The 243793-nt window shown below is 41.7% G+C and overlaps 1 protein-coding gene across 7 annotated transcripts; it reads right to left on the bottom strand.

Annotated features, from left to right (window-relative positions):
- Positions 1-724: 724 nt before the first annotated feature.
- MAEA (macrophage erythroblast attacher) lies at positions 725-125880 on the bottom strand. Of its 7 annotated transcripts, none has more exons than XM_030563472.1 (10): positions 125597-125880; positions 92697-92879; positions 82169-82372; positions 45384-45506; positions 44354-44467; positions 42252-42328; positions 11495-11603; positions 3295-3428; positions 2323-2518; positions 725-1913 (listed from the first exon to the last, which is right to left on the bottom strand). In XM_030563472.1, exons 2-10 carry the CDS (start codon positions 92802-92804, stop codon positions 1818-1820), a joined length of 1161 nt encoding a protein of 386 aa, XP_030419332.1. In that variant the 5' UTR covers positions 92805-92879; positions 125597-125880; the 3' UTR covers positions 725-1817. The 7 variants fall into 7 exon arrangements, with proteins under 7 accessions (XP_030419332.1, XP_030419327.1, XP_030419333.1 ...); XM_030563467.1 differs by lacking the exon at positions 125597-125880 and adding an exon at positions 124861-124960; XM_030563473.1 differs by lacking the exon at positions 125597-125880 and adding an exon at positions 124764-124854.
- Between the last annotated feature and the right edge of the window lie 117913 nt (positions 125881-243793).

The raw sequence follows: 243793 nt of genomic DNA, 5'->3' as shown, positions 1-243793 counted from the left end.
AAAGCACCTCCTTTGTCCGTTTCCCTCTGCCTCCCACAGGAGTGCATCTCCCTGCTACTTCCAGAAATACTTCCTCCGCAGACACTGAATGAAACTGAAAATATTTCCAAGAGGGCAAGAAAATAGGAGTCACTGCCAAATTTACACCCATATGATACAATAACTGCACTAGCTCATGTGCATCAATAATGTGTGTGTTTAAACACTTCATTTTCAGCACCTCTCTAGAGGTTCCCTCTTTATCTACCCACTTCCACAGACTGGCTGCCACATACGGATTAGAATCCGTAACTGTGAAACACTGCAGATGCCACACAACTACATGTTCTTGGAAGGAGGTTCTGTTCAGAAGTGCTTACGGAACTATTGTGTTGATATATCCTCTAAAACCATTTTAGCAGACCACCAGAATATCATATAACCCTATTTGAGGAAATGCTGAATGGAGTTTGATAAGGCTGTGAACTGTAATACTTTTTTTATCATATACAGAGTGATAATTTTAAACTAATGGTGGTGATCTGGTCAGATTGCTTGAAGAAAATTTGTTATGACCAAAGATTTTCCTTTATTTTTTTTCCACAAGATGACTGCTAAAGAAGGGGAACTTCCATTTTCAGACATGTACTTATATAACTGGAAAGAAACTTGTTTGCATTATAAATACAAAGCAGCTTTCTAATTTTGTATCATTAAGAAATGGAAAACAATTTTTATTAACAGGTTTTACATGTACAATCTTTTATTAGCTAATCAACATCAACATGCAAAAATAAGCGCTAAATACAAACCTCTACAATATGGTTTTGTTTAAACTACAATGGTTTATTCTCTTGAAAAAAGTCATAAGGATGTGTTCTGTAGTAATTAAAACTGAACTATTAGTTTCAGTAATTAATACTATTTAGACCCTAAAATTATGTAATCATCCTGCAAGGCATCTTCCAAAACTTTGCCCAACACCTAAGGATACCAGTTGATTTTCAAGTGAGTACATTCTCAAAGCAAGAAATAAGGCAGTAGCACTAATGATTTGATATTGAACCCTATGCACATAACTAATAACTTTAGAAGGACTTTAACACTATGGTAAACTGGAAAAAGAACATCCAAACAAGTGGTGTATTTTGCCTGAAATGTTCTCCATTCCTTTTGATATTTATGCAACCTTCTTAAAATATTTGCGTTTGGGGAAAAAAAGATTTCATACTCCTTCAAACCAGTCTCTCATTGATCCTCCAGTGAGGCCAGTCTTGCATCAATGACATCAGTATCTCCCCATGGAACTAAATTACAACGACCCAATTCAGGATTATTACTTCACAAGAGGATCAGAAAAGAAGGCAAAGAGCAGCTTAAAGGAGAAAACACTTGTATTAACTGAAATCTTCATTAACAAAAGGGCCTTGGACAATTGTGAAAAATGGAGGGAAGAAAAATGGATTTAGTTTCAAATCTATTGTAACATTTTCCCCAGTGCAAATGTCCATCTTTAAAGAAAATTCTCCTTTGAAAGATGAAAGTATTTTTGAGATGAATCCAATTTTTTACCTTGTGTTACAAAACAATAACAATCAAAATTTGTGTGGTTCCCCCCCGCCCCAAGTATAAACTTAAGTCATATTTCCTCTCTTTTTAAGAGTGTGTACTGTTGCTCATTGATCTTTGGTCGCAAGAAACAATAATGCCACCGACAGGTCTGATCCCCAAGGTGGCAGATTTTGCTTCTTTGCCACACATAAAGCCCTGTTCTCCAGGGCATGCCAATAAATCCTGTGTCAAAATTCCAGTGGCACTTCATCATATATTTTATGGACCTACATGATATAGACTTTCTCAGCCTGTGAGAAGTTGAAGACTTCTTTGGTTCTTGGGCAAATTACTTTGTCATCTTGACGAATAGAAAGCAAGGACTGAAAAAAGAGCCATGAAAAGAATGATTAGATTTTGAACAGTAAATATAAATAGTCAATACATTAATTTTCAACAGTTAGTGAACAAAATGTATGTTTGTAGTAGCTACTTTGTAGCATAAAGATGTTTCACAAAAACCTTGCTCAGTAACTTTTTGTGTTTAAGATTTAAGGATTCATCTCAATCCCATTTGGTTTCATTTAAATTCATATTTAATAATTTGCTGATCAAATATTAAAAATAAAGTCTCTTAAAACAATATTATGAGAATCAATAGTTCACCCCATCCTTTAAACATACAAGGTGCCTCAAGTTTGCCTTCCAACAAATTCAAGAGCTCTCATATGCTACAGGAAGTATACCCACCTGCAGCTCAGACTTCCAGGAGTCCCTACATGAAACACTTACATTGTATCCATAGACATATCCGTTTGGCAACATCATGGGAGGATTATTTTCATTCATTACATCCCCTGAAATCTTGCAGACTAGTCGGGAGTTGGCACAATGTGCCATAGGCAGAGGCTGAGCCAGCTTGTTCAGAGATTTGCTACACACGGGGCAGTCTGGGTTTTTTGAACTGCCATCCTCTTTATAACACTGTCTGTATAACAGCAAGTCAAAGAACAATAGTCATTGAATGAGTCAAGAGTTAATTTGTTATGGCACAGAGTGAAAATGGCTGATAATTTCTCTGCTGTACAAGTGAGGTACATATTCTTAAGCAATTTACAGAACTTCAGTGACTAATGAGTTTCTTTGTTTCAACTTCACAAGCACATAAAGGGTAGCTGATTTTGTACATTTCAAAACAAACAAAAAAACCACCAAGAGAGAGCAGCAAGTGTCTGGCATTTAGTAGGGGTAGAACTTCTGATGTGGGAGAGGGATCTGCAAGAATCTTGTCTATTGTGAGTATGAACACTATGGTCAAAATTCCCATTTTAAACGTTCTGCGGGAGTGCCTGGTTAAGAAATTCAAAGATTTAGAACACTTCCTTGTATATTCACATACAATGCATTAGGGTAGAGAGTATTTTATGATAAAGGAATTTTTAAAATTCTGATTCTAATCAACATCCACCGCAAATGTATTATTCCTAGGTCAAATCACCAGACCGCAGGCCAAGTTTAATGTGTATACATTGTATGTAGTATCTATTGTATTTAGAGGTTGGGGTTTTTTTGGCACGTTTTGTTTAATTGCCTCCATTTGTTTTTACTAACATTTTTGTTTTAGCACAGATATGGCCATTTAAACTCACATTTTACAAATGAAAAGTGAAAGTATTCAAATTTCACACATATTCCTCAAAGAATTTTTCTACAAGACAATTTTTTTTAATGCTTTTCACATTGCTTTACTGCATTAAAGGATACGGTGTTTTTATAGCTGAAAGGCCTGCCTGAAGTGTTATAGTAAAAACAGAATTGTTCCCCAGCTGATGTAGTCTGTAATTATCATATCTAAACTGCTGAATCAGCATTCTCCATCGTGCAGGGTCCAAGAGATCCTGGTAGAAAAAACACAGCAGTAAGTATTTTCAATATAGTTCTTGCAGAAAACTGTTTCAAAGTAGCAAATTACATATCACACTCCCATGACTGAAATTAACATAAAATGAAGAGATAGCATCTTAAAGTGCTGGTGTATTAGGAAAAAGTAAAAATGTTTTACAAAAAAAGTCTCAGTTTTAAAACATGCTTTCCACTTTATACATATAAATATATTTGTATAAATATGACACCGTGGCTCAAAGAAAATGCTACAGTTTATATGGCACACACAATAGAATCAATTTATAGAAAAAGTTTAAGTAAATGATTGTTCTCAAAGATGCTTTGTATTTGTGCACACAGTATATACGCTCATCCTTGCCCCCACCAAAACCAGTGATCTTTGGGTGGTTCTAGATATTTTCGACTCCTTTTCTATTAGAGGAGATTATACAAACACACGAGTTTTTGTAGGCTCTTTAATGCCTGCTACCATTGTTAGTATTTAATTTTCTGGAACGTTGGCCCATTTATGAAACAAAATTAATGCTCTGGAATGTCTATTTTAAAGCCACTGAACAAATGTCAGTTGAAAAGGCATGAACTTTTCCATTTCAAGTCAGACTAACCCTGCTGATACTTGTTTGCAAGACAGGACTACAAGGATGGTAATAAACAGTCTAATGCAGGCCATACAGCTCAGTCTTTTTTTAAGCATTAAAATTCAACAGAAAGGATGTTTAGTTTCAGAGAAAAAGCCTTTGTTAATTTGAAAGCTTAGCATAATTTTGGTTTAGAGAAAATGTATGGTATGAATTTGTTTCTGTTAAAGAATTCCCTCGCCTTGCCCCGGCATCCTTACAAGTACATTGTAACCCTGTGGAGTACATTAAAAATAAAAAAAAGAATGGTAATTACAAAGTCATTCATTTTCATGAAAAGAAGATAGGGATGCTACACTTTGTAACTGGAGTTCTTTGAGATGTGCGGTCCCTATCCATATTCTGCTGTGGGTATTCATCTGCTCCATGTGCCTGAGACCAGAGAATTCTAGCAAATAGTGTCTGTTGGAGTGAGCCCTTGTTCTCCTCAAGCTCCATTCTGAAGGTATATAAAGGAGCAATGTGGACCAATGCCTCTCCATTTCTTCCTCTTATTGCAAATCAGAGATGATTTGAAGCAGAGGGGAGGGAGGACAGGTAGTGGAATACAGACAAGGCCCACGCATCCTGAAGAACTTGAGTTACAAAGGTTAAGTAACTTCACTTTCTTCTTTGAACGCTGGTCCTTGTGTGTGTTCCACTCTGAGTGAATGACAAGCAGGTAGTACAGAATCACAGAAATGCAGGGCTGGAAGAAACCTCAAGAGGTCAAGTCCAGCCCCCTGTGCTGAGACATGACCAAGTAAACCTAGACCACCCCTTGAAAGTCTGTTCCAGAGTTTAACTATCTTTGTAGTTAGAAATTTTTTTCTCATATCTAACCTAAATCTCCCCTGGCTCAGATTAAGCACATTATTTCTTGTCCTGCCTTCAGTGGACATGGTTGCTTGTAGAACCACTGTCCTAAAGGATGAGACAGTGGAAGAGGCTTGGTCCAAGGCATGATGCCTCATGAATGTGTGGATGAAAATCTACCCTGCTGCCTTGCAGATATCAAGCAGCTGTATTTCTGGAAGTGATGTTACTGAGGCTGCCTGTGCTCTTGTAGAGAGAGCCTGTACTCTCCATGGGGGAGGAAGGTGTGGCAGCTGATAAAACAGGATATAACCAGGGATGCACTTGGATATCCTCTGGGAGGAAACAGCTTGTCATCTGGCTTGTTCCACTATGGCAAAAAACAGTCTAGGTGACTTTCTGATCTATTTTATTCTCTGAAGGTAAAATGCCAATTTCATCGCCCAGTGCTGTGTCTTAGTTGGTGCCATGGTTGGTGCTTGATGATGATGCAGTGGATATTAAAGGAGCTTTTGTCCTATATGCCTTCTGATCACAGCCACATGGCTCAGGAGGACGTAAGTCCTTGTGTCCCGTGTGCGAGGACTTGCTCGACTTGCATGAGGTTGGGAATGGATCCCTTCTCCTAGTAAATCTAGGAGAGGATCTATTTTTATGATTAGGAGAGTGCCCTTACCCTCACAAGAAGGCTGAGACAAATGGTCCTTCAATCCAGTCATTCCCACTCCTCAGTCAGACACCAAGCTAAGGGTGCACTTCTGTGTGTGTTAGACTGAAGTACAGGGAGGTCTATCCAGCCTGGAGCCTCATGGTGAGTTCCATTAGATGCTTCTGAAGCCAGAGTTTTCTTGCCTGCCATGTTAGACTGGGAAAGAAGTGTCAGATACCGCACTTAGTGGATATACAAGTTTCTCTGAGGCAGCAGAGGCAGTACTGTTGATCATCGCTGACTGAAAATATGCAGGGGCAGGAGACACAAAGATTATGCCCAGGCTTTAAGACAAGTCCCATGCTGGATTTCCCAAAGTAGGAATTGTAACTAAATTATTAACCAAACTTACAAAAAAAACCTATAAAAACTTTGACAATTTTTTCATGCAAATTTTTCAAAGTGTCAATTCTGGACATTGGAGATTCCAAGCCAGGCGACACAGCAGTAAGAAGGAACCAGAGAGGTGTTGGTCCACACTATCCCTTGTACCCTTGGCACAGAGCACAAGGAAAACAAGAGAACAGGTGCAGACCAAGGGACACTACTTGCTAGAATTCTCCTCTCTCAGGTGCATGAAGTGCATGTGTACCCATAGTGGAATACATATAATGACCAGAATTTGCAGAACTGTACATTGCTCACAAAAATAAAGTTTATTTTGTACTCCAAGATTCTGGCTAGAAAAGTTCTGCAGCAAAATGAAAACATATTGCTTATTAGTTTCTCTCCATGAGTTTATGTATGTCACACAAAGCTAAGGAGTTCATCTTCTATGGTCTTTTTTTGAACACGCCTTCCCTCTCTCTGTAGGTGTATGTGTAACCAAAGTTGTCATATGAAGTCTCTTCTACAGTGGTCACATTTTAGAAATCAACTAAGCACAAAGAATATCACACTTGTATACACTACTTCATTTCTAAATGATGCGAAATTTGGTATCAATGGAAATGGATCACCAGCTAGAAGACACTACTGCAGCTAGAAGACATGCTACTAGACAGTCTACTGCTTAAGCAGTAGATTGTGACTACCTCACCATTTTAATAGTTCACAAAAAACTTCTCACTAAAGATTATTAGCTCCATTACCAGGAGAAAAGGCAAAAAAAGATCTGTCTCCAACTTTATTAAATGGTCTCTGAACAAGTTTTGCTATATGCAACTTGAAGGATATGTAATGACAATAATTGCTGGGCAACAATGCTTACATATCAAAAATTGCTTCCTTTGTATTATAGCCAGCCAATGTAAAGTTAATCTTTCTACAGTTTTTCTGCCAAGAACAGAGACTCAGGATGATACTGACAGATGATGAAATACTCAGTACTCTGCCAAATAGTTTAGCAGACTTGATGCCCAAACTAAATTGCAGTAGATTATCAACTTGTAGATCTCCCTTGAAATTGGGAAAGCTATGGAAGGCTACAATTTGCTGCCAAAGTCAGGACAAGGAAGGAGGGCAGACAGAGGTTTGCCCTTTATTTATGTTGTACCCTGATATCCTTTTGTAGTGCCTGAATACAGAATTCCACATCTAAACTAGAAGACACTCTTGGGAGCCCTTTAGCCCAGTGGTAAGATTCTGCCATCTTATAGCAGGAATGGTTGGGTTGAGTTCTCTACTTCTGATAACTTTATCCCTTCTGGAAATTCAAAAAATCATCCCTCCAAGAAGTTACTTGTTTCTGGCTCAAATATAACTCTTCAGAGTTTAAAAAAAAAGTTGCTTTTGGAAGATGCGTGAGATTGTGTTGGGATTCAATATTTTAAAAAATATATCCTTATTTCTGTACCAAATTGATGACTGAGTTACAAAGCAACATAGGGAGATTTTCAAAAAGTCAGTGGGAGCCTAATTTCTTTGTGCTTTTGAAAATCTTCTCTGCATATATTTAGGCAGGAAGATCAAACATTTCCGGTAAACTGCATGCCCAGTGATTTTGTCCTCTTCCTTGGTTATTGCTGTGAGAAAACATTTTTGTTTAAATAGCTTTCCCCAGTTCCTCCTTCTCTGAGAGTACATGAACCTTAGTACATTGCTTATTACTGGTTAAAAAGGGGGAAATTATTCTTTTTACTCCTTGTTAACATAGTCAACAAATCAGTGGTGAAGACTTGAAACTTCTGATGTGTTGTTACCAGGGGACTGTGAAGCTTTTCTGTGGTTGGCAGTGTCACCTCTAAATAATGTCTGAGACCATTTCCAAAGCAATCTGCTATTTAGGGAAAACAATATATAAAAATTGTCTCCTACTCCCCGCCTCAATTTGATGTCCCTTGCCCCACTTTATATTTAATGATTGATATACATTTTGATAGTGGATTCAGTAAGCGTTCACAGATTTTCTAGATTATTTAACTATCCTTTATAGTCTGCATCAATGTGATTATAATCTAGAAAAGCACTTTAAGATGTCAAAAGGCTAAAGAAAAAAGTCTTACTGAGTTAAAAGATGATCTGAATATTATTTCTTGGATACAAGTCAAATTCCAAAGATGTTTAATCAAGATTAATTCTAGGCACTTATAAAGTCAACAACAATGAAAAACCATCAAAAGAGGCCCCAATGTAGGCAGCAGCCACTGAGATCTATACCAAAAGCCAAAAAAACAACCCAACATTCTTGTCAATATCTTGGTGGGGAGGTTGCCCCACACAGGTAGATGGAGGGTTAAAACCACTCTCAGGAATGCTGTGCAAAACCCAACCAATGAGAGGAGGGCTTGTAGAGAGCCAATCAGGAGAAGGCTTGTTGGAACAGCCAATCAGGGCCAGGGAGGGCTGTATAAGAAGGGCAGTGTCTCCCTGGAGCGCAAGGGAGAAGGACTGGTTGCCTTAGAGGAGTATCCTGGATAGAGCAGTGCTGGGCAGGGTCAGGGGAACAATATGGAGCTCCATTTTGAGGACTGCCAGACTGAGGCCCCTGATACAAAGGGCCAGGAAGGGGCTAGGGCTACGTGGAAGTGGCCGAGGGAAATAGGCAGTGGGAGTTGGAGGAGCAGCAGCACATGGCCGCTGGCTATGGGGTCCGTAAGTCGGGGCCCGGAGTACAGGGTGAGCCTGAACTCCCCCCCACACACACCCACACCTTTCCCGCCCCAGTTGCCACAGGGGAGGTGGCCAGTATTCAGACTGCAGTTTACCCCTTGAGGTGAGGGGCTAGACTGAAGGCTGCAGTAGGCCACAGTGGCAAGTTGATGGACTACAGACAGCTGGTTCCCCCAGAAGGGGGGAGAAAGCAGAGTGGAGCACAAGGCTGTGTCCAGAAGAGGACGCCGCGATCCAGGGAGCCATGCTGGTCTTAGAGATGGAGCAGAAGTGACAGAGGTGAGACACCACTAGAGGAAGGTGCATTGGCAACCAAGAGTTAATTCCCAGCACGGCCAGCAGGAGGCACTGAGGTAGTGATTCCCGCCCCATCACAACTTAATGTAGATTTTTATATAAAAATAATCCTTGTAGTAGTGTTTGTTCAGTACAAGAATCTGGCTGAACACACACTTAGATCTAAGAGCATCTATTACATAAATCAGGAATGTAAGCGCTGGTTAGAATCAGTGTGGACAAAAGCAGATTTAATTTTTTTTGGATTTTTATTTAAACAGCTTTTTAAAAAATAAATCTATTTAAAATTAAATTTGAAATAATGACAACCTATGTTAAGCCCTAAACATAGTATTATTTGTACTGAATTTAAATAATAATTATAATAAGCACTACGTGGGTGCTGTCAAGTTTCAAAGAAAGTCAAACAACTGAACTGGTAGAATCACTGGCTAAGCACCTAGAACCAGAGTTTGTTAAAGTGCTAAACCAACTTTTGTCATCAGTAGCCTCTTCTGCTGTTATAGAGAGTATTTTCATCAGTTCAGTTTATTCAACCAGTTCAAGTCAGTCACTATTCACTCGAAGTTGAGAAACTAGGAGTTGAATTTCAGTTTCCATCCAAATGCAGCTCAACTCAAATTACAAGTAAAAAGTGAATTTAGTACGTAAGAAATGTCATTCACCATTTTCTAATTAAAAATGTAAAACTTAAGCATCAGAGGGGTAGCTGTGTTAGTCTGGATCTGTAAAAGCAGCAAAGAATCCTGTGGCACCTGATAGACTAACAGACGTTTTGGAGCATGAGCTCATGCTCCAAAACGTCTGTTAGTCTATCAGGTGCCACAGGATTCTTTGCTGCTTTTACAACTTAAGCATATATGTTAATCTATATAATTGCTTAAATATGTATAGTTATTGTCTATCCTCCTGGTTAGCAAAAAGGAAGCACTAAATTTAGTGTAAAAGTTATATTTAGTTGCAAATCAATGAGTTTTAACAGTCACCATCTAATGAGTATCAGCTTTTCTTTAGAAAAATAAAAGTACAAAAGCCAAACAAGATTAAAATCGGTGAGTTAAATCAAGTCAGAAACCTAGTTTTAAATCATGGATTTTAATCATTATGTAAATTACTTTGAATTAAAACAATCTAACTCTGGGGTTAGAGTATTTCTATAAGGCCCACAAGATATTAGAAAGCAAGCTGAGATTTGGCTAATAAAGAGACCCTTAATAAAACAGACCTATTTTTCTGTAATATCGATAAGAGCAGCAAGGATATAGGAAATTGATTTCACTGAAAGAGGAAAAAAAGGTTGATCTACTTAGCATTTAATTTAGTAGACCTTCCAAAATAGCATGTTAAGAGGCCTATGAAATGAATCTTAAATCCTTCATCACACTCGGTTTTCAGTATATACCCTTTAGCACTGGAATGTTCTTCCTCAATGAATCACTGGAAGACTTGTATGATAGCCTAAGTCTTAAAATACTGAGGGCTAAACTAGGGTGAAATTTTGTTACGTGTGGAGTCTCAGTGCATGTCTGCTCTTCCTGGCTCTCAATTTATGAAAATGATCATTAACGAACTAGCACATAAAAACTTTTTATAATTTCCAGGAAAAAAGCCTGTACCATAACATTTCCAGTGTCTTTTGTTCTGATAGCATCATATGACCCTATATAAATCATAGTAGTTTCTTTTCTTGTACCATCTCATTCAAATTCTGCATTTCTCCAAACTGAGATTTGCAGCAAAACACAGGCTCCACGAAGGTCTAAACTCTCTGCATGTTCAGCTAAGCAGAGTTTCATAATGATGCACATGCATTCTCCTTCTGGTAAATAAAAAATAAGTGCTTTACACTTTCTACCCTGTAGTATGGTTCAAGAGACACTTTTGGAATATGATCCAATCTATTTTCTCTCAGGCCTTTGAAATTAACAAGAGGTTTTTAAAAAAATACTGTTACCAACACGGTAAGTTTTATTAGTAAATAAATGCATTCAATTAGTAACTAAAATACTACCAAGTGTTTTGCTTTGTCTGTTCAGCTAAGATTTATACAAAATGTCCAACGGTACACCTATATTTACTTATGTAAAATAAATTGTTTTATCGTTTTCTATTTTCTTGTCTCTAATGTTGAGAAACACTATTTAGCATGTTTTCCTTTCTGCATGCAAAGGAGATAATCAAACTTCTTTATAAATAGCAATGTAATGTCAAAAGTATTTATGATTTGCAGGAAGTTTGTTGGTCATTGTCAATTCAAATCTGGGTATGATCACTACCAGTAATTACTATATCTATATACCCAGTTTTAATACTAGACAAATACTGTGTGTTTAGATACTTCCTGTCATTATCATCTTTCCACCAACAAAGTAATGGATTTAAAAATGCAATTAATAAACTAACTTAGTTGGATTGATTTTTATGAGCAAAAATTATTAAAATTAAGGACTATAGTGGATATTTAATAGGATGGATACTAAGCACACAAGAATATTTCACATACAATTTATCAATACATTGTCCCAGTGCTTACCTTGGAATTTTCAGCCTGTATATATAGAAAAATTACCTTATAGGGGGAAATATGAGTGTCTGAAGGAAAGGCCAACATTCCCATCACTTGTCGGACCTCATCCAGCTGACTTCCTTCAGCCTGACTGAAATGCTTTCTTGCATGTCTGAAATATCAAATTTAGAACACTTGGATAAATATAAACTCACTTGAATTGATTTCTTATTGAAAGATAAATGCACTTACGTAATCTGTACGAAGGCTCTCCACAAAAAATAAAGAGGGTTTAACTGTAGATTATGCACTCAGTACACAAAATCCGAAGATGACAATCTGTTTAAAGTGCTTGAAAATACATCCCGCAGATTTGAATGCAAGAATGATTTTAATCTCCAAGAATTTATCCCTTAACTTTCTAGGCCCCCCATGAATTTATTTCATTGCAGCATGTATTCTATTACAGTAATACTTACCACACACTATAAATATCAGTTATACAAACTCAGGAATTCCTTATATTGCTCTTGATTCTATCAGAGTCTAGATATATGGGTAATGGTTTGTACATACAGTGTGCATGAGAGGAATGAGGGGAGAAAAGTATGAACTAAGCATTTCGTGTTATAAAAATGTTTAAAAAAACAAATTGGTAATACCAGCATGTGGCTTGCTGTGACAATACCATTACAAAAGCCATCAAGAGAACAAAGCACCCATAACATGAGAGCATTTATTTAGTTATGAACTACAGTGTCTTCAGAAAAAAAATCACTTCCCATGAGGACTATTACAAATCACGTTAATATATAATACTGTAAAATTAGGAAACCTTCAATGGGAACAGTTGTTCCATGCAGATATATGTAAACAAACATTTTAAACACAGAACTTCATACAGGGGATTAATTATCAACACACGCATCTAAGTGTATGATTATTTGGAGGAGCAAAACAAAGTCTGAGCTACTGTATGCCTAAACAAAATTCTGTTTGCAGTGTTGTTGTAGCCATGTTGGTCTCAGAATAAGAGAGTGTGAAGCAATATCTTTTATTAGACCAACTTCTCTTGGCGAAAGAGACAAGTTTCGAGCTACACAGAACCTTCTTTCAATTTGGGAAAGGTAATCAGAGCTTTATCAATTCGGACAAACATTAAGTGATGCCCTGCATGACCAAATGTGTCTTTGGATTACACAATGATCAGATCCGGAAAAAGTTACTGATTGTATCAGCGCTTACATTCAAGAAGGCTGTTTAAGCAGCTATCATCATGGAAACCACATGGAGGAATTCTCTAACAATTTAGTGTGAACCGCAAAGATGACCACCTGAATAGGCAGATAGAATAATGTAGGGAATTTCCATGCAGCCAGTGTGTACAAACTATGCATGCAAGAAGGCCTGCACACTAGGTCATTTGCAGGAAGTGCAAGGAAGAAAGGACACATTGCCATAACCTGTTGCCCAGCTCAATAATCAGCTAATAACTGTCCATTCAAGAAGACACGTATGTTGACTGAACCCAAGAACAAATGAAAGTTGGAGATTCATAGTATGGAAAAAGGGCAAAAGCTCTAGTGACACTAACCAAGACCTAGCACTGCACGTGTTATCAGAAGTTGGCATAAGGATGGCATCTGCATCACACCCTCGATCGAAGGAGTTCCTACAAGAATGGAGCTTGATATGGAAGCTGCCGTTTCATTGACTTCTGCATCTACCTATCACCAGACTTTGTAATAAGTTCCTTTGGAAGAAACCTCCACATTTTGAAAAACGTATACCACAGAAAAGTTAGTCCCAAAACAGATACTCCAGGTGAAAGTTCAACTAGATCAGTTGTTTTACCTTTGTATGTGGTTGAAAAGTATCTACTTTGCCTCAGTTTTTAATAAGGCTAATGAGGAGCTTAGGGATAATGGAAGGATGACAAATGGGAATGAGGCTATAGAGGTAGATATTACCACATCTGAGGTACAAGCCAAACTTGAACAGCTTAATAGGACGAAATCAGAAGGCTCAGATAATCTTCATCCAAGAGTATTAAAGGAACTGGCACATGAAATTGCAAGCCCATTAGCAAGAATTTTTAATGAATCGGTAAACTCAGGGGTTGTACCGTACGACTGGAGAATTGCTAACATAGTTCCTATCTTTAAAAACGGGGAAAAAAAGTGATCCGAGTAACTATAGGCCTGTTAGTCTGACATCTGTAGTATGTAAGGTCTTGGAAAAAATTTTGAAGGAGAAAGTAGTTAAGGACATTGAGGTCAATGGTAATTGGGACAAATTACAACATGGTTTTACAAAAGGTAGATCGTGCCAAACCAACCTGATCTCCTTCTTTGAGAAGGTGACAGATTATTTAGACTAAGGAAACGCAGTAGATCTAATTTACCTTGATTTCAGTAAGGCATTTGACATGGTTCCACGTGGGGAATTATTAGTTAAATTGGAAAAGATGGGGATCAATATGAAAACTGAAAGGTGTATAAGGAACTGGTTAAAGGGGAGACTCCAACGGGTCGTACTGAAGGGTGAACTGTCAGGCTGGAAGGAGGTTACTAGTGGAGTTCCTCAAGGATTAGTTTTGGGACCAATCTTATTTAACCTTTTTATTACTGACCTTGGCACAAAAAGCGGGAATGTGCTAATAAAGTTTGCGGATGACACAAAGCTGGGAGGTATTGCTAACACAGAGAAGGACTGGGATATCATACAGGAAGATCTGGATGACCTTGTAAACTGGCGTAATAGTAATAGGATGAAATTTAATAGTGAAAAGTGCAAGGTCATGTACTTAGGGATTAATAATAATTTTAGTTATAAATTGGGGACACATCAGTTGGAAGCAACAGAGGAGGAGAAGGACCTCGGAGTATTGGTTGATCACAGGATGACTATGAGCCGCCAATGTGATATGGCTGTTAAAAAAGCTAATGCAGTTTTAGGATGCATCAGGCGAGGTATTTCCAGCAACGATAAGGAGGTGTTAGTACCGTTATATAAGGCACTGGTGAGACCTCATCTGGAATACTGTGTGCAGTTCTGGTCTCCCATGTTTAAGAAGGATGAATTCAAACTGGAACAGGTTCAGAGACGGGCTACTCGGATAATCCAAGGAATGGAAAACCTCTCATATGAAAGGAGACTCAAAGAGCTTGGCTTGTTTAGCCTAACCAAAGGAAGGTTAAGGGGGGATATGCTTGCTCTTTATAAATATATCAGAGGGATTAATATTAGGGAGGGAAAGGAATTATTTAAGCTTAATACCAATGTAGACACAAGAACAAATGGGTATAAACTGGACACTGGGAAGTTTAGACTTGAAATTAGATGAAGGTTTCTAACCATTAGAGGAGTGAAGTTCTGGAATAGCCTTCCAAGGGGAGTAGTGGGGGCAAAAGACATATCTGGCTTTAAGACTAAGCTTGATAAGTTTATAGAAGGGATGGTATGATGGGATAGCCTAATTTTGGCAACTGATCTTTGATTACGCTGCTCTACAGCCAAAATGCTTCTGAAATAAATGTAGTCCAACTTTACTAATTCTAGGTCACTGAGAACAAAAATGATGCTTAAAATTGTTGATTGGCTCTAGGTTTCAAGATATGCTATTGGGTCAGTATATACCACCCTTGACTTGGGAATGGCGGAGGATAAGTGAGTTATAAAGGGAAGGGATCTCAAATTAAACCAGAAATGACTAAAATACATCTTTGACTGGATCTATGAATAAATCTATGACTGGGTTTGGACAGTACTTGCTTTTGAGGCAGAACAATGAATGATGCAATCTGAAGCTGGTATTGTGTCATACATGATATGAATTGCATCGTGGAGGCGAATGTCTGGCTGCGAGGATGGTGTCGCCAGGGGGGCTTTGGCTTCCTCGACCACGGGATGCTATTCGAGGAAGGACTGCTAGGAACAGATGGCGTTCACCTTTCAAAGAGGGGAAAGGCCTTATTTGCGCACAGACTGGCTAACCTAGTAAGGAGGGCTTTAAACTAGGTTCGACAGGGACAGGTGAGCAAAGCCCACAGGTAAGTGGGGAACAAGACCTGGGAGATGGGTTGGAAACAGGAGGGAGCACGGGGTATAATGGCAGAGAGGAAGGAGGGTCAGGGCAAAGCTGGGAGGCAAGATCAAACCAGTATCTTAGATGCCTATATACAAATGCAAGAAGTATGGGTAATAAGCAGGAGGAACTGGAAGTGCTAATAAATAAATACAACTATGACATTATTGGCATTACTGAAACTTGGTGGGATAATACACACGACTGGAATGTTGGTGTGGATGGCTATAGTTTGCTCAGGAAGGATAGATAGGGGAAAAAGGGAGGAGGTGTTGCCTTATATATTAAAAATGTACACACTTGGACTGAGGTGGAGATGGACATAGGAGACGGAAGTGTTGAGAGTCTCTGGGTTAGGCTAAAAGGGGTAAAAAACACGGGTGATGTCGTGCTGGGAGTCTACTACAGGCCACCTAATCAGGTGGAAGAGGTGGATGAGGCTTTTTTCAAACAACTAACAAAATCATCCAAAGCCCAAGATTTGGTGGTGATGGGGGACTTCAACTATCCAGATATATGTTTGGAAAATAACACTGCCGGGCACAGACTATCCAATAAGTTCCTGGACTTCATAGCAGACAACTTTTTATTTCAGAAAGTTGAAAAAGCTACTGGGGGGAAGCTGTTCTAGACTTGATTTTAACAAATAGGGAGGAACTTGTTGAGAATTTGAAAGTAGAAGGAAGCTTGGGTGAAAGTGATCATGAAATCATAGAATTTGCAATTCTAAGGAAGGGTAGAAGGGAGTACAGCAGAATAGAGACAATGGATTTCAGGAAGGCGGATTTTGGTAAGCTCAGAGAGCTGATAGGTAAGGTCCCATGGGAATTAAGACTGAGGGGAAAAACAACTGAGGAAAGTTGGCAGTTTTTCAAAGGGACACTATTAAGGGCCCAAAAGCAAGTTATTCCGATGGTTAGGGAAGATAGAAAATGTGGCCAAAGACCACCTTGGCTTACCCTTGAGATCTTGCGTGACCTACAAAATAAAAAGGCGTCATATAAAAAATGGAAACTAGGTCAGATCACGAAGGATGAACATAGGCAAATAACACAGGAATGCAGAGGCAAGATTAGAAAAGCAAAGGCACAGAATGAGCTCAAACTAGCTATGGGAATAAAGGGAAACAAGAAGACTTTTTATCAATACATTAGAAGCAAGAGGAAGACTAAGGACAGGGTAGGCCCACTGCTCAATGAGGAGGGGGAAACAGTAACGGGAGACTTGGAAATGGCAGAGATGCTTAATGACTTCTTTGTTTCGGTCTTCACTGAGAAGTCTGAAGGAATGTCTAGTATAGTGAATGCTTACGGGAAGAGGGTAGGTTTAGAAGAGAAAATAAAAAAAGAGCAAGTAAAAAATCACTTAGAAAAGTTAGATGCCTGCAAGTCACCAGGGCCTGATGAAATGCATCCTAGAATACTCAAGGAGTTAATAGAAGAGGTATCTGAGCCTCTAGCTATTATCTTTGGGAAATCATGGGAGACGGGGGAGATTCCAGAAGACTGGAAGGGGGCAAATATAGTGCCCATCTATAAAAAGGGAAATAAAAACAACCCAGGAAACTACAGACCAGTTAGTTTAACTTCTGTGCCAGGGAAGATAATGGAGCAGGTAATCAAAGAAATCATCTGCAAACACTTGGAAGGTGGTAAGGTGATAGGGAATAGCCAGCATGGATTTGTAAAGAACAAATCATGTCAAACTAATCTGATAGCATTCTTTGATAGGATAACGAGCCTTGTGGATAAGGGAGAAGCCCTTATACCTAGACTTTAGTAAGGCATTTGATACGGTCTCGCATGATATTCTTATAGATAAACTAGGAAAGTACAATTTAGATGGGGCTACTATAAGGTGGGTGCATAACTGGCTGGATAACCGTACTCAGAGAGTAGTTAATGGCTCCCAATCCTGCTGGAAAGGTATAACAAGTGGGGTTCCGCAGGGGTCTGTTTTGGGACCGGCTCTGTTCAATATCTTCATCAACGATTTAGATGTTGGCATAGAAAGTACGCTTATTAAGTTTGCGGACGATACCAAACTGGGAGGGATTGCAACTGCTTTGGAGGACAGGGTCAAAATTCAAAATGATCTGGACAAATTGGAGAAATGGTCTGAGGTAAACAGGATGAAGTTCAATAAAGATAAATGCAAAGTGCTCCACCTAGGAAGGAACAATCAGTTTCACACATACAGAAAGGGAAGAGACTGTCTAGGAAGGAGTATGGCAGAAAGAGATCTAGGGGTCATAGTAGACCACAAGCTTAATATGAGTCAACAGTGTGATACTGTTGCAAAAAAAGCAAACATGATTCTGGGATGCATTAACAGGTGTGTTGTAAACAAGACACGAGAAGTCATTCTTCCGCTTTACTCTGCGCTGGTTAGGCCTCAACTGGAGTATTGTGTCCAGTTCTGGGCACCGCATTTCAAGAAAGATGTGGAGAAATTGGAGAGGGTCCAGAGAAGAGCAACAAGAATGATTAAAGGTCTTGAGAACATGACCTATGAAGGAAGGCTGAAGGAACTGGGTTTGTTTAGTTTGGAAAAGAGAAGACTGAGAGGGGACATGATAGCAGTTTTCAGGTATCTAAAAGGGTGTCATCAGGAGGAGGGAGAAAACTTATTCACCTTAGCCTCTAATGATAGAACAAGAAGCAATGGGCTTAAACTGCAGCAAGGGAGATTTAGGTTGGACATTAGGAAAAAGTTCCTAACTGTCAGGGTAGTTAAACACTGGAATAGATTGCCTAGGGAAGTTGTGGAATCTCCATCTCTGGAGATATTTAAGAGTAGGTTAGATAAATGTCTATTAGGGATGGTCTAGACAGTATTTGGTCCTGCCATGAGGGTAGGGGACTGGACTCGATGACCTCTCGAGGTCCCTTCCAGTCCTAGAGTCTATGTTATTCCTAGAAGTCATGGACGATGCAATCATAACGAAGCTTACATCACTCTGCTGAATAAATTGTCCTATATCAGCTCTAGAAAACATACAGTGTCGTGCTCTCTTATTTGTCAGTGTTTGATTTTGCAAAGGGACACATTTCTGTTTAGCCAAAGTGAGCAGAGATGCCTCGTACTTGTGTGAACAGTGCAGATAACTTCTGCTATATTTGTGGTGAAGTGACTTTTGCATCACAAAAGCGCAGTATTACCACTATGGTTAAGAAAGCCTATCACCTTTATTTTGGCTGCAAAATTGGAGATCAGGACAAGAGGTGGGCCTTATACATATGCTGCAACACTTGTGCAACAAATCTTCGCCAGTGGTTGAATAGGAAAAGGAAATCTATGCCTTTTGCAGTGCCAATGATTTGGAGCCAACAGATCATACCAGCAATTGTTACTTCTGCATGGTGCCTCCAGTTGGGAAAGGTGTGTCAAAGAAGAAAAAGTGGACTGTTCATTATCCAAACATTCCATCAGCTATACACCCAGTACCCCACAGAGAAGGACTGCCGGTTCCTGATGCACCAGAATCACTCTCACTGGAGTCAGACGAGGAAGAGGATGAAACTTCTGGTCCTGAACCATCAATGTCACAGGACCCACATTTTCTCCCATCCTCCTCCTCTGAACCACACCTCCTAACACAAAGTGAACTGAATGACCTTGTCAGGGATTTGGAACTACCCAAGAGTAAGGCAGAGCTGTTGGGCTCCAGACTACAGCAGTGGAATCTCCTGGCAGGCTATCAGGGCAAATGGAACCCATCAATGCTTGCAGACTATTGCTGGACAGTGACAAGAGATGCTCCATTGAATGAATACAAGAGACAAGCCAAGAAGCGCCGAGTAGACACTGAATAGGACTAAACTATGTACATAATAGTTTTTTGCCTTTTGTTTCATAATAAATTTTATTTATAACCATTTTGCTGATTTTTAAAGTGTTACATAAACAGGACAAGTGAAATATCACGTAAAGCAACCATAAACACATGAAAAGACCTAGGTTTACAATTTATGATTAAAACTCTACTATCTACACAATATACATAGACATAAAATGTAAAAACTTAAATATCTTAGAAACAACAGTCAATCAGTTGTTTTAATTGTAATATTTGAATTCAGCACATCAAAATAGATAATAAATAGCACATTTTATTTTTGAAGCAGACGACTTCTCAAAAATTGTAGACCAGTGTTATCAGCAGGTAAGTATGCCCAGTGGTCTGTGATGGGATGTTAGATGGGATGGGATCTGAGTTACTGCAGAGAATTCTTTCCTGAGTGCTGGCTGGTGAGTCTTGCCCACATGCTCAAGGTTTAGCTGATCTCCATATTTGGGGTTGGGAAGGAATTTTCCTCTGGGGCAGATTGGCAGAGGCCCTGGAGGTTTTTCGCTTTCCTTTGCAGCGTAGGGCATGGGTCACTTGCCGGTGGATTCTCTGCAGCTTGAGGTCTTCAAACCACAATTTGAAGACTTCAATAACTCAGACATAGGTTAGGAGTTTGTTATAGAAGTGGATGGGTAGGATTCTGTGGCCTGCTTTGTGCAGGAGGTCAGACTAGATGATCATATTGGTCCCTTCTGACCATAACGTCTATGAGTCTATCATTCCCCTCTATTCGACATTGGTGAGGCCTCATCTGGAGTACTGTGTCCAGTTTTGGGCTCCACACTACAAGAAGGATGTGGAGAAATTGAGAAGAGCCCAGCAGAGGGCAACAAAAATGATTAGGGGGCTGGAGCACATGACTTACGAGGAGAGGCTGAAGGAAATGGGATTGTTTAGTCTGCAGAAGAGAAGAATGAGGGGGATTTGACAGCCGCTTTCAACTACCTGAAAGAGAGTTCCAAAGAGGATGGGTCTAGACTGTTCTCAGTGGTAGCAGATGACAGAACTAGGAGTAATGGTCTCAAGTTGCAGTGGGGGAGGTTTAGGTTGGATATTAGGAAAAACTTTTTCACTAAGAGGGTGGTGAAGCACTGAAATGGGTTATCTAGGGAGGTGGTGGAATCTCCTTCCTTAGAGGTTTTTAAGGTCAGGTTTGACAAAACCCTGGCTGGAATGATTTAGTTGGGATTTGGTCCTGCTTTGGTTGGACTAGACGACCTTCTGAGGTCTCTTCCAATCCTGATATTCTATGATCAACATCCTATACAGCAAACAGGGAAAGATTAAGAATGAACTCTCAAAACTGGATATTCTCATTAAAAAAACAGCCTTCCACACAAACTTCCTCATGGCTGGACTTTACAAAAACTAGACAAGCCATTTACAACACACACTTTGCTTCTCTACAAAGGAAAAAGGACACTAAACTAGCTAAGCTACTACATGTCACAAAGGGCCACAACAGTGGTTCCCTTAACTCACCCAGCAATATTGTTAATCTTTCCAGCTATTCTCTTAGCCCAGCAGAAGAGTCTGTCCTATCTCGGGGCCTTTCCTTCTGCTCCACCCCCACAAACATGATAGAGTTCTGCAGTGACCTAGAATCCTATTTTCGATGTCTCTGACTCAAGGAATATTTCCAACACACCTCTGAACAACATACTAATAGAGAGAGATCTTCCTACCAACACTACAAAAAGAAGGATTCTGGGTGGACTCCTCTCGAAGGTCAAAACAACCGACTGCACTTCTACATAGAGTGCTTCCGCCGATGTGCACAGGCTGACATTGTGGAAAAGCAGCATCACTTGCCCCATAACCTCAGCCGTGCAGAACACAGTGCCATCCACAGTCTCAGAAACAACTCTAACATCATAATCGAAGAGGCTGACAAAGGAGGTGCTGTCATCATTCCAGGTCGGAATATGAACAAGAGGCTGCTAGGCAGCTCTCAAACACCACATTCTACAAGCCATTACCCTCTGATCCCACTGAGGGTCACCAAAAGAAACTACACCAATCGGCTCAAGAAACGTCCTGAAAAAGCACAAAAGCAAATCCGCAGACATACCCCTAGAACACCAAGCAGGGGTATTCTATCTGCTACCCAAGATCCATAAACCTGGAAATCCCAGATGCCTCATCATCTCAGGCATTGGCACCCTGACAGCAGGATTGTCTGGCTATGTAGACTCCCTCCTCAGGCCCTATACTACCAGCACTCCTAGTTATCTTTGAGACACCACTGACTTCCTGAGGAAACTACAATCCATTGGTGATCTTCCTAAAAACACTAACCTAGCCACTATGGATGTAGAAGCCCTCTACACCAACATTCCACAAAAGGTGGATTACAAGCCATCAGGAACAGTTATCTCCAATAATGTCACAGCAAACCTGGTGGCAGAACTTTGTGACTTCGTCCTCACCCATAGCTATTTCACATTTGGGGACATCATATACCTTCAAATCAGCGGGACTGCTTTGGGTACCCACATGGCCCCACAGTATGCTAACATTTTTATGGCTGATTTAGAACAACGCTTCCTCAGCTCTCGTCCCCTAACGCCCCCACTCTACTTGCGCTACATTGATGACATCATCATCTGGACCCACGGAAAAGAAGCCCTTGAGGAATTCGATCATGATTTCAACAATTTCCATCCCACCATCAACCTCAGCCTGGGCCAGTCCACACAAGATATCCACCTCCTGGACACTACAGTGCTAATAAGCGATGGTCACATAAACATCACCCTATATCAGAAACCTATTGACCGCTATACTTACCTACATGCCTCCAGCTTTCATCCAGACCACACCACACGATCCACTGTCTACAGCCAAGCTCTACAATACAGTCGCATTTGCTCCAGCCCCTCAGACAGAGACAAACACCTACAAGATCTATATCAAGCGTTCTTACAACTACAATACCCACCTGCTGAAGTGAAAACACAGATTGACAGAGCCAGGAGAGTACACAGAAGTCACCTACTACAGGACAGGCCCAACAAAGAAAATAAGATAACGCCGCTAGCTGTCTCCTTCAGCCCCCAACTAAAACTTCTCCAGTGCATCATCAAGGATCTACAACCTATCCTGAAGGACGATCTGTCACTCTCACAGATCTTGGAAGACAGGCCAGTCTTTGCTTACAGACAGCCCCCCAACCTGAAGGAAATACTTACCAGCAACTACACACCACATAACAAAAACACCCAGGAACCTATCCTTGCAACGAAGCCCGTTGCCAGATCTGTCCATATATCTATTAAGGGGACAGCACCATAGGACTTAGTCACATCAGCCACACTATCAAAGGCTCGTTCACCTGCACATCTACCAATGTGATATATGCCATCATGTGCCAGCAATGTCTCTCTATCATGTACACTGGCCAAACCGGACAGTCTCTATGTAAAAGAATAAATGGACACATCAGTTGTCAAGAATTGTAACATTCAAAAACCAGTTGGAGAACACTTCAATCTCCCTGGTCATTCGATTCCAGACCCAAAAGTCACAATATTACAAAAAAAAAAACTTCAAAAACAGACTCCAAAGAGAGACTGATGAATTGGAATTAATTTGCCAAATGGACACCATTACATTAGGCTTGAATAAAGACTGGGAGTGGATAGATCATTACACAAAGTAAAACTATTTCCCCATGTTTATTCCCTCCACACACTGTTCCTCACACCTGCTTGTCAACTGCTGCAAATGGACTGTTTTGATTACCACTACAAAAAGTTTTTTCTTCTCTCCTGCTGGTAATAGCTCACCTTAACTGATCACTCTCCTTATAGTGTGTATGGTAACACTCATTGTTTCATGTTGTGTGTGTGTATATATGTACATACATACATAATCTTGCTACTGTATTTTCTACTGAATGCATCTGATGAAGTGGGCTGTAGCCCACGAAAGCTTATGCTCAAATAAATTTTAGTCTTTAAGGTGCCACAAGTACTCCTGTTCTTTTTGCGGATAGAGACTAAGATGGCTGCTACTCTGAAACCTCAGATAATGTTTTATCTCAGTGTGATTTCTTTTATGAAAGAAATGGTACTACAGGGTACAGCGATGATCATAAAAATCCCCAGTTTACACAATTCACATAGTCATGTGAATCATCTGTGAATCATGGTTGCATTTACAGGACTTAAGAATGATCATTCTGAAATCACTTATGTATGGATGAAAGCCAAAGCCCAGAGTCATGTGGCTAGAGATGGACGAAGACATTGAGAGGAAGGCAAAATGCTGTACTGTGTGTCAGCAAAGTCAGCATGATCCTGGCTCAGCTTGTCTACACCTTTGGTCGTGGCCTGAGACTCCTTGATCACATATTCAGGTGGACTTTGCTGAACCATTCGAAGCTTGTATGTTTTTGGTCGTAGTGATACCCATTTACTACAGCTACCAAGATCACTGCACAGCTTTGTATCTTGTTTAGCCTATATGGTTGACTGTTACAGTTGGTGAGTGACAATGGACCTCAATTCTGTTCAGAATAATTCCATTCAAATGGAATTCAGCACATTGTATACCGTTCTGCTACACAAAGACTAGTGGAACACTTTGTCCAGAGACACTTACGCATGTCTTAAGAGCCAACAAATCTATTTTGAATCATCAGCAGAGACTGGACAATTTCTTGCCTGTCTACAGGAATGCACCACATGTTCTACCCAGGAATCACCTGCAACTCTTTTTTGAAGCAATCTTTGTGTACCTGTTAGGACCGGCTACATCCTGATGTTACCAGATCCCGAGCTAGGCAAACTGATCGATGATGTGAGACCTGCCACTGTTCTTTTCAAGTAGGAGACTTAATGTGGACTCTCAACTATGGTTGTAGAGTGAAATGGATACCTGGAGAACTTTTAAAATGTACAGGACATTTGTTGTTTGTGGTAAAACTATCCAATAGTACTTTAAAGGAAACGACATATGGGCTACTTGCAGCCTTGACAAGTACCAGAGTTCAGGGATGTTCCAGTAGGATTTTCTGTTCCTGCAATTGAATCTTCTCCTGTTACAACTCCTAATGTCAATGATTTGTTGGACAGAACTCTGGTATCAGAGCCAGTTGATTCTTTACCACCAACTATTCCTTTTGTATAGAACAATATCATACTACCACTACATCACCAAGAGTGCGTGAAAATCAGTGATGTGCCTGAATTTATAAGTTGTTTAGCAAGTGAACTGCAAGTCCAGGGCAGAATAATCCCTTGCAATTTGAAAATCTGTGGTAGTCCACCCACAACTTTTAGTTAGGTTATATAGTGTTTTGTTACCACATAAATGACAATGTATATATAGTTGGGAAGTATTTTAAAATAGGGTGGAGGAATGTCATGTCCTGCTCTTTTAAATGCTTGTGAAGCTCTGTTCTGAGTACAGAGTGCCTATCTCTTTGTGGTCAGACAATACAGTCACCACAGCAGATATCTTTGTTTAAATCAGCTTCCCTGTGTCTGTCTCCTTCACTGCTTGGTCCAAATGTAACAATTGCCTCACCCGCCTTGTGTCTCAAACAAATTTTGTTTACTAAGACTAGAGAACACACCAAAATAACTTATTGAAATAAAGTAATCATCTTATGAATGCCCAGTTTTTTCCAAGAGCTGAAATTTTAAAAACCAATCAATTAAGAAACAAAGCAGTACATTTGTGAGTGAGTAACAATAGTATCTGCTAACCTTTAACAGAGGCTAGTTCAGCACTTCCACTGTACACCCTTATTTTCAATAGGGTCCTGATTGGTCTAGTGGACTGACGGCCATGTGACAGAATCAGGAGATCTGTGGTTAAGGGGTGACCTGATTACAGTCTATAAGTACCTATGTGGGGAATAAATATTTAATAATGAGCTCCTGAATCTAGGAGAGAAAGGCATAACATGATCCAATGGCTACAAGCTGAATCTAAACAAATTCAGACTGGAAATAAGGTATAAACTTTCAAAAACAGAGTAATTAATTATTGGAACAATTTTCCGTGTGTTGTCATAGATTCTCCATCGCTGACAATTTTTAAACAGAAGCTGGATGTTTTCCCGAAAGATATGCCCTAGGAATTATTTTGGGTAAGTTTTATGGCCTGTGTTCTATAGGAGGTGAAACCAGATGATCACAATGGTTCTCTCTGGCCTTGGAATCGACTCCCGTCATCTCTCATTGACTATGGGCAAGGAACTTCTGTGCCTTGGTTTTGCCATCTGTAACATGGACAGGATAAACAAACATCTTTGTAAAGTGTTTTGAGGTCTCTTGCTCAGAAATGTTATGTTAGTGCAAGGTATGTTTGCTCTAGGCTGCAATAATTCTGTCCATTTTATACTCCTGGGGAGATTCTAGATCACTGCAGTGCAGTAGAAAAATGCCCCTCCCTCCCCCGCCCCAAATTTTCTTTGCTTCCTTGCAGAAAATGATTTATGTGGCAAAGCAAAGAGAAGCTGCACTAGTGCTCGCTCACCCACCCCGGCAGCTGGAGGACAGGTAAATCACTGGAGGGATGGGGGTCTGGGCATGCCTGGGCCACCCAGGGACGTTAGTCCCAGCTAGGTGGGCGGAGAAGGAGGACGGAGATGGAGTTTTCCCTTCCCTGCACAGAGCAACCGGTGTCGAAGCTCTGCACCACGGGGTGGGGTTTGGTGGTGGTGGGAGTTCTGGGTGTGTGAGGGAGTGAGGGTTCTGGGTGTGTAGGGGTGGTAGTGGTAAGGCTAAATGGGAGGGGTTGGGGGGTTTAGATGCTTGGGGGGTCGGCTGGATAGGGGATCAACTCCCCATACAGTGATCCCTTCCCCCACCCATGCACCTGGAACCTCCCAATTGAGCCCCTCCCACATCAGGAGCACCCAACTCCCCCACCAAGCCCCCCAATCCCCCACCTTGCCAAGTCTCACCCCTTGCATCAGGAGCCCCCCACACCTGGACCTCCATTCCACTAAGCCCCAATCAGCTGTACCCTGAACCCCCACCCACCAAGCCCCACTCCTCCAGCCCCTACCCCCTGACCCCTAATCACCTTAACCTGGACTCGCCTGCACAGTCCCATTCCTCCTGCACCAACCCCCTATGCTTTCAGATTCCCCCCTGCACCCTGTCATGGTATAATTCCCCACTCCGAACCTTAGTGTCCAAAAGATGGGGTACCAGCATGAATTCCTCTAAGCTCAATTACCAGCTTAGAACCTGTAGCGCTGCCACCAACCAGGAATTCCAGTGCCTGGTACACTCTGGTCCCCTCAAAACCTTGCCCGGGGACCCCCAAGACCCAGACCCTCTGGATCTTAACACAAGGAAAGTAAACCCTTTCCCTCACCGTTGCCTCTCCTAGGCTTCCCCTCCCTGGGTTACCCTGGAAGATCACTGTGATTCAAACTCCTTGAATCTTAAAATAGAGAGGAAAATGCACCTTCCCCCCCTCCTTCTCTCTTCCCCTCCCAGATTCTCCCTGAGAGAGACAGTAATCCTAACACAGAGAGAAATTAGACTCTCTCTCCCCCTTCCCTCCTTTCTCCCCACCAATTCCCTGGTGGATCCAGACCCAGTCCCCTGGGGTCTCACCAGAATAAAAAACAATCAGGTTCTTAAACAAGAAAAGTTTTTAATTAAAGAAAGAGAAACAGTAAAAATTATCTTTGTAAATTTAAAATGGAATAGGTACAGGGTCTTTCAGCTATAGACACTGGGAATACCCTCCCAACCTAAGTATTCAAGTACAAATTAAAATCCTTTCAGCAAAATATAAATCTGAATTCCTTCCAGCCAAATACACATTTGCAAATAAAGAAAACAAGCATAAGCCTAACTCGCTTTATCTACCTAGTACTCACTATTTTGAATCTATAAGAACCTGTATCAGGGAGATTGGAGAGAAACCTGGTTGCACATCTGGTCCCTCTGAGCCCCCAGAGTGAACAGCCACCAAACACTAACAGCACAGCACAAAAACTTCCCTCCCTCAAGATTTGAAAGTATCCTGTCCTCTGATTGGTCCTCTGGTCAGGTGACAGCCAGGCTCACTGTTCTTGTTAACCCTTTCCAGGCAAAAGAGATAAAGCACTTTTGTTCTATTAACTCTTACTTATCTGTTTATGACACACCCAGACCCCACCACCAAGCTGCCTGCACTCAGAACCCTGGTACTCTTGAGGGAATTCTGTACTAAAAATTAAATTCTGCAAAGTTATGAATATTTTAATTGTCAAAATAACACAATATAATCACACCATTTTCAGTTATTTTGGTCATTTATTTCAAAATACTTGTCAGCAAATAATTGAAAATTGAGTGATTATATTGTGTTATGACCAATAAAATGTGCAGAATTTTAAAATATTGTGCACAGAATTTTTAATTTTTTGGCACAGAATTCCCTCAGGAGTAAAGTTTTTTAAAAATGCAAAAAGAAAAAAGCTAATTAGTTTCAAAATACTACTGTAAATTGAAAGCATTCTGCCACTGCCCATCTTTTGGCTGAATTCAAACCGAGGTTTGGAAAGTTATATTCAAAAAGAATTTTATAAGACTCTACACATTACCCTGGTTTTGGCTGGGTCATAAACACCATGAGAACACACTTTAGCAATATTTCAGTATACCCACTACCTCTTCTGGCCCAAACCACAATGTAATGGAAATCTTATAGAACAGACTGTTCCTACTCTACACAGCTCTCTATTTTAGGTGAGTAATTTCAAGAAGGCAAATATTGTTCTCCGAGTACTGACTATTATGGTAGCAGCAATATACTTTGATTAACTTGGAAAAGGGGACAAGCCTCAATATATTAAAAGAAAACTAGCAGGCCAAGAGTATGCAGCTGCACCAAAGTAGTAACTTTTTAAAGGGACTGATTATACAAAGCATAAAAATCAAACTCACCATACACCCTATAGAAAATAAAAAGGATTTTGGGGAGAGGAGACAGAGCGGGCTGCTTTTTAAAATAAGCTATTAATAAAAAAAGAAAGGTTACCTACTTTCTGTAAGCGGAGCTCTTTGAGATGTGTGACCCTTATCTGTATTCCACAGTGGGCACAAATGCACTTTCTGTGGCCAAGCACAGAAGATTCTTGGCAGTATTGTCCACTGGTCCACCCCTCTGCTCTCTTTCTCCTCATGCTCTGATCAGAGAATATAAGGGTTGGTGTGGACTGATAGCTGGCTATACAGAATTGGCTGCTGGTAGATATGAATGCTTTCCTCCCTAGGAGGTCCAAGCATTTGGCTTTCTGGTCTACAGGGACAGATTTGACAGATGGTTTTCTACTTCTCTCTGTATCAGCCTGAATCACCAGGGAGTTTTGGGCAGGATGAGTTAAGAGAAATTCTGGTCCCATGGGAGAAACAAAGTATCTCTCCTCTGTCCTATTAAACATGGGTGCACATGTTGCTGGGATGTCCCATGGATCTTTGGCCAGGTCTAGGATAGGGTTGCACTCCCAGTCAGGAAGACTAGTACATTCTGTACTTTGCAAAATGTCCATGAATTTGTGGGATGACTGACTTCTTCCAAGGAGATCTGGAAGACATCATCAATCCTTCCTAAGAACTCCTGAAATTGCTTGCGATTGTCTGGTGAAGACTGATGAGGAAGAGGAAGACTATGTATCTGACTGTAACACTGGGTCTGGTTCTTGTTCCTCCATGGGTTCCGGGGATAGTTCAGGCTGGTTACTCAGAGGAGAGGGATGTTATGGTCTTTGTGGGACCAGACGGATTCAGGATAATGCATGTACAGGTTCTGCAGTCCCTGCTAAGGCCAGGGAGAAGGATCTATCATGGGTGGGAGTGGACCTAAAGGCATAAGGTACCACAAGTCCCAGAGGTGTTTGTATGTGTCGTGGGGCAATCCCATTTTGTGTGTTCATGGTGGGCCCCCAGAGATTCTGGCACCTCTATTCAGGCTCACATCTCTTGGAGGAAGTGTCGAGATTCTTTCTCCGATGCCAGATTCACCTGATGAAGAAACGGTGGGCTCCATCTCCAAGTCCATTGCTGTCAGAACTGTTTGAGGAATGATACCAGTTGGTAGAGGAAATAGAAGAACAGTTTCTTCCATAATATTTGTGGCTAGATAGTGTCAGAATCTTCCTTGGAAGAATCAGTTCAGATAAGAGGGAAGGATTCCAGGTCTGGCAGAATGGTGATGTCCTGCAAAGTTGTACATTTGTCAACATGATAAATTCTGTCTCTATGAACCTTTGGAATTGGCACCGATGATGTATGGGGTAATCATTTGTCCATCAGTACCAAAGACTGTACTGACTGATCCTGAGTCCTGCTCCTGTAGTAAGAGGAGGCCCTGAGACATAAACATTGGTATCAGAGGCCCGGTATGAGGCCTGAGGCCTGAACTAAAGTAATGGTCAAGACTTTGCTAACATAAAGCAAAGTTAAGCTGTGAGCCAGAGGCAGGCCCTGCTCACAGAAGCTGGCAAGGAAAGGGCTGATGCTGCAAGAAGATACGTACCTAAAAGGTACTGAACACTAGAAATCAGAACATTCACATACTTGTACATTCCACACAGATAACAAGGAACAGACTGACCCATCCCAATGACAGGGGCAAAAGGGTAATATGATGGATAGAATTGTTTTGTTTAAACCAACATGTACAAGGTGAGAGGCGGCACCTTACTACGTAGAGGGGTTGTACCTTGCTATGTAGAGGGGTTGCACCTCAATACGTTAGGAGTGATGTGTAACTTGTTTGTACCTGTGTATAAGAATGCATCCCTGGGGCGATGTCTTTGTCCGCCCCTGGGGGGCAGTGGAAAGTCCCGCCACTGACTGAGTTGAGTCCATTGACCGGGGGCACATACTCGTAGTATGTCCTGTAGAGTAACAATCTGGAGGGAACTATTATTGTGTCCAATACGGCAATAAACCTGGCCGACGTGCCTTCGTACCTTACTAGACTTTGTGGTCATTGGGGGTTCTCTTCGGGTCTGCTGTGTCAGCCATCTGCGCAGAGCTGGGGCAGCACACAGAGGGAACACACGCACGCAGCTGAGTGACACCAACAAGGAGAGAGCAGAGCAGAGCACCATACTGGTAGCGCTTCTGACAACACTTCTGACAACAGCTCCTACTGATGGTGCTGAAGTGGAGATGTTTAATCACTAAAGCCTGCCATTTGGAACATCTCAGCCCACAATACAGATGAGACTGCACAGCTCAGATATGACTAAAGCCTGACAGCCTGCTCCCTAAGTTGCTTCCTAAACTCCCACACTTGATGAGTTTGGGAAGGAGTGGTGGATCCTGCACTTAGTGGAGATATGAGCTTCTCTAACACAGAAGAGGCACCTCTGGTGGTCATCACTGACTGGGAAAGAACAGGAGCAGGAGATGTGAATCCCAGGCCTAATCAGTGTACCAATGCCAGGAAGGCGGAGAGGGTGGTGCTCCCCCCAAAACCCTAAAATTAACAAAACTGAGAAGAGTTTACAATAGTTACTGTTTAATATTTATAGGAATGACTCTGAAGGGCCAGACCATGGACACTGGAGTATTCTGTTTCAGACCATGTGGTGGTAAGAAGGAAATGGAGAGGTGGAATCTGTCCACACCATGTCTTATACCCTGGGATCACAGCACAAGGAGAGAGTGCACAGAGGACCAACAGACACTACTAGCAAGAGTCTTCTGGTGTCAGGCACATGAATTGCATGCACAGCCCGTGGTACGCACATAGGGACCAGCACTCCAAGAGCTGAGAATTATTGTTATTAGTTATGGATCCAAAGGGCAAATGGCACCTCAGTTCAGCAGCAGTCTATAAAACTAGGCATTATGGCTTTTTCTTCTTGATAGTTCATTTTTAGTGGGAACATTCCAATCAAATATCCCTCATTATTACACATACCAGGCAAACTGATAAGAGATATCAAGTACTGTCCAAAGTTCACTGCACAAGCAAAGACAAGCCAGAATTAATGCTGAGTATGCAGGGTCTTTTTCAGGGAACCATGAATGAAGTAGTGTTCCCAATTCAGTACATATGCATAAGCCAGCAAGCAAAGCTTATTTATTTCTTATATTTATATATTTAAATGTGACTACTCCATATTGCAGAAGACTGGAGCAAGTAAACAGAAACCAATACAAAAATCTCAATCATTTCCTCACACTGGGATAAGACGAAGGCTGTCCTGTTTCTGTACTTGCCAGCTGGTAAGTTTCTTCTCAAATTCCCCACTCCCCTCTTTTTAAAACTTTCCTTTCCTAGAGCCTCCTCTCCTATTAGCCCCCACCTCCAATTAAAGGGCTGAACTCATTACTCAGCCAGGCAAAAAGGAAGACTAAAAATAGATGCAAAATAGCTCTTGAGAAAAGAGAGGTTGAGTTTGTTGCCCAATGACTCTCCAAAGCCCCTGCTGTGAAGTAAGAGGCAGTCTTCCCATACAAGGATATAACACCATTAGACAAACCAGAGGGACAAACAGCATGCAGGCTATCTCCTCCATCTCTCTCTCTGTCAGCTTTGTCTATCTTCTTCCATTGGTGTCTTACTTCGTCTCTTATGCTCCCATACATACCATGCCATGAAAAGATAAAGCATGAGATCCGATTACCTGAATTTCTGCAACTGTTATTGGAGCAGAAGACAAACATGATGGATTCTCATATAGAGATAGTTTAATAGTGTGGATGATGGAAGAGTGTTGTACAATATTTAAACTTCTATCCAAAAGAAGGTAATTCTGATTAGTCAGGTCTATTGTCAGCAGCTTGACCAAGTACCATCAATAATTACCACTCAAGGAAAGGCCGTATCCTATCACACCATACTGACAACAATTCCTTCAGCTACAGAAGACAATTACAGTAAGCAAGTCAAATTCTGGCCTTACTGAAATCAGTGGTGGTTTTGCCACTGATTTCAATGAGACCAGAGCTTCACCGAGCATTTATACTATTAAAGTAAAAACCTCAAAGATTATATACTGGCTACTCCTTTAAATTCTTACATTGACACTGCTGGCAGATAAGAATACTGAACTCACTCATCACATGAAAGCTCAGATTCCTAACTGAACCTAGCCAAGTGAAACTCCTTCCTTTCCCAAGAATTCAGTGAAGACATCATCTTGAAATGTTTATAGTATCTCTTAGGGCTATACTGGTGAGATTAAATTTTTAAAGGCCTGCTACAGTCAAGAAAGTAACTGTAAAAACGGCACAATGTGGCTTGAACACCGCATTCTTTTACTCTTCTGATAGACCGAATTTTTACTATCATTCACACAGGTGAATCAATACAACAACTATGATAGAATGCACTATAAATTTATTCTGCCCAATACATCACCAAAATTGCTAGCTAAATTCTCATTGCAGACCATGGTGTTATAGGCAGAAAGAGCAGTTTGCTCAAATTCCAGGAGGAGTGTGTCAGCTTTGAGGGCAAGGACCTTGGTATTTTATTTGATTTGTCTGTGAAGCTGACATATCTATCATGGCATAGAAGTAATTATATATAATAACTTCTATGCCATGATAGCATGCACGAGTGCGTACTTTGATACAAAACCAGAAACCACAGCAAATTTGACTGAGAAAATCAAAGAGAAAATGAAAACTCACGTTTCAGTCAATACTCCAACTACAGTTGAAGTACACTCATTTACAAGATATACAAGGCACATGGATCTCTACGCACTACATGACTGAATATATTAATCAGGCAGTAGCAATAACTGAACACAGACTGTAAAGTGTTATCAGGGAGGACATGTTCTTTATTCTGCTCAATGGACCATATTAGAACAGCTTTCTTATCTCAAACCCCTTTACTAGCAGTCAAATAAGTTTGTACTGAAGAAGCACCATGAAGTTATTCCACTTATCCACCTGATAACAAAAACAGAATAAGGAAAACCAAGACTCTGGACAACCCTAGTCTCATCGCAAAAATGGCTCCCCCTTTTCTCCTTGTATTTCCCCCTGTCCCCAGCTAAGATCTAGTTGAGTTACAAAAAGCCTTTATCAGCATCTGAATAAAGCTCTCATGATTACCCATCACTAGTGACTACATTATATCTCTTTTGCATCCTGACAGTGTTGAAAATCCCTGGAATGGAAATTTTGCATGTTTAATTAAGTATAGGTGTAAAAGTCTGCCAACAGCCAGAGAGAGTGAAGTTAGCATCAATATATCCCTAACATGTTTTGTAAAAGGTTTTGCCCCCCCTTTTTTTTTATTTTTTAGAAAGGCTGCATGAATTAAGCACAGAGTATTAACCTGAACTTTGAATTTTCTACCTTCGTCTCACAGCCTTAGCATTAAACAGTTTTTGTATATTCTTGAAACTTGTTTTCAAGAGCACTCTGACGAACAACCTTGGAGCAACTCAATGTGCACACATTATATTCTAAAAAGCTTTAGAAATTCAAACATTGTTATTAAATAAGATATATATTTTTTAAGCTCACATCAACTGTATCCTAGAAGCAATGTGTCACTTTAGAGGTTCTCAGCAGGCAGTAAGCAAAGCTTTCAAACTTATTTAAACACCAGCTGCGTTTCAACAAAATGTCAGCTCTCTGAGTTCCACTCATACAGGAAACTACTTGGTAAACAGCCTCTTTCTCTGCTTTCTAATGGATGCCTGACCTATTTATTGCATCATGGACACAATACTGAAAGAATCCTGCTGCAGGCACTTAACAGAAGCAAGCTAATAAAAACAAAAAAGTGGCAGTGGTTTGCTAAAAGCAATCAGAATTTTTATGCTCCATTTTCCAAAATAAGTTAGTTTTCAAATTTTCTTTGTTATTCATGAAAAATATATTTGTTTTAAAGTTAACAAACCAGACAGGAAATGTTCAAAATATCCACTAGTTAACAGTATTTTCTAAAGTAAGTTTCTTTAGAGTTTTCAGTGAGATGTTGAACACAGAATGCACAGTGCTAGGAGTGAATCAGTGCTATCAAAAGCATTGAATTAGACAAAGACGTTCTGCAGTTCCCCTTTTTCTTATGTCTGAATAAAAAAAACAAAACAATTCAGACAGAATTATTACAACTGGAAAAGTTTTAATTGCCAGTTGCATCTGTTGCAATTCAGGATCAATTAAATATCTTTATACAGAATACATATATACTTTGCCCTTAAAAATCCAGTATAATGATTTAAAATATGCATTTGCAGAACAAGTTAAGGTGATAACTCGATTTATAGACTTACTATACAACTTAGGAAATATTAATTCAAATACAAACTTCCAATGAAGGACAGAATCTCTTCCCACCCCACACAAGTAGTATATCGAATAAGTGAAAATTCACAAATTGACTTTGTAGTGTAGGCGTGGGCAACTATTGGGCAATTAGAAAAAAAAAGGGGAACAATTCCCTTTACTATATTGGACATTTCCTTTTCCAATATAGGACATTCTTCTGAAAGACTAGTGAAAATCTTATGTGCTCATTATAAGACAGGTGGATATCTAAATAGCTCCCTGATTTGTAAATGAAGATGTTTTAATTATTAGATACTATTCATACTGATGTGGTGCCCACAGTATGCTGTGTGCTGCGCGCACACACACAGAGTTTGTATCTTTTCTTTTCTTGATTGTGAGCGCTTGTGGCAGGGCACAAAATGAGGAAAGAGGGGAAAAGCACACAATAGACAAGCAAAAGCTCTGATCCTTTAAATTATTCCATGCCTGCTTGGAGTCTGAATGAGGAACAGAGCACATTGCAGATCGGGACCCAAAATGATTAGGGTAACAACTGTCAAGTGTCTTATTAGTTCTATGGAAGAAGGAAGGTTTGTTATACAATTCCTTGCCACTGCCAATTTCCCACTATACACAGTTATTGTTTCGAGCCTTAGCAGTTTAGTTGTATGCTCATGGTCATTTGCCTTTGACAGTTTGCTTTCCAGTAACCTTTAGCTTTTATTTTATTTATTTATTTTTTTACTTATTTTATCTAATTAATTTCCCGCTCCCTAACACACACTCCTCTTATTTTCCATTTGTTTAGAATTTTTGGGGGCCTATTTTTAAGATTTTGAACGTGTGTTCTAATCATTTAGATTTATTCTATAGGAGTTTTACAAAAGGGTACTGTTACAAATGCTTTAGGCTCCCTCAATATAGCTTAGTAATATAGCTACAGAAATTTCAAGATAACTCACCTCATATATTTTTTGCGCACTTACACAGAATACGTACTCTTTATAGTGTTAGTGTATTGTATTTTTATTGACTTGTTTCATTATAATCAGTTCCTGTTTCACTCCATTTTTCCCTGACCAATTACTACCACCCTCCCCACCATCACAAACAATCAAGACCCCTTTTAGCAAGAGAGGCCCAAAGAACAGTTTGCGATGTCAATGTGGTTCCCTGCTGTCACTCTTCTCCTGCCAGAGAGAGATGCAACACAAGTCTTTCACAGGTCACTAGCTAAAGATGTATGGGTGGCTGATTTTGCACACCCCCATGGCTGGGTTGACCCAGCACACAATTAAACTTCCTCTCTGCTAGAAAGTGTGGGAAGGGACGCACCAGCAAGTTGCACAGAATTTTAGCCATTGGCGCTAACATTTATTTTCTTTGTTCTACACAACAGCACACACAAACAGGGAGTTTTTAGAAAAGGTCTAGCCCTGACCTTCATGAAATATTCTGCTGAAATTGCAACCAAATCAAAACCAACTTAATGCAGTTTAAAGACACAGCTACATTTAGTTTGTTTGGTTTGGCAAGTATCAGAGGGTAGCCGTGTTAGTCTGGATCTGTAAAAGCAGCAAAGAATCCTGTGGCACATTATAGACTAACAGACGTTTTGGAGCATGAGCTTTCGTGGGTGAATACCCACTTCCTCAGATGCATGTAATGGAAATATCCAGGGGCAGGTATATATATGTGTGCTAGCAAGCAAGCTAGAGATAACGAGGTCAGTTCAATCAGGGAGGCTGAGGCCCTGTTCTAGCAGTTGACACCATCAGCTCAGGATTGAACAAAGACTGTGAATGGCTTGCCAATTACAGAACCAGTTTCTCCTCTCTTGGTTTTCACACCTCAACTGCTAGAACAGGGCCTCATCCTCCCTGATTGAACTGACCTCGTTATCTCTAGCTTGCTTGCTAGCACACATATATATACCTGCCCCTGGATATTTCCATTACATGCATCTGAGGAAGTGGGTATTCACCCACGAAAGCTCATGCTCCAAAACGTCTGTTAGTCTATAATGTGCCACAGGATTCTTTGCTGCTTTTGGTTTGGCAGTACAGCAACTCATGAATTACGGGCTTGTGTACACTTAAAATGCTAGAGCAGCTGAGCTGTGCCACTGTAGCGCTTCAGCATAGACATTACCTTAGAATCATAGAACATTAGGGTTGGAAGGGACCTCAGGAGATCATCTAGTCCTAAGCCGAGGAAGGGATTCTCCCATCAGTGCAGGTAATCCACCGCCCCAAGAAGCAGCAGCTAGTTCAGAGGAACAATTTTTCTGTCGACCTAGTGCTGTCTATATGGAAACTTCGGTCAGCTTAATGCTGCTTACAGGTGTAGATTTTTTTTTTTTTTTTTAAACACCCCTGGCAAATGTAGTTAAACCAACCTAATTTTCTAGTGCACACCAGCTTAGGTTATTTAGCGTTGACAATACATTGTGCTGTCACACAAGAGATCAGTTTATGTTCCAAACTTGCACCATTGCTCTGATAACAACAGAGAATACATCTTATATATCTCAGTCAACCTCCTTCCACCAACCCTGGGGTAGCCTTAAGAAGCTTTTCTAAGGGCTGGTCTACACTAAAGCGCTGAGTAGACCTAAGTTACGCTACTTCAGTTATGTGAGTTAAGTAACTGAAGTTGACATGACCTTAGGTCAACTTCCATCTGTGTCTATACTGCGCTGTGTCAGCAGGACACACTCTCCCGCCGACTTACCTTCCATCGGGGAGGTGGTGTACAGGGGTTGATGGGAGAGCACTCTGCCATCGACTTAGTTTGTCCTCATCAGACCCGCTATATTGACACCACTGCATTGATCACAGCCGTGCTGATTTAGCCATGAGTACTAGCCCTAATGCAGTGCCAGGAAGAAGACATTTTCATAGACCTACAATAAAAACACCTTCTCCATTTTGCCCCTGTTCTCGTCCCATCACCACTTTATCTATGCTTACACCAATGCCATGTCTGGTTTCTGTGTAACATAAGGAAGCTGCACTCCCAACAATGAAAATAGTGCTTTTAGAGCATGACTATCCATTGTCAGGGTGCAGGACAGCCAGCTTGGCATAGAAGCAATTCAGAAGTAGGCAATAAAGCCATACAGCACAAAGATACCACTATATTCAATAGATCTGGAGGGCATGTGCTTCAGAAGAAAAGATCAAGACTATCTCAGAACCCTTCATGCTTCTAGTGATATTGGGTTGAGTGGGAAGAAGAGAGATGAAGATTTTGGCAGAGATAGGACTGAGCAGGAAAGAAATGATGTGGAAGTTTAAAATAAGCAGCATATTTGAATGGAGTTAGAACTACGCCTGGGAAATGTAAGAACAGAGCTTTAATACTGAAGTTTACCCCAAAGAGATTTTCATTGAGAAGAGGAGGCCTACCAATACTGCAGTAATTTTTTACATACCCATACAGTGCCATTTTCTTTCATAGGCTCCCCTTCATTATGTCCACCTGTAACTTAAAAAGCCTGTCTAAACTTCTGCAGGTCTTTGATTTCTGCACAGCTTTCTTGTACGCAAGTAGCAGATAGAATGACCTCGGTCCTGTTGGAAACAACCTGAGACTAAAATTAAGACTAAATTAGCTTCAACACTCCTCAAAGAATTAAACCAATCTCTCTCACCCACGCTGTACGACTTATGGGTGGGTGAAGGGGAGCTTCTACTTGCCTTCCATCACAAGATCTGTTGCTGGGCACCTGGAATAAAGCAGGTATCTACTTGTGACCTCAAGTCCACATTGCTTCTTCATCCAAGGTCTCTACCTTCATCTTTGCCGCACTCAAGGGCTCTTAAAGTCCCAATACAGACCAACTCTCCTCTCTCCAATGGGCTCTTCCTACTGGTTGCCCAATTCCTTACAAGGCTTCTTTTGCAGTCCTTTGGTGGAGCAGTTCCTTCTCCCCACAGATCTCAGCTTTATAAAAGGGATGACACTGCCTATATACTCATAATGCTTTGAGGTGAAGTCTGCAGCTCCCATGTATCCTGGGAACTAGCCACCTGCTGAGCCTGGCTGAAAACAGAAGGTAGATAGGACTTAAAGAAGCCAGCACAAACTTACTAAGGGCTAATTTAACTTTTTCTTGCATTCTTCACATGCAATTTACAACAGCAGACACACCCTTACTTGTCAGTAGAATGGTTGTAAGTAGATTAAGTCACACTACATCTCACACAACTTTTGAATTTGAAACCTTATCCCCAGGGCTCCAAAAAAATCTTCTAGAAAATGAAATCCTAGTCAGGTCCTAATTAAGTCACAAACACCATAGGCTCATCCCTAGAGCTCCAGCTCCTAGAGTAATGTGCTTATATTAGAACCTCAGCTTTTATACATATATAAAAAATGAATAAATAAAATAAAATCGAGGCATTCTTTGGAAATCCCAATCTAAGGGAATTAAGTGCTCACTCCTCTTCAGTCATTTTTGAAAGATCTACACCCATAGCTCTGAAAGATGTAAAAGTGACCCAAGCATAAGTGAGGCTTGTCTACACAGGGAAATTTAGGGGGATAATTATACTGGTAAATTTCTCTACACAGATAAGCCCTGAAGCAGTGATGTCTGTCAGAGTGCAGATAGCTTGAAAAAACGAACTCAAAGATGTCAAGTGCCTCATGCATCTCAATGGTGTACTGACTCACCCATTGCTCCAGAGGCCCTACCAACACCACCACCAGAGTGACATGTGTGTGGCAGGTGAAGAATGTAGCAGCTATGGCCTATCTACAAAAGTAGATACCCCAAATGCTGAAGCCAACACTGGGCCCCTGAACTCTCATCCCTCCTGGCTGACAAAGGAGAAGGAAAGGAGACCCATGACCTTCCCCCTTCAGACAGGGGTCCCCTTCAAGCATCACTCCAGTGACAGGCCATGGTTGGAGAGCCCCAGATTGTCTCAATAGGCTCCCAATTCCTCAAAAGTCTCTCAGCTGCCATCTCAAAGAGATGGGTGACTAGCAGCATTGCCAACTCTCACGAGTTTATCATAAGTCTGATGTTATTTGGTATGTTTCTTTAAAAAAAAAAAAAAAAAAAAAAAAAGGCCCAGCTCCTGGAATCCAGTGATTGTAAGAATCTTAGTTTTCATGAAAAGAAAAAAAAAAAAACGTTTAGCCCTCATAGTTGGAGAAATACTTGAAAGCATGACCCAGTTATACCCAAAAGCTTAAAGATCAAAACAATGTTTATTTTTTAATAAGAGAGAAGGAGCTGCTCCACCAAAGGCATGATTTTTGAACATTTGGTGTTTGCAATACTAAACAAGAGAAAGCACAGTAGGAACTAGAGGACAAGGCCTATTGAGAAATACTCTGTGCTCAGTGCACATACGCTGTTCTTTCCAGTACACACAGCTGTAGATGAAAAGCTATGATGGTATTCATATGGTATATTTCACTGGAATATTGCTATGGTATTCTTAATAAAACGCATTCCAAAATTGCTTTGTTTGCTCTCTTCCAGTGCTTGCTGCACATTGATACAGGAAGCTGGCGGTTATGCAAAAAGCAAATTGACTATGCAACAACTGGCTAATGCAGAAAGCATAATTTCTCACATTTCAGACATTAACACAGGACAAAATAGCAATAGCAGCATCACAATGTTACAATAGGGCATTAGTCTAGAACAGGGGTCCCCTAACCCTAAATGCACCCACATCCTGGCCGGCGGTCGAGCATCCGCCACACTCCTTCGTCTGGCGCCTGTCAGATGAAAAGGTTGGGACTCACTAGTCTAGAATATCACAGTGAGACACAGCTAGCCCAGAATTAAGAATCCACTTTGCTTTTCCCGCCCTTCTGAAGACTATACAATATTCCATTTGGATCTAATTAAAAAAAAAAAGTGTTCTGTATCTAAAAACTGAGGTTCTGATTAAAAACGCTGAGAATTTTTATTTGTTTCTATGATGCACCATGTATACAGTATGACTGCACTATCCCTACCACAAAAAACTTTATGGCAGCAAATGATGCAAGTATCCTGCAAATATCCTCTTGGTTTCAACAAGATTTTATAAAACAACAGTAGGTAAACAAAATGCAGTAGAAGCGGTCATGTAATTATAACTGTACCATTCTAAACTCATCAGAAACACACTCTCTGTTATTGTGCAGTAACTTATTCATAGAATACTACAAAATATTATCACATATTATCTGCATACCACGAGGTCCCAGCACAGGCATCCCATTGATTTTAACAGAATCAGTTTCATGTTCTGAAACATTATTCCAACACCTTAGATTGAGACCACTGACCCAAAAGCTTATTCATTTCAAATTACTTCCTGACCCAATAAAATAAGAAGTATTTACCCAGAGACAAGAAAGTTGCATTGTGGTTAGAATAGTGGACAACAAGTCATGAATTCTCAGTTTTATTTCCAGCTCCGTCACTGACTCATAAGATCTTGGACAAGCATGAACTGTCTTTTTCTACATAAAATACATATGACATTTAAATACCTCACAGAAGTGAGGAGAGTCTTATTTTTTGTAACATAGTAGAGACCCTCAGATAACAGGCACTGTAGAGCTGCAAAGTATTAATATAATCTATTTAATAAGAAAATAAAATACTTCAAATAAATCCTAAAGTTTAGTGGGGTTTAATAAAGATTGCATAATGAAAAAAGCTTCAGAGCTGAAACAGTCTATATCCAGTTTTAGACATGTGAACATTTATGGTAAAAAATGTTCAAGTTAAATCAGATTCTGACCAGTCCACATAAAAAGAGAAACTTCTTTCCTTGAGACACAAAGTTTGGCTGTGTGAGCCAATCCCATCTACCCTCTAAGTTTGCACTCGAGATTACTATAGTAACTGCAAACTGAACTGTGCGTTATAAGAAGCATTTGTCTACAGCAGGGGTAGGCAACCTATGGCACGTGTGCCGAAGGCGGCACGCGAGCGGATTTTCAGTGGCACTCACACTGCCCAGGTCCTGGCCACTAGTCCGGGGGGCTCTGCATTTTAATTTAATTTTAAAATTAAGCTTCTTAAACATTTTTCAAACCTTATTTACTTATATACAACAATAGTTTAGTTATATATTATAGACGTATAGAAAAAGAACTTCTAAAAACATTAAAATGTATTACTGACACACGAAAACTTAAATTAGAGTGAATAAATGAAGACTCGGCACACCATTTTTGAAAGGTTGCCGACCCCTCGTCTACACCAAGAAAACAACAGTGTAAAAGAGTATTCTTTTGATAATTGCTTCTGAATTTTGAAGTTTTGCAAAGCCAGAAAGTTCTCTTTTCAGTAACTATTTTAAAGTTTTTAATTGTGCATCTAGAATGATAGCTTGTGCTTAAAACGCCACATAATCCAATATGAACCTCAGTTTATTAAATCCCAAGAGAGTGTTTGATAACAACAATGCTGAGTATCAAAAGGGTAGCCGTGTTAGTCTGGATCTGTAAAAAGTGACAAAGAGTCCTGTGGCACCTTATAGACTAACAGTAGTAGTCTATAATACCCACTTCATCAGATGCAATACTGAGAAGACCATTTGTTGCAATGGAGCTTCTGGGTGTGCAATAATTGTCACATGTTTCTTATGAAGTATAATATGTTCTTATTAAGAAAATTGTTTGGTAAACATCCTAATTTCATACCTCACAGCATCCAGTCTCTTGTTCTGTCGAATGAGTTCAATGAACTCCTGAATCCTTAAGCTGAACTCCAGACAGCTCTGAGATTAAAGACAAGACAAGGTTTAAGATGGGGCCAAAGCAGCATCGCACAAAGTACTCTGTATGCCACAAAATAATGTTAATGGCATGCAACTTTGCTTGCTTTTAGGTATTCATGCAGGTAAAATAGTTTAATGCTGGCATATAATTCCCTAAAAGCAAACAAAAGCCTCCTACTCCCCGCCCTCCTCCAAAATAAATTATTGTAACTGGGACCAGTTGTGTCCTGATGACTGAAGGATGCCACAATCCTCATGGATGTGAATGGACCAGTGGTGTTGATTTGTACTACATTCTAACTGTAAGACAGCAGATACTGTAGAAATTTCTGAGATGAAGCAATAATTAAGGCAGAGGAACCCTCTTAGTTATGAGAGGCAATGGAATTGTGCAGGATTGTTGGGGCAAAGGGGGTCTCTAAATGTTTACTTGAAAGATCATGTTAGCATGAAAACAGCACATTATTTTAGCTCTCTGAGGGCCCTTTTTTCCTGTCCCAAAAGAACCCAGAACAGTGTTTTTAAAAGCCATACCAAAGACCATCTTAGTCGCACTAAAACCAAGTTGCATTTACCTGCTTTTGGAAAAGGTAAGTAAGCTGACCATGTCCCTTTAAATCAAATTCAGCACAGGTTCACAAAAATCTATAGGAAAACTCTGAACATGTAGAATTAAAAAAAAAAAAGTCTCTCTCTGAAAAGAACAATTCACTATGCTTTGTTATAGGGACACAGTCAACTACTTTATTACCTGTAAACACACACACACACACTCTCTCTCTCTCTCTCTCTCTCTCTCTCTCTCTCTCTCTCTCTGAAGATTGAAAATAAATATATATTCCTCAAATTTGTCTGCTCCGTTCAGCGAACATTTTCCTTCCACATATTTCTAGTGAATGGCTAACTTTTGTTTATCTGCACAGTAATATGGAAATTCCTCAATGACATCAGCAGCGATTTGACCTGCTCCAAATTTGGGTCAGTTTGCAGTGCAGCACACATTTATGGCAGCCATTTTTTTTTAAACAATTAGAAACTTATAAAGAAATTTAAACTCAAACATCACATTGATGGAATATATAGTTTTGAAGTGTAATTGTTGAAAACTCATTGTTTGAAAATAGGTTCTTTTTAAACTCTCGAGCCTGACTGTCCAGAGAGAAGCAAGGACTCCACAAGATTTTAAGAGCTACATTGTCCTGTACTCTTAACCTTTGCTAGAGGCAAAACTCTTCAAATTTGAATCGGCAGACAAAACAGAGGAGCTGATTTTCAGATGTTGTTTTAAAATAGCCAGTTACTTAACTCTGCACATCATCACTCATTCAGGACTTTAGACGAGTTTATTTTTTGTATCTTTAAAAAAGAACCACTCTTTAGTAATCATCCCCATAGATAATATATTCTAGACCTACACTTCCTCCCTTTAAGATACATGGGAAAAAATAGTCTTCAGAAGTGTAGATGTCCTCCAGTGAACTGCAAGCCAATAGCTAAATTGGATTTTATAGACTGTCAGAACTTAAAAAGCCCCATGTAGTCAGTAGATTTCAGACTCATTACAATATAGCACAAATTTTGGTATAATCTTACAGTCTTACTCCCAAGAGTGGTAACTCAATGAGACTGCAGGATTTCTTCCTCGCCCCTACTCTTTCTTCTCCAGTTTAGCTTTTGGTTAGACTTGCAGGAAGGTGGGCAAGGATTTAACAAGTTAACACTAATAATCAGCTAAACTACCTTACACTGGACAGAAATTTATTCCTGTGTGTTTCAAAAAGAAGCATAGTCATTTCCTCCAACTCTGATCTCTCACAGCCTTAGCTTTTAAGTAAAGTAGGGCTTGCAGAAATAGATTTTGGGGGGGGATGTGGAAGTTGCTTTATTCCGTTTTTATTTTTACATTGAATATTGCTGATGAAAAAAATTAAGAGTACTTCGGATTTAATTTCTTACATTACTTAACATATTAACATTACACAAGGTTTTCTTGAGCAGTATAATTATGCAACAGTGTTTACATACCAATTCTGGTTTTCCTTTAATGGTTTCCATAACAAGATCATCATTTTCTTTAGAGTAATCACAGGCCGATTTACTTTTGCGTCCCATCTTCGGTTCGTTCTCATTTTGGCGCCCCTGAGTGACAGAGAACGTCACTCTTTGCTTGTCATTAAATGCACTCAGACATTTTTGGTTAAAGAAAGCGCTTAGTTTAAAAAAAAAAAACAAAAGACACAAAACACCTTTCTGAGGGAGGCAGGGGTTTTGGTTAATATCAGTTAAAACAGATTTCTGCAAGCCCTATAAAAGATTACAGCATACTTTTAAAAGCAACTTTAAAGACACGGGAATTTAAACTAACTATGTATGGATAAACACAGAGTGACTCCTTATCTTCAGTTCATGTTGTACAAGGGCTGGAAAGTAATGTCCTTTGCTCATTACTAGATTACATACAGCTTTTTTGAGAAAACTACATTCTAACTTAGCATTATTGCATCTTATATTTCACGTTAGCTCTCTTTTCTTTAAGTCATCATAGCTGGATAAAACTTTTTTAATAAAGTAAATTTCTCCCACTGTGTTAAGCTTGAGGATATATGTTTAGCATTTCAATTGCTCGCCACACTTTTTAAAGACAACTTCATATACACCCTGTGAAGTATGTTCTCAGCAGGATGCAAAGGAGTTATGCACATAAGTCCTCATGCATCAAGATGAGACTATACTCCTTTGCATTTAAGTTTCTGTAAATCACATTAAAAAATAAGGTCATATTGTTATTTCACTGTAATCTGACAAGCAAAATCTTGCATCTAAAAGGACCTAGGTTCAGGGTTAAAATTTAACCTTGGTGTAAGCGGGTACAACTGCCCTGATTTAGGTATACTAAAGAGATTTATTCTGTACTTAGGATCTTTAGTTTAGTATATGCTAAGTCATCATTCAGACCCAACATTTAAATTCAACTGGCTAAATCAAATATTCAAGGAGTTCATACAACCATGACAATGTACATTAAGTTAAAGCTTTGTGCATTATGTTTCCATACCTTCATTTTCCTGAGCCTGGATTTGTTATCATGACACCAAGCCAAGCAAGTCATAGTTTCTTGCCTTTCCAAAGATTCTTCCACTTCTTTAGCCGTCAAGAACATCTCAATATTTACCAAGTCCTTAAGGAAAAAAAAAAGAGAGCAAGACCAGTTGAGCTTTCTTTACAAAATGAGGTTGCTCCATAAAATCTCATTCTTCACAGCTACAGCTGGGAGCTAATTTGTGATATGCATGTTAAAAATGTACATAAATTTTAAAAACGTCTTGCCCTTCGAAGCATTTTCCTCTGCAAAGAAAGTAGTTGTGTCTTCTCAAAAACTGTGATCCCCTATTCACTGATGTACGACTGTCAAAGTAGAGAGCAAATTTTAAAACTGTCTAAAGTTTGATGCCTTCCTGCTCTGTAAACGGTGATAATACTCCTTACAGATTAACACGTTTGCCAACAATCCTTCTCTCCCCCGATTTCTTTTCATGTACCTTTGTCCCCTCAACCCTACTCTCCCTGCATCCTTTTCTACACAGGCTCCTGACTGGTCTCTTTTGTCTGATTCAGAGAAAGGGAAAGCCACACCAAGGAGATCTACTAGGCCTAACAGAAAGAATGGAAAAATACGATGGGCCCAAACTTGTCTGGTGGAGGGAAGAGAGGGAGATCAGTTTCAGAATTCAAGCCAGTGTTGAATTTTATAGAAAACCCCTCAAAACTCTGGGGCTGAGGCCTGTATCTGGAACTAACAAGGTTTGAATTTTGCACTAGATCCATATTGCACACCTCCTTAAGGAGAAGGCATGTACATATGTACGCACTTGCATGTGCAAAACAACCACAGAAAGCTAGGAGGCAAAAGGTCTCTGTCACTCTTTAGGTGAAAGGAACAGATGAGACTATAATAGCAGCAAAATTTAACCCCTTAAAATTATTTTCTACACCATCCTCAACAAATCTATAGCAGACAGAAGCTTTCAGCTTTTACACTTAAGTCAGCTATATTTTCCAGTTAGCTAGTTTTTAAAACTTGAGCTTTACTTAAACTGAGAACTGTCAGGAAAAGCTTCCTTAAAACCCATGTCTGGGGGTTGGGGTGGGGGTGCACAGAAGAGAGAGGCAAGAGAGAGGGGAAAGGACAGTTTCAAAGTCATATTGCAACCTACATTTAGCAGTATGTGTGCTACAAATTTGGCGGATATAGACCGTTTTCCACTGATGCCCATATCTCAAGAACTAGCATCACAACTGGCTCCCATTTTGGCAGCCTCAGTGAAGTTGTGAGTAGGACAGTGTGAGATGGGATGTTTGTAATGAAGTTTCCGTATTTGTACCTGTATTGTGGATAGAGGTCTGCAGATTCCAGTATTATTAAACTATCACTTTTTATAAGCATTAAAGTCACATTTTTTTAAGTCACTCCAACCTTCCACTGGTATATGCTTGGTGATTCTAGTTTAAGCATTAATTCTCTGTAAACCATCCATGTACTTACAAATACCAGGGAGTTTTCAAGTTGCAGACACAGCAAATACACAAAAATCTAGACTAGAACATGCTGCAGGAAGTGACACTACAGTTTTGCTGAATAAAAGACCCTGCTGATAAGAAGTGGAGTTAATCCACAGTAAAGTGTTACGACTTCTAGGAGTATTCCTTTTCCTTCAGTTAATTTTTCAAAATATTAAGTTGCTCAGTTGTATACAATCACATACAATGTGATTCAGCTTTGCAATGTGTCATTGAAATTATGTGAACAATTAGAACAGATGTTTGTATTAATATTTTCTCATCTGATTCCCACTCTTTAATTAGCAGAATTACATACAAGAAAGAAACTCTGGGCCTTTCTAGTTCCAAACAGCTACATACAACTAGTGGAATTTCCATCTAAAGTTTTGATACTTCTGTATGCTTCTTTTAGTTCCTTAACATTTAGAAACTTTGTCTTCCAATTGCATTGGCACAACAATTATTTGGGCTGCAACATCCTACTGATCCCAGTGACTAAACAACAAGTACGAGTTACAATATTAAAATTCCATTTTGTTGAGTGACATGAGACATCTCACAGGAAGTGGGAAAAAAACACTGCTTGTGGTAAGCACAACCTATTATTAACCTGCATAGGGCAGACAATGTACAGTTGTACAGTAATAGTTAAATATCAGCTTTATCTCTCAAACAGACCTAATCAAATGCAACTGAACGTTTTTTTTTTTGTTTGTTTTTTTAAGACATATGCCATTAAAGGATTTTTTAATGCATCTGTAGTAAAAGGATTTAGGAGGGTATTTTCAAACTAGGATGAACTGAGTCCATTTTGAATTTGCATTCTCGGAGATTATTCTGAGCTGCACAAATATGTCATGCTGTGACAGCTCATACTTAGAGGAAGAAAACACTCTGTAGGGAACTGTACAATTCTGTGTATTCCTAACACAATAATCCAGTGCTAGGAATGTTTGTATTAACATAAAATGAACTTGTTCCACCAAATTTAAGTGTATGTACTTTCCAAAGCAATGTGCTGCAAACCGTACAATTGAAATATGCTGAATATGACAGATATTCAGAATAGCTCGAGTGAATAAAGACACTGTCAGAGTAGAAGATGGCATTTTCACCTGTTAAAACATAACAGCTGAAAGTATGTGAGCTCAGTCTTCCTGCTGGAAACATTCTGAGATTTTATACAAATGATACAGCTATCCAGCTTGTGTTTATAACCTATATTTCATTTATCATGTAGGTTTTTTTCTTGTAGATTTATGATAATTTTAAAAACTGACACTAACTAAGAAAAAAAGAACCAGAACTGCAGTGGAGGTTGTCATGGCCACGGGCCTGTTTACACAGATGCATATAATTTGCTTAGAAATAGTAAGTATAACCTTTTTCTAAAACTTTCCCCATTCCTGCACAATGTCTACAAATTAAGCCAAGACTTGGTAAAACACCCACAGAAAAAGTTTTCAATACAACTACATAATTTAAAGTTTCAACTATCATTTATCAAATTAATTACAGTATAATGGAATAAATTAAAGGGCCAGATTCTGCTCCCACACTAGTTTACCCTCATGTGATGTCTGTGGACATACAGTAGCTATTCCTGATCTACACCAGGGGTGAAATCAGAATCAGGTGTAGCATGAGACTTTTGTTGACCTCTCCCTGCATATAAAACAAAATTATCCCCTTTGCCACTGCACTGATGAAAACTGAAGTGATGCCAAATTAGGGTGTCACTGAAGACTACTACTACTATTCATGAGATGAAGTTTTGTAGGTGTGGTCAGCATTCCTGCTGGTAATTCTAAGTGACCTTGACAGAGGCCTCAAAAAGGACTGTGTGGCAGACCCTTCTGTTAACAGAGTACTAGGGTAAGATTGGGAAAAACTGACTGGCCCAAAATAAAACCAGACCCATGATCTCACATTCAAGTATTTTTTCCCCATAAATCAACAATGAGTTTCATCAAGGGAAATCTATTCACTTCATAATGTTGTCACCAAGAGCAACCCTGCAATCAAACGCTACACAGCATTGTAATAATCTCTGTGCAAAATATGCCTTGTGAGGTGCTATTTAAAAACTAATGGAACAAATCAATAGTCTTATGTAATGGCTGTATGAAATATGTATTAAAGTTATGAACATGAACTGAAATTATTACTACAATGTGTTTTACCAGACAAATTTGGAAAATGGATAAACTAGTTTCTCAAAGACAAAGGACAAGCTGATAGCTCTAGACAGATGTCATCAATGTTGATGACTGCCAATCACCTCTCAAGTAGCCATTCTTTGATAATGAAGGGGGACAGGAACAGATCGATCTATACTTTAACAAGAACAGGGTATCTCTTTCACCATGAGACTCCAGGTCTTTGTCCTCACAGCTGGAATGAACATTATCTAGGGGTAACCCTCAGGCAAATGCATTTCAAAGGGTGACTGGACTATAAAAGTGAGGGGCAAAAAACTACTAAGTTTTGTCTCCTGATCTCTCTCTTTCAGCTAAGATAACAAAGGGAACCAGCCCTTTGATTTTGGGGGGAATCCTGTCCTGAGAATTTGGGCTGCAATATCACTAGGAACACGTGGTAAGGCTTTTACCTTGAACCAAATTTAACTTGCTAAATTTGCCCTACTAGAAAGCATTTTCTCTTGTAACTATTTCTGATTTTAATACCTTGTACTTGTACTCACTTAAAATCTCTCTCTTTGTAGTTAAATAAACTTGTTTTATTTTTTTAATATAAACTGAACTGCTTGATAACTCCATTTAAAGTAGTGTGACAAAGTTCCTCCTCTGCCTTGGTGGGTCCTGCGCTTATTGGCGGATTTGCTCGCCTCAGAGATTCACCATGCGGGTCAGGAAACAGCCCAGAGACCTTCCCCTCTGGTAGAAACCACAGCCCAGGTCAATTTCTCCTGTGTCTGATCGGGGTAGGGAGGTTTGAGGGGAACCCGGGCCCGTCTTCTACTCCGGGTTCCAGCCCAGGGCCCTGTGGACTGCAGCTGTCTAGAGTGCCTCCTGGTACAGCTGCACGACAGCTACAACTCCCTGGGCTACTTCCCCATGGCCTCTTCCCAACACATTCTTTGTCCTCCCCACAGGATCTTTCTCCTGGTGTCTGATAATGCTTGTACTTCTCAGTCCTCCAGCAATGTGTCTTCTCACTCTCAGCTCCTCGTGCCTCTTGCTCCCAGCTCCTTGCATGCATGCTACAAACTGAAGTGAGGTCCTTTTTAACTCAGGTGCCCTGATTAGCCAGCCTATCCTAATTGATTCTAACAATTTCTTCTTAATTGGCTCCAGGTGTCCTAATTAGCCTGCCTACCTTAGTTGGTTCCTGCTTGTTCTGGAACTTCCCCTGGTACCTTACCCAAGAAAAAGGGATCCACTTAATTTAGGACTAACATATCCGCCTTCTAACACTCTCATGTAGCCATCTGGCCTGACCCTGTCACAGTAGCAAACTGTTGAATACTGACCCCTTGTGGAGCAATGGAGCTTCAATATCAGAACTGCCCAGGAAAGGGCTCAACAGTGAAGAACACACACTTTTTGGTAAAATTTTGGACTGGGAGCATGTTGGGGTCACCCTGCATGCAGTAACCAAGGCTGCTGGAAGTCAGAGTGTGACTGAAGTCTTGCTGACAGGCTGCTGGGCCAGGGCTGTAAGTATACACAAACTCAGGGAGTGACCTGCATTACTTCTGGCTGTTTGTGAGCAGCTCAGGTTGGGAGTTACAACAGCAAAGCATTGTGAGGCACCCAAGATTGCAGGGCAGGTGGTGACAAACTCTCACTGGTCTGGATTGCACCCTGGAATGTGACAGTTGCCATCAGCATTTAGCAATAAAATGTACTGCATGTGCGTAACTGGATTATAAATAAATTGGGTGACAAATTCTCCTTTTGATTTCTGTTATGATTGTATCTGTACTTTTACTAATGCTCAGTAAACACGTCAGACTGAAAACACATGATATTTCATTATAGGATATGATACATATTTGTACTAATTATGTTTATTCCATACATATTTTAAAAGCAATAAATATTCAACAGCCAAAGAGATCCTAGTCAACAATTACTGAATTACAGTTTCAATGTTATCCACTGTTACCATTATAACCACCCCCTGCAACTTAGGTACCGTAATTATCCTTTTCCCTTAGCCAATCACTAACAAAGTGCAACCAATGATGTTTAGACATAGACCACCATGAAGCAAGAACTAGTCAATGAATGCATAAATAAAACCGGCTTATTCTGCTATGAGGTTTTGCCATTGGTCATCATGTTAAAAAAATAGCTAAAAATCTGGCACATATAGTATATCTTAAAATATGTAATGATGACATGATTCAAATATGCTTGCTATTTTCTTAATGTTCACCATTTGCTCTCGGTACAGTACAAACAGTAGCTTCTTTCTCTGTATGTTTAAAGAGCGCTGTGGTATGCTAAGCAGAGAAGAAATCACTTTGTTTTATCTTGACCTTCAACTTATTAGCCAATAATTAAGCCTCAGCATAAAATTAAGTTAAGCTTCCTTAAAGTAATATAAGATTAGTGTTTGAGATTTAAATCGCTTTGCTGATGAAAAAATATCTTGTATTATACGTATTATCAGGAAAGCAGCAGTTTAGCAGACTTCAACTGCTATCAAATATGATTATAGATGCCTTTTATTAAACCAACCAACCATCCATCCATATTTTAGGCAGAAAATGGCACAAATGAGTGTTGAAAGTTACCAAGGCCAAACAATACCTGCAGGTACCACAACCAGAAAATATATTGCTTGTTAGTTCTGCAACTGTTCCTTGTTATTACTGTCCTAGAGTTTTCTTCCAAAGAAATGCTCTCTTCTCAAGTTAAGACTGGTGGCCATTGTCCATGGAAGAATTTGCAGATAAGGCTCTTTGTTTACCCAGGTGGAATACATACATATCTCTCCTTCTGTAAAACTAGAGTAAAGTAGTGTCAGGCCAAAGTATCTTAATTTTTAAATTTCTAAAAAAAAGTTTAAAGGCTGGCTTTGGTGAAGTGATAATAAAGCTTCACTACAACTTATCCAGTTAGAATGCAATACATGTGCATTTATAAACTGCATCAGATTGTATACTTCAATGTCAAAAAAACCCCCAACAAATGCTTACTTTAATTACTATTAAGAATGCAGAAGCAAATCTACAATTTCAAAGCACTGAATTCTTTTTCTCTCTTTAAAAAAATGTGAAAAATGAGTTTCATGCCTGCAGCTGCCCCACCTGATTGGGTAGTTTGGTTCACTGCTTTTCCGGACAAAAGAACCCTCACAAAATCAGAAGCTATTCCAATACTTAAAACAGATCTTACCACAGCTTGGGGCTGCTTGACCTCCACATTCCCCTATCTCTATGAAATATAGAGTATTTAAGTCAGTTTTGAAACACATCTCAAATTTGTAGTACTCTCCAATTTATACATCACCATGGATGAATTTCAAGTTGAGATGGCATTACAAAAGAAGATTCAGTTTTCCAAACATTTTATTCCTAATTATAACAAGCAGTTGATTTTCAAAATGTGATCATTCACTATCATCAATGGTGGCTTAAAGTTCCATGGATATGGACCACAATAAATTGTGTCCATTCTAAAAAAAAAACAAAACCACCACAATCACCCACAACTCTGAAAGAAATGTCAAGGGGTAAAAGGAGTTGCAGACATAGAATGTGTAACATTTCATTTTTCTAAAGCTCGTTTAACAAAAAATGGATTTAAAGTTAGACTCAGCAACAATCTCTGTTTACACTTCTTCAGTTTACATGAATCAAAGTATTACATACAAATACTATGTTCTTGTTGAAAAGTACATTTCCAGTAAAAAGCTCATAAGCAGCACATAATTGTTTCTCCGATTGAACATGGTCTTTTAAAGGAAAAAGATTTCGTAAATTTTTCCCTTCTTTTTGCACAAGAATGAGCAACCTCTATGAGAGGAAACACATCCAGGACTGAAGTGGCATCTAATTAAACAGGATTATTTAATTTTAATCAATAAATGTAAGTCTGTCTTGCTCAGTGACTGGGTTAAATGCTACGGAACAAGATACTACAGCAGTAAAAGGTCAATTTCCAAAGAAAAGAACTGTACAATTACTGTACTAGATGTCATGTAAATTAAATTAACAGGTAAAACTTCTAAATTATAGAAGATGACGACGACGACATCTAATTAAGCAGTAAACCATAAGAAAAGATGCATTCCTGGGTCACTGGTGGACCTCTTAGGCGTAGTGCTAAGGATAAAACCTACAACAGATGATTTACTTTGATCATCCTATGTCAATAGATAGAAAATAATACCATCTATCTCTTATATAACAACATCCATCAGTAGATCTCAAAGTGCTTCACAGTCTTTAATATATATGTCTGCTTACAATACAGTGGGGAAGTGGTATACCCATTTTATAAATGGGAAACTGAAGCAGAGAGAAATTAAGTGATCCACCCACAGTCACAGTGTGTTGCAGCGATTTGAACACAGGTCTCCCAAGTCCTAGATTAATGCCCTACCCATTTGGCCACCCTTCCTCAGCACAAGCTCAAGTACAGTATGTGTCAAATGTAATATGCATTAACATGCAATTTAATGATCAGATTTAACCCATCTACAAATTTCCTTTCATCTTTTCATCCTTGTGTTTTTATTTAAAAAATATACCCTACCAAACAATGCAAGAGAGGCTGGACATCCAGCTCTGAAACTCCTTGTTTCTCTAAACACACAAACATAACCTATGCAGACGTATTATAAAAAAGTATGTAGTTTGTATTGTATTTTTTATTGTAGGGCTAAGGATAAGGAGAGAGAAAGAAGGCATCTTCCTTAGTGCCACTCTACAGCTCCATGCAGTAGATGACCATGTCCCTAACAACAGTTTATAAAATGCAACACTGAAGGATCTGGCCAACTATGCTAATGAAATTAACAGGGACTCTAGATGTGTTCCCACATGAGGAAAAGAGGTGTTTGCTTATCACTGTTGTCTTCACTAGAATTTTATTGCATCTTAATTATTATTATATTAACTAACTCATAGTACGAACACTAGGAAAAAAGGTGTAAAGACCAGGCCAATGCTTCTGTCTTGAGGTGCAAATATTGTATAGTTTTCCTATTGTGTTTAAGCTAACCCAACTGAAAGACAATCTCCCACCCCTTTGGCCTGTCAATAGAGAAAGTAATTTGCCTTCAGCCAGGTCTGAGAGCTCCCAGTGAACCCTGCCCCTTTCCTCTCCTATCATGCATATTCATTTACCAGCTGTCAAAACCCTCCCACACACACTTGCATGATATTCTTCAAAACCATCTCATATTATTCTTCCTCACATCTCATTCAGAGCTGTCCTGAGTGCTCCATTTTCAGGAATTTCTCTTTGTTTTGATTTTTTTTAGTCCTTAAAGTGAACAGATTGTCAAACAAAATGATAGGATTAAAGGCCAACGTTTTACCTAATCAAGAATATAAATGAAAAAGACTTCTTGAAAATATTTACAAGTTCATTTGTCCAGCACATTAACTTCATATTTTATGTAGAAAACAAATGCAAACTTGCACACTGGGGTCAGGTCCACACTAGAAACTTTTGCCTGTATAGCATTTTTTTTTTTTAAACACGCAACATTTCTAAGCTAATACTTCTTCAAAATCTTTTTCTCATTTGCAAACCTTATCAGTAACACTTTAATATTTTCCTCCAAGTCACTGATTAAAAACAACAACAAAACATGTTAAATAGTGAGGGCCACGAACCAATCCCCATGGGACACTACTAGAAACTTGCGAAATCATCATCAATTGGTATTTACAAAAGCATTTTGCGACCTGCCCATTTTTAATCCATTTAGTGTTTTCCATGTTAGTTTTGTTTTGTTCTAATTTATCTAGTTTTTTAAATCTAAATATTGCAAGGTAACAAGTCATATACCTTAAAGAAGTACATTACACCAATATTATTACCTTTATCACATAAACTAATCATTTCATCAAAAAAAATTAAGTTTGGCAAGAGCTATTTTCCATAAAATTGTGTTGACCGGTATTAATTACATCACCCTCCTTTAATTCTTTACTAATTCAGTCCCTATATCAGCTGTTCCATTATTTTGCCTGGGGGTTGACATCAGGCTGCAAGCCTATAATTAGTTACCCAAGTAGTCCCATTTAGTCATTTTAAATATTAGCACAACATTAGCTTTCTTCCAGAACTTCCCTAGTGTTCCAAGAGTTATTGAAGATCAACATGAATGGCCCAGCACGCTTCTCAGCCAGCTTTTTAAAATTCCTGGACGCAATTTATCCAAACCATCTGATTTAAGAATGTCTAACTTTAGTAACTGTTGTTTAACATACTCCTGAGTTACAATTAGAATGGAAAGCGATTAACCACCATATAAGACTACCCTATGTTTTTCCCCAAACAAATATTTATTGACTACTTCTGCCTTATCTACACTATTATTGACAGTTTTACCATTTCCATCTACTAATGGTCTAATACCATTGTTAGAATTCTTTTTGTTCACAATATATTTTAAGAACTCTTTCTTATCCTTAACTCTGATGGCCATAAATTTCCCCATTTCTTGTCTCTTTTTTTTAAACAATTCCTAACTTATATTTTATATTCCTCAATTTCCCCTTTTATTAATTAAGTAGAACTAAAGGGGGAATCTGCTCAAGATCTTTGATGTTTATACACAAATGCAAGGAGTGTGGGGAATAAACAGGAAGAACTAGAAGTATTATTACTTAAGTTAAATTATGACTTAATTGGCATCATGGAGACTTGGATGGATAAGCCTCATGACTGGAATATTGGTATAAAGGGGTATCGCTTGTTTAGGAAGGAAAGGCAGGGTAAAAGGGAGGTGTTGCATTATACATCAAGAATATATACACTTGTTCTGAGGCCCACAAGGAGGTAAGAGGCAGACCAATTGAGAGTCTCTGGGGTAAAGATAAACAGGGTAAAAATAGGGATGATGTCAGGATGTCTGCTATAGGCCACCAAATCAGGAAGAAGAGATGGATGAGGCATTTCTAGAACAAAAACAGAAAAATCCAAAACACAAGCTCTGGTACTAATGGGAGACGATACAGACATCTGTTAGAAAAGGAATAGGGCAGAACACAAAATCAGATAAGTTTGTGGAATATACTGGGGACTTTTTGTTCCAGACAGTGGAGGAAGTAGCCAGGGAGGCAGCCTCTTTGGACTTTGATTCTGACTAGCAGGGAAGAATTGGTAGAGAATCTGAAGACTGATGGCAATTTGGATGAAAGTGATCATGAAAATGATAGATTTAATAATATGAAGGAGTGAAAGCAGCAGAATAAGGACAATGGACCTCAAAAAAAGCAGACTTTAAACAGACTCAGAAAAATGGTACGATCCCATGGGAAGAAAACCCAAGGGAAAAATGAGTTCACTAGAGTTGGAAGTTTCTCAGGGAGACAAGACTAAAGGCACAACTGACTACAAACATTCCTGATGCAAAGGAAAGACAGGAAGAGGCCAATATAGTTCTATCGGGAGCTCTTTAGTGACCTGATCAAAAAGGAATTGCACAAAAAAGGAAACATGGATAATTGCTAAGGAGGAGTACAAAGGATAGAAGCATGTAGGATAAAAATCAGAAAGGATAAGGCACAAAATACGTTACACCTAGCAAGGGACATAAAAGGCAATAAGATGTTCTATAAATATATTAGGACCCAGAGAAAGATGCAGAGGAGTGTAGGTCTCCTCTTAGTGGGGAAGGAGAGCGAATAATTGATAATATTAAGGGGGCTGAGATGTCACATGCCTATTTTGCTTCAGACTTCACTGAAAAGATTAATGGCTACCAGATACTGGACACAATTAACATTAAACAACAAGGGGAAGGAACGTAAGCCAAAATAAGGAAGAACAGGTTAAAGCAGGGGTTCTCAAGGTGGTTACATGGGGGTTGCAAGCCCTGAGTTCCCATTTAATTAAACGGACACCCCCCCCCACACACATTTTTAATTTGGGGTGGGGTGTCAGACTCAGAGGCTTGCTGTGTGAAAGGGGTCACCAGTACAAAAAGTTTGAAAACCACTCGATTAAAGAATATTTAGGTAAGTTAGCTGTATTCAAATCTGCAAGGCCTGATGAAATTCATCCTAAAGTACATAAGGAACTAACTGAAGCAATCTCAGAACCCTCAGCAATTATCTTTGAGAACTCCTGGAGGAAGGGTGAGGACCCAGAGGACTGGAGAAGGATAAACATAGTATCTATCTTTAAACAATCAGTTTGTAAGCACCTGGAGGACAATAGGGTTATATGGAATAGCAAGCATAGATTTGTCAAGAAGAAATAATGTCAAATGAACCTAATTTGGTTATTGGCTTAGTGGAGGGGGAAACACTAGATATGATGTATCTTGATTTTAGTAAGGGGTTTTGGACATTGTATTACATGACATTCTCATAAGCAAATCAGGGAAATGTAGTCTATATGAAATTACTGTAAGGCGGGTGCACATCTGGTTGAAAACCCATACTCAGAGTAGCTTTCAATGGTTTGCTGTTAAACTGGGGGGACATATCTAATGGGGTCCTGCAGGGGTCAGTCCTGGGTCTGGTGTGATTCAGTATTTTCATTAGTAATTTGGATAACGGAGTGAAGAGTATGTTTATAAAATTTGCAGATGACATCAAACTGGGAGGGGTAGCAAGCACTTTTAGGAACAGGATTAGAATTCAAAAGGAGCTTGACAAATCTGAGAATCTGAAATCAACAACATGAAGTTAAAGACTAATGCAAAGCACTTCACTTAAAAAAAAAATAAAATGCATAACTACAAAATGGGGAACTGCTGCCTAAGTGAAAGTACCGCTGAAACAGATCTGGAGGGTTATAGCGGATCACCATATTGAATATGAGTCAATAATGTGATGCAGCTGCAAAAAAAGGCTAATGTCATTTTGCGTTGTATTAACATGATCATCATATGCAGTGGCTCTCAACCTATTTACCATGGCGGGCTGCATATGCAGCTATGTGTTATGTGGGCTGCATCCAAACTGTATACACACCACTTGTATAGCCCTGAGCACGTCACATGGGCCGCAGCTGTGTGCTGACTGGGCCACAAGCGGCCCACAGGCTGTGGGTTGAGAACCATTGGTCATATGTAAGACATGGGAGGTAACTGTCCAGCTCTAGCTGGCACTGGCGAGGCCTCAGCTGGAGTACTATGTCCAATTCTGGGTGTCACATATTAGCAAAGTACTGCTTACTGTATTTTTCACTCTATGCATCTGATGAAGTGGGTTTTAGCCCATGGAAGCTTATGCTCAAATAAATTTGTTAGTCTCTAAGGTGCCACAAGGACTCGTCGTTTTTGCTGATACAGACTAACACAGTTACCACTCTGAACTCAAAGGCCAAATGTTTTTCTGCATTATCATAGAATCATAGTAATGTACGGCTGTAAGAGACCTTAAAGTCAACATGGCCAGCTCCCTGAACTGTGGCAGGACTAAGTGAACCTAGACCATTCCTGACTGGTGTTTGTCCAACCTGTTTTAAAAAACTTCTAATGATGAACACAATCAATAGTCATATATCCAACCAAAAGTACTTGTATTTATAGGTGGTTTTTTTTCCTGAAGTTTCTTAAATGTGCTTTACATTATTCAAGAGATATAAAGTATATACACTTCACTTGCTACTGAGATGCAGCCTCTTTGTAGGGTAAAACAGCAGTTTAACATAACTCAGTAACATTACTCAAGAGATGTCAATCTTAGGTCTCTATGGCTTTTACCCGTCAATAATTTGTATTTAAAAAAAAGCCATCTTTTTAGTATGACAGTATCATCAATATCACTGTGATTCACTCCAGGGGTTCTCACTCTTGCATTTACTGATAGAAATTTAACATGAGTGTACCTTGTGTTTTTCCATTTTGGAGTTTCAGCTAGTATTTTTTTTTTAAATGACAAAAATGTCTCTAGTGTGAAACTACCTGTCAAGCAAGTTGGTCTAGCAAGTTAATGCTTTCAGCATTAACTGTGAACTGTATTATAATTATAATAAGGTAGCACACAAAATATGCCAACGTATACATAAAACTTCTTCCCTTGTCCTGAAACAGTTAAAATCCTTAAAAAGCCGACACCACGAAGAAACCCCATCACTGACTAAATGGCTCACTTTAAAGATAGATTTTTTTTTTTTAAGTTTCTTCTTGCTCTATGGCAGAGGTTGGCAACCTTTCAGAAGTGGTGTGCCGAGTCTTAATTTATTCACTCTAATTTAAGGTTTTGCATGCCAGTAATACAATTTAATGTTTTTATTAGGTCTCTCTCTCTAAATCTAAACTATTGTTGTATGTAAAGTAAACAAGTTTTTTAAAATCTTTAAGAAGGTTCATTTAAAATTAAATTAAAATGCAGATCTTATCAGTTTAGTGCAGTGATTCTTAACCTGGGGTGCACACATCTCCTGGGGCAGGGCCGGTGCAAGGATATTTTGCGCCCTAGGCGAAACTTCAACTTTGCACATCAGTTCATTGAGGGGCAAATCCCCAATGAGCCTTTAAAGACTCCAGGGGCCAGCCTGCCATGGGGCTGCTCTCCAGACCAGGTTCCCCCCCTCCGCCTGAACTCCCCTGGAGGGTGCACAGCCCCCCTGCGAGCCCTCCCAACCCAACCCAGGTGGCCCCTGCCCCAAGTCCACTCACTGGCTTCGCCGGGCTTGGGCCGCTGCAGCAACTCGGCAGGGAGGAGCCACCTTCCGGGGGCAGCAGCAAGCCCCAGCCAGGGAGAAGCCGGCACAGTGCACGTGGGCGGCAGCAGCACCGCTAGCGGGGAGTGGCTGAGCCCCCTCAACCCCTCCTGCAGGCTGCAGTGGATGTATGTAGGCACCAGCCCCCATGCGCTCCCTGCCTCCCCCCCACCATCTAGGGTTACCATATTTCAACCATCAAAAAGAGGCGAGAGCCCTGCCCTAGCCCCCATCCACTCTCTCCCACTTCCCACCCTAACTGCCCCAGTCAGAAGCCCCAACTCCAACCCCCCACTCCTTGTCCCCTGACTGACCCCTCCTGGAACCCGTGCCCCTAACTGTCCCCCCAGAACCCCACCCCCAACCTAAGCCTCCCTGCTCCTTGTTCCCTGACTGCCCCCTCCTGAGACCCTCCCACTCTAACTGCCCCCATAGGACCCTACCCATCCCCTGACCACCCCAACCCTTATAAACACCCCTGCCGCCAGACAGACCCCCAGGGTACTCCCACGCCCTATCCAACCACTCCCCGCCACGACAGGACCCCCAGAACTCCCAACCCATCCAACCCTCCCCCTGCCATGCCCATGCCGGTAAGATGCTGGCTCCACATGGAGTTTTGCTCCACATGGAGTGCTGAGGCAGCAGGATGGGGGGGGGCATGGGAGGGACAGCAGCAATGGCTCACACTTCCAGGAGCAGCAGAACCCGACTGTGGTGAGGGGGGAAGCCAGGGCGTGCACTTACCCAGGCTGTGGCCCGGTGCCCCCACCAGGGGAGCTCCTGAAGTGGATGCATGCTGGCAGTGGGCCCTGTGTGCCCCCCAGCTCCTCCCTCGCCATGCTCAGGCTTTGCAGCTCCCGGGAGCGTGAGCTGCTGCCGCCCCCAGGGGCATGAGCTGCTGCCGCCCCTCCCCATCAGGCTCAGGGCCCTGTGCCCCAGTGGTTCACACTCCCGGGAGCTGCAGAACGAGCATGGTGAGAGGGCAGCTGAGGGGCGTGCCTGCCACTGGTCTGGGGCCCTGGCCACCGGTCCCACTGCACTCAGCTGGCTGTGTGTGCTGAGCGGGGCCAGCGGCTGGGACCCCGGCTGGCAGCCGTGTGCCAGGCAAAATCGGCTCGCGTGCCAAAGGTGGCACGTGTGCCGTAGGTTACCAACCACTGCTCTGTGGTGTCACTGTCTGCAACAAGTAGTCGTGTTTCGGTGACTAAATAAGATTACTGTGCTCCTGAATTATTAATATAAAAAATATCACTTTGCAATTTTAGGCCTAATAAAAGCACTTTAATCAGAAATACCTAATTTACTGGCGAATTCAAAGATAAACACTGTCAGCCAACCTTTTGAATACCAAATGCCTTTTAATGGCAAGATCTTATTTGTGATTATGTCAGAAATAGGACACACACTACTTGGATAAAACAGGGACAGTGTGTTCGAATGACCCAAAATGGTTTTAGACTACTCTAACCAGCAGAAGATGCATTTCCTCCATAAGAGAAAGCAAGAACAGACTTTTGAATTTTAGTTTTTGTAGGGTCCACATGATTTAAGAGTTTTTAGTTTAAAACTAAAGGAAATAGAGAGATTTAATTTGAGATGTATTTTAAGAGTTGGAGGGATAGGGTCAAATAATCTCCCCAAAGTATCCTGCTTCAACTGGACTACATTTCCCTCAAGTTTGAAAAAGCCAGGAAAAACCCTGGTGCTGAAAAATCCTAAAATACTTTGACTGAGTATTTACTTGTACGAGACAAAAGTCAGTATATATTTCATATTTCAAGTACTAATCCTTACGGAGGCTCTTGAAACCAAATTCAATTTTATTGAACACATTTATTTTACAGGCAACATTTACTGTGATATGTTCTGTTTAATTGGTGGTTTGTAGGATTAATTGCAACAGTGCATTTCCTGCACCACAGCCTTTCATAAAACAAGATGCTTCATCTCAAAAGATCATGCTTAGTGCAAAATTAAAAAGATTTTTCACAGCAAAACAAAGCTGTAATATCTAGTTCAAATAGGAAGAGGTAACAGATTTTGTAAACAGATAAACAAGAGACTCCTGTCCAGTTTATAAAATAACTTTCTGTAGAAGAGACCCACTAATTGTTGTGAAACAGCTCATTTGTGGCATGTTAACATATTCAGAAAGGATTAAGAGTTCCATTTATCAAAATCATACTTACATAGTAATTTATGTTATTGTGACTCTTAATACATTCAGCATGTAGCACAGTAAGCATGGATTGCTGGCACTGTAAAGTGCTGAAAATATGCCAGTAAACACTGAGTTGTGTGTAGTAAATCACCAGGAGCGTGAATTTCAAGTCTGATTATATTTAACATGCATATAAAGGTACATATGTAAATGTACCATGGTACCATATGTACTGTCGGTTTAAAACAAAAAAACAACAAAACAAAACAAACTCTATGAAGATAGTACAAAAGCTTTTCCCGTGCTCTTCAAATAAGGACCAAAATCAAGTGTTCACCTATCTCTAGCTAATAAACACAGTATGTATACAATGTAGGAGTCTAATACCATGTTGTGATATCATAACAGTTTAAATCAAAGATTAATGGACTTCTTACCATATGTATTTTAGATCTTATTTTTAAGCTTGAAGTCATCAGCCACATCCTATACAACTATTGTTTAATTAGCAACCTAACATTAGGTGCAATTTGGGGGATGAGGCAGCAAACTACAACATTAGGCTAAGTATCAGAGGGATAGCCATATTAGTCTGGATCTGTAAAAGCAGCAAAGAGTCCTGTGCTACCTTATAGACTAACAGACGTATTGGAGCATGAGCTTCCGTGCATCCGACAAAGTGGGTATTCACCCATGAAAGCTCATGTTCCAATATGTCTGTCAGTCTATAAGGTACCACAGGACTCTCTGCTACTTTTAAAGTTGGGCTAAGTTTGTCATTGAACCCTGCTTGTAAATATTCACTATTATTACTCTTCTACACTTAAACATATCACAGATTAAGTTTACTGTGTACTTTTCACGTGGGAAGAGTCAAGGATTGTCTAGCGTACCCTGATTAATGCTACACTACTACAAGTTGCTACACGTTGTAGGAGGGAAGTGGATGAAAGGAGCCAGGGAGTTACATACATTCCCACATGGAGGGAAACAATAAAATGGAATTGGCCAGCAGAGGCAGGAAAAACAAACATTTGCCAAAAAAGTATTGCCCATGGGGATAGGGCTGGGAGAAAGAAGAGGGGCTGGGAGAGAAGAATGTCATCACAGAGGGGAAGGCAGACATTTCAACAGGAGCTCCTATGCCTACTGACCCAACTGAGAGGAGTGGATAGAATCCTGCTGGTAAAGAATCACTCCCTTGAGCTGGTTTCATAGTGTTCATAAAGAACAATGAGCATAATTCATCTCAACATAGATGGAGTGCAAGGGAAGTACAAGATATCAAGAGAACTATGGCAAAGAAGAGTTCACAGTCGAGGCAGAAATGGTTGGGGAACATCAAGGTATGATTGGGCCACAAAAAGGATAGTCAAAACGAAACACAAATTGAACAATGGATGACCTCCCTCCTCTCACTCACTTTATGCTCATGAAACAATGGCGTTCAGAAAGCTATTACACTGCATATTAAAAGGACTATATAGAAAAATATAAACTCAATGAACATCCTGCTCCAAAGCCATTTGTACAGTAAGTTATTGAAAGCAAACATATAGAATAGCCAAACCATAGACTGGTCAAGAGACCAGAACAATTTTTGTTTAAAATTCTACAGTACTGCAGCGTGCACGTCGGCACTTTTGTACATAGAAGGTATAGATTTCCCTGTCAGCAAATAGTCTTGATGAAAAATTAAAACGTTTGCTTGATGCCCTAATAATTTGCGAGTAATCATTTAAATTTTTTGCCTCTGTTTAAATTGCAAATACACACAGAAAATTCATATTTTTAGGATAAAATAATTTCAAATAGATTATGCATACTATTAGTTTTGGGCTGTGCAACTATTATTTGTTCATTAGCAAATAATTAATACATGAGATTCATAGATTTTTAAAGCCAGAATTATCTAGTCTGACCTCTTGTATGACTTGGCCATTATATGTCACTTAGTTACCACTGTATTGAGCCTAATAACTTGTGTCTGACTAAAGCAAGTCTTCCAGAAAAAAATGTAGTCTTTATTTGAAGACATCCAGAGCTGGAGAACCCCCTACTTCTCCTGGTAGTTTGTTCCAAATGTTAAATCACTTTCATTGTTTAAAATGTGTGATATATTTCTCACTTGATTTTGTCTGGTGACAGCTTCCAGGCATCGGATCTTGTTATGCATTTTTCCACTAGACCGAAGAACCCTTTTAGAGTACATGGTATTTTCTCCCTGGGAAAGTACTAACAACAGTAATCAAGTCACCTCTTAATCTTTTTTGCTAAATTAAGAGACTGAAGTATTTAAGTCCCACTGTAAGGCATTTTCTCCAGACCGTGAATTATTTTCTGCATCCTCTCCAATTTTGCAATATTCTTTATAAAATTCAGATATCAGAACCGTGTCCTGTATTCCAGTATTCATCTCGTCAATGCCACATACAGATGGAAAATCACCTCACTACTCCTACTTCTCTGTTTATATGTCCAAAGATCGCATTAGCCCTTTTTTGCCAGTCTTGCTCAGGGAACTCATGGTGAATCTGGACATTAGCAGCTGTCTTATCAAAATCGCCTTCTTCCTGACTCAGCTACATCTACATATCGGTAACTGGCCACACCCCACACAGTAGCATGTAACATGTAGACACACAAAAGCAAACAGCTAAGGGTACATCTACACTAACTGCCAGATCGGCAGGTAGCGATCGATCTATCGAGATCGATTTATTGCGTGTAGTGTAGATACGATAAATCGATCCCCGCCGACCGCTGAACTCCAGCTCGGTGAGAGGCGGAAGCAAAGTTGAAGGGGGAGCTGCAGCACGCCGCGAAGATACAAAAGTAATTTTAATTCGATCTAAATATGTCGACTTCAGCTACACTATTCTCGTAGCTGAAGCTGCGTATCTTAGATTGATCCTGCCCCCAGTGTAGACCAGGCCTATGTCAAGCAAGCACAGTGTGATGAAGCCTCTGGGGCTCATAAGAGGGCTTCAGGAGGGGGAAAAAAGCTTATTCCTATTTTCCAGTTTTCAGCTTCCCCCTCTCACCTCTGCATTGGCTACTTTCTTTAGTGGTCTTCTCCCTGCTACCAGAGGAAGATATGCCCCTGGCTGGGCAGGAGCTCAGCAACTGGAACCCTTCTCTCACCCCCTTTACCAGCTGCTTGCCAAGGCTTTGTGCCAACAACTAAACCCTGACAGCAGAATGACTAACCAGGCTAGGGGGAGAACTTGGGGAAAATGGCTGATAGAGAAGACATTAATATATTCAGACTTTAAGCTCTTTGGGGCATGGGCCATCTCTTCAATATTATTAATTATTTTGCAGTGCTTAGAAGAACAGGGCATCTAGTAACAAATTTAAATGCCAATCCACTTTTGGCAGCCAATCAAGTCCAACTCATCCACCCCACTGTGAGGCAGGTCTGTTGAGGACAAGGGGGAAACAGGAAGATTCTTATGAAGTGGTGTGTGGATAAAGACAGAAACCTCACAGAAGCATAACTGACAAAACTTCTTGGTCAAACTTGTAGGCCAAATGTTCTTGTTTCCCCACTTCCAGAGTTACATTCAAACCACACATCCTGTTCAATAGCTGGATATTTCCTCATTTTAAATAGTAAACATCCAAATGGCAAGATCTACCAAAAATACAATATTTCTAGCAAGTGTCCCTGACTATTACTTATGGTCCCCTTTCCCTCTTATTATGCCTGAAGAAAAAAAACAAAATTCTAAGCCAGGTTGATTCACCAGGGCTTGATTGGAAGCAGAGAGAATATGTTCAGTCAGGAAGTGCTGCAATCAAAATTATGAACTAGTTTGAAAGTTTTGTGCACCCTCTGCTACTATATACCACTCACAGTCAGGTGACCCATTTTGTCTCCCCAAATTATTTTATAAAGAATGAAGCTAACCAGTCCAATACCAAAATGTGGCTTTACGTTCTGATAATAGCTACACAAAATGGATAATTTCGTAAAACAGTTCTGAATAAATCTTGATTAGTTCACTCACCTACTGTACAGCTTCTAGTCAGTCATTGCACAGGAAGCTGCAACATGCTGGTAAGGACAGCAAAACACAAGATCAACAATAATTTTTCCTTCAGTTAATCAAAAAGTCCTGCTTTCTTGCCCCCACAGAAGACATTTTTCACAGAAGCTGTTCTTGCAATATCAGACACAGAAAGAGAGCAAAATAAAGAAAACCAATCTCAATAAATTGACACCACATAGCTCGTGCAGTGTCCTAACCTATTTCCACATTTTTCCTCTTGGAACTTTTCCCTTTTTTACAAAAATTAAAAGAAAGACTCCCTCACACTAGGTAGCCGTCTCTCATGACAATTTATCTGAAGACAGACAAAAATCAGCCGGCCCACACCCAATCACTGGATGAGGGAAGAAACTTACTAATTAAAATGGGATGTTCATAAAAAATAAAAATACTGAATTAGTAGACTACATGTAACTACTACGGATGCCAGACTGGTCCTCTCTTGCACATCAGCCTTTGTGCAAGAACATCCCATTTCAAGGTTCCCGCTTACCCTCTCCCTTGGTTTCTATTTAATATGTTGGCAAAAGTGGACTTTTGAGTCTTGTGACACAAATTATCTTCTTTATTCAGTATACATTATTGATTCACATCACACAGACTATTCAGCAAGAAGAGATCAGTGGAGGTTTCCTACAGAGAACAGAATTGTGGGTGGAGTCTTCATTAAGTTAAGAATAATACACATAATACAGTAATTTCATGAAGGGGTTCTAAAGGTAAAAAACCTCACAAAGGCAATGCTAAAGTCTTCATTTCTGCATGTTATTGGAAAGAATGCAAGACAGCTCTGCACTTGTCTATTCGGCATAATATATATATTAAATAGGTTTCAAGAAAAGTTTCAGCACTGAATATGAACTTCTCACCTACTGTCTTCATGTACGTTTACCACATTACCTTTTTGTTTAAGAAAATATACCTGTGTGTTTACAAGAGAATGAGACGTTAAGTGTTGGTACATCTTCATATCTAAATTTGTGTATGTATATATTCTGTGACAAAGCTCTGAGCCTGTACTGGTGGGTCCTGCGCTTCCTGGCGGATTCAGTGGCCTCAGAAGCTCATTAAGGCCCTCAATATGACCTCCCTTTCCCAGTATGGCAGCAAAGGTTACAACTTATTGAGCTACTTTCATCACAGACCAGTATGGGAGGTGGAATACCCACAGTTAGTTTGGTCTCCTGCCTGGACCAAAGTCTGTTTCCCCTCTCAAAGGGATCGCTGTACATCATGGGGGAGAAAGGAAGGAACCCGGGCCCGCCCTCTACTTTGGGTTCCAGGCCAGAGACCTTAATGGTAGCAGCTGTTGGTGGCTTCCCTCCTCCACTGATGCTGCTTTGATTCCCTGGGCCACTTCCCCGTGGTCCCCTTTTCCAAGCTTCAGCCTTACCTCAGGGATCAGTTATACTTCCTCTCCTCCAGCTCCCTTTCACCTGGGCTCCTCTCGAGAGAACTGGAAAGGAGAGCTTTTAAAGCAGTATAAGTGGGACCTTAATTGGTTCCAGCTGTCTCCATTAGCCTAACAGCCTTAACTGACCCTTTGTCAGTTAATTGAGGTCAGATGTCCACATGAGCCTAGTGACCTTAACTGGTTAAATTGGTGTCAGGTGTCTTGACTGGCCTGGAATAGCCCTTGTTTGGCTATCCAGGGAACAGGGACCTCCTCATTCTGAAGCTGATATACCTGCCTTCCACTACCCTCTTATACCCTTCTGGCCTGAGTCCGTCACAATACACAAAATATTTACAGATATATACTTCTGAATGTTACATGTTTGTTATACTTCCCCTACCACCATCACTGAAATGTGAGGTACTTTTCCAAGTTTACACTTAGGTAAGTTTTCCTAATTATTCTGTACTTACATCCTACTGAAGCAAGCATTTAATATGAATTTTACATCTAGTCATGTATTACGATATCTTCCTTCCTCACAGAGTACTATTCCTGATTCACCAGAAAGCCCCCTCCCCATAAATTCTGTTGTGTGGCTGCAGATTTTAAAATTCATTCAACTCAAAGATTAAAATGCCTGCTTCACCTTAGACATGCAGAGTAAGCATGAATTGCCAGTTCACCCTTTGTGCGAGGAGATTTAGCAGACCTAGGAGCGCTCAAACTTGGGGCACATACATGTTTCTGGACATGCCGGTACTGCTGCCGATCTGTTATGGATGAGCAGAGTGCCACTATAACGTGGTATACCATATTTAGCAGGGAGCAATGCCAAAAGAAGAAGACGACATCCTTTAGAAAACAGAAGTGACATCTTATCTGCAAGATCTTCCTGCTGGCAAACAATGGCAAATTAAGGTCACAAGGTTCATTACAAGGGATCACATCCATTGCAATTGTAAGCATTAAGCCATCAGCAAATGCCTTTATCCTGAATATGCACCTCAATAGTGTGAATTACGCTTTTACAGGGAAAATGTATCTTCAGCTCAGTCAGTGGGGAAACCCAGAGAATCCATTAGCTTCATTGAGTACTGAGCTGTTCTTAAAAGAAACCAGAGATAAAATTCATGAATGTTACAAACCGGGGAGGTTTCATCAATACCATACTTTGAAGGACAGGATAAATACTGTTCAGTCTTAACTCAAGAAATCAGCTGGGCACTCAAGTGTGGCTTTAAGTCAACTTCAAGACCTGTCTCAAGTCTCCCATTTGAGAGGAAAACAACAATAAGATTGGAGCAAGGCAACCCAGGCAAAGGCTAACTTTCAAAAGTGGTGAACACAAAAAAGGTCTTACATGTGATTCATGCAAAGTGACTATTTAGTTCTTCTCCATTTTGTCTTCAACTGACAAAACAGCCTTCAGTTTTGGGGAACCATATTTAATAAGAATGAATAAAGGAGCTCAGAACAAGGAAACAAATAGGGTAATATATGGAAAAAATAAGAGACATGAAAAGTTGATCACAAGGATGTTCTTTCTAAAGAAAGAAAGTGGTCTAGGAAAGACCTGGCAATTGACCAAAAGTAGGTAAAATTAAGTTATGACAAATCAACAGCATTCAAAAACCAGGAGCAAGTAAAGAGTTACAACAGTTGAATGAAAATTTAATTAAAATTAGACAGTGGAACAGACTGTCACAAGTGTTTGCAGAAGGTATCTTTTGAGATATTCAAGGTCAGACCATTGTATACTTTTCCATTAGGAATGGTTTCTGAATAAGGGAATCAATATTGCCATGATGCAAAAGGGAAGGGGGGGACAAGATGAACTAGATGGGGGACTTCAAACCTTTTCATACAGTGACTCCCATTTTCAGTCTCTTGCTACAGCAGCTTCTCATAACAGTTTCCATGGTGCTTTGAAAGGTATCCATTCTGAAAATATTTCAACAGGAGACACAATCTTGTGCAAAGGTTTGAGATGGGGGAAGGGACAGCCAGGGGGAGCAAAATCAGTAAGGTGCACTGAAATGGATTTGAGTAGATCCCTGTGCAGATACAAAATTTGCATCCACATCTGATCCACAAAAATGGTCCATGGATATAAAGTGGATATCCGCTGATTTGCAGGGCTCTGGATTTGAGCCTAACTTTAGGTTCTATTTTTGGCAAACAAATCCCATCTGTTGTACATTTCACATAGTAAGGGCATAAGGGGAAAACAAACATTAATTTGCACTCCACAAGAGATTAAACCAAAATGAAAAGAAAGATCAGAATAGGATGAAAAATTTGAGTGCCTCTAGAATCAGCAGCATTAATCTTAACATAAAATGAAAGATGAAACACCAAGTCATATGGTCAACACTCACAGAAATCTCACTGCTGAATAGCATACTATGTTACATATTGCACATTTGTACTCACTAGTATGGTAAATCCAAAAATAAGGGACCATTTCATCACTTAAAAATTCTTGACATATTATACAAAAATTTTATTTAAAACAAAAGACGAAGGATCACATTCCTCTGAAAGTGACTGCTGCTGATTGTTCTACAGATTATTTACTAGAAGACGGTTTCAGTAAAATTGGATTTTACTGTTGATGAATGACAAAAATGTAATTATAATACGTAATGTTGCAGAACATGGAAATACAACGCCTAAATTAACAGACACCTCTGCTAGCAAGTTCAATCTGTATATGAATTTGCAAATACAACTATGCATTTCTGATGGTGGCTTTGCAGTCCAAGGTCATAACAGAATCACAATAGGATTATTACTCAGTCTAACAAACTAATACTGATGAGCTTCATTTATATGCCATTATATAAAAAAAAATTCTTAACCATCTAGCTTTTATTCCTCCACCCGAACTATTTATCAGCTCATTAGGGAGCCAGAAAAAAAAATACAATGATCTCTATAAAATGAACAAATGTGAGCAGCCCATATTTTTCCACCAACATTATTTGGGGACACAGACATTTTCAGTCCTCAACTGTATTTTGATATCACTTGGGAAAGTCAACTAAAAATGATGGGGTTTAATTTTTTTTTTAAAAAGGGGAAGGAATCTAGTTGCTATGCATTAAATGTTCAGTGTTATTTTATTTCCTATTTTCAAGATAATCTGTATTTAAACATTTTGCATGCCAGAAGAATATTATTTTTATTTTTTTCCCTTAAACTGAGCTTCTGCATAGCTCTGAAGTCTTTAAGGTTTTCTAAGTTCTTTACATCCAGCACCCTTCTCCACAACACTTAAGGTTGCCAACTTTCTGCCTGCAGAAAACCAAACACCCTTGCCCTGCCCCCACCCACTCCACCCCCCACAATCACTCACTCTTCCCCACCCTCGCTCATTTTCACTGAGCTGGGACAAGGGACTGAGGTGTGAGAGGGGGTGAGGGCTCCAGCTGGGAGTGCAGGCTCTGGGCTGGTGCCAAAAAAAATGAGGGATTCAGGGCGCAGGAAGGGGTTCTGGGCTGGAGCAGGGGGTAGGGGCATGGGCTCCAGCTGGGGGTGTGGGCCTGGGGATGAGGGGTTTGGGGTGCAAGAGGAGGCTCTGGGCTGGGGCCAAGGGGTTCAGAGTGTGGGAGGGGGTGCAAGCTCTGGGAGTGAGTGTGCATGGGAGGGGGCTCAGGGCTGGAGCAGGGCATGCGGGCTCTGGGAGGGACCTTAGATGTGGGAGGGGGCTCAGGGTTGGGGCAAGGGGTTTAGGTGCAGGAGGGGGTTTGGGATGTGGGCTCCTGGAAGTGCTTATCTCAGGCGGCTCTTGGAAGTGGCTGGCAATTCCCTCCGGCTCCTAGGCGGAGCCTGGCTGGGCAGCTCTATGCGCTGCCCCCGGCCACAGGCACTGCCCCCGCAGCTCCCAAGGCCACGCCTCCACATAGGAGCCAGAGGGAAAAGCCGGCTGCTTCCTGGAGCCGTGCAGAGCCAGCGCAGGTAGGGAGTCTGCCTTAGCCCTGCAGGAACTGTTTGCCCAAGACTGGTCTAACTGCTTTTAAAAGATGGGTAAACATGGAATTCACAAACTGCATCATGATACAGACTCAGGCATCCAGAGAAGTTGAGTGAGTTATGGAATAGGCAAAAGGGATATGGGACTCTCACCGTTCTGACAGGAGAAACTGCAGAACTGGAATTAATTTGCAAACTGGACACCATCAGATTAGGCCTGAATAAAGACAGGGAGTGGTTGGGTTATTACACTCCCATCAGCATAATAAAACCACCTCTGTGAATGGCAGAAACTATGTCAGCTGGAGAAGCTCTCCCACCAGCATAGCACTATGCACATGAGTGCTTACGTCGGTGTAACTTATGTCACTGAGGGGTGTGAATAACCCACCCCCCAAGTGACATATGTTCTGCCAACAAGGGTTAGCATAGACATAGTCTGTGAATAATCCTGGTGGGAGACAAGGTAGTGGCAGCCTACTACAGAATTAACCATGCCTATCCCACAGCAGCTGCTTCTTGAAGATTACAGCAATGTGGTAGTGACAAAGACACTTATGGAGCCACAAGGTAGAGGCTAGTGATAGAATAGGGCTGCTTTGGAGAGAATAGAGACAAGGTAGGTGAGGTAATATCTTTTATTGGACCAACTTCCGTTGGTGAGACAGACAAGCTTTCAAGCCACAGAGCTCTTCTTCAGGTCTGGGAAAGGTACTCCTAGCATCACAGCTAAATGCAAGGTGGAACAGATTATTTAGCACAAGTATTTAACACATATTGTAAGGGACCATTGGAGGTAGAGTCTGCAGTCATAGGACAAAAGAGGTGGTTACTGAAAAGAAGGAATACACAAAATCTAGCAACTACTTTCTACATGCTACTGTAACTAGACAATGGGGGACATGTCCACATTAGTGGGCTCTCTAGCAGAAAGGAAAACACCATGAAGCGGGAACACACATTTTTAGCTTCCAAAGGTTTGTCAGGGAAAATAGGCCAAAGCAGGAGGCAGCACAAGTCAAATACATTAGATTCATGTCTTACAATTAAGACATGCTAATGTATTGTTTCTGAGAAAGGGGGTTACTAAGTCCACTGTATCAACAAAATTCCAAAGAAAGTATTAATTTCCCCCCAAAGCTTTAGGTATGTCATCAGGATTTCCCCAAGATTTTAAGAAAGGGTGTAAGCAAGATATCAAAAACAGTCCATGTGTGGGAAGCTTGGAAAGTTAATGTAGGAGTTTATTCTGCTTTTCAGCTTATTTTAAAAAGGCAAAGGGAAAGCTTCCAGAGAAAAGAATATGTGGTAGAGTCTCCCATTAATTAGGCCTTTATTGAAAACCCTGCTACTGTTGAATCAAGCTTTGAAATTTTATTCTTTACAAGTTCACTACTATAGTCTAGTCATCACTGGAGTTATTCTAATACATTTCATTTGTGAAGGGCTTCATAATCCATCCATTAAAATTTACTCCACTGATTTTTGGTCTAGAAAAATGTATGATTGGGAAAGTGGCGGGGGGAGAGAGGAGAGGGAGAGCTATATCTATCTATACATCTCTGTAGGGTCAAGGAAGTCGATCTGCCTACTCTTTGGCAGGTGAATACTATTTATTTAAATTTGAAGTTCAGGGACATTTTACTGAAAGTAGTTAATTTCTTTGGTTCAAATTAGCTCAGTTTTCTCTTGCCTTTGTACTATTTCCCCCCTCCCGGCAAATCTTCAGCTAGGTTCCCATTAGGATCACTTCTACAGAACCAGGCACCACTTTGTTCTGTGCGCCACTAGCCTCTGTTCTGCTACAGAAAATAAAACTATCTGCTTAGTAAATCAGGAAATTCTGAGCAACAACTGAATATTAACATTCCCTTAGTCTGCACCACAACATGAAAGACCTCAACAAAAGGTTTCAGAGTATTTCTGCTGAGCAACAGTTTGCTTTGATTATAATTAAATTCTGGTTCACTTAATGCACTGGTCTTATGTTTCAGTAAGAAGTTAGTTTGTTCAAAACTCTTAAAATTATAAACAGCAGTAGATCTACTTCAAAAGATGTACAGACACTCTTTGTATTAGTGTTTTCACTCTTCTCTAACGAGAGGCTGTCTACATGGGAAACTTGGTCCCATTTTGTCAAAATTTAGCTTCCATGCAATTCAGTCTTAACATTTAACATATAAAGTCTGGCCAGACAAAAGCCAATAAAAAGGACTGTGCGATGCTTCCTGAGGCCACTCAGGACAGAGTCTCCATGTTACTCACCTGACTCACAGAGAGAGATTTGATAGTGCTAAACTGAATGTCAGCTCCCTGTCACGCCAATCTGTTACCCACCCAAACAATCTGCTCAGAAGCTCTGCCGGCCTTTACTGGGGCTTGCAGGTAAAGTTTAGTTGCAGCCAATCAATGAGTCTCCTTGATGAGCATTCCCCTGTAATATCCAGCCCATCAGAGGACACTCACAGACATTAAACAAGTTAACTATCTCCAAAAGGGATAGTATACACACCAACCTGTTTGGTGCAGCTGAGGATTCACATTTAATATTACCGCACTGAGATGAACTTACAATAAAACTAAGAATAAGTATTAATAAAGAACAGATTTAAGTGATTCTGAGAAAGGATAGTGGAAAGAGAATTGGTTACAAATAAAACAAAAGTATAACATGCTAAGACTAAATGTAAGAAAGTTACCTATTATAACTTTCATTCTTTGAGATGTGATGCAGATCTGTATTCACTTTGGTGTGTGTGTACCCAGAACACTGGAGCTGGAGAAATTTGTCTAGTAGGACTCTTAAGAGGGGCAGTGCTCGTGCCTCATGGCTGTAGCCCCTCCCCTGGCTATATGAGGTGGCGCTGCCCCAACCCTCTCCCAATTCCTTTACACTGAATGCCTTGAAGTGAAATTCCAATGCAGAGAGGACAGAGGGTGGGTCATGGAATAGAGGCCTGCATCACATCTCAAAGAACCACCATTATAGTAAGTAACAATTTCTTCTTCAGCCATGTATTCCACTTAGGTAACTCATAAGCAGTACCTCCCAGCACCAAGGCGGCAGGGCTTGGAATCCACCTAAACGAGGACCGCAGGACTGCTCTACCAAAGCTTGCATCCGCTCTAGAAGATGCTGTTATGGCATAATGGTTTGTAAACGTATGTATTGACAACCATAAGCAGACCTGCAAATGTTCAATACGGAAATTGGAATGAGAAATGCTATGAACATTGCTTGTGCTCGCACAGAATGAGCCTGCACATACTGACGGGGCCTAGCCAAGGCTATTTCATATGTAGTCTTTATGCAGGATGTTACTCATTTGGAGATTGTCTGCGAAGAGACTGCCTGACCCTTCATGTAGTCTGCATGTGACACAACCAAACACAGCAATGCACAAAATAGTTTAGTCCTGTCCAGATAAAATGCTAGACATCCTCTGCCTTCTAAGGAATGGAGAGATGGATCCTCCAGAGAAGAATGCAGCTTAGAAAAAGCACAGGTAAATATACCACCTGGTTCAAATGAAACAAGAGACCACTTTAGACAAAAATTTTGGGTGGGTCACAGAGTCACCTTGTCTCTGGAGAACTGTGTATAAGGAGGCTCTTCCATCAGAACCTGCACTAACACTCTCCTTGCAGATGTTATCACTACCAGGAAAGCAGTTTTCTGACAAGAGCGGAAAGGGATAAGATGCTAGAATCTCAAACAGAGGACACATTAGAGCCAGTAGGGCTGTATTTAGGTCTCACCGGGGAACCGGCTCTCGGACCAAAGGATGTAGAAGTAGTAGCACTTGTTACCAGAGCATAGGGGAGACTAATCTTCTCTGAAGAGGGGGAATGAAATGCCAATAATGCTAAAATTAACTAAGTGCAAGCCCTAACAATTGAAGGTGTAGCAGATATTCCAAGATGTCCTGAATAGAAGCCAGCATCGGTTGGATTCTGAAGGCTAATGACAAACACCAAAAAACCACTTCCATTTTACTGAATGGGAGATTCTGGTACAGGACTTTCTAATGTTGAGCAGGACTTGTTCGACAGCTGCCGAACACTGCTCTTCCTCCTCATTCAACCATACGGCAGCCACGCTGTAAGATGCAGGGAACTGAGCCTAGGATGCAAGGTGCAGCCATGATTCTGAGCGAGTAGGTTGGAATGGAGCAGCAGCAGTATGAGAACCTGAACAGAGAGAGCAAGAAGGTTGGAAAACCAACACTGTCTCAGCCATGAGAATGAACTTGGCCTGACCTGCCTTGATCTTCAGAATGACCTGAGGAATGACTGGGGCCACAGGAAAGGCATACAGGAAGCTGACTACCAGCTGAGGTAGAAAGCATCAGACAAGGAGTCTGTATTGAGGCCCCACTGAGAACAGAACACACAACATTTGTTGTTGGTCACTGTAATGGGGATGTCCCAAGAAGTGAAGATGACCCAGCGGACACTTGTCTTCAGGAAACATTTGTGACTTACGGAAAATTACTGCTGAGATGATTCTGAATCTCGGGCAAGTGAATGGCTATTGGAGCAAGGTTTTCCTCAACACAGAACTACTACGCCCTAATCTCCTCAAAACAGAGCAACCTAGCATATGCTTCCCCTTGTTTGTTCACATAATACATTGCAGTGGTATTGTCGGTAAGTATGTGAATCGCTGAGTCACTGATATGGTGCTGAAAAGCATGACATGCACTGTAGATGGCGTGAAGCTCCAGCAAGTCAATATGGTGTGAGTCTTCCCACTGTAAGCGCAGTCCCAGTACTTTCAGCAACCCCAGGTATGACCCCCAACCCATCTGTGAGGCATTGGTAACAACTGCCTTGGTTGGTGAGGGCTGGACAAAAGGGAACGTGTTGGCAAATGTTCTCTGGATGCATCCATCATTGCAAGGAGTCCAGGACCAGTGGAGGGAGATGAACAAGTCTGTCTAGAGAATGACAGGCAGGACAGTAGACCATCCTGAGCCACATCTAAAGTGGGCCAAGGCAAAACCTTGAAAATTGGACTACTTGCATGCAAGTGGATATGTGGCCCAAGGGCCTCAGATGCCTGAACAGTTGTGGAATGCTGAGACTGCAGACAGAGGGAAAAGTGGCTAATTGTCTAAAGACAGTCATCAGCAGAAACTCTCTCAATATTGTGGAATCTAACAGAGCCCCAATTAACTTGATTTTTTGAGTAGGAGCCAAGGTTGACTTTCTGGTGTTTAGGATAAGCCCCAGATGGTCAAGCAAGCGCAGTGTGGTGCTGACATGAGCAAGAGCTTCCTTTCTGGATCTGCCCCTCAGTACCAGTCATCCAAATATGAGAAAATATAAATTCCCTCCTTTCTGAGATACACCATAACAACGACCACACATTTGATAAAAACCTAGAGGGCAGAGGAGGGGCTGAATGGAAGCACTGCATGTTGAAAGTGGCGTTCTGCCACGATGAAAGGAACTTTCCTGTGGCGATTTTGCCAAGTCACAGAAAGCAAGCATCCTGAATGTCCAAAGCAGCAAACCAGTCATTCTGAGACAATGTGGGGAGGATAGTAAATAGAGTGACCATTCAGAACCTCATGTTCCTGATATATTTGTAGAGTCCGCTAAGGTTAAGAATGGGTCGCGGAGTCATAGACTTTAAGGTCAGAAGGGACCATTACTATCGTCTAGTCTGACCTCCTGCACAACGCAGACCACATAATCTCACTCACCCACTCCCGCAACAAACCCCTAACCTATATCTCAGCCACTGAAGTCCTCAAATCATGGTTTAAAGACTCAAGGTGCAGAGAAACCTCCAGCAAATGACCCGTACCCCATGACGCAGAAGGCGAACTCCCCCCCACCCAACCCCCCGGACCTCTGCCAATCTGCCCTGGAGGAAAATTCCTTCCCGACCCCAGACATGGCCATCAGCTAAACCCTGAGCATGTGGGCAAGACTCACCAGCCAGACACCCAGGAAAGAATTCTCTGTAGTAACTCAGATTCCACCCTACCTAACATCCCATCACAGGCCATTGGGCATATTTACTGCTAATAGTCCAAGATCAATTAATTGCCAAAATTAGGCTCCCCCATCATACCATTCCCTCCATAAATTTATCAAGCTTAGTCATGAAGCCAGATATGTCTTTTGCCCCTACTGCTCCTCTTGGAAGTCTGTTCCAGAACTTCACTCTTCTAATGGTTAGAAACCTTTTCAAGTCTAAACTTCCTGATGGCCAGTTTATATCCATTTGTTTTTGTCCACACATTGGTACTGAGCTTAAATAATTCCTCTCCCTCTCTGGTATTTACCCCTCTGATATATTTATAGAGAGCAATCATATCTCCCCTCAGCATTCTTTTGGTTAGGCTAAACAAGCCGAGCTCTTTGAGTCTCCTTTCATAAGACAGGTTTTCCATTCCTCGGATCATCCTAGTAGCCCTTCTCTGTACCTGTTCCAGTTTGAATTCATCCTTCTTAAACATGGGAGACCAGAACTGCACACAATATTCCAGATGAAGTCACACCAGTGCCTTATAACGGTACTAACACCTCCTTATCTTTACTGGATATACCTCGTCTGATGCATCCCAAGACCGCATTAGCTTTTTTAACAGCCATATCACATTGGCAACTCATAGTCATCCTGTGATCAACCAATACTCCAAGGTCCTTCTCCTCCTCCATTACTTCCAACTGATGTGTCCCCAATTTATAACTAAAATTCTTATTAATCCCTTAATGCATGACCTTGAACTTTTCACTATTACATTTCATCCTATTACTATTCGTTCAGTTTACAAGGTCATCCAAATCTTCCTGTAGGATATCTCGGTCCTCTGTATTGACAATACCTTCCAGCTTTGTGTCATCCACAAACTTTATTGGCACATTCCCAGAAGAGAAGATGAGGAGGGAAGAGCAATGACTAGAACAGTGCTCTGGACCAAGGAGTCAAAACAGGTGCTTGGAAAACACTGGGGCAGGAAGTATTGAAAGGTCGAACCCCAAGCCCATCTATTTTCTCTCTCTCTGGGACGCTGCTTCCGGTGAAGGTTCTGAGCCACTTGAGTCTGTTTCTTAAATGGTCTGCAAATTGCACGATGCTCCTTGATGTGGGCCTCACCAAGACAGAACAAGCACTGTGAGTGGGGATTGTTGTTGGGGATCACTTCCCCACACGAAGAACAGTGTTTAAACCCCAGAGAGAGTTTTCCCAACGAGGGAAAAACATTACTACAACTGACACTACTCTAACACGAAGGTTACTAAAACTATACACAACAAAAGAAAAACTAAACTAGCTGAGAGGTTGAGAACACACAGAGCTCCCACTCCAGTTATGGGTGGTGAGAAGGAACTGAGGGAGAGTCATGTAGTCAGGGAAGAGCTGCAGAAGTGGAGGTGAGGGAGGGGGCTATAGCCATGATATGCGAGCACCGCCCCTCCATGGGTACTACTAAGCAAATTTCCCTGGCTCTGGTCTGCTGGGCATGCACAACCATAAATGGAATACGTGGCTGCAACTACTTGAGGAAGGACTTGAGCAGCCGGCACTCCTTTGTCTACAATGGTTTCTCATCCTCAAAAGACTTTCTGAGGAGCCTGCCGATTTTCAGTCAAAGTGTGATCCAGATTTCTTCATGAATCATCCCCATCTGCCAAGGGTGTTCCTCAGTGAAGTAGATAACAAAAAGTCCTTTTGCTTTTACTTATATTTTCTTCAAACTCATTGTTTTGATCCTAGACACAAAAGACAACTCACCCTGTGGTTTTAGTCTCCAGTGTCTTCCCACGCTGATCTCACATCTCTCTGTCAACCAGGCTTTTCCTGTTGACTTACATGAAAATGCAGCTCACATTGTGTTTTGGATTTTTCAAAGCTTGATTTACATCAGAGACCTAGACAGACAGGTAAATCAACATTCCTTTGTCTAAGACAAACTTGTTGATCAACTCTGCCTTGTTATAGGATTTAAAACATCATGCATACAACTTCTTAATTAATCTTTCATACACACATCACAGAAGATTTACAATAACCAGTGAAATATACGCTACAACCTTCTTTACAGACAAATACAACAGCAGCAGCAATATGTTAGGTCTGATAGGAGTTGCTGATGAAGGCAACGAACTCTTTGCCAGCTGGCACAGAGCAAGTCTTAGGGTCACAAACTTTCTTTGTTCACTCTACTCAAACTATTAAGCTTTTCTTCAATAGTTAAATGATTCAGACATTAGGCAATTAAGAGTGTTGAGACCTGAAGGCAGCAGTCAAGTGCTGATGAACTCAAATATTTTAATCCAAAAATAACTATTAGCAAATGTGAAAACTATCTATGCAGCAGATGGAAGTGGAAAGTCATGAGGCATCACAAAAAAGTATTCTGCTTAGTCCTGCAATGCATTAGAGAACAGTCCCACTCTAGCCATCCTCACTTCAAAACCAGTGTTATGCCTTTTCAGTTTAATTAATGCTCAACAGGAGCTGCTACAGAAGGGAAGTGAGCTGCTACAGAGAGGAAGTAATCTCCTTAACCTCTTTATTGCTGTGTAGATATATCTGGTACATATAGAGGCCTGATCATGCAGCAGAAGACTTACAGCTCCTGTTCCAATGGAGGAAAACCTCCTGTCAGCAGAGGACCAACGGAACTGCAGATCATGCAGTTGCAGCTACATGATACAAGAATAATAGTACTTTATTTTTGAGGCTTCTTCTTGTTACATTGCCCTTCTTAACCAAGGACAATGACCTCATGAGCAAAGAGATGCCTATGAACACGATTTGATGCTCTCCTATTAGATAAGATTCTTCTACTCATTTTTCACTTCCTTATTTCTCCTCCTTCCCCATCTTTCATTTTCATATTTATTGAAGACATTGCTGGCTGAACAAGATCAGACTGATTGAAACAGCCATGGAACTACGAAATAGGTTGGAAGCAAACAATTAGATTAATGCTGTAGCTTTTGGTATGGCTAACAAATAAGTTCCCCCTTTTTGAACTGTGTCCAGTTTAAAAATATTCCCTCCCCTCAAAAATAAAACAAAACCAGAAAACCACACATGCTGCTAAAACTACTACTACCACCTTCTTCCTCAGATATATGTTTTTAACAGTAACAGTTGTTGTCAGTAGCTACCGGTGTGGTGCTCTGCTCTTGTTAGATGATAACAGTCGGCTGCAGGCGTGTTCCCTCTCTGTGCTGCTTCAGTTCTGCACAGAGAGACCCCGAGAGAAACCCCAAGACAACAGACTCTAGTAAGGTATGAAGGAACCCGAGCCAGGTTTATTGTCAAACGAAGCACAGTAATAGTTTCCCGTAGACTCTATAAGACATACTACGGATTTGTGCCCCCTGGCAATGGACCGGCTCAGCCAGTGGTGGGACTTTCCACTGCTTCCTAGGCCAGACAAAGATGTGCACTCCGGAACCTACTTTTATACAGTTACAGAACAGATTACTCATCCCTACTGACGTATTGAAGTATAGCCCCTTGACTCATTAGGGTGCTGTCTCCTCCTTTGATTATGTTATTTCAAACAGATGTATCCATCATGCTGTTCTTTTGACCCAGTCTTTAAGATGCACCTGTCTGTTCCTTTTTATCTCCGTGGCGTGTTCTGATGCCATCTTGGCACAAGTTCCTCTTATTAGCACTTACGTGTGGATGCACCTGCTTCTAGCAGCCCTCTTTTCGCCAACTTCTGTGAGTGGGGCCTGCCTCTGGCTCACAGCCCAGCTTTTGCTTAGCAATGCCTGGAAGCACTTTGATTCAGGTTTCAGGCCTCAGACTGGGCCTCTGATACAAGAGTTTATGTTTCAGGGACTCATCTTACTACAACAGTCACTGTCCTTCTAGTGTCAGAAGTGCCAATATAGCTTACAGTACTGAGCCGGGGCACTTTTGAGTCCCAATGGCAGTTACCCCCAGCAGCTCAGCAAGACAAAAATAAGTCAGTTTCTAAGGAGAAAGACTCCTAAATTCTCATAGCAACCAGCTTTTTCCTAAAACATTAATTTCATTTTCCTCTGAGTTGCAGTTGCTGGTGGAGCACAAAAGCCTTCCAGGATCCAGTATAGCTCAGCACCTTGCATACATAAGCCATGCAAAGGAACACGAAGCATAGATGCCCTGAAGTGTTGTCAGGCAACATGATTCAGCAACTTTATGAAAACTTGTAAGTAGGAGGAAGGTAACATAAAATAAAGTGAAAGATGACCAGAAAATATAAATAAAATGCACAAAATTGCTGCTTTGGAGCAAAACCATAAATGGGAGGGGGGAGGGAAGACATTGACTACAAAACCTTGAGACAACTATTAAATGAATTATTCCAAAGTATTTTATTATAAAAAGTGCCCCAAAAGATGTTTAATAATAGTATAGTACAATAGAACTCTAGATAGCCTATGTTACTGTGATCAGCCTGATCATCTCACAAATCGTTAAAGTATTGCTGGGCAGATGGGAAGCTCCACTAACTGATTAGTCAGCAGTCTGACATTCTTTAATAAAAATGTAACAGTACATTTGAAGACATTGGGGGGTGGGGGAGCTTTGGCCTAGGAATTAATTTAATTTTATAACGTCAACACTATGACTCCAATTCTAATTTCTATTTAACACACAAATATGCAAACATATACTGAGAGAACAGACTCTAGAGAATTGGTTTAGAGAATAATTTAACTGAAATAGTAAGAATTCAGGCATACTCTAGTACACAAAATAGCTAGCATATCACTGATCAACTGCTGTGTTTCTCCTAATCTCTCTTTAATACAAACTGACACTGAGATACCCTAATGATTACCACAGTATTAAAGAATCTGTATAGAACAGAAGTTGGTACCAACCTCAATACCACTCTGCCTGGCTAGTTTTACAGCTGTATTGTAGTAGCCACAGCGCAAGAGATGTTCCACCATCATGCGATCCATACGTTTTTTCTTCCACATGTTTGCAGCAGCTGGCTGGTCACTACTATGTTCTTTAAGGTGCTCAATCCTGCGTTTACAAAGTTTTGCGCTCTCATCTTCAGCTTGGATCGATTCAACTGCCTAAATTTAAGAAAAAGAGTTATCCAATTAAAAATTAAAGCAAATTTCAGCTTCAGTGATTAGTTTCTTTTAAAGCAACATAACACCTTTACTGTACAATATGTAGAATGTGTACGAATCCAACAAACAAGATTACACATTGCCCAGAACAAACAAAAAATCCATATAGTAGCCTCTGAGTTACAAAAAGTTATTTTACTAAGTTAATTTTCCCAGTTCAGTTTCATTTTTCTACTTATATACAGGAAATTTCAAAGTATGGCCCAGCCTCACTGAGACTTTTAGATGCTACTGCCATATAAATCTTTCTAAATTGTTGACCTGAATTTATAGGGCTAATTTATTATGGCTTGCCAATAATCTGACAAGAAGATACTTAGGTTCTTGTCCCAAATTCAGGCTACAGAATTAGAGAACATGGGGAGTTCAATGTCTTGTATGGACCCTTGGGATGTGGGGCAAGGTCACTCACACTGAGAACAAAACCAAATTTTCAAGTTCTTTATTAAAATAAATGAGAGAGTAATCAAAGCTATAAACCACAAAGCCCCAAAGAAGTAATACAGTCCCTGGTGGTAACATCTCTTTTCTAAAAGGCTACTTAAACTAGCATACTCATACCCTTCCTTGGAAATCTGATAGTGGGAGACAGAGGATGAGCCTTGTCTCTGGCATGCCTAATGAGTTCAATGGTCCAGACTCCTAATCCCAAGCTGGCAGAGATCATGTTCAAGTGTTGAGTAGTTGAACTGTATTGCAGAAGCTGAGCGGATAGCTTAACAGAAGATAAAGAAGGGGCAACCCCTCTGCATGGTGGTTTGCCCTCTTATATAGTCCTGGCACTGCCCTGAATTTTCTTATTAATGCCCAACCCTCCATGCCTACATCTTATTTCCCCACCCAAATAAATCTTCAAGTACATTTATGCTATAGGCTAGCATATTCTGACATGTTAATATCATATTCATACATATTAATATTCATTATCTCATCCTCAAACCACAAGGTAGACCGCAGAACATGGAAATAAAGATGTAGGCCAAAGGTATGTTCCAGAATTTTGCTAAACACATTCAGTTCTCCATTCAGTTCCCCAAAGTCAAAAGGGGTAACTGGTAGGCCAGTGGTTCTCAAACTGTGGGTCAAGACCCCAAAGTTGGTCACAACCCCATTTAGGACTGGCTTAGACTTGCAGGAGCTCAGGGCCGAAGCCCAAGCCTGAGGGAGTCAGCCCGGGGTGGTGGGTCTCAGGTTACAGGCCCCCCCCCTGGCTGGGGCTGAAGCCTTTGGACTTCAGCTTGATCCCTTCCCTGCCTGAGGCAGTGGGACTCAGGCTTTGGCTCCCCCACCCAGGGCAGTGGCACTTGGGTGGGCTCAGGCGTCAGTCCCCCCTCCTGGTGTTGTGTAGTAATTTTTGTTGTCAGAAGGGGGTCGTGGTGCAATGAAGTTTGAGAACTCCTGCGGTAGGCCATTTATCTATGCCAAAGGTTACAAACACTTATGCTACTTTGCTCTAGCTAAATCATATAGGATACAGGCCTATAGGTTCCTTGCATTACAGCCAAGTATAATGAAGTAATGTGTACTGGAATTATTCAATACAAAACATAAACCAAGAAAATAATATAATCAAACCAATAATGAAAAACAGATTCTATACTACAGCAAGCTAGCCCCATGGGCTACAAAATGGAAAAAACATAAATGTGACCACTTTAGCAGTAGGTGCCACCATGTCTTACTATGCATACCATCCCAACCCATAAGTCCCATACAAGTTTGTTGCCAATGCATCCCAACAGCTGAAACCCACTGGTCTTGCACCTATACTCTGCCCTCATTTCCCCCTCCCCATGGAGCTATGCTATTCTTCAGCGGGCTACTGCAGAGCAACCTGTACAGCCTCTCCATTTTTGCTTTCTTTTGTCCTCTTACAGCAGTGGAGCTATATATTGGGACCTGCACTAATGGACTTAGAGATGATTTGGCCCTCACAGCATCTTTCAATAAAGGATCTCAAATCAGTTTACGGTCAAGTCTCAGCATCTTTGTTAAATCAGTAGAAATTATCTTTATTCTACAACACTTGTGAAGGATTTCTGCAGATTGTGTCCTGCCTCCAGTGCTCCTGGCAACATGGGTCTAATGCTGGAACCTTTACTTACTAGTTTTACCTTAAGCAAACCAGGATGACAAGTTTTTCCCAGCCACTCTTCCAGAGTGTCTAGCTCAGAGAGTCAGCACAATGAAAGCCTCTTTCCACAACAATACTATTTTTACCACATAATCACACTCTTTTCTCCCCCACCCTATCAAATTAGATGGCTGATTAATCATGCTGCATGTTTCACTTAGCAATTAATTACATCCACATTTGCAACTTGAGGCTAGGTATTTATGACTGCTGCACATTACACCAGTAGCCAATTTAGATTCCACAAAATAAGTCAACGTGCACAACCTACTGAAAGCAGTCAACGGCAGTTTTATTTACTATTATATGTTATAATTAAATATCTCATTACTAAGAATGGGAAAGAGGCAGATGCACTGGTTTAAACTCTCCAGTCTCTCTCTCCTAAAGGCCCCTGTTAAAGAGAGGAGTTTCATGCTCTCAAATGGAAATCCACTGGAATTCACAGACTATTCATGGGAAGGTTAGTTTTCCAATACCTGGTCTTGGGCCCCAATTGCAGTGCATTAACAGAGCCACTAAAAAAATTTCCCTAGTTCTTGTCCACACTAAGCCTGGCTCTAGTTCAAACTGTTATATCAATCCAAAACTTTAACAATCCTCATTACTCCTTAAGAGAAAATGGTTCACTGTAACGGAGGTAACTACAACTCACTAGAGTGTTTCAATTTTACTACAGAATTTTTCAGTGTAGGGTCCAAGACAATCTAAAAAACAACAAAAAACCCTAACAGACTCTTCGTAAAAAAGTTGTGAGCATTTCCTATTTTTAAATGACTAACATCCTCCTTTGCTAAATAAAACAAAAAAAATACAAACAAAAAGCTTTGGCTTGATATTAAATTTCTGAAAACGAAATGGATCTGAAAAAAACAAGATTATTTCAAGGCAAACAACATGAAGGCTGAACTCTATACAACTCCCCTGAAAAGATGCATGCAACACTTTGGTTGAATTTACTTTGGAACCAGAGCTGCTGCCACTTTGATCCCCTTGTCAGGACTGTTAGGAGAGGACACAGATACTTTCCTGGGCCTCTCTGCTGCAAATCTGTTGATGAGATGAGTTTAGCGAGTCACTGATGGGAAGCGTGGTCAGCTGGTTAAAGGGATAGGCATGGGAGAAATGCAGGACTGGGGCTTCCCCAACAGAACCAGTGACATGAACACCAGAGACGTCCCCATAGACACATCAAAAATGTGGACTGTTGAGAGCTAAGGAAATCAGGCTAGAGGGTCCCTTAACACCATCTCAGTAGTTTACTGGGTCTTTGCCTGAACATATTCTTCGTCCACGGCCTTGCATTGAAAGACCAAAAGGGACCATTGTTAGAAATGCAAGTAGCAACAAGTGACAGGCTACTGCTTGCCTTGACCTTCCCCATGAGTAAGTGTAGGGAAAGGAAAAGCTGGAAGGTACCATTTGTCAATTCTCTGCTAGTGCTCCCTAGCTCTTGTGATGGGTTGGATCACAGAAACCCCCTTGGGGCTGCCAACTGCTGTGCCAAGACTACTTCTGCCCCTGCTTTCCCTGCCAGCCTGGGACTCCCGCACCTGGTCTTGCTGAGCCAGACACGCCCATCTGCTCCAACACAGACCAGGGTCTGAACCACATGCCTCAAAGCTGCAGACTTAACAGAATGCAACTTACAGAAGTGTTGCTGTCTTTAACACTAAGATGCCCAACTCTCAATGGGGTCTAAACCCCAAATAAATCTGTTTTACCCTGTATAAGCTTTATACAGGGTAAACTCAAATTTTTCACCCTCTATAACACTGGTAGAGAGATATGCACAGCTGTTTGCTTCCCCCACCCCCAGGTATTAATGCATACTCTGAGTTAATAAGTAAAAAGTGATTAAGAACAGAAAGTAGGATTTAAGTGGTTCCAAGTAATAACAGACAGAATAAAGTTAATTACCAAGCAAAATAAAATAGAACACACAAGTCTATGTCTAAGAAAACTGAATACAGATCAAAACCTCACCCAGTAAGCTTCCTTTTACAGACTAGTCTCCTTCTAGTTTGGGTACAGCAATCACTCACACTCCCTGTAGTTACTGTCCTTTGTTCCAGTTTCTTTCAGGAATCCTTAGGGGGTGGAGAGACTCTCTCTTGAGTCAGCTGAAGACAAAATGGAGGGGTCTCCCAGAGGTTTAAGTAGACTCTCTCTCTTGTGGGTGGAGACTCCCTCCTCTCTTTTATGCAAAGTCCAGCTCCAGGATGGAGTTGTAACTTGCCCATGTGACTCCAGATGTCCATGCATGACTCAGTTTTTACAGGCAGCAGTCACTGTTTCCCTGCTACCTTGAATGTCCTCATGTAGACTTCTTATGCAGATTGGAGCCTCTCAAGATCCATTGTCCCTTAAGTGCTTCTTGACTGGGCACTTAATTTGCACATTCCTTTCTCAAGAAGCTGACCAAATGCTTTACAAAGGCTGCTTAGAAATCAAGCAAGTATACAGCCAATATTCCTAACTTCAAGTACAAAACTGATACATGCATACAAATAGGAGAAATGTATTCAGTAGATTATAACCTTTACATAGATATGCCATGCAACATATAACTGGAATATGGTATGACACATATAATTGATATACATACACACACACACACCCCCGGAATATTCCCATGAAGCCTTATGGGGTACACCGTCACAGCTCTACACAGGTTTCTGCTAACCAGAGCAAAGGAAGTCTAGCTAGCCCTTCTCCAAGCTGGTCTGAAGTGTGAGAGAGGCCTTCCCCCCCCCCCCCCCCCAACCACAAAAATATAACAGAACACTCTGTCCAGGAAGCAGTGCAGGTTTTCCCCCATATGCTTTGTCTGTCACACTGGGATCAAGCCAGGGATAGACTCTCAGACTCTAGGACTGGAAGGGACCTCGAGAGGTCATCGAGTCCAGTTCCCTGCCCTCATGGCAGGACCAAATACTGTCTAGACCATCCCTGATAGACATTTATCTAACCTACTCTTAAATATCTCCAGAGATGGAGATTCCACAACTTCCCTAGGCAATCTATTCCAGTGTTTAACTACCCTGACAGTTAGGAACTTTTTCCTAATGTCCAACCTAAATCTCCCTTGCTGCAGTTTAAGCCCATTGCTTCTTGTTCTATCATTGGAGGCTAAGGTGAACAAGTTTTCTCCCTCCTCCTGATGACACCCTTTTAGATACCTGAAAACTTCTATCATGTCCCCTCTCAGTCTTCTTTTCCAAACTAAACAAACCCAATTCCTTCAGCCTTCCTTCATAGGTCATGTTCTCAAGACCTTTAATCATTCTTGTTGCTCTTCTCTGGACCCTCTCCAATTTCTCCACATCTTTCTTGAAATGCGGTGCCCAGAACTGGACACAATACTCCAGTTGAGGCCTAACCAGCGCAGAGTAAAGCGGAAGAATGACTTCTCGTGTCTTGTTTACAACACACCTGTTAATGCATCCCAGAATTGTGTTTGCTTTTTTTGCAACAGTATCACACTGTTGACTCATATTAAGCTTGTGGTCCACTATGACCCCTAGATCTCTTTCTGCCATACTCCTTCCTAGACAGTCTCTTCCCATTCTGTATGTGTGAAACTGATTGTTCCTTCCTAAGTGGAACACTTTGCATTTATCTTTATTGAACTTCATCCTGTTTACCTCAGACCATTTCTCCAACTTGTCCAGATCATTTTGAATTTTGACCCTGTCCTCCAAAGCAGTTGCAATCCCTCCCAGTTTGGTATCGTCCGCAAACTTAATAAGCGTACTTTCTATGCCAACATCTAAATCGTTGATGAAGATATTGAACAGAACCGGTCCCAAAACAGACCCCTGCGGAACCCCACTTGTTATACCTTTCCAGCAGGATGCAAGAGGAAGTATCTGGCAGTAGTGCAGGTAGCCAGGAATTAAGTGGATTAGCCCAAAAACCTGCTCAAAAGTTGGACACAGATCAAGCTTAACGTCCAATCACACCAGAAAGTTAACTTCCATGGTTTCAGTTCTGAAGAGCTTTATATCCAAGGATCTGCAGCTCCAAGGTATCTGAAGAGGCAGAACCAAACTGGCAGGCTCATAAGCAAACAGGATGTATCCTTGACCTAACTGATATCTGAGCTCTGCCTGCAAAATAAATACTGAGCTCTCATCCACAGATGTCAAAGCACATTATGAAGAAAGTAACTGTCATTACCCCATTTTACAAACAGATAAACAGAGCCACAGGGAGGTCAAGTGAAAGCTGCAAACTAGCTGTAGATCCATTTTAGGATCCGAGAACCTTTCTTCAATGAAGAAAAAAGAGTTTACCTGTCATGCACACAGTCCTCCACCCTGTACCAAGGCTTTAGCCCTTAAAACTAGGGGGAGTGAGTTCAGGGAGCACATGATGTGGTTCATCTTACTGCAGGTTGCAAGGAGCAACTGACACAAATAGCAGCTGCAGACCCTTAGCAGTTAGACCACCAGGGAAGGACCCAGGAAGGGGCTCTTGACAGTAGTCAGAAAGTGCAGTGTTCTCCCCCTTCCTAGATGTGTAATGTGCGAAAAGGCCTTTGCTTAAGTGTTCTTTATTATTTTGAACCTTTTGTGTATTCTCTTGGTTAATAAACCTGCCCTGAGGATGTGCAATGTGACTAGAGCTCTTTGGTGTTATTCAGACTGTCCTGTCCACTGATTTATAGCAACCTTTAGCCCACCTCAATAAGTGCTGAAGCCAGCAGTGCTATTGTTACCGAAGATCATCAATGCTTACATAGTCTCTGGGCCAGAGCCTCAGCTGCCGTAAATTTACATAGCTCTATTAGAGTTGATGAAGTTACACTGGTTTACACCAGCTGAGAATCTGGCCCTTTATGTCCACATTATGCCACAGTTCGTTGGATGTTTTTGTTCAGGATAAAGTGAGAGACTAAATCCTGTCAGATCTTGAGTCAAGGTCTGAAGTTTGAAGTGGTTTTCATTTCACCATCAGCACACAGTGACCCTCCTGGTTCTGACAGTTCCTGCTATTGAAATAAACAAGGCCAGGAAAGAAGATCTTCAGTATCAATTACAGGTTTGACAGCAGATCTATACTTAAAATGCGGCACCGGTGCAGCTGCACCACCGTGGCGCTTCAGTGAAGATGTTACTATGCCAATGGGGAAGTGACTCCTGTTAAAATGTAGTTAATCCACCTCCGCAAGAAGGCCAAATCTGAACTAGTCTTTAGTCAAGGGACTGCTGCGGATGCCTGGCAGGACCCCCCCCTTTTCTTTTATGAGGAAACTGCAGCATCTCTGTTGGTTGCAACTGTGACAGAATGACCAGATGAGAAAGGTGATGTATCTTGGCATCTGCCTTCCTGAGACATGTTGCTTTTCCTCAGTGAAACGCCAGCCTGGCTACTGTCTATCATATAAAAGAGAATAGTGGTCATATTGTAATTCTTTGTAAAATGAGATATTGGGTTCTTGTCTAGCTTTGCTACTTATTCAAATTACATTCCAGATTCTTGTGTCTATTTTGTAATTAGATTTTTTGGGGAAGAATGTGCTGTAAAGTTATCAGAATAAATTTACAGACAGAAAAGGTCATAGTACGCATCTTTTCTTAGTGCTTTAGTCAAGGATAAAGTGTGTTCTTTTTGCAGCCTCTACTACAGCTTCATCAATAGATATATACATTCCAAGACCAGAAAGGACCATTGTGATTCATCAAGTTCAGGGGTTCTCAAACTTCATCACACCATGACCCCCTTTCTGACCAAAAAAGGCTACATGACCCTAGGAGAGCAGACCGAAGCCTCAGCCCAGCCCAGCCAAACTCTGCTGTCCCAAGGGACGCAGGCAGGGGGGAGTGCAGAGGCATCATAGTCCTTGCTCTTCAGCCCTGAGCATTGGGGTCTGGGCCCCAAGCAAGTCTAATAGCAGCCCTGGCGACCCCATGCTACACTCTTTGGGGTCCTGAGCCACAGTTTGAGAACCGCTGATCTAGTCTGACTTCCTACGTAACACAGGCCATAGAGCTTCCCCAAACTAATTCCTAGAGCAGGTCAGTTATAAAAATATCCAGTCTTGATTTTAAAATTGCCAGCGCACCATTTGCAAACTGAAAAATGGATGTGCAGTTGGCACTGATAATATCCTGCTGGAGCTGCTAAAATGCGCTTTTGGCCCTGTAGCGGAATCACTTGTGGCCATCATCCACCTGATGCAGAGAACTGGAACCTTTCCAACCGCCTGAAAGGACAGTATTGTAATTTCACTTTATAAGGGCAAGAGATTGTGCAGTGAACGTTAGAGATAAAGAACAATCATTTTGTTGTCCATGCTGGGGAAGTTGTTTGTGCAAGTTCTGCTGGTGCATTTAGAGCCCCCGCTACATTGAAAGCATCACCTCCAACAGTCAGGCTTTACAAAGAACAGGTTCATATTAGATGCCATTTTGGCCCTCTGCCTGTTGTCACAGCTGCATCGTGAGTTCAAGAAATGTGTCACGTATATTGATCTTAAGGCTGCGTTGGATTCAGTTGACCGAGTCATGCTATGGAAAGCCTTAAAGGGTATAGGTGTCTCAACCACTCTGCCGGACTTGATTAGTGAGCTGCATAATGGAACCACTGCCTGTGTACATCTGGATAATCGGATGTCAGCACATTTAAAATCAGTATTTGGTGTCAGGCAGGGCTGAGTCTTGGTCCCTGCACTTTTTTGTTGGGCAAAGGATTTCATAACGCAACATTCTGTCAGATCCATTGGTTAAGTTCAGTGATCTCTTGCTCTCAGACCTTGACTATGCGGATGTTGTTGTTCTTCTAGTACAAAGCACGAACAGGTTTCACATAGCACTCCACCAAATACGAGAGCTGGCCAAGGTTAACCTCCATGTTTCATAGTCAGAGACAAAGCTTCAAAAGCTAGGATCAGGTCCATCTTAGACTCCAATCCCTTTGAATAAGGAAACAGACAAAGCATTTTTCAGCTTTTGCTATTTGGGTTCTATACTCACCAGTTCCTTCAACTCTCACACAAAGGTTCTCCATCAGATTGTCATTGAAGTGTCTGCCATGGGTCATTTACAAGAAATATAGACTCAACATCATCTCAGCACAACTGCCAAGTTCAGGATCTATTCCAGCTGTAACCTCTCTGCACTGCTGTACAGTTGCAAAACATGGCCACTATGTTGCTCAGATTAGGCAAAGATGGAGGCTTTCCACACAAAATACCAATGTTATATACTGGACGTTTATAATGCAGACATTTATGGTTGCTCTAGTTTACAGACTAATGGGGCTACTGTCTGCAGCTGACCTCTTACGCTTTTTGGACATATCGCCAGAATGCCACAATTTTAGTGGTGATGTGATGGAGATACCTCTCTGCTGGGAAGTAAAGTGATGCAACCAACTCACTTAACTGCTGCTACCTCTTCTGTGGGTAAAAAACTTCAGTCTCCAGGACTGTCAGATAGAGAAGCCTCATCTACTGGTTTAGATAGATAAAGCAAGAGAAAATCCAGTCATCACGATGGCTCTGATGTCATGCAATACTTCTGTATTGGTTATTCAAAAAATATGCATTTAATATACATATTTCTACTTTAAGAGATTTAGTGATACACCTCTACCCCACTATAATGCGACCTGTTATAACATGGGTTTGCATATAGTGCAGTAGAAGTGGGGCTCCAGCTGCTGCGGGGATCCCCGGGCCCTTTAAATCACCACTGGAGCCCTGCTGCTGCTACTCCAAGGCTGCGACAGCAGGGCTCTGCCGGTGATTTAAAGGGCCTGGGGCTCCCCGCGGCCGGGCTCTTTAAATCACTGCCGCAGCCCTGCCACCTCTACCCCGATATAAAGGCATTTCACCTATAACATGGTAGGGATTTTTGGCCCCCCATGACTCTGTTATATCGGGGTAGAGGTGTACTAAATCATGAGACACAAAGCCAAATTTCATAGGCACTGTGAAGCAAGATACAATCGATCACTTTCTGGTATTCGCTTTACAATATAGCCTTAAAGGCTCTCTCTAGTGCCATCAATATTTATTTCTGAACCACAAGAATAAAAGCGCGGAGTAACTTAACACAATGACCGAGGTAATCCTCTGAAATGAGAAATGAAGATCTAACAAACAGTAGAAATACCAGTTACCTTTCTTTTCAGAACACTGAGCTTTTCAACTACTCCATCAAGGAGACTAACAACTGAATCCACAGCAGGACAGCTACTCAAGGTCTTCTCCAGCTCTGCAACAACCATAGTAACGTGGCTCGTCTCTCGATCAATATTTTTCTGTGCAGCTCGAAACCGTTTGTTCAGTGTTTCATAAGGTACCTAAAATAAAAATTGTTAAGGCTTTAGAATTAATGTACTTAAATAGACATCTCTGCTAGAGAATTTCTGTGCAATAGTGGACAAGCCGAGTGAAAATTGTTAAAAAAACAACAAACAACAAACAATTGATGTGGTGTGCCTCCCTTTTTGTGCCCAACTTGAGACACCTTTGAGGGCCTATGTTTTCAGGAAGCGCTGAGCATCCACCCTCTGAAAACCAGACCCCCTTCTAGCTGTCTCAAGATGCACACCCAAATGCACTGGTGAGTTTGAAAATTTTGGTCTTAATCTCTTCTTAGTTCCTATTCATATAATGGCAGTTACAATTCCTTTCCCCCACTCTGTCTCTCTCTTTTCAGTATAGCATGTAAGCTTTTTGGAGGAAGGATTGTGTACATTGAGCACTTAGCACAATGCCATTCCCCCCAGTTTCAACTGGTGTAGCCACTATACAAAATATGACAGTCTATTGGATATTTTCAACTAATAGATAAGAGTGAGGAGAGACCGGTTTGTGAATTATCTAAGCAGAAAAGAAGCTAGATGCCAAATAAAAGTTATTATTTCACTCAGTATAGAAATTAGCACATATAACGAGCAAATGATTAGATTAAATGTAATTGTTAGGTTGCTTTCCCTATTTCCTTAACAAAACAAAACAAAAAAAAGGAAACTACTGTTAATCTAAAACAAGCTTGTTTCCTTCCCAAAGTTTCTCTACAATTTTCTGTGCACATTGAGTTCTTGTTGCAAGGTTGGTATGACACTTACTGGGGGACACCCAGAGTTGCGAGGCACCTCTCTACTACCTGCCCTTAGCACAAGAGTCTTGTCTGTGCCTGCTGAGGATCAGCTTCTGGACTCCACCAGCCTTTGGCAACACAGGCCTCTTAGACCTCGCTGTCTCTGTACAAGTTAGTAATAGGCACACATCAATCCAAGTCCCCTCAGCATTCATCTGGAGGACCCACAGAACTCTCAGATTCTCTATTCCAGGGGTTCTCAAAATGTGGGTCATGACTCCGAAGTGGGTCATGACCCCATTTTAATGGGATCGCCACGGCTTGTGTTGGTCCCGGGCCCAGCAAGTCTGAACCCCAAGCCCCACCACCCAGAGCCCAAGACCCACCGCCCAAGGCTAAGGTTACATGCTCCCCTTTGGGCTTCAGCTTTGGCCTCCCCCCCACCCAGGGCAGTGGGGCTCAGGCAGGTTCAGTCTTCGATCCCCTCGTGTAGGAATTTTTGTTGTCAAAAGGGGATCATGATGCAATTAAATTTGAGAACCACTGCTTTATTCCATAAGGAACAGTGCATAGTTTCAACTGAGGATTACCACTCTGCTTAACATACAGCATTTAGATATATTTATAGTGAAAACAAAAATATGTTTATTATCAAAAGAACAGAGAATCAAGTGATAAAAAGTAAGACTATCAGAAACAAATGGCTACATATAAAATAAAAGTATGGAACAATAATAAATATATAAACAAAATATGTTTTCTAGAGTCTAAATTTAAACTCATAAGACATTTTCATTTCCTACAGAACAGCTTACCTCGTGTTTTTCCCCCCTCCAGCATTTTCAGTCAGGATGACTAAGATCAGTTTTTCATGAGATCACATCCAGTGGCAGCTTTTCCTCACCAGCTAAGGGATACCAGTGGATCTCTCTGCACCCCCAGATATATCAGACCAGACCTTTTGAGATTCACTTGAAAACAGGATTCCCCCTCCACCTGCTGTTTATCTGTTCCTATTAATTTCCTTCTGAAGTCTCAGAATACACTACTAAACTTCTACTGTGAGACACACAATACACAACGGTTCACCAAGGAGATAAATGTCTCCCACCTCTGGTCTGAAGAAAAGTTTGTCGCAAGGCATGTTACCTTTTGAGTTACCTGCCTTTAAACTACAAAGCCTAGAGAACATAATTTTTAGCATACATACACATAACTCCTTACATATTTTCCATACATACATTTTGCAATGATTATGATAACCCGTGTGCTACAGGGCTTCCTTAGAGACATTACGTAACCCTTTTGTGTAAACCCATGGAACTTCTGTACCCCTGCCAGTAGGCATCAAGAGGTCCTTGGGTCACAGTTCTCAATCCGTTTTAGAAGAAATGACAATTTTAATGCATATTTATAAACTTCATCCATGCAGAGCCTTATATGGACTTTGCAAATAAGGCTCTGATCCTGTAAATGCCTATGTGCACAAATCTCAACTCCTCCAATGGAAGTTTCACATGTGGAGCACTTCTAGTTTGGATTCAAGGGTGAGTGAGTTTGGACCAGGTGGAAAGTGTGCAAGATCTTGTGTCTGGCATTCTTTAGATAGCATCCAGAAGAAATCAGGTTCCTGGTACTAGTTTTACTTTACAGAAAGTATTTTAATAATTAAAAATAGGAAGTCAAAACGAAGTCCAACTAATAATTAGGCAGCAAAGGAGTTAACTACAGTTATGGTAGTAAGTTTGACTCTTAATATCACAGAAAAGTCACTGAGGAACTGTTGGAATGAGAAAACAAAGCAACAGCAGCATATTGGACAACACAGCACTACTGAGAAGGCAGATGCTGTAATAAGGATTTAGAAGATTTGATGAGTGCCCTGAAAATCCAGGGAAAATTAGAGAATCATTACAGTCTAAGATGGTGTCACACTGGGCTGTAAACAGACTTAAAGATGAAATAGCTGCAGTTAAGAAGCTCCTGTTAAAGGGAGTCGCATAAGTGAACAGAGGGGTTGTTAGATTCTTAGGAGTGGAGATGAGTTAAGAAATAAAGCGTCAATGGAATAGGACTGAGTATGTGTTTATCCTGAAAACACAAACATAAAATAGTTACACAAAGCAGCTTGTTGACAAGAGAATTATCACTATAAAAGTAGGGGACATATTCTGCACCACAAAGCAGGCTTCAAGCCCATATAGTGAGAGGATCACTCCAATATAAGTAATGAAGGGCCCGTGAGGCAGTTTCCCTATACCGCTCCAGCACAAATGGCAGAGGTAAATCTAGAACAATCACTAGATTCTGTAGAATTTTTTTGTACTTGAGAAGATGTGCATTAAAAATTAGGTTTTTTTGTTTGCTTTTTAATATACCATATAATCCAGCTGCAGCTAAGAAGAGTACAGGATAATTTAGGGCAGGGGTTCTCCACTTTTTCCTTGCTGAGGCCCCCCTCACATGCTATAAAAACTCCAGGGCCTGGTGGGGCGGACTCGGGGCCGGGGGTGGGAAGACGCCCCTTGGGCATAGGCATAGTTTGACTTGTGGGGGGGAGGGAGCAAGGGCTGGAAGAGCAAGGGCCAGCTCTGCACAGCGGGGTCCAGGAAGAGAGCACCACCTCCACCACCTGACTCAACTCAGCAGGCCACCCAGCCTGTCTGGGCTGTGGGGGATGCAACCAAATATACAACTCAAAAGGGGGGGGGAACTCAACTCAAAAAATTGGGTGCAGACAGGGGGTAGCTAGGGGCTGCGTACAGCAAGGAATATAGCTTGGGGTGCAGGCAAGGGGTAGCGAGGGACTGTGTGCAGGGACGGGGGGGTAGGTCAAGTTGCAGGGAGGATAGCTAGGGGCTGTATGCCAGGAGGGCTCCCCCTGCCGTGGCTGCTCCCAGAGAGCTTTGCCAGCCCCCGAGCCAGGTCCTCTCACCTGGGTGACTCTTACCAGCTGCGTGAGTAGTCAAAGGAGGCCAGGAGCTGAGGAGCAGGCACCAGCAGGAGACGGGAAATGCTACGGCTGCATGCTCCATGGCATCACCAGCCAGAGAAGCAGCTGCCCCACACTGCCTGGCTTCCCATCTACAACCTGGCCAGAGGGCTGAGCATCAGCGGGACTGGAGGAAAGGAGGAGCTGCCCCAGACTGCCACGCTCTGGGTAAGGCACTGCACTTGGGGGGGGGGGGGAAATAACGGGGGAACACTTGCACCCCCCAACTCTCCCCATAGGCTCAGGGCTTCTGCCCGCAGAACGCTGGGGGGCTCCAGTCCCATGAGGCTCCCAGCCCCGCACCAGACTTCAGATGGGGGGGCAGCTTCAGGCTTGGGGCACCAGGTTTCAGGCATGAGGCCCCATGCCCCTCCCCCCAATGGATCACAGACCCCCAGTTGAGACCCACTGACTTAGGGGTGTGGTTGAAAAGGCAGCTAGTTGCTCTGTGCTGGGCACAGGGAAGCCAGGTCCCAGGGCTTCCCAGCACACTGATTATGGTTTCAGCCCCTTCGGGCTGCTGGCAGCCTGTGCAAATTAAAGCAATCCTCAGGGTTCAGAGCTGGATCTGGATTGAGAGAGTGCATTAAGCATCCTTTTCAAGGATCCCTCCCCCAATTCTACTCTAAACCATGCTGTGCACTCAGCTGCAGCTGATCTATACATACCACATCAAAAACTCATGTTATTTTTAAAAGTCCAAAACAATTCTGCAGAACTGTTTTTGAGTTACTTGCACCCTGTCCGTACAAAATGCTGTCTGGGAGATTTTTGCAGCACAGTCTTTTAGAGGTAAGTACTGTTGCCAAACCTAACCATTCAAAAATCATGAGTGACATCAAAAGAAAAAAAAAATCTTTCTAAAACAATAAATTGTAAGCTCACTAGTTCCTTTCTGGTTTCTGAGCTATGGAGAACATCAGTCACATTTTCAAACTTTTCTCTGTAAATATGAGGGCTGGAACTTTTGTATTAAAAAAGCTGAGATTCTCACTTGACTCCAGGAATAATGCTTCAAGAAGACATCAAATATGAATTGAGATAAAATAGTGAATCTGAATTAAGAAAAACACCCACACTACTTTAGTAGCAATTTGTCCTGCTGGTTGACTTTTACAAATCTGCATCTTATTTCTTTTTCATTTCAAGAATATATAGAAGGGTATGAAGTTTAGAAGAAAAATCTTGCAGAACCTGTTAATGGGGCATGCAAGGTTTTATTGTTATTAATTGTGCAAACACCCTACCACCAGTAACAGTAAGGAGAAATTCTACTTCTCTCTCATCATGTTGAGATCAGCACCTCCACATTTTAGATATTCAGTCTAGTTGAGAAATAATATATTTACAACTGAAAGTTAAGTTGTTTTGAGTTTATTTGTTAGTTCTAATTTCTACAGCCACCCTTCACAGCCATTTGTAGGAGTACAAGGCCAAAGCCCATTTTTCTCTTTTCTGACTTTTTAAAATACATCTATAGGCACCCAATTCACTGCTCTAGCATATATCCCATAAATTAAAACACACACAAAATTAACAGACTGCCAGTAAATATATCCATCTCAGCCCATGCTCTCCCCAGAAGCCTTGGAGGAGAAAAAGGGACGGGCTTTACAGCATGCCTTAGGAGATTAAAAATCAGAGCTCTAGGGCAGTGTTTCCCAAACTTGGGACAAAAGCCCCTGGCGGGCCGGGATGGTTTGTTTACGTGCCACATCTGCAAGTCCATCCGATTGCAGCTCCCGATGGCCGCGGTTCGCTGCTCCAGGCCAAGGGGAGCTGCTGGAAGCGACGGCCAGTATGTCTCTCGGCCCGCACTGCTTCCTGTCACCCCCATTCGCCTGGACCAGGAAACCATGGCCAGTGGGAGCTGTGATCGGCCGGACCTGCGGACGCGGCAGGTAAACAAACTGTCCTGGCTCGCCAGGGGCTTTCCCTACATAAGCAGTGTCCCAAGTTTGGGAAACACTGCTCTAGGGGAATATGACAGAGTGCTGTGAACCAAGAGCTGAGCCACCACTCAGGTCACTTAAACACCAATTAATTTCCCCCAGGATGGACTGGATAGGATTAGATTTGAATGGTCTGGAAAAGGACTAACAAGCAAATTGGCCCAGGTATAAGGAGGTATAAGGCAGCACAGAAAGGAAGTGCAGGGAAGAGAGAGGCAGGCTAGCAGAGCAAGAACCAGGAAGGATCTCTAGGTAGAGATCTCTTCCCTCTCCTCAGCAGAGAACTGAGGTGAAACTGAAAGCCTAAATAATTATGGTGTATGGATCTGCCAGGTGGTGGGAAGAACAAATGTAAATAAATTGCATGGAGGTGTTTGACAACTGAACGTTTCCAAGGCTGCATAGAGAGAGCAGAGGACAGGAATGGGCTGTCACCCTGCCACACCCAGTAAGGAAACCATGTTCCACAATACAGTACACACTCAAAGAGAACACCATGCCAGCAGCTTCCTTATTTATAACGAGGGGAAATCTAGCTCAGATGCTTCTACTGATCTGAACTCTGGCAGTATGCTATGGGAGCGATGATCTCAAGGTGTAACCACATGGACAGCATATTACAACAGTCTATTCTGGAGATGAGAAAGGCATGGATAATTGAGATGAACCTCATTGGCACTCTCACTGAAGGACTGGCTGGATATGTGGACTCTCTACTCAGACCCTATGCCACCAGCACTCCCAGCTATCTCCACTGATTTCCTGAGGAAACTACAATGCATTGGTGACCTTCCAGAAAACACCATTCTAGCCACCATGGATGTAGAGGCTCTCTACACAAACATCCCACACACAGATGGAATACAAGCTGTCAGGAACAGTATCCCTGATGATGCCACAGCACAACTGGCTGCTGAGCTCTGTGCCTTTATCCTCACACACAACTATTTCAAATTTGATGACAATATATATCTCCAGATCAGTGGCACCGCTATGGGCACCCACATGGCCCCACAATATGCCAATATTTTTATGGCCGACCTGGAACAACGCTTCCTTGGCTCTCGTCCACTCACGCCCCTTCTCTACCTACGCTACATTGATGACATCTTCATCATCTAGACCCATGGGAAGGAGACTCTGGAAAAATTCCACCGCGATTTCAACAGCTTCCACCCCACCATCAACCTCAGCCTGGACCAATCTACATGGGAGGTCCACTTCCTAGACACCACAGTGCAAATAAGTGATGGTCACATTAACATCACCCTATACTGAAAATCTACTGACCCCTATGCCTACCTTCATGCCTCCAACTTCCATCCCAGGCACACCACACGATCCATTGTCTACAGCCAAGCATTGAGGTACAATCGCATCTGCTCTAACCCCTCAGACAGAGACCAATACCTACAAAATCTCCACCAAGCATTCTCAAAACTACAATATCCGCACGAGGAAATAAGGAAACAGATCAACAGAGCCAGACGTGTACCCAGAAGCCTCCTACTGCAAGACAAACCCAAGAAAGAAACCAACAGGACTCCACTGGCCATCACATACAGTCCCCAGCTAAAACCCCTCCAACGCATCATCAGGGATCTACAACCCATCCTGGACAATGATCCCACACTTTCACAAGCCTTGGGTGGCAGGCAAGTCCTCGCCCACAGGCAACCTGCCAACCTGAAACATATTCTCACCAGTAACTGCACACCGCACCATAGTAACTCTAGCTCAGGGACCAATGCATGCAACAAACCTTGATGCCAACTCTGCTCACATATCTACATCAGCGACACCATCATAGGACCTAGCCAGATCAGCCATACCATCACCGGTTCATTCACCTGCATGTCCACCAATGTAATATATGCCATCATATGCCAGCAATGCCCCTCTGCTATGTTCATCGGCCAAACTGGACAGTCGCTACGGAAAAGGATAAATGGACACAAATCAGATATTAGGAATGGCAATATATAAAAACCTGTAGGAGAACACTTCAACCTCCCTGGCCACACAATAGCAGACATTAAGGTGGCCATCCTGCAGCAAAAAAAACTTCAGGACCAGCCTTCAAAGAGAAACTGCTGAGCTTCACTTCATCTGCAAATTTGACATCAGCTCAGGATTAAACAAAGACTGTGAATGGCTTGCCAACTACAAAACCAGTTTCTCCTCCCTTGGTTTTCACACCTCAACTGCTAGAACAGGGCCTCATCCTCCCTGATTGAACTAACCTCATTATCTCTAGCTTTCCTGCATATACCTGCCCCTGGAAATTTCCACTACATGCATCTGACGAAGTGGGTATTCACTCACGAAAGCTCATGCTCCAAAATGTCTGTTAGTCTATAAGGTGCCACAGGATTCTCTGCTTCTTTTACAGATCCACACTAACACGGCTACCCCTCTGATACTTGAGGTGAACCTTGCCATACAGAGAAAGGTCACAACCATCTTGCCAGGCCTAAATGGAAAAAAGTGCTTGGCCACAGCTGCTACCCAAGCACCTAGTATCAGTCTAGGACCTACCACTACCCTCAAACTGTGTGTCTGTTTTACAGATGGTGCTCTTACATTCTGGCAGGCATGCAGATATACCGTTCAGCCAAATTTTCCAGTTTCTTCCCCCACTCCTCATGTCTGGATTGAGTCACAGTCATAAAACATTCTCCACCCAATCCATCAGGGAAATTAACACACCATAGAAACATGTCTTAGAGGGCTCTTAAAAAAAAACAACCCAGCCTTAAAGGGGGCGGGGGGAAGGAGGAAAATCACCAAAGCACCACCCTCTTACCCCCATTTGTGAAGCTGTCCTGGAGCACGTAAGAAGGGCTTATAAAAAATCCACTCACAAGTAGCAAGGAGAAAGTTTTCTGGCATGTGGAAGGGAGTTGTGTCTGCAGCATTTAAACTTATTTTATTTAGGTTTAGTAAGTGCTACATTTCTAGCCCTTTATTGTTGAAGGCAGCATTACAAATGTTAATTGATGCATTGTTATCTGTCTGAAACAGCAGTTAAAACAGTTCAGCGTCTCTGTTGTTGCTCATAGCTTTCCCAGACAGCATGTAACAAAAATGACATGTAATTGTGCCCATTTATCTCAAAATGACCCTTAGAGAAAGCTAGGAGCTGCAGTAGAGACATGCCCCCACTCTCTTACAACACACGAAACAGGTATGAAAGTATTTATACGATTATACATTTATACTAGTCCTCCAGTACAGCAGTTCCCAAACTGATCCTGTGGAGTACAAATTGTCTGGGGTAAGCAGGTTAATCATATAAGACGGTGCTGTCTCTTTTCCTATGACTCATGAGCTTCTACGTCTGTAGAATCCCATTGTAGGGTTTGGCTACACTTGCAGCTGTACGGCGCTGGGAGTTAAACCTGTCTTCGTACAGCTGTGTAGGGCCAGCGCTGCAGTGTGGCCACACTGACAGCTACCAGCGCTGCACTGTGGCTGCATTTGCAGCAGTGTTGGGAGTGGTGCATTATGGGCAGCTAGCCCAGTGTTCAAGTGGCTGTAATGTGCTTTTCAAAAGAGGAGGGGTGGGGTGGAGTGGGACAGGGAGCGTGGGGGAGAGAGAGAGAGAGTGGATTTTTGGAGCAGACACTGTCAGCTCCCTGCCTTGCAAATTCCAACCACTTCCCCCACCCCTCTGTCATTCACTCTTATATGCAAATAGCCTTCAGACCAGATAAGCAGCTGCTTCAATGGACTCCATCCCCCACCGCGCTGTTTTTCTCCTCAAGCAAACACTAGCTGTGGACATTCCCTGCCTGCCTCTGCTCGAGCAAACAATTGCTGTGTTTGTTTTTTAGATAAGCAGCCCTGGGAGCCCCGAGTTCACAACAAAACAAAGAGAGGCATCATAACAAAACAGAGTTCTTTAGTTAAAAGCATTATGGGAAAATTCCAGAGGTCAGTTACAGCATAGTAAGATTAATCGCTGTATACACTGCCACTCCAGCGCTGCAGCACCAGCGTTGTTCTCTTTATTCCTCTCGTGCATGTGGAGTACAACCAGCGCTGTGGCCAGGGAGATACAGGGCTTGTCTACATCACAAAGTTGCAGCGCTGGTGAGGGGGTTACAGCGCTGCAACTTAGGAGGTGTACACATCTGCAGGGCATCACCAGCGCTGCAACTCCGTTTGCAGCGCTGGCCATACTCCCGTTTTGTCTCGGGTGTAGAGGATCCAGCGCTGGTGATCCAGCGCTGGTAATCAAGTGTAGACACTTACCAGCGCTTTTCTTGACCTCCGTGGAATAAGCAGGTATCCCAGCATACCTGAGGAAGCCTCTGGTAATCAAGCAGGTCTCCTTCCCTGGTTTGCAGGGGGGTTCGGGGAACGCGAGAGCAAACCGCGGCGAAGCTGGTCTCCTTCCCGGTTTGCTCTCGCGTTCCCCGAACCCCCATGTAAGCAGGTCTCCTTCCCTGCGGTTTGCAGGGGGGTTCAGGGAACGCGAGAGCAAACCCCGGCGAAGCTGGTCTCCTTCCCCGGTTTGCTCTCGCGTTCCCCGAACCTCCGTGCAAGCAGGTCTCCTTCCCTGCAGTTTGCAGGGGGGGTCGGGGAACGCGAGAGCAAACCGCGGCGAAGCTGGTCTCCTTCCCCGGTTTGCTCTCGCATTCCCCGAACCTCCGTGCAAGCAGGTCTCCTTCCCTGCGGTTTGCTCTCGCGTTCCCCGAACCTCCGTGCAAGCAGGTCTCCTTCCCTGTGGTTTGCAGGGGGGTTCGGGGGACGCGAGAGCAAACCGCGGCGAAGCTGGTCTCCTTCCCCGGTTTGCTCTCGCGTTCCCCGAACCCCCCTTGAAGCCGCCCAACAGCGCTGCAGTGTGGCCACATCTAACACCACTTGCAGCGCTGGTTGCTGTAAGTGTGGCCACTCTGCAGCGCTGGCCCTATACAGCTGTACTAATACAGCTGTACTAATACAGCTGTAACAACCAGTGCTGCAAAATTGTAGATGTAGACATACCCACAGTGTGGACGGGGAGTAAGGTGCAGCACGGTAAAGCCACTACCAGCGCTGCAACTCTCCAGTGTAGCCAAGGCCTTACTCTACTCGGTAAGAGAAGAGGAAATAAGAGTCAATGGGACGGGAGCTGCAGAGGGGAAGAATGACCAGAGAAACACGTGAAGGAGAGGAATAAAATGGGACCAGAAGAAAAAGCAGCATTTTTTTTTTGAGGGGTGGAGAAGATAAACAAACAGGGGAGGACAAGACAGGGCAATTAAATACAGTAACTCCTCGCTTAACGTTGTAGTTATGTTCCTGAAAAATGCTACTTTAAGCAAAATGATGTTAAGCAAATCCAATTTCCCCATAAGAATTAATGTAAATTGATTGCCTGCTGGGTGGCTGCCGCACTTACGGGAATAGAGAGCTGATAAGGGGGCTGCGGGTCTACCCTGGTTCCAAGCCCCCACCAGCTAGCTCCAATGGGCTGCTCTTTCTGCAAACAGTGGACAAAGCTGTCTCTTTTCAGCTGCCAAAGAACATTGTAAGGGAGCATTGCGCAACTTTAAACAAGCTCATTCTCTAAATGATCAGCAATGTAACAACAAAACCACGTTAATCGGGATGACTTTATGTGAGGAGTTACTGTATCAGACAGCTAAACATTCTGAATGTTTACTCTTCCACATACATGAAAGTAGTAATCACAGGACTGTTTTGCAGTTATAAAAGGAGGGAGTGTGCTCCATTCAATCACAAATCAGAGGACATGGAACACTCTGTCATGGTTAGCTCTTTTTAACAGAACCTTTTCAACTCGTGTGTGTGTGTACGTACACATGTGCATGTTTTAACTAATCTCTAGTTTTGGCCTAACATCAAGACATGTAGTTGAAGCACCCACTCTTCACTTACATTTGTAGTTTTGTAAGAGATATCTGCACTTTCCCACCCTTGTTAGTAAAGCTGCCTGGCATGAGTTACTGATTCTGCAACTTCTAGCGTGGCAATGTCAAAACCATAACAAAGTCTCAGGAGATTTTTTTTTCCCCTTCTTTAAACAAAAAAAGTACCAGAATGAGTTCATACACGTGCAATATCCAGCTTCTTGCCTTATTTTTTTGTATCTAGGGCAAGCGTGATGTGAACACAATACCTTTAATCATGGTGAGCATGACTTTTGCTGATGTCTCCATGTGTGCTCTCTCTCTAACATTAATAGGGTTACTAATAAAAAACAGAACAAGATTCTAGGTATGGGAGAGGTCCAAATGCTAATTAATATAAAAGAACACATGTACAGACAAGTGTATGTAAGTGAGACATACACACATGGGTAAGTTTATGGGGCAGTTTCTTAACATAATATTAGCAAGGGAGAAGAATCTGGGGAGAGAATAGGGAAAAATAGGTTAAAATACTTAGATAAGTTAGATTTACCAAAGCCAGTAGTGTATGAAGAAACATCCTAGCATACTTAAGGAACTAGCCAAGGCAATCTCTGAACCAGCAGTGATCATGAGTTCTCAAAGATAGAGGATGGGTGGGATTTTAGAAGACTGGAGAAAAGTAAAAATAGTACCCATCTTCAAAAAAAAAAAAAAAAGGAGGGGGGAAGGAAGACATTGAGAATGAAACTAGTCATCTTAACTTCCAGTATTTTGGAGTATTGAACAAATTATTAAACATTCAATTTGTATCCACCTAGCAGATAACATGGATTTGTCAAGAACAAGTCATGCCAAACCAAACCAACGTCCTTCTTTGACAAGTTTACTGGCTTAATGGAAAGGGGAAAATTTGTAGACATGATGTATCTGGACGTAACTAAGGCTTTTGACACTGTCCTACATGACACTCTCATAAGTGAACTACAGAAATAGGATCTAGATGAAATATTAGATGGATGCAAAACTGATTTAAAGATCATACTCAAAGTGTAATTATCAATGATTTGCTGTCAAACTGGGGGGGCACATGTAGTGGGGTCCACAAGAGTCTGCCTTGCCTCACTATTATCCAATGTTTTCACCAATAACCTGAATAAAGAAGAGGACAGTATGTTTGTAAAAACTTGCACATGACACCAATCTGGGTGGGGTTGCAAGCACTTCGATGGACAAGATTAGAATTTGAAAGTGATCTTGATAATTTGGAGAACTGGTGTGAAATCAGCAAGATGAAGTGCACAGTGCTACAATTAGAAAGGGGGGAAAAAATCAAATGCACAAACATAAAACCAGGAATAACTGGCTAGGCAGCAGCACTGCAGAAGAGGATCTGGGGAGATTATAATGGATGACAAGTTGAATATGACTTAACAGTGTGATAGTGAGAGAAAAAAGGCAAGCGTAATTCTGGGATGTATTAACAGGAGTGTCTTAAGACATGGGAGGTATTGCCTGTTCAATTTAGCACTGGCGAGACAGTGGCTGGAATATTGCACCCAGTTTTGGGCACCACATTTCAATAAAACATGTGAACAAATTGGAGGGAGTCCAGAGGAGAGCTACAAAAATTATAAGACTTTTAGAAAACATAACCTATGAAGAAAAAAAACAAAAGAATTGGGCATGTTTAGTATAGTGAAGAGAAGACAAGACTGTTTGAGGACATAACAGTCATCAAATATGTAAAAGGTTGTTACAAAGAAGCTAACAATCAACTGTTCTGCAAATCCACTACAGGCAGGTAAAGAAGCAATCAACTTAGTTTGCAGCAAGGGAGATTCAGGTTAGAAATTAGTTTTTTCCTAACAACAAGAATAGTTAAGCACTTGAACAGGTTGCCTAAGGAGGTTGTGGAATCCCCATCTTGGAGATCTTTAAGAACAGGTTACACAAACTCTTGTCAGGGACGGTCTAGGACCCTAGGTACACTTACTCCTGCCTCTGCACAGGGAGGATGAACTAGATGACCTCTTGTGGTCCCTTCCAGCCCTACTTGTCTATGATTCTATGACTGTTGGACAAAATATAGAGAGAAACAAAAATTGGACTGGTAGGTTGCAGTCTCACATGCTCCCTTACTAAATGTGGGTCAGAGCAGATTAGCGCGGCCATTTTATCCAGTGATTAAAGAATTAGCATAAAAAGGATCCTGGATACATTTTAATTTCTTTCAGCCTGGCATCATGCCTTCTTGTGCTTCCTAACAAAAAAGTTCTCGATCCCATTTTGGGTCTTTGGGTGCTAGTGCAGTACAAATACTATTTTTATTAGTAGTAGTATTAAAAGTTAAGAGAATCCACAAACTGCGACCACTGCAGTCACATGATCACAAACCAGTCAGGTGGTGAACACAAAGGGGATAAGAAAAGGAAAGAACATTGTATCCAAGACCCTGTTTTGACAGGAAAAACAAAGCTTTTTTTTTCCAATTATGTTATCTTAACATACATTAAAAGCACTGTAAACACACAGGCTAACATGCCTGAAGCTCTGTTAGCTGGCCATGTTTTGGCCTATGCATCTGTGTTAGCCTGCATCTTTATAGGCTTTTCATTCAAGACAAGCTAAATTCAACAAAATAAAATAAATAAAATTAATTAATTAAAAAAAAATTAGAGCCATGCACACAACCACACCCTTTTGTTCTATTAAGACAGAGGTTAAATTTTCCTGGGCAACTAAGAGAAAAACAAAGTCAAACAGTGGCTGTAATGAGACAGTCCCCAAAAGCAGAAATGTGAAAGAGTCAACTAGGACTTTTGTGTGCAAGAGGAAAGGTACAGTAGCAGTGAAGCAGAGGCAGAATGCAATGCCTCCTAAATACTTTAATTATAAACAAGAAAAAAATAATCCCTAAATCAAAATAGAAGTCAACCCATCCAGGACAAACCTTTGAGCAGCAAGCTCTCTTTTTTATACCAAATAAGGTCCACGCACTTGGACAGAATATGTAAAATAGTACTGCACTGCTCATCTATCATTCTTCAGATAGAGTAACTTACTCTGCACATGAGACTAGATTCCTTTGTGGACCAACAATAGGTAAAGCATTTTTTTGTAGGAATAATGCAATAAATTTATTCCTTGTATACTACAGCTCTTCATCTGTCAATCTCAGATTATTTCAGAGTTGAGCTGGCATTATCTCTATTTTACATATGGGTTAGAAAATAAATTTATATTGCCACTAATTTGCAGAACCATTAACAGAACCCAATTCTTCCAATTCCAAGCCCTGTCATCAGCCCAATAACCATGACCCATTGTTTTCCTCTGCAGCAGTAATAATTTTTCTTGGAGTTGCTGGCCTACCATTAACCAAAGGCTGATTAGATGATAGATGGATAAGAGACCTTGGACAAGTGGTTAGGTTTAAAATTTTTATTTCTCACAAATGTTCATATCAAGAATTAAGAGCCAAAGTTCAACTGTGGACTAAGTTTTCCTATGCAGTAATTTTAATTTTCTAAGTCTGTGTAGTAGGTGTGAGATTTTCCAAAAATTATGACCCTTAGCAAAATTTAGGATTTGCATTTTTCAGTGGGAAAAAAAATGTTGTACAAAACATGAACTTCCCTCAGTTACAAACATGTCAGTTTCATAACATTAGAAAGATAATACTATTTCACTTTAATACCATTTTAAGTCAAGGGTTTTAGCTGCTCTAAACTTGACACTGAAAGATATTTATCTCTATATATAAAAAATAAAAGACCACCACACAATACTGCTCAGAATTTTGTCTGCTATTTCAACACAAGAGAATGAACTGATAGTGTCTAGCATAACAAATTGACACAGTTCAACTAATATACAAACTTGTACAAAAGAAGCAAATCAAATATAGATGTTTTTGAGGATTAAACTTTTCCATAGGACCAATTATACAAGAAAATTTAATTAATTTCCTTTAGTCACCTATGTCGTTCCATGCAAGTTTCTCATTTACAAAATTCAGCCAACATCTTGCTAGATCATTTTTCTGTTGTACAATGATCTCTTGCATCCTTTTGAAAGCCAACTGTCATCCATCTTAGGGTTTGTGTGGTGGCATACATTAGAAATGTGGTGGAAACTGTCACTCCTACCACACTTTTTCGTAGCTCCCATCTTTGACTCTCCTTCCAAAACCAAAGTTCCACTAGATACTTCATAAAGCTTTGTCCTTCTTTTAAGAGAAGTATTTGAACACAAAAGTAATGATAAAGATATCTTGCTGTCAAGAGTCAACTAGAATGCCTGGCTCTAACACAATCCTCCTGTGCGACCTTAAGAAAGTCACAGAATCATAGAAATGTAGGGCTGGAAGGAACCTCAAGAGGTCATCAAATCCAGTCCCTTGCACTGAAGCAAGACCAAGTATATCTACACCATCCTTGACAGGTGTTTGTCTAAACTGTTCTTAAAAACCTGAAATGAAGAAGATTCCACAACCTGCCCTGGAAGCCCATTCCAGTCCTTAAATATCCCTTGCGGCAGGTTACGCCGATCACTTCTTGTCCTATCTTCAGTGGACATGGAAAACAACTGATCAGCCCTTAACACATTTGAAGACTGATGGGGGACCTGATAACACGTGCCCATTTTTTTTTAAACCTTTCCTGATGGATAAAGTTTTCTAAACTTTTTATCAATTTTGTTGCTCTCCTCTGGACTCTCTCTGATTTGTCCACATCCTTCCTAAAGCATGGTGCCCAGAATGGGACACAATATTCCAAGGGAGGCCTCAATAGTGCTGAACTGAAGAGGACAATTACCTGTCGGGTCTTACACCCTGGGATAACAGCCTTTTTAGCAACTGCTTTATGTGAATTTGTGAACCACTGTAACCTCCAGATCCTCTTCTGCAGTACTACTGCCTAGCCAGTTATTCCCATTTTGTAGCTGTGCATTGGATTTCTCCTTCCTAAGTGTAGTATTTTGCACTCATCTTTTATTGAATTTCATCTTGTTGATTTCAGACCAATTCTCCAACTTGCCAAGCTTGTTTAAAATTCTAATCCTGTCTTTCAAAGTGCTCACAACCACTCCTACCTTGATGTTATCCATAAGTTTTATAAGCAATCTCTCTCAACTCCATTATCCAAGTTATTAATTAAAATATTGAATAGTATTGAGCCTAGGACTGACCCTTACAGGATCTTACTAGTTAGGCCCTCCTAATTTGACAGCAAATCATTGATAACTACTCTGAGTATGGTCTTTCATCCAATTCTGTGTACTCACCTTATAGCAGTTTCATCTAGACCAGGGGTGGTCAACCTGTAGCTCCGAAGCCACATGCAGCTTTTCAGAAGTTAATATGCGGCTCCTTGTATAGGTAGACTCCCGTGGCTGGAGCTACAGGTGTCAGCTTTCCAGTGTGCTGGAGGGTACTCACTGCTCAATCCCTGGCTCTGCCACAGGCTTGCCCCCACTCCACCCCTTCCCATCCCCCTCTCCCGAACCTGCCATGCCCTCGCTTCTCCCCCTAGAGCCTGCTGCATGCCACGAAACAGCTGATCGGGAGGCGCAGGGAGGGAGGGAGAGGCGCTGATCAGCAGGGCTGCCAGTGAGTGGGAGGCACTGGGAGCAGGGGGTGGAGCTGATGGAGGGACTGCTGATATATTACTGTGGCTCTTTGGCAATGTACATTGGTAAATCCTGGCTCTCTCTCAGGCTCAGGTTGGCCACCCCGGTCTAGACCATATTTCCCTAGTTTGCTTATGAGAATGTCACATGGGATTGTCAAAAACCTTACTCAAAAAATTAAAATGATCACATCTACTGCTTTCCTCCTAGTCATCAGACAAATGCCCCTGTCAAAGAAGGATAGTAGGTTGGTTTGGTATGATTTATTCTTGACAAATCCATGTTGGCTGTAACATATCACCCTACACTATCCTAGGTGCTTACAAATTAATTATTTAATAATTTGATTCAATGTATTTCCAGGTGTCAAGATAGGACTGATTGGTCTAATTCCCAGGGTCCTCTTTGTTCCCCTTTTTAAAGATAGCTACTATGTTTGTCTTTCTCCAGTCCTCACGGACCTCACCAATCCTCCGTAAGTTCTCATAGATAATTGCTAACTGTTCAGAGATTGTTTCCTTAAATACTCTAGGATGAATTTTGTCAGGCCCTCCACCAACTTAATACACATAAGTTATCTAAAGATTTTTAAACCTGTTTTTTCCATATTCTGGCTTATGCTCCTTCCCCCTTTTTAATATTTATTATGCTAATCATCTGAATATAATTAATCTTTTTAGTGAAGACAAACAAAAATAGGCAAACACCTCAGACTTCTTGGTGTTATCCATTATTAGCTCTCTTTTCCTACTAGGTAAGTAGACTTAGACTTTTCTTTGCTTTTCTCTTGATCTCAGTACATTTATAGGACCTCTTTTTCTTGCCTTTAATTCCCTTGCCAGATGTAACTCATTCGGTGCATTATCCATTCTGATTTTGTCCCTACATGCTTGAATGGATTATTTATATTCATCCTTAGCAATTTGTCCATGCTTCCACTTTTTATGATTTGTGGCGGGTAGGGGGTCCTTAAACAGCTCCTGATACAGCGATATTGGCCTTTTACTATTCTATTCTTTCTTCAACCAGAATAGTTTTCTGTTATGCCTTTAATGTTGTCTATGAAGATTGCTAGCTCTCCACAACCTTTTTTTTCCTTAGATTTTCTTCCCAAGGGACCTTACCTACCAGTTTCTCTGTTTGTTAAAAAAAAGTCTGCTTTTTTGAGGTCCATTGTCCTTATTCTGCTACTTTCACTTACTTTTTGTAGAATCACAAAATCTGTTATTTCATGATCACTTTCTCCCAAATTATCTTCAGATTCACAAAAAATTCCTCCCCGTTGGTCAGAATCAAGGCTAAAATGGCTGTCACTCTGTTACTTCCTCTACTTTCTGGGGGAAAGAGTTGTCTCCAGGATAGTCCAAGACCATACTGGAGATTTTGTGTTTTGCTATATATCTTTTCCAGCAGATGTCTGAGTATTCCACCACCCTCATTATTACCAGGTCTTATGTTTTGGATATTTCTGTTATTTGTTTCAGAAATGCCTCATCGACTGCCCCCTGATTTGGTGGACTAGAGTACATTTACCATGATACCCTGTTTCCCCCCCTTTTTCCTTCACCCAGAGACTTTCAACTTCTCTCTCACCTAAGAACAAGTGTATATATTCTTGATGTATAATGCAACACCTTCTTTTTTTCCTGAAAAAGCATTCTCTCTCTATACCAATATTCCAGTCATGATATCTATCCCATCAGTTCTCAGTGATGTCAATTCTACAGGATCTGTACTATGCTCCATCTTTTAAACAATTCCTTGGAGGGACTTCTTCAGTATGCCAGATCCCCAAGGGTCCCACTCTCCTAAAAGTGGGTCACACAGCCTCAATATCTCTTAGATTGAGCCTCTAGCCTCCAGCACTTCAGTTTCACAAAGTGAGCTCTGCCCAGTAAGTCCAACTGAGATTGATTCCTCAAGAGGGCAAAAAGTCTGAGTGGGAAGCTGACCTCCACATCTATTTTTAGTGACACCAGGTAGCCTTTTCAGAACAGAGTAAGGTTTATTCGTCAACTGGAATACAGAACCGGGAAGTCCTTAGGTTAGCAAGGAGAATCAAAAGGTGAAGAAAGAGTTCAGGCTGACTAAAGCCAGCGCTTCACCCTGTCACGCTACTGCAACATCCATTTTTTCTCTGTCTCCTCCTCCTTCTCTCCCTCTTGCTCTTTGTCAGTCTCAGGTGACAGCTGCTATGTCCTTCAAAGGCCAGCTCTTATCCCAGTCTCTGATCACTTTGTGGTCCATTATGTTCCTCCTGCACACCCAGGCAAAGTTCACATGCTCTGCTTGCCTGAGTTTCTCACAGATAAGTATCAATGCTCAGTCCTTGGGGTTCCTATTGTCTTTCCAAATCCTCCATTGATATTGACCAGTTTCAGCCAATCCCTAATGACCGATTCAGAGCACTCCATACACTTACTTGATACGAACATCTTCACTGCCACAAGGGCATTACAACGCTTCTGCACCCACTAGTTAACAACCTCAAGTCAAGTAAGTCACTCCATGCACATAATTCATAAAAATATTACAGAAAGTTCCCACTTTTTCACATCAAGTCATAATTCAGCTCATGTACTAATTAGGACTGTCAATTAATTGCAAGAGTTAACTCACGTGATTACCTCAAAAAAATTAATCACAATTTGAACTACAGGTTTTTTTTAATCACAGTTTTAAACAGAATACCAATTGCAATGTATTAAATATTTTTGGATGTTTTTCTTCATTTTCAAATATATCGATTTCAGTTAGAAAGAATACAAAAGGTACAGCGCACACTTAATATTATTTTTATTACAAGTGTTTGTACAGTATTTTTCAGTTCACCTCATACAAGTACTGTAGTGCAATCTCTTTATTTTAAAGTGCAACTTACAAATGTAGGGTTTTTTAATTACATAACTGCACTCAAAAAAACAAAGTAAAATTTTAGATCCTACAAGTCCACTTAGTCCTACTTCTTGTTCAGTCAATCACTAAGACAAACAAGCTTGTTTACATTTACAGGAGATAATGCTGTCCACTTCTTAATTACAATATCACCTGAAAGTGAGAACAGGCATTCGCACGGCACTGTTGTAGCTGGCATCACAAGTTATTTATGTGCCAGATGAACTAAAGATTCATATGCCTCTTTATGCTTCGGCCTTCATTCCAGAGGACATGCTTCCATGCTGATGACGCTAGTTTAAAAAATAAGTTAATTAAATCTGTGACTGAACTCTCTGGGGGAGAATTCTATGTCTCCTGCTCTGTTTTACCTGCACACTGCCATATATTTCATGTTATAAGAGTTTTGGATGACAACCCAGCACGTTCTTTTTAAGAACATTTTCACTGCAAATTTAGCAAAATGCAAAGATGATACCAATGTGAAATTTCTAAAGATAGCTAAAGCACTCGACCCAAGATTTAAGAATCTGAAGTGGCTTTCAAAATCTGAGAGAGATGAGGTCTGAAAGCACGCTTTGAGAAGTCTTAAAGAGCAACTCTCTGATGCGGAAACTACAGAACCCAAAAAAGAAAAATCAACCTTCTGCTGGTGGCATCTGACTCAGATAATGAAAATGAACATGCATCAGTCCACTCTTCTTTGGATCATTATCGAGCAGAACCCGTCATCAGCATGGACACACATCCTCTGGAATGGTGGCTGAAGTATGAAGGGACATATGAATATTTAGCGCACCTGGCATGTAAATATCTTGTGATGCTGGCTACAACAGTGCCATGCAAATGCATCTTCTCATTTTCAGGAGACACTGTAAACACGAAGCAGGCAGCATTATCTTCTGCAAATGTAAACATACTTGTTTCTCTTACTGATTGTCTTAACAAGAAGTAGGACTGATTGGATATGTAGGCTCAGAGTTTTACATTGTTTTATTTCTGAAGGCAGGGTTTTTTTTTGCATAAATGTACATTTGTAAGTTCAACTTTCATGATAAAGAAACTGCACTACAGTACTTGTATTAGGTGAATTGAAAAATACTATTTCTTTTGTTTTTTATGGTGCAAATATTTGTAATAAAAATAAATATAAAGTGAGCACTGTACACTTTGTATTCTGTGTTGCAATTGAAATCAATACATTTTCAAATGTAGAAAACATCCAAAAATATTTAAATTAATGGTATTCTATTGTTTAACAGCACAATTGATCAGGATTAATTTTTTTTTAATTGCTTGACAACCCTAGTACTAATATTTCCAGTTCTTCCTCTTTATTTGCCATGCCCCTTATATTTGTGAACAAATATCTAAGGTGTTGTATAAATTCCATCACTGTTCTCCCTAATTAATCCTATGACCCAATTGTCATTTTTCATTTCCCACCCTTCCGCAACATCTAATTTTTAAATTTTTTTAAAGGCAATTTAAAAAAAAAAAAACCTACCTATGGGCTTTTGTCACTTGCCCCCTTTTTACCTAGTTTAAAGCCCTCCTCATTAGGTTGAGGAGTGTATCCAAAGAGGGTCTTCTCCTTTTTGGTCACATGGACCACATCTATTCCCAGCAGTCCTCCTTCCCAGAGCTGCATTTCATGGCTGAGAAAGCCAAAGCTGCTTCATCCGTTTCTCTGTTCCCTCTCCAATCTTTTGCCTGTCTTGTTTAGTTTGTAATCAAACTCCTCCAGGAAAGAGACAGTCTTCAATATGTGTTTGGACAGTGCCTAACACAACAGAGTCAGTCTTGGTTAGGGCCTCATAGGTACTACTGTAATACAAATAAATAATGCCACAACTCCTACTGGATCATACAATATCCTTCAACTCTATCGTAGTTCAAGTGACAGCACTTCACACAAGATGTTTATACTGGTTTGAGAAGGAAATTTGTATTGAGATATGTGAAAAACTAAAGTTAGCTCATTTATACAGTGTATGTTTATGAAAGTTAAGAAGATAATTAAAATAGAGAGGTTATGCAGCAGTTAACTCATGGTGTTTGGGCCAGTTAAAGCCATCTGGCCTCAGAGTGGCACTTAAGTGTCCTAGCATCTGCCTGCATCTTGCTTTATTAACGCAAAAAGGCATGACAATTTCACAATTTGTGAAATACGCCACACTAATTTATATGTAAATCCTTGCATATGAGCATACAGTATTTCTACCTAGTATATTTTCAGGCCCTGGGCTAAGAAAGGCCAAGTATATCATGAAGGCAACATCTTATGTTTACAGGCACCGAATGATTTTGCTATCATGCCCTGCCAGCAAATATATATGTCTGCCAAAACAGTTGTTTGCCAAATGTATAGGCCTAGAGATAACATGTCATATTGATTAATACATAGATTACTATAACAAAGGATCATGGGGAGGGGTTTAAAAGAAAGTGAGATACACTGAGGAAGCAAGAGCTGATTAGAGAATGCAGGACAAAGAAAGCTTGAATGTATTTTTATACTAAATTTCATGACGCTTAAGCTCTGAAATGCTCTTCATTCACAATTTAGCAAGAATGAAGAGGAGAATTTGATAAGTTTCCTTTACTTCTGTTTTCTAGCAGCTTTCACTAATTTGGTTAATTTCACAATTATATAATAGTATTACAGTAGTGCCTGGAGATGCCAAATATGTTAGGTGCTGTACAAACATAGGAAGCCAATGCCAGACAGTTAATAATCTGGAAACAAAGTGTTGTTGAGGAGAGAAGAGGACTACAAGCAAACATAACAGATAATGTTTTCACCCTCTTACAAGTGTAACTTAATTATTAGTGTCCTGTTTTGAAGCAAATGCTAATAAGATCCCTTCTCCACAAAGTACTAAGGAAATTCCATACTTAAAATGATTTTCTGCAGCTGCAACAGCTTACCGGAAGTCAGAAAATGAAATCTACAGTCCATAGCCACTCTAACACTTGTTTATAAAATTATGCATGTCTCTGCTCATAAGTATATTTTCTTACTTTGGTTGTACTAAACAAATATACTTTATTGCCAGAGAAAAGGTGTGGGTCCCATTAGATCCAAAGCCTGATGGTTCTTCAACATCAAAGTTACTTCAAAAGGTTGCTATAGGAAAATTTAGAGAATGCTTGCACAGAGCCCAACTGCAGAGAAACAGCAATAGTATGTCAGATGATCCACGTCTCTGTGAATATTTTATTTAGCAAAATGGATGGGGTTGCTTGCAGGTAACTGCAAGATCATACTCCTATTCTGCAAATCCTTTTTTTTTTTTTTTTTTTCTTTTGGGTGGTATCATTTATGCTTATCAAGCAGGACTTTGGAGCTGTGCTCTGGCTCCGCTCCAGCTCCAGGCAAAAACCTGCAGCTCCACTGCTCCGTGCTCCAGCTCCAGGCTCTGCGCCAAAGCCCTGGTATCAAGTACATATAAAAGAGTATGAAGTCTTGTCTCTTCTGTTCTCCTTCTCTTCTCTCCAAATCCCACCCACCGAAATAATAATGCAGCTATTCCCTCAAAAGTTTCTGATGATATTGTAAGTCACCTGACTATTGCTCTTGGACATTTCAGCAAATTCAAGACCTAATTAGAACCTTAATTTATTTACAGAATTTTGTTTGACAGTCAAAGTTGGCCTGAGTGCAGGCTGGGAACAACATACAGTATATCTATTCATTTTCTCCCACTGTCCCATTTAAGGTGTACTGGTAAACTACTCTGCACAGCTCAGAAGAACTCGCTACCTTCCAGCGGAGAATGCTACACTGAGTCTAGCGCCACTACTTTAAGAACAGAAGAACGGCCATACTGGGTGAGACCAATGGTCCATCTAGCCCAGTATGCTGTCTTCCAACATTGGATGATGCCAGGTGCTTCAGAGGGAGTGAACAGAACAGATAATCAAGTGATCCATCCTCTGTTGCCCATTCCCAGCTTCCGGCAAACAGAGCCTAGGAACACTTCAGAGCAGATTTTACCTCTCTGCCCACCCTAGCTAATAACCATTGATGGATCTGTCCTCTATGAACGTATCTACCAGATATACTCATTCATAAGCTGCATTTTTTTTTTTAGTACAAAAGGGAAGCACCAGAGAAGGGGGTCAGCTTATGAACTGGTATAGACAGGAAGAGGTGGGACACAGCCCCTCCCACAACAGAGGGGGCAAGGAGAGGCAGCAGCACCAACAAAGACAAAAGGGAAGAGGCGGGGCCAGTCTCTCCACTTCTGGCCATGCTGCTCTCCCTCCAGCCTCCGAAGCAGCTGCAGCTCCAGGGCTGGCAGGCTGCAGCCGTGCCGTTCAGCACTGTCCCCCAGAGCAGACTATGACCACACAACCCAGCCCGCCGGAACATGCTGCAGCCGCCCCGCCCAGCGGAGCAGGCTCTGGCCGGGCCACTCAGCCTGCCAGAGCAGGTCCAGCCAGGTCAGAGATATCCTCCCCTGGCCCTCCCCAGATAAGGTGGGAAGGGATGAGATGGGGAGAGTGTGGGAGTCCTGGGCTAGGGGTGTGGTCATGTGGGAGGTGGTCACAGGCGTTACTCCCCTGACTCCCAGCTTATCCCCTGAAAAAAAATTTCCCCACCAGTTGCTGTCCCGGCCCATCAGGGGAAGCAGCTGGTGCACCAGGACACTTTGTTTACTTAGGTTTACCTCTGTGCCTGCAGATGCTCGAAGTAAACAAACCATCTCGGCCCACCAGCAGCTTATCCTCATGGCCCGGGAGCCAAGGTTTGCTGACCCCTGAATTATGGGGTCAGCTTATGAATGGATTATAAAAATTTTCCATTTTTACTTATCCATCTTAGCAGGGGAGGGGGTTCGGCTTATAAACAAACAAGCTTATGATCAAGTATATACAGTAATTCTTTTTTTAACCTTATTATAGTCTTGGCCTTCACAACATCCTCTGGCAAAGAATTCCACAGGTTGACTGTGCATTGTGTGAAGAAGTACTTCATTTTGTCTTTTTTAAACCTGCTATTAATTACATTTGGTAACACCTAGTTCTAGTGTTACAAGGAGTAACTAACATTTCCTTATTCACTTTTTCCACACCGGTCAAGATTTTATAGACCTCTAACATATCCCCCCTAAGTCATCTCTTTTCCAAGCTGGAAAGTCCCAGTCTTATTAATTTCTCCTCATATGGAAGCTGTTCCATACCCTTAATCATTTTTGTTGCCCTTCTCTGTACCTTTTCCAATTCCAAAATATCTTTTTGGAGGTGGAGCGACCAGATCTGCATACAGTATTCAAGATATGAGAATACCATGAATTTATATAGAGGCAATATATTTTCTGTATTATTGTCTACCTCTCGCCTAAAGATTCCCAACAATCTGTTTGCTTTTTTGACTGCTGCTGCACATTGAGTGGATGATTTCAGAGCATTATCCACAATGATGCCAAGATCTCTTTCTTGAATGGTAACAGCTAATTTAGACCCCATCATTGTATATGTACAGTTGGGATTATGTTTTCCAATATAGATTACTTTGCATTTATCAATACTGAATTTCATCTGCCATTTTGTTGCCCAGTCACCCAGTTTTGTGAGATTCCTTTGTAATACTTCACAGTCTGCTTTGAACTTCACTATCTTAAGTAGTTTTGTATCATCTGCAAGTTTTGCCACCACACTGTTTATCCCTTTTTCCAGATCATTTGTGAATATGTTGAACAAGACCAGTTCCAGTACAGACCCCTGGGGGACACCACTATTTACCTCTCTCCATTCTGAAAACTGACCATTTATTCCTACCCTTCATTTCCTATCTTTTAACCAGTTACTCATCCATGAGCAGACCTTTCCTCTTATCCCATGACAGCTTACTTTGGTGAGGGACCTTGTCAAAGGCTTTCTGAAAATCTAGGTACATGATATCCACTGGATCCCTCTCGTTCACATGCTTGCTGACCCCCTCAATGGCTTTTCAACAGTTGCTTATGCCAAAGTTGACCAATGGCCTTCAAAAGGGGCTAAAACCTCCCAACACTGCTCCCACCTCCCCTTCAGACTAAACAAAGCTACTTTCATTGATACCTGGCTAACACCTGCAGCCCAGAGTCCCAACTTGCCATCACTGAGCAGCTCAGGTAAAAATATTTTGACTTCATCACACTTCTCTCTACCAGTTTCATACATTCACTTCTCGTTTCATCCATCTTGATAATTCAACTTTTTAATATTTAATTATATTTCCAAAAATACAAATGAACTACATTATTTTCTGATGTCACTTGTTTATTTGTACACCAGCTCTGAACCATGCTCAGAGTGTTGACACCCTTTAATTTCCTTTTATCAGTAGATATTGGAGGCTTCTTGTGTTATGCTTTCAGATGAGATGTAAAGCAAAATTCCTTATCAGTGCGGTTTATTAGAGATCAGTGGAACTTTTTGGGAAAGATAGCAAGTAACCCTCATGTCCTGAAGAGGAAGACAGCATAAGTAGTTAAATTCTGTACACTTAAATTACTCCTGTGGATTCAGCTGAGTAAGTCACTTTACTTTCCCTTGAAAAATAATACCATGCAGAATTGCTGAAGCAGAACGTTGATGCACTTTCACTCCAGAAATGACCACAATTTAGCAATAAGAGAGATTTTCCCTATATAGAGAGCCGTAAGCACTCCTTCCCATGAAAGGCACTCTTATGGAACATACTGTAATGTAGAGCTATTACACAACTACTATTATCTAGTGATTTGGACATGAGCAAGTTAAAGGGAGGAAACAGGAAGGATATAAATGTAGTTCTGACCTCCTTTATAGTTTACTTGCAGCAATTAGAGAAAATTGCCAGTGTCCACAGATGGGTAACAAAATATTATAGCTGCCACCACAGTTACCATAATAAGTTTATATGCATGTGTTTTATAGACTGTTTTAAATTCTTAAGAACCAACTAGAGATGAAAAGGACAGAGAATTTTCATCTCTACCAAATGTTTTCTCTAGCATGGATAATGGTTTGAAAACTCCACAGTCAAGGAAACGTAGGGGGATAAATGCAAGTGGTAACTAAATAGAGGCTGCTTCAAGAGGGTTGTTTTGTTTTGGTAATAAGAACCAATATTAAACAGAAAGGAAGCTTCTGGAACACTGAGGGGTGGGGGCAGACAAAACACAAAAAGAGAATTAATTGCCATCTAAACATCACCCTTGTGACATTTAATACTGTTAATACAAGGCTATTTACTCAAGCTGTTTAGATCTCGGATTAGGGTTTTCGATTTCTCGAGGGCTAATTTTAAAGAGTTAAGGAAATTAGTTAGGGAAGTGGATTGGACGGAGGAACTTGCAGATTTAAATGTGGAGGAGGCCTGGAATTACTTTAAGTCGCAGCTGCAGAAATTGTCGGAAGCCTGCATCCCAAGAAAGGGGGAAAAAAACATGGGCAGGAGTTGTAGGACAAGCTGGATGAGCAAGCAACTCAGAGAGGGGATTAGGAGAAAGCAGAAAGCTTACAGGGAGTGGAAGAAAGGCGGGATTAGCAAGGGAAGCTACCTTGGTGAGGTCAGAACATGTAGGGATAAAGTGAGGAAGGCTAAAAGCCGCATTGAACTGGACCTTGCAAAGGGAATCAAAACCATTAGTAAAAGGTTCTACAGCCACATAAATAAGAAGAAAACGAAGAAAGAAGAAGTGGGGCCGCTATACACTGAAGATGGAATGGAGGTTAAGGACAACCTAGGCATGGCCCAATATATAAAGAAGTATTTTGCCTCAGTTTTTAATAAGACTAGTGAGGAGTTTAGCGATGATGGAGGGATGATAAGCGGGAATGTGGATATGGAGGTGGATATTACCACAACTGAGGTAGAGGCCAAACTTGAACAGCTTGATGGGACAAAATTGGAGGGCCCGGACAATCTCCATCCGAGGATATTAAAGGAATTGGCGTGTGAAATTGCGAGCCCGTTAGCGAGAATTTTTAAGCAATCGATAAACTCGGGGATTGTGCCGTACGACTGGAGGATTGCTAACGTAGTCCCTATTTTTAAGAAAGGGAATAAAAGTGATCCGGGTATTTATAGGCCTGTTAGCTTGACATCTGTAGTATGTAAGGTCTTGGAAAAAATTTTAAGGGAAAAAGTAGTCAAGGACATAGAGGTCAATGGTAATTGGGACGAATTGCAACATGGATTTACTAAAGGTAGATAGTGCCAAACCAATCTGATCTCCTTCTTTGAGAAGGTGACAGATTACTTAGATAAAGGAAATGCGGTAGATCTAATTTACCTCGATTTCAGTAAAGCGTTTGACACGGTCCTGCATGGGGAACTGTTAGTTAAATTGGAAAAGATGGGGATGAATATGAAATTTGTAAGGTGGATAAGGAACTGGTTAAAGGGGAGACTCCAGCGGGTCGTATTGAAGGGTGAACTGTCAGGCTGGAAGGAGGTTACTAGTGGAGTCCCTCAAGGATCAGTTTTGGGACCGATCTTATTTAACCTTTTTATTACTGACCTTGGCACAGAGAGCGGGAATGTGCTAATAAAGTTTGCGGATGACACAAAGTTGGGGGGTATTGCTAATACAGAGAAGGACAGGGATACTATTCAGGAAGATCTGGACCACCTTGTAAACTGGAGTAAGAGTAATAGGATGAAATACAATAGTGAAAAGTGCAAGGTCATGCACTTAGGGATTAATAATAAGAATTTTAGATATACGTCGGGGACGCATCAGTTGGAAGCGACGGAGGAGGAGAAGGACCTTGGGGTAGGGTCGATAGCAGGATGACTATGAGCCGCCAATGTGATACGGCTGTTAAAAAAGCAAATGCGATTTTAGGATGCATTAGGCGAGGTATTTCCAGCAGGGATAAGGAGGTGTTAGTACCGTTATATAAGGCGCTGGTGAGACCCCATCTGGAATATTGTGTGCAGTTCTGGTGTCCCATATTCAAGAAGGATGAATTCAAACTGGAACAGGTCCAGAGACGGGCTACTAGGATGATCCAAGGAATGGAAAACCTGCCTTATGAAAGGAGACTCAAAGAGCTTGGCTTGTTTAGCCTGGCCAAAAGAAGGCTGCGAGGGGATATGCTTGCTCTATATAAATATATCAGGGGCGTTAACGTTAGGGAGGGAGAGGAATTATTTAAGTTTAGTTCTAATGTAGGCACGAGGACGAATGGGTACAAACTGGATATTAGGAAGTTTAGACTTGAAATTAGACGAAGGTTTCTAACCATTAGGGGAGTGAAGTTTTGGAACAGCCTTCCGAGGGAAGTAGTGGGGGCAAAAGACTTATCTGGCTTCAAGACTAAGCTTGATAAGTATATGGAGGGGATGTTATGATAGGATAGTTTAATTTGGGCAATTGATCTTGGATTATCACCACATAAGTCTGCTCAATGGTCTGCGGGGAGATGTTGGATGGGATGGGAACTGAGTTACTGCAGAGAATTCCTTCTTGGGTGCTGGCTGGTGAGTCTTGCCCACATGCTCAGGGTTTAGCTGATCGCCATATTTGGGGTCAGGACGGAATTTTCCTCCAGGGCGGATTGGCAGGGGCCCTGGAGGTTTTTCGCCTTCCTCTGCAGCGTGGGGCATGGGTCGCTTGCTGGTGGATTCTCTGCAGTTTGAGGTCTTCAAACCAGTTTTGAGGATTTCAATAACTCAGTCCTGGATTAGGGGTTGTATAAAAGTGGATGAGTAGGGTTCTGTGGCCTGCCTTGTGCAGGAGGTCAGACTAGATGATCATATTGGTCCCTTCTGACCTATGAGTCTAATATTTCATGACAATACAAGGAATATTTCATTCTCATTAAAATGCTGCAAAAATCCCTCATTAAGAGTAAATAGTAGACTTGAAAAAAATGCCTTAAACCTAATTTACAATGACTACCTTCTTCTCCAAATGGGCGACACTTAGTAGATAGCCTTAAATGTTACAAAGAGAGGGGAAAAAAGCAAACCATTGACTCTCACTACACTTCTACCTCGATATAATGCTGTCCTTGGGAGCCAAAAATCTTACTACGTTATAGGTGAAACCGAGTTATATCGAACTTGATTTGATCCATCGGAGTGCACAGTCCCACTCCTCTCAGAGCATTGCTTTACCGCATTATATCCAAATTCGTGTTATATAAGGTGGCGTTATAATGGGGTAGAGGTGTATATGTAGATATTGAAGAATATGAAAGATTGTCTAAACACAATATGAACGTATCAATAAAGAAACCATTGAAATAGGCTTCTTTGTCTATGAATTTCTTAACATTGTTGCTGGCTGTGGAAAGTACCAACAGGGCCTTTTTAAGGGGACTTAAAATTTAACCCATATCTGTCAAGCCTTAAGTACTTCAGGATGACAGGGAAAATAAATCTTCAGATATAAAATGGGAGCCAAGATAGTCCCAAGGATGAAAGGGAAATGAGGAGGTAAAACAGGAGGAAGAAGGGAAGAGCAAGAGACAAATAGGAACAACATGGGCAGAAACCTGCAACACAAAAACAAAAAACCAACCACAACACACTCTATGAAAGTAAAACATGACTTAAGCCCAAAAGTTTACTTTGTTTAACATTTTTGATACACATTATATGAAAAAATATATTCTAGTTAAATCAGATATAAGGGATGGAAAAGGTCTATTAAGCAGACCAGCTCATCTCTCCTCACTCCCATTTAGCCAGTGCAGGATTAGTTCCCTACAGTAAATTCAGCTGCAGTTGAATTGGTTGATCAATACATATAAAAAATATTCTAAATGATCAATCCACCACTTCCTCTGGGAGACTATTCCCCAGTTCAACAGATCTTATTGTCAGCAATATTTACCCTTAATGGTCAGTTTAAAGATTTTCCTTTGCTCATTTTATGATATCAGGCCAGCCTATGCAATTCACCTCCCACCTGGGGAGTTAACACCCTTCAGATACCCTCAGTTACTACATCAGCCACCCCAACCCTTTAGTAGTATCCAGCCAAGCTATAGATATTTAACTCTTTCTTCCTTATAAGCTCTCCAGTCCCTTTAACCATTTTTATCTCCTGACACCCGCAGTTCATCTCCATATTTGGGAAATCAAAATGCCAAGGAACCATATTAACACAAACACGTCCGCCTCTTAACAATGATACATAGCTCTAACTCCTTTAAACATTCCTTCTAAATAATCAATGCTCCCCCTTAAATCATTTTCACTGCTCTGCACCCTCCAGTCTGTCCCAGTCAGACCCCTCTCCACACAGCACCCTTCTGCCACATCTTAGCCATGACATATTCAGTTCTTTCCTTCTCCTAAATCAGCCCCTCCAGTCCTTCAATCGTTTTCATTTTTGTTGCTGCTCTGGGGACTCCACCCCACCTACATCTTCAGGGTACGGAACTGCCCAGGGAGGGCACCGTATTCCAGGCACGTTCCCCAACATCAAAGAAAGAAAATAGCCCTTATTAGTATAGGGCAAGGCAGATGGGGGAGGGAGGTGTCTGAACGGGGTCCGGTGAACTGGGGTCTCCCCACATTACACACCTTGGGGGCCGGAGGGTTTATAACACAGGGGGTGGGGGACCACAGCTTGCCAAGCCCCCAGATCCCTTTCGCCCTGCCCAGCAGGGCCATTAACCACCTCGCCCAACCCCTGCCTGGCCCTCCCCTCCTCACGGGCACCCAGGATGCCTAGCACCCACCTTGAGAGTGGGATACTCCTGCACCTTCAAAGTCATTGAGAGCTGAGCAGCTGATTCCTGCACCGCCATCTTGGATTGGGCACCAACCTCCTCCCACCCCCTCCCCGGCAGAGCCCAAAAGAGCTACCTACAGTGCGCGTTGCATGCTGGGCAATAAAGAACTTCCTCCTCCTTCCTTTCCCCCGCCCCTCTCGTCCCTGATGGAGACGGGCTGAACCAACAGATTACCTCTCCCCCTCTCACAGCCGGGTGGATTGAGCCACTGGACAATAGCGGTGGAAGAGAAAGGGAGAGAGTAGTCATCCAATCATTGCATCCCTTTCGCATCAATCACTTCATAGGGTTTGTCCCGCCCTCTAACTTGTGAAAGCGTGTTTGATTGGATGAACATGGGATTGGGCGACTAGCCACAGAGACAAATCAGGGAGAGCTACGTATTCCCGTAGGCGGGAATTACATCTACGATTGACAGTATTATTTTCCAATCAAGCTATCCAGACTTTCATTCGGTCCAATCAATATCTCCTTTCTGTGTCGGTGGGCGGGACGTAAAAGTACATGTTTATGGTGAGTTAAAGAGGAGGTTTTAACTACCCCCAAGGTGTCCAGAAGGGCGGAATGCACCGCAAGCGAAGCCTGGAGGGGTTCTCTAGCTGTGTGCACTTCGATTGGCAGGCAGAGGGGCCAATGCACGCAGCAGACACGAAGACGGACAAAGCATTGAGCGAATGGGAAGCCAAGGTGGCTGGGAAGGGCGGGTCGTTGTGAGCCGCCTCGATTGTTGCCGGAGTTTGTGTGAGGGGAGGGGAGGGGAGGGGAGGGGGTGATCCCTAGTAAGTCGCGTAGGGAGGAGCGGAGTGAGGCGGAGGCGGAGGCGGCGGGAAGAGGTTTAAATAGCGGAGACAGCGTGAGTCCTCTTCCCCTCAGCTCACCCCAGAGCGGAGACTCCCTCCTGCTCTCTCACCTCGTCCCCTTCCTGCGGGGCACCACTCTCCTCTCCCCTACCGCGACCCGGTCCCTTCGGCGGGGTAGCCACAGCCGCTGGCGGGCGTTTGTCCGGGGCGTCTGGGTGCCCAGGCGCCAGGAGGGAGGTGGTTCTCGCTGCCCCCCTCTCTCCCCGCGGGTTCCAGTCCGGCTGGGCCGCTGGTGGTACCTGCTGCCCCCGAGCTGCGTAAGTTTCCTTGCCTGAGCGGCAGGCGGGGAGAGCGGGGCTCCCTCGGGAGGCCGCCTTCGCCCCCACCCTGCCCCGCTGCTGGAAGGGGCGGGCAGGGCTGCCCTCGCTCCCTCCAGCTGCTGGGACAGCGCCAGGGGAACCGCTCGCCTCCGTCGGCCGTGCGCTGCCAGGGGTTGCGGATGGTGCCCCCTGGCCTCAGACATGGCCCGGCGCTGGTTCACTTTCCGTCGACAGCCTGGCTGAGTCCTGTGCGCGGCCAGCAGGGTCCCCCGGCCGCCTGGCAGGGAGAGACGCTGCCTGGAGCACTAACCCCGGAGAGAGGGAGAGTCTGCCACCCTCCCCTCCTCCTGCCCCAGCTGTGACGGGAAATGGTGCTTGTTCCAGGCTTAGACAGGAAATAGTTCCCTGTCCCGCTCCACTCCTCTCCTGTCTGTTAGTGGGTTGCCAATTTAGATCGGACATATTCCTATAGGTTTCATCACATGACATAATCTTTAATTAAAGATTAATCTTTTTAATTCCTGGAGACTCCAGAATAATCCTGGAGACTCGGCAACCCTAGTGTGTTACCATGTAAGAAGGGCTGAAACCTGCAATTTTACTCCCCTTGATTTCCTGTGGGAGTAGATAATCACATGAGAGTTTTAGCAGAATCAGGACCTGAACCAGCGGCTCTCCAGTAGTGATCTGAGGACTAGCAGACTTTATGGTCTGCAGAATGAAACATTTTGAGGCTACCTTTTTAGGATTTTACATAACACTCATAACTGGTTTCTGAGCACTTTGGTGGGTTGGTATTAGAGATGCCCCTTGAGAAAATCTTCCTCTGAGGAATTAGCCTGCAGATGAAAGACAGATGGAGAACCACTGATCCAAAAGATGGATGTGATGGGAAAGGTTGTTATAAGCTGTTTTTACTCCATTGAAGTCTATGGCAAAACTCCTATTGACTTCAGTGGTGCAGGAAGCTGTCTTGTATGACCCTTACATTTTTGAGAAGTGCATCTTATTGATTAACATCATGGTCCAAGATTTAAAAGTGCATGTATATGAAACGTCCATGGATAGTGACAGTGACTTTGCTGCCCTTCCTGGTTAAAGTTTGGCTGCATTATTTCTGTTAACCTTTAGAGGATTGTATTTAATGAAAACCACAAATACTGCCAAGAAAAAGAGCACAGTTTACTTTCATAGTGTTAAAATTTCAAAATATACTTCAATGAAGGCTAGAAAATACAGCATGTTCTAAAACGTTACCTAATAAATTATAACAAACATGATTTTAAACAGGACCTTGTACCTTGCGTAGACAAGGCAAGTGATGATTAAAAATGTGTGACTGATTGTAGTTAAACTTACCATGGTACTTAGCACTGACCACAACCAACAGGATTTTAAACATGATTTGCCCTATCTCTCTCCATTAGGTGCAAAGTCTGGTTTAATCATGTTAATTTAAAAAAAAATGTACAGTTGTATTTTGATCCCTCTGGCCCCTGCTGCCTCCTCTGCTCCCCCCACATCACCTTTAGCCACTGCTGCCTCCCCTGGCTCCTCACTGACCCCCTTGGGACTCCCCATTGACCTCAGGGCCCTGCTCTTCCCTTCCCCCGGCCCCATTATCCTGAGCTTCCTTCCACAGCCTCCCACCTCAGGCTCACCCCACTTCTTGCCTCTTGACCACAGCACCCAGTAAGGCCAGCCCTGCTGAAACCGCGCCACTAGAACTGGGTTGAAGCCTTCCCCCAAAGCCCCTTGGCTGAATTGGTAGGGAAAGGGGGGCTGAAGCCCACCCCTAGAGTCCCTTGGCTGGAGCCCCTCGGCACTGTTGGGAGGGGGCAGTGCTTTGCCCTCTCCCCCATCTCTGTCCAGGAGGGTATCCTGGCTGCAGGAAAACCCCTTGGTGGCCACATTTGAGAAACACTGCCCTACAGGCCTGATCCTGCAACTGGATCTGCATGGCTGGACCTCAATTGACTTTACTGAGGCTTCATGCAGGTACAGGGGTTTCAGTGGGTAAGCTGAAAGATTGGAGCCGTAGGTAGGTAGATAGCGTGTGTACACACCTTTACATAACACTATCATGTTCTTCCTATCTTCTTCATGTAGATGTGAAATATATACACATTTTTTAAAGATTCTCTAAGAGAAATTTTTATGCTAGACTATGTGAGTTCAGTAGTTAATTAGCACTAAGGACATGGAAAGAAAAATTAGCAAATTGGATATTTTGTTGTAAATTAGGCTAATGTGTGAAATATGTAGCTACTGAACATTTTATATATATATATGTAATTTATTTTGCTATGTATATTTAGTTATGTCTACGAATCTTAATTGTACCATATTTTTGAGATGTGATTTTATGCTTAATGGTGATCTTCAACAATATGCAAAATGACAATATTTCACAAATATAAAGTGATCATATGCATATGTGGGCAAAGTGAGTCAACCTTTGTCCTATAGAACTATTGGTGAATGTTTGTTGAAATTAGTAGTCAAAATTGAAGAGGTTTGCTCAATGGAAACAGATGGCTGCGCCACCATCATGTCACAGAAAACAGCATGCATTCTTAGTTTAACACAAGAGGGAGCATGTCTAATCTTTAACCTTTAAATATTGCAGCTTCACAGAGAGAGCTTTAATTGTTGAATGTCAACTAATTTATGTTCTAGGTGGCATGGTTAAATATTTATACAGCCTATATGTGCATTGTTGGCATGTTTTCAATTTAAGGTTGTTGCAGCTATTAGTTCATCATGCACATAGTGGCATAGAGGGTGTGTGGACTAGAACTAAACTAATATCTCAAATATTTAAACTTTGTTAAAGAAAATGGAGTGGTCAGTAAGTTCCTGCTGAAATTAAAATCAATGAATTATGTTGTTGTAAACATTCATATACAGAAATGGATCTTTGATTTTAATGATAAAATAATAAACTTTGTTTTCAAGTTTCCTCTGATTACCCCCTGTTCCAAAATTATGGAGCCCAAGTTTAATTTTAATAGAGTTGTGATTAATGCAAAACAAGTCTGTGTATACAGTGGTTAGCTCTTAAATAGTATCATTGTGTAATTCTTACAAAAGCCAGGGAGTGTACATTTGAGGTATATTAAGAAGGATGTGTATGTCCATAACTTGTTTCTTTCTCTCTGTCTTATAGCTAGATGATATAAAAAAGAAATATTAGATTCATTATTTTATTTTGAATTTGTATTTCCAGGTTTTGATGATCATTCTTTTCAAATAGTTTATTAATAGGAATGAATAGTTAGTTGTAATAAGTACTGTAGTGCAATCTCCTTATAATGAAAGTTGAACTTACAAGTGTAGAATTATGTACAAAAAATACTGCATTCAAAAATAAAACAATGTAAAACTTTAGAGCCTACAAGTCCACTGAGTCCTACTTCTTGTTCAGCCAGTTGCTCAGATAAACAAGTTTGTTTACATTTGCAAGAGATAATGCTACCTGCTTCTTGTTTACAATATCACCTGAAAGTGAGAACAGGCATTCACACTGCACAGTCATAGCTGGTGTTGCAAGATATTTATGTGCCAGATGCACTAAGGATTCATATGTCCCCTCATGCTTCAACCAGCACTCCAGAGGACATGCGTCCATGCTGATAACAGGTTCTGCTGGATAACCATCTAAAGCAGTGCGGACTGACACGTTCATTTTCATCATCTGAGTCAGATGCCACCAGCATGTGGTTTGGGTTCTGTAGTTTCCACATCAGAGTGTTGCTCTTTTAAGACTTCTGAAAGCATGCTCTATACCTCATCCCTCTCAGATTTTGGAAGGCACTTCAGATTCTGAAACCTCGAGTCGAGTGATTTAGCTGTCTTTAGAAATCTCACATTAGTACCTTCTTTGTTTTGTCAAATCTGCAGTAAAAGTGTTCTTAAAATGAACAACATGTGCTGGATCATCATCCAAGACTGCTATAATATGAAATATATGGCAGAATGCAAGTAAAACAGAGTAGGAGACATACAATTCTCCCCCAAGGAGTTCAGTCACAAATTTAATTAATGCATTATTTTTTTTAATGAACATCATCAGCATGGAAGCATGTCCTCTGGAATGGTGGTCGAAGCATGAAGGGGCATATGGATAATTAGCATAACTGGCATGTAAATACTTTGCAGTGCCAGCTACAAAAGTGCCATGTGAATGCCTATTCTCACTTTCATGTGACATAAATAAGAAGCAGGCAGCATTATCTCCCGTAAATGTAAACAAACTTGTTTGTCTTAGTGATTGGCTGAAAAAATAGGACTGAGTGGACTTGTAGGCTCTAAAGCTTTATATTGTTTTGTTTTTGAGTGCAGTCATGTAACAAAAAAAAATCTACATTTGTAAATTGCACTTACATGATAAAGAGATTGCACTACAGTACTTGTTTGAGTTGAATTGAAAAATACTATTTCTTTTGTTTGCCATTTTACAGTGCAAATATTTGTAATAAAAATTAATATAAAGTGACCACTGTCAACTTTGTATACTGTGTTGTAATTGAAATCAATATATTTAAAAATGTAGAAAAACATCCAAAAATATTTAATACATTTCAATTGGTATTCTGTTGTTTAACGGTGTGATTAAAACTGTGATTAATTGACAGTCCTACTAAAAATGTTAAATACTCTACATACTACGTAGTAGACTAAAACAGAAGCCTCCCTTTTACTCTATTGGCAAGTAACTATATTGTTAATTATGTATATAATGTGTATATTACGACCAACCAGTTGGCTTAATCTGAGCTATATGGGAGGATGGGAGATCTAACTTTTTCTAGGGTGGAAATTGTGAACAAATAATATTATTAATAGTGTGCACAATGTTATATATAACATGGAGACATGGTGCGTACTAGAGTGACTTGCCATATACACCTCTACCCCGATATAACGCGATCCGATATAACATGAATTAGGATATAACACGGTAAAGCAGCGCTCCAGGGGGGCTGGGCTGGGCTGTGCACTCCTGCGGATCAAAGTAAGTTTGATATAACACGGTTTCACCTATAATGCAGTAAGATTTTTTGGCTCCTGAGGACAGCGTTATATCGGGGTAGAGGTGTACAATGATTTGGTAGTGACAGAGTGTTTGTATGTGACAGAGAAGAAGCAGAATGGACTATATGGATCTCAAATACTTCTTGGTGGATGTTCAAGCAACCATTTTGTTTTTGGGAAGTTGGGAGGAATAGTGTTTTGGAGAAATAATGACCCACACTCCTTCTTGGACTGCTAACAAGGAGCGTTTGCGTAGATATGAATCCACTAACACTGCCTATTGATAGCAGAATATAGCCCCAAGAAATGGATTGTCATAGCCTTTGGCCGCGTGTTTATTTTTGTAATGTATCTTTTGATTTGAAGGCGATTTTAAAATGAAAAGTAATGCTTCAGAATAAGGGACTGGTAGAAAGCAAAATGACAGAATTTGAATGACTTAATGGTGGTATTCTGAGTTTCTGCATTAGTGAGGTGAGGGTTATATTGGCTTATACACATTCCATTGAACTGAGGAATGACTTTGGTTTCTTTATCTGAGATGGTGTTTTACTTTGCCCTGTCAATCCATGTATGTTTACATTTTACAAAAAAAAAAAGTACTAGTATTTGAATAGAATTCAGTGCTTGTTTTGCCGTTGTGACAATTGACTTGTAATTATGAAAGGACTGTTGTTCCTTAGTTATGGGTATATAGGATGAACAATCCTAATAAAGATGTGCATTAAAAGCAAAAGCTAAGAAGTTGCAACTGTGTCCTGGCTATTTAGTCATCTATATGAAATAAGTTGTCCATCTTAGTCAAGTTTCCATGGGTCAGTTATCCATGCCATAAAACCATTACTAGTTCAGTCGTTGACTCCAACTGGTCAAAGATTGAATAAGAGTACAGATTGGCTTGCCTTGTCACCCCTTAGAGCAGCATTGTAAAGTAGCCATTGCAGAGCAAACAAAAATTATGTTCAGCCACCTTACCATGATGATGAGGACATTTTACTTGCCTGTCAGAAAAAGTATTTGCTTCCAAAAGTGGTCTGAGTAGAATTTTACAAAGCTGCCTTAGAGAATTAGCGATGACACACGTTGTCAAGGGCCACTGTCTGTGCTGACCAGCTCTTTGAATAGACAACTTAATATCTCCAGGACTAGCTGATACATTCACTTAAAAGTTTTTTAAAAGTTATTGTGTATTCCAGGGGTAGGCAACCTATGGCACATGTGCCGAAGGCAGCACTCGAGCTGATTTTCAGTGACACTCACAGTGCCCGGGTCGTGGCCACCAGTCCAGGCGACTCTGCATTTTAATTTAATTTTAAATTAAGCTTCTTAAACATTTTAAAAACCTTATTTACTTTACGTACAACAATAGTTTAGTTATATATCATAGACTTATAGAAAGAGACCTTCTAAAAATGTTAAATTGTATTACTGGCACGCAAAACCTTATGTTAGAGTGAATAAATGAAGACTCAGCACACCACTTCTGAAAGGTTGCCAACCCCTGATGTATTCAGACTACCCAGTTTTCAAATATTAATATTTATTAATGTGTTTTTTGTAAAAAGTAAAGCCCCAGATTCACATTCTAGATCAAAGGTCTGTGAAATTTTATTTTTAAAAATGAATGTTGAAAAAGTGCAAATAAGGCTTTTACAGCTGATAAAATGGGTGTACTTTTGTGCCCCTAAAACTTTTTGAATAGTCTAAATGGATGTTTTAAAAATATAAAAAAGAAAAATATCACTCTTTTTCGCTAAGAGCAATTTTTTGCTGGCTTGAGTTATAACCCGCTGGAAATAGGGGTTTAGAATGGAAGTGCTGACACAGCCTGAACTATAGAGCATTGTCCTTCGTGCTGCTGTAATAATTGCCCGGACAGTGTTTTCTGCTTTCCTATTACTGTGCTCTGTTTCTCTCTAATTCACTATTTTTTAAACTTTTTGAGAAGTTTGATATTATTTAGAGCACACAAAATGCATGGAATAACCTGAGGAGTAAGATTGTTCGGTAGCATGGACTTGTTAATCTCAGCCTGATCTTGTCAGTAACAGCAGAGCAGAGGGAGAGGGAGAGGAACTCCGCCTGGGGCAGCGCTCCAAAGGTTTGTCTGTTATTTTATGGCTAAATTACGTCTCGGCACCAAACTATTAAGTATGCGGAGTATTGTTTGTAATCTTTAGATTCCGCAGTTGCGAAAATGTGAGTGTTTAGCTGTATTGTTCGTTTGCAACGGGGAAGATTTGCCTATGTGTGTATGGAAGAGAGCGAGTGTGTGTTACGATCTGGGAAACGCTGAAGAAGAAGAAACCCTGTTGGTTCTCCATGCAAATGACCGCTTTGGTTGTAACAAAAGCCTTGATGTTGGGCTTGGAAAAATGATCTGACAGTGTAACAACCCCAGGCCACTTTCGCCATGTTTTTGTTTATTCATGTTTCATTCCGTTTTCCGTAGCCATCCCACAGATGTTTCCAATTTCACTGTTTTTTACACCGTCGATCCTCCTTTTTTGGAGTTAGCAGTAAAATGTGTGAAAGAATGTTAACAAAACAGAGAGGTGTTGCAGATGTTTATACTTTAGTTCTTGCGTTGCGCTTGACGGTATTGGCAGAGGGATACAGTGCATATGAAGGAACGTCAGAAGCATCGGTTTTAACTATCGAGCTTGTAATTTCTAAATGTGCTCATTGTAACTTGAATTTTAACATAAGCAGATGAAGTGAATACGTTCCTGATACAATATGTCCAGTTAGTATCTTTTTGGTTGTTACTATTTCTGGGTGAAAAGATAAAAATAAGAGCGAGGAAAGGAATATATGTGACACAACATGTATGCTCCTAGATAAACTCCTGCCATCTCGGTGTGCCTTTAAATATTTGAACAGCTTCTGTTAAGTCAAATAAAATTGGTTACCATGAGAAACAAAAAAGTATAATAGAATAGTTTAAACAGACAAATGAAAACGTTAACAAGGAATTGCTTTAGAAATATTAATAGAATGGTAGTAGTGGGAAAAATCGTTTAAACAGAATTAGTAGTAACACATTTAAACCTTTTAGCCACTGATGAACCTGGAAAACGCTCGCTCTCTGCCCCCTCCCTCCCAGAAATAACCTGCAGAGATGAATGATGAATCTTAATGTCATATATATTGATATATTGAAATGTAATTTGTCTATTAACCACATACAATTTGCTTATAAAATTGCATGCTTGTTGAACATATCAAGACATACAAATATAAAACCTTTAAATCTTAAAGGATAAAATGATTCAATGTCCAGCGCTACTGTTTACATCAAATGTGTTACCGATGATGAGATGGAAAGTTACTTAAATCCTCACTCGCTATGTATATGTGGCTCTCATCATTTCTCTTCATAGATTGGAGATTAAAGAGAAAAGGATTACAGACTCTAGAGAATTTTTTTTAGCAGAAGACCTGTAGCCTTGCCCTGGGAATTAACACTGAAGAAGCTTTTAAGGAGGGGCAGGACTGAGGTAAACATTTTGTTGTAGTGTATAGTCGTAATAATTCTAGAAATGGATCTTTCTTGTTGGTTCTGAATGGTCACCAGCCAATTTTATAAGTGTTCACATAAGAGAATGGAATCAAGCTTTTTATATGTTTAATAATGATAAAGAACCTTCCTGCCCCAACAAAAGCAAAACAAGAAGCTTTGCATAGATTTTTATGTCACCAAGTAACAATATGGATAAAGCCTGTTATTCTATGCATTGTATTAGCTTTTTTTTTTAGTTTTTCTTAAAATAAAGCATTTTTGTTTATTGTCTGAAAATAAAATTTTGAATGGCTTCTGTATTTTAAAACATTAATATGATTCCTATATAAATACTTTTGATTGCTTTCTAAAATATTGACAGTATGTAATGGAAAATGGCCTATGAGGTGAAAGAAGTTTAAATAAAACCAGAAGTTTAATTTATGGCCAGTCTTTATTGTGGGAATTAAGAATACAGCCTAACAGTCTTTGACCATGTTCCTACTCCTGCTTCAGCTGAGAAGTAGTTAAGGTGCTATGTTACACTTTTTGCAAAAGTGTTTCAGCTGATGAAGCAGATCATTTCATAGGGTGATATGGACAGGAATGTTCTGCTTATTTGTTTGGAGAAAAGTTGCTGATCATACTGACTCTTGAAGGAATGGGACAAAGAAGAGACGCTAGGTGGAGATAATAATTACTGATTAGCTGTGTGGAATATGGAAATAATATGGAAATTTTTCTTTTAATGGTTAATCTATTGTGGTAAAGTTTGGGGAAAACATTGTTATTATTACAAATAAAAATATTTTTTGTAAAAATAAAAAGATATACACTTTTAATGTACTGGTGGAAGATTTGACTTTTTAAAGTACACAGTAGAACTAGTATCAGAGGGAGAGCCGTGTTAGTCTGGATCTGTAAAAGCAGCAAAGAATCCTGTGGCACCTTATAGACTAACAGAGGTTTTGGAGCATGAGCTTTCCTAGGTGAATACCTACTTCATCAGATGCATCTGACGAAGTATGTATTCACCTACGAAAGCTCATGCTCCAAAACCTCTGTTAGTCTATAAGGTGCCACAGGATTCTTTGCTGCTTTTACAGTAGAACTAGTAGGTCAGCATAGTCCCTCCTGGACTTTATCAGTAGCAAACCTTATAAGTATCTTAAATTTTTTATTGGGACTCTTTCTCAGCCTCCTGTGTCAGGACATAATCCCACTTTTTCTCTTCCCAACTCCTGGTATCTGTTATGATACCTGTGATTAGAAAGTCCTGAATTATCTTGATGAAACAGCATTCAGTGAAAACACATGAAATTGAACTGCTTAGATTGGAAGGTTGTTCAGAATAGTGCTCAGAATTATTAAAATATATTTACAAATTAGTGTGTCACATTGCTGAAACTGTATTACAATACAAAAATATTTTTAACACAATTATTGCAGTTGCACGAAAGCATTTAAGAAATACCATTAGTTGTGTTATGCGCTACATGCTTTATTTGCATGGTGTGGGTGTGTACATGGGGGGGGTTTGTTTTTTTCTTTATTTGAGGAATGGGAATAAAAAAAATCAAACAAACCTCAGGTGGTATAGTGCAATAGTAATGATCAGTTATTTTTAGTTTCACATCCTATTTATTTATTTTAGACATGTATTTTTATTTTATATAAAAGTTGCTAATTTTATGTAGAAGTTGATTATTTCTTTCAGGAGTAAAAAATTAATTTCAAATACGTCATGTACTCAAATGAATTGAAATACATAATCACTTATACCTTCAATTCACATTTCATTATGTTGCTTTGTTCAGAGTTTACACTATCTTTTTTTTTTTTAAACAACACTGTATATATATTTGACATACGTCAGGAATGGGATGCAGTATGGCCTAGTAAACAGAGCAATAGACAGGGATTCAGGAGACAAGAATTCTTTTCCTGGCTCTGTCATTAGCTTGTTGAGTGACTTGAGCAAATCTCGTCACTTATCTGTACATCAGTTTTGGTTTCTGTAAAATGGGAATAATGGTACTTTGTAATGTGTATTTGAAATCTACTGATGAAAAATGCAATATAAGAACTAGGTATTATTTACTGACAACATGAGATGGGAAGCTCTGGTGGCTTCTCATTAGTATGCGCTCATCATTGGCAATGCGTGAACCGCCCTCCCTTTGGGGAGGCTAGTCCCCCTGGCCATGCCTCTTCACCCGAGGTCCTGCCTGCTAGAGCCCCAAGACCCTCCACCCCTGTGCCAAGAGGAACCCAGCCAAACTGTCCCAAATCCCGGTCAAGTCTGAGCCCCAGCCTGAGCCCTGGGTCAACCCGAAACACCCTGGGCCACAGGCCAGCCTGAGCACCAGCCCAGGCCGCCAACTGAGCTCCAAACTCCAGGCCACCAGCCCAAGCTCAGCCCCCACTGGCTTAGACAGTGGGAGCTAGGGTGGGGTCTTGAGGTAGAGCATGGGTGGGGCCACAGGCTAGGTTAGATGAGGTTTAACCTCCCCGTGCCTATTATACTTGCCGCCCATGGAGGTCATGTGACTTCTTGGTGGTGATTCATCTCAAGGTTTTTTATTTACAACTGGGCTGGCATCCAAAATTTAAAATTTCCAGTCTCTGGTGGTTTGATAACACACTAGCAAACAGGCCAGGTAAAATGATGGTGTGTGTGCAATTAGGATTTTTAATCCTAATTTAGACACTTTGATTTAAGGGAGAAATTGTGAGAGTGGGATTTGGAAATTGAGGGAGGTTATCTCTAAAAATCCAATAAGTACTTTTAAAATGAAGTAACGCACAAATGGCATATTTCCTCAATCCCAAATAGCTCTGCAATAACACAGCCTTATTTTGTTTTAAAATTTAAAATTTGTGTAGTTTTTAGTTGACTTGTTCAGGTTGGCTGGCTGAAATTCTTTGCTAGAAAAGTAAATTTAACTATAAATTTGTTGTAGGCTAAAGGATGTTTAAAAAAGAACAATAACAAAAAACCCAACCCCTCATTCCTTTGTCCCCCTTGCTCCACCACACCACAACTTCTGACCTTCTCAGTTTCTGCTCTCTGACTGTACTAGATTACTGAATCTTTTTGGTCTTGATTTTGCAAATCAAGTTATGCATGTACTTAAAATCTTAAATAGTCAACACTTTGAAGTCAATGTGTCTGCTCAAATACTTATAGTAAGAACATGATTAAGTTTTGCAAGTCTGTAGTATCTTCTACTGTAACGTGATCATATAGAACGAATATGGCAGTCAAACTGAACTGACATTCTAAAGTGTTATAAGCTGTCCCTTAGGCTAGGTGCACTTTAAATACATGATCTAAGACAATGAGGAAAGGAGGAGGAATGGTGCTCATCCACATTTATTTGTACATCATAAAGTCCTGTGTAAATTGATCTTAGACTATATATGAAAGTATACAGGATAATTTTATTTTGAAAAAGTATGCAGGAAAAAAATTAAAAAGCATTAGACTGATTTCTCAGCCTGTACAGTTTTAATCTAATATATGGTCACTTGCCGTAGTTTACAATAGTATTAATTGTTTATGACTTGCTTAGGACTGATCAGTTTAATCATTATGCCCCCTTGCCAGATTGAAGCAGTTGAACATCAGAACTAAATGGTAAAATGTTAAGAAATCATGGTTTGAAAGGCTCCCTACATTTTAAGACGATTCCATAGTTTCCTTCCTTTTGTGTTACCCTACTTCAAATATCTGTCAAAACTATCTTGATCTTTGTTGGTAAAATCAGTCTGTGGTCCCTGGTTGAAACTGCTATCATTGCAACACTGTTAGTTTGCAACAACTGGAAATAATTTAAATGGAGACTCTGACTTGTTTGTTTTGTTATATGTTTATAAAAACCTTTAGAAGTTTGAAAATAATTTTCTCCCACTAATTTTCCATTTGACAGGCTTCTTTTCCTTATGGCGAGCAAGCCAACATGGCTAAATTTTGTAAATTCATTTGTACAACGATATTAGCCATGTCTGCACACTTTGGACGTAGTAAATTATAACATTTATTACATGCGTAAAACTCAGAGCCTAAATTACTTGACAATAACTTTTATCTTAATTTTCTTGCAAGCAGAGAATCCTTGCAACTTCTGCTGCATTCTTAATACATTTGTTTGCCTTTCTAAGATGGCCGTTTCTAGTGCCCTCTTGTCAGACAAGAAACCCATTTCCATTTTATTCTTCACTGACGTAATGGAGTCATAATAAATTACTATGTTTATTGTTGCTATTGCAGGCTGAAATGTGTTCCTCCTTTCTGGTATTGTCAAAAGGTGGCAAAATAAATAACTTATTTAAAAAAAACGAGTACTTGTGGCACCTTAGAGACTAACAAAATTATTTGGGCATAAGCTTTCGTGGGCTAAAACCCACTCGGAGAACACTTCAACCTCCCTGGTCACTCAATTACAGACCTAAAAGTCACAATACTCCAACAAAAAAACTTCAAAACTCCAGTGAAAAACTGCTGAATTGGAATTAATTTGCGTACTAGACACCATTCAATTAGGCTTGAATAAAGACTGGGAGTGGATGGGTCATTACACAAAGTAAAACTATTTCCCCGTGGTATTTTTACCCTACTATTACTCGCACCTTCTTGTCAACTGCTGGAAATGGGCCATCCTGATTATCACTACAAAAGGTTTTTTTTTCTCCTGCTGATAATAGCCCACCTTAATTGATTACTTTTGTTAGAGTTGGTATGACAACACCCATTTTTTCATGTTCTCTGTGTGTATATATATCTTCCTACTGTATTTTCCACTGCATGCATACGATGAAGTGGGTTTTAGCCCAGGAAAGCTTATGCCAAAATAAATGTGTTAGTCTCTAAAATGCCACAAGTACTCCTCATTCTTTTTGCGGATTCAAACTAACACGGCTACCACTCTGGAACCTTATTTTAGAAAAGAAAGCTAATGACTTTTTGGATGCCATTTTGTTAGAACCTTTCCTTTTTTCATCATTTCACTAGTTTTCTTACTGCTTGCATTCAAGAAACCATATGGCATGAAAGTTTTTTGTATGTGACTTATATTGCATGGATATATACTTGTTGCTGCTTTATATTATACTTATACTGCAGTGGGGCAGAAAAACACAGAAGGAAGCTGACAGTACAATACATTACTTTAATCTTTTTCAATTCCTGATCCTTTTCTGAATAACCACTCTTCCTGCTCTTCCCACTGCTTGAGTGAGGAAAGAAGGGATTGGCAGTTATATCAGTCATATAGACAGTTGATTGTCCATATCTTGAACCTAAGTGAGATGGGTTTAAACTTCTGCAGTTAGTTTCTCATTTATCAGACCTCTACAAGACAGAGAAGTGGAGAGTAAGAACAAAGATATCTCTTAAGGTGAAGTAAAAAAGGAACGAGGCTAGAGGAATTTCTGATCAGTGAAAAGTGATCACATGGCTTTGAGTGCACTGCTCAAAGCATTCCCCCAAAAGAAGTCATGTTGTCAAAAACAAATTCTAAGGAAAAATCCATCTAGTCTTCCTCCAGTGCTAGAGCATCTGTTAAAATTTGTCTCCAGAACCTTTTTTTTTTTTTTTTTTGCATCCTTACCACTCCCTTTAATAATGGGGAAAAGTTTGATTTGGCAGACTATTTAATCCCTTAGGCAGTTACATTGCAGAAAGTAAATATTGTTTTAGAATCAGAATCTCAAAAGTTAATCTAGTGAGTTTCTCTACAACCTTTTTCATCTCCTCAAATTACCATAACCTCTCCAGTCCAGCCCCAAAGAGGCATAAAGGAAGGATAGTTTCCCTTTTCCTTTAGGAAATAGAACAAAAATAGTACAAAAATATAATGGAATTGGTGTGCAAGATTTCACACTCAATTCTGAGACTTTTTTCTTCTCTCCTTACATAGACCCAATATTAAGAGTGTATTTAAAGTTCAGACTACATTAGACTTTGTTTTGTGATATTTTAGATAGAAATAATCAACTGGAAAAATTGCGAGTTTTCTTAGAACAACATATTTTGACATCTCATATATATATATATACTAACTCTTGTTTGTATGAGTCTCTTGCTTTCATCGAATGTATGACACACATTCAAAGAGATAGAAATGTGTGAAGAAAATACCTACATCTAAAGTAAGCTATAAATATAATTCCCCCCACCCTTTCGTAATTTAAATAATAGGGATCAGGAATACCTCAATCTTAGTGACTATTTTGGAGAAGTTCTGACCCAGTCTGTTTGGCTTTGTGGCTCGGACCACGGATACATTTGCAGTAGGATGATGTTGGTAGTATTTTTCATTTAAATTAACAATAATGGTTCTTCCCTTTATGGTATCCAGACGTTTGGATGGTATGTTGGACTATGCCCTCAAGAATTCAAGGCTATTTATCTCTGCACTAGACATACAGGTGAAGTGGTCAAAATTTTGCTCCTGCAATAAGACTCACAAACCTATTTTTTCTATCAAATTGCCTGAACCTCTCAATTTTGCAATATAGAATTAGAAGTACAGATCTTATCAGTTTGCAGAGAAGTCAGGAAGGGGATGCAATCAGTTTTAGCTGTCTTTTCCTGGTTAAAGAATCCCCTTCTGGAAGTCTTATATCCAAGACGAGACCTAAACATTTCACAAATGATCCTTAGTGTGTATCAGATGATGGGGAGGCTACTTAAAATGAACAGCACTAAGTGCCCTTTCTACATCCTTTCCTCCTGGCTGGTGGGGCAGCCAAAAGAAATGTAGTGAGCCTGCAGGAACTTTGTTTGTAAATAAGATGGCTTCACCCCTAACATCAGAAACCTATTTACTAGGGCTGTCAAGTGATTAAAATTGTGATTAATTGCACAATTAAAAAAATTAATTGTGATTAACCGCATTGTTAAACAACAAGAGAATACCATTTATTTTAAATATTTTTGAATGTTTACTACATTTTCAAATATATTAATTTCAATTACAACACAGAATACAAAGTGTACAGTGCTCGCTTTATATTTATTTTTGATTACAAATATTTACACTGTGAAAGCAGCAAAGAATCCTGTGGCACCTTATAGACTAACAGACGTTTTGGAGCATGAGCTTTCGTGGGTGAATACCCACTTCCTCAGATGCATGTGAGGAAGTGGGTATTCACCCACGAAAGCTCATGCTCCAAAACGTCTGTTAGTCTATAAGGTGCCACAGGATTCTTTGCTGCTTTCACAGATCCAGACTAACACGGCTACCCTCAAATATTTACACTGTAAAAAACAAAAACAAATTTTCAATTCACCTCCTACAAGTACTGTAGTGCAATCTCTTTATCATGAAAGTTGAACTTGCAAATGTAGAATTATGTGAAAAACAAACAAACCCTACATTCAAAAATAAAACAATAGAAAACTTTAGATCCTACAGATCCGCTCAGTCCTACTTCTTGGTCAGCCAGTCACTCAGACAAACAAGGTTAGTTACAATTTACAGGAGATAATGCTGCCTGCTTCTTGTTTACATCACCTGAAAGTGAGAGCAGGCATTCGCATTGCACAGTCATAGCTAGTGTTGCAAGATATTTATGTGCCAGATGCACTAAAGATTCATATGTCCCCTCATGCTTCAACCACCATTTCAGAGGAAATGTATCCATGTTGATGATGGGTTCTGCTTAATAATGTTTTAGTGCAATGTGGACTGACTCGTTCATTTTCATCATCTGAGTCAGATGCCATGAGCAGAAGGTTGAGTTTTGGTGGTTTGTGTTCTGTAGTTTCCTCATCAGAGTGTTGCTCTTTTAAGACTTCTGAAAGCATGCTCCACACCTTGTCCCTCTCTGATTTCGACGGCACTTCAGATTCTTAACCTTGGGTCGAGTCCTGTAGCTGTTTTTAGAAATCTCACATCAGTACCTTCTTTGCATTTTGTCAAATCTGTTGTGAAAGTGTTCTTAAAACGAATGTGCTGGGTCATCATCCGAGACTGCTATAACATGAAATATATGTAGAATGTGGGTAAAACAGAGCAGGAGACATATAATTCTCCCCACAAGGAGTACAGTCACAAATTTAATTGGCACATTATTTTTTTAATGATCATCAGTATGGAAGCATGTCCTCTGGAATGGTGGCCGAAGCATTAAGTGGCATACGAATGTTTAGCATAACTGGGATGTAAATACCTTGTAGTGCCAGTATAATGAGTTTGACAGGAGTTGCTTGTAAAGAACAGTGAACCCTTTGCCAATTGGCTCTAATGGATTGTGTCACAATGTCATCAGTGGAGCCGGTAGCGGGAGTTAAGGGTCTTGTGGAAAAAATAGTATGTGATCATTTAAAGCAGTATTTCTCAACCCCTGGGTCACGACTCAAAAGTGGGTTGCAAGAATGTATGAAAGGATCACGAACAAACTTGAAAAAATTGATCAGATTTTGCATACAATTTTTTAAACAGATGTTGCTTGTGCTTCACCATCTGTTAACACTGTGCATACCAATAAAGTTGTTTGAACATGCAGATGCCACCGATAAGCCAATCAAATGGAATGCACAAAGAGTTATGGGAAATACTATGCTGCAGAGTAGGGGTCTCGCCTCCCAGTCCCCACCCCCAATTTGACTGCCTTGGGAAGGGATGCGGCAAGAACTCTTGGTCCACCCACCTATTCTGCCATGTGCATGGCAGCATCTGCTGGTACCCAGCTTCCTCACAAGCGGCCTACTATGCGGCTTGAAAGACATGTGGTACCTCCAGGGAGGAGGCAGGTTAGAGAGCAGGAGATGGCAATTTGTAGGCAAGAAAAGCAAGTCCAGCCCAGCAGGAAGGCTAAACAGTGATTTTGTTCAGCAGATGCTTCTTTGTATTTGAGTACTATTTTAGATGTTTGTCACATTTCTCAGGGCACCCAGGGCTGTGAGTCATCTTGTTGCCACCTGCCTCCAGCATGAGGAAGTTGTGCATGTGCCAGCTAGGTGTTAGCTCTGTACCAGCCCTGGTTTGGCCTGGTTATACCGCCCCCTCTTAAATCTCTGGAAACGATCTCCCTGTGGTATCCAGCCTCTGACCATTGGATACCCACAGAAATTCCAGATCCACTGCTTCCAAAGTTTACCTGTTTTACCTTACCGCCACTCTTGTATCACACACAGCACTTGAGTTCACTTATAGAAAAACAAAAGGAAATTTGTTTAAAAAAGAATAGAGATTAAATAGAAGCAAATGTGACTAATAGATACCAATGGTTACATATAAAATGAAATCATAAAACATGAACAAGGGCCTACACTTATGGACAATTACCTTTCCTATCTAATAATGTGGATTCTGATCCTAAAGTTCAGTCTTTCACAGCACTTGCTAGTCCTAGAGAGCTATGACTGAGACTTTCATGAAGCATACCCGTTCATCAAGGTACCTCCTCAGTGAATGGATCCAGTGTGTCTTTCTCTACCCTGTAATATGTGAATCAGTCTTTTCATGCACAGGGCAATTACCTCTCAGTCATATATTCCATTTCACTTCCAAGTGGTTTCAATGTTTATAGTTTGTCTTTGATGGTTTTCCATTGACTTTTCTGGGTTGGTGCAAAGGTAGACAATTGAGCAATATATTACATAATCAGCTAGCTGTGGAGGACTCCCTTCAGCTTGAATGGACCATACCCAAGACATATTATTCGCTGGTGACTCTCACTCACTCCAAGACCACCAGGTCATAATTGTCAATATAGTTACATTATTCCTTAAATATCAACTCTACACACATCTGGCAGTGATTGAGTATTGATAAGTTACAAACTTTAAGTAGAGACCTCAAATGATATGCTTTATGGATAAATACCATTGGAGATTTTTAAGAGCGGGTTAGACAAACACCTGTTATGAATGGTCTAGGTCAGTGGTTCTTAACTGGGGGTGCATGCACCCCTGGGGCTGTGAGACATACTAGATTTTTTTTATAAGATAAATCATCAAAAACCCAAATTAAGCACAGGCATGTAAGTACAACTACTTTGTTTCATCGAACCTATGTATTTATTAACATCATACATTTTTTAATGATTACTGTAATATACAAACAAAATATATCTAGGTTTAAGGAGTGCAAGAACATATTTTGATAACCAAAGGGGAGCAGGCTGCATTAAAGGTTAAGAACCGCTGGTCTAGATCAGTGGTCCCCAACTTTTCAGTGTGGTGGGCGCCGTACGACCAGCTGCCAAAATGCCACCAAGGAGCACGGCCGCTGGACAAGCAGCTGCCGAAATGCTACCAAGAAGCGGCAATGCCAAGAAGCGTCACCACCAAAATGCTGAGGAGCAGCGGTGTTTAGGCAGTGACGCTTCTTGACGTTGTCGCCTGTCTGGCGGCCGCGCTTCTCAGCAGCGGGGTGCTCCCTTGTCAGTAGGTGGGCACACATAAATGCCCCGGCAGATGCCATGGTGACCCCGGGCACCGCGCTGGGGACCACTGATCTAGATAATACTTAGCCCTGCCATGAGTACAGGGGACTGGACTAGATGACTTCTCAAGGTCCCTTCCAGTCCTGTGATTCTATGATTTCTTAGGGCTTGGCTACACTGGAGAGTTGCAGCGCTGGTGGTGGGTTTACAGCGCTGCAACTTACTCACCGTCCACACTTGCAAGGCACATACAGTGCTGCATCTCCCTGGCTGCAGCGCTGGCTGTACTTTTGCTCTGCCTGGGGTATAACGATTGCAGCGCTGGTGATGCAGCGCTGCTCCGCCAGTGTGGCCACCAAAAGCGCTGTAATTGGCCTCCAGAGGTATTCGGAGGTATCCCAGAATGCCTGTTCAGCCACTCTGCTCATCAGTTTGCACTCTACTGCCCTGGCCTCCGGTGACTCGCCCTTTAAATGCCCCGAGAATTTTAAAAATCCCCTTCCTGTTTGCTCAGCCAGGTGTAGAGTGCAATTGGTGAATCTTTCCAGGTGACCATGCCTCCACGCACCAAACGAGCCCCAGCATGGAGCAATGGCGAATTGCTGGACGTCATCAGTGTTTGGGGTGAGGAAGCTGTGCAGTCACAGCTGCGCTCCAGCCATAGGAATTACGATACCTATGGGCAGATCTCAAGGGCCATGCTGGAAAGGGGCCATGACCAGGACGCGGTGCAGTGCAGGGTAAAAGTGAAGGAGCTGTGGAGTGCTTACTGCAAAGCCCATGAGGGAAACCACCGCTCCAGCGCTGCCCCCACGACCTGCCGTTTTTACAAGGAGCTGGACACGATACTTGGGGGTGACCCCACTGCCAATCCAATGATCACGATGGACACTTCAGAGCGGGGGGGGGAGCGGGAAAGGGGGAAGGGGGGAGGAAACCGAGACTGAGGGTACTGGGGTGGGGGGAGACACCCCGGAGTCCCAGGAGGCATGCAGCCAGGAGCTCTTCTCAAGCCAGGAGGAAGGTAGCCAGTCGCAGCAGCCAGCACTTGGTGAAGGACGAGCGGAGGAGCGGGTTACCGGTAAGTGGCTTTTATTTTCAGGATGGAAATGTTTCGGGAGAGGAGGGGGGATTAGGGCTGCATGCATGCATGCCTAGATGTGGAATAGCCCATTGATGTGGTTTATCACGTTGCGGTAATCGGCCTCGGTAATCTCTTCAAAAGTTTCAGCCAGAGCGTGGGCAATGCGCTTGCGCAAGTTTATAGGGAGAGCCACTGTGGTCCTTGTCCCCGTCAGGCTAATGCGTCCACGCCACTGTGCCATGAGGGGTGCGGGGACCATTGCTGCACACAGGCAAGCTGCATAGGGGCCAGGCCAGAATCCGCATTGTTGTAGAAGACCCTCCCACTCTTCCCAGGTGACCTGCAGCAGCGAGATATCTTCCAGGATTAACTCCTGTGGAAAATGTTGGGAGACTTCAGTGTAGATGCCCCCTACAGCAGTTTGCTTTCCCCAATGCACATAAACCCCTGCACATCCCTGAAGCAATCAGTCCCCCTTACTCACCATTTCGTGGCTCCTGTGGGTTGTGCGCGCTCTGTTTGGTATGGGAAAAGTATGCTAAAGTGAAGACTGTAAACTTCTTCACTGTGTGGGAATAACTGTCTGGGTGAGATTATAAACAATGTTGCCTCTGTTAACTGTTGCCATTTTTGCCTTTTGAAAAGTGTCCTTGACCACTCGACTGCCCATATCATCGACTGCTCAGAGGCTACAAAATGTCAGGAAGAAGCCACGAAAAAGCAAAGAAGACATGCTGAAAGCAGTTATGGATCACTCTGCCAGAGAGAGTAAAAAACTGCAGGACTGGGGGAAAAAACTGCAGGACTGGAGGGAAAGGGAAAGCAGGATCTGCCAGAGAAACGCAGCGGCTAAGAAGAAAAGCACAAAGCAGCTGATAAGCATCCTGGCGCACCAAGCGGGCCCTATCCAGTCACTCATAGCCATGCAGGCAGAGCACTACCATGCCGGCCACCCCCCGTCCCAAAGCTCTTTCCCTTGTGCCCCAGTGTCAGCTCCAAACCCCCTTCCGCAGCATCAAGGTTCTTACCACCACCAGCTGCCCGCAACACCTGTACGTTCACCAACCAGCCCTGAGAACTACGACCCTTACCCTCTGCACTCAACCCCCATCACTATGCAGTATTTTCATCCTGAAGTGCAGCAGTCATTGCACAGCACTCCAGACAGGACATATTCAAACCTGTGACTGTACAGTTCCCCACCATACCCCCCTGCCCTTTTAGGTTCCCAAAATGTTGTGTGTCTGTCAAGAAAGTTATTTTCTTTTCAATAAATGAATTCTTGGCTTTGAAAACAGTCTTTATTATTGCAGAAGGTCAAAGATACCTTAGCCCAGGAAAGAAACAGGCACTGCAAATCAGCTTAGGAAAAACAGATTCCTACTAACATTATAACCACTGCCCTTCACTTCCGTGCAAGGCACCAAACATTACTGTTGGTTTTCAGCCTCAGATTCCTCCCTCAAGGCATCCTTATCCTTGTAGCCCTGTGCTGGGCCTCTCTAGTAGCCCTGCTCTCTGGCTGTGCAAATTCAGCCTCCAGGTGTTGAACCTCGGAGGTCCATTCCTGACTGAATGTTTCACCCTCCCCTTCACAAATATTATGGAAGGTACAGCACGCGGATATAACCGCAGGGATGCTGCTTTCCCCCAAGTCTAGCTTCCCATACAGAGATCTCCAGCGCCCTTTTAAACGACCAAAAGCACATTCCACAGTTATTCGGCACCGGCTCAGCCTGTAGTTGAACCGTTCCTTGCTGCTGTGAAGCTTCCCTGTATACGGTTTCATGAGCCAAGGCATTAACGGGTAAGCGGGGTCTCCAAGGATCACAATGGGCATTTCGACATGCCCTACTGTGATCTTCCGGTCTGGGGAAAAAGTCCCGGCCTGCATCTTCCTGAACAGGCCACTGTTCCGAAAGATGCATGCATCATGCACCTTTCCAGGCCAGCCTGTGTTAATGTCAATGAAACGCTCACGGTGATCCACAAGCGCCTGAAGAACCATAGAGAAATACCCCTTCCGATTAATGTACTCGGATGCTAGGTGGGGTGGTGCTAGAACAGGAATATGTGTCCCATCTATCGCCCCTCCACAGTTAGGGTAACCCATTTGTGAAAAGCCATCCACAATGTACTGCACGTTCCCCAGAGTCATGGTTCTTCTTAGCAGGATGCGATTAATGGCCCTGCAAACTTGCATCAACACAATTCCAACGGTCGACCTTCCCACTCCAAACTGGTTCGCGACCGATCGGTAGCTGTCTGGGGTTGCCAGCTTCCAGACTGCAATAGCCACCCACTTCTCCACTGTCAGGGCAGCTCTCAATCTCGTGTCCTTGCACCGCAAGGTGGGGGCGAGCTCAGCAAACAGTCCCATGAAAGTGGCTTTTCTCATCCGAAAGTTCTGCAGCCACTGCTTGTCATCCCAGACTTCCATGACAATGTGATCCCACCACTCCGTGCTTGTTTCCCAAGCCCAAAAGCGGCATTCCATGGTGCTGAGCATTTCCGTGAATGCCACAAGCAATTTAGTGTCATACGCATCAGGCGACTCGATATCATTGTCGGACTCCTCACTGTTACTTTGGAGCTGAAGGAATAGCTCAACTGCCAAACGTGATGTGCTGGCGAGACTCATCAGCATACTCCTCAGCAGCTCGGGCTCCATTTCCCACAGAAATTGCACTGCACAGAAACCTTTGGGAGAGTCACAATGGTGCCAAACGTGGACGGAAAAACAGTGACTGCTGGGATGTCACGGGGTGTTGGGACAGGAAGCGGAATGACCCGCACCCTTCCATCTCCTTCCCACAACCCACGGCACCAAAATGGGACGAGGTGCTCTGTGGGATAGCTGCCCATAATGCACCACTCCCAACAGCGCTGCAATTGTGGCCACACTGCAGCGTTGGTAGCTGTCAGTGTGGCCACACTGCAGCACTTTCCCTACACAGCTGTACGAAGACAGCTGTAACTCCCAGCGCTGTACAGCTACAAGTGTAGCCATACCCTTACAAAGGATGTGACACTGAACAGCACTCGCTAAAGTGAGAATCTCACAGCTTCATGTAAGTCCAGCTGTCATTATGGAAAATATCCTTAGGAGTGGAGTGCAAGGGGTACTGCCACAGGCTGGGAACGTGAGAGGAACATGTGTGGGGAGTTTGGGAAGGGCTAGGAATGCAGTTCTGTATGGGCTTTAGGGGGAGTCAGACATGCATATGTTCTGCCTACAGCTCAATCAGGGACCTTAGCATCTCTATTTGATCTTCCATGAACTTTATTATCCGCTCCTGACCCTGTCTCCTCTATTGGCTGTCCATTTGTAGTTTCTCGTTAATTGTCTCTCTCCACACTCTGTGCTCGCTATCGGCCTGATCTGACAATTGCAGCAATTCCTGAAACATGTCCTCCTTACTCCTCTTCATTTTCCTCCATATGTGGTGGAGGCACTCCGCCAGCATGTAGAATCTGGCCTTCAAGAGCAAAATCTGCAAAAGCAAAAGAAACTATACACAGAGTCAGTATTGTGTGCGCACTCACAGTCTTAAATCATAAAAGTTACATACATCTCTTTCTCACTTTCATTTGGCAAGCATTTAGCACGGCCTGAGTACTAAACATGGTGAGTTCTGCCTGAGTTGGGGTAGCAGGTGCAAGACACGACAGGATCTAGGTGATTTCAGAAGGGGATCAGTACAGCACATGAGGACAGTATTCTGAATACTGGCACAATTTTTCACAGGCAGGGGGGCGATTGAACCTGAAATCACACTACTGAAGGTTACTGAAGATGCAAGGGTGCATTTCCTTCATGCATGCAGCTTCAGACGGTCCGTATGCTGCGTGCCTATGTGCTGCTTAGGTTCCTAAAGAAGTAATTGCTGATTAGTGTGGCAAAGTTTTCTACAATGGAGCAAAAAACAAAGCAGCTCTGCCAAGGAACCTTCGGCAGAGGATTGCAGAGTATCTGCAGGAAAGTTTCCTAGGGCTCTCTATGGAGGATTCCCAGGAGATCTCAGTTTGCATTAACAAACTTTTCTGCATGGCTCCACTGCATAGCTGCACTGGGAATGCAAAGCAGAGGCTAACAATACCTAGTGTTGTTAATTTCTATCCCTTCTGCCACATGTGCCATGTGACACCTCTACCTCATGTAACCATGCACTATCAAAGAAAAAGTACTTACCAGAGTTCCCCTTTCCTGCTTCAGGCATGCCAGACCTGGACTGCTGCAACTGGCTAGACCTCATCAGAATCAAAAAGAGATCCTGGCTCCCCACACCATTAAATGAGCCTGTCATCAGTCCCACATCCTCTTCCAACTCAACCTCCTCGTCCACCACTTTGTCCTCAGAGTTGACTCTCCTGGCTGCTGCCTCCAGCTCTCCCAAAGTATCCATGGGGCTCGGGGAGGTGGGGTTGCTGCTGAGGATGGCGTTCAGCTCCTTGTAGAAACAGCATAATTTCGATGCAACATCACAGCAACAGTTGACCTCCTTTGCCTTCTGGTACACCTTTCTCAGCTCCTTTATCTTAGCACTGCATTGCTGCATGTCCCTTTCATAGCCCTTCTCATCCATGCCACAAGCAATCTGCTTGTAGGTGTCAAAGTTCCTATGGGTAGATTAGAGCTGTGACTGCACAGCCTCCTCTCCCCAGAGACCCAACAGATCCAGCCACTCCACTTTACTCCATATGGGAGCCCATTTGCATGGTCAGCTGGGAAGATCTGATGTGAGCTGTCCACACTGAGCAAACAGGAAATGGAATTTCAAAAATTCCTGGGGCTTTAAAGTGGGAGGGATGCATGCCTGTGTAACTAGCTGCAGGGCAGCTGAATAGAAATTGCTTACCAGAGCAGTCATGATGGGCATTTAGGGACACCTCCTGGAGGCCACTTAGCACAGTGTCTACACTGACATGGCATCACTCTAATTTTGTTGCAAAAAGCTCTGCACTGCTCATTGAGGTGGTTTTATTATGTCATCATAGCAGGAGAGTTAAATTGACGGGAGGAGCATTGTTGTGTATATACCTGCACTGTTTTGTCGATGAAACCTGACTTTTGTCAACGTCTAGTGTAGATGAGGCGTGTTAGTGCTGATCTCACAGTGAATCATCTGGTCTAGGGAAACAACTGTTGGGTAATCATGACCACAGTCACTACCAAAACAGCCATTAATAGAGATGTGGCATGCTCCAGGCTCCTTCCCTAAGATACTGTGTCACAGCCCCAATTTGCTGGTTCTGTGATGACTACACGCAACCATCTTACAGAGGGGAATTTTTTACCTCTAGCTATTAGGTTTTTATGTGACAGTCTCCCTGCTTCCTCTATTTTTAGGGTTACTTTTGACCCAGGTACCTTTGAAATCTGTGGAAGTGAAGTTGCGAAGTCGTTGATAGTCTGCCAACCTAAGTAAGCTCTCCATATTCAAGGACACGAAGGCGAGTTCATCATTATAGTCAGGAGCAAAACCATACGTTTTCATGTGAGACCTAATCTTTCCAGCTCCTCATCCCTTGGTTTAATCTCCTTGCTTACTTATCTTTTATTTCAGCAGAGTATTAATTTCGTTAATTTTCCAGGAGCACTTACACTTAAGATTCTCCTTGAAACGGAATAAGCTTCTAAGATGTTGTACTGCTTCCTATGCCTCATCAGCTTATAGTTACTTCTTTCCGTCCCTAAGAATGGATGCATTGTGTTTGATTGATGAGATCTTCTCCTTCTGATAGCTCATTCATGCTTCTGCATTTCTGCCTGGAGATTCACTCTGATTTTTAGGCTTCAATTTTATTCTTCAATTGCAGAATCAGGTTAACTAGCCAATGCATATTTACAGAGTTCAAATGTTTTCATGTAGCCCTTCCATGTCTGAACTATTCAGCCTGTCATATAGTCAGATGCTCAGAACCTTTTCTCCACTCTACTAGTATAGTAGGAGACATTTCAGGTGGTGGCCTGGGATGCAGATGACATCTCCAGGAGTTTCTGGTACTAGGCAGTATTTGAAGACCAAGTCTTCTAAACAAGTTCCTGGATGCAAGTCAAAGAGTACTTCGGTTCCTAGTAAATCACCTATGCCCTCAGAATGAGAAGGCAAAACATTTCTGCCCTGGGGACAAAATTTTTAAGGGCTCGGGTAAGGCACACTCTTTTTTTCTGTTATTACATCAGATTTAAATGTTTTTTAATAGATGCTTCCATTCCAGGGGCTAAGAGGTAAATCAGACTTTCTGTAGTCCCAAATACAATAGCTCCAAGAGTGCTCATTAATGAAAGGGATCACCATGTGCTGCCACATCAAAACAGTTGTTCTCCAGCCGTATCTATGAGTCTAGCTATAGTATCTTAACACACAAGCTGATTGGTTGAGCAGGTGCATTTGGTCCTCAGGATAACAGAAAACAGCAAAGTGTCACAGTTAAGGACAACTCCGCCTGTATTCCCCTTACATGGTCTAGCGAGGGCACCCATTCTCAGGCTTTTGGCTTTCCAGCTGTCACCTCCTAACCAGGGTTTTTCCAGGTTGCACGTTTCCTTGTCCCCAACAAGGCAGACTTCGTAAACAAATTTGTTTCTGTATTTTGCTTTTCTCCTCAGAGGCTATAAACAGTATAATTACCCAAAGTTAAGTTACCGCACAGCTCTTTCTAAGCAAGCACATTTATTCTTAAGATAGAAGTGCTACAGAGAAAACATATTAAAATAATAAAAGAACCTATGTGCATGCTAATAAACTTACCAGAGTTAACCTCCAGCAAGGGCTCTATCTCATGAACAGTTCTTCAAAGCCATTGAGGGTTTTTTCTGTGGTTGCAAGTGTTCATAACAGTGTTAACTCAGAACAAGTACCTCCATGAATCTGATTTCACTCTTTTATCCAGTTTGGGCCTCTGGTCTGATCTTCATGTAACAGGTGATCAACAGTCAAAGGCTTTCTCCTCAGGATGCAGCTTCAAAAGAATGTCTCTGGAGGTGAGAAGTTGTCTTCCCCTCCACCCAAGTATTTCCTAGGAATCCCATTTAACTTTGTGTAGCACATTGTTTCAATGAGTGCTTCAAAGCCTATAACATTTCCCAAGGTTTACATTAGTTGGGTGTCTCTCCTTGGAGACATTTAGATACTATTCAACAATAATAAACATTTGCATTTTTAATACAATGAACTACTAAAATACTTAATCTTAATTCAATAAAGTTAAACTTAATTCAGTAAGGTTTGTCCAAGATATTTTAGGAAATTGTGATATGTGCCGCCCAAGATTCCTCCCCGTTATCACTTTCTAAATAGACATGCTTATCTTAAGAAAACAATATTTTTGCACTGGGAGAAAGGCTTTTCCATTATAGGTTGTCATGGATCCCCAGGTCAAGTACTCTGGAACAGTACCTGGGAGGACCACTTCAGTGTGCCAGACACTCCCCCCTCAGAATCTTGCTCTTTCATCAGAATAAGTCAGTTGGCTTCACCACCTCCTCAGACTGAACCTCGTAGGTTTCAGCACCCCTACTTCATGTTGTGAGCTCTTTTCAGTGAATCAGCCTGAGCTGGACTCCTGAGAGAGACTTGTACACCCAAAGGGAGAAATACACCCTCACCTTCAGCATCTGCAGTGACTCTCAGCCAGCGTTTTAAAAGCAGTAAGGTTTATTAGATGTCTGGAACACAGTGTAGAAAGTCCTTGGTTAGCAAAGAGACCAGAAAAATACAACATGGTCTATCTTGGTCAACCCAGAGCTCTATGACTCCTTTGTTCGAGTTCAGGAGAATCTCAAACTTCCAGTAGCCCACTCCTAACAACCCGCCACCCGGTGCTTCCTCAGTCCTTTGTTCTTGAACTTAAACATGTAGTCATTGTTTCCTTTTAGGAACCAGTGCTAAAAGAAAAAAGCTTGTGTTGGTTTTGAAGTTGGGGGTTATGCCAGATAGATAACATAAAAGCATCCAATAAATTAAAACGTCAATTCCTTGTCTAGATGTACAAATATGGCTATTGTAGGCATTATAACTCTTCAGGTGATCTGGTAGAGATGTGGGAAAAGTGCTTTTAGTATGAAATCTCAATCCTGGAAAGTCTCAGAATTTGGTTTAAGTCAGGGATTTTAAAGCAGAATAATCTTTGTTTTAAGAGGAATCTGGGTAATATTTTTGGATATTTGAGAAATTAAAAATCCTCTTTAAAGGACTGTAGAGCTATAGTTAGCGTGGCCACTATTTCATGAATCCAGATTTCTAGGGTTTAAGTTCGCCTTACAAAAACATGGCAAAAATCCAACTGACAGATTTTCTTTTTGGTTGCAGTTTGTTTTATTAAAAATAATTGTAATGCTTAAGTGCTGTGGATTTCTCTGACATAGAGCCACATTCATATGCGAATGCATAGGCACAATATAGCCATGTATGGCAGTTTTATCTCTGAATTATCTTGATTTTGTGGGTTGCATAGTTGTTGGACTAGAAAGAGGCCATAGATATGGAATGTTTAGATACTAAGTTCTACCTCTATCCTACCTATTATGAAGCTTTGTAGCAGAGAAGGGAAAAACACTGTCTTGCAATAAAAACCATTGTTAACATCTGTTTGGTATTATGACATATCACTAGTACAATAATTGCTCAGTATCAGTAAACCTGAACATTGTCTCTTCCTCTTAGTGCTTCAGTTGAAATCAGTAAGAATTAGTCTCTATGATCAAGCAATGCATCATATAATAGATATAGTTTCTTTTTTATAGCCAATTGGTCACTAGGTGAAATTAAGATAGTGTTTTTAAGACTTGTATATTGGTTCTGAATTTCATTTTCCCTTATAATTCTGTTAAGGATTTTTACTAGGAAGTTTTTAATGGCAATTAGAAATGACTTCTGCAGTTTGGCCTATAATACATTTTTAGTAATGGTCTTCATTGGTATCCCGAGCTATTATAAATTATATGATCACTGTACTATAGTGTTTTTTTCTCATAGACAAAAAGTAATTTGTTGTTTAGGATGTTTGTGATACACAGTATATCTGTTTGAGGGTGTCATCAGGAGGAGGGAGAAAACTTGTTCACCTTGGCCTCCAATGGTAGAACAAGAAGCAATGGACTTAAACTGCAGCAAGGGAGATTTAGGTTGGACATTAGGAAAAAGTTCCGAACTGTCAGGGTAGTTAAACACTGGAATAGATTGCCTAGGGAAGTTGTGGAATCTCCATCGCTGGAGATATTTAAGAGTAGGTTAGATAAATGTCTATCAGGGATGGTCTAGACAGTATTTGGTCCTGCCATGAGGGCAGGGGACTGGACTCGATGACCTCTCGAGGTCCCTTCCAGTCCTAGAGTCTATGAGTCTATGAGGTGTGGAAAGGCCCAAAGACAACAGCTTACTTCAGCAGTAACTGGGGGCAGTTGGACTTTATGTTGATACACGCTGAGAATCATTTAACTTGACCAATCCAGATTTAGAAACTACCTGTAATTTTGTTTTGGTTTTTGTTTTAATTTAAATTAAGCTTGTGCTTATTTCTTTGTCTATAATTGATAAGTACCAAAAGGTTTCTTTTTTAAAAATTTGTTTTTGATTGGGACTCCTGAGTCCTACTGTAAAATAAATAATTATTAATAATAAATGTGGACCTAAAAGAAATTAAATAAAGATTAATTAAGTCTATATTGGAAAATTTCTTTCTATTAAGTGCTTGTGGTTAATATGTTCAGTAAAAATGAAATGTGAACTTATAGATATCTGGTTAGCAAAATTAATAAGTTTAAGTACTGAATCTTCTTCTCCTTTTAACTGACTATTCATAGTTCATATGCAGTGTAGTTGCAGCTACGTTGTTCCTAGGATATTAGAGAGACAAAGTGGGTGAGGTAATATCTTTTATTGGATCAATTACTGTTGGTGAGAGAAACAAGCTTTCCAGCCACACACAGCTTTTCTTCAGATCTGGGAAAGGTACTCTGAGCATCACAGCTACATATAAGGTGGAACAGATTGTTTAGCATAAGTATTTAATACATAATATAAGAGGCCCGTGACAGAGTGTACTAGGCCCAAAGGTCCCCTGCTGGAGGCCTCACAGTTCTACCACGTCACACCCCAAGGAAAGAGCAGAAGAGGTGAGTTCTCCAAGCTGCTGAGAGAGGCTATGTGGGAAGCAGCCAATTAGACTAGAGAGGCTTCAGGGAAGCTGCCAATCAGAGCCCAGCAGGCTCATATAAAAGGAGCTGCTGGGCCTGAACAAACTTAGTTGCTGGCTGGAGCCAGAGAAGGAAGGATGGACAGCGCTCTTGGCTGGTTGCAGCAGTTACAGTGTCTGGACAGAGCAGTTGCTGGCACAGACCCAGAGAGCAAGGAAGGTTCTGGCTGGCTGCTGGGACTCAAGCACAACTTCAGTTTGAGGTAAGAGTGAAGCTGAATGTGCTGGGGCCCCGAGGAAGTGACCCAGAGAACAGTAGCAGCAACAAGTTAGTTAAAGGGATGCAGCAAGTGGCTGGTGTTTCTAGGGTCCCTGGATTGGGACCCTTTGTAGTGGGTGAGCCCCACACCAGCTGTAGGCAAAGTGGCTAAGTGCCCTGAGAAGGGAGTTTACATAGGTCCAGAGAAGGGGCTGAAGACCCCAAAGGGGTCAATATATATTGAACTTTAAGGGGCTGAAGACCCCAAAACGGGCATGAACTGAACAGAAAGATTGACTCAGCTGGAGAGCTGAGGTCAGTCGAGGCTCGCTACAGAGCGACAAGTTTCCAGGGAGGAAGTCCTGGGGTCACTGCTCCATGCCAGAGCAGGGACTATTTGAGAATTAGCCCAGGGAGTGCTGCAGAAGACCAGCGAGGGTACTGGGATAGGCCCTGTTGGACTGATTACCCTGGAAGGAGTTTGTTTTGTTTCACCCATGAATTGTGTGTGACTTGGCCAGAGGGCTGGTTCACCAAAAACCCACCTGAAAAAGAGGACATTACTGGTAGAGAGCACTGTAAAAGCTGAGAGAGCAGGTACACAAACACCCAATAGGAGGTGCTCACGTGCACATCCACCAATGTAATATACGCCATCATATGCCAGCAATGCCCCTCTGCTATGTACATCGGCCAAACTGGACAGTCTCTACGGAAAAGGATAAACTGAAACTGTACCTCTAGAGGGGGAGAAAGTCCTAAAAGCACCTAAGTGATTTAGGAACATCATTTGATAGGTCAGTGTGACTTGTGCTCTTAAATCCCTTATGTGCCATACAAAATCTCCCCCCAGAGCTTGCTAGATCTTTCTAGAAAACTGTTGCTAATTTAAAAAATGCTTTTAAGGACCAAAATACACAGCTTTTGGGCATACTGAATCTACATACGTGAATTTGTTTCTTATCTTGACTGGCCTGCTGTCTTATCTCTAGAGTTGTGTAGATGTTTCCACAGTCCTCGTGAGTTTACTGTAATTATGAAGTTAAAGAATTTCTTAGATTCCAAGGCCAGAAGGGACTTTTGTGATCATCACTCCCACTAGTGGTTTTCAACTTTTTTCATTTACACATACCCCCAAAAAATGTTGACTGGAAATCTTAAACATAGTCTGTGGACCCCCAGTGGTCTGTGGATCACAGGTTGAAAATAACTGATCTAGTCTGACTTCCTGTACAATACAGGCCATAGAACTTCCCCAAAACATTTCAGAGAGCAGATCTTTCAGAAAAACAGCCAATCTTGATTTTAAAATTGCCAGTGGTATAGAATCCACTACAACCCATTGTAAATTGTTCCATTGCTTAAATTGTTCAATGGTTAATTACTCTCACTTCTTTTAAAAAGTCTTATTTCCAGTCAGGATTTTTCTAGCTTGAACTTCTAGCCATTGGATCATACCTTTCACTGCTAATACAAAAGCCTATTATCAAATATTTTGTCCCCCCTGTAGGTACTTATAAACTAATCAAGTCATGCCACTCTCCTTCCTACCTATCTTCTTATGTTTCCTCATATATAATAATATGCTTTGTTTTGTCATTTCAATTTCCATACTGCCCCCTGCCCCAAAGAAAACTTCTCAATACTCCACTTTTCTTTTCTAAAATATCCTCATCAGCCTCTTCCCAATCCACTTTTCTACTAACTCACTCACACATCTGCACTTTTCTACTAACTCACTCACTCACATCTGCACTCCCATCAGGGCTTCAAAAATTTACCAGACAGCTGTTAACCAGAAGAAAATTAAAATGAAGAATCCTGTTTTTCTTCTTTGAGTAGTGTCCCTATGGATAGTCCATTGTAGGTGGGTCTCCGATCAACAGCACAGGGACAGAGAAAGTTGGTAGCAGTGTCTGTCCAGCTTGTGCATGTGTAACCCACACACCTCTGGGGTGTGGTGTTCTGTCCCCTCTAGTGGAGATGGGGGAGGAGGAGAGAGATGAATGAGTTTTCTCTACAGCCTTAGATAATAGCCAGTTGGCTTTTAGCTCATGCAGTAGAGGCTCATGCACTAAACTCCAGAGGCCCCAGGTTCGATCCCACCCACCAGTGTCTGGGGTCTGTCAGTGTTACACATGCGCTGCTCCTCGCCTGCCATGAGGCTAGCCAGCATGCACGGGTGATCCCTCAGTTCCTTCTCAACTAGCCCCTGGCTAGACATGGAGCCTCTCAGTGCTGACAGCCATTGGATCTTTCAGTGCCGTCCATACAACTAGCGTCTGATGCACCAAGTTCTCCTCGGCTCAGTACCGGCGTCCTAGTACTGATTTCACCCAGAGCCCTGGACTCACTGACTTCCTGGCATGCATCATTCTTTACTTTGTCAGAGTCAGAAAGTGAGTGAGAGGACCATGTTTCCCACTGCTCTTCTCACCTACCATAAAGAGCCCAGTTCCATTATGGACATCTGGCATATTTCACCTCTGATCCCTAGCCTCCTTGTTTTTGACAACTGTGCGCTCTTTCCCATCACAATGGCTGTCCTGGGACCCTTGACAGGCCCAAAAGCAACAAGCCTCATCACCTCTAGTGTGGCCTACAAGCAGCTGAGGAAGTACACTCCTTCAGTTGCTACCTCAAGGGTCTCAGAACCCCCTGAGTAGGCAAGGGAGGAACTGAGTTGAGGAAGAGGTCAAGCTCACTCCTCAAGCTCACTTCTTGTCGTCATCAGACGAGACGGTGATGCCCTTTCCACCATCTATGGCAGATTATTTTAAATTGCTCCAAGACTTGGCACAGAGGGTGGCAGAGGCACAATAAATACCTCTACAAGAGGTGACTGAGTCACACCCAAGCTGGGGGACATTCTACATCCTCCACCTCTTCCAGAGTGCCCTTCCCTGTTAATGAGACTCTCCTAGACCCTGCTAAGGTGATATGGCAGACCCTTGCATCCGTCCCTCCAACTTGCAAATGGGTGGATAAACAATATTAAGTGCCAGAATTTCTATTTTCACACCCACCTCTCAATTCAACCATTGTGGACACAGTTAATTCTAATGGTTGCCAATACCAATTTAAGTCCACTCCTTATGACTAGAACTGGAAACATCTGAATCTTTTTGGCAGGAAGGCTTTCTCCTTGGCCATCTTCCAGTTCAGAGTGGTGAACAATCTCCTGATGTAGCAGGCTCTCATGATAAGGGTCCCTGAAGAGGGATGGGGAAGAGTGTTTGGGAGGGGGAAGGAAGGAGAAATGGATGAAGTATCTTTCCTGGATGATCTCCAGCATCCATTTGTCAGGATTGTCTCCTCAGACTAGGAGCCATGGAGCCAGTGCCCACACATCTAAGGGGCAGAGGCTTCTAGTCTTGTTACTTCCTGATACTGAAGAAAAATGGAGGTTGGAGACCCTCAGAAGATCAAGATGGCCATGTTATCAATGATCATTCCAGCATTAGAAAAAAGAGATTTGTTCTCTGCCCTCATCCTCCAAGATGCATACCTTCCACATTTTGATCATACTGATCCACAGACATTACCTCAGGTTCAGACTAGGCCAAGACCACTACTGATAGAGAGTACTCCCTTTCGGCCTCTCATCAGTCCCCAGAGTTTTCTCCAAGACCTCTCTGTCGCCTTCTCCAAGGCTATCCCTATATCAGAAATCTGCAGAACAGCTACCTGGCCATCTGCATATACTTTTCCAGACCACTATGGCATCCTGGGGGATTTGACTGCAGATGCCAAATTCAGTGCCACAATACTACCTTCCATATCAGACTCCACTCAGAAGTTCCAGCCTCCAGTGATGGGCACTGCTCAGGAATCACCTATAGTGGAGCACCCATACAGACACTCCTTGAAGAAGAAATTACTCATTGTGTACAGTAAAGATGGTTCTTCAAGATGATGTGTGCCCCTATGGATGCCCCATGACCTACCCTCCTCCCCTCTACTTTCAGAGTTCTAGTAAAAGACTCTGAGGTAGAGAAGGAGCTGAGGAGGGATTGCCCACGCATGCCAGCTAACCTTGTGGCAGGCAAGGAGTAGCACATGCGTGGACTGGACAGACAGTGCTACCAAAGTTTTCTGATCAGCAGTGCAGGGATGCTGACACATCTACAGTGGATCACCCATAGGGACCCGCATCTCAAAGAACCATCATTACTCTGCAAGGTGACTGACTTTTCACCTGGGTGCTGCACTTAAGAAGCCAAGTTCCCAGTAGCTGGTACTTGAATTCCCAGCAGTGTACTTCCCCAGTACCATGCTCAAAGGCTTAATTTTTTGTAGCCTCTGGATAGTGAATGTCTAAATGTAGAGCTCGTGCTTTCATGTGAATGAAGTTGAATTGTCTGTTCTGAAACTATACAGTGCTTTTTCTGTTTTAGATTTATTTCGTTTTTATATTTCACTAGTAATTTTCAAACCTGGCTAGATATCAAACTTGCATTATTGGGTAATTTTAAATAATTCTGGGTTGGCTGTGTCTTGCTTCAGCATCATACACCATTCTTCTTTGAATGATCTTGTGTGCTCACAGTGCACTGTTGTGGGAAATATTTCCCTCAGTGGTACCAGTCAGGACAGCACATGCACCCTCTGCTGTCTCTTGCTGTTATGCGATGGTATAAAAGGCTGAGATGCCCTCAAAAACCTTCAGTTCCTTCTTACTACCTGAGACAGTTGTTGAAGCGTATTATCTTGCTATCACAAGTTTTCCACACTCTATTTGTATTTAGTTGGTACTCATTTTCTTTGAATCACAGTTTTAGTGTTACACAGGTTTAGTAATAAATGTCCGTGTGGGGCTTTTTTTAAACAGTGTTTTTTATATATATATATACTTCAATTTCCATTGTTGGGTACTGTACTATTGTTGGGGCTTGCCTCAGTCACTAGGTTTAAAGCCTTGCCATTCTTGCAAAACCAAGCCATTGAGTAACCCATGCTCCAGTTGCCTGAAGTGTCTCGGGGAGACTCACGTTAGGAATCAGTGCCAGATTTGTAGGGATATTGATCCAAGGACCAAAAAAGATAGGGAAGCCAAAATTTAATTTGTTCTGATGGAGGCAGCCCTGACCATACCCTTGGAGTCTCCCTTTGGAGAGAGTACTGAGCACATCTGCTTCCATGAGGAGCACTCCCCTGTTTTGGCTGCATCCTGAGGAAGAGGCAACAGTAGATGGCTCTGAAGGACTAGTAACCAGGAAAGGAAGGTTCCTGGCACCAAATTCCACCAAACATGCTGAGAAAGAGGAGTGCACCTGAGGCAGAGGCACTTCCCAAGGTGTCATCTACTCAGACATGGCCATCAATGCTGGCTCTGGTACCAGGGGCTGGTCTTAGTGGAGCCAAAGTGGCACCATCTAGTTCAGCAGTGCTGTTCCTTGTCTCAGTAACAAAAGGCTGAGTAAGTGCTGTCAGAGGATTCCTCACCTCTGCCTCATGATTATAAAGCCTTCAGGACCTTTTAAAGAGGATGGCTTCCACCTTGGATGTTTGGGTGGAAGAGGTTCAAGAGACTGACTGTCATTTTTAATTTTTGTCGGACCTTCTCGAGTGGTGCTCCCAATGAATGATGCTATCATTGAGCCCACCAAGGTGCTGTGGTAAACTCCCTCTTCACGTCTTCCTATAGTAAAAAGGTCTGAGTGCAGATATTACATTCCCTCTCAGGGGTTTGAACATTTTTACATGCACTCTCTTCTGGGGTTGTTGGTGTTATGAGCTGACAATGATAGAGAATGCCAGTGTCAGCAGGCACCTATCTAAAAGCAAAAGAAGCAAAGAAGCTTGATCTCTTTGACAGATAATTTATTCAACAGTTGGGCAGCAGCTCAGACTCAACCAGCAGGCATTTCTGGAATGCTATGACTTTAACCTCTGGGCCAATATCTTAAACTTTAAGAGTTTGTTGCTGTGGTTGATAGGGGACTTGATTGATAAAGAATCAGAAAAAGGTAATTGGCATTAATCAAGAAGGATTTATGGACAATAGGTCCTGTCAAATTAATCTGATACTGTTTTTGATGAGATGATCAGTTTTGTTGATAAAAGTAATGTTGATTTCTCTAAGATATTTGACTTGGTACCACAAACATTTTGCTTAAAAAAACTAAAATATATAAAATTGCCAGAGTCCACATTAAATGGATTAAAAGCTGGCTGATTTTTAGATCTCAAAATGTAATTGTAAATGGGGAATCATCATTGAGTGGGTGTGCTTCTCATAGTGTCCTGCAAGGATAGGTTGTCGCGCCTGTGCTATTTAATACTTTTATCAATGACCTGGAAGACAACATAAAATCATCACTGATAAAGTTTGCAGATGACCCAAAAATTGGGGGAGTGGTAAATAATGAAGAAGTCAGTCATGGATTCAGAGCAATCTGGATAGGTTAGTAAATTGAACACAAGCAAACAATGTGGCTTTTTTTTGTTTTGTTTTTTTAATATGGCTAAATGTATGCATCCAGGATCAAAGAATATACCCCATACTTCCAGAATGGGGAACTCTATTCTGCGAAACCGTGACTCTGAAAAAGATTTGGAGGTCTGTGTGGATAGTCAGCTGAACATGAACTCCCAAAAAGATGCTGTGGCCAAAAGGGGCAAATGCAATCCTTCATTAGATAACCTGTCTACTTCTACTTAAGAGTCCCCTGGTTATTTTACCTCTGTATTTGACACTTATGCAGTGGTGCTGGAACTTTTTTTTTTATAGTGTGTGTGTGGGGGGGAGGGGGAATGCTGAAAGCCACAGAACAAAACTGTAAACCCTGTATATGATAACCATTTCAAGCCAAGGGGTGCTTGCACACCTATGCACTAGTATGACTGCTTCTGGAATATTGTGTCCAGTTCAAATGTCCAAACTTCAAGAAGAATGCTGATAAATTGTAGAGCATTCAGAAAAGAACCATGAGAATGATTAAAGGATTAGAAAACTTGCCTTGTATTGAGAGACAGTCAAGAAATTCAATCTATTTAGCTCAACCAAGAGACGGCTAAGGGGTGGCTTGATTACAGCCTATAAGTACTTACATGGGGACCAAATATTTGATAATGGGCTCTTTAGTCTAGCAAAAGATGTAACATGATCCAATGAATGGAAGTTGAAGCTAGCCAAATTCAGACTGGAAATAAGGCATAATTTTTGAACAGTGAGAATAATTGACCACTGGAACAATTTACCAGGGCTTGTGGCAGATTCTCCATCATTGGCAATTTTAAAATCAAGATTAGATATTTTTCTAAAAAATGTGCTGTAGCAATTATTTTGGGGAAGTTCTATAGCCTGTGTTTTACAGGAGGTGAGAGTAGGTATTCACATTGGGATTAGACTCCGATACCATACACGAGGCTGAATTGCTCTCTTACTTGGCCCAGAAAATAGTTCAGTTTAGCACTTGCAGAGATTGTAGTGTTCATTAATATATTGAGTAATGTCTGAAGAAGTTGACTGGAGACAACCTTACACAGTAACAACTAGTGCTACTTTGCCTGGTCACCAACAGTCACAACTCTTCCTGCAGATAGATGAAGCAAGGGCAGGGGCAGCTCCAGGCACCAGCTCAGCAAGTAGGTGCTTGGGGCGGCACCTCAGGCTCTTCCATGGCAATTCAGTGCCAGGTCCCTCGGTCCCTCTTGGAGGGAAGGACCTGCCGCTGAATTGCCGCCAAAGAAGAAAGCAGCGTGGTGGAGCGCTGATCGCGATAGTGGCTTTTTATTTTTTTTTCTTCACCGCTTGGGGAGGCAAAAACCCTGGAGCCAGCCCTAAGCAAGGAGATGCCAGACAGCACATTTGTCACACTGACATCAAGTGAATTCAAACAAAATAAAATTACAGGTAGGAAAATCTCATTGTTTTCCCTTCCCTAGCATTTTTGTTACCATTCTTGTGTTGGAACTGAAACATGTTACAGTGTATAAAAACACCTGCGTACACAGTTACTTAATGAGTCTTAAATTACAGCTTACGTTGTTTTGCCAATGCCCTGTACCAAATGTTTTAAGGAAGCTGGAATAGAGAATTTTCTTGGACTGTGGCTTTCTTCCCTAAAATGTCTTCAAATGTTGTACTTGAGGATGTTGTAAACCTCATTGTAGTACTTGAATTACTCATGAATTTGATTCCTACCAGGTTTTTATCCTGAGTGTGGAAATGGCTACAGGGAAACTACAGAAACAAATACCTTAAATCTCAAATATATTTATTTGTTTTTCTTTTCTACAGCTAAAATCTGTCTCCCTCCTAAATAATTTTGAATTCAGTTTAAGTGCTTAACGTGCTTACTAGAACAGAGCTTTTTCTTGTAAAGTAAAAGATAAAAAATCCTGGGCTTGATGTTCTATTCTTTTAGTATTCTGTTATTGCATGGATTATAAGCTTATGTATGGACTTCTAAAAAATTACAATGGCACTTAAAACTTCATATAGGGTTGTAAAAAAACAAGTGTGGTGATACTGGCTTGTGATGGTTTTTTTGGTTTATATTTTAATACTTTATTTTGTAAATGGGGGAACAATTAAATGGGAGTTTCATTTCTGTACTTTTGTCACTTTGAAGTATTTACATGAATATGATATATTTGAAAGGGTTTTTTAAATATTAGAAACACAATTTTAGTTTCTGAAAGAACAGTTATAACCATTCAAAAATATTACTATGGAAGTAATCAGTTATGCCTTTTAGGAGACCATAAAATTATAAAACTGTCTAGAAGCCTATAGAGGAAAAGAGTGGGTGAAACCAGTGATTGGAGAGGAGGTTTGTCTATTAGGCAGAAGCCAGTGTTCAGTGCTGAAGAGGTGAGCGAGTGAAGTTGTGTATTATTCAAGGCTTGGTTTGCTGGAATCTAGATACTTCTTGAAAGTGTATAAGGGCATCCAGTAATATGGTTCTGTATAAAACTTAACAATTCATCTTACATTTGTCTTCACGGGGTTTAATTCACTAGGTGACTGTTTCTCATTCTAATTAGTAAATGTGAAAACTGCTTATTGATACTGCGAACTTGTAAATAGTATTTACTGATTGCCAAGCACTAGGGTATGAATTCATGTGACTCAACATGCCAAAAGTTGAAGTGGTAGGAAACAAGTGACTGAATGCACTGAAGTAATGAAAACAGATAATTAATCTAAAGAAAAATGTAAACCTTGTCAGGAGTTAAGTAACAAGATAGAAAAGAAACTTGCTCATCTCAGTAAGTGCAGAAAATTGATTTATTTTCATTCTTCAAGCTTAAATATGCCGTTGAATGAAACTTTGTCTATTAAAGTGGAAGAACAGAACATTGGGAGTTTGATAGTGCAAATGAAACATTTTCAAAATGTAGCCATGATGATAATTTAAGTCTCTTTTTGATGCCTTCCTGTTTCTCTTCAACATTTACTTTATTCCTGAGGTGGTCTCTTTTCTTTTCCAACACCCCAAAATAGCAAATATCAGTCAGCAATTTTGCCAGTTTAAAAAAACCTGAAAGGCAAAAACTTCAACTTGAAAAGAAAGTTGTAACTTCTTTTATACTAACATTATGTAAAAGGTTGCACAGAATGAGCAATTTAAAGAAATTACAGAAGCACTTTGTCCTGGATATACCCCATAGATGGATTTAAACTCACAGGTTGACTGGTAGGTGTTGCAGTTGAAGAAATGGAAGATAATTAAAGGAAGAACCAACAAATTGAAATTAAAGCAAAATTGTTTGTGAAATTTGAGGAATGACTCTCAAAAGTCTGCAAGCATCCCTATGGGGGAAAAGGTGCCTCTACTTAACGCTAGTGATTCTACACTGAAAGAAAAGTGCAGAATATTTTTCCAAACTACTGGAAGTGCCATATAAGAATCCAGAGAACAGTATGAAACACATTCTCAGGTGAAGTCATCCTAAACTTCTAAAGTATGGATGCTGAGCACGCTATTAAAAGCTCACTGAAAAAGAAGTAATATGAAACAGAATCCTAAAACCTATTGTGGAAGTTCAAAAATGCCTCTGCAACTGCCATAAATAAAGATATGTCTATATTTCACAGAGCTGGAAGAGACCTTGAAAGGTCATTGAGTCCAGTCCCCTGCCTTCCCTAGTAGGACCAACTACTGATTTTTGCCCCAGATCCCTAAGTGGCCCCCTCAAGGATTGAGCTCACAACCCTGAGTTTAATAGGCTAACGCTCAAACCACTGAGCTATCCCTCTCCTGGTCAGCCTTGTGGTTGGTTGACTGACTGAAAAAGGAGGATTGATTTCCCAATTGCACTTGGAGAAGCTTGCGAGTCGAGTCTCTCTCTCTCTCTCTCTCTCTCTCATGAATATATGTAGTTACAAGAAGTTTATTGATATTTTTGCTGTTCACAAGGAGGACTTTGATCAAAAACATAAGGAGTATTAAATTTACCCAAAACCTCCTCCTCAAATGGCTTTTTTTATCTTGATCGATTACAAATTGGTAATGCTACTGTTGAAGTGGCAATGTAAATCTGTGTTCTGATTGACAACAAAGAATTGGAACCACATAAACGCAAACTGAAACTGTGGGACCTTCCCATTACTTAGCCAGCTTAACTAATTTGAAATACGTAGGCAATATCTTGAGCCCAGAACAGGAGAAACAGGCTGAGATATGGCTTGGTGAAACATAATCCTGAGTTCCTGTTTCTCTTCTAGCATTTAAAATTAAAGATCCTGATTTCCACTCCAAATCCCTTTTCATTGAAGGGTTGTGTTATAGTTAGTTGCATCAAAATTATAGAAGCGTAGTACCCATATATATATATGAAAACCTCTCCAGCTTGCTCAGTGTTTATCCAGGATATCCGTTTTTGTTATCTCCCCATTTGGGGGAAAACATCTTTTCAGACTGGGGAATATCACAACTTTGACCTTATATCCCATTTTTTTTTCCAATAATCATCCTCCTCCTCTTCTTGCCTTAGTCCCATCTGTATGGGGTCAGCTCTTTGCATTCTTCTGCATTCCAGTCTGTCTTGAAGCAGTTCCTCAAACTTCAGTTAATCACATTATTCAGTATGACCTCCATCTATCCATCTAGTTTTGGTTCTTCCAACCCTTCTCTTACCTTCCACTTCCTCATTTAGCACTCTGTTTCCTATACATTCTTCCAATCTTCTTTTCTCATGTCCAAACCATCCAAGATGATTCCCTCAGCTTTTTCAGGAACTAGCTTTGTGGCATTACTATTCAAAACCAGATTCAGAGAGTTAAATTCTGACCTCTGCTGCTTTAATACACTCTGCCTCTGCTAACACTGCATGGGTTGCACACATATATTCAAGAGCTACAGTGTCCACAGGGATCTAGAACCATAATGCCTTCTCTGCCTTAAAACACACCCATTTTCTGGATTAAATAATATCTAGTTCTACATAGCTGTGGTACAACTGCATTTCAGAAATGGCTTGTATATTACATCTGTTTTCTAACAGAACTCTATCATTCCTCATATTGAAAGCCTGTTTGTTTTACATTTCATTCCTACTGATGGAGGTTGCCTTACATTCTCATTTTTTCTCAGATAGACACAAAGAGAATTAACTGTTTTTAACAACAGGTCTCTCCTGTCAGATTACCCATACCATCATATATAGTCACTGCCTACATCACTAACCTTTCTTTGTTATTTTAGTTATAACATCCTGTCTTATTTAGAATAATCTTTGGTAAAGTCTTTGTTTCACTCTCTGACTTTGATTTTTTTTTTATGAACTGATTTTGCAGCCCTTTCTTGGGTAAAAATCTCATTTGAAGTATTTGGGTATCACACAAGAACTTCTTGATGCCTACTGGCAAGGAGATGCAGAGGGATTCAGGAATCTCCTGATTCTGGTATGTGTCTACCATTTCACCAAAGAATGTCATGTGAGGCCTCAAATGAAAGCCAGTGTCATCAGTCCATCAGTATCATTGTGAAATGTATGCACAGACGCTATGTAAAGAGTTATGTATGTATACTGAAAATATGTTTTTAAAGTCTAAGTATGGGGGCTGGTGACAAGCCCTGGTGAAAAACTGGTTTTCTGTAAGACCAGAGATGTTTAGACATCTGTTTACATGTAAATTAAGTATTGTCTCATTCACAGTGTGCCTCCTATCACTAGTCTGAAATGAATGTAAAATGAAGGACTGTAAGAAGGAACTTCAGTGAGTAACAGGGGAAGAGAACCTTATCTTGAGGTGCACTTATGAGGTTTGTTTTACTACATTGGGAGGGGGGGAGCAGAGAAGACACTCTGGCACCCTTCACTGAGGAAGTAAAAGGGGAGCAATTTTTGCTTAATTGAAAAAGGGATTTTCATAGATTGATAGATTGATAGACTCTAGGACTGGAAGGGACATCTCCACCTCAGTCCAAGTGTATTTTTAATATATAAGGCAACACCTCCCTTTTTCCCCGTCTATCCTTCCTGAGCAAGCTGTACCCATCCACACCAACATTCCAATCATGTGTATTATCCCACCAAGTTTCAGTGATGCCAACAATGTCATAGTTGTATTTATTTATTAGCACTTCCAGTTCTTCCTGCTTATTACCCATACTTCTCGCATTTGTATATAGGCATCTAAGATACTGGTTTGATCTTGCCTCCCAGTTTTGCCTTGACCCTCCTTTCTCTCTGCCATTGTAGCCCACGCTCCTTCTTGTTTCCGACCCATCTCCCAGGTTTCCATGTTCCCCACTTACCTGTGGGCTTTGCTCACCCGTCCCTGTCGAACCTAGTTTAAAGCCCTCCCTACTAGGTTAGCCAGCCTATGTGAAAATAGGGCCTTTCCCCTCCTCGAAAGGTGAGTGCCATCTCTGCCTAGCAGTCCTTCCTCAAATAGCATCCCGTGGTCAAGGAAGCCAAAGCCCTCCTGGCAACACCATCTTTGCAGCCAGGCATTCACCTCCATGATGCATCTATCTCTGCCTAGGCCCCCACCTTTGACAGGAAGAATCGAAGAGAATACCACCTGTGCTCCAAACTCCTTCACCCATACTCCCAGAACCCTGTAGTCACTCTTGATCCGCTCAGCGTCACACCTCGCAGTATCATTTGTGCCCACATGGATGAGTAGCATGGGGTAGTAGTCAGAGTGCTGGATAATCCTTGACAATGCCTGTGTAACATCTTGGATACCGGCCCCCGGCAGACAGCATACCTCCTGAGATGAAATGTCAGGGTGACAGATGGGCGCCTCCGTCCCCCTCAGCAGAGAGTCTCCGATCACCACTACCTTACGTTTTCTATTTGCAGTGGTGGCAGCAGACCTTCCAGCCTTAGGGGTACGAGGCTTCTCCTCCTTTACTGTAGGGGGTGATTGATTCCTTCTCTCCTGTATCAAGAAGAGCATAACGGTTACCTATTACCATGGCAGGAGGGTTCGGAGCAGGGATGGAGCACTGCCTACTGCTAAAAGTAACCAGCTGCCAGTGTCCACCCTGAGCCATCTCCTTCTCCACCAGTGGTGTGTCAGCAGTCCTGTGTACTGGGACAGTTACCTCAGCTGTCTCCACATGGACACTGTCCAGGAATTGCTCGTGGATTCGGATGCTCCTCAACCTAGCCACTGCTGCCTGAGAGATTCCACCAGTAGGCACCTTTCACATTGGATGCGCCCCCTAGCCTGGATATCAGTAAGTGGAAATTGCAAGTTACAGTCCCTGCAAAACCACACCAGGATCTGGGTAGAAGCATCCATGGCCAGGTGCTCTGTCTGGCTACAGGCGCAGGTGGAGGAGACAGAAGCAGTGCTGGCACAGGTGTTGTGGGTCTTCCTAACCATCATAAGCCTCCCTCTGTCAAACTCCCTCTCAAATTCCCCTGTCTGCAGCTCCCTGTCTGCTCTGCCATAGCATGCGTGAAAATGCCATAAAGAGCTAAGCTAAGCAAACAATTAAGAGAGAGCTTCTCTCAACCAGAGTAGCTTGTTCAAGTTTAGTCTCTAGAAAGCTTGTTATGATTTTATTTTACATATAACAATTTGTTTTTAATATTGTTACTCACTATAAGTTGAATCTCTGTTCTTTGATAATAAACTTATTTTTGTTTTCACTATAAATAGATCTCAGTGCTGTGGTGTTGAGCAAAGTGATGGAATTTAATTTTACAAGCTGGTGTATATTGTTCCCTTGGGAATCACAGGCCTGGTAATTTTGTGAGTGTTCAGTTGAAAAGGGGCAGGACATTACAGGGAATGCTTGGTGTGTGCCTTTCACTACCTGTACAGAGAGAGAGTGAGGCCTGTGGACACCTGGAAAATAGTACTTGTGCTGCCAGAGGCTGGTGGCTTCAGGGAGCTGATCCACAGCAGGCACAGACAAGACTGCTGCACACTAATGGCAGGCAGTAGTGAGGTGTCTCTCAACCTTGGGTACCTCTGTGGAGCATGACATTGGGAATTCCTTATAAGAAGTATCAGCACAATTGCCCTCTCTCGTTTTTATACTGCCCATATTCTTTAATCTGTCTTCTTCTTCTTTCTATTAAATGTTGGTTTTAACTTACATGTACCTTTTTACTGTTGAATACTTTAAAAAAATGTTTTTTTGTATACAATTCCTAGTTTGACTGGGTCAGCACCTGTTTATTCTTGAAGTATATTTTACTTTGGTATGCATAAATTTATTTCTGTTTGCTTTCAATCCTTTCTTTACTCTTCAATTACTTAGTCTGCAATTTTCTTTCTTTCAAGAGTAACTTTTTTTGAATTAGTGCTTATTTTCCGTCAGAATGAGGAAAACAAATGTTTGTCTCCCACCCTTGCTGCCCATTGGTGATGAGTTGTTAAGTTCTAAACTAATAACCAATGAGTTATTCGTTTCTAAACTCTCTCTCTTTCTCTTTTTGAATTGTTCTTTTAAATTGACTGGCAGCTGCACAATACATTGATTGGTGTGAAATGCCTGAGTACAAGTACTTTCCCACTGACTCTGCTTGCTGAGTTAAAATCTTTTCATTCCCCTGCATGTGGCACCACTTGGAGACCACTTGTGATCACTTTTAAGTGTCTTCTTAGATACTAGAGTTTATAGGCATCAGTTGCTGAAAAAAGGTAATATGTAGTCATGGATAGAGTCTGCTAGTCTGTTTACTCTGTTCCCCTTTTAAAAATTTCCTTCTGTCAGCATACAAACGTAAAATTTCTTGACACTATAAATGACGGCTTCTTGGAGCAGCTAGTCCTAGAACCCACAAGAGGAGAGGCAATTCTTGAGTTAATCCTAAATGGAGCACAGGATCAGGTCCAAGAGGTAAATATAGCTGAACTGCTTGATAATAGCAACCATAATATAATTAAATTTAACATCCCTGTGAGGGAGGACTGGGAAGACTAAAGAAGCCCACCACAGCATTAAACTTCAGAAAGGGGAACTACACAAAAATGAGGAAGCTAGTTAAACAGAAATTAAAAGGTACAGTCCCAAAAGTGAAATGCCTGCATGCTGCATGGAAACTTCTAAAAAACACCATAATAGAGGCTCAAATTAAATGTATCCCCCAAAATGTGTAAACATAGTAAGAGGAACAAAAAAAATGCCATCATGGCTAAACAACAAAGTAAAAGAAGCGGTTACAGACAAAAAAGTGTACTTTAAAAATTGAAAGTTAAATACTACTAAGCAAAATAGAAAGGAGCATAAACTCTTGCAAGTCAAGTATAAAAGTATAATTAGGCAGGCCAAAAAAAAATGTGAAGAGCAATTAGCCAAAGAGTCAAAGTAACAGCAAACTTTTTTAAGGATATTAGAAGTAGGAAGTCTGCCAAACTATCAGTGGGGCCATTGGACAATCAAGGTACTAAAGGAACAATGAGGGAAGATAAGGCCATTGCAGAGAAACTAAATGGATTCTATGACTGTCAGAGTTCCTTCCCCACTCTGAACTTTAGGGTACAGATGTGGGAACCTGCATGGACGCTTCTAAGCTTAATTACCAGCTTAGATCTGATATCGTGGCCACCACTTACAAGCACTACTTTTCTTCCCTGGGTAGTCTTGAGAGACTTCACCAATTTCCTGGTGAACACAGATCCAAACCCCTTGGATCTTAAAACATGGAGAAATTAACCATTCCCCCTCCTTTCTCCCACCAACTCCTGGTGGATCCAGATCCAAGCCCCTTGGATCTAAAAACAAGGAAAAAATCAATCGGGTATTAAGAAAAAGGCTTTTCATTAAAGAAAAGAAAGGTAAACGAAAACTCCCTGGGAGAGATTAGCATACCAGCTACTCTCACAGACAACAGGTTCAAAATACAGAGGATGTTCCCCTGGGCAAAAATCTTAATACACACAAGAATACCCAAATTTGATAATTCCCTTAATGGTACCAAGACAAGTTACAAAAAAAATAAACAAACCTATTTATCCCTTTCTAAAACTTACTACTCTGATAAGAGGCTGGTTCCTTGATCTTTTTCACTCCCGCAAAAACTGAAACTGACTAAACAAAGGAAAACTTCCCTCCTTCCTTTTGAAACATCTTGTTCCCGCATTGGTTCCTCTGGTCAGGTGTCAGCTAGGCTAGGTGAACTTCTTAACCCTTTACAGGTAAAAGAGGCATTAACCCTTAACTATCTGTTTATGACAGTGACAGACCCACGCCAGTGGGGTACAGGAGTCTGGTCCTATTAGTATCTAGGAGGTAGGCGGGCGAAGCCCACCCACTTCTAAAGGACCTCCCCCCAGCCTAATGGGAGGATCCACAGGTCTGTGACACCAACTAATTCCGTGGGACAACTAATGAAAAAAAACAGGATCGGGAGTGAAGTGTCATGGCTAAACGAAGGGAACCTGATGGGGACACCGAGCAGAGAACCCCGGACAACGCCCACTGCTTCTCAAAGGCATCAATGGAGCCAGCAGATGCCGCCCAGAGGAACTCTGCCCGGATGCGTGAATGGACGGAGGAGCAGAAATAGGCCCTACAGTCATAGGAAATCCTGTCGGCCAACCTCCTCTCCTTGGTTTTGTAGATGGCTAGCTTGGCCAGGGCCAAGAGGAGGTTGACAAGGAGATCCCGTGACTTGGTGGGGCCACAAACGGGGAGTGCGTAGATAAACAGGTGAGGGGAAAAGTGCAACCAAAAATGCAACATAAGATTCAAGAGGAGCCAGAACAGGGGCTGCAATCTGATGCACTCTAAATAAATGTGCGCCAGGGTGTGTCTCATGCCACAAAAAGAGCAGGTGTTGGGGACGGGTAAACCGCGCCAAATACACGCCCGTGCTCACGGCCCCATGAAGGAACCGCCAACTAACATCCCTGGTGGGCCTCGGGACCAGGGCAGAGTATAAGCTGGCCCACCGGGGCCTCTCACCCTCGAAAGGTGGCAGGAGGTCCCTCCATTTGGTATCGGGGCAGGACAGGAGGGTGAGGTAGCGGAGAGTGTGGAGCACAAGCGTGTACAGATGTTTCCTTGGCGCAGCCTGGAATAAAACCGGCTGCAGATTGTGCAGCCGGCTCGCAGTGAAAGGGTGAGGGGGCCGATTAAAAAGGTCCACGGGGCCTGGGGTGGAGGGTAGGTGGGGCGTGCCCTCTTGCAGGACCCGGTCGAGGTATGCCCGAGCAATGGGCAGTAAAGCGACCTACACCTCTTGAAGTACGTGCTGGGGAGTACAAGGTCTGGAGAGCCACATGCACTGAGGGAGCGTCAGGGGATCCAGCCAGTCTCCCTGGTTGTAGTCCGGGAGGTCTCCGACCTTGGTGACTCTCGCCAAGACCAGCTTCTGGCATGCTGTGGGGGGACTGCCACCTGCACATGAAGCTGGGGGTTGTGTAGCAGGAGATCCACCGTGGGGGCCGATCTCCTCGTGGCCGCCACAGACCTGGTCATTGAAAAGAGCTTCCAGGTCCGGAGGAGGTCTTGGTAGAAGACGGGCAGCCTGGAGAGGTCTCGTGGAGGTAAAAGAACTGCTGGTTGTATCGGAGCCCTCGGAAGCAGCGGAGGAAGGCATGCACCAATATGCTCCACGCCGGACTACCTGCACCATACAGGAGCCTCTGCAGGGCCTGGAGGTGGAAGACACACCTGAGTGTGTAGGCACTTCAGGCCCTACCCCCCCTCCTCCAGGGGCAGGTGGAGGACCCCTGCAGAGACCCAGTGCATCCCTGGCGAAAAGAACTCCAGAATCGTTGTCCGGAGGTTGGCCAGGAAACCCGGGGCCGGGACCAGGGTGTTGAGCCGGTGCCAGAGCATGGACAGGACTAGCTGATTGAGCATCAGCATCCTCCCTTGAAGGGAGAGGCACTGGAGTAGTCCCGTCCATTTCCAAAGCCGCTCCGTCACCTTGCCCTCTAAATCGTGCCAGTTCTCTGGCAGAGACGGATGCGTGGCAGAAAGGTAAACGCCAAGATACAGCAGCGGACCCGAGCTCCACCGAATGGCCTGAAGTGCAGGTGGGAGGGAACTTGCCTGCCACCCATCTCTGAGCACCAGGCCAGAGCTCTTGACCCAGTTGACCCGGGCGGAGGAGGCCGCAGAGCAGATGGCCTGGCAAGCCTCCACCCGCACCAAGTTGCCTGGGTCCTGGACCACAAGGAGCACATCATCGGCATACGCCGACAGGACCAGCCACAGCTCTGGCTCCCGAAGCACCACACCCGTCGGCCTCCGACGGAGGAGACAGAGGAAGGGTTCAATTACCAGAGCATACAGCTGACCTGAGAGCGGACACCCTTGCCGCACTCCTCGCTCGAAGCTGACTGGCTTGGTCAGGGTCCAGTTGAGCCTGACCAGACACTCCGCAGAAGCACCTGGAGAAAACTCACAAACCGGGGTCCGAAGCCGAATGCTCGCAGAGTGCTCAGGAGATACCCGTGGTCCACCCTGTCGAACACCTTCTCCTGATCCAGGGACAAGAGGGCGAACGACAGACCATCCCTACACCCTAGCCGCATCGAGATGGCCTTCGCAATGATTTTGTAGTCTGTGCTGAGGAGCGAGACGGGACACCAATTCCGTAAATCGCAGAGGTCCCCCCTCTTCGGCAATAAGGCGAGCATGGCTTGCCTGCACGAGAGAGGGAGGACCCCGCCCGGCAAAGACTCGGCCCAGATGGTGACCAGGTCTGGGCCGAGGATGTCCCAGAACACGCAGCAGAACTCCACGGTCAGCCCGTCCATGCCTGGAGATTTATTGGTGGGCATCTGACGGAGGGCTTCCAAGAACTCGGCCAGAGTGAGAGGCAGCTCTAGCTGGTCCCGGTCGCCCATGCTGACCATCAGGAGTCCGTCCCAGAGCATTCTGCAAGCATTAGGATCGGTTGGATCCGGGGAGAAAAGAGTCGTGTAGAAGGCCCTGGCCCTCTTGCACATCTCCGCCACATCCGTGAGGGGGGTGCCGTCCTCTGCCAGGAGGCAGGTGACGTGCTTCTCATCCCCCCCTCCTTTTCTCCAGGGCGTAGAAGAAGCGGGAGCCACGATCCATCTCCCGAAGGAGGCAAATGCGGGATCGAACAAAGGCACCCCGGGCCTGATGGTCTTCAAGGGCCTGGAGCTCCTCTTGCTTCTCCTGGCACGCTCCTCAGAGGGATGGATCCTCAGGGCTGGCGGCCAGATGCCTCTCCAGCTTCAAGACCTCCTGTTCCAACTGCCCTATAGCCGCATCCCTCCATTGGCTGGTGCCCCGGGTGTACTACACAGCAGGCGGCCCGGCACAGCCTTGACAATCCCCAGCATCTCGGGCTGTAGGTCGGGGGAGAACATGGTCGCCACTCCAGCCATGCGGCCCGAGAGGTGGCTAAAGCAGACCCCGTCCCCACACTCCAGCCGCCATCTAGCTTCAGCAGCTGGATCCGTATGGGTCTCCTGCAGGAAAACCACAGAGTACCCCCCTCCCGAAGGAAGGCGAGCACCTGGCTCCTGTGGAGACCCATCCTACAGCCCTGGGTGTTCAATGTGGCAAAGATGATCGGTGCCATGAGGAGGGTTGGGGGGGATCCTCGCCAGCAGACATGCCCACGGCCTCCTTCGGGCCGCGCAGCAATCCGTGACCTACCCCGTAGGTGAGCAAAGAATCGCGGAAGAGGCAGACCCGCTGGTAGGCCGCGGCGGCCTGCTTCCCGGTCCTCTTTTCCTCCCCCATAAGGGTCCTTGCGGCCCGGAGTACCTGATGGAAATCCCCCCACTGCTGGAGCGCAAACTGGACTTTGTTAGGGGAGCCACAGACGTCCTCAAGGAACTTCCGCAGCTCCTCCTTCAGCGCATGGGGGGACAGGGTCACTGATTTACAACTGTCCCCCAGTGGGGCCCCGTCACAGCCCCGTGGCCCACCGAGGCCGGCAGGCAGGGGGAGACCCCCGACGTGGCATCCGATGGGCTGACGCCACATGACCTGCCCCACTCCCCAGTTCAATGGGGGCAGCGTAAGGAAAACAGCAGCCCCTGATGGGTCGGGATGGGGAAAAACAACTAAAGCCGCTCCCTGGGGGGTATCAGGAATAGGGCAGGGGACAGGAGTAGGGCAGGGATCAGGAAGGGAACCGGGGAGGTGGGCAGAAGTAGGATCCTGAGCCTCAATAGTCGGGCCGCTGGAAGGTGGCACCTCCTGGTTAGGCTCTGAGACCTGGGGAGTGGGAAGGAGACCCCAAACGATGCCAGGCTCAGCCACTATGGTTTGGGTGGTAGTCCCGGCATCATGAGATGGATGGTTGTCAACGGGGTCCCTGCTCGGGAAGGAGGTTGGGTGCTCCACACCCAAGAGGGACACCCCCTGGGAACCGGGTCCCGGCAGCGGGGCACCAGACGTCTCCTCAAGGGGCTCGGCGGCCGTCAGCAGGGTGCCACCTGCAGCCGGGCTGATGGAAGATTCCTGGGGGTGAGGTCGCCCAGATCGAGGCCTGCTGGCAGAGGGTCGTCCTCCCCCTGCATGATTGGGGTCAGACCCAGGGCCTCGATCTCCTCGTAGATGGAAGGGAGATCACCGTCTGCCAACCCGGGGCCCTCCCCGCCAGCACCCGAGGCGACGCTCACCTCGCTGCTCGCAGAGGCCTCAGGTGGAAAGGGGGCGAGAGGGGTTCCCTCGGGGGCTATCACAGGAAGGGACCCCGGAGGAGGGGTGGTGTCACCTTCCAGTGCTGCCACAGCGTCCCCAGCTGGTACCAGACAACGGGAGTCGTCAGGGGGCAAGGCGGAAGGCCCCACTCCTACTCTTCTGGGGGGTCTCCGAAGCCGAAGGATGTAACAGGGCTCGAGCCTTCCGCTTGCCCCGCTTCCCCTGCAGTAAGGACCAGCCCTCCATGGCATCATCTGGGGGCTGGCTAACAGGGGTCAGGTCGGGGGGCAAGGGTGATGGCTCAGGAACACAGGGAGGCAATGGTGGGGTAGCAGGAATGAGGGAGGAGTCTCTCTGGGGCGAGCCCTCTCCCATGCCCGGCGGTATCTCCGCTGCACCCTCCTCCACAGCGATTGACTGAGAAGGAGGAGGGGCAGCTTCAGGTGCCAGGCGGCCAGGGTCATTGGTGATGACAGCGCCAGCGCCTTGCCGGAGCTCGGGGGTCCCGGACGCTCCTCCGTGCCGGGCCAAGGGGCAGTCCCTCCAGATGTGCCCCATCACCCAGCAGAGGTAGCAGCAGGCCTCCACCGTCGAGTAATGCACCCGTAGTGGGCTCCCTGGTAGGGGACCAGAAAGGACCCCTCAAGCGCCTCTCCGCCACGCACCGCCAGCGGCAATTGAAGCTGCACTTGCCAGCAGAACGAGAGGACGTGACGGAGGGCGGGGTCCTTGCATCTCAACGGGAGAGGGCTGATGACGGAGATAGGGTGTCCCAGGGCAGAAAGAGTGGGCAGCTGGGCGGCATTGGGCAGGAAGGGAAGGACGGAGGTCAGGACCAGGTCTTCCAACGGCTCCAGGGGGACAAATGCCCCCCCACCGCCTCCTTGGCGGCGGCCTCCAATGCCAGGAAGAAGACTACCCTCCCGTACATTTTGGAGGCCGCCACGATGGCCGTGGGCCCCACTACCCTCGCCAACACCCGCACATAGGTCTCCACGTGGGGTGAGGCGGGCACCAGGAGGCAACAGATGCCGTGCTTCCTGGTCAAGATGGGGAAGGGGCCCCGGCTGCTATAGATGGTAGCAGAAGCGGCAGTTGGAGGAGCAGCGGCAGGCGGAGGGGCCGCCGCCACCTGGGCGTACACCTTGGGGGCCGGAGGAGGGACACCCGCGGAGCTGGTGGAGGGAGCAGCGGGGAGGGGTGCCGTGGCTGGTAGCGGGGCTGTGGTAGCAGGGGCAGTCTCTGCCATGGAGAGCCTGGCCTTTTTAGCTGGGCCCTTACCCTCTTTCCCAGGCCAACCTTTCCCGCCGGCTGGGGGGGCTCCCCCTGAATCGGAAGGGGCGAGGGACGTGGCAGCAGCGGAGGTCTCCCCGGTTCTCACCACCGCCAGTGCCCCAGCGGGGGGCGATGGAAGATGGATCGGCAGTGGCGGTCGAGGTAGAGGCTTGGGGAGTGGACACGGGGGCAGGTGGAGAAGGGGCAGTGGGAGCATCGCGAGGGGTCTCCCCCGCTGCATCCGCCACCATAACGAAAGCAGGGAGGGGGACAAACGGGGAGGGGATGGAGAGGAGGCGACCACCCCTCCCCGCTAGGCTGCAGGCAGGGGAGGAGGGTGCCAAAAAGGGAAGGCTAAAGGGGCGTGGGGAGCAACCAAGGACTTAGGGGTGGGAGGGTGTCAGGTCACCGATTCAGAGGGGATTCCAGCTCCTCCAGTTGCACTAGGGGATATGGGGGGCCAACGACATAGGGGAGTGCAGTGAACAAGGGCAAACTCAAATGGGGGAAGGGCACAAGCGCACGGGAGGGGGCATGGGCGTACGAGGGAAGGGACCAATCAGGGTCAGGGTCGGGGGATCACAGGGTGGGGCGAGGGAAGGGTGAACTGGGAATTGGATGCAGGGACCACGGGGCTAGCTGCAGGGCTGGGGCAGGACTATCAGGGCTGCAGAGGGAAACAGGTGGGGCGGACAAATGTGGCAAAGGAAAGGGGGTCAGTCCAGGGGGCAGGGGGAGGGGGTGCGCCCACGGGCACTTGTGCAAAAGTCAATGCTTGGCGGCTGCTGCTGCTGCAGGCCCAAATGATGGAAGCAGGCATGGTGAGCCAGGCGAGCAGCTCAGTCCCAGAGGCAGGAGTCCGAAGCAGAAGGAAAACAGCCAGCGGGGATGGTGGAGGTGGAGGGGGCAACAATGGTGGTGGGGGCGAAGGAGAACACGGATGGACCGGAGGCAGGCTCCACGCCACACCCCCAGTGTCGCAACAGACACAGTCCAAACCCCACCACAAGAGCACAGTTCGTAAAAGACTCAGTCCAGTAAAGCCTCCTCCACAGCGGTCCTCACGTGGTCTTTCAGCAGCAGGTGGTCCTCTTCCTCCAAGCTCCAACAGCTCCCCAGCAACAGCCACAGTAGTCCCAGCAGCTCCAGGTGCTGGTGGTCTGGTGTCCAGGCAGGAGGGACCCCGTTCAGATGGTGACCTCAGCAACAAGAGCTAGGGCCACTCACTCCCCTTCTCTGGGAAGCAGGCCAACAGCCTTCCTCCCGCCCCCCCCCCCCGGGGCTGTAGGTGGAGCAACAGCAGCAGTTGAGGGTGGGGGGCGGTGAGGGGATCAGCAGCCAGCCAACTAGAGGGTAGCAGAGAAGGGGGGAGGCGGGGTGTGTGGCCCAGCCAAGGGAGCAGCAGGAAGAGGAGGAGCAGCAGCAGCAGCGAGGGCCTAGTGCTCAGGAGGAACAACAGCAGCAGCCCTCTCCCTCCTTCCCTCTACAGCAGAGGAATAGAAGGGAGATCTACTGGCCACTGAAGAAGCAGGTTTCTGTTCCCTGAGTGACCAGAGCAGGGGCTGCACTAGAGTAATCAGGAACCTGCTAGAACCAATTAAGGCAGACAGGCTGATTAGAACACCTGCAGCCAATCAAGGCAGGCTAATCAGGGCACCTGGGTTTAAAAAGGAGCTCACTCCAGTCAGAGGAGAGGAAGTGAAGTGTGTGTGTGTGTGTGTGTGTGTGTGTGTGTGTGTGTGTGTGTGTGTGTGTGTGTGTGTGTGTGTGTGTGTGTGTGTGAGAGAGAGAGAGAGAGAGAGAGAGAGAGAGAGAGACGGGGGGCTGTGTGTGTGTGTGTGTGAGAGAGAGAGAGGAGCTGGGAGCAAGAGGCACAAGGAGCGGAGAGTGAGAGGCTGTGCTGCTGAAGGTCTAAGGAGTACAAGCGTTATCAGACACCAGGAGGAAGGTCCTGTGGTGAGGATAAAGAAGGTGTTTGGAGGAGGCCATGGGGAAGTAGCCCAGGGAGTTGTAGCTGTCATACAGCTGTTACAGGAGGCACTATAGACAGCTGCAATCCACAGGGCCCTGGGCTGGAATCCAGAGTAGAGGGTGGGCCTGGGTCTCCCCCAAACCTCCCAACTCCTGATCAGACACAGGAGGAGTTGATCCAGACTGTGGGGGAGATCACTGAGGTGAGCAAATCTGCCAATAAGCACAGGACCCACCAAGGTAGAGGAGGAACTTTCACAATTCTTTATCGGCCTTCATGGCTGATGATGTGATTCCCACTCCTGAGCCAGTCCTTTTAGGTGAGCCATCTGAAGAACTGTCCCAGACTGAGGTGTTACTAGGGGAGGTTTTGGACCAAATTGATAAATTAAACAGTAATAAGTCATTCTAACCAGATGTTATTCACCCAAGAATTCTGAAGGAGCTCAAATATGAAATTGCAGAACTACTAACTGTTGTATGTGGTCCTAGTAACTGGGGGGAACAAAAATGGCAGACAATTCAATATTTATAAATGCAAAGTAATGCACATTGGAAAACATAATCTTAACTATACATGCAAAATGATGGGGTCTAAATTAGCTGTTACCACTCAAGAAAGATCTTGCAGTCATTGTGGATAATTACCTGAAAACTTTTGCTCCATTTACAGTGGCAGTCAAAAAAAGCTAACTGTGCTGGGAACCATTAGAAAAGGGATAGATAATAAGACAAAATATCAATGTCTCTATATAAATCCATGGTATGCCCATGCAATTCAAGGTACAGAGAAGGACAACAAAAACGATCAGGGGTATGGAACAGAGGATGTTGTTGGTGTTGTGAAGGCCAAGACTATAACAGGGTTCAAAAAAGGACTAGATAAGTTCATGGAGTATAGGTCCATCAAAGGCTGTTAGCCAGGATGGCCAGGGATGCAACACCATGCTCTGAATGTCCCTAGCTTCTGTTTTCCAGGAGCTTGGAGTGGACAACAGGATGGATCACTCAATGATTATTTGTTCCCTCTGAAGCATCTGGCACTGGCCACTGTCAGAAAACAGCATATGGGACTAGATGGACCATTGGTCTGACCCAGTATGGCCTTTCTTATGTAAAAGAGCTAAGCAGTGTAAAATAAGGGTTTAATATGTAGTGTAAAATATATGTCATGACTGCTGGCAAGTTGATATAAGTAATTTAAGTTTTATTAACATGAAACTCTTTCTTTGACTTTTCAAGAAGGTTTAAAATATTGTTTGTGGGTTTGTGGGTTTGATAACATAAATGTGGAATCAAATAGAAATATGTAGGAAAAAATAGTAAATTTAAATATAAATGGAAAACATATATTAGTACTGCCTAGGGGAAATATTTTTTCATAGTTGTCATTTAGATAGTTTTTCCTGTTTCTTTTTGTGTATGTTCATTTTTTTGTTTGACACACGTCTGTTTCAAAATGTAAACATAAGCAGTCTGATTACTAGTTGGCAATTCTACCACTTGCTCCGCAAGGATTAGAAGCACAGCTCTTTTATTAGGGCTTGTCTAAACAGTCAGTGTGCAGCAAGCAAGGTTGTAAATCTGTAATACTCCAGCCTGCTGTGCACTAAGTGGCCGCATGGACTCTGCTATCGCACATTAAAAGTTCGCTTGTGTGCAGTAGTAAGGTCCACATTGTGACTTAGTATATGGTAGGCTAGAGTGATGTACACTCACACTCTGGCTTGCTGCACACTAAGTCTCTGTGTGGACCTTGGTGATGGCATTATTAATAGTGTACTATAAGTGTACACATTTCTTTACAAAATACATAAGGGCTTTTGAACAATCAGGCATTTAAACTTCTTTCCATTATGACAGTATAAATGATCAGTCTCTTTGATCAGTGATAATGAGCAGTCCTGTATCCTAAGGCACATCTTTAAAGGGGTAATGCACCCTAGAAGTTAGTCTGCAGCTCACTTGTTCTCCAGGTTTTACCTCAGCATAGCTTGACTTTTCTTCAAAAGAAGCTTTCAAAATAGCTAACACATCAACTGGTGGGAGGACCTATAGTAAGGACTTCCAGGAAGATTCTAGGACTTGAAATATGTGACACAGAAGATCATAGACCCACTGCACTTATTTATTTTTGGGAGATTATGTTTCTGTCTCAGGTTAATCCAAAATTGAGTGAATCTGTCCTCCCTACATTTTCTGAAGGATGCTTTCTTCTCTTGCTTAAAGAAGACCAATCTGAGTTTAGAGCCTGTTTTACATAGTGGTCATTTTGGTGTGATGAGTGACAGTAGTGGAGTACGGAGGTGGCAGACATTTTGCAATCCCAGTGTCCACACCATGACAAGTAATATTTAAGTGAACCTTACTATCCAGACAGGGTAAAGGGTTGAAAAAGAAGGATCTGAGATTGAAAACTTTTTTGGGAGGGGGTAAAATTTGTAACTGTTTAAATGGCTAGAAAATATTTAGCATGTTCTCAGGGCCATGAAATATTAAATTATTTTAATATAATTGAAACATTATTTTGAGGAGACAGGACTACTTTAAAAGGGGATGAGCCTGACTATAAGAATGTTAATCATGGACTTATGGTGGTCTTCAAGCAGCTTGCCTTAATTATAGATTTAGTATGAAACAAGACTATCACATTCTTCAATGTAATTCGATTGCTTGTGGGTTCTACTTCACAAACTGGTATTTCTCTGCCACTTACTTTTGGGGTCTTCAGGATGTAGTCAGTCTAGCTTTACATACTTACACCAAGATTTTCATAAATGGGTATCTAAAATATTTTAGTTTTTCAACCAACTCTTTAAATCTGAAACCCCACAATTTTTTTTGCTTAAAACCTAAAAAGAGGTTTTAAGTGATCTGTGGAACATCTAGGAAAAATCAAATTGGAATAAACTGTCCATTTTTGCGACTTTTTAATCCATTGTCATTTGAGAGACAAGTTATGGGCCCTTGAAATAGGAGTTTATAAAGGAAATATCAACGTAAACTTTCACCATTAGCAACACTTTTGCAAAGTTTTAACTGCCTTTTCTGGATTCTAGTGTAACATAACTTTTTCCCTTTTCTTCCCACGAGTCTAATTTTTTTTCATAGTGTGGCTCTGATTTTGCTGCTTTAGTGAACAGTGCCTGCAGTTCATTCATGCTTTTTCCTGACAATTCATTGCCTGCAAAAATGGAAATCCAGTTTTGAAAATCAAGCCCTATATATCTGTATTCAGCAGTTTTATAAAGACCTGAAAAGATTAAAAACAGGACCACAACTAGGAAGGGGGCTCAGCAGAACAAGCAACAGGACTCCAATGAGCGAAACTCAAATAGGCCAAATCAAGACTAAGAAGTTCTAAAAATGCCCTGAAATTTCCACCACATGCGTCTGACGAAGTGGGTATTCACCCACGAAAGCTTATGCTTCAGTACGTCTGTTAGTCTATAAGGTGCCACAGGACTCTTTGTTGCTTTTTACAGATCCAGATTAACACGGCTACCCCTCCAATACTAAAAATTCAGGGTAAGACTTGAAACCTTTGATGTAAAAGCTCAACAGGACAGTTTGTGTTTGCCTCCAGTGAGAGTTGTAACGTGGCAGAAATACTATACTCCAGTTTCTAAATCCAAACAAGCTCTGGCATTTGATTCTAAAGCTCATTATACCTTTGGAATTGCTGAGGCTCTAATGTGAAAAAGACCCCAAATGAGGAATTAGAATATTGCTGAAATCCTTAATTATATGAGATTAATATCTTGAGCAAGCTCAGACCAAATTTAAAAGTTATTTGGTCTTCCTGGTGTGTGTGTGTGTGTGTGTGTGTGTGTGTGTGTGTGTGTGTGTGTGTGTGTGTGTGTGTGTGTGTGTGTGTGTGTGAGAAAATAATCTATCCTTCATGCTTAGTATTCATCTGAACATGTCTTCTGCTACAGGTGATATAAAATTCAGAGAAAAATTCTCAGGCCCAACTTGACCTCTTGTGGTGTGTGCAGTGCCATTTTTGGTTACCAAGAAACATTGTGATAAAGAGAACTTATTATAATCAGTCAAATGAATTATTTAGGTTCTAGAACGTTACTTTGTGTGTCAATTTTCACGAAAGCTCTGAGAACAGAAAATCTCCATTTTCTACATCCACTAATATGTTAACTCTGAAAATGTTGTTGTTCATTCTGAGAGGTTAAAAGAAATCTTTGTCTTAATAGTCACAGAGGCCCAATAGAGAGGCTGAAGTTCATGTCCAAGACACTTATAAATTATCCAAGAAAGCTTTTGATATTGTAACACAGAGAAAGATTGATATAGCAATTCAGATGGAAGAGCTTCAGGAATGGAATGTAAACTAAAAGAGGATAATATCTTGGAGAAAGCACCCTGGAATAGTGTCAGTTGAGGGATAAAATAGGAAAAGTATTGGTCACATCTCTTAGCTGTTGGCTTTTCAAAACCCTTTATATTCATTTGAGGACTATTTTACAATGTGTGCTGGGTATGGAACCTGTCATCTTGTGCTCTGATCCTGTCAGACCTCCAAAGAACATGCAGGTGTTGCAGGAAGTAGGTAGCAATTTTGCTCTGTCCGTACTTGTTCCCAAGTATGGGCACTGGACTGTGTTTGAAGTGATGTCTTTTGGTTTCTACTTGAAAATAGGGTCCTGACTAGGACTGAAAATTAAGTTGTGTCCACTGCCCAGAGTAGGGGGGAAATAATTTAAGTTCAGGCTGAGGCATGTTTTTGTTTGTCTAGATGAAACAACTTAAAAGATCCTTGTGGTAAAAAAAAATGTAATTTGACCTGAAATTAAATGTTTGATTTCGATGTGGGGCATTTTAACTATTTTGCTATGAAAAGGTAATTTGGAAAAACTAGAAGTGGTAGTGGTATTGTCCCCATGGTTTGGGTATTCAGCTAGGATGTGGGAGATCTAGATTCAAGTCCCCATGCTGCCTGATTTGGAGTAGGGATCTAAGTGTGGATTTCCCCCATTGCAGGTGAGTGCCCTAACCACTGGACTATAGAGTATGCTGGGGTGGATCTCTCTCAATTTCTCCTGATGAAGGTCTTTCACTTTGTGTAAATATTCATTGGAGCAGGGAATGGAATGGAATCTGGGTGTGCCCCCCTCCCTCACAAATAAATTACCTGACTATGCAAATAATATTTAACTATTTCCATACTGTTGTACAGTGTGCTGGGCTGCTCAATTCACCCCATAAGTGATTGCATTTCAGTTGTTGTTCAGTTGATCTCTCCAATCTTACTTAACTCAACTCATATGGTTGTAAGGGCTTAATTCATGTGTAAAGCATTTTGAGATCCCCCGGTGAAAGACACTGTAGAAGAAAAATATAATAGTCATAGCAATCAGTGTTTTATGCCTTGTGTTCCTTTTCATTTTGTTCTATGTAGTTTTGTCAGTGCTGAAATTGGGGGCACTCATAAGGTAAGGGTAGTTGTGAAAAGAGGAATCGATTGGTATTTGGGAAAGGAGGACAGACCACTGTAGAACTGGGTCAGGCAAACTCTTAACTTCTCTATCATTTAGCTTTTGTTACATAGTTTTATTGTTCAAGTGAAATAATATAACTGCTTCTACGTTTAAAAAAATATTCAGGAGAAATGTGTATACTCAGATCCTGCTCGGGAGGGAATATGATGAGGCTCAGCTTCTCAAACCAAAATACATTGGGCCCCCAAGGCATACCCTAAACCTGAGCCAGGACCACCAGTCTTCTGCTAGTCAGGTACTCCCCACTACTTGGATCCTAAAACCCATGTCTACCAGTGGTTGGACTCTTACTCCCCAATTAATTCCCCCTTTCATCCCCCCCATTCTTTCTCAATAACTTAATAGTGCCCATTCCATCAATAACTAATGCGGGGCTGTCCCTATCCCCTTAAATCAATGTATGCAAGGCTACCAGAGTCCAATTAATTCTGCACCACTCCTATCAAATAATACTGAACATCCCCTCCCTAATAAATCAATTTATACTGGCCTCACAAACTGAGCCCTCTGCTGGGGAGGAAGAAAGGGGCAGACTGAGGATTGCCTCCTCCAGGAGCTTGCGGGCTGCCTTTGACACGTGTGCCATAGGTTGCCCAACCCCTGCTGTACAGGTTATTTTTGGTTCACATTGGAAAGATATTTTTCTCAACCATAGAGCTCAATCTTTTTTGTTTTGTTGTTTTTTAAATTAAAAACTTAGATTCAGCAAAACATAAAGAAGCACTGACCTATGGAAGATTTCTACTTTCACTGGGCAAGTGGATTTTTCAAGGCCTGCTTATACTACTTATTGATATGAAATTTCACTTGTCTTGGCTGATTTAGGGAAACTTGGCAAAGGGTAACATCTTACCTGTTATATCTATATCTATCTGTCTATCTACCTAATCTATATTTTTTCAGGCCAAAATTCCACTTCTGTTTTGTTTGAGTTTTATGTCCAGTTAATATTAGACGATTAGACATTGTCTTACAGTTGTTTGTTGTTTTTATCATTTACCAATATAAGGCTGTTGAATTAAATACCTTATTGTATCAGCCCACACATATTTGTACAAGGAAGTAACTCTCTTGTCTGGATTTGTGCAGGAGGATTTGGAAGAAACAACTAAATGGGTAAGGAATACCCATTTTTGTATTTTTTTTAAACAAATTAGGGATGTTGAACTATTAAAAAATTAATCGTGATTAATTGCGTGATTAACCATGCTGTTAATAATAGAATGCCATTTATTTAAATATTTTGGATGTTTTCTACATTTTCAAAAATATTGATTTCAATTACAACACAGAATACCAAGTGTACAATGCTCACTTTATGTTTTTATTACAAATAGGAGCACTGTAAAAAAACAAGAGAAATATTTTTCAATTCATCTAATACAAGTACTGTAGTGCAATCTCTTTATCATGAAAATGCAACTTACAAATATTGCTGCTGTTGTTGTTTTTTGTTTTTGTTACAAAGCTGCACACAAAAACAAAACAATGTTAAACTTTAGAGCCTACAGGTCCACCCAGTCCTCCTCCTTGTTCAGCCAATCATTAAGACAAAGAGTTCCCATTTATGGGAGATAGTGCTGATAGCTTCTTATTTATAATGTCACCTGAAAGTGACACACATTATAAGTGTGATCAAGTCATGATCACTTGCACCTAAGCTACCACTAATTTCTGTGATCAGTTAAGACAAGGTCTAATGCACAATTCCCATTTATTGGATTCAACACATTTTGAGATAGGAAATTGTCATGTGTAATATTTAGAAATTCCAAGGATTTTGACTACTGGCAGCATGAGACCTCCAGAATGTGTCACTCTTACTAAAGTCTTACATGATCACACAGCTTTTTCTCACCTACACATTATAGATGGGCGCTTAAGACACCAGTCATTCTATTCCCTAGTGTGACTTGGTGGTCTGTGGCAGACACCTACAAATACCCCATCTTGTGCTTTATTTGTTAGGACAGTGATCAATAAGCATTCAAGGTCATTTTCTTCTGAGTTATCAATGACTCAGAAACAGTTAATGCCCTTTTTAGCATAGACTGCTACTCTTCCTCTCCTTGTGCGCACTCAATCCTTCCAGCCCGCCTCTGGCCAAGGCTGCTGCTGCTTCTGTTTTCTGACTGGTCGGCAGGGAGAGCAGGGAAATACTGCAGGAGTTGAGACGAGGATCTGCCAGTTTGAACACAAGCAGGTGTGTGAGGTGGCTCTGCCACCAACAGAGGGAAAGAGGAGAGACCACGAACAATGAAGTTCTTCCTCCTTCATACCTCTCACCTGATTCCCTTCACCATGGTAGGGCCCCATCTCACACTTGCTCATGCTCCAGGTGGCAGATCTTGGTCTTAGCTCCTGCAATCTCTCATCTGGGCCTGCCAGGGGCTGCTGTGGGGTTGGGAGGGCTGGGCTGGTGCTCCTAATTGCCACATGTTGTCAGTGCTACCCCTTCTGCACTCACCAGACAAGAGGCAACAGAGTTAGCTGGGTCCTGATCCCTGTCCCAGGCTGATCTAGACAGCTGGTGCCATGTGGTAAGACACATTTCCTGCCTGCCGCAGAGCAGCTGAATTAGCCCAGTACAGTGATTTAGCATCTGGATAAGTGCAATTCTGCCTCCCTACTGTTGGAAGAAAATCACAGTATCAGGCTAATTTCATGATTTTCATGTAGTGTGCGAAACTGATTTACACAGGGTCTTTATTAGGAATGAGACAATTGGCATCTGCTTGGAAAACTGAGAGAGAATCAATAATTTTGTGAGGGGTCAAAATTTGTGGTTTATCAGGTGTCTGCAATAAAAGCCAGTTCTAAAGGTGAACTGTGGCAAATTTGTAGAATAAAATAAGAACATAAGAATGGCTGTACTGAGTCAGACCAATGGTCCATCTAGCCCAGTATCCTGTCTACCAACAGTGGCCAATGCCAGGTGCCCCAGAGGGAGTGAACTTAAGAGGTAATGATCAACAGATGGCTCAGGCAGTGGTGCTATAAGGAAGGCTTTGGGATGTACGGCCACTGGGAAGCATTCATGGACAGGACTGTTCTCTCGGAACGGACTTCACCTGAGTAAGGAGGGAATTAGACTTCTAGGATGGCGGCTTGCACAACTGATTAAGAGAGCTTTAAACTAAGAATTTGGGGGAGATGGTTGGGAGATGTCCAGGTAATCTCCACGCTGGAATTCAACATTGAGAGGGAAGAAAACAAACTAAGAGAGGATGCAACCATGGGCAGGAGAATGGACATAAGGAGGAAGGGTAGTATAGATACCAGTCTAATTGGTGATACTGGTGGTAGAATGTCTGTGCCTGACCAGGTAAAGAATGTCAGTGAAACCAAACAGCAAAAATTAAGATGTTTGTACACTAATGCGAGGAGCCTAGGTAACAAAATGGAGGAACTAGAGCTACTTGTGCAGGATATTATAGGGATAACAGAAACATGGTGGAATAGTAGTCATGACTGGAGAACAGGTATTGAAAGCTATGTGCTATTTAGGAAAGACAGAAATAAAGGCAAAGGTGGTGGAGCAGCATTGTACATCAAGGATGAGGTTAACTGTAAAGAAATAAGAAGTGATGGAATGAATGGATAAGACAGAGTCTGGGCAAAAATCACACTGGGAAAGAAAGCTACTAGAGCCTCTCCTGAGATAGTGCTTGAGGTGTGCTACAGGCCGCTGGGATCTGATTTGCATATGGATAGAGACCTCTTTAATGTTTTTAATGAAGTAAACACTAATGGGAATTGTGTGATCATGGGAGACTTTAACTTCCCAGATATAGACTGGAGGGCTCAGATAATAGGGCTCAGATTTTTCTGGATGCGATAGCTGATGGATTTCTTCACCAAGTAGTTGAAGAACCAACAAGAGGGGATGCCATTTTAGATTTGGTTTTGGTGAGTAGTGAGGACCTCATAGAAGAAATGGTTGTAGGGGACAGTCTTGGTTCGAGTGATCATGAGCTAATTCAGTTCAAACTAGATGGAAGGATAAACAAAAATAGATCTGGGACTAGGGTTTTTGATTTCAAAAGGGCTAACTGTAAAGAATTAAGGAAATTTAGGGAAGTAGATTGGACTGAAGAACTTGAGGACCTACAGGCAGAGGAGGCCTGGAATTACTTCAAGTCAAAGTTGCAGAAACTATCAGAAGCCTGCATCCCAAGAAAGGAAAAATCATAGGCAGGAGTTGTAGACCAAACTGGATGAGCAAGCATCTTAGAGAGGTGATTCAGAAAAAGCAGAAAGCCTACAAGGAGTGGAAGATGGGAGGGATTAGCAAGGAAAGCTATCTTACTGAGGTCAGAACATGTAGGGATAAAGTGAGAAAGGCCAAAAGCCATGTAGAGTTGGACCTTGCAAAGAGAATTAAAACCAATAGTAAAAGGTTCTATAGCCATATAAATAAGAAGAAAACAAAGAAAGAAGAAGCTAAACACTGAGGATGGAATGGAGGTTAAGGATAATCTAGGCATGGCCCAATATCTAAACAAATACTTTGCCTCAGTCTTTAATGGGGATCTTGGGGATAATGGTAGGATGACAAATGGGAATGAGGCTATCGAGGTAGATATTACCACATCCGAGGTAGAAGCCAAACTCGAACAGCTTAATGGGTCATGCATTTAGGTATTAATAACAAAAACTTTGGTTATAAATTGGGGATGCATCAGTTGGAAGTAACAGGAGGAGAAGGACCTCGGAGTATTGGTTGATCGCAGGATGACTATGAGCCGCCAATGTGATATGAGCTAACGCTGTTTTAGGCTGCATCAGGCAAGGTATTTCCAGCAAAGATAAGGAGGTGTTAGTACCATTGTACAAGGCACTGGTGAGACCTCATCTGGAATACTGTGCGTAGTTCTGGTCTCCCATGTTTAGGAAGGATGAATTCAAACTGGAACAGGTACAGAGAAGGGCTACTACAATGATCCAAGGAATGGAAAACCTGTCTTATGAAAGGAGACTGAAAGAGCTTGGCTTCGTTAGCCTAACCAAAAGAAGGCTGAGGGGAGATATGATTGCTCTTTATAAATATATCAGAGGGATAAATATCAGGGAGGGAGAGGAATTATTTAAGCTTAGTACCAATGTGGACACACGAACAAATGGATATAAACTGGACACTAGGAAGTTTAGACTTGATATTAGATGAAGGTTTCTAACCATTAGAGGAGTGAAGTTGTGGAACAGCCTTCCAGGGGGAGTAGTAGGGGCAAAAGACATATCTGGCTTCAAGACTAAGCTTGATAAGTTTATGGAGGGGATGGTATGATGGGATAGCCTAATTTTGGCAATTAATTTGGCAACTGATCTTTGATTATCAGCAGGTAAGTATGCCCAGTGGTCTGTGATGGGATGTTAGGTGGGGTGGGATCTGAGTTACCACAGAGAATTCTTTCCTGGGTGCTGGCTGGTGAGTCTTGCCGACGTGCTCAGGGTTTAACTGATCACCATATTTGGGGTCAGGAAGGAATTTTCCTCCAGGGCAGATTGGCGGAGGCCGTGTAGGTTTTTCGCCTTCCTCTGCAGCATGGGGCACGGGTCACTTGCTGGAGGATTCTCTGTAGCTTGAGGTCTTAAAACCACAATTTGAGAACTTCAGTAAGTCAGACATAGGTTAGGGGTTTGTTACAGGAGTGGGTGGGTGAGATTCTATGACCTGCATTGTGCAAGAGGTCAGACTAGATGATCAAAATGATAACTTCTGACCTTAAAGTCTGAGTCTATAAGTGATCTCTCTCCTGCCATCCATCCCCACCCTGTCACAAACAGAGGCTAGGGACACCATTCCTTATCCATCCTGGCTAATAGCCATTAATGCACTTAACCTCCATGAATTTATCCAGTTCTCTCTTAAACACTGTTATAGTCCTAGCCTTCACAACCTCCTCAGGCAAGGAGTTCCACAAGTTGAGTGTGCTCTGTGTAAAGAAGAACTTCCTTTTATTTGTTTTAAAACGGCTGCCCGTTAATTTCATTTGGAGGTCCCTAGTTCTTGTATTAGGGGAATAAAATAAATAACTTTTCCTTAACTACTTTCTCCACATCACTCATGATTTTATACACCTCTGCCATATCCCCCCTTAGTCTCCTCTCTTCCAAGCTGAAAAGTCCTAGCCTCTTTAATCTCTCCTCATATGGCACTGGTTCCAAACCCCTAATCATTTTAGTTGTCCATCTCTGAACCTTTTTCTAGTCCCAGTATATCTTCTTTGAGATGAGACCACATCTGTACACAGTATTCAAGATATGGGTGTACCATTGATTTATATAAGGGCAATAATATATTCTCCATCTTATTCTCTATCCCCTTTTTAATTATTTTTAACATCCTGTTTGCTTTTTTGACTGCCTCTGCACACTGCAGATAGTTCTTCAGAGAACTTTCCATGATAACACCAAGATCTTTTTTCCTGATTCATTGTCGCTAAATTAGCCCCCATCATAGTGTATATATAGCTGGGGTTATTTTTTCCAGTGTGCATTCCTTTACATTTATCCACATTAAATTTCATTTGCCATTTTGTTGCCCAGTCACTTAGTTTTGTGAGATCTTTTTGAAGTTTTTTAGTCTGCTTTGGTCCTAACTATCTTGAGCAGTTTAGTATCATCTGCAAACTTTGCCACCTCACTGTTTACCCCTTTCTCCAGATCATTTATGAATAAGTTGAATAGGATTGGTCCTAGGACAGACCCTCAGGGAACACCACTAGTTACCCCTCTCCATTCTGAGACTTCACCATTAATTCCTACCCTTTGTTCCCTGTCGTTTAACCAGTTCTCAATTCATGAAAGGATCTTCCTTTTTAATCCCATGACAACTTAATTTATCTAAGAACCTTTGGTGAGGGACCTTGTCAAAGGCTTTCTGGAAATTTAAGTACACTATGTCCACTGGATACCCCTTGTCCACATGCTTGTTTGACCCCTTCAAAGAACTCTAATAGATTAGTAAGACACGATTTCCCTTTACAGAAACGATGTTGACTTTTTTGCTCAACGATTTGTGTTCTTCTAGGTATCTGACAATTTTATTCTTTACTATTGTTTCAACTAATTTGTCCAGTACTTAGGTTAGACTTACTAGTCTGTAATTGCTGGGATCATCTCTAGAGCCCTTTTTAAATATTGGCGTTACATTAGCTATCTTCAGTCATTGGGTACAGAAGCCGATTTAAAGGACAGGTTACAAACCCTACTTAATAGTTCCGCAACTTCACATTTGAATTCTGAAAGAACTCTTGGGTGAATGCCATCTGGTCCCAGTGACTTGTTAATGTTAAGTTTTATCAATTAATTCCAAAACCTCCTCCAGTGACACTTCAATCTGTGACAGTTCCACAGATTTGTCACTTACAAAAGCCGGCTCAGGTTTGGGAATCTCCCTAACATCCTCATCCATGAAGACTGAAGCAAAGAATTCATTTAGTTTCTTCACAATGACTTTATCGTCTTTAAGCACTCCTTTTGTATCTCAATCATCCAGGGGCCCCACTGGTTGTTTAGCAGGCTTCCTGCTTCTGATGTACTTAAAAAACATTTTGTTATTACCTTTTGAGTTTTTGGCTAGCCCTTCTTCAAACTCCTCTTTGGCTTTTCTTATTACATTTTTACACTTAAAAGTGTATCTCTTAGCGGTGTTAGTAGGGATAATCAGCCGCTTTGGGCAAATATGCTGAAATGCAGTATTGCCCGCTTGCATTAAAACTGCTATATTTTTCAAGTTTTCAAATATTATATGTAAGTATATGCAGTCTTGTTGTAGCTATGTTGGTCCCAGGATATTAAAGAGACAAAGTGGATGAGATAATATCTTTTACTGGACCTGTTGGTGAAAGACAATCTTCTGAGCTTACACAGAGGTCTTCTTCAGACCTTCTTCAGAGTTACATGTAAGCTCAAAAGCTTCTCTCTTTCACCAGTGGAAGTTGGTCCAGTAAAAGATATTACTTCACCCACCGTATCTCTCTTTAATATGTATGTATAGACATAATAGAATCAATTTTAAAATGTCTACATTTGCTAACTATTGCTATAATTGTCACATATATATAAATTTTTTTCTTTTTAAGTATAGGGGAAAACTTTGGTAATCTCAGATACCACTGTGTGGTAACCATTGGCATGTAACTACTTTTTAATGGCAACTCTTGCTTATTTCAGGTTGTTTTTTTCTTTTTTTTCATAATTGTAGTGTACTTTATGGTTGTCTCGTAGAGGCTGCAGACATACTAACAAGAATACCAGGACAAATATTGCCATAGAGCATGATCCAAAGCACATTGAAGTCATGCTCCTAATGTTAATACGTTAACTGATTTCTTGCTGAATGATACATCCACCTATGCTAGTCTAGTGGAAATAACACCAGTAGCAGAAATAGTTAACAACAAACTAGGATGACCTGTTTATTTTACGTTTTTCTGTAGTGCCCAGAAATGTAATGTCTCAGCATGATTGGGGTTAATATAATTACAGCTGAGAACCAATATAGAGAAACAAAATGTGTACAAAAAGTAAATAGGGCCAGCAGTATGAACTCAAAAAACGTTTAACTATCATTTCTAACCTTTTATCTAAACTTTATTATTTAAACACCTAATGATGCCTCGTGGGCAACTTATTAAATATGTGGAAATAAATCTGCTTATATATCTTCTGCATTTTTCTTCCCATTTTTTTCATTACTAGTAATATGTTCATGGAAGCAGAATCGTCTTGTTTCTTATATTCATTTTTCCCTGCTATATTATGTTCCACTTTAAGTTACAGGTTTTTGTGATGACATAATATAATGTCCCTAGCAATAAACAATGAGGAAATAAAAAAACGAAAATAATATAACAGCACAATAGCTTCTTAATGTTTGTTTTTCAAATGTGCAGTTTTGCCATTTTACAGCAAATGAAATTGGTGATGATAAAGCAGCATAAAATGTACCTTGTGTTTCTGTTTACCACCCGTAAGAGTAAAATTGTGGACCCAGTGAATATTGCTAACCATTGAATGTGCAGGAAGTTTATCTTATGGTTATGAAAGTTCTTACTGACTTTATTTAGGTAATCCTAAGTACATTTAGTGATAACTGAAGTTATATTGGGACTCGGAGATATTGAAAAGCAGAGAAATGTAAATCCTGTTCTTGGTTACACTCTCATACTGTATCTCCATACTATATTTTTACAGATGGGCATTAATTGTCCATTACTATGGTTTATTGTGCTCCCCTGTGTTCTGCGCTTTTTTGACAAATATAGTTATTTATTTAGTTTAGTAACTTAATAGAGGGAGAAGGGAGAAATGTATGAGAGTGCCTTCACTTTGGATGTAGCTATTGATTAAAATGTGTACTACTAATATAACTTTAGATGAGAATTTCAAAAGCATTTAAGAGAATAAGGTGCTAGAGTTCCATTGACTTTCAGTGAGAGTTGAGCGCTTAACTTCCTTAAACACATTGAAAAATCTCACCATTAGAGTATAAGAGCAGCATATTCTGGGTATGGTTGTTCCTAAAGAAGAAACTTTGACAAATGTTAATTTTTTTACAGAAAATAACTGTAAATTTTATGAACCTGACGTTTCTAGAAACACCTGTTATACATTGCTATAGACACTAATTTCTCCTTAGAAATACCAGAATATTTTTATCTATAGATATGGACAAGTTACTTATTATTACTGATATAACTGCAGATGAGTGCTAGGTGCTGCACTTGTGTGTGTGCATATGTAATTTAATGTTTTATATATGAGGTCAGAAACCAAAACTTAAGCACATGAATTATAAATTAAATAGACATTATTACACTATTATTATTTATTACACTTTAGACTGTGGTAATCCACATATAAAATTTAAATAAGAATTGAGTTCAGTGGAAGACAAACATGATCCTGAGGTGTAACTCTGGAGTACCAAATATAAAGCTATATGCTGGAAATAAATCTAACATTTAATCTGCAAATACTTCTTCAAGAAAGATAATATGGGAAAAGATATACAATAGAGATTAAAAGTAAATATACAGGATTTTGCTCCATTTTATGTTGCATTTTGGTTGTGGTATTGCACTGCTTAACATTTTGGTCCAATAATTCCAAAATGTGTATCATATGCTATATTGCACATTTGCAGCTTGTACTCACAAGCCTTTTATTACATCCAGACACAAGAAGCAATGGAATGAATCACAATTGAATACACCCTGGGGAATAGTCCTGTATTAGGATGACTTAATAGGTCTTTTCTACCTCTGACATCTATGATAAGGACTAGCCTAAAATCAGAAAGAATTTATCAGCCCAAATGTTGTTTGAAGTATCTTGGGTAGTTTTTTTTCCCTTCTTTTAACGTAAATAATATAGTGCAAAATAATTTGTAACAGGGAGATGGAAATATATTTAGAAAGATTTAAGTAAACACTGATGTAACTGGTGCCAGTAAGATAAATGTATCGGTAAAATGGGCCGAATCTTCATAATTGTTTGCACGTTTTTATATGCATATACACAGACTACCAAACCTATTTCATGTTCATGTGAGTCAACGGTTGTGTCCATTTTAGCCATACGCTCTTTTGAAGAATTGGGGCATAATTTTTGGCCATTATGTTTTTTCCAACTGCCTGAAGCTACAATTAAAACATGCAGGTCTCTTGTGAGTTGGATTCTAATTACATCATTCCACAGATTTTGAATTTATTCTCAAACCTTGTGCAAAATATTATATATAAACTATAGGCCTGGTTTTGCAACATTTAGTTAGATGTGTGAACATTATTTATGTATATAGTTTTGTTGATTTTAATGGAACTAACCATAGTTACTCTTGGAGTCCTCTATGTATTGGACACTTCTAAACTGGCCTTGCAAAATTCTGCTTGCTTGGGGTGAATGAGGGAGAATAAATTATCAATTTATTTTTTCTTCATGGTAGGGGAGGGCAAGTAGACTTTATGCTCTAGCTAATAAAATTTAATGACTCATTTCTCTGGATGGATATTTAGTTCAACCTTGCAAAATAATCACTTTGCCAGAATTTAAGTACAGGCATTTCTGAAGTGAAATGCAATTGTTATTTAACAGTGCCCAGCAATGCTACACAATAGTTTGACAGGAAGAAGTGGAAAAACACCATATCACAGCTATTTCCAACTAGTCTGAAGAGAGCTGGCTGATCACATAGTTCTGAATCTCTACTTTGTTTCCACCTGGTAAAAACAGAATAGATGGGACAGGGAGATATAATGAAAAGCAAAGCAATAGTGTGGTTAACTGTTTACTCATTTCTGGTAAAAGTTCTCTCTAAAGTTATAAACGTACTTTCCTCCTATTTCTTTTCCATGTAAGAAACTGCTGTAGCTAACGTAAGGAGGTTACTTGATTGCCATTGGGAGAGGAGATGTTTGCATGATTGCCAATAGGAAGGGAGGTATCCATGAGACAATATCTCTATTAAATACTATATCTCTAGGAACCAGCAGAATCTTGGGAACAAATTGTTAGAGAATTTTTATCCAATAATAAGGCCCAAATCTGCCACTCTTACTCACATCAAGTACCTTTCTCCATTCAAATTTCAGTTGAAATATGTGTATCTACTCATGGAATAAGGTACTAGTCAATGTAAGTGTGGCAAACTTGAGACCCAAATGATCAGATGAAGGATCTGATCATGAGATTTTACTTAATTAGAACTTCCCTTATCTTCAGTGTGAGTTGTGCAAGACTAAAGACTACAAGATCTGACCATATTTCATTTTTGTTAAGGATGTTTTTATACTCGCCAACTGCAGAAAAGCACACTTTTTTTAAAATATATTGTGGTGAAATTTAAGTTTGTTTAAAATACATTTTAAACATATATCAATTTCTTCACTTTTGTGAAAACATTAGTGAAAAAGGGGGTGGAAATGTCTTGAGGTGAATGTTTGGCATAAGTTTGTTTTGGTGTACGCACATGGAAACAAGTCTATCCCACTAGAAATTCATTCAGTATATTTTCATTTGATCATGTATGATTGACTTAACATACTCTTAATCCTTTTAAGAAGGGCTAGATTTTGTCCAGGGCTACAAGAGCTTCTGCAGTGCCCTCAATGTGGAAAGTTCACTGGGCAAGATTATGGCTGCTGTGGGATGCAGAGGTCCATCACAGTCCTAAAAGTGGCCAAGCCAGTCAGGAGATGTACTGGTTCAGCATATCACCTGAGCAGCCTCTCTGAATGGCACTTCTGGGAAGCCCCTGGAAGGACATAAAGGTGTTCCTCTGGACCCTATGGAAGCCTTCAGAGATCAGCAACATCATTTACTTTCTGCTCTCCTAGGGGAAACACCTCTCTTTCTGGGACAGCTTGAGTCAGTCTCACCCAAGGGTGGATATTCCAGTTTTAATTAACTGCAGCTGGACAACAGAAATTTATGTGTAGATGTAAAAGTGAGATAGCGTACAGTACTATGCCATTAAAGTTGAGAAGAGCAGAACTGGGCTGTGTAAGAAGCATCTCAGAATATTTTTCTATTGTTACCAAGTTAGGTGGTAAGGAGAGAGTAAACATCTTAAAAATCATAAAAGTTGGGAGATTAACCTAGGCAAATCATGTCTGAAATTTTGGGAGGTAAAAGAGACCCTTTTTTCCCAATAATTTTAATTTATATGGTTCCTTATTTTCTCAGATTCCAAAAATGCTCTACAATCCGCATTTTGTATTGGACCTTCAATTAAAATTATTTATATTTCAGTGGAGGGAAGATTAGTGAACAGCTTGGTAGGCAGAGAGAAGAGGGCTAGGTGTTATGGGACAGGAGGAGGTAATAGCAAATAGCCAATCAGTGAACAGAAAATAGAGTCCACGACTGAAATTTAACAAGTCAGAATCTGACAATATCATTCATTTCCAGGAGACCGTGAAGGTATGCTACTGCTGATGTGGCTGTTGCTTTTCTATTCCTGGTTCCTGGGACTTGCTTCATTTGGTTTTTGGTTCTTAGATACCACAGTGATAGTTGCTTCAAGTGCACAGACTTGAAGTACTGCAGCTTCCTCTGGAGCAGAGGGTTCTAGTCACAACATACTGCATTCAGTGTAGGAGGAGGGATAGAAAAATTTGGTCAAGGAAGTCAAGAGTTAGGCCAGGTCTACACTACAAAATTATCTCAACGTAAGGCAGCTTACATTGACTTAATTCTGTAAGTGTCTACACTGCTTTACTCCCGCCAATGTAAATCACCAACCACACCAACTTAACTCCATCTCCACCAGAGGCATAATGCTTAGGTTGGTGTAGTTAGGTCAATGCAGTGTCAGTGTGGACACTGCATTGAGTGTTCCAACTATCAGCCCCTGGGCTGCCACCTAGTGGGGCTGGCAGCTGCAGTCCTACCACCCCACCCAGCTCTGGCTGTCAACCCCCCCTGGTGGTGCTCCAGAGACAGGATTTGTTGTGTCTAAACCATCCAAGACAGATGACTATCCAGTTTTCTTTTGAAAACCTCCAGTGAAGAAGCTTCCACGTGTAGTATAGATGTGCCTTAACCTGTCTAATAAAGAGTACTATGAGATCTTTAATGTTCAGTCAATAGTAATGCATATTTATATTGTCATAGTGCAAAGGTCGTAATTAGGAGTGGTGCCTTTGACAAGAGGATCTAAGGATTGTCAATTTACATTTTATGGTAAGGTAAATTAATAAACTTTGAAGTGACCCTTTTAAAAATTCGTTTATCTCTGTTCAGCAGAGATGGAGACTGAGAGTATTCAGCTTGAGTGTGTGAGCAAACTCCTATAGAAAAGAACAATGGTACAGATCAAAAGTTGATCACCATACTTAATCAAAACAAATGGAAATCACTAGGTCTTTCGACATACCAGCCTCGGAGACAGAAAGATGGAGGAAACTCCCAGAGGTTATTAGGAGGCACTAATCATGTGGCTTTTCTCCTAAACAGGAAAAGATCCTGCGTGTAAATTTTAATCAAACCTCATCCTGATTTGTTAATGGATTATATCACATGAGGCATGCATGAGTGGCCAGGAACTGTATGTCTGAACATGCGAGATGTCCCAGTCACAGGGACTTGAAAACTGGGTACAGGACACAGCAGGAGAGTTGCTCTCTGGACAGAGTGATGCTGACAGCCTGACAAAAGAGTAGTCAGAGGGGATTGCTTGCAAGGGATGTTATCTAGTTATAATTCTTTTTTGCCTCTGCAACTCAGTTAAGAAGAATGCTTTATCTAGTTTAGCTTATGAGAAGTATAAGTCTAGATATGTTAAGCAAACTATTTCTTTTCTTGTAAGTCTATTTTCTTTGTTTTTAGTAAATCTGCTTTTGTTAAGATTATGGCTGTATGAGTAATTTTTATATAGACATCCCTGAGGGGAGGAGAGCCCCATAACCTCCAAGGAGACTTGGTGAAGTATAAAGTTTCTAGAAGTTACACCTCTCCTTCTCCCCTAGAGTGTTGGTCACAGGGCATGGGGAAAGGTGTTTTCTCTCCCCAGTGGGTTGTATTACCACAAGTCTGTAGCCAATGGACTCAAGGGGAGAAGTCAAAAAATTAAAGAGGAAACGAGACTTGGTGGTTGATTGGTCACTGGTCGCATTGTGCTGTGTGATCTGCAAACACAGAAAGTAGAGTGGTCTCGGTCTTGCAGGGTTTACAGTCTAAGTAGGTAGAACCCTAGAGTTTATTGTATGTGGAATGTGTGTCAGTTTCTTCTCTAATTTTACATATTGTCTTCATATTAAACTGTAAAAAAAAATTACATAATTTATAATCGTTTTTCTGCAAGTACGTGCTCTAAGAACTGATTTTTACATAATGACTGATGGTTCTTTGAGAGTTGTTTTGACTTTGAGATGAGTTTTATGTTTTTACTAGCTTTGGTTCTCAAAGCCATAGGTATCATCAATGTTAATAGATTGTAACTTGAAGACAGGGATAAGTATTTTTAGGTGCTGAAAGCATCGGTTACCAAATGAGATCACTCTCTCTGTCCTCTCAATCTACAACAAATTTCTCCAGTGGGATCTGTTTGTTTGCCTTATAAATTGGTGGTGATTCTGCTACTTTGTTCTGTACTTTAGAGTATTATTGCTACATTTGCTAAATTGATTTTTATAAACATTGACATTTAATGTCTTAAAGTGCTCAACACATTTTGTGGCATTGTGTGTGTGGTATACAATATTTGAAGGATACTTTAGATCAGAATAGCAAATTAATATTTACTAAGTTTAAGGTGGCAAGAAAATATATTAACCAGATCTCCAACTTGGATTTGCATCTTTCCTTTTTTTTATTAAAGTAATTTTATTATTTTGGGCAGGAGTTTGTTCAGATTTGTAATCTTTCTAATATTTTATATTCTTCATCAGGCTTGGTCTTTCTACTTTCACTTTCTAAGTACAGCACCTCTGAACCTGAATCTCTATTTATTAGTATAATGTCACTGTGTATCTTGCCTGAATAAGAATTGAGACTGGGCCCTGAGCTAGCTTGATGTAACATTTTTTTTATCCAGCATTACCTGTAATATGTGTGATCATTTTAAAACACATTTGAAGACTTTCTTCTTCTTTAATACTTAGTTCTAGAATTAATTTGGTTTGTTTTATTGCTCTCTTGTGCTAATTATGTCAGTTTGATGTTTTTGATTAGTACTACATTATATAAACCCGCATATATAGCAATCACACAAAATGATAGACTACACAGTAGATATTCTCATGTTTTACTTTTTGGGGTTTTAATTTGGTGTTTCCTTGTGTGTGGTTTGTTTGTTTGTTTTTTAAAAACACATGGAGTTTCATGTTACTCTTTTCTCTTCCAGCATTCTTGATCTGCTTCATACAAACCACATAAAATTACTACACAACTATTCTCTCAATCACTCCTTTTGTCCTTGAGGGGTGCTTTTTTAGCCTTTGAGTACCAAACAATACTTTACCCTGAGATCCATTTACTTACTTTTTAGTGCACCTGACCTTCCATTACACTATCCTCCTCCCTTATTTTTATTTTCCCATTTTCTTTCTTAAATCATTTTCTTCCTTTGTACCAAACTTTTCTTTTCTAAAGCTATTCTTGAAATTTTTCCCATTGAACTAAGATTTTATGGATGAAACAATCTTTCAATTCATTTCTTCTAATATTGGTTTTAACAATGTTTAGTTTTGAATTTTATATTTTATTGTGGGAGCCTATATGCTGACCCAGAACTAGCCTTATTCCTGAGGCTTAAAAGATTGGCTTTACACAAAGGCTAATGATGTAAATACATTAATTAATAGTATGATTATACAGAAATGATGTTAACAGATAAAACTCCCTTTGCAGGGATACAGCCAGATAGCTTGTCATTTCTGAAGTGAAATGGCAGGATGAGTATAATAACCCTGTAGATGTGTGGGCTCACCCCTGCAGCACCTCCTGCTGGTAACTCCTGGGAATTAGCTCACTTCCAGCCAGGAGCGCCCTCTGCAGGCCAGTGATCCACCTGTCCTCTGGGCCCCCTGTGTCCCTCCCTGGACCCCAGTGCCCTTTTAACTGGGGTGCTGCTCCCTGGTAGTACCCCACCAATCAGAGTCTCCCTTCCCTGGGGAACCCCCAACCCACTATCCCCACTTTGCCTCAGTTTTGGCTACAGCCCAGTCTCCATCTAGCCCCCATTCATTAAGGCAGACTGCAGTATCAGCCACTCATCACTGGCAAGGTTGGGTTTGGACCTGCTGCCTTTGCCTATCCCTGGGCTGCCCCCTGCAACCCTCAGTACCTCTCGGTCTTATGCTAGACTTCAGCCTGAGGCTTTCCAGGCAGGAGCTCCTCTGCCCTTCCCCAGCCCTGCTTCACTCAGGTACCCTGTGTCTAGCTCCCTGCAGCCAAGCCCTTCTCCCTCTGTAGCTAGAGAGAAACTATTTGGGCTTCTGGCTCACAGCCTGTTATGGGGCCAGCTGGGCCTGCTTTCCCCAATCAGCCCAGGCTTCTTACCCCAGCCACAGCCCTCTCCTGGGCTATTTTAAGCCCTGAAAGGCAGGAGCAGGTAACCACTCTGTTACAGATCTCTTGAGAAGAGTTACAAATTATTTTGTATGGTATGTATATCTACACAATACAGTATATACTGTAATGTATTTAGCAACTCTTGAATATAAAATATTCAGAATTAAAAAAACACTACTTGGATGGACTGGAATACAGGTGTCCATTATTTTATTTATTTTTGAAAAATACTCTCATACAAATGTAATTAGTAGGGCTCATGAATTAAGAGCTATGGTTGTATTTCCTGCTCCCCACCCCCTTGTCCTCTGCACAAAGAAGTGCATATGTATTTAGTTGGTTTAAATGAAATTCTTCAATGTGTGAGGAGGACAAAATTAAATATGACTGTCAGATGATTCCTTTTTGGGAAATGTACAGTGGAGGTAATGTAACAAGGATAAATCTTCTCTGTGCTAGAAAATTAAATATTAAACATGTAACTTTAAAATATAAGTCTTCATTCTGGTTTAAAAACTTCTTATGCCATGTAAAAGCAGTGCTGTTTGACAGTTAGTAATGAAGTTGATTGGCTGATCTTCATCTGATAGTGATCTTAATTATTTAATAATCTTCTGCAACCATCATGCCAAATGCATGTGTAACCCATGCTCAGATATGCAACTGAAAGACCACAATAAATCCATTATATAAATTTCCTTAGTAAAACTGATCTAGTGTAACCATAGGAAATTGTCTAGGTGTGTGTATTTGTATGCTAGCTAAAGTAAAGAGTGATTGGTTTTTAGAGCCCTTTGCAAAGCCTGTTTGCTTCCACAATCACATGTCTCTGAAGAAGTTAACTGTAAACCCACAGTGCTCAGCGGGGATGTACTTAAACTACTGGGGAGTGTGACTGGGGAAGACTCAACACTGGACCTGGGTGCCTAAGGAAGCTGGGCCACAGGATTCCATTTCCATGAAGGAAAACAGACAGAGCATATGCTCAGGAAGTGTGCTAGAGAGACCAAGGAAAGAGACAGTGCTACAGCCTACTCAGATGATGTAAAGCATAAGAACACATGGGACAATGTGGTGGGATCCAAACCACAGTTGCCTGGTAGCGTCCAGCTGTGGCAGCTCTAGTAAGGCTGTGGCACCTTCTGTTTTCAAATTGCTGTTCCATATGTAGGTTCTTACAGACTACCCATTAATCTTCTCTTTAAGCTACATAGGTGGACCTCCTTGAGTCTCACTATAAGGCATGTTTTTCTAAGGGTTTGGCTACACTTGCAGCTGTACAGTGCTGGGAGTTAAACCTGTCTTCATACAGCTGTGTAGGGAAAATGCTGTAGTGTGCCTCCATTTGCAGCTGTGTTGGGAGTGGTGCATTATGGGCAGCTATCCCAGGGTTCAAGTGACTGCAACATGCTTTTCAAAAGAGGAGGGTGAGGTGGAGTGTGACAGGGAGCGTGGGGGAGAGAGAGAGTGTGGATTTTTTGGAGCTGACACTGTGTCAGCTCCCTGCCTTGCAAGTTCTGACCCCTTCCCCCACCCCTCTCTCATTCACTAAATGCAAATAGTCTTTTGTTTTTTTCCTCACAGACCACATAAACAGCTGCTCCAAAACGGACCCCTCCTCCCCCTGCAAGCTATGCTGCGTCTCTCCTCAAGCAAACCCTAGCTGTGGACATTCATCCCCCTGCCTGCCTCTGCTCGAGCAAACAGTAGCTGTTTGTTTTTTAGATAAGCAGCTCCGGGAGCCCCAAGTTCACAACAAAACAAAGAGAGGCATCATAACAAAACAGTGTTATCTTTACTTAAAAGCATTATGGGAAAATTCCAGCGGTCAGATACGGTGTAGTAAGATTAATCACTGTTTACACTGGCACTGCAGCACCAGTGCTGTTCTCTTTATTCCCCTTCTCGAGGTGGAGTACAACCACCGCTGTAGCCAGAGAGATACAGCGCTGTATGTGCCTTGCCAGTGTGGACGGGGAGTAAGTTACAGCACTGTAAAGCCACCACCAGCACTGTAACTCTCCAGTGTAGCCAAGCCCTAACCTTCTATTCATTCTTGTGGTTCGTGTCTGAATCTTCTCCAAGGTATTCACATCCTTTTTGAATTGTGAAAACCAGAACTGGACACACTATCCCAATAGTGATTGCACCAGTGCTACTTACAGAGGTAATATAAACTTTTCACTCTTGCATGATATTCTCCTGTTTATGCATCTGAAGATATATTTAGCCCTTTTGGTCAGAGTATTGCTTTGGGAGCTTGTGTTCAGCTGATTATTCACTAAAACTCCCAAATATTTTCAATGTCACTGCTTCCTTGATTAGTCCCCTTCATCTTGTAAGTATGGCCTACATTCTTTGTTTCTAGAAGTATATGGCCTTAACGTTTGGACATATTGAAAAGTATGTTTCCTTATGCCAGTTTACCAAGCAATCCAGATTGCTCATAGTATTGGCCTTTATCCTTTACTATTTACCACTCCCCCAGTCTTTGTCATCTGCGAACTTTATCAATAATTTTGTTTTCTTTCAGGTTATTGATAAAAATGTTAAATAGTGTAGGTTCAAGAACCAATTTCTGTGAGAACCCGTTAGAAACACACCTACATGGTGGTGATTCACCTTCATAACTACATTTTATGACTATCAATTTGTCTGTAATGTTCATAGGACTCATCCAATCCAGTATTTGCTAGTATTTTTGCACATTTTTGGAGTAGAAGTTTCCTTGCTGTGTCTAAGACTACTGCTGTCAGAGTGGTTCTGAACTACCCGTATAGTTGACAGTTTGAAACTATGGTGATGGGCAACCTAAAAATAATGGAGACAGTTTCCAGTAGCCTAATTATGGCAGTTCCTGCTAGCATTACCTAGCTAGATTCTATTCTCAGCTGCATCTATGTAACTGTTACCTACTGGCTTCAGATATGTAATTAAGGACAGAATATGGCCAACTGTTTAAGAAGTGCTGACATTTCACAGATGTTTATAGAAAACTTTTGATTAGAGCAGAGATCCTGAAACTGTGATTATTTAAAGCATTTGCTGAGTGTCTGCAAAGAACTAGATGATAACATGCAGGGCCAGCGCAACCCATTAGGTGACCTAGGCAGTCACCTAGGGTACTAACATTTGGGGGGCGGCGACTACGGCGGCCGGATTTTCCGCTGCCTCAGTCGGGGGTGGCATTTCGGGGGCGGGACCTTCCGCTGCCTAGGGTGGCAAAAAAGCTGGCGGCGCTCCTGGTAACATGTTTGTTGGCTTACCTTATTCGGAGCACAGAGAAGGAAGATAGATGGGAGGAAGAGGAGAGAGGGACAAAACTAGACAACTAGATTAACTATTTCAAAAAGATCAAAACACTTGTCACATTAAAAGCAGCAAATATATGTATACACACAGTTTCTTAATATAACTTTTCCAAGTAAACAATTGCTATCTGTCATAGGGATGTCATGCATTGTGAAAAAGAGCGCAAGTATTTCATTTTGTTTTTCTTCGACTGATGCACAAGATAAGATTTTTTTGAATAGCAGTGTCTGTTGGGGCTATGATTGTGCCCTGGCTACACTCTCTTATTTCCCATAGACAAGTGTATGAGTAATGGGGAGGCTGCAACCCACACTCATTTTCCTTTTTACCACTCCTATCTGCAAAATGGAACTCTGTAGCATCCACATCCTTTGCTCTGCATGAGTTGGCACAGTGACTCTCAAACTTTCCAGATTACTGTACCCCTTTCAGGAGCCTGATTTGTGTACCCGCTGTTTCACCTCACTTAAAAACTACTTGCTTACAAAATGAGACCTAAAAATACAGAAGTATCACAGCACAATGTTACTGGAAAATTGCTTACTTTCTCATTTTTACCATATAATTATAAAATAAATTAATTGGAATATAAATACTGTACTTACATTTCAGTGTATAGTATACAGAGCAGAATAAACAAGTCATTGTCCATATGAAATTTTAGTTTGTACTGACTTTGCTAGTGCTTTTATGGAGCCTGTTGTAAAACTGGTCAAACATCTAGATGAGTTGATGTACCCCCTGAAGACTTCTGTGTACCCCTGGTTGAGAACCACAGAATTAGGTCTTGACTACCCTACAGCAGCATGGCTATGGTGCTGCAACTGAGCTGCTGTAGTGCCGTAGTGCAGATGCTTCCTGCATTGATGGAATGGGGGTTTCCATCATCATAGTTAATTCACCCCTCCAAGAGGCAGTAGCTAGGCTGCCAGAAGAATTCTTCCATCAGCCTAGCCACATCTACATGGGAGGGGGTTAGGTTGATGCCCAGAGTGTGAAATTTTTCACAGCCTTCAGCAATGTAGCTAAGTCAATCTAATTGTAAGTGTAGACTAGGCCTTAGCTGATGCAGTTCTATAGTTGCTATTAAAAATAACTAATCCTAATCTTAGTAAGGTAAATTTTCATTGCCTGTTGGCATATAAAAAACCCTCTAAACTTAGAGTAGTGAGAGGTTTTCCTTATTCCTGTATGTGCCCCCTGTACAAGGGCTGCTCCTCTACAAGAACCTAAAATGGCCTACACTAAATAGCTGGGGTTTGAGATTTGTCCCTCTTCCAACACAGTGATGCCAGTGAATGATAGCCAGGCCCTATGCCTGGGAGAGGTCCATGCCTCAGAGCAGTACTTGATTTGCAAGTGCTTCTCCAGAAGAACTGAAAAAGGAAAGTAGAAAAACTTGACACTGTTTCCCCAGAAGAGGTCCATGCATGCCTAATCAGATCCTCTGAGACACTCCAGGTACCAGACCCATCCCACACATTGAGTGCCTTGGTGAACTGAGATACCACCCAAACTCTGGGGTAACCTCTAACAAGCCCAGTCATCAGCCATCTTGCTGACATCTTTAAAAAGGGGCTGCAAGGAACACTGCTCCAGGTACCAGGACAGGCACTGTTCCCTCTCTCATCACAAGGGACAGAAAGCTTCCTCAAGGCTCATGCTTTGAGAAGCCTGAAAGTAGAATCTGCCCTTGTACACGTGCACCAAAAACCAAACTATCACTGACAGTCTCTTCTTACTCCAAGGACCGCTCTGCTTCTGGTGCCAACAGCTAAGCACTGTTGCTGTTGTCACCAGAGCCGACTCCAGGTTTTTTGCCACCCCAAAGAGCCAGAATGCCACCCCTTGAAATGTGCCACCTCAAGCACATGCTTGGAATGCTGGTGCCTAGAGCTGGCCCTGATTGTCACCATCCCTGTGATATTGGGAGCTCTGAAATTGAGTACTTCATTACCAAGAACTAGCACTTTAGTACCAAAAAGCTCATCTGTACTGACTTGAGATCTTGCCCTAGGTAGTTTGAGGGCTCTGTACATTAGCATCTCTGCATTTCAGGGTGTCCAGACATCTTTCAGTGGGGCCAATACCAGAGCAGCTACAGGAGGTCATTACCAAAGCCCTGCTACTGGTGCCATGACAAGGTGTGCCTGACCGAACTGCCTGTCTGCTGGAAGAGGTGCTCTCATTTTCTTCCTTCTCTTTCAGAAGGACAGAGCAGAACTTCCTTCTTGGAATGTACCCATTCACCCCCATGGATGGAACAGTGGAAGTCTGGCAGAGTTGATGGGGGAATCCCTGAGGCATAAAGTGGGAGTCATAGGGAACCTGCCTCCTCCTGCTGCCTACCTCTATGTTCTCTGTCTCACTGCCTACCTATGTCCTCTGCCCCACTACTTCTATCAACCACAGCTTTACTATTTCCCCCCGCCCAAGTGGTGAATATTTATGGCCCTGTGAGTGTTTACCAAAACTTTGGCAGTGGTGGGTGCCCACCTGAGGAGGCCAGGAATCCTGCCAGCAAATCTCTAACTCCCCTCAAAAGACACAAAAGCATCTCTACCACACTGGGTCTCAGAATCAGCAGAGAAAAATCTACATTGACTCCAACTCAGAGAATACAGTTAATTGGAACTATATTAGATTACAAGGCAGCAAAAGCATACGTCCTCAACAGAGGTTCCTGACTATGATGGACTTCATTAGGCTATTCCAGGCTCATCCCGCCACACTAGTAAGGACTTACCTCAGAGTCATGGTGCATATAGTGACATGCACTTTTGTCATGTAACATGTCAGACTTCACCTTTGACCTTTGCAAGAACACTGGAAATCATTGTATCTGCCCAGCAGGGTACAGCATGGACCCTTAATCGCAATTCCTCAAGAAGTCCTGTTCCTCATTTAATTGGCAGGTGGATCCAACCCGGGAATGCAGCGAAGTGCCCTTCTCAGTATCACTACTGACATGATGTCACAGTTTTCAGGGTTTTGACAGGCACCTCCTGCTGGCTGGCCCTGCAAAACCCATAGGGTACCTCCATCCTCATAAACCGGAGGCTCAGTTATACTAAATTGTTGGAAGGGGAGGAGCTTCTGGCTTCCTGTCACAAAGTCCTTTCAGTATAGTCTCAGATTCCCTAACTATGGAGATGTTGAGGATAGTGGTACTGACAACATAACGGCTCGCATTGGAGTTTGCTGAACCTAACTGACCCAGCTAGTGTACCAGAGGCTGCTGTCTCATTGTAGGATCAGTGTGTGACTTTTGTGAAGGCAGTTTCTCTGAAGCTTTCCAGAAGTTCCTCTTGGAAATCATAGAGCTGCTATATTCTCTCTCTCAGAACTGCCCAGCAACTGTCTGGAACTTCCTGTCTTGCTCCATCCCTGGCATGATTGACAGAGCTGGAGGGGCAGAGCCAGCCCTGTCTGCAGCAGCTCTTTAACTTTTTTGTCACTGCCGTGGGGTTTATACAACCCATCATGCACCCCTCCCCATCCGGATCGGGGTAACAGAGTCACGTGAGGGGTGTCCCCTGTTGTAGAAGAAGAAAAATCTGTATACTGATGGGTTTGGCTGGGTTATACACCTAGAATTTGTAGGGTTGTAGTGACAGACACCAATGAATTATTTGAAGGTTGTCTCCTTCATTGCTTTCAACCATTGGACTGTTGCATGGTCAGTAATTAATGAAAAGGGATTTACTAATAAGTAGTAGTAGAAGGAGTCCATTGCCCGTCTCACAGCTAGAACCTGTTTTTCTATGACTGAGTATGTTTTCTCTCTGGAAAAATAGCTTCCTACTGATATATAGTATTGGATATTCTTCCCTATTGAACTTTTGAGACACTGTGTCATCCCCCAGGGTGAAACCTGAACTGTTGTATTACTGTGTCCCCTTTAGCTCTCTAGCCTAAGTTGTCTTTTAGAATGCTTTGCTAGTGAACAGCAAATCCCTCCAGTCTCTGTTCACTCTCAGCCACCAGCATGCAATCAGTCCCAGCTGAATACACGAATGCTATGCCCAGCCATTCATAAAAAGACACAGGTGGATGCACACATGTCCCTCGGTTCCAGGCTTGCATCCCAGAAATGTGCATCTTGCACCATCCAGCACACTGTTGCACAGAGCAAGTTGATTAGTCTGTCATTTTATCACAGAAAATTATTGTTACAGCCTTGGTTAACCTGAGTGGAGATTCCCCGGATGTTTCAACCAAAACAAATTGGTTTAGATAAAACATTAAAACAATTTTATTAAGTAGAGAAAGAATCACTTTAAATTACTAAGTAATATAAGCCTAAAAGTCAAAATTGATTACAAAAGAAAATAAAAGGATAAAACAGCAATCTAATTCCTAAACATTGCCAAGTTGAATATGATTTGAAAGCAAAAAGGTGTGTCTCACCCAAAAACTTTCAGCAGTCCACGCTAATGGGAAAGTATTCCATTTTGGAACACCCACCCCAGTTCAACGAGTAGAGATGGGGAGAGAGATCATGGGGAAGCCGTTGTCTCTTATTTTATACCCTCCTCCTCCTCTTTGAGGATTTACACCCCCTGCTAGGGCGCAGACAAATCAGTCTGTGGTGTACGTGAGATTCAAAGTGTCTTCCAGGTGAATTGTACATTTCTTGTTCACACCTTCTACGTATGTGATGTTTGAGATGTTTCGAGGATAAAATGCAAATTTTTTTGGTTTTACAGTTCTCCTTGATGGCAAATGGTTACTTCAGTAGCTAATAGTTTTCTAACATCTGTGGTCAGTCCTTTGTTGACAATGAGGAGTGAGGTTGTAGGCATTCCCCAGAATTACTACATGTTTCAGTAACAAACATAGAGCAAAATCTCATAACTTCATATACAATGTTAAAACACACATTTAAACAAGACCATGATGTTCAGCAGACTGACTTTTTGAATGATACCTCACAAGGCATACTTTTGTGCAAAATAGACCATTAACTATATACAAGTTGTGAATATGGGGGTACAGGTTATTACATGGGGTACAGTGTGTCACAGAAAGCACTTCTTCTCTCAGGTCACTATCTGAGGCGCCAGTTTGTAACAGGAACTCCTTTTAAAAATCTATATTAAAAAGGAGCAGTTCTCTGCATGGGCACTCTGTGTCTTAAAGGCCCTGTCACATGTTTCCATCTACTGAATTTTCCTGGGGTGTCCATCTTTTATGAACTCTGTCAAGAGGGATCCAATGGTGGCAAATCCTGGTAAAAAAACATCAGTAGAACTTGGCTAATCCCAGGAATTGTTGCATTTGTTTTTTTGTCAAAGGAGTAGGGAAGTTCATCAAAGTGTGGATCTTGTCGACCAGGGTCACAGCTGGCTCCCTCCTACTATTTACCCAGAGTATGTAGTTTCACAGTTTCCATTTTGCATTTGATGAGATTGGCTGTTCGGCATTCATGAGGGATTGAAGTACTGCCACCACATGTTCCAAGTGTTCCTCCCAACTTGGGCTATAGATGACAATGTCATCCAGATAGGCTGTGGCATATTGCCCATTGGGTTGCAAGTTTTTTTATCCTTCCAGAGCTTGATGGTTGCAGTTGCACCATGCAGCCTGAACAGCATGGTATGGAACTGGTACAATCTGAATGGTATAGAAAAACTGTCTTTTCCCTGGAGTCTGGCATCAGGAGGATCCTCCATTACCCTGTGTTAAGACTGAGGGCAGATATATACCCAGCCACCCCTACCTGCTCCAGCAACTCATCCACCCTGGGCAGCGGGTAGGTATCAAATTTTAGATACCACATTGACTTGGCAGAAATTGATACAGAAGTGCACTATCCTGTTTGGCTTAGAGATGAGGATAGTGGGGCTCCACTCATTGTAGGACATCTTTATGACTCCCAGAGCTAACATTGCTTGAAGTTCCTGATGGACAACATCCCACATTTTCCGGGTAAAGGGTGATGGTTTTCCCTCGCCTTTTGTCCTAGTTCTGTTTCAATGTGATGGGGATCAAGTGGAACTTTTCTGGACCAGACAAGAGTGTTGTAGGGAACAATTCCACAAGTTGTTGTACTTGTGCCCTTTGATCGGGTTGTAAAGTTTTCTTATCTTTACAGACTTGTAAGATTTTCCTATCAGGGCCCAGTGTTTTAATTTTTTTTCTAGGGGACCATGCTGAGCTGGTGTGTCTGCGCTAATAGTGCCACGTTCTGTTTGGTCAGGTCATCTAGTTTTTAATTTATTGCTGCAGGATGCTGCCTGTAGGGCATCTGTAGCTATATAATTTTCCATGAAATGGACCCCCTCCGCTAACATCTCTGGGCAATGTTTTAACACCTAGGCCTTTCCCCTAGCAGTAGGATGTGCGTCAACTATTCTACAAACACATGTGTCATGCTGTCTGGAGTGGCTCATGACCATGAGTGCTTACCCCAGGTCAGACTATCAGAAGTAGGGCAGACATCCTAAATTGTGTTCTATAATTGAATTTCAGTAAGCTAGTACCAAATGTGAACTCCTGGATCATAACAGTCTTACCAGGTAGTCGCAGACAGTCCCCTTAGACTCTCTATTGCAAGGGTGGCCAACCTGAGCCTGAGAAGAAGCCAGAATTTACCAATGTACATTGCCAAAGAGCCACAGTAATAAGTCAGCAGCTCCCTCCTCTGCCCCGCTCCCAGTGCTTCCTGCCTACTGTCAGCCCTGCCAATCAGCACCTCACCCTCCCTCACTGCACCTCCTAATCAGCTGTTTCATGGCATGCAGGAGGCTCTGGGGAGGGAGAGGGAGGAGCAGGGCATGGCAGACTCAGGGGAGGGGGTGGGAAGGAGTGGAATGGGGACAGGGTCTGCCGCAGAGCCAGGGGTTGAGCAGTGAGCACCCCCTAGCACACTGGAAAGTTGGCACCTGTAGCTCTAGTCTCAGAGTTGGTGCCTATACAAGGAGCCACATATTAACTTCTGAAGGCTCCAGAGCCACAGGCTGGCCACCCCTTCTCTAGTCTAGCTTGTTACCAAGACAAATTGGACTTGATGATAAATGGTCATTTATACCAAAAATCAACAAATATTCCAGGTTACTCCCAGTCACAAGAAACCAGTCACTCACCCAGGTTGAGTTGCATTCTATATCTCACACCAAAGACAACATTAGTAGCCAATTGTGTAGTAAACTAACTATAGGTTTATTAGCTAAGAAAAGTAAATGAGTTATTGAGAGGTTAAAGCAGGTAAAATATATGTACTGGTGAATCACAGTCTATAATTCCAGATGGTGGAAGAGATGTAATAAACTCCCAGTTTCCCTAAAGTCTCCTCACTGTACCCAAATTGTCTTCGGAGATCTCTGCTTTGCATCCAGTACCCTTCCCAATAAGAGTCCAAACCGTCCAGAAATGCAAGATCTTTCCCTGAACCAGGGATGGCTCCAGGTCGCAGCATGCCAAGCGCATGCTTGAGGAGGCAAGCTGCGGGGGGCGCTCTGCCGGTCCCCGTGAGGGTGGCAGGCAGGCTGCCTTCGACGGCTTGCCTGTGGAGGGTCTGCTGGTCCCACGGCTTCGGAGGACCCTCCGCAGGCAAGCCGCCAAAGGCAGCCTGCCTACCGTGCTTGGGGCGGCAAAATGCCTAGAGCCGCCCCTGCCCTGAACCCATATTAATAGCTTCTTCTCACAGAAAACAGACTAACAGGATCACCACCCATGGGGCTTTCTTTGATTTTGAGGAGAGAGGAGTGCATTTAGAGTCTTTGATCTCTGATCATCACACACAATAACCATTTACCTTCAAATGTGCATGAATCAGTACTTTCTTGCTGAAGTTCTTCATTTGAGTCTTCTTTCTATCAGCCATTTCAGTAGCTTGTCCAAGTCCATCTTGCATGGGCCACCTATGAGCATAACTGAAAAAACCCTTCCCCTTATCTCAGGGGTGATCTTTTGCCTGCGTTCATTTGTCACAGTTCTTGGGTTACAGATGGACGTCTCCCGCTGTCTGGGTGCTGCAAAACCCACGGGGTGCCTCAGTCTGTATAAACAAGAGTCTCAGTGATACTAAATTGAGCAGAATAGTCTTGACTGTGTTTGAAGGGGATGTTGCTCCTCGCTGTCACTCTAAGTCCTTTCAATATAATCTGGATTCCCTGTCTCTGGGATGGGTTGAGGATAGCAGTACTGACCACTTAACGGCTTGCACTGGGGCTTGACAAACCTACTAACCGGTATACTGGAGTCTGCTGTCTCCCTGTCGGATCAGTAGGACTTTGAGGGTAGTTTTCCTAGAGTCTCTCTTGGGAGCTGTAGAACTGCTGTTCACTTTCTCCCAGATCTGCCCAGCAACTCTGTGGAACTTCCTGCTTTTACACCCTTACTCCACCCCTGACATGATTGACAGGTCCAGAGGGGCGGGGCCAGCCCACAGAAACTCTTTAACTCCTTTGCAAGTGGTGGAGGGTTTATACATCACACAAGGACTCTAGTGGTGGACACTTCTATGCAATGCTAGGGAGTGCATTTTGACTACTTGGGAATTCAAGGAAAATGGTTCCCTCCGGAGGCTATACTATTCATAAATGTGCTGGAACTCAGAGCTGTTTGGCTTGTGTTTGGGACTTTTCTGCCCTTCATTCAGGGTCTGACAATAAAAGTGCTTGCAGACGGCGCCCCAGTGATGCACTGTTGAGCAGGTGAGGGGGATCCAGGTTCTCTCCATTCTGCCAGGAAACCATACATCTTTGTGGTTGGTTTATATGTTATCAATATAATCCAGTCACGATGCGGATGATTCAGCACTGCAACACTGACTCTGCAGCCTATTAATCCAAGTCTTGTGGTAATATGGGACAGGAAGAGGTTGCTACTGGAAGTCCTTAGAATCTGCATGGCAGCAGCCTTGGAATGATGGTGATTCATAGTAGGCTGGAGCAGAGGCCATGTTTGTATCCTTTGTAGGTGTAGGACAGCACTGCTTTCATCAAACTGGGAATGGGGTGGAAAAAGATCCCCAAAATAAAGCTTGCTTCACCCAAACCTGTCTGAGTGCTGCACATGAATGATCATCCAGCTTTTTCTGTGGTCTAAATATAAAGAAGATCCAAATAAATTTTGCAATTTGGAATGTTTGCACACTCCTTGGTACAAGTGATGGACCTGAGTGTAGAACTGCTATATTCGGTAGAGTATTGGCATGGTACACTGTAGACATTGCTGCATTCTGTGAGACACGATTTGCTGGCTAGTCACAGCAAGAAAAAGTGGGTGCTGGTTACACCTTTTACTGAACTGGCAAACCTGAGGATGAACACTGATGCTCTGGTGTGGAGTTTTCCATCCGCTCTTCAATTGCCTTCAAACTTGAATCACTTATGACAGGCTTATGCTTCTCCACACCGGCCTTGTTAAAGGTTCTTTTGCTTCTGTCATCTGCGCATGTGCAGAATGATCCATCCAGATGAAGATAAGGAGGACTTCCATCAAACCCTTTTGATAGCATTATCAGATCAGTCTTATGTAATGATAAGCTGATCACTTTAAGTGATTTCAAAGCCAGGATTGGTTGTGACTGTGCATCATGGGGCAATGTGATAAGTTGTCACAAAGTTGGTAATGCAAACTCAAACGGCTTGCTACTACTTTCCAAATGCACTGTGTACAGCCTAGTCCCCACCAACACGTTTCAACAGTCCAGCTGATATAACACAACCTGTTTATACCTTTGTTAAAAACACTGGCAGATGACTGATTATTAGTGGATGGCAAAGAAATCTCAGGGATGTCAGGCTCATTCGCATCGAGAGGCCTGACTGCTTGTCAGACCAAAGCTCTGTGATAAGTCAAATGTCCATCTGTATTGCTCTCAAACAACATAGACAGCAGCTTAAGCCAGTGAAGAAAATCAATATTTCAAGCATGAAAACTGTGACAAACAGTCTGAATTACAACAAAACTCATGGAAGAATTCCCCCCCAGTTACAGAAGCCTCATTGGATGCTGAGACAGCTTGGAAGCATTTTTCGGACACGGCATATAATATGGCTATTAAAGTTCTTGGCTTTGTTAAGAGGAAACATCAGGACTGGTTTGATGAGAATGTTCCCAAAATATGTCAGCTGTAGAACTCACTGTGTGCTATTCATCGAGCCTACAGAGTGGACAAGGCTTCTAGGAGGGCTGCATATCATCAAGCAAATATGATGGCTCAGACCAGACTTTGGTAAATGAAAAACCAGTGGAAGGAAAGAAAAGCAGGGGAGTTAATACTGGCAGCAGACCACAAAGCAGTAAAAATTTTTTTGCTTGCCTCTGTGCTATGTATGACCCCAGATGCAGCAGTATAAGCCCTAATGCACACTCAGCTCTGACAAAAAAAAAAAAAAGTTGACTGATGGGTGGAACGTTTCAGTTTGCTTTCTAATCCCCCTTCTGAGGAAGCAATTAAAGCTCTTCCACAACACCCATTTAAAAAAAGAACTTTCAGTAGCCCTCACCTTTATATGAGACTGTAACAGCAATAAAGCAGATGTTATAAGAGACAGCACTTGGACCAGATGGCATTCCAACAGAGGTTTCTACCATGCTGCAGGGCACCTTACATGGCTCTTCCTCATTATCTGGGAGCAAGAGTTATTGCCACAGGATTTCAAGAATACCAACATTGTCCCCCTTTATAAACATAAAAGTGATAGGGGAAACTCTGATAATCACTGTGGCATTTCCCTACTCTCTGTGACTGGGAAAATCCTTGCACAGGCCATACTGAGTACACTTTCCACTTATCTTGTGGAAACTATTCTCCTTGAATCTCAATGTGGATTTTGGTCTGCATGGAGTACTATAGACGTTATCTTCACAGCAAGTCAGCTTCAGGAAAAGTACTGGGAGCAAAGGTGTGATCTTTATATGGTGTTCATTGATATCTAAAGCTTTTGATTCTGTAAATCAGACTCTGGAAACTTTTGTTCATTTTGGATGCCCTGCAAAACTTTTCTGTCACTTGTTCCTTCCAGATTGGTGAAAAATGGTGAGATGTGTCTCCTTTCTGGTCACCATGGCACCAAACAAAGTTGCAAGCTGGCTCCTATACTCTTTTCCATCTTTTTTTCAGCTGTACTTATGGATGCATTTCATGACATTGACCTAGGAGTATTTATCCAGTGATATACTGATGAGAAATTATTCCATCTGCAATACTTCTGCGCTCACATGAATGTGGCAGATGTACTTATTGAAGAGCTTTTATTTGGTGATGAATGTCCACTGGTTGCTCACTCAGTTGATGACATTTAATTTATTGTGACTTGTGTAGTCAGTCATTTTTGGTTTCACAATTATCCTAAAGAAAATTCAAGTACTGTATCAACCTGTACTGGGGGATGTGGAAGTCTGCCCAATTATTAAGATCAACAACGCTCCTCAAATCCATGGAGAAGTTTTGCTACCTATGGAGTATGCTGTTACAGAATGCCATTACTGATGGTGAGATTACTCATCACATAGCCAAGACCTGCTCTGCATTTGAAGTTCCGTCATACATCCCGTGGAATGATAGGGAATCAAAATAAGCACTATGCTAAATGTCTGTTGGGCAGTCATGCTTACAGTGCTTGTATGTGAGATATGGACAACATATCTCTGCCACATTAGGAAATCTGATCAGTTCTGTGCACGGTCTTCAGTGTGTTTGCAGGCTCAAGTGATGGAACAAGATTCCCAATATGAAAATCCTTAATTCTTGTCAGATGTCTGGCATTCAAATCATTCTTGTAAAAGCTCAGTTGCATTGGTGTGGGCGTCTTATCCATATGGCTGACTTGAGGCATCCCAAGGTCATATTTTATGGTCAGCTAAAGCCAGGCACTCATTCTCATGGTGGCCAGTACGAACATTAAAGACATGCTGAAGTCAAACTTGAAAGCATGTCAGGTTGACCCTAGCAACTGGGAAGCAACAGCCCATGGTGGTAGCAGATTTGTCTTGTCGCCTTTAACTGCTTTGCGCAAGGCACATTAACAACTCAAGTGAAAAACCTCAACAACACCAAGCAAGGATACAACAGCCTGCAATCTTGTAACCATGTTTGCAGTTTTCAAATTTGGTCTGATCTTGCACATATGTCACATACATTGACATCAACATGAGCCATTGTTGTCTTCGTCTGTCAGGTCACACTAGTGGTCCTTCACCTTCTTGGGCTACAGAATACCTTCATGGACTGACTCATCAGATATTTATCTAAGAATCATGAATGGCCCCTGAAGACCAGTCCTCTATAGCATCTTTTCCAGATGTAGGTTTCCACAAGTGGACCTGTTTCTGACATGTTACTACAAAAAATGTCAGAGGTTTTGGTCTGGAAGAAGCTAAACGTTCATCATTCCATGGACTCCCAGTCTGATGTGTGCCTTTCCGCTTATCTTCAGGGTGGTGAGGAAACTGAGACAAGATGCCATCTACATCATCATGATAGTCCCAGAATGGGCCAGACCATTCTGGTGTTTGGATCTACTGAATCTGTTGGTAAGGAGGCCAAACATCTTTCCCATTTGCCAGGAGCTGGGAATGGGTGACAGGATGAATCACTTGATTACCTGTTCTATTCATTCCCTCTGATGCACTTGGCATTGGCCATTGTTGGAAGACAGGATACTGGGCTGGATGGATCATTGGTCTGACCCAGTGTGGTCATTTTTATGTTCCCATCCTGCTTGACCTGGTCTCACAGACTGGTGGCTGAATCCTGCACTCGACACCCTGGACGTTGACTGGATGACAGGTACATGAAGGAGTTGTTTGGCTGCAGTTCAAGACATCTTGCTGCAAAACAGAAAACTTTTGACCAGACTGATATACAAGGCCAAATATCCTTCCAAATAATATTCTTTGTTCCAGCTTTTCTGAGAGGCTCTGGAGGCTGTGTGTAGGTGGTTGGGTTGGATGGTTAGGGTGGCTCTTTTATCCTTGGCAGGCAATTCCTTTATAAGCTGCTAGTTATAGGTGTTTATAACTTGCTTCAGTTGTTCTTTGACTGCAGCTTCTCATGCTTATTATCTGTCAAAAAGATGAAGTTTCTTTTTCTTTGGTAAAATTCCATTGAGTATTTTCTCATTGAGCTGTGTATGGGGAAAATAGTGTTTTTCTTAGAATGATTGCACATATCCATGCCACTGTAGATTCATGCATGCCTCCATGCACAGCTGTTGCAGAACTTTTTCCCTCATTGGTCCCCATTGGAATGGCTTGAGCACCCTCTATCACAGTGAACTCTTACATGCCAGTATAACAGGATGGAGCTGCCCCCAACCCCTCTCAGTTCCTTTTTGCTGCCAGTGATGGTTGAGCACTTCCACTTATTGTGTTGCAAGGGTATCTCCCTCATCCTTTGTATATAGTCTGTTTCTTGTTTAGTACTTCATCAGATTTAGTGTATCCTTATTGTTAAGTTTTTAGCTGTTAGGTCCATTTTGGACCAAATTAGATTTTTGGTACCAGCACTGGTACATCTGTGATCACCCGGGGTTCAAGTCCAGCAGGTCATGTGCTAGACTGATGCCAGTCTGTGATCCACATACCAGCTGCCTAAAATATTTGAGGGAGTCCCACATCAGTGGTAAGTATCACATTAGTATAGGATTTAAGCCATGCTCCAAAAAAGGTATAAGGGTTATCCATTGGAGCTGTCGGATTCAGAGCACACACTGAATGAGGCATCATCAGTGCAGAGTGTTTCTCCTGAGATGTCTTCGGCTCCATGTTTGTCTCTGGTACCAAAGAAGAGACACAGATGTCCCAAAGGCATGATAACTCACCCAGCAAGATGTTCGGTACTGAGGCCACCTAAAAGCAAGGCCTCTGCAAGGGACTCGGAGGGAAAGCATTCCCTGGAGCTCTGCAGCAAAGTGGGTTTATTGACTCCAGAATGTCTGCCAGGTATGTGGGGGCCAAATATATATATAATTTTCTGAGCATCAAAACCAAAATATTACATATATACATGGAGCCCACTGTCCAGTTGTATAGGAGTCATGAATTAAAATTTCTTTAAATGAATGTGTGTTTAGAATATTACCTATACCTTATGCAATGAATATATATAAAATATGCTGTACATATTTTAATAAGTACCAAATATATTCTATATACTATGTATATTTTAAATATCTTTTCTGATGTTTTTATAACAAGGGAAAGTTTGCATGAAAATGGTTTCACCCTTTAAGGATTCATCTGCTCCTAATTCTTATGCTAAACTTGATGCCAAAATGTTCAGTGTGTAACTTCACAATTAGATGCTCCACAGGTTATTTTGAAGTCACAAACTGCATTATAATTTCAGGTTTGGAATAAACAGAAATGATGATCTTGGAATCAATAGAGGGCTTTTTTTCATGCAAGTATTATTTTTTGAAAGGGAAAGCTGTCCTCTCATTCACCTGAAATTATAAATATGCAGGATCTTTTCCAATAGACTTTTTCAGATTTTCAGTGAGGTATCAGTAAAAGCAGCAAAGAGTCCTGTGGTACCTTATAGACTAACAGATGTTTTGGAGCATGAGCTTTCGTGGGTGAATACCCACTTCGTCAGATGCATGCAGTGGAAATTTCCAGGGGCAGGTATATATATGCAGGCAAGCTAGAGATAACGAGGTTAGTTCAATCAGGGAGGATGAGGCCCTATTCTAGCAATTGAGGTGTGAAAACCAAGGGAGGAGAAACTGGTTATGTAGTTGGCAAGCCATTCACAGTCTTTGTTTAATCCTGAGGGCCTCATCCTCCCTGATTGAATTAACCTCGTTATCTCTAGCTTGCCTGCATATATATACCTGCTCCTGGAAACTTCCACTACATGCATCTGACGAAGTGGGTATTCACCCACGAAAGCTCATGCTCCAAAACGTCTGTTAGTCTATAAGGTGCCACAGGATTCTTTGCTGCTTTTACAGATCCAGACTAACACCGCTACACCTCTGATAAGTGAGGTATCAGTGTCTCTTTAAGGTGCTGTAACTATATTTTCATTGTTAACTCTTATTTTCAGTAATAAACATTATTTCTAACGTCTTCCAAATGTGGAATTTACCTTTAATATTTCTTTACCAAGTTTATCATGTTTAATGTTAATAACATTTATCTGAACGTTTTACTTAGACTCTTAGAGCATGATTAAAGTCCCTTTCCCCTATAAGCTGAAAAGGTTACCTCAGGTCAACTCAGTATGTGAGTCCTAATAAAGGCTTCCTGAGACCTTAAAAACCCTCCTCTGGTGAGAGAAGAGGAAGAGAGACAAGTTGCTGCAGGGCTAGCAGAGAGGTTTCTTCAGGGCCGGGGGGATGCTACCTGACTGCTTGTTCAGGGGAAAGACTGCCACCCTGGGGCTAACATAGCTACCATTGCCGCCTGCCCCCCCCACCTCCCAGGGGGTAAGAAAAGGTTTTCCTCTTTGATTTGTATTGTGAATTTGTTTCTTTTGTTTGGCGGACGAGTACTCCTTGGGCCTGCCCTGAGGCCTACCTGGAATATATTGACAAATAAATTCCAAGTGGGAAAATGAACACTTTCTGGAGCAGGGCTGATTTACACCAGACACCCCACCACCAGAGGGGGAAGCACTGAGCCCGAGATGAAGGAGACTCTCCCTAGATTAATCACATGGTTTGCCTCTGATGTTATAAGGGCTCTCTGCTTCCCCTGCAATTATAGTGTATATTGATGCTTTTCCTACTTTGCACTGTTTTACAGAACTCTCTCTAATGCAATTTACGGTATTATTGAAATAGGCCAGTAGACCCCAAACTGTGGGGTGTGCCCCCTAATGTTTGAGGGGGACAGGAAGGCCCAAGCCAGACTCCACAGGGGGGGTGGGGAGAGAGTACCAGCTCCACTCTGTCCCAGCTCCTCTCTGCCATCAGCCCAAGCTCCTCTGCTGAGCCATCTGAGCGGTAAGGGGGTGGGGAGAGAGGGACAGATTTCTTTACTGGTAAGAGGTGGTGGTGGGTGACAGGAAAAGTTGGGCACCACTGAAAGAAGGCCCTTGCTCATCTCAAACTCATAGTTGTGCTAAGTATCAGAGGGGTAGCCATGTTAGTCTGGATCTGTAAAAGCAGCAAAGAGTCCTGTGGCACCTTATAGACTAACAGTCGTATTGGGGCATGAGCTTTCGTGGGTGAATACCCACTTCGTCAGATGCATATAGTGGAAATTTCCAGGGCCAGGTATATATATCTGCAAGCAAGAAGCAGGCTAGAGATAACGAGGTTAGTTCAATCAGGGACTAATTTGATTGATTGAACTAACCTCATTATCTCTAGCCTGCTTCTTGCTTGCAGATATATATACCTGCCCCTGGAAATTTCCACTATATGCATCTGACGAAGTGGGTATTCACCCACGAAAGCTCATGCCCCAATACGACTGTTAGTCTATAAGGTGCCACAGGACTCTTTGCTGCTTTCATAATTGTACCTTTGTTTTAAATTTTACTTTATTATCCAATAGAAATGGAGGAACTTTTTCCCCATTTAATTCTTCATTCATTGTTTTGGCTTTTTATTCTGGTATGATGTATTGCGTAATATGTTTACACATTTCCCTAACTGTTGGCCAGATGTATTCATAAATTAAAGTCTGAGGCCTGGTCTACACTACGTGTTTAAACCGATTTTAGCAGCGTTAAACCTATTTAACGCTGCACCTGTCCACACAACGAGGCCCTTTATATCGATATAACGGGCCCTTTAAACCGGTTTCTGTACTCCTCCCCGACGAGAGGAGTAGTGCTGAAACCGGTATTACCATATCAGATTAGGATTAGTGTGGCCGCAAATTGACAGTATTGGCCTCTGGGCGGTATCCCACAGTGCACCGTTGTGACCGCTCTGGAAAGCAATCTGAACTCGGATGCACTGGCCAGGTAGACAGGAAAAGCCCCGCAAACTTTTGAATTTCATTTCCTGTTTGCCCAGTGTGGAGCTCCGATCAGCATGGGTGGCGATGCAGTCCCAAATCCAAAAAGAGCTCCAGCATGGACCGTGCAGGAGATACTGGATCTGACCACTGTATGGGGAGACAAATCTGTTCTATCACACCTCCGTTACAGAAGACGAAATGCCAAAGCATTTGAAAAAAATCTCCAGTCTATGATACAGAGTCTACAGCACAGTGCTGCGTGACAAGTGTAACGGAAAGCCAAAGAATGAAATGGACGCTCATGGAGGAAGGGAGGGGGTACTGAGGACTCCAGCTATCCCACAGTCCCCAGCAGTCTCCGAAAAGTATTCACATTCTTGGCTGAGCTCCCAATGCCTGTAGGGTCAAACACATTGTCCGGGGTGGTTCAGGGTATAGCTCGTTAATTTACCTCCCTCCTGCCCCCGTGAAAGAAAAGGGAAAAAAAACCCTTTCTTGACTTTTTTCAGTGTCACCCCGTGTCTACTGCATGCTGCTGGTAGACACAATGCTGCGGCAGTGAACAGCAGTATCCTCTCCTCTTCCCTCCCCGGTGGCAGACGATACAATATGACTGCTATCCGTCGTCATCATCAGCGCGTGAGTGCTCCTGGCTGGCCTCAGGTGAGGTCGGCCGGGGGCGCCTTCGTAAAAATAGGAATGACTCCCGGTCATTCCCAGTAGATGGTACAGAATGGCTGGTAACCGTCTTCATCATAGCAACTAGGGGCTAAGCTCCATCAGCCCCCTTCCTTTCATGTGTAAAGAAAAGATTCTGTACTGCCTGGACTATCATAGCAGCAGGATGCTGGGCTCCTCTCCCCCACACCGTTTAATGTCCTGCCTGGACTATCATAGCAGCTGGAGGTTGCCTCCCCCTCATTTTATCTCACTAACAAGTCAGTGTTTCTTATTCCTGCATTCTTTATTACTTCATCACACAAATGGGGGGACACTGCAACGGTAGCCCAGGAGGGTTGGGGGAGCAAGGAAGCAACGGGTGGGGTTGTTGCAGGGGCATCCCCTAGAATGGCATATAGCTCATCATTTCTGCGGGATCTGACACGGAGCGGCTGTGCTCTCTGGTACACTGGTTCTCTAGTACACTTGCACCATATTCTAGGCAGGACTGACTATTTTTAGATACCATAAAGGAGGGATTGACTCGGGGAGTCATTCCCATTTTTGTCTTTGCGCCCCTGGTCGACCTCAGCCAGGGGCACCTGTGACAGCAGCAGACGGTAGAGAACGACTGATAACCGTCATCTCATTGCCAATTTACAATGGCATGGCAGATGGTACAGAACAACTGATAACCGTCTCTGCTATCTTGCAAAGGCAAATGAATGCTGCTGTGTAGCGCTGCAGTACCGCCTCTGTTAGCAACATCCAGTAGACATACGGTGACAGTAAAAAAAAGCTGAACGGGCTCCATGGTTGCCGTGCTATGGCGTCTGCCAGGGCAATCAGGGAAAAAGGGCGCGAAATGATTTTCTGCCGTTGCTTTCACGGAGGAAGGAATGAGTGACGACATTTATCCAGAATCACCCGCGACGCTGTTTTTGCACCATCGTGCATTGGGGGTCTTAACCCAGAATTCCAATGGGTGGGGGAAACTGCGGGAACTATGGGATAGCTACGGGATAGCTACCCACAATGCAATGCTCCAGAAATCGATGCTAGCCTCGGACCATGGATGCACACCACCGAATTAATGTGCTTAGTGTGGCCGCATGCACTCGACTTTATACAATCTGTTTTACAAAACCGGTTTATGTAAAATCGGAATAATCCCGTAGTGTAGACATACCCTTAGTTTGTTTGCATACTTTAGTACTAAAAAGACTAAAAATTGTTCTTGAAAGCATTTCTTTAAGCTAAAAATCTTAATTTTATCAAAGCAAACTCATTAACAGAATAGTTTGAGAAATAGTTGCTCACAGAAAGGAAATATGAGGCTAGATAGTGCTAATTCAGCACTGATACCAAAATAGCCTAATTAACACTTTTTTGCCTTTTGGTTGGTGACAGTTTGGTTACTGGGCAGTGTTTGAGAGGCAGATGACTATGCTGGAACAATGGTATATGTGCTCATGTAAAGCAAATGGTGTAATAATGTCAGATTCAAATAATGTTCATGTATTTAAATAATATAAATTATAGAAGACAAAATTTTCAAAAGTGCCTAAGTCTAATTGACAGTGTATGAGACTGACACTTGGGTGCCTAAGTAGCTTTTGAAAATGATACTTAGACTTCTTTAGGTGTTTTAAAAAATGTTACCCAGAGTTTTAAAATTTATATTAAGAGTTTACAGTTTTTTAACATTTAGACTTATCTATCGTTTAATTGGAATACATTTAATTTCTTTCGACTTGTTCCTGATGATGCAGCCTGTTGTTTCTACGTTGTTGTAATTGATTTTCTGTTCAACACTCTATTAAACTATTTAAATGGCACACTTGATTTTCCAAGAACTGTTATGTGGCATATTCATTCACAGTAGATATTCATTAATTCTAGTTTGATAAGTTGATTATATTGGCATAAATTATTTTCACTATTTTTAAATTGTAGTACTTTTTTCTGTTTTCTCTTTATAATATCATATGCTGCAAATTTTTATATAGTGATAAATTTTTTTCCTTGCAAGTGTAACTTGTGTAAGTTCAACAAAGAAAAACTAATTTCCCTTGTCCACCTCACACACCTTAATTTTGATCTCTCATTTTCTTTCATTCCATTAAAAGTGATATTGCACAAGATAATCCTCCAGTTCAGGGAGTTGTGTTAAAACTGATTACTAATCTTCTAGTTTCAGTTAGTTTCAATTAGTGCTTTTAAAAATATGCATGTCAGATTTCCACGTTAATCAGCATGAATCCAAGTCATCCTGTTTTTCCAAGTTTGTGGATTTTGATCTGATAATCAGCAAGTCTCACACTCTCTCAGAACACCTTAAAATTCAGTATTCCCCAGAACTGAACTTACATATTCTTGGGTTACAGTGCAGTTCTGTCTATCCATAAATCTAGTGTCAATGTACTAATTATTTTACTGTGTACTAGTTTTTATTTGAGATTCACATAAGCAAGATACAAAATTTAACATGCACATTTGAAATAAAGTTTGTAGAGTGGGTGCAAAACAGGAAGGTTTAGACCCAAATTTGTGAAATCCAAATGTTAAAATACTGGGAGGGAAGACGGTGTTGTCAAATTCCACAGCTAAACTAGATCTAGGTTTGCACATGAAAAATATTCCACACATAGGACCTAATTATCTGATCAAATGACAAGGAAGGCATAGACATGTCATTTAAATAGAATGTTTCTGGTAGCTGTGCTACTCCCATAAAGGAGCCGACAACTTTTCTAATGAGGGGTCCTCTCTGTTGATGTGAGCACAGTGCTGGAATGCAGGAACTCCCTAAATTCTAATCCCTGCTCTGGTATTCCAACAGTGACTCCTCTACAGCACTCAGGGCCGTCCTTAGGATTTATGGGGCCCTACGCAGTATTATTAAACTGGTGCCCCTGTGCCGGATGGCAGCCCAAGCTCACAGCCTGGTGGGGGAGGGGGAGGAGGGACTTGACAGCAAAGGATAATGAGATGCCTGGCCTGCCTCATGGTGGCGGAGAGGCTACGTCTACACTACAGCATAAAATCGAAATAACTAAAACCGGTTTTATAAAACCAATATTATAAAATCGATTTTATGCGTCCACACTAGGGCACATTAATCCGGTGGTGTGCTTCCATGGTCCGAGGCTAGCGTCGATTTCTGGAGCGGTGCACTGTGGGTAGCTACTGTAAAATGATGAGGCCAATAACTTCGATTTCCGTCCATACTAACCCTAAATCGATATAGTAATATCGATTTTAGCGTTACTCCTCTCATTGGGGAGGAGTACAGAAATCGATTTTAAGAGCCCTTAAAATCGATTTAAAGTGTGTTGTAGTGTGGACAGGTACAGCGTTAAATCGATTTAACGCTGTTTAAATCGATTTAACTGCTTAGTGTGGACCAGGCCAGAGTCACAGTTCCCCGCAGACATTTCCATGCCCTCTCCCTCATGCAGAATGGACATGAAGAAAGTACCTAATTAAAAGCACTAAAATTTGGGAATAAAAAATGTCAGTCACAGGTTTTTTGATATGCCCTGAAGTTTGTCAGAGATTTATTTGCAAAAACTTCATAGTAAGGGTGTGTCAGCTGTCCTGCTGAATACAACATTACATATAATGGAATACATGATGCAGCTCTTCTCTGTTTTACATTTTCTTATTCAGTATTTCTAAGTTGAATTTATATTTTAAATGTACTCAAATCTTAAGCCAGAATTCCAGATTATTACATATTTAACTCACTGAAACAAAGACATTCTTTTAAATTAATCAGAGAGGTTTAGTGTGTTCATAACAATGTTCATTGCTTTTAGAAAAAGGGAACAGTAATTTACTTTGTGTGATCTCCATAACAAGAGACATGGTTATGAAATTTCACCAACTTTAAAAAAATATGTTTCCAAAGATTTTAGGTATAACAAGGATTTTGTCTTACTAAGGTACTGATTTTGCTGGAGGGTTCTTTTAAAACTAGTTCGTCGGATAGTCAGAAGTAAAGAAAGGGAAACTCTTTGTCCAGCTATCTGGAAGGGAAGGACTGTTGTCCCTTTAAGGGCTCTCTTCAGTGGGGAGTCGGGGGAGAGGTGGTGAAGGGAAAGACAGAAAGGACAGGAAGACTTGGAAGCACTTTTTTTTTAACTATAGTAATTAAAATGTGTATTTTAGATAAGGGAGGTCTTTTGAAGGATTTATTTAAAAAACTGTATGTCTGAAGATCCACGCATTTAAGGCTAAAGATGATTGTGCATCTAAAACTCTATGCAAGCATTTTTTAGAAATGTGATTTTATAATCTTCACCAGCTCACTAATGAAATATTTTTAAAGCAAATTTTAAACTAAGGTCCTGTAGACTGACATGTTCTGTGTAAATATTACATTAATGCACAACTGTTTTTGTCAGTAAAGTCAGAAACTGACAGTATAAAAATTTATTTGGGCATAAACTTTCATGGACATCGGATGAAATGGGTTCTAGTCCACAAAAGCTTATGCCCAAATAATTTGTTAGTCTTTGAGGTGACACAAGGACTCATCCTTGTTTTTCCTGATACAGACTAACAGGACTACCACTCTGAAACCTGTCAGTATATACTTTGGGGCTGGCAAATGCCTGTTAAATGGCTTTATTACCCCTTGAATGTCTCTTTAACAGTTTCAATGTTGTGCTAATAGATCTGGCAGGCTGGAGATTTTTTCACTTTTAACTACTAGATTCCCTCCCAAGGAAGACTCACCAGGCTAGAGCAGCCATCTGTGGGAGCCTGCAGGAAGGGTCAGAACAGGGATAGGAAAACAAGTGGGTGGACACTAAGTCCCAGTGGTGCCCCAAATTTTCAGGTGCCCTAAGCAGCTGCCTATGTTGCCTATGCCTAAGGACGGCCCTGACAGCACTGGTAATTGCCTAATCTCTCTTCATCCATTTCCTCGTCGGTGAAAAATGGGTAATAATACTTACCTGCTTCACAAGGGTTTTATGAGGATTAATTAATATTTATGAAGTGCTTTGAGGATTAAATGTGTGATATGAGGGTTAGTTTTTATTATTAAATGTAAAAATCTTAGAACAATAATTTTTTAAAATATTATCCACCTAAATCAGAAACTGATTTTTAAAGTTATTTTGTAAGTTTACTTATTTAGTTGCAGAAATATAAATTTAGGATCCAAAATTTAGGCACCAGTTTTTCAACATATGCACCCTGTATTCAATTGGCATTTTTTAAGTAATCGGAAGTCAGGAAAGAAAAAAATAAAGGTTGAAAACATCTTAACTTTGTCCCTAGAGTATACTTATGCATTGTGCTGTAGGTCTCAATTTTGTGATCAAACTATTTTTCAAGAAATAATGGTAATACAATATATATATTGTATGACATTAGATTCATACATGCATTGAATGTAAACCATAAACATGTAACTAGCACAAAGTGTATGTCCAAAAGGGGAAAACCAAGATACGATCAACCTTAATTTTCACATTTTCAGACTTTTGGCGTTTAACTGTGGAACATTAATATCATATTAATAGTTTTTTTGCATAGAATTTCCTGGATGGTGTGGGTGGGTGGGGGAGGGAGGAGGTCCTCCACTTCATTGAAAATCTGTGGGAAGGGACTGCTCTTCTGGCTGTCAGATGGCTGTCTCCAGACTTTATTTTTAAGGTGAGAAGGTGGTCTTCTGCAAAGAGTGACTCCACACAAAAGTAAATACAGCTTAGGGCTCCATTACCATTTCTCCATGTTCCCCACAAGTTTCTGAGATAATGATGCTCAGCCCTGCAACCCTGCCCTCATTCCTCTTCATATGCAGATGTGGGGTACTCAAGAATGAAACTGGCCAAACCCCCTTCTGTGTAAGCTAAAGGATGGCAGTGTACTGAACATGCCCTTTTATTTACAGATTGGAATTACCAGTTCTGATGTTAAAAATACTGGTGATAAGGTTGGAAATGGCCTCTTGGGTCATCTGGCACATCATCCTTCATTATGTAGCAGTGTTCTATACTAAACCCTGATATGTCTGTCTAGTCTACTTTTATGTCCTCTAGTGATGCTGCCTTACTTCCTTTGGCAAACCATTATATTGTTTGTTTGACTTTACTAATAAAATTATTCCCTTGATGTATTAACTTAATTTTTCCTCTCCTGTAATTAAGACCAAGATTTTCAAATGTGAGTGACTAGTGATTTCATTGGATCCTCCGTATTTGGGTACCCAATTTAAGATCTGCCAAGCGAGCCTGGTTTTCAGAAAGCGCTGAGCACACCCATTTTCTGATTATCAGGTCCCTTTAAGTTGTCACATGTTGGGCACCCAAAAATCAATCATCGTTTTGGAAATCTTGGCCAGAGTGCTGGTCTGTTAACCATTGTAAATAAAGCCTTTAATTTTTTGTTACTTTTCAAGCATGTGAATGTGGTTATTTTATCCTCATTTTCTTTTCTCTGAACTTGCATATTAAGTTCATTTCATATCTCTTCAGATGTCATATCCTACAGTTCATTTATCTTTGTAGCCAGTAGTTGACAGCCATCTAATTTATCATTGTTCTTGTGATGTTGCCCTCTGATTTTATAAAAATATGCTAATGTAACTGGAATATGCTTCATGCAAAAGGTCTCTTGTAAGGTATCATTACAAAGGTTATAGTCTACTATTTGTATAAATGTACCACTCTTGTATCTGAAACTAGAAATATGAAGTATAACTCTGAAGGCCTATTGTAATTATGCAAAATGTGGGCCATTAATGGTGGTTTGGAATCTTGATGACTCCCATTAACCAGACAATTGACTGCAGATGGCTCTGTTTTATCTGTATGTCTTCCTGTATATGTGTGTGCTGGCAAGTGGGTAATGAAGTCTTACAGTGACATGTGATATGTCACCTGAACTGGAATCCATCTTTAACCTGGTGTCTTACCATTGAGAAGGAGCGGATGGGAACCCAGAGAGAGACAAAGGATTCCTGCCTTATGCAAAAGCTATATAAATGGGTGGAACAGAACAAGAGATGAGCCATCATGAAGAATCCCCTAGCTACCATCTGAGCTGGGACAAGGGCTGTATCAAGGGAAAGGATTGTGCCCAGACTAAGAAGGCATTCAATCTGTGAAAGAAATGTATTAAAACATCTTTCAGGGTGAGATATTATCTGTACTCAATTGTATTACTGTATTAGGCTTAGATTTGTGTGTTTTATTTTATTTTGCTTGGTAAGTCACTTTATTCTGTCTGTTACTACTTAGAACCACTTAAATCCTACTTTCTGTATTTAATAAAACCACTTTTTACTTATTAATTAACTCAGAGTATATGTTAATACCTGGGGGGGGGACAAACAGCTGTGCATATCTCTCTCTTATAGAGGGCGAACAATTTATGAGTTTACCCTGTATAAGCTTTATACAGGGTAAAACAGATTTATTTGGGTTTTAGACCCCATTGGGAGCTGGGCATCTGAGTGTTAAAGATTAGAACAGTACTATTAGCTGCTTTCAGTCAAGTCTGCAGCTTTGAGGCAAGTAATTCAGACCCTGGGTTTGTGTTGGAGCAGACAGGCGTGTCTGGCTCAGCAAGACAGGGTGCTGGGGTCCCGAGCTGGCAGGGAAAGCCAGGGGCAGAAGTAGTCTTGGCACATCAGTTGGCAGCTCCCAAGGAGGGTTCTGTGGTTCAACCCATCATATTTCTATTTTGAGCTTGTCCCTAATATTGTTCCATGTGTGAAAGTCCCAGTAAAGTCCTTGGGAGTTTTGTGACTAGATCAATGGTAGGATTAGGGCAATAGTTGTTCCCTGTTTTATGCCATTATCCCCAGCTTTATCTCCAAATTGAGTTTTATCAGATTACTGCATAGAGGGATATTATTATTATTATCTTTCTTGCCTTATACAGGTCTCTTTCAACTATGTATATCTTTCAATTATGCTATTTGGGTGAGAGGTGGTGGTTCCCGCCCCCTGTAGCCTATAGGGCTAGCCTGCTTGCTTATCTATATATCTTTTCTTATAAGTTTCTTATTTTCTTATGAGTTTGATTGTTAGTTTTATTATAATAGGTTTATATTAAAGTAGTTTGGCTGTAACACAAGCGACCTATAGGCTACATCCTGTATGTTAAGCTAAGGCAAAGTTAGCATACATATGTCAGGGACCTTTTACCCACATAGCAAAGTTAGCATACATATATTTAGGACCTTTTACTTAAATAGGTGGTGATGAGCTAAAGCATAAGGTCCATATGTGGCTGCAACCTTTAACAGAAATAAATAAAGGATGCATTGAAGCAGGTTGGCACAGGGGGCTTCCTAAGTTCATACCCTCTGTAAACTTAACAGGTACACCATAAAGAAAGAATAGAAAGAACTGGTTAGGACGAAAATAACAGATGTAAAAATAAGCTAATATTACTGATGTGTACGTATATGTCATCAATATGTACAAACATACCAGCCTATGGAGTAAGTGTACCCTAACATTTTGTGGGTGAGAAAACTAAGTTTGACATTGAAGGAAGGCTCGGGTACTCAAGTTCTATAAGAGGGGTAACCCACCATGCCAAGGAGGCTTCTAAGTTCCAGTTTTGCTAAGCTTCTGAGTTCTAAAGCTTCTAAGTTTCAAGGCTTCTTTATTTATTAGTCTATTAGTTCTTAATTGTAAGTTTGTCAGTTAGTTAAGTGAAATTCTTAAGTTAGCTTCAATAGCTCTTAGCTCTGTAGCTTCTCCTACGCTCTGCACCTCCCATTCAAGAATTGAGGAACCTGAACTAAAACTCTCGTGGCATGTCAGAGGTGAGGCTGGTCCTTTGGCTCCTACCAGCAGGTTATCAAGAAAGGGTGTAAGTATATTAATCAAAAGTTTTATAGTAGATAATATCACATGTATCTTTAGAATAATAGTACCGCATTTATAACTCTAATTATTTTACCATTTGTTTACTATTTGAGTACTATTCCATAAGCCTTCAAGGCTACATTTGTCTCAGTGTAAGTGTCCTTGTCAGACCCTCACGGGTCCTTGCAAACTCTGTGTAGTCTGATTCTGGAACAAAAACCTTATTATTTTCTAATCAAATTAATTGGCAAGCCTATAACCCATACTATCCAAATTAATAATATTAGTCTCCTAAAATCAGGCAACACCCCTGTCAGAGCATCTTACTACAAGCTTGAATCTATCATATCAGATCTTTCACTGTATTAGTTCCTTAGCCGATAATATGTCCTGTTTCCTGATATTACTAGTCCCTATGTGCATTTATCTAAATTGAATTTTGTCTAATTAGCATTTTCTTGATCCTTTAAATGCTATAGATAATTCTATAGTATTCCACTGTTCGCCACTGTTTACAGTAACTCCTAATTTGGCATAATCTGATAGTTAAAGTAATATATAATTTACATCTTCCTGTAGTTTGTTTGAGAATTAGTAGTACTAGTAATCAGGACTAGACAAAGGCAATCTGGAGTCTAAATACACCCCAAATGGGATCCCCTCATGGCCTGTCACTGCATGATGGCTCACTCCTCACATTGTGGGTCCACCCCTACTTGTAGTGATAGCTTATGTGGGTGACCCCATCGCTATCTTCTGCATTTTAGGGGCCAATCAGCACTCTTCTCTGGGCAGATTGGGCCTGTCCCCTCCCTGGGCCACTGCTCTCTGTCTTCAAGTAGACTGGGTTCTGTCTCACCCTCACATAAATGATAAAACTGTTTTCACTCACCCAGTTATGACCAGGTTTCAGAAAGGTCTCGATAGATTATTTCTGCCTGACAATATGGCATTGTCTGCTCTTATGGCCCCTCCTTTTGAGCCTTTGCATTGTTCTCATTTCTATACTTGTCAGTGAAAGAACATAAGAATGGCCCTACTGGGTCAGACCAAGGGTACATTTAGCCCAGTATCCTGTCTTCTGACAGTAGCCAGTGCAAAGTGCCCCAGATGGAATGAACAGAACAGGTAATCATCAAGTGATCCATCCCCTGCCACTCATTGCCAGCTTCTGGCAAACAGAGGCTAGGGATACCATTCCTGCCCATCCTGGCTTATAGCCATTGGTGGACCAATCGTCCATGAATTTATCTAGTTCTTTTTTTGAACCCTATTATGGTCTTGGCCTTCACAACATCCTCTGGCAAGGAGTTCCACAGGTTGACTGTGTGTGTGAAGGAATACTTCCTTTTATTTGTTTTAAACCTGCTGCCTATTAATTTCATTTGGTGGTCCCTAGTTTTTGTGTTATGAGAAGTAGTAAACAACACTTCTTTATCTACTTTCTCTACACCAGTCATGATTTTATAGATGTCAATCATATCTCTCCTTATCCATCTCTTTTCCAAGATGAAAAGTCCCAGTCTTATTAATCTCTCCTCATACGGAAGCCATCCCTAATCATTTTTGTTGCCCTTTTCTGAACCTTTTCCAGTTCCAATACAACTTTTTTGAGATGAGGTGACCACATCTGAACACAGTATTCAAGATGTAGCCTACCATGGATTTATATAGAGACAACATGATATTTTCTGTCCTATTATCTACCCCTTTCATAATTATTCCCAGCATTCTTTTAGCTTTTTTGACTGCTGCTGCACATTGGGTGGATGTTTTCAGAGAACTATCCACAGTAACTCCAAGATCTTTCTTGAGTGGTAACAGCTAATTTAAACCCCATCATTTTATATGTATAGTTGTGATTATGCTTTCCAATGTGCATTTGCATTTATCAACATGAAATTTCATCTTACATTTTTTTGTCCAGTCACCCACTTTTGAGAGATCCTTTTGTAGCTCTTTGCAGTCTGCCTGGGTCTTAACTATCTTCAGTAATTTTATAGTCTTAGTGAACATCACCTGCTCCAGGAGGGTGGGAGAACTGAATGCATTGGATACTAATCCACCATTCACAGTTTTCTACAAGGACGAGGTTCAGCTGAGACCACACCCCAAATTCCTCTCAAAGGTGGTTTCTGATTTCCACTTGAATCAGTCTATCTACCTACCATTTTTCTTCCCAAAACTGCATGTGCGCAAGCAGAGGCTCCACATCTTAGACATTCATCAAGCATTAACTTTTTATCTGGATAAGACAAAGCCTTTTTGGGTGGCTTTCAGGCTCTTTGTTTCTTATGCAGAACGTATGAGAGGCCATCCGATCACAATGCAGAGGGTCTTAAAATTGAACACCATCTGCATTGCAATGTGTTATGCTGACAAAGGAGTAACAGCTCCTGACAAACTCACATTCAACATCAGCAGCATTTGTGGCACATGTCCCAGTTATGGCCATCTGTAGATTCATACATTCACTAGGTATTACATACTGTCACTGCATAGAAAGAGGATATAGGGAAGGCAGCCGTACAGTCACTCTTCTGATGAGACTCTGCGCCACCTTCTAGAGTAACAGTTTGGGTGTCACCTACAATGTATTGGACATATGTAAGCACTTGAAGAAGAAAAATGGTTACTTACCTTCTTGTAACTACTCTTCGAGATGTATTGCATATGTACATTGCATGACTCACCCTTTTCCCCTGATGCATTGGAGTCTATTATTGGTTCTTGTACAAAAGAATTGAAGAAGAGGTGGGCTGACTCTGACCTTTCTACTCTCAGTGAGCAGAAGGAGCTTGGCAGGGGGCACCTGTGTGACTACCACTAGGGAAACTGGCACTCACATACATGGCACACATACACCTACAGCATAATGGACATACACCATACATCTCAAAGAATAATGATTATGAGAAGGTGAGTAACACTTTCCTCCTTTTCTTTCATTGTTTTGTTTGTTGATTGAAGTGGTGCCATTGTACCAAGCTCTTCCAATCTTGTTGGTGAATGTGTGGTTAGAGTAATTTCTTACATGGAAATCAGATTTTTGTGACACAGATTACCCACTCCATGGACCCACCTAATTACCTCTGTAGTTCTGCAGTTGAGATAGGATTGGTTTGTTCCCCTGTTCCTTCCTTTTCAAGTTATAACTCCTTGTTTCTTCAAGAATTTTGGAGGAATATAGGTTTAATGGAAGTGCTAGATTATTACTCCTGTTAGTGTTGCTGTTTGAGAGAAATGGGTGGGGGGTTAGACCACTAGTTTAAAACCATTATCTTTTATCACTGAGTATTCTAGATTATTAGTATTGCAATGTATAAATGGAATTAGATGGAGTTTACATTTTGAAAGGGGGAGGTGCTTGCTCTTTTGTAAGTACCTGTCTTCGGGCTGGTCTACACTACGGGGGAAAATCGATCTCAGATACACAACTTCAGCTACGTGAATAATGTAGCTGAAGTCGAAGTATATAAGATCGAATTACTCACCGTTCTCACGGCACGGGATCGATGTTCGCGGCTCCCCATGTCGACTCCGCAACTCCGTTGGGGTTGATGGAGTTCCGGAATTGATATAAGCGCTTTCGGGGATCGATATATCGCGTCTAGATGAGATGCAATATATCAATCCCTGAGCAATTGATTGCTACCCGCCGATACGGCGCGTAGTGAAGACATAGCCTTGGAAAGAAATTATATGTCTTCATGGCATTCTTTGTTGAATTATCAGATTTATTGTAAAGGAAATAGCATATTGTTAGTGAATACTCATGCTCATTGAATTATTTTTAAGGCAAAGTTCCATGTGGAAAGAGATTCTAACAGAGAAAGTCTTGTCATCTTCTCCATCATCCAAAAAGTCAAACACTAAAGATTTGCTGTTGATTTAAACAACATTAAATATCAACAGTTGTAATGCTCTTGGGAGGCAGAAAGAATAAACTTTTTTACATTATTTATTTAATTGTTATTGAGTGACAATTTAGAAGGAAGAATCTTGCTAATGGAGACTCCCAACAATGGTTCTTATAATTGGTTTTAGGCATGGCTTTTAGTCTATAATAGGGATCAGATATTGATCTCGGTACAATAAAACTTTCTATGTAGATCATTAAATCACTTATTCTGTGCTAGCAGTAGTGTAAGTTATTACTTAACTTGTCATTGTTATAGCCAAAATTTCCTGTGAAATCATTTACTGCTCAATGGGATTTTTAACTGTGCTAATTAATATGATTATTGGTAATTGGAGTTACTTCCTTTGTAATTAAATATCTAAAAAGACTTTGGGGATCTCATGCCTTTGTCCATTAATCTGTCATTTATAGTAGTAATAGCCAGATGTCAGTATCAATTCAACCTTTATAGACTCCTATTATTAATTCGTGCCAGAGCTATTTTAGTCATTAGGATATGCAGTGAAAAGTATGTCCTAGCTTACATAATTCAGAATTGCATATAAGGTTTATATGCATCCATTTGTTAGCACCTCTACTATCTACCCTATTCTTATTCTTTTGTTCTTTACTTCAAAATTGTCAAACTTGCTAGCTATTTTGTTTGCAAAGGTGTGTATTTTTTTTATAAGATTTTGTTAAAGAGAAGCCAAACATGTTTAATTCTGGTAGTTTTATCTTCATGATTATTACTCTTCTGTATATGTATTATGATGCAGTATTTAATTACAAGGACCAAATACTGTTTCTCAAATAACAGTGCCACAGCATTTTTCTTAATCTCAAAAGCTTATCTCTCTCACCATCAGAAGTTGGTCCAATTAAAAATATACCTTATTTACCTTGTCTCTCTCATATCCTGGGACCAAGATGACTACAACAACACTATATATAGCATTTATCTACAATCTTGTGCATGGATTTGCCTATGTTGTACTATGATCTACCCTGTGTAGACCAGACAGAATCCATCACATTAATTTATATGAAAAATGCATAGTAAATTGTAAGTAATCACCATACTCCTGATTTTATATAACAATATAGAAGAATACTGATGATAATTTGATGCTGTATATATGTGGGATTGCAGTTGCGTTCCCTTCATTGTAAACTGCTTCCTTGCTTGAAATACACCTAAGCAAGACTGATTGAATATAGAAGAATATAGTATATGCTGCATACTAAATTATTTAAATACATTGAAGAGAAAAGAACTTATTATAAAAAGTCTAAGTCACTAAAGGTACAGGATCATTAGGAGAATGAAAAATAGTGTTTTCAAAACTAATAATAAAAATCAAAGCTGTGTAGGGTTACCAGGGCTTGAGAGGTCATCAAGTCCAGCCCCTTCCACTGAGGCAGGACCAAATAAACCTAGACCATCCCTGACAGATGTTTGTTTAACCTGTTCTTAAAAACCTCCAATGACAGAGATTCCACAACCTGCCCTGTTGTAGAGCTTAACTACCCTTATAGTTAGAAAAAACTTTCTATCTAACTTAAATCTCCCTTTTTGCAGATTAAGCCCATTACTACTTGTCCTACTTCCAGTGGACATGGAGAACAATTGATCACTATCTTCTTTATCATAGTCTTTAGTATATTAGAAGACTGTTATCAGGTCCCCACTAAAACTTCTTTTTTCAAGATTAAACATGCCCAATTTTTTTTAACCTTTCTTCATAGGTCAGGTTTTCTAAATCTTTAATAATTTTTGTTGTTCTCCTCTGGACTCTTTCCAATTTGTTCATATATTTTCTAAGATGTGGTGCCCAGAATTGGACACAGTATTCCACCTGGGACCTCACCAATGCCAACTAGAGTGGGACAGTTACATCCCATGTCTTACACTCCTTTTAATGCACCTTTGAATGCTATTAGCCTTTTTTTGCAACTGCATCAATCACTGACTCATATTCAGTTTTGGTCCACTATAATTCTCATTTCCTTTTCAGCAGTACTACCAGTCTAGCCAGTTATTCTCCGCTTTGTAGTTGTGCATTTGTTTTTTCCTTCCTATATGTAGTACTTTACACTTGCCTTTATTGAATTTCATCTTGTTGCTGTCAGAGAAATTCTGTAATTTGTCACGGTCATTTTGAATTGTAGTCCCCCAAAGTATTTGCGACCTCTCCTAGGGTTTCAGGGTCATACTCTCCACTCCATTATCCAAGTCATTAATGAAAGAATTGAATAGTACCAGACCCATTTTGACAGCGAACCATTGATAACTACTCTTTGAATATGGTCTTTCAACCACTCGTGCATCCACATTTTAGTAATTTAATCTGATCTAGACCATATTTTCCTAGTTTGATTATGAGAACATAATGTGGGACTGTCAAAAGCCTTACTAAAATCAAGATATATCACATCTACTGCTTTCCCCCATTCACTAGGCTAGCAGCCCTGTCAAAGAAAAAACAATCTTCAGACCCCCAGGCATATGGCACCTCAGGGACTTGAATTCAGGAACTGTGGCCCCATAGGTAAGAGCCATATGCCATCCAGCAGCTTGATGATGATAAAAAAGATATTCTCAATATATCTCAGATTGTAAGAAAAAATATTATTTAGATTGTATATTTGAAAAATATATGCTCATGCAATTAAAGACTATATCATAATGCATATGTCCAGAGGGTCAGAGTTAAAGTCTATAAAAATGGAAAAATAAATTGCATAATCTGGAACTATTTGGTAGCACATCAGTGGAAAGCCCTTGGATACCTTGTCAGGTTTGCAGTGACTTTTACAATGGCTTCTTCAGTCATTTTTCATGTTCTCTGTTTTCAGTGTACAGTTAAATAATCTATGCATATAGATATAGTTTGGTTCTCTTCAGCTATGTGCTTTGCAAACTTAGTGAGAAATCCTCATTTAAAGTAAACTGTTTATTAACAAAGTGTGATTTTTGAACGTTAGTTAAATTAAATTCAATAAAAAAGGTTGCAAAAACACTTACAATGAGAAAAGTGCATATTTCTTTCTCCCTTTCCTTGTTGCTCAGACCTTTCAAAATATACATTTTGTGGTAGACATCAATTACCTACATTTTCAAAAGTAATCCATGATATGCCAACTTGAGACACCAAGGTAAGATTTTGAGAGGATGGGTACTTGGTGCGTTCTGAAAATCAGGTGCCTGTAATTGTCTTTAATTGGGAACCTAATAAAAGAATTGTAAAAAATCAGTGGTCACTTTCAATAAGTTCTGAATAAATTCTAACCTTGTTTTCATGGGAATGATTATGCGGCTTTAAAAACAATAGCAATTGCTCCACTATAATATGGTTATCATTTGTATTGTCATAGGAATAACAGCCTCTAAAGTGCTGACTAGGGCAAAAAGTGGCAGTTATTTTACACAACAGTTTGGGAGAAGAAATGAAGGAAAACTAGTTTATATTACCATGAGTCTGACCGATATATTTCTTGATTAGCTTACATAACATATCAGTGATGGTTCTCTGTTGCAGAATTAGAAATCAAATAGAAACTTTAACAAAAACGTTTCTTTAAAAAGCATTAATTCTAAAAAAGGTTGATTTTCTGTCTCACACAGAATACATGTGTAGACTTAAATTGCCAATACATACCTTGATAGATTAATTGAAAGACTTTCCAAGAGTTATTTTTAGGCCTTCAGGGTGCTGTGTGTCCCCTGACAGAGTTGATGACATAAATAACATCTAAAGCAGAGCACAGCTGTGTTGTTTACACTGCTCGGTGTTAGTAATGTCATCAGCTGTAGTGGGGGAAATAAAAAACCTTGAAGGTTTTATATTAAGATTTGGCAATTTTTTCAGTTAACCGTTCAGATGTATTTCCTGGCAATTTTTAAGTTTACATGGGTATTGTATTAGTGATTTGAAATCTCATACCCATTTTAAAAAATTAAAAATCATTGGAACTCTCCTTTAAAGAGACATTGTCAAGTTTGCCCAAAACATAACTGAATTTTTCATTTCTCTTCACATTATACATACTTAAATTTATGTACTGTTTTTTTTGCTTGTGTACTTTTAAATAAATCTAAAGCATCAGATTACAAATTGGATATTAGATTGAAGGTGTTTGAGGAATTATTCTAAATAGTATTTCTTTATTAAGTATATGCATTGTCAGTGTCATTTGATAAGAGATTACAAGAATTGACTATCTTCTAGCATTCTTTTACAGAACAGCACCTTTTGAGAAGATATGTTTGGATGGGAGGAGAGGGAGGAGGAAATAAAAAACTCTTGTCATAGTTCTAACTGCTGTTTTCCAGTTGACTTTCTAGCTTTTAGGGTAGCCTTGGATATTATTTATACAGATTCAACATAAAATGCTATTAAAATTACACCAAAACGAGCTAATTCTCAGTCTCCCCCCCTTAGATTTATTGCAGATTTATCCCAATCTGCTGGCAAGTATCCTAATCAGATCCCATATGTCTTTTGAGGTCTTAGCCTGTTAACTTTTTCAACTCCCTAGCATACCACCATTAAGTACTTGCGTAATAAAGGCCTCATCCTATATCTGTTGAAATCAGTGGAATTAAGATTGGGGCCTAAGGGAATATGGCAAACACTCTCAGACTGGAGTCTCTTCTCAAAGTCTTACATAGATAAATAGTGAGTATGACATTATATAAAACCCTTTCTATCCATGCATTTTCTAATTCCTGCACCAATAGGACCCTATAATTTTTTAAAGAAAATTAATTAATTAAATCAGAATTAAAAGTCCATAATAAGCAAAGAACTGACCAAATGCCAACATCTAATATCTGAATCACTAATATTTTGTGCCATCTGTTGTTGAATTTTCAATTATCTGAGAATTCTGCATTTTACTCCCTGTTTAAGGCTAATTCTTTGAACTTTAAACAGACTTCTAAAAATACCTCAAACCAGGTAGAACTTCAGCAGATGTTTTAATCTGTTTTAAGACTTCGTATATCCTGAGCACCATTTTTCCTTTGTTTTAGAATGATAAAGGTATCAATGGGACTACACCAGTCTCAGAACATAAAACTCATCTTGTTTATTTCAAAATTTATTCTATATAGAGAAGGCTGTGCTCAAACAATATTAGAAGTATCTGGAGAAAGGTTTTAGAGTTTTTATTCTTTGTGGGCACTCTCTTAGCTACTACTGGAGAAATAAAATCATCAGGCAAAAACAGCCCAATAATTACCAATTAGCATAAACATCCATTAATGTCTTAATTTCCATACTTTCTGGGATACCCAGTTTTTATAACTTTTTTATTAATTTTTTTTCAAGTTAGCTTATGTAATACTCAGAATTTATATCTTTAAAGTGCAGATTGTTGTCAATTTTTCAATATAGGACAGTGATGTATACACGTTCTCTCCCTCGAGTCTTGATTCTTTTGACGTATATGTAACTCTTACAATGTGACTGACTGTAGATGCCAGTTAACTTTGGTTTTTGAACTGTATAGTCAAAAAACATTTTGCAGCCATAGAATTATTTTTTGGCTTCTTTCATACTAGGCAAGACAACAAACAAACTAATAGTAATTGATGAAAGCCAGACTCTTGATTGTATGGACTGGAAATGCAGGTTAGAACTGCTTCAGAATGTAAGTTTGATAATTATCCTTATGATATCAATTGAATTAACACATGTGAAATGCAATTTGATTAAACCGATTTTAGAGTGTATAGAATTTCAGCTAGAAATAGTGTCAGAGCAAATTCACAATCCCAGGATTAAAGCCAATAGAGACTAGCTGACTGACACATATATACTCATTTTTTTTGTAGGGCAAAACTGGTGTTGCATTAGTTTTCAGCAATTTGGCTAACTACTCAACTACTGAAAAAGCTTTTATGTTGGTCAGAGTTGTATGCCTATTGTCTAGTGTGTACAGTTAAGGGTGCAATGTTACCTTTCAATGCCAGTGAAGGAGAAAGTGTGAACATTAGAAGAGAAAGTTTCTTCAGGTCTCATTATGCTAGCCCGGACAAATTGGTTTGAGCTTCTCTTGCAGCAGATAGAAAAAGGAATACAAAATAAAATGTTAATGCCATTGCTCTCAACATCTTACTGACTGTTACTGATCAGTTGTTTCCTGTCTGCCACAGGAGAAGTAGTTCCTTCTTGCTGGCTGCAACGATGACAGGTTTTGAGTTCTAAGTTGGACCTTTTTTTCACTCGACACTTCATATGTTCTATTAATTTATTTCACATATTTTTCAGTCAGGAAATCTCAGCAAAGGTGTTTTGGCTTGCTTGTGAGCCTGCACTTCTCACTGCACTCCACAAAGAAAATGCAGTGCAGTAAAGCTGCTGCAGCCTTCTTGCAAGCCTCTGGGTTCTGTTATAATGCTGTTAACATTTGGCCCTCTTGACCTTATGCATTCACCGGTCACTCAGGTAACTCTTGATAACACAGTTAGTGAGCGAGACAGTTCATGGAGTTGCAGATGTTAAGCGATCATGACATTTTGAAGAGGGATTGTGGTTCTGGTCTCCTGAACAAAATGACTAAAAAGTTCATTTGAAGTTGAATGTGTTTCCATGGTGTCACGGACTCCTTTTCTCTCTCATGTAGTGTGGTAATGCCCTGCTGTACAAACAGGAAAGTTAAATATGGAGACATTGTTATCTTGTAACCTGCAGAATTGGGGTCTCTCCAATTCCATTTTTAGTAGGAGTAGTAGGATTGTCTTCCTGGAGATCTACAGTGTTTACACTATGGTTTTGCACTTTTGTGAAAGCTGCATGTATATGGCTGGATAATCTGTGCAAACGGAACAGACTATTGAGCAGCCCTCTACACAACAAGCTTTCAGCCTGAACTCTGATATTGAGATGAGCCATTTCTGGAGGGTTGCCTACGATTTCTGAGGAAGGGAGGAGACTGATTATTCAGGTTCCATTTATGTCAGTCTGTTCAAGACTTATATAGTCTTGGAACAGAGCAGTCTCTATTTTGTTGGAGATATTAATTCAGTGAACAAGTGAAGTGGGAGAGCCATTGAAGGGATTAACTCAAAAGGTTTGTAATTAGGGCTGCGGATTTGTCATAGCATTTTTTTTTATCAACAATCATGGAGCAACCATGGTAAATTTAGTGACTGGTCCACCATTTTTGATTAAAAAAAA

The sequence above is a fragment of the Gopherus evgoodei genome, chromosome 5 (assembly GCF_007399415.2).
Source record: "Gopherus evgoodei ecotype Sinaloan lineage chromosome 5, rGopEvg1_v1.p, whole genome shotgun sequence".
In the NCBI taxonomy this organism is placed as follows: Eukaryota; Metazoa; Chordata; order Testudines; family Testudinidae; genus Gopherus; species Gopherus evgoodei.
The sequence above is the reverse complement of the archived record's forward strand: the minus strand, read 5'-3'. Positions and strand labels throughout refer to the sequence as shown.

What these genes read in the sequence shown, in the direction of transcription:
- MAEA (XM_030563467.1), bottom strand. Translation starts at nt 124,959, where the DNA reads ATGCGAAAGGGATGCAATGATTGGATGACTACTCTCTCCCTTTCTCTT. An exon ending in CGGCTGTGAGAGGGGGAGAG is followed by an intron (nt 92,880 to 124,860) that starts GTAATCTGTTGG and finishes TTTTTATTTTAG; the next exon opens with GTACCTTATGAAACACTGAA. An exon ending in TCAGTGTTCTGAAAAGAAAG is followed by an intron (nt 82,373 to 92,696) that starts GTAACTGGTATT and finishes TCTTAAATTTAG; the next exon opens with GCAGTTGAATCGATCCAAGC.